We start from the raw sequence: 258,471 nt of genomic DNA, 5'->3' as shown, positions 1-258,471 counted from the left end.
CTGTGGCGTCGGACGGTTCCCGGGAAACCGACGTTTGAAGTTGGAGGAGCGGTACACGGACACCGAGAGCAGCTCTCCCTCCACCCGGCAAGGAAGCCTGAAATCCGGGCGTTGCCAGCGGTTTGAGCTCCAGAGGGAATTTACGAAGAGCAAAGGGGGTGGGGGGGGGGAAAAGAGAGAGAGAGAAGAAAACGGATGGAGAGCGCAAGAAGGACTGAGGAACTGAGGAAAGTATAACCGGATGATTCTTTGTTACCACTTTCTTATAACTTTATAACTCTGCACATTCGGGATCGTAAGAAAGTATCGAGGCTTGGCGCTTGGATTGCCTTTCGGACTGTCTTTTTTCTTGAGGATTAATTTTTGACTCTGCATATTCCGAACTATAAGAAATTATAAGTGCTTGGCTCTTTCTGATAGCCCTTTTTTTCTTCGACTCTGCACATTGTGATTCAAAATAGAAATGCCTGGCCTCCTGAGTGCCTTATTGACTATGCATACGCTAGCTAACTAATTAAGGCAGCAAACTCCTTGCGATATCTCTACCGTTGCTTAGCAAAACTGTACACCCCGCTCCCGCTCGAAAAAAATAAGACATCCACCGAAAATAAGCCATGGTGTGTTTTTTTGGAGGAAAAATAAATATAAGACGTGTCTTATTTTAGGAGAAACACGGTATTTACATTTCCCTGTTTCCCAGCCAAGTTAATCACACCCTTTTGTCTGGCACTCAGGTATCAGGATGCCAGGGTTATCATTTTAATTCCTGAGACAATGAGAAGGTTCCCCCCACCCCACTTCTTCCTTGCAGAGGAACACCTGGTCAGAGAGAGTCAAAATGGTGTCAGTCAGGCCTGTTTTCCTGTGCTGCTTCAGACATGTTTCTGTACATTCATGTACATGTTTTATGAACAATTATTATATATATATATATATATATATATATATATATATATATATATATATGACCTCAAAATTCTTATAACAGTGGGAAGGAAGGGAATGTTCCCCATTCTTGTTTTAGGGTTTGCCCAGGTAAAATGGGCTTGGGGTGGTGGTAGTTCAGTAGATTTGGAAACCCAAAGGCAGCAACTGACTGTTCTGTTCTTTTAACGACTGTTCTGTTCTTTTTAAGGCTCAACCCCTTAGAATTTGGTGGGAGAAGATATGATGATTTCAAGGCCAAATTCATCTGGTTGCTATGTGAAAATCCATTTGGGCTTGACTCTGAGCAAGAGGCTGCCCACCGTGGAAGAAATTCGCCATTTATAAACAAGCAAACGGTGGCTTGGCTCTTCAAGCTGCTGCACCACAAACAGCCTATGAAGTTGCTGCTGCTACTTATGCAGTTCCTACCAACACGGGCATCTTTGTATCCACAGAGATGGTTTAATAAGTGCTGGGTGTTGTTGGAACTTCTTCAGCACTGCTTGAGGTTGGCCATGCATTGCGTAGTTGCCTTGAGTAATATGCGCAGGAAGGAAGGAGGGAAAATAAAACATGTGCTGAGCAGGACCAGGACAACATTTCAGAGATTTGAAGGTTGCTCAAATGGTGAATCATACAGCCTCTAAGAGAAGATATGTCCCCGAGCAAGATTTATTGTGAGTTGTGTCCTTGGGCAGGTCCAAGCAAGAGGTTCTGAGAGACTAGATCTGCATTCCAGCCTGCCACAAGCTTTCTGGAAGGTGAGGTTAAAACATGACACATTCTGTATCTGTCCCTTATCAGCTGTGCTGTGTGAATCAGATGGGTCCTATAAAGTATGGGGTGAGGAGGGAAAGATCCTGGAATGTATTCACCCCAGCTGTTTTTGCAGGATATGTCCCCAGAAAAGCTGCTGCAATTTGCACTTTTCAATGCTGCACTTTTGGTCTTTAATGTGTTAGGTCCTTTTTTAAGGGGGACTCGCTTCCCCATGGTATTCTATGTCAGGTGGGGAACGTCTGGAGGCCTGCAGGCCTTCTACCTGGTCCTTGAGACTCTCCTCTTCTTGCCAGGCCACACCCCTCAACAGCTTTGCTTTGCATACTCTTGGAATATTGTTGCCTGGCTGGAATGTCTCCTTAAACACACAAAAAAATACTTTATACTATTGTCTTAAGTTGTATAACCAATATAACTAATACTGTATAACCAATTAAAAATAATAATAAAGGAGAAAAGATTGTCACAAAAGCTAGAACAGGCTTCCTCAACCTTGGCCCTCCAGATGTTTTGAGATTACAATTCCCATCATCCCTGACCACTGGTCCTGCTAGCTAAGGATCATGGGAGTTGTAGGCCAAAAACATCTGGAGGGTCGAGGTTGAGGAAGCCTGAGCTAGAACATAACCAACTGGAGAAAACCAGAAACTAAAGTGTCTACCAAGAGGCATCTATGTACAGACCCCACACAAAATGCAGAGATACAATATTTAAATTAATAAAAAGAGAAAACCTTTCAAAAATCCGCTTACTGGAGTACACCCTACGGATTTCCCTTTGTTGCCTGAACTATTTGCATAAGCAATAAATCCCCACCCGTTTCTTGCAAAGGTATCTTTGTGCTCATTTCCTCTAGCAACTCTTAGTCAGTGTGTAACTTTCTCTGCTAGGGCTGCCTGCCAAACCCTTTTATTCTATGCTGTTAAATTAGCTCCTTTAAGATTCTTCCAAAAGTGGCAATAGCTATATGTGCAGCTAAGATATCAACATGTATGATATCTAAAAATATCAGGGGTTTATCTGCCAGGTCCATGTTACCATCTGTAAACATATTTAATAGCACAAGCTGGCTAGCTTTCTTGAGTTCTGACAATACCTTCTGCTTGCCAGGATGGAGAACGGAGAGGTGTGTGTGAATATGTGTAGAAGCCAGCTTGCTATAGAAAGACAAATTCGACCTTTGCTGTTCCACTTACTTGTGGCTCCCAGGATGTTGCTCAGAAGGGAGTGTGACCCCCCCCCGCCCCACACACCCTCCCCCCCCATCTACCTATCTTCCCCTTTCTGACACTCCAACAATGTGTTCTGCTTCAATTTGACTCATTTTACAAAGGTGCTTATTCCTGGAGTGAGGTGCTTATTCCTGCAGTTTCCAATGTCTCAGCAAATGAAACTGATTTGTAAAAATGTTATGTGAGAGACATTGCACATATCTTTGCAAACCAAGAAAACCTTTAATAAATGTTCAGCACTTTAGAAGGGAGTGTGACCCTCAGGCTGGAAACTGTTCCTCACACTTGTTCTGTGTAGAAGGCAAAAGCAGCAGGGCTGACCCAAGACATTTTGCTGCCTGAATCAAAGGGCAGGATGGTTTGTGCACCCCCCCCCCCAGCCACCTGGCAATTCCACCACAATTTAGATATCAGAATTAGCTGTTGATCCAGCACTGGTTGAAAGAATCTGCTTTTAATGCCAGCACTCAGATGTGCACAATATGTCCCTTGCCCAGATTAATTTTGAACATTCTTTTTTAAAAAAAGTTCTGTTCTTTAAAAAAAGGTTTTACAATTGTTCATGTTTGGCAGAGATTGTGACTTCGAGATAGTCCAGCAGAAATGTACATTTAATACAGGGTTGAGGAACTTGTGCCCCTCCAGAGGTAGCTGGACTCCAGCTCCCATCATTCCTGATCAAGGCCATGCTGGCTGAGTCTGATAGGAGTTGGAGTCCAACAGCAGCAGGAGAGCCACAAGCACTCCAGCCTTGCTCTACGTGCTTCACATGCAGAAAGTTCAGGTAAAATGGAGAATGTAAAGTACTACACTTGGGCAAAAAAAGAAAGAAAGAAAGGCACAAATACAGGATGGGAGACACCTGGCTTGAGAGCAGTACATGTGAAAAGGATCTAGGAGTCCTGGTAGACCACAAACTTGACATGAGTCAACAGTGTGATGCAGCGGCTAAAAAAGCCAATGCAGTTCTGGGCTGCATCAATAGGAGTATAGCGTCTAGATCAAGGGAAGTAATAGGACCACTGTATTCTGCTCTGGTCAGACCTCACCTGGAGTACTGTGTCCAGTTCTGGGCACCACAGTTCAAGAAGGATACTGACAAGCTGGAACGTGTCCAGAGGAGGGCAACCAAAATGGTCAAAGGCCTGGAAACAATGCCTTATGAGGAACAGTTTAGGGAGCTGGGTATGTTTAGCCTGGAGAAGAGAAGGTTAAGGGGTGATATGATAGCCATGTTCAAATATATAAAAGGATGTCATATAGAGGAGGGTGAAAGGTTGTTTACTGCTGCTCCAGAGAAGCGGACACGGAGCAATGGATTCAAACTACAAGAAAGAAGATTCCACCTAAACATTAGGAAGAACTTCCTGACAGTAAGAGCTGTTTGACAGTGGAATTTGCTGCCAAGGAGTGTGGTGGAGTCTCCTTCTTTGGAGGTCTTTAAGCAGAGGCTTGACAGCCATATGTCAGGAATGCTTTGATGGTGTTTCCTGCTTGGCAGGGGGTTGGACTGGATGGCCCTTGTGGTCTCTTCCAACTCTATGATTCTATGATTCTATGTCGCTAAGTCTGAAACCCTAGGGATGGAGACAGTTCTGACCGAGATGGACCAATTGTCTGACTTGGCATAAGGTAGCATAGCATAGGCAACATTAGAACATAAGGGGAGTCCTGCTGGATGAGGCCAAAGGCCCATCTGGTTTAGCATCCTGTTCTCACAGTTGGCCACTCACGATGCCTCTATGAAGCCTGCAGCAAGACCCTTCAGCTCCTACACCAACCAATTTTTTCCTACAACTCACCCCCCCCCCACACACACCATGGGCCATTCTCACTACCCCAACCTGGGTCTAAAATGGTCTGCAGATTGAGGACCCACCCATGCCCACCGATTCTCCCTTGAAAATACTCCTGCCTCTGCATTTCCCTTACAAGGGAAACTCAGGACCGGAAGCTCCGGAAGTTTAGCTCAGTCTTGAGAAAGGCGTTATTTCACCTATATTCTATCAGTGAGATCTGTCTGTAGAATGAGAAAAGCTTGCAGGAGGATCACACCCAAGACAAAACACACACACACACACTAGTGGTGGTTGGGACATGCTTTGCAAGTCATGGACCTGTACAGTGGGGGAGCCCTCTTCTGGCTTAATCTTCATGGATCCCAGATACCGTGTTGGAGGGGGGGGGAGGTTTGGAAATGCAGACATGCTGGAGTCTGTCTATTGTCAGACATCAACCTATGCCTAGTACAGGAGGTTTCCAAGGGGTTAAGGACCTGAGTGTGGGGGGAGTGCACCTTAACCTGTGTGCTCCTCTGCATTCCAGAGTTGTGAAGCAACTTTCTGCTGCCCTGTACCATGAAGCTTTTGCTTTGCTTCCCACGCCTCATTTACTTTGAAAGCTGCAGCAAAACACTTTGGAAGCAAGCTGTACCAAATTCTCCTGCTTTCTCTCAACCAAGTGTGCAATTTGTCACTTCTGTGCCAGAACTGACAGCAGTGCTTAGCTCCTAAGCACGCAAATTATGTTAGCAGAAAGATCCTAAAATCTAATACGTTCGCTTGGAAGGTAAAGGGTAAAGGGTAAAGTCTCACGTTATTGGCCGAGGGAGCCGGCGTACAGCTTCCAGGTCATGTGGCCAGCATGGCAAAGCCGCTTCTGGTGAACCAGAGCAGCACACAGAAACGCTGTTTACCTTCCCACTGTAATAAATAATAATAATAATAATAAATTTTTATTTATACCCCGCCCTCCCCAGTCAAAACCAGGCTCAGGGCGGCTAACACCAATAAAATTACAATAAGACATAAAAGGAAAGGAAAGAATTAATTAAAATACAGGTTAAAATACAATATTAAAATTTAAAATGCAGCCTCATTTTAAGTAGTCCATAAATCCAAACCATGAGAGAGGAAAAACACAGGGGTCAGACTGAATCCAACCCAAAGGCCAGGCGGAACAGCTCTGTCCTGCAGGCCCTGGGGAAAGATAACAAATCCCGCAGGGCCCTGGTCTCCTGTGAAAGAGCGTTCCACCAAGTTGGGGCCAAACCTGAAAAGGCCCTGGCCCTAGTTGAGGCCAATCTAGCCACCTTATGGCTCGGGATCTCCAGAATATTGTTGTTTGTGGACCTTAAGGTCCTCCACGGGGCATACCAGGAGAGGCAGTCCCGTAGGTACGAGGGTCCTAAGCTGCATAGGGCTTTAAAGGTCAAAACCAGCACCTTAAACCTGATCCTGTACTCCACCCGGAGCCAGTGCAGCTGGTAAAGCAATGGATGAATGTGATTGCGCGGCCGGGACCCCGTAAGGAGGCTCGCCGCAGCATTCTGCACCCGCTGGAGTTTCTGGGTCAGCTTCAAGGGCAGCCCCATGTAGAGCGAGTTACAATAATCAAGCCTGGAAGTAACCGTCGCATGGATCACTGTGGCCAGATCAGGGCGAGAGAGGTAAGGGACCAACTGCTTGATACGGTACCTATTTATCTACTTGCACTTTGACGTGCTTTCAAACTGCTAGGTTCGCAGGAGCAGGGACCGAGCAACGGGAGCTCAGCCCGTTGCGGGGATTCGAACCACCGACCTTCTGATCAGCAAGCCCTAGACTCTGTGGTTTAACCCACAGAGCCACCCGTGTCCCTAGCTTGGAAGACTGCAGTGCAAAAGGGAGATCATCTGCCAAGAGCAAATAGGTTGCAACATTTTCAGCTCCAGAGTTGAACTACCTTTGAGTGAAAGGAGGGTGGATTGGGGCCAACAAGTACCATATTCAAATTTCACTTGCCTTGGGCCAATTACCTGACTGGCAGTTAATGCTCCAGCACCAGGTCACCAAACAACCACAAAACATGTGCATCTGTGGCACATGGAGGTTAAAACTCCACATTCAAACTTTCTGTTGTGCCCCATGTGTAATGAGAGGGGATGCCTTTATTTATTTATTTATTTATTTATTTATTTATTTATTTATTTATTTATTGCCACATTTATCTCTTATCCTTCCTCCTAAAAGAGCCCAGGGTAGCACAGGTAGCAAAATGTCTTGGACTAAAATATATTTTAGGGAGTCCAGATTTAGAGGATTTCCCTACCCCTTCAGGTTCTAGGATTCCATTGCCGAATCTAAAAAGCCCTGAGTATATAATGTCACCATTTCAGCACCTTCCTTCTCCTCAAACACATGAAGACACTATCTGCTGCTTGTTCTCTCTTATCCACTAGCAAAAGGGGGGAACTTGATGCCACTAGGAAAAAGAAGAAGTAGTAGTAGAAGGAAAGGAAATGCAGTCAAATTGAAATCCACAAGGCCATAAATTAGGTAGTGTGTGTTTGTTCTGGCAAGAATCTTTCTGATTAGTCCAGATCAATATTTAAAATGCATCATGTGCCACCACACACAACAAGCACAGTATATTCATAAACTCAATCACACACACACCAAATACACTGCATGCATGTAGCAAATAAACAGCCACATATACCTTTAAAGCACCTTCACAGCACATGGGGTCCCGTCCCCCCCAGGAGCTTGGGAACTGTAGTTTACCTCTCACACAGCTCCCAGTTCCCTTAGCAAACTTTGGTTCCCATGATTCTTGCAGGGGGACGACGACTATCCCCTTCAAATGTACGTTGTTGATGTGACCCAAAGTCACTCTAGATCAGTATGTGTAGGAGAGCTCTTCCCCCTGGCTTAGTCCCCTATTAGACTGACTCTGGATACATGACTCCCAACACAAATCTAATTCATAGGACATGGCTTCTGGGCAGGTGTGACACCCCCCCCCAGCACCCCACTTTGGATAGCTTTGTGTCTTCTGCCGCATGGGAGACACTCACGTGGTCCAATCCAATATGACTGTGTGTTGCATGGGAATGGGGGGGGGGACAGATGGGTAGGGAGCCAATTTGTGAATTGTTGAATTTATATAGCTATCCTGTAATATCCATTCTCCAGGTGATGCCCAAAACAAATCTAAAACCTAGCACTGCAATTAAAACCCTATTAGCATGGGAAAGACCCAATGTCTTTGTAGTCAAATAATTTACAGGACTGTTGGGAAGCCACTGCCCCTTCTCACTATGGGTGACAGGAGAAATTTATCCCTAGATCTGAACCATTCTTAACTCTATGCCATTCCTGTCCCACATTAAGTTTTAAGGTGTTGCCTGCAGGACTCTTTGTAGATTTGGCTGCAGCAATGGACTTAACAAGGTTACCCCTCTGGAATTATGGAGCCAGGTCAGTAATGCTTATAACTAAAGCAACCACAATGCAGAGCTTATGTGATCCATTTTTCCCTTGTAAAACTGAGCCACTGTGCTCAGGGAAGGAGCCAGAGAATGAACGAATGGGGTAATTAAGCTTTTGTGCCACAATAGTTCTCTGGACAAAAGAACCTGGATTGTACCCAACCTGTCAAGGTCCATGACTTAGCTGGCCGTGCAGTGCCAGCAGCGGCCTCATTTGCTGGGAGGACAAAAGAATTAGCTGGGTGTGCAAGGTTAAGCCTGCAAAAAATACTAAAATAGTCTACCCTATACTGTGATTGTAAAGAGAGGTTGGAGAAACTACAAGGTTAGAAGGAAATATTTCCTGGGTGGGTGTTATCAATAAAGCTGGGCTATCTCCAAAGTCTCCTGAGAGTACAAACACAACCAATAATCATATTTCTAATAATACTCCTAAGTACCACAGTGAGTTTCCATGTACAAAGGTGTATACACATTAGAATGCTACATACCGACAGCCTGTTATCATGTCTGGCGTTAAAGTGGGCCTTTGGCCACTGACTTGGATTTCGCAAGATCTAAATGAAAAAACAGGATCACATTCACGTCGTGCATTTAAAGCACTCATTTATATCACTTTAACAGGCATGGCTTCCCCCAAAGAATCATGGGAATTGTAGTTCGTTAAGGATGCTGGGAATTGTAGCTCAGAGAGGTGGGCTCTCCAGAGAACCCTCAGCACCCTTTTAAGGATGTTTCAAATGTATAGTGTGGATGTGAACTAGGTTTCTATACAGTACAGAGATTTCCCTCTCCACAAGTGAAGAAAGGTCCAAGGCCTTTTGCATCCCACCTCCTACTCGGACTCTCACAGAGAACCATTTGATAAGAAGCAAAGTTTTTAGTTGCAAATGAAGGACTGACTGTTGATCACAGACAGATCATAACTGGAGCAGGGTTTACTCCATGCAAACGTGCACACACCTTTGCTCAAAATTTACCCCCAAATAGCTGAAATCTGTGACTTACATAATTGGTGCAAATTTTTATATATTTCATCCATTGACACAATATTTCTTCTGCTAGGCACTGGAAAGGGTAGAAAAGGAGTTACTGAAAACTCTGGTGTCCCGCCCTTTGAAGTCATGCTGAACCCTCATTCTAAGATTTTCCAAGGGATTGCCTATAAAAGCGGCCTATCTTTGCACCCTTAAGGGTTAAAAATGCGACTGTTTTTTAAATGAAAGCTGAGATTCTGACAATGCTCACTTCTCTGGTCACTGCGGTGAAGCACTCACTCTTGGACAAGTCACCCTTGAACGTAATGGATGAAAACCTCTTTTGGGATACGCCTTAGCTCTCCCTAATTCATGCCTTAAGGGGTCAGGGAGAAAGTTAAACCTTTGCTGACTTTTTCTAATTCCTATCTCAAAAAGATTTTTTTATTTTGCAGTTTAGTGCCTTTGTACGTAGATGGCTTACATCTTTACTTCTGTAAATGAATTAATCACCATTTTATTTGTCTGAATGGAATGTGTCCAGATAAGGTCCGTCTCACCACTTCCAAAGCCAAATTTCTTGCGAAAAAATCAGTCTGTAATAAAGGCTTTAAAAGGTGTCCCCTGCATAGCTGCCAAGTTCTCCCTTTTTTAAAGGGAAATTCCCTTATGCTGAATAGGCTTCCTCGCGAGAAAAGGGAAAACTTGGCAGCTATGGTCCCCTGCCGCACCTGCAACTATGAGTAAACTTACAGGAGGCCATCCATAGGTGACTAATCTCTCAAGACTGTATTCAGAAGGTGGGAACCAGGGGGGTGAGAGGAAGAAAGGTTGACCTCATAGCCACAAAGATTGAGGCTGCCAATCCTATTCACACTTCTACGGTATGTGAGTAAACCTCACTGAGCACTTGGGTTTAGGAAACATATCTCAAAGCTAAATTAAAGCTTGCAGGAATTTTAACCTGTAGATAAACCAACTACTGTACAGCTTTAGTTGATTCATTGTCAAGGTTCGGTCTTAATCACTGATGGCAAATTGTAAATAGGAGAGCTACATATTCAGCACCCACTTTTAAAGGAATGTTTTTGTTTCAGATTTTATCTTATTATTTATTAAGTTTCTAGACCATCCTTCATCCGGGGATCACAGATGAAACTGAGAATGTTGAGATGAACAAAATGTTACAGTCTAGAAATGAGCCGTAGCTTCCATTTATAACATTGTAAGCTACCTTGGGTATCATTCAATATCTCAAAAAGGGGCCTCTGTTATGATGCTGGTAATGCAATAATTGATTTAAAGTGAGCTGATTTTTTAAAACTCTGAAAATACAACCTTTGTCTTCTCAGAAGTCGGTCCTGCCAAGTTCAATGAAGTTTACTCCAAGGTAAATGTGGGCAGCCAAGGTGGAGAATAGGAACAGGCATCCCCAAACTGCGGCCCTCCAGATGTTTTGGCCTACAACTCCCATGATCCCTAGCTAACAGGACCAGTGGTCGGAGAAGATGGGAATTGTAGTCCAAAACATCTGGAGGGCCAAAGTTTGGGGATGCCTTAATAGGAACTCTCCCTGGAGCCATTTTGACAAGTGGGCAGGGCTGCCCACCTGTCAATCACTTGGTGTCACCATGATGTCAGGTGACACAACAAGTCTGACTTTGAGTTCCTAATTGGGGGGAGGATCCTTTATAGATGCTGCTCAAGCTATGCTTGCAAAGGTAGGTCCTTTATATTGTCAGCTTGAATTCAAACTAGCACTTCAAAGGAAGAATCGAGAGTGGACTCTAAGTTTACTTCTGATTATTTGCAGAGTGACAGAAAACAGTGTCAAATTCAGGAAGCACATGTTTTTGATGCAAAGAACCAGGAGCACACATATAGTAGGCTTCTTCATTGAAATTTCAAGCCAAGTTTCAAGCCAAGGCAAAGGAAAGGTGGGCATGGTTTGTCCAAAACCCACTAACAATGTAATTAGGTTGGGTGTCATCGTCCATCACTTGGCATCCATACTCAGGTATGGTGTTTTGTATACCGGTATGTGTTCATTGCACTGCAAAATAACACCAGAGGAGCCCTGCTGGATCCTGTTCTCACAGTGACCCCCAACCAGATGCCCCTAGGGAAAGCTCGCAATTAGGACCAGAGTACAACCACACTCTGCCCCCCTTGGGGTCCCCAGCCTCTGGCATTCAGAGGCACACTGCCTCCAACAGTGGAGGTTGAACACAGCCATTGGATTAGCTTCAAGATGCTTCATAGGAAGCAATTCCTAAGAAACGAAACAAACCAACAAAGAGCAAGGAGTTGCTTAGAATGGTAGGTTTGGAACTGCATGCATAGCTGCCAAGTTTTCCCTTTTCTCACGAGGAAGCCGATTCAGCATAAGGGAATTTCCCTCTAAAAAAAAGGAAGAACTTGGCAGCTATGACTGCATGTGACATGCACATCAGAGCACACAGCAATCTCAGGCACACCCTCCCTTTACAAAGAGCAACTGTGAGGTTCAACAGCCCTGGCCCAAATTAATTGTGCCTTAAGAGAGGGTTGGACAGATAGGGGATTGGGGTCTACTGGTGCTCCAGGTGATTAGCAAGGCTGGTCGGCAAAGGTTTCTGACTCCCAGTTGTTTAGATTGTTTGTTTTATTATAACTTTTTTTAAAAAAATTAGTTTTAAATCCCACCCTTACTGCACAGCATAGAGCACAAGGGTGGCTTTCAACAATAGTGGATAATCCCCACACATACACTGTAAAAAAGTATAAGTTTCACCACCACCCCTCCCCTCCCCCCCTTCTTCCCCGACCTTATACTGTACTCAACACTAAAGACTCATAACAAATGTAACTGATCTGTAGAAAAGACTTTACAACCAGAAAAAAGAGACAATGAGCGTCCTGTAAATCAAGAAAATCTTTAATAAAAATATTTTTTTAAAAAAACAATAGTAGAAAATCAGAATAAAAGCAACTGCTTAAGAAAGAAAATGACCTTTTGCACCGAAGTTAGGCTGCTGAAATGAGGAACACTTGCCAGGAGTGGACTTCTGTGTGAAAGGGTGGTGAGCAGTACTCGGTGCACTTCTGGTATTGAAAACAAAACCCTAGGCTCTGAATGTGCTCGGAAGTACCCTGCTCTTTATTTCTAACAGATCCTCACATGGCTCTGTGCTTGTCCTGATCCACAGGCCCATGCAGGTGGTTTCGTGCAGGGAAACCAAAGAAGGATGTCAAAAACACCAGAGTGATCAGTTCTAGTGCTTAATTAGAAGAAGAATCTTACAACAGAGCCTGCAAAGTCTTGCCGCAGTTACAGACTCAGGGTGAACCCCGAAACAACAAGCAGTTGTCATGACTTGTCCACACCTGTGAAAGCATTTAGGCATTAGGTAAAGGTAAAGGGCCCCCTGACCATCAGGTCCAGTCGTGTCCGACTTTTGGGTTGCGGCGCTCATCTCGCTCTATAGGCTGAGGGAGCCGCCGTTTGTCCGCAGACAGCTTCTGGATCATGTGGCCAGCATGACAAAGCTGCTTTCGGCGAACCAGAGCAGCGCACGGAAACGCTGTTTACCTTTCCACCAGAGCGGTCCCTATTTATCTACTTGCACTTTGACATGCTTTTGAACTGCTAGGTTGGCAGGAGCTGGGACCGAGCAACGGGAGCTCACCCCATTGCAGGGATTTGAACCGCCGACCTTCTGATCAGCAAGCCCTAGACTCTGTAGTTTAAGCATTTAGGCATTACTGATGCAAAAAAAAGCAGTCAAATCAGTTTGGCCAGAGCCTCTCATCAGTCCACCTGCTAATGAAGACACAGGTGGCAGACCTCTGATGGATAGCTCCTCTCCCTAGGCCAATAACCAAGCATCCCAACCCCACAGATATGCACCACATCAAAGCAAGCCAATTAGCATATATCAAAGCAAGTGCATAAAGATATGTGAGCTCATTCTTGCAGCAACTACCAATTAGTCTTGGGGTTATATTGACTACCAAGATGGCGTTTACAGGTCTTCTGGAACATTTTCACCATTTGGTTCTACATAGTGGTGGGTAGATTCTGAGGGGGGGGGGACCAAGTAGGTCAAAGAAATGTGCTATCTTCCCATCCCTACCTTAGGATATGCATCTCCTCCCACAACAAATCCAGCAATGGACGTAAGCTCCATGGCAGACATGTAAAGATTCTTCAGAAGGCATGTCAACATGGAAATGATTGCCTCCAGATAACCACCTGCAAAGCCATCTCCCTGCGAACAGAGAACTTTCCAAAGCTCAACTAAGAAGCCCCCATTCTTGGGATGACTCAAAAACCTACTATCAAGTAGCTGCAGCATTCTGAAGACACTCTACACTTTCTCTTGTGTTAGAACCCCGTATGACACCTTTGACTGATCTTCACTTGCTCAGATGCCCTTTGGCAGCTGTGTTTAATTGATTCACACTAAGCTGGAAAGAAGTATGGCCACGGAATGCAATCTTAGGGCCTCCCTGATACCTGCTGTATGAGTGCAGGGGAAATGCAAAACTTTTAGAACTCAGCTGCTAATAAAGTCAGTGGCAGTAGCAAATGTTCAAAACCTTTTACCAAAAAACTCCCATGAGATGTGGATCATAAATGTGTCGAATACTACCCCAGAATCTGGAGAAAGAAGGGGCCAAATTTTGGCAATTGCTTAATCTCATAGGCTGGAGTTGGCCAGGTAGCACTAGCAACAGTAGATATTCTCAATTTCAAGTTTCCATTAAACTTGTTCAATATGCACTGACTCCCTGCACAGATATTTTGGAAGATAATCAACAAGAGGAGTGTGCACAGTAAGGATCATGCAGAGAGAGTTTGTGTACATATAACTTGCATGTACATAAACCTGTATGTGTGCCTAAAACTGCATCAGTGCATAGAGATCAAAAGCTTTGACTGGTGCATCAGCCTGTGTTCCTTCCTAAAATGCCAGATCTGGCCATAGTGATACATCCCTTGGTCAACTTCCAATTCGATTACAGTAGAACCTAGGTTTACACCTACCTCTGTTTATGAACGCCTCTGTTTATGAACGCCGTGGACCCGGAAGTGTTTACATCCGGGTTCTGCAGCGTCGGATGTGCAGATCGCCTCCGTGGAATGAATTGCATTTGTAAACCGAGGTTCCACTGTACTGTGATGAGCTTGACATGGAGCTACCCTTGACAAGTGTGCTGAAACTGCAGCCAGCAGCATAGCTAGCTGCTCAGGCACCCGGGGTGGAACAAATGCCCTGCACCCAGGGGTGGGGCAACTGGGGCAGAGCATGCTGCACGGAACCTCCATGGAGTCCGCAAGCCTGTTGCCATTTCGGGCAGTGCGGAGCCTGCAGTTACCCGAGCCACTGCATCACTCCCCAGGAGAGACGTGTGGCTCAGGCGTGCTGCAGGCCAGGCCCCACGGTCACCCCCCTCAGTGATGACATCCAGGGTGGTCCGCACCCCCTTCCTATGCCACTGACTGCAGCTGCTGCAAAGTGCATCAGCCAGATTGCTTGTTGTGAAGGATCTGTCCGGTTCACTCTGTTTCTCATTTTCCCAGTCTTACATCATTGGGAGAAGAAAAGGAGATGGAGTAAACTGTACAGTCATACCTCGGGTTACGAACACCTCGGTTTGCGAACAGTTCGGGTTATGAACTGCGCAAACCCGGAATTGTTTTCGCAGTCTGCACATGCGCAAAGCGTGAAAATCACAAAAATCGCGCTTTGCGCATGCGCAAAATGGCGCATCGCGTCCCGTTCAGTTTACGAACTATTCGGGTTACCCGAGGTATTACTGTACACGAATCCTGAGTGGGGTCCCTAAGACAGTTGGACGGTGCCTTGTACACCTCCTTCTGTTAACTCCTGCAGCCCAGCTGGTGCCAAACATATTGCTCTGCTTTCCTTTGGACCACATCAGTGAGGCTGGTGTGTGTGTGTGTGTGTGTGTGTGTGTGTGTGTGTGTGTGTGTGTGTGTTATCATCTGGGCAGCCCAAGACCTCCAGACACATTGCCCAGGTTTGTGCCCAGGAGAGGTCACTTTGGTATTGCTAATGCAGCTAAAACAACACGGGAGTTACCAGTCTCTGAAGCCACTGTGATTCTCCAGCAGTTTGACTTCATCCCCAAAAGTGCACTCTATTTTCTCTCTCGACAGATGGATGCCATAACAAAAAAAGTCTTAAATTCAGTTCAAAATTCGGTCAGTAGACCTGATCTTTGTTAAGATACTGTTTCAACAGGGTCCCTCCTGACATTGCCGCCGAGGGTATAAATTAAAACCTGTAACTTAACTTTGTTTGGGGTTCTCTCCTGCCTATCCAAGACAAGGGAGGACCCAGTTGCAACAGTATCAGGAGTAGGCTACTGACTGTTTTGCTTCTACAGTCGTACCTCTACTTACAAATAACTCTACTTAAGAATGTTTCTACTTACGAACGAAGCTCCGTCCACCATCTTGGATGCGGTTTAGATAGGATTTTTTCTACTTACGAATTTTTAGATAGGGTTGCTTCGACTTACGATTTTTTTCTCCCAATGCATTCCTATGGGATTCGACTTACAATTTTTTTCGACTTGCGAATGTGCATTCGGAACACATTAAATTCGTAAGTAGAGGTACCACTGTACTTACCTTGGCCTCTGGCTCCCTTTGTTTCCTGACTGACAGAGAAATCTCGTAGGTCTACGTGAGTTCTTTGATTGCCGGGAGAACTTGCATTGGATTGGCCGAAGTTCCCCCTGATTTTTTTAACAGTGCTATACATTGGTTTCCCCCAAAGAATCCTGGGAACTGTAATTTGTTAAGGCTGCTGAGAGCTGTTAACAGACCCTAGTCCCATCCCAAGGCTTGGAATGCTTTTAAATTTAAGATATGATTTAAGGTTTTAACTCTGCTCCATTTTTAACATATATTTTTTAATTAAAGATTTCTTGGTTTACAAAAGTATGTGCGATGTTTCTTTTTCAAGTTACATTTTCTACAGAACTGTTTCATTTGTTGAGACACTATTCGCTTGTGTTCCTTTGGTGGTGAGAGAGGTTGGGGTTGGCCTAGGACAGGCATCCCCAAACTGCGGCCCTCCAGATGTTTTGGCCTACAACTCCCATGATCCCTAGCTAAGAGGACGAGTGGTCAGGGATGATGGGAATTGTTGTCCAAAACATCTGTAGGGCCAAAGTTTGGGGATGCCTGGCCTAGGGTGTGGTTGCTTGTTTGTGATTGGCTGTGGTGAACTTTGCTTTCATGTGTGAGTGGGGGGGCGGTGTTTTGGATCAAGTTAGCCATATTGATTCGTATGCTGTTGGTGGATTCTTGTCCTTGTCTTGAACTCTGTTCCATTTGATTAAGGTTTAGTTTTTGTTACTTGATGGAGTTTGGTTTTGTCAATGTTTTAGAGGACATCTGAAGGCAGCCCTGCTTAGGGAAGCTTTTAATGTTTAAAAAATTATTGTATTTTAATACTTCTGTTGGAAGCTGCCCAGAGTGGCTGGGGAAACCCAGCCAGATGGGCGGGGTATAAATAATAAATTATTAGTATTATAATGTAATCATCACTACCATCCATGTTTATTTGAATGCCACTTTTCTATAGTTAAACTGCTCAAGGCAGCTCACAACCTGGAAAGATCTACATGATTACAAAACAGAACCAAGTTTTAGTAGTCGTAAGCAATGAACAAAAACATCTGAATAAGTAAGCAATAAAATTAAGCAATCCTCACATAATTCACAATAGAGTTCAACAATAAAGGTACAAAATTTCATACCAATAGAGCAAAAAAAAAATTGAACCTGGGAGAAATTCCTAAACAATCCCCACCATCTCTAGGCCTCCTAAGCAGCAGCTCCTGCAAGATTTACAGGTAAGGCTACATTGCGGTTTTATATAAACCACTTTTTTGCCAGGGCTGGGAACATGTTAAGACCAAAGATCACTATCATTTTCTTAAGTAAATAAAACAAAATACATCTAATTACCTGCACAGGGCTTTCCTTTCTATTAAACATGCAAGATGGGATGCCACTCAAACACATCCTGGCAATAAAAACACAGGTCCAATAAATTCATTCCAGGGTTGCTCTACTCACTCCCAACCTGCCTTTCTTCTTGTTTGGGGACATACTTGTTTGACTTTGCAAATGTCTCACTGAAGCAGAAACAGACCCAGAAGAGATACACTGAGGTTTATCTGATGTTTGGGTTTGGTCCAGTTGATGGGTCCCAGAAGTTTAGGCTTGACAGGCCAATAAAAGGAAGCAGGACTGTGTAGCCTTCGCTCATAAATGAGCACCTACCGGTAATCAGACCTGGGTTGTCCCAGCCTGGAAGGAGCCAGTGCTCATCTGCAATAACATTTGGGTTGTGTCGAGTGAATCTTGATTTGCTAATCCAGATTACATTTTAAGAAAACAAAGCAGGATTAAGCCTGCAACCTGATCTGATGGAGGCATGATTTCAAGGTGAAACTGAGGGCCGGTTTGGTCATTTTGGCCTGACATAGTTGTCATTCTGGTTCGCTGGAATAGATGGATGGATCTGTCCATTTCAGCAGATTTGTTCATATGCTACACTGAGCACACTCACTGTCATAATAGGATGCAAATTTGTATGTTATTTTAATATACACATTTTTGTGTCCCATTGAACTTTTTTGTAACCATTTTTTGGGGGGGAAACTGCAATTACACTGGCTTTTAACACTGTGTGTTTTCAGCACCCTCCCTAATTCCGATGACTGCCATTTGTTTTTAACTCTTTTTAATTCTGAATTTTAAATTGTTGTAACCTGCCCTGCGACTGGCTGGTAAAGGGTAGTTAATGTAATTAATCATAACCATCATAAAATTTGGAGAAATGAAAATTTCAAAGATTAGCTCCATTTCAATTTGCATGCTGGTTCCAGAAGTGCAAACTAGACAAGGTTCACATTAAATGCAAATGAATCTATCCCACATCACTATTCCCTATAAATCATGGAGCCAACCTATGGATGTACACCCACCCTCCCACTCTGGAGCAATTCCCCCCCCCCCTCTTCTAAATGTTAATAATTAATCATGCACTGGCACAGACTCTGGTTAAGAGGGCAAATCATGGTTCCTTTGCAAGTCAAGTATACATACTATAGCTCAGGCATCCCCAAACTGCGGCCCTCCAGATGTTTTGGCCTACAACTCCCATGATTCCCTAGCTAACAGGACCAGTGGTCGGGGAAGATGGGAATTGTAGTCCAAAACTTCTGGAGGGACGAAGTTTGGGGATACCTGCTATAGCTGAACAGAGGCTTGTGGTTTGTCTCCTCCAGACAAATCATCAGCAGTAAACCAAGGGCAAACCTTTCTTAAAGCTCACGATTAGGTTGGGATGTACATGCTAAGCCAAATCATGGCTTATCCCTGGGGAGGATGGCAGCAGCAGAAGCAGAATAGCGGCACTGTGGCTGCAATCTTTATTCTGTGAACCTGCATGTTTACTCATTCATGCTAAACCATAGTTTGATGTAATGTCATGTACAGATCTAAACCAACTTCATTCATCCCAATGACTATTTTGTAGAGCACCAACAGCCTACTTAGAATCTTAGAATCATAGAATCATAGAGTTGGAAGAGACCACAAGGGCCATCCAGTCCAACCCCCTGCCAAGCAGGAAACACCATCAAAGCATTCCTGACAGATGGCTGTCAAGCCTCCGCTTAAAGACCTCAAAAGAAGGAGACTCCACCATACTCCTTGACAGCAAATTCCACTGTTGAACAGCTCTTACTGTCAGGAAGTTCTTCCTAATGTTTAGGTGGAATCTTCTTTCTTGTACTGTAGTTTGAATCCATTGCTCTGTGTCCGCTTCTCTGGAGCAGCAGAAAACAACCTTTCTCCCTCCTCTATATGACATCCTTTTATATATTTGAACATGGCTATCATATCACCCCTTAACCTTCTCTTCTCCAGGCTAAACATACCCAGCTCCCTAAGCCGTTCCTCATAAGGCATGGTTTCCAGGCCTTTGACCATTTTTGTTGCCCTCCTCTGGACACGTTCCAGCTTGTATGTATCCTTCTTGAACTGTGGTGCCCAGAACGGGACACAGTACCCCAGGTGAGGTCTGACCAGAGCAGAATACAGTGGCCCTATTACTTCCCTTGATCTAGATGCTATACTCTTAGCTGAGCTGTGTTGAGTTGTACATCTACTTGAACAACTAGGAATGCTTCCAGACAGGCAGCTCCCAGCACTTCCTAATAATTGTTCTCCTGCTGTGAACTGCGAATGGAATTGCAGTGGACTTCCCACACTATTGGAGGTAATGCACTTTTTTGATGGACACATCCTGCTATGGTCAGTCCATACCAATGGCGGCAACATAGCTCCACAGGCATGGAAAATATAATTCACATGAACAGCCATTAAAAAGAAGAAAAAGAACTCAATTTACAAATAACATCACAATCCTGCATCTAATTGGGGCCAAGAAGCTTTTGCGCCACATTAAACAAATCTACTCCTCACTTTCTCCACACCCCAAATTAATTCTGTACTAGCAGGTGGGGGGGGATGCCCCCTTCACAAACTTGAACCAGCCTAGGATTAGTGGAGAGGGAAATTCCAGCTTCAGCTAAGATTTATTTCTATGTTTTCAAAATGAATGCTGCTTTGATCAGCCTGCTTTGAACTGCTTGCTCTTAACAGTCTATCAGTTTCCTCATCTCTTTGTTAAGAGAGATGGAGTGCAGAGGAGGCGTCATCACCGTGGGGCTGCTTTTTAACCAAACCAAACAGGAGCCTGGCATCAGCTGGATAAAATCAGCTCCTCTCTAGGTCTGTGTTTTGCCAAATTGCATTGCTGAGCAGGCCGTGGTGATAAGGCTAATGAGCAGCTGTGGAGAATGCCAGGGCAGATGCTATGAAGTGCAAGGAAGGGGAGATGGACATTTGGGGTGCAGGTTGGATCTTTTTCTTTTATCAGATTATCCTTGGACTGGGAAAATTAACTGGAGGGAAAGTACAATCTGCCACTTGGATGAGGGCAGCAACATGTGGATGGAAAAACATGCCCACCTGGGATGCATCATAGAATCATAGAGTTGGAAGAGACCACAAGGGCCATCCAGTCCAACCCCCTGCCAAGCAGGAAACACCATCAAAGCATTCTTGACATATGGCTGTCAAGCCTCTGCTTAAAGACCTCCAAAGAAGGAGACTCCACCACACTCCTTGGTAGCAAATTCCACTGCCGAACAGCTCTTACTGTCAGGAAGTTCTTCCTAATGTTTAGGTGGAATCGTCAAATCCACCTGAAACTGCCATTTGGGTACACAGCTGCACACTTGTCAGGCAGGTCTGTCTGCAGCTCTACACTGAGCATACACTTGGTGGCAAACGGTTGAAACAAGGAACTCCGCTTATTGGTGGAATGTATTCTCCACTTCTCAGCCAAAGCTTATGAAGCAGCTCCAGCTTCCCTGGAGTGAGAATTCTGTCCCTCTGTGAGATAACTATTCACCTGGCAGAAGAGTAAGTAGGAAGAACGAGAAGAGAGCAGTCACCCCTGGTTTTCTGCTACTAGATGTGGATTAAGGTGTGGTCTAACTTGTGTTTAGCAAACAGCAGGCGAGGCTCTTAGGGTGAATTAGAGTTCTGGTGCATTTCCCACCAGCAGGGTGAATTTGATTTCTGTTTATTTACAAATGTACCAGTTTGAGCAGGAATTATGGGAGTGGAGAGGCAAGCACATGGACAGGCAGCAGTACTTGCCTCAAAGCAACCCCAAAGAGAATATTCACCCTGCTGCTTTTTTGTGTCCACTCTCAAGGCAAAAACAGATCCTGTCCCCCATGCTAGCAAGGTGGTGTGATCTGTATTCCAAGTTGATAGAACAGCAATCCCCATTATCGCCCATAAATTAAAGGTCCAAGCAGTGTCTAAGGCCAGGGGAGCAACTTGTGGTCCTCCATATACTGTATTTGTTGGATTCCAACTCCCCTCAGCGCTGGCCAGTTGTCAGGGAATGGCAGGACTCTGAGGAGTGGGTGGCAGAGGCAGGGGGGTTAGAGGCTGATCCAGGGGTGGTTCCATAAAATCTCTGCCCTCCCCTTTCTTGCTGTCTCCAAGGACCAGGGGGGTCTTGAAGGAGGCAGGCACAACAGCACCTTCTGTGTAGGAGAAGTCACAGGTTGCTTGCATGCACCTCTTTAGACAAGGGCACTTAAGTTTGGGTGGGGGCAACGTGGTCGCGCTGTTGCTTCAACAGCAGCTCGGAGCGCAAACCTGGTGAGAAGACGCCAGCTACTTATTTGCCAGCTGCATGTGCACCTTAGGAGCTACTGTAAGCGCTTTGCTTTGATTAAGGATGAAACTGCCGACCATTTGTCCGCCTTGGGCTGGATATGCTCAGGATGCCAGCATGGCCAGTGATCAGGGATGGTGGGAGTTGGAGTCTGACAACATCTAAAGACCCACACGTTCCCCATCCCTGGTTAAATTGACTGTATACACACCAAACATTTAAAGCACATCCCTCCCCCCCCCAAAGAATACTGGGACTTGTGGTGTTTTAAGGGTGCTGGAAATTGTAGCTCTATCAAAGCAATCTAAATTTCCAATGATTCTTTGGGGGGAATATTTTAAACGTGCTTTAAATTTGTGGTGTATGCAAAGCTTTAGAGGCATTCTCCACTTTGCACAAAAGAAAAACATGTCTCATTCATTCATTGTACAATATTGGGTGGGGTAATGCCTGACCATTTTGGAATTGCCGTTCAACTATGATAGCCACAACACACAATGAAGGGCAAGAGAAAGGCAGGGCAAGCCAGCTGCAGAGACTGCTGCACTGTCCCAATTCTGTTCCCTGAAGAACAATATAAATGGAGAGATACTTGCAACAGGGGGGCAATTTGCCCTTCTAGGAATGAGGAGCTTTGGCAGGCCAAGCAAACCCAAGGAACTTGAATCAGGGCCAGTCCTGCAATGAGGCAGATCGAGGCAGCTGCCTCAGGCTGCAGGTGTTGAAGTGCAGTGAATGAACAAAGCTGTGAGTGCCAATCCAATTGGCTTCTGTATGTGCCCCGGGGGAGGATGCCATCTTGTCCTTCCCCTCAGGCCACAAAATGTCTTGGGCAGGCCCTGCTTGAATCCCTCCTACCAATAGAACATGGTGTGCAGAAGTATAGCCACATCAACCTGGTAGTTCACTGCCTAATTAACCAGCCTGAAGAGCCACCAGGGTTCAAACTTGGTGATGAAACTTCACAGTGGAGGAATCCTGCTCTGGCCAATGATGAGAAAAGCCTTCCGTAGAAGCGGTGCATGAACTGGAAGGATCTGGGGGTCCTGTTAACTCTCCTAAGGCCTCTTCTCTCCTGGTAGGGCAGTTGGGCCAGTGCCACACAAAACCATCTCGCTGGTGCAGCAACCTGAATGTTGCCACACTGCAACGTTTGGACTTTGGTGTGGTTGTGTGACTAAAGTTGCTGGAACAACACACCCAGTAAACTAAAGATGAGAAGGTGAGAGCCCTGCTACTACAGTACCTAAAAATGCATGCTTGTATATTTGGCGGGTGGGGCTGATAGTCTGCTGTAATTTGGATCTGCTAGTAGTTTTATGCTCCTCGTATGCCAGTTGTTTCAGTTTAAATTGATCTTGTCTAAATGTGGTGTTCTAGAATGTGGGTTTTTAACTTTTAAAGGCTTTTATTCATGGTCTTTCAGTAGCACCTTAAAGACCAACTAAGTTTCTATTTTGGTATGAGCTTTCGTGTGCATGCACACTTCTTCAGATACACTGAAGAAGTGTGCATGCACATGAAAGCTCATACCAAAATAAAAACTTAGTTGGTCTTTAAGGTGCTACTGAAGGAATTTTTTTATTTTGCTTCGACTCAAACCAGCACGGCTACCTACCTGTAACTTGATTCATGGTCTTGTTTAGGATGTTGTAAACCATTTTGAAATTTCCTTTGAAATGTACAGTGGTATATAAATTACTTGAATAAAATTCAAAATTTTTAAAAAACTGATCAGCTTGCCTCAAGCAGACAGGCACACACAGCAACATTTCAGAAGCTGCCTCCCAGCCTTGCCCCTCGCATGAGCATGGTGAGTGACCCCTGCAACAGCACAGCCATGTTGGCATATGAAGGTTCTCTGACCTTTCAGAGTCTTTTGAGATTTCTTTTTTTAAAATGAAGGTGCACTAAAGACTCCAACACAGCAGCTTCTGTTCAAGAAGCTCTCAGCCTAAAATCATGTCCACAGCATTCTGACAGATACAGATACAGAAGATACAGATACGCTTCTATGGACTTGCAACTTGCTATCATCTGTATCCCTTATAGCTCTGTAGATTAGACTATCCTAGTTGACCATCGCTCTGGGATTTTCCTCCAATTGTTTTTGCAAGATTCCATAAAGCTTGTCAAATTTAACAGTGCTTAGTCTGAAGACATTAAGATATGAGAAGAAGCAATATTTACACAACAGCTATTAGGAGGGATAAAGACAGTGCCTGTTATTCTTGGCTTAGTCCGACAGGGTCTCTCTTGGCAGTTAGGAGTAAGGCAGGGCGGCCAGAGGAATGTTCTGCATTGTGAGAGAGGTGATGAGAGCTTGGGAAGGGCTGGCTGCTGAATACACATCCCTATTTCTTTGGGGGTTCCGTTATACTGTTGTGAAGTTGCATATACTGACAAGGACTTCTCTCAAAATACCCCCATGTTTGCATTAGGCTCACGGTTTTTAGTGGGCCTCCGTAAGGAGGTGTTCCATACCAGCTCCATTTTGGGGAAGACCACAAGTTCAGTTTGTGGTCTGCTTTGCATTACCGACGGCCCCAGTTTCCATCCCTGGCATCTCCTGGTGGGACTGGGAGTGTCCCCTGCTGGAAGCGCTGGAAAGCCGCTGTCAGTCAGTGTGTGGGGTCTGCACTGTGGACAGTACTGACCTAGATGGACCAGTTGCCTGACACGCTGCAAGGTAGCTTCTTCCTATGTTCCTGTGAGCAGTGATGGGTGAACCCCACCTAGCCTGATTTGGATTGGTCTTCTTTAGTAAAATTAACTGATTTGATTTTCAATAATAATAATAATAATAATAATAATAATAATAATAATAATAATAATATTTATTTATACCCCACCCATCTGGCTGGGTTTCCCCAGCCACTCTGGGCGGCTTCCAACAGAAAAATAAAACACAATAATCTATTAAACATTAAAATCCTCTCTGAACAGGGCTGCCTTCAGATGTCTTCTAAAAGTCTGGTAGTTGTTTTCCTCTTTGACATCTGTTGGGAGGACGTTCCACAGGGCAGGCGCCACCACCGAGAAGGCCCTCTGCCTGGTTCCCTGAAACTTGGCTTCTCGCAACGAGGGAACCGCCAGAAGGCCCTCGGCGCTGGACCTCAGTGTCCGGGCAGAACGATGGAGGTGGAGACGCTCCTTCAGGTATACTGGACCGAGGCCATTTAGGGCTTTAAAGGTCAGCACCAACACTTTGAATTGTGCTCAGAAATTCGGTGACTACTTTTTGACTTGATTCCAGAATCAAACCCCATCATGCTCCTAAGGGTGTCCCTGGGAAATTGACAGAGCCCAATGGCCTTCGTGCCAGTAACCACCATGGTTTATTAATTCTTCCTTTCTCCAAACTTGTCCAGCAAAGGCTCGGAGCCAGTCCTGTCATTAGGTAGAGCGGAGTAGCTGTCTCCGGCTCTTGATTTTAGGGTATCATGAAAGCAGGGCTGGTCCAAGGCATTTTGCCTCTTGAGCCTGTCAGAGGGAAAAGTGATTGCCTTCCTCTATTCCACATACAGAAACCAGAGTTTTACTTCAACACAGCACCCACCACACCTGAGGGCAGCATGCGCAGCCCCTGCCACTGTTTTGGAGTGTCTTCTGGTGATACAGTGCAATGAACCAGGCTGTAGCGGCTCACCTCCAGACTTTGGTCAACATATAATCCAAGTTCTGCACCAAGGAAGGATGGGTCCTGCTATCTGCTGACATTATGCAAATCAATTATGCAAATCCAATTATTTCCATATGTTTGCTTATATTGTCAGTAAGTGGTTCTGCACATGATAGTCACAGAAAGCAGCAGGAAGCTTTCGCTGATGAATTGATAGGGAGGAAATATCAGTTGGGGGGGTGTCAAATTTTGATCAGTATTGGTGGCAGGTGCTTTTGGGATGGGGGGAAATGGCAGCCACCAGAAGGAGATCCAGAGGTGGTGGGTGTGTTTTGCCTCATATATGAATGTACATATATAAAATCTATTAAAACCATACTAATGTGAAACATTTTCAAGAAAAGCAATCAGTTACCAAGAAAGTCATTACCTGCTGGCAGCAAGACAAGGAAGGAGCCAGTCTAGCTTCTCTAGGGAGGAAGTTCCAAAGTCTGGGAGTAGCCACTGAGAAGGCCCTCTCCTGCATTCCTACCAAGTGTGCCTGAGATTTGGTAGGACCAAGAGAAGGGCCTCTCTGGAGCATCTCAGAATCTAGGTAGAATCATATTCGTATGAGGGAATATGGTCTTTCAGATAACTTGGACCTCAGCCACCTCACCCAGAATGCCAGGCTCTGAGAGGAAGGAGCTGGAAGTGAGCAAGGGAGTGGCAGGTTGAGCTGGTGACACTGGTGGAGGAAGAGGAGGGGGGAGCGCACTGCCCCCGGCAGCACGATCCCCAGGGTGCCATCGCGGCTGCCCCCCCAGCCCACCCTGGGCCCCCGGAGACAGCGGGCCATGCCCCCAGGACACACACCACGCCCCTGTGGGTGGTGCCTCGCCCCCTGGGACGTGTGCCAGCCCTGCCCCCGCCTGCTCTCCCCCCCCTAGTGCCAGAGCATGAAGCTCTGCCACTGGGCTGGGGCTAGATGTGGGTCACCTCCTGGAACTAATGAAAATGAAACCAAATGGGGCCCATGCTTGGAGGTATGCACCCAGACCCAGTGACTTATTTATTTTTAATATAACTCCAGCTGATGAACCCAACATAAAAAATGCAGAACAAATTACCCCGGTGGCAATCCCAATTCCTGAGACACTGAATAATGTAATTTCATGAGTAATATATGGTTTATTGGCTTCCCATAGGTAACTCATTCATTTGCTTAAGCAAAAGCAAATGCAAAATACTGCAACGTGCCGTGTTGACAGATCAACTTTCAGCTTGGCAAAAGACGGTTTACTTATCTGCCTCGCCCAGTCAGCATGCATCCTAGCCCCGGTAACACCCTTTCATTCATGCCCATAGCCAGGCAGGCCTTTTAACGGGTTCGCTGTCTAATCCATCAACATGGATACTGTGCAATTAGGCTAAAGAACTGTTCCAAAAAGTTCCAAAATGTCAGTCCTTCAGTAGGGTGTTTTGATGTTGATTATTCCGGCATCATCAATATTGTTTTAAAAACTTGAGTTTTTATTCTGCACTCACCCAGAAGGTTATTTGACTTCATTTGAATGTGACATGATGCTGTGGTAGCATAAGCATTTATTTATACAAATGAAAAACAAATGTCTTTGCAAAATGCCTGGTGGGCATAGAGATGCTCTAGAGCAGCAGGACCATTAATGTGCAAGCCTATGCTCAGAACTTAAGTCTCATTGAGTTCAGTGGGACTTATTCCCAGGTAAGTGTACATGTCTGTTTGTTTAATTTGCATCTCACCCTTCTTCCCAAAGGAACCCAGGATGGCAAACAGCAAAGTGCCAAGACATGGAAACCGAAATCAAATAAGAGCGCCTACACACACAAAACCTATATATACAGTTGCAATCGATGTTATTCAACCCCCATTACAAATCAGGTCTATTATCAAAATTTACAGACTTTCAGCTCTTTGCAATGAGCCAATCAAACAAAAACAATTGAAATAGCTCAACACAACAGATGCTTCAAGTGATCCCCCCAAATTCAGCTGAAATTGCAACTTATACCGGCTTCTCTGGTCTGCAATTCTCCCCTGGCTGAGGCAGGGCTGATGGGAGCTGGAATCTAGCAACATCTAGAGGACCACATCCTTGTTCTGTACTTTTTAGTGTTGATGCTTAGAAGGTGCATTAAAGTAGCAGAGGTTTTTTGTTTTGTTTTTTTACAAATTACTGAATTCTTGCACATGCTCATTACACTAGCAAACTACCCTACAGCATTCAGCATAATCCATGGTGCATGTTCATTGTTGTGGGTGCAAATGTGACTGAAGTCAGATTTTGACTTCCCAGGTACCTACTTGGCCTATTTCTCCATCCATATTTTATTGCTATTCTGCAGCACTCACCCTATGCAGCCTCTATCCGCTCCCCTGCCTCTGTTGGCATCCCTTAGAGTGTGAGATCCAGGAGAAGCAGCAGGTAAGGATAGAAAATTATCCTGCCTATTTACTGAGACTTATTTTTGTGTTTATATGGCTGTAATCCCAATGCTTTAGCCTTCTACATAACAAGCTAGTTTTCTATGTGCAAGGACAGGGTTGTGGGGTGGACGTCACCAACATTTTGCAGTCATGTTGGTTATTGCATTCTTACTCCCCCCCTCCAAGCCAGTCTCTCTCCCCCCCCCTCTCTGTGTGTGCGTGTGTGTGTGTATTGTCTTGCAGATCTTTAGTCAGTAGAATGTTTGTTCAGGCTTGGCTACTGTAATTCACCCAACCTGGGACTACCTTTCAAGACAGTTCAGAAACTTCATTTTGTGCAGAATGTGGCCGCTGATGATGGAGGTGAAGTGGGCAGCTTTGTTAATGCCTTTGCTGCATTAACGATGGTTTCCAGCCCAATTTAAAGTGCTGGTTTTAAAAGTCAAAGCATGGATAGCAAAGCTGTGACCTTCCAGATTTTGTTGGACTGCAATTCCCATCAGTCTCAGTCATTGTCAGGGATGGTGGGAGCTGGAGTTCAACAGCATCTTACAACAACAGGATCCCCATCTCTGATTTAAAGCCTTAAATGGTTTGAGCCAAAGCTACGTGCTGCACTGCCTGCATCCATTTCTCATCCTGCTTGCACAGGTCCTAGAGAGGAACCTTGCAAGCTAGAAGAGCTGGGGAGTGGGATCCTGTTTCCTCTCCACACTAACCAGCAAAAACTAGTCTTTGAGCCATTTCAGCAGAGCACATTTTCTCTCTTGAAACAGCCCCTGGCTATCCCCCTCCGTGCATTCCAGCCACACCTAGGGGAACAATGCTGAGTTCAGGCACTTTTTTGAAGAAAAAAAAACTCTCTAAGACTTATCACCCTTCCTCTAAATAAATTCCAGTGACCTGGAGAGTGTAGAGATAAACTTTATGGGTGACATGAAGAATGGAAACATTCCTCTTAACAAGCTGGGATGGGCCGCCTGTGATTTATGGACCCCCTCTTCAGTTTCCCACCCACCCTCCCAACACTTTGTCTAGTGGCCTAATCCACCATATGGCACAGGGCTGTCAATGGACTAAATGTGATACCCTCTGACATATAGGTCTGGCATCTCCATCACATCCTTCTGGACAGCATCTGATAACCACAAATGGTTGACTACAACATACACGGTGACCAGATGGGAAAGAGGCAGTGCTGGGTAGAGCCTGGATTCACTGGCAAGTAGAGTGTTCACTTAAGACGGTAAATTTAAGATAAGATAAGATAAGATATCTTTATTGTCATTGTCCCCTTGCGGGAACAACGAAATTACTCGGTTGCTACATCCACTCCGATAAAGCATTCCGCATAATCCAAAATTACAAAAACCTAATTAAAAACAGTAAATATAATACAAAATAACAAGTAAAATAAGATGACTTCAAAGTCCAGGCTTTCCATTTAAGGCCAAAATCGCTCTAGAGAAGAAACTGTTCCTGAGACGGCTCGTTCTTGCCTGCATTGTTCTATATCTCCATCCCGATGGCAGGAGCTGAAAGAAATGGTGACCAGGGTGCGTTGGATCTCTTGATATATCTAGTGCTTTTCTATGGCACCTGGTGGTGTAAATTTGTTCTAAGGTGGAGAGTGAGCAGCCAATAATTCTCTCTGCTGTTTTAATAATTCTACACAGCCCTGCTCTGTCCTGGGAAGTACAGCTTCCGTACCACACACATAAACCGTACGTGAGCACGCTCTGTATGGCACAGTGATAGAAGGCAAGCAGCAGCTTTTGTGGAAGATGGTTTTTCCTTAAAATTCTCAAAAAATACAGTCTCTGCTGCACCTTCTTCACAAGCCCCCTTGTATTAACACTCCAGGACAGATCCTCCTGTAACTCAATGCCTAGAAATCTAAACGTTGTTACCCTCTCCACACAAATTCCGTCAATCAAAAGTGGCTGGACCTCGTTCTTCTGTCTCCTAAAGTCCACCACAAGCTCCTTAGTTTTCTTTGTATTTATGAGCAAGTTGTTGACTCTGCACCACTCTGTCAGCCGCTCCACCTCATCTCTATAGTCTGTTTCACCCTCCTTATCAGAGATGAGCCCGATCACGGTTGTGTCATCTGCAAATTTGACAACCCTATTTCTAGGGTGGGCAGCGACACAATCATATGTATAAAGAGTATAAAGGAGTGGACTAAGCACGCATCCTTGTGGTGTTCCTGTGTTAGTCCTAAGCATGTTAGACATATAAGGGCCCAACCGGACCCTCTGGGAGCAATCTGAGAGAAAGTCCAGTATCCACCCACAGAGTGATAGCGGGAGCCCCAGATTCCCCAATTTAGTTATCAGACGTCGCGGTAGAATGGTATTGAATGCCGAGCTGAAATCTACAAAAGGCACTGTGATACCACTTGGAACACTCATGGCTTCCACCAATAAATTCAAACTACAGCTCCCAGAATTCTTTGGGAGAAGCCGTGAGCTATGACTGTTCAAAGCGGCATCATAGTCCTTTAAATGTCCGGGGGCCAGTTAAACTATTTTGGCACCTTGAACAGAAAATCCAACATGTGCCCCTCTGTAGCAGTAAAAATACACTAATATGAAATTTAAATAGTAGCCATTTGCTACCCTTTCAATGAAGCCCAAATCAGGTAGATCAGGAGACACATTACAGTGGATTGAGAGACTAGGACTACCATTCATTCAGCTGCAAAGCTTCCTGCATTGACCTTGGGCAAGTCATTACCGGTATATCTCAGCCTAACCTACAGCACAGGGTCATTGTTGGGATAAAATGGAAGACAGGCAAACTACCAGCTCCTCGGAGAAAATGTGGTGGGGGAAGCAAAGTAACTTGCAAAGAAGAAAAAGAAAAGGAAACTTGCATTTCACTATGAAAGCTTTGGAATAAGGGTGATGCATCTGGTAGCAATGTATTAGCACCATCTGTGGGTACATAAAGACTCTTTGAACTCCTAAAAAGGCACATTCAAAACCAGAAGCGGAAACATTCAAATCACACACAAAAGAGAAAGAAAATTTTAAAAAATTCCTTCCAGTAGCACCTTAGAGACCAACTAAGTTAGTCATTGGTGTGAGCTTTCGTGTGCATGCACACTTCTTCAGTGTGAAGAGAAAGGCTAAGTAGCAAAGAGTCTCCCTTGCCCTCTTCAACCAGCAGGGCATTCTGGATTGATCACATTCAAGTTTTTTGGTTTTCTAGTTTGGGAAGGACTTTCTAAATATAATTGTCATTATTGTTTTGTTTGGCAGACTGCTGCAATCTGAGGCTGAGGCAACAAAGAGACAGGAATGTGCAAACAAAGGAGGCTAGATCGGAGATAGAGATTCTGCCACACCCATTGCGACAAAGATCAAAGAAAGTTCAGGTTCTACAATCTCTCTGGCTCTGTACACCAGATGGGAAACTTAAACAAAATCAGAGACTCTAGACAGGTTGGCCAATCTTTTATCCAGTCCTTCTGATATAGCAGCAGCAGCAGCAACAAAACAACAACAACAACAACAACAACATATTTCTTATACTCCACCCATCTGCCTAGGTTGCTCCAGCCACTCTGGGTGGCTTCCAACAAAAATACAGAGAGAAAGAGGGTGGGGAAAGACAGACAGCAGTCTACTTTGAATTAAATAGGGCAGTCAAAGCAGAGAACAGTGAAAATTTGCAGAAGTACGATTTGTATAAGATGATAACTTTATTTGAGGTATGTAAGCTGTAAAGGGATACCTGTGGATTACTTTTCTTTTTGGGTATGGTATTGCTCTCTCTTCCTTTTTAGGTGATTTGTTATTGTATATAAAATTAATAAAAAAGTATATGAAAAAAAAGAAAATTTGCAGAAGTACAATTGCTTCCAAGCAAATGAGCAAATTGCATCAGGAGAGTACTGAAACTGAAAAATGAGGAGCCCTTTGAACCACCTCCTCCAGCACCAGGACCCATGGAGCCAGAGCCAGGGTCCTGGTGGGTGCCTTCCCCTGGGCTAGAGGAACTGAGTGCCTCCCACAATTACTCCTCAGTCCACCTAGGCAAGGAACGCACCAGCCAGGAGGCCCTGGAATGCAGGACAAGTGCCCTTTCTTGACAAGTGCCCAGAGGGTTGGCTCCCCAGGGCACAGCCTAGGAGAGCTAAATTGAAGGCAGGGGCTCAGAAGGGTTTGGTTTGCTTCTGACCTTTGGAGCTCTCCGTGGTGCTGCAACCACAAACTCCTTCCTCTGCAAGTTCTTGCTCTGCGCGCTCCTAGGGAATATCAGAAAAGGACAGCAGCATGGATAAAGACATTATTCGTTTATTATTTGTTACCATTATTCTATAATATAGATCTATATTTAACTGATGCTGTAAGCCGCCGTGCAGCAAAGACTGGACAACTTTAAAAGAAGAGGAGACAGATTCGTGGAGGAGAAGGATTGTTGGCTAACAGTGATATCTTCACCATCAGAGGCAGTGGGCTCACATCCTACATGTAAAGCACATGGTTTCCCACAAAGAATCAGGAGAAATGTAGTTTGTTAAGGGTGCTGGGAACTGAAGCTCTGTGAGGGGTAAACTGCAGTTCCCAGGGTTGTAAGCCATGGGCTTCAAACAGATGGTGTGGGTGTGACCTTACCAGTTGCTCAGGGAACATGGATGGGGAAAGCGCTGTTGCCCTCAGGTGCTGCTTGTGGTCTTCCCAGAGGCACCTGGCTGGCCCCTGTGGGAACAGGATGCTGGACTAGATGGGCCTCTGGTTTGATCCAGTGGGAGTCGTTCTTATGTCTTTAAAGCCAGGGTTCTGACTGAGTAAATTATATAAATCATCTGCTGCTGCCTGCCGGGATGGGGAGGGATGGCAGCAAGCCCCAGAGGGAGTGCCAGATTGGCCATGGTCCTGCTAGCAAAAGCCCAATGCCCCAACCTTGCAACCGCCTCAGCCTCCGCAGCAAAACCACCCACGTCAGCAGGGAGGCTTCACCCTGCCCCCCCCCCACTGCTATGGCCAGATGCTGCCTCTTGACAGTATCCATTGAGGTGAGATTCTGCCATTCCCATCTAGGGGTTTATAGAATTTGGGGACTGGTTGCCGAACTGATAAAGCTTTCTCTCTGGAATGTTTCATGACTTCACCCAGGAATGAGAGTGAGAAGTCCCAGCTTCCACACAGACCATAAATCAGGGAGAACCACAGTCACTGGTTGTACAAGTGTACGAGGAAGGAAATGTAGAGAATTAACCCCAGGGCATCTGCCAGTGATCTTCTCTGGGGAGGGATGTCTGAGTGAAAGCTACCTCATGCACACCTGAGGGCTGAAACTGACGCAAGTCTGGAGGTCTGTGATCAGAGCTCCTTTCCCAGTCTCCAGTTAAAGCAGCGTGTGGGGTGCAGGGGGCTCAGTAGCAGAGCACTGGGGAAGGGAGCATTTCACCCCAGAACTTGATGAAGGATGGAATAGAAGAGTGGTGTCCACCTAAGTTAGAGTAGACTCAATGATATCAGTTGACTTCTATTGCTCACAAGGCCACCTTAAATCCTAAACAACCCATGCCCTCACACTGGTTCCCTGATCCAAATTGCCCCTCTGAAGCTGATATTATATGCACGAAACAATGAAAAGGTAAACCACCGTGAGGTGCAAATATATGTATAAACAACCTTCACATATACAAGGAGATTCAAAAATGTGTGCAAAATCTCAAGCTCGAAGTCATAAAAGTCCAGTATAACGTGCAATAATCAAGTCCGACAATAAAGTGCTATGATGTATCCTGCGTTCATATCTCTTCCCGTACGTTCTTATCTCATCCGATGGGTGGCCAGCTTCTTGCCCGTTTCACAGGACTGGTTTCCTCAGGGGGCGGACTCTTTCAAAGGTTCATGTGTGAAGGCTTAACAAGACTGCCAAAGCTCACAATTCTCAAAGATTGGTATTACAGTATATGCACAGCACAGCAGATATTATATGCACAGCAGATTTTTAAAAGTTTGGCCCCATACAGGTATTTGCCAGGCTAGCAGCAGATTCTGGGAGGGAGGTTTCAATGATCAGGGAAATAATGTGGTTGGTGGGGTTATTTATTTATTTATTTATTTACTCACTTCATTTATATAGCCATCCCATAATTAAAACACAAGCAAACAGCTCACTTCCACTAACTGCCTTGACCCAAATAAATGGGTGTGTGTGTCTGGGGGGAAATGAGGGGAACTGTGCCTTGTTTTTTGTCTCGAAGACAAAATGTAAGTGTACTGTAAATGTATTGACCTCAAAATGTAAAGCATAAACGTGATGGGCCAACGCTTGAAAATGTGTGTACCATACAGGTTCACTCATCCAGCACTCAAGACTGGTGGGTTGCCACTGAATGAGAGGGAGAAACTTTGTGATAGCTGGTGTGTAATGTAGGAAAGGGTTTAACACTAAGACAGATGTGATGATTAACCAGAAAATGGTGAATAACTGGTCGTCCCTGCTGAACTCAAATGACAAATTACCCAGTGGTCTTGTAGAGAAAACATTTTTTAATCTTGAAGAGGACAGCCCTGCAGACATGCAGATATATGATATGGAATAGCCTGATGCTTGTTTTGACGTATAAAATAAGTTCAAGGGCATATACACTTTAGTTCTTTTTGAATTTATCTGATGGTGCTGTGTTTCAGGCTTCTGTGCAAACAAAGAACTAAGAGCAGACTTCAGCACTGTTGTGGAATGTGCGTGGTCAGTGATACATTGCCATGTAAGCAGAGCAATTTCACCATATAAACGCACTCTGGCAGAAATCTAGAGAAGCAAGCAACTAGGGCAAACACTCCTCACCACTTGAGGCAATGCTGCCCTCTTGCTAAGTGATTTACTGCACAATGCTATGCATGTCTACTCATAAAGTTCAATGGGATTTACTCCCAGGAAACTGTACATGATTGCATCTCTAAAATACAACACGGTAAGTTGCCATTTGGGGAATGATCATGAGTATCATCTGAATAAATGCTAAGACATATTTTACAAATATGGTGTGGGAGGAGGGTATGCTAGAAGTTTATAAAATTACAGCCATACCTCGGAAGTCGAACGGAATCTGTTCCAGAGGTCCGTTTGACTTCCAAAATGTTCGGAAACCAAGGTGTGGCTTCCGATTGGTTGCAGGAAGCTCCTGCAGCCAATCGGAAGCCGTGGAAGCGTTTGGGAGCCAAAACATTCGACTTGCAAGGTGTTCGACTTCCGAGGTGTGACTGTACTGTATAGAGAGAAGACCATTTTCTGCTTCTCTCATAATCTCTTATTTCCGCTTGAGAGCTGCATTCCCTCATGGCTAACCTGCTAGAGGCCACATGACAATAGGAAGCAGGGCCAAAGTAAAGTGGCCAGCCCCCCCCACACACCTATTCATACACAGCCACACACAAGCATATAAACATCCATTTATGCACATCCATTCCCTCACATTCCTTCCCCATTTAATCATTCATTCACAATACACACACATCCAGACTTACTTCCCAGCTGCAATATCCAGGAAGATTCTGCCATCTTCCCACGGAGCAATTAGGCTCGGGGAGACAGAAGTCTATCCCACTGAAAACTACAATGACCCATCATGTACCACATGCAGAATGCCTCTAAATGCCAGCTGCTGAGGGGGGGGGGAACCCACCTGGAGAGGGGCCACGAGTCCCTGCTTGTGAGCTTCCCAAGGGCACCTAGCTGGGCTGTTGTTGGAAAAGAGCTGCTGGATAAACGGCAAGGCAATTCTTTTAAGAAGAGAAGAAATATAATAAAACTATACAGTTCTGGGCACTTTCCATTCTTTGTGCTGTCCAGAAGCAAGAGGTCAAGCCTTATTTTTTACATTGCTTGTGGACGCACCCCGGAATACTTTGCATTATTCTGAGCAAGTCTTTGACCTCTCCGAAACCTGTAGGGCTATCCAAAAGAAGAACAGCTTAACAGGCATTTTTAAATGCTCAAGGGATGAGAAGATCAAGAAACAAATCTGTCCGGTTGCACAAGGGAGCTGACCAGGGAGAGAGAGATTGCAAATATTTGCAGTATAAACACTCAGAAAGGAGTGGAGCTGGCCCTGATGGGCGTGGTGAGGGAAGCGGTGGAGAAGATCTGTGATGAGACTGCAAAATCCAGCAGGGGAGAGCAAAGCAGACCATCTCACAAAGAAGAGAGGAATGCGGCAGCAGGATGTTATCCTAGCTCAGTGATGGCGAACCTATGACACGCGTGTCAGACGTGACACGCAGAGCCCTCACTGCTGGCACGTGCCTCATCGGCCCATTCGCGCTGTTGTTGTTGGTCCCCCCATTTGTTCTCCCGCTCCTCCTACAGCTTGTTTCTGCTAGAGTTTGTCTCCGCTACAGCTTGTCTCCGCTGTTAAAACCTAGATCCTTTGTTGTTGTTGCTGGTAGCCAGAGATTGGTTTTTTAACCCATTCTGTGCTGGTTTTTTTGGCGCTTTGGCAGACTATATCGGTGCTGCATGTTAGTTCCAGCGAAGGTATTATTTGTCATTTATTTCTGTTCTCTTCCCCCCCCCCAAAAAACTCCAAAACTTTGGTCAGCAGCTCCCCCAAAAAAGCTCAACAACTCTGGGCACTTTGTGATAAATAAGGGGTTTTTGGTTTTGTTTTGTTAAATAATTAGTTTTTGGCTTATTAAATACAGTTATATATTACAATTATACACTTTTGTTATTTAAACTATAAATATCACAAAATTATGATTTTTTTCTCGAAGTGACACACCACCCGAGTTATGCTCAGTTTTTTGGCCAATTTTGACACACCAAGCTCAAAAGGTTGCCCATCACTGTCCTAGCTCCAGAAGGCAGTGCGGGCTACTATTGAGGGCAAAGAGCCTGATACCAGGCAAGGTTCCCATACAGCTGAAGTGAGGAGCCTGTGGCCCTCTAAATCAGAGTTCCCCATGTTTTGGGACTACAATTCCCATTATCCTTGCCCACTGGTCCTGCTAGCTAAGGGTGATGGGAGTTGTAGTCCAAAAACAGCTGGCGACCCAAGATTGGGAAAGCCTGCTCTACATCTTCAAACCATTTCAGGCCCAGAAACCACCTTTAATCCAAATATGGATTTGGGGATCCATTTCTTTTAAAGCATCTGAACAAACACCTATTTTAGGACATGGGGAACTTACGGCCCACCCACCATATGTTGCTGGACTACAATTCCCATCATGTCTTGCCAGCGGCTAAATGGAACCATCTGTTAGGAAGAGGATAAGTGGACACTATAGGGATCTAAAAATGGTAGCACTCAGAAATTGGGAGTGGGGGAGAGAAGCCAAGGTCTTAACCTTCTTGGGAGTGGCAAGCTCCCAATGGAAAGTAATTGTGTATTTACAATATTGATCTTGCTCTGCCTATTCATCTTCAGAGGCCACTAGCAGGGAGTGCTCTTCACAGTAGTGTGACACGCCTATTGCTATGACTTGTATTGCTCTACCTTTTGGCTTTACCTGGCTTAGAAATGCACACATACATTTTCCACTCCCCTTAGATATATATGTATATGTGCACTCGCCAGGACCTGCATCAACAAGTAGTATTCTCCGGGAGTTGCTGGCGGAAGCCCCAGCGTGCCAGCGGAACCTGCTGCTGCCAACGTATGCAGCCCCTGCCATTCAAAGTCCCCACACGCCTTGGAGAGATGCTACCTCAGATGCATTGTGGGTGATTTAAAATGGCAGGCAGCTTGCAGCAAGCTGGCACAAATCACAGCACTGCCCCTACTGATTCCTCCATCACCACCAGGTAAGGACACCGACATTGGAGAGGGCCAATAATATAAGGGAGACATGGGGGGGAAGTAACTTAGAGCCAGTCCTACTGTCCATTAGGACAACCACTTCATGCATCAGACAAAGAGGAGTCTGGCCCATGGAAGCTGGCCTGGTATGTTCAACTTACAGGAACATAGGAAGCTGGTCCCCCTAGCTTAGCATTGTCTGCAAGGACTCTCCTAGGTTTCAAGCAGGGGTCACCCTCCCAGCCCAACCCAGCAACTGAACCTGGAACCCTCTACACACGAAGCAGATTCTCTGCTCCTGAGCCTCTCTGCTCCTGAGCCTCGGCCCTTCCCAAAGATTTGTGTAATTTAAAATCCTCATGATTTGTTTCCACTCCCTCCCATATGAACTTCTGAGACCTTCAGGAGACTTTTGCACTTGTGGCGTGAAGTGCAGGGCGTGAGGACATGTGCAGAGGCCTCCTCAGTGACGGGACCCAGATTGCTTTGGCTCTATTTTCCTCCTGCAGCAGAGTTTCCAGGCAGAAGGTAAAGACCACTCCTCTGGGTTGTGCTTTTTAGTGGTATCAGATGCTGCCCTTAAATTTTTATCATTTTGTTGTTCTCCAGTGCTGGACAATTTTGTATGTTTTGATGCTGTTGTGATTATTATCCTTGCTCTGTTTTCTTGATTGATTGGGCTTTATTTTGGGGCGTTACTAGGGGTTGTTGCCCCTGCTTGCTCCGTTTGCCAACTCCAACAACCACTCCCCACTCCTCTCCCCACCCCCAGCGACCCACTCCAACTGGACTGCAAGTCCACACCCATGCGCACACAAAATTAAGGCCCCATTCACAAACCCTCATTTCATCTCTAGTCCCTCTCTATGGGGCACACCTTCAAGGTGAGTTCTCCCATCTAGTATGCCATAACTGATAAGCTTATCACCTTCTGCTTCCTGTGTTGGTTCTCATGGTTGAGCACCTTATGCAATATAGAGCCGTGCTGTGCTCAGTCTCTAAAAGGAGAGGCAAAAGGTCTAAAGTGCGGAGGCAAGGAAGGGCTAGTTCACCTTCAGCCCTCCAGATGATGTTGGACAAAAAATTCCATCGACTCCAGCCAGGGAAGACTGGGGCTGTGCCTCAGCCTAGACTACCTAGCAACGTTGTTGTGAGGAGAAGATGGGGAGGAGGAGAACCAGGTACACCACCTTGAACTCCTTAGAGGAAAAGTGGGATTCAAATGCAATAATAAATGAAAATAAGTACAGGAAATGTATGAAAACATCTTCTGATGACTTGATGGTGAAGGAACAGCATTCTTCACACACTCAGGTGTTAACCTTTCTTCCTTATTGCTTCATGTGTTTCCGTTCTTGAGTCTCAAAGAAGAAAACCAGTTCTACCCCAGCCAGGTCACCTTGCACAGGGCTTAGCAAATTTGAGGGGTTTTTTGTTTGTTTGCTTGCTTGCTTATTATCGTTGTCAAGTGAGCTCAGTGCAGATTACAGCAATAAATACTAAAAAAGAATCAGAAAATTGTGAAACCACAATATAGTCAGTCACCTATCACAGGGCAATCTCTGGGTGACTTACAACCCAATCGAAAAACTTACAAAAAACTTACAACCAATAAAAATGGGAACAATCAAATCAATACATAAAACACCAGCCTCCACATTACAACAATGGTTTTGCTGCCAATTCCTGTCCTCCTGAGTAGCACATCCTCACCCCGGCCCAAGACATTTTGGCACCCAAACTGAAAAATCTAATGCCTGCCCACTTTGTGTTAAGAAGAGGAAGATAGTGATACTGTTACAAGCAAGCTAATATCTAACGGGGCCTCAGGAGTTCCAATGCACACCCTGGGTTGGTTCCCTTTGAATGTGATCACTGGAGACTTATGGCATTTGGGTAATATGTTAATTAAATTTATACTTCACCCTTCCTCCCAAAGGAGCCCAGGGTGTCCCCCACCCCTGGTGTATGTAAACCTTACATTAAAGTGTTTATATACACCAGGGGTGGGGAACCTGTCACCCTTCAGATGTTGCTGGACTTCATCTCCCATTATCCCTCCTAACCATTGGCCAAGCTAGCCGAGGCTAATGGGAGCTGCTGGAGTCCACCAGCACCTGAAGGACCACAGATGCCTCACTCCTGATTTACACATATATACTGTACCGGCTGAACATAAGATGGGGGTCCACAGTATTCACTCCAAAAGATATTGCTCCCCTGGTTGCCTTCCCTGCTAATCTTTTTTTAAAAAAAGCTTTATTTCTTATTTTTTTAAAAAAGTTACATACATACAAACCACATAATCAACCAAATCAACGCAAAAAAAGTAAACACAAATATAACTGCAAATAATATATACACCAAATTATACACCAAAACTCTGAAGAGCAGAAACAAAGCAAAAGAGAAGAAAAAAAAGAAGAAGAAGAGAAAAAAGCAAAAAGAGAGGGGGGAAAAGAGAAAGAAAAAAAAGAAATGCATATATGTATATATACATATATTTAAAAATAAGAATAAAAGAGTAAATAAAAGAACTTCCGATTGTTGATATACCGTTTCTCACCATTTTTTATTTTCCCTGTCTTCCTCTTCCTTGTTTTCCCACCCTTTGTGGGTAACTCTTCTCCCATTACTTCCCCTATTTTCTCTTTAAGCAATCCTTAAATTAAATTAGACAAACTACCAATTCACAATTCAAACCCTCTTTTTTTAGGTGATCTTCCACTGGTTTCCATTCCTTTTGTACTCTCTGTTTTGCTACATTCCTTACGGCCGCTGTCATTTTATCCAAATTCATGTATTCTATCACTTTAATTAGCCAATCCTGAATTGAAGGCACCTCTTCCCCTTTCCATTTTTGTGCTATTGTTATCCTTGCTGCAGCTCCTGCATATAATATTACATTCCTCTTCTCTTTAGGGATATTTTCTGGTAGCATGCTTAACAAAAATAGTTCCGGTGTCTTTTCAAATGTTATTTTTAAAATGCTTTTTAGTTTCTCGTAAATCCCGTTCCAAAATTCTTGTATTTTTTTGCAATGCCACCAGCAATGCATGAATGTACCTATCTTTTCTTGGCATTTCCAACATTTGTTGGATCCTGTCTTGTATACTTTATGTAGTTTTTCTGGAGTTAAATGCCATCTGTAAATCATTTTTAACATATTCTCCTTTATTGCCGTGCAGGCTGTGAATCTCATGCTTTCATTCCAGAGTCCTTCCCATTGTGTACAATATATGATTTTGCCAATGTCTTGCGCCCATTTCACCATTACGTTTTTAACTACCTCATCCTTTAGATTCCATTCTAACAAAAATTTGTATAATTTAGTAATTTGTTTATCCCCATTTTCAATCAATAATTCCTGTAATTTTGATTTCCCCTCTTGGAATCCCACTTTTTTATGACATTGGAAGAGACTCTGGAGCTGGTTGTAATGGAGCCAGCTTGTACATTCCTTTTTAATCTCTTCGTATGATTTCAATACATAATTCCCCTCTTCTCTCCTAACTATCTCTTGATATGTTTTCCAATTCCCTTCTTTTCTCCCTCTATTAATGGCTGTCATCTCAAATGGAGAGGCCCACCAGGGTGTTTTTGGCTCTAAGATTTTTTTATTATCCTCCCAGACTCTCAATAATGACCTTTTTATAATGTGATCTGTAAACTCTTTATAGCTTCTCTCTCTCTCTCCTTCACCAGGTAGGTGTGCCAGCTCAACACATTCCTAAAACCTTCTAACTCCAATAAATCTTTATCCTCCTGTATGATCCATTCCTTTATCCAACATAGACTTGTTGCTGCATAGTAGGTTTTGAGATCTGGCACTCCCCAACTTCCTCTTTCTTTAGCATCTGTTAGGAGCCGGTATTGGATCCTCGGTTTTTTGTTTCCCCAGATAAATTTACTTAATTCCTTCCTCCATTGTTCAAAAATTTCAATTTTCCCAATTATAGGCAGCATTTGGAAGAGGAAAAGAAATTTGGGTAAGATTGCCATTTTTATGGAGGCTATTCTTCCTGACATTGATAAATTTAAATTCCCCCATTTTTCTAAATCTTTTTTAACTTGCTTCCAGACCTTCCCGTAATTTTCTTCATATAGGTTTACATTATTAGATGTTAAATTTATACCTAGATACTTTACTTTTTCAACTATTCCCCATTTTAATATCTTTTTCATATCCTCTAATTCTTTTCCTTTTATATTTTTAATAATTATTTTTGTCTTTTCTTTATTGATTTTTAGCCCTGCGATTTCTCCATATTTTTCCAATTTTTCCTCTAAAAGCGGGATTGAATTTGTCGGATCTTCCAGTACGATTACAATGTCATCAGCGAACGCTCTGATTTTAAATATACTATTTTTAACTGTTAACCCTTTTATATTGTCATCTTCTTTTATGTCTTTAATAAGACACTCTATTGCCAATACAAAAAGTAGGGGCGATAGTGGGCATCCTTGTCGGGTCCCTTTACTAATTTTTAGATCTTCCAATATCTCCCCGTTAATTATTAATTTCGCTGACTGTTCATTGTAAATTGTTCTAATCCCATTTTAAAAAATTCCCCTCGATGCCAATTTTCTTCAATACCCTTTCCATAAACACCCAGGTTAAATTATCAAAAGCCTTTTCGGCGTCCAAAAAAATGAACGCCGCTTTTTGGCTTGGGTGCCAATCTAAGTATTCTATCGCATTTAATATAATCCTCATATTACTTGCCATTCTTCTCTTGGGCAGAAACCCTTGTTGTTCGTTATCAATCAATCTGCTTAATATTTTTTTAAGACGTTCCGCCAAGATAGATGCAAATATTTTATAATCTAAATTTAGTAATGAGATCGGCCTAAAATTTCCTACACTTTCATCTTTCTCTTCTCCCTTTGGAATTAATCTAATGAACGCTTGCTGCCAAGATTTGGGAAAGGTCCCTTTTTCCAAAATTTCATTCACAAGTGTTTTATATATTTCTTTTAATTCATTTTTGAATATCTTATAATGCTGTGTCGACAGCCCATCTGTCCCCGGGGATTTTCCTTGTTTTAATTTCCCAATTGCTTCCATTATCTCCTGATCTGTTATTGGTTTATTTAACATTATTCTTTCTTCTTCTTTTATTTGCTCCCTGCTAATCTGACATTCAACTGCCCATGGCTCCTAGAGGGCAATGAGCTAATTTGGTTTCATTTTTTCTTCCTTTTCTTTTAATTAAAAGTCCATATTCCGCACATACCTTGGGAGTCCCTCGATTATGCAAAAAACAAAAAACAAAAAAAAACCCTACTTGGCTTGGGAGTGGCCCTGTTTGAAGGCCAATGGCTCAGCACAGGAGCTCAAGGTTTGCTGTTTGAGGGAGGACATGGTAAATTAAATACTGCTCCAAAACCTGGAGGCGATGCTTCTGCCTGTCATTTTTAACTGATGGACCTAATACCTCCTCCACAGAAGAGATCAAGGAGACAGCTAAGCCGGTAACCAACCGCTGGAGCAGGAATGGGCTGGAGTTTGCAATCAGCCCAGAAGTGCCTAGCAAAGCGGCCTCTCCATGCGCCCCACAATGATTCCTGAAGATGAGACATGAGTGGCTGAGCCCTGCATGCAGCTTCCAGGGAACTGAGTGTATTGGCCTGTGACCTTTTGTACTCCAGTGACAACTGGCAGTGTTGCCCCTACAAAAGGTGAACAGAGCACAGTGTGGGTGGGTGGGGGGGAAGAGGGGATGTGTGTTTGTTGGTGTAGGGCATGGATAGGCAAATTAAGGCCTGGGGGCCGGATCCAGCACAATCGCCTTCGAAATCCGGCCCGCAGACGGTCCGGGAATCAGTGTGTTTTTACACGAGTAGAATGTGTACTTTTCTTTTCTTCTGCATGCGAGAAAAACACTTTCAAAGACAAAAAGAATACTTCCTTAGGTTTTAGACAGTGCCTGCAATGACACACACCTGCATCGTCTCAGAAGATGCATTTCTTTACCACTTGCACACAGGAAAAGAGACCCCTTTTATTCTGTGACCTGCAGCTTCATAAATTATAATAATCTGCTGTCTGATCAATTGGGGCTCACATACTGTATGTATTTATTAATCACCCTTAATTCTAGATCCCTAATCACTTGTTATGGTGCTGGAGGAGACTCTTGAGTAGGGGTCCCCAAACTAAGGCCCAGGGCCGGATGCGGCCCAATCGCCTTCTAAATCCGGCCCGCAGACGGTCCAGGAATCAGCATGTTTTTACATGAGTAGAATGTGTGCTTTTATTCAAAATGCATCTCTGGGTTATTTGTGGGGCATAAGGATTCGTTCATTCCCCCCCCCCTTCAAAATATAGTCCTGCCCCCCACAAGATCTGAGGGACAGTGGACCGGCCCCCTGCTGAAAAGGTTTGCTGACCCCTGGTAGGGTCATGCCTCTCCCTTTGATGTCTTTGTGATAAATCAGGAATGCGGTGGGCCCCATGGCAGACAAAAAGTATGGGCTTTCCCCTGAGTTGTTGGATGCCGCCTTCTTGCTTAACTGGAGGGCCGGCAGGGTTGTACGTGCGCACAGCACGGCCTCCTGCTTTAATCAGCATGTTGCTCCTCAGGGCAGGACTGAGGGTGGGACCACACCGCTTGGATCTCTTCCTTCCTTGAAACAGCTACATTCCGCAGGTGGGGTGTGGCAACCCACAGAAGTCAGGAAAAAGATGCACCAAGGGAGCATTCCAATCCCTTTCATAAAAGCAAGGCTCCCTCGACAGGAAGGATGGGGAACACCTGTGGCCCCGCAGGTGCCGCGGGACCCCAACTCCCATCGCCCCTGACCGTTGGCCATGCTCTCTGGGGCTGATAGGAATTGGATCCCGACAACTTCTAGAGGGTCACAAATCCCCATCCCTTCTCTAGAGAAAGATACTTGGGACTAATTCTCTCACTGACACCTGACAGCAAAACTGTACCTCAGGGGAACCTGCAACTCAGAGTCTGGGTGTGGCCCTTAGCTTAATTTCGTGTGGCCCTCAAACTTATTTTCAAGGGGGTGGAGGGAGCCGGAGGGAGAGGCGAAAGGCACAGGGGGAAGAAAGGGAGAACCTGGGGGGAAGCCAAATCATATGGAAGGCTAGCAGGAGGAAGAAGCCCCCTGCAAGCCATCAGATGAGGTTTCTTGGAAGAATGATCTGTCCATCCCCCAGCAGCATAGGGAGGCAAGAGGGGAGACAGAAACAAGGTGGGAGAAAGCAAGAAAAAGACCCGCTATTGTTATATATCACCCTTTTGATACACAGGAAGTTTAACACAGGGCTGGCCCTACATTATGCAGACCCAGCATACACACCCAATATTTAACAGGCTTGGCTTTCCCCCAAAGAATCCCGAGAACTGTAGTTTACTCCTCCTCACAGAACTTCAGTTCCCAGCACCCTTAACAAACTACTGTTCCCAGGATTCTTGAGGGAAAGTCATGCGCTTTAAATGTATGGCGGCTGCTTCATGCAGTAGATGCTGATGGGCAAGGAGCAACTGTGAGGTGTTGGAGGGCAGAGCTGTGTCTGCCCCTTGGCCTGCCCTCTGTCCCTCAAGCTTTCCAGATCCCCTCAGGTGTGGTGGAGGACGCCATTCCATCACCAGCATTGAAGGAAGATTTTACTGCTGTCCCAGTCAGGTTTTATTCATGGATTGGGAGGGGGCAGGGCTTGGTGTTTGGCTTCAGGCCCCTGTAAATACTAAAAACATCAAAAAAAATGTGCCTCTTGCTAGCAGCTTTGAGAGAAGTAAGCACCTGCCTGATACTGACTCAGGCCCATGTTCTCTCCAGCTCAGCCCTGAAGTCTTAGATCTTTTGTCTGAAGATGCCAGAGATTAAACCAAGGTGTGCTCTGTCCCTGAGCTGTGGGGCACAGTTCTTGAGAAAAGTTAAGTACTGGCCACCGCATTGCTCAACGGGTCTCGTTTTCACAAAGGTAAAGTCAGCTAAACAGGTAAGTTGGTGAAGGCAATGACTGCTCAGCATATAGTCTGGCAAAACTAGGGACTTCGTTTACATTTTAATGAGCAATCATCTAATTTGCACTTCACGAAGTGAAACAGGTATCTTTTGAAATTCACACTCCTCCAAATTTTACGATGTAGTTCTCAAACCAAATGCTATGTACAAAATGCATACATATGAGGGAAACATGCCTAAAAACACAAATATATTCGTGAAAATAACATACAAAAAGCATTCTATTGGGGGAAACTGCTTGCAAAAATGTGTCTGTTGGACAAAGCTACATGCTTATTAGGAGGAATTTGCACTAAAATGCTGATGAAAATTCATGAGGATTTTTGGAGAAGTGAATTTAATAATCGGGGGAAATGAGAAAGACAGAGAACTGGAATGGACAGATTGGCTCATCCTCCATGACAACTGATCCACATGCCACCACTTCTGGGGGTGGGGGGAGCCTTGAGAAGCCAGATACAGGGGTCCTCATTGCCAACATCTGACACAATCTGTTAACTTCCCCGCTGTTAACCAATTTTATGGCTATGGCCTTTATTTGGTGAAGGTATGGGGTTTCCCAGACACCAGTTGAGTTATCTATTGTTTGGGGTGGGGAATCCTCTTAAACACACTGAATCAACTATTCACTACAATGTTATCAGCAGAGGATACATTTCCACTGGGGGTGTAAGTGGATTCCCCCCCCCCCATCGCAATCTTTGACTAATGAATTTTCTACACTGATTAAAACTTTCAGGCCTCGTTTGTAGGGAAAGTATTTCCCCATTGTGGAGCCACATCACTGATTTAGAGTGGATTTGCTGAGAGCTTGAAATGACCATCTTATCTGTATGTCGAGTAAATCTCACAATGGTTTACAAGAACATTAAGAGCTGCAACAAACGAAGGTTAATAATCCATCCTGTTTCTACCCTTCTCAGAATGGGGAAAGGGTTTCGAGTTTCCCCATCTTCAAGGTTTGTGCTCAACCACTTTCTTCTTTTTGGATATACACTCTAGAGGGGTGATCTGAGAGGTGAGATAGCATGTGGAACATTTTCCTCATGAAGCAAGGTTGCAACTAGTAGTTTTGAGTAGGCATGATAAAGGTTCATAAAATTACTAGTCACCTGCACTTAACAAGCTGGCAAGCAAAAGATGTACCTCTCACAATGTCCTGCCCACTTATGCCTAGCTACCCATTTGGCAGACCTTGGAAAAATCTTCCTTCCCAATTTCTCTTCCGATTGCACAACAAAAATGGTCGGCAAGTGTTGAAGCCAAGAGGCAGGATCAACCATCCTCCTATTGCTCACCCATAGTCATCATTGGTCTAACATTTGGGTCAGCTATTAAGACCAACTAATGGTTGAACTGGTCTTGTCTACACTAGTAGCTTCCCAGGGATGGAGAACTTGTGGCACTGATGTTATCAGACTACAGTTCCCATCATCCTGGACCACATGCTGGCTTGGGCTTTTGGGAGTTGGAGTTCAAGGACATCTTGAGAGACTCAGGTTGCCAATGGGTAGTAGTAACCAATGCATAGTAGTAAAGTAGTTCTTTATTGATGGACTACAAACCAACATTGCTTCTGGCCTCTCCGTTAATACTGATACCATTCAAAAAAGAGACTTGCGCATATGATGCTGCTTAAACAGAGTCAGACCACTGAGTCATCTGCTCTCCTCCAAGAGCTTAGGTAAGGGTCTTTCCTTATTTTAACCTTATTTAAATAAATATTCAAAGCTTTAAATAATTTAAATTCAACTTTTTTCCCCTATTTGATAAGGAATCAGCAACAGCGGTCCTTGGGGCAAATCTGGTTCACAGATTCTTTACCTCTCTCCACCCAGATCCCAATTACCAAGAGTAGGGTGTGGGGGAGGAATTACATTTATATGAATGGGACCTGACAGCAGGCCGTTTTAAAGAAGCATATGATTGGAGTCTTTTCTCAAATACAGTTGCCAACTGACCAAGGGGGGGGGAATGGACCACCCTGCTCCCGTGCCTTTAAGAACAGCTTGAGCTACAGTAATTGGCAGCTGAAGCTTTTTGAAACATGGAGATACATTATATTGCCTGCAGGTGAAGCTGTTTGTTAACGCACAGGAGTAGAAGGGACAGTTAAAAATGGCTCGTGGCAAAAAGAATTCCTATCCAGAGCATTAGGTGCACCAACAGGTTGACATGCATTAAGAACTAGAAGCAAAACACACACACACAAAAACCTAGAGGGCACAGACAATATAATCCTGTGCAATGCTGAGCATATGTAACAAGAGCATCTGGTAGGTAACAAGAGCATTTCAAAGCCAAAAGCATGAAAATAGGTTGCTTACACAAGAAAATACTGAACTGGGTACGAAGCAGAAAATTAAGTCAATTCACTGGCTTAACAAAGACAGGTATGTCGTCAGTGGCCCATTTAAGATCACTATTTGTGCTTTGTGCAGTGCCATAAATTCAGGAGCAATTATAAGGCCTCTCTCAATCTGTACATTCAGTCCTCATTGGAATCTATAAACAGTGGGCAGCTGAAGTTTCCGGTCCGAGAAACTCCCCATTCAGGTTCTCATAGCTGACATGCCACAAGGGAAGAGCCAATGAGAAAGTTCCACAAGGCAAAAAGAGTCTAGGGAGTTTAAAGGGGGGGGGAATAGGGAGAAAATGGCAAACTACCATCAAAATGGCACTCAGCTGTCTCCTCTTTCTGGGACAGTGCTTGCCCCAGTGGCTGCCCATGTATGCAAATATCTGGCTATGGGCACCTCCGGATTATCAGCATTTTAAAGAAGGGGTTCAAGCACATGCCAGGAAATTTGTGCAATTAAAGTGGATTAAAGTGCTCTGCCGCCATAGCATGACAAGTGCACTTTCTTGGAAAAAAAGGACTCCCAACATAGTTTCCCAACAAACGGACTGCACGAAATGCTCAACAAAGGCCAGATATAATCTAACCTCCTCGTAAGCTTTGTACAAGCAAGTGGGGAAGAATGCACAATAAATAACGGTATGTCCTCTGGAAGGGCTCCTTGACGGCTGGATGGAATCCCCACATTCAGAGGCAGCACACCTTTGAACATCAGATGATGGGGAGAAATGATGGGGCAGGGAGATGCTCTCCTACTACGCTCACAGGCTTCCCAGAAGCATTTGGCTAGCTGCCACTGGACCAGAAACAAGCAAACTTGAACCAACCAATCCATAGCTTTAAAAGGAGGTGGAAAGAACCACCCGGAAAGCATTGTAGAAGACCGCTTTGTTGTTTCGAGGGGGGAGAATGACCTTAAGTCCTTTGAACTTTACAGTTCCTTCTTACGGGTACTATAATAGAAGCAAACAACTGTACACATTATTTTAAAAAAAATACTGGCATCTCCTAATTATAGGATAGTACTTCTCCACACTCATATCGTTCAACTATGGAACTCCCTCCTACAGGAGGCAGCGAGGGCCACCAACTTAGAGGGCTTTAAAAGAAGATTAGACAAATTCATGGCTACCAGCCACGATGGCTCTGCTTTGCCCCCACAGCTGGAGGCAGCAATTGTTCTGAATACCAGTCACCGGAAACCACAGGAGGGGAGAGGGCTCTGGTGCTCAGACCCTGCTTGTAGGTTTCCCACTGGCATCTGGCTGGCCTGTGAGAGAGCAGGATGCTGGACTGGAGGGGCCACTGGCCTGATCCAGCAGGCTCCTCTCATGTCTTTGTTCTTAGCTTTGCCAGCCCAGCATTCTCCAGTTTTTGGATTACAACTGGCATCAGCCCCAAGCACTCTGCCTGGAGTACCCCTGCTACCCCGTCCACCTCTTCCTCTACCTCTACCCTGGTATCCCTACCATGAGCTAAGGTGGTCTTGGGCTCCTTTTGGAGAAAGGGCAGGACTGAAAATGTAATAAATGGGAATAATGCTTTACATATGGCAGTGTTTGAAGGGAAATCTGATCCAAGACCGGTTTAAAAATAAAGAAACCTGTAAAGATCAAGGGAAAGATCAGATGTGTGGCATTTGCATTTGCCCATCAACAGTTAGCATTGCACCTGGAGAGAATGCCAATAATAATAATAATAATAATAATAATAATAATAATAATAATAATAATAATAATTTATTTATACCCCGTCCATCTGGCTGGGTTTCCCCAGCCACTCTGGGCAGGTTCCAACAAAAGATTAAAAATACAATTAAATGTCAGACATTATAAACTTCCCTGAACAGGGGTTGCCCTCAGATGTCTTCTAAACATCAGATAGTTAAGTTTATTTCTTTGACATCTGATGGGAGGGCACTCCACAGGGCAGGCGCCACTACTGAGAAGGCCCTCTGCCTGGTTCCCTGTAGCTTTGCTTCTCGCAGTGAGGGAACCGCCAGAAGGTCCTCAGCGCTGGACCTCAGTGCCCGGGCTGAACGATGGGGGTGGAGATGCTCCTTCAGGCATACTGGGCTGAGGCCATTTAGGGCTTTAAAGGTCAACACCAACACTTTGAATTGTGCTCAGAAACGGCCTACACGTCATGTGGCCACAGTCTTCCCCACTATAATTTTACTTAATTATAGTAATTGTTCCTAAAAATTTCTATCAATCTGTACCTTCTTTGGTCCTCCTTTTTGGAGATGCCCAGGTGAAAGTCCCAGAGTGAATGTGGGCTTGAGGGGTCTACTTACAGTATCCTGCTCACGGGTCCACAAAAGCCTGAAGCCCTCTTTGGGAAAAGCACGCTGCATGTGCTCAAAGGAATTGGTTCACATTCTTTTTCTGCATTAACTCAGCTGCAGTATAGAATGCAGGATTTGTCCTCAAAATTAGGTACTGGGAGATGCATCTGAGAGTGACCCAGTGAATCTGTGAAGGAGAGGAGAGTTGGATCAAAATGGTACCTTTACTTACGAGCACCTCTGGTGACCTATCCTTCGGGATACGCACGTGGCAAACCAGGAAGTATTTTCCCGGTTTCGCCCCGCACACATGCGCAGAAGGACTCTACCACGTCATGCACATGCACAGAGCAGGCACCTCCGGATGCAAAAACCTTGGGATCCGACTGGAGCTCCGGAACGGATCCCATCCGCAACCGGAGGTACCACTGTAACTGTTTTGAGTTACATAAACTCTATGGAGAGATTTGGAGGAGGCTTGAAGATGCGTGATCATATGTATTGGTGATCTCAGCCTTCACAACTGAATTTGCTGGAAAAAATCTTGCTTCACCCCCAAGCCCAAGCCAGGTCTGCTGATGAAGAATCTACAACAGCCTCCTCCAACCTGGTGCCCTCCAGAGGTTCTGGACCACAACTACCTTCCATCACAGCCAGCATAGTCAATGGTCGGTGATGATGGGAGTTGTAGAATGAAACAGCTGAAGACCACTTAGTGAGAAAGCCTTTGGGAGGACACCAGGTGGCAGGAGACTGGTCTAGTAGTTTAATGCTAAAGAAACCAACACACGAGAGTACAGGGTGTTTCTGGGCAGAAACGCCCTTACGAAGTCCAACATAGCTTTAGGGTTATTATGAAATCCACACTGCTTTGTGGGACTCTAATAACGCTGGAGGAAGCAGACAGACCTATCCCCACCCTCATCCACAGCAAAGCCTCTACCTGTATTGTGAGCATGGATATGGTCAAATGTTGCCACAATGTATCACCCAGGGGCGTACCCAGGATCAAAACTGGGGGGGGGGGGCAAGAGAGGGGAAGAGAGAGGGAAGGAAGGAGAGAGGGAGGGAGGGAGGGAGGGAGGGATAGAAAAAGGAAGAAAGAAAGAGGGGGGAAGGAAGGATGGATGGAGCTCCTGTCCGCCGCCCCCCAGCTCAGGCTGCTCCTCCCACGTTCCTGTCGCTGGCTGCAGCCGCAGAGGGGGCAAAAACAGCCCAATTTCCATAACCCGCAGCAACTTTTCCCCTTCAGTTTTCGGAGGGAAAAAGTGTGGGTTATGGTTCGTAAAATATGGTAAAAAAATTTTTGCTTCGGGGGGGGGCAGCTGCCCCCCTGCCCCTCGCTGGGTACGCCCATGGTATCACCACAGATCTTTCCAAACAACAATTCCTCCCTTTTATGGTTCATGGATCAACGGTAGAGCACCTGTTTTGTGTGCAGAAGGCCCCTGGTTCAAGCCCCAGCATCTCCAGGTGGGGCTGGGGGAGACCTGGGTGTGAAAACCTGGAAAGCTGCTGCCAGTCTGAGCAGATAGAACTAAGCTAGATAGGCCAATGGTCTAATAAGCTATAAAGGAGCTTTTTGGGGGGTATGGCTTAGTTGAGATTCCTGCATTGCAGGGGGTTGGACTAGATGACCCTCAGGGTCCCTTCCAATTGTATGATTGTATGATCCTACGTTCCTCCCATCCTTCTTTCCTTCCATGCCCACCCTGATGTGGCCCATTGTTAAAACCGTGTTTATGGGAGACAATCTTACTCGGCTACGAGTGATCGCCGAAGAAGAAGAAGAAGAAGAAGAAGAAGAAGAAGAAGAAGAAGAAGAAGAAGAAGAAGAAGAAGTGGTGGCCCAAATGAAAGCAGAGCAAGATGTTTGGCACCAGCTTGGCAGGAGGAGCTGCTGGAAAGAGATGTGCAAGGCACCTTCCAACCACCTTAGGGACTCCACTCTGGATTTGTGTAGGGTTTACTCCTTAGCTGCAGAGTCCTAACCAGGTCTACTCAGAAGCATGCCCTATTGACACTCAGACGGGGGGGGTCATACTGTCATAGGTATCCCCCACAAACCCAACATTGTCCCATTCACTCCAAACTTGTGTAAAAGTTTTGTAGAGTTTTGTAGCAAAAACCCTGCACTCTGTAGGTCCCATGGGAGCCAACTTCTGGGGCCGAAGGGTCTTCAGTCCCCCAATAAAACGTTTGAGGGGGCAGGGGCCCCCAAAGTTGATGGGCATCACCAATCAAATGGTGTGCGTGCAGCGTGTCATGTGGTATGCCCCCCTCCAATATTTTATTCAGGTTGGCACCCGTGATAGATTCCCCCCCCCCAAAAAAACCGAGTAATTGATACTACGACTCCCGGTTTGATGTATCAATTATTCAGTGGGTGGTCCTACAAAACGCGGGGTTCGCCCTACGAAAAGTTTGGAGGGTGTCCCAAATTTCAGGGTTCGTAAGTTTTTGAGAGGGAGTAACGAGGCGGAGGAGTAAGGGACGCTTCTTAACACCTTGGAGAACGAATTCGGCTTGCAGTTGCAGCAAAAAGCCCTTGGATGCGACGATGGACGAATCCTTTCGAAGGCGCGGACACACCTCGGTTCCTTCCTGCGAAAACCTGACTCGTCGCGCCGTTGCTCCTTTTTGGAAGCCCAAGCGCTGGGGGCGTCGGTTCCCGGCCGCACCTTCCGCGCAGCGCCCGGCGGAGGTGGGGCATGTGGGCGCCGGCCAGGCCCGCCTTCGCGGCCGCCTGCGCTATAAATCGCGACGTGAGGCCAGCGCCGCCGTTCGCCCCTTGCAGCCCGCGAGCGCATTCGGCCGTCTGTTGCCCCGTCGCACCGCCGGCGCCATGAGTTACTCCAAGTCCAGCGTCTACTCCAGCTCGTTTCGGCCCGTCGGGGGCTCGGTGAGATTCGGGCCCGTGGCCAGCGCGGCTAGCGTCTACGCCGGTGCCGGGGGCTCGGGCTCCAGGATCTCCGTCTCCCGCTCGTCCAGCCTCGGCTCCGGTTACGTCGGAGGTGGTGGCGGCGGCGGCGGCGGCTATGGAGGCAGCAGCTTCTCCTTTTCCCTCTCCGGTTCCGGCGTGGTCCAGAACGAGAAGGAGACCATGCAAGACCTGAACGACCGCCTGGCCAGCTACCTGGAGAAGGTGCGCAGCCTGGAGGCCGAGAACCGCAGGCTGGAGATCCAGATCCGAGAGCACTTGGAGAAGAAAGGGCCCAGCACCCGCGACTGGAGCCGCTACTTCGAGCTCATCGAGGACCTGAAAAATCAGGTGAGGAGGAGGCGCCTCGGGGCGCCCGGCGCAAGGAGGGGGTGCGCTGAGAGCAGCCTGCCTCCAGGTGAATTCACCGGAGAGACACGGGGGCTCCGAGGGTACATGCAGGCAGTCCACAGTTCTGCTGAGAACCCCTCGCCGCCCTTAATCCCCGCAAAGGCCACAGCCCGTGAGCCAAGTTTACAGCGAGGTTTGCAAAACTAAGATGCAAGCTTAGTAGCTCAGTAGAAAACAACAATGAAGGAGTAGTTAAAAGTAGCCGGAACTGTTCCGGGGGTGGGGGTGGAAGGCACCTTGCACATGCCCGGATGCACTTTCTTCTCCGTACATAACATAACTTTATATGTTCCAGAGCTGAGCTCTAACCTTGAAAATAATAGTTACAGGTAGGTAGCCGTGTGGGTCTGAGTCGAAGCAAAATAAAAAAAATTCCTTCAGTAGCACCTTAAAGACCAACTAAGTTTATATTTTGGTATGAGCTTTCGTGTGCATGCACGAATGTGTGTATCTGAAGAAGTGTGCATGCACACGAAAGCTCATACCAAAATATAAACTTAGTTGGTCTTTGAGGTGCTACTGAAGGAATTTTTTTATTTTGCTTGAAAATAATGTAGGGTTTAAATCCAGTCTCTGTCAGGTTCAGAGAATGTCAAGGAGAGAGTAGTCAGTGCTTCTCCAGAAGTGACATGGTTTGATCCCCATTAGAATTTGCACTTTGCACATGCATATTCCCTGCACGTACAATAATGGATCTGTGCTCCACAGAATATAGAAGCCCCTCTTTGTCTGATGTGGCCAGAGGCCATTAGCTTTCCGTTTCAGCTCCCTCCCACTAGCTTACTGTGTTTTTAGACAGCCACTAAGAGGCCGCCTAGTGTTAACCACAAACCGTGTTGCCAGCTTTTCAAACCATCCCTGAAACTCAGCTTTTAACAGTGGTTTGATATACCAAGAGACAGCAAACCATAGAGAGAAACCATATCCCCTGCTAATTTGTGCATATCAAGCCACTGTTAAAGGCATAGCTACAGAAACTATTTGAAAAGTTGGCAACCCAAACTTCAAAGAAAACCACATTGGCACAGATTGATGTTGGAACTTAGCCAATAGTTTTGCTCTGGGTTCAGCAAGTCTGAAATGATAATCACTAATGAGGATTGCCCTTCTCATCCCCAAGTATGCTCAGTCAATACATGTAGGTCTTTGAATAGGATTTAGGATCCCAAGAACTGTGTGGTACCATGGAAGTGTGAGTTTCAGTGATTTTAATTTTTGAAATAGAACACACCTCTACATTGGGAAAGCACTCCATTCCCAGGGGTATCCTGTTACCGGTCTAGATTTGCTGCTCTTGTAGTCTGTTTAACTGCTTCCTAACAGTTCAACAGGTGAAGTGTTTCCAATAATGTAGCTTCGCGTTTTGAATTTCTGCACAGGAGCCATGTGGAAGCAGGAGGTCAGGAGAAGGTAGCAGACAACCCAGAACACTCAGAAAAGAGGCAGAAAACCACTCCACTTTCTCCCCTCATAAACCTAGCTCTTGTTCCTTCCTAAGAGTTTCATGACCAGGAGTGATTCCTGGTTCAGTAGCTGCATGTGCGCACACAGGTCAATCATGAACCGGACCATGGGCTAATCATTGCCAGGTTAGCAATTGCAGGCAGCTGCAGCCAAGAAGGTTGTGTGTGCGGGATTCACTCTCCCCCCCCCCTAATTCATTCCTGTAAACCCCATTGTCTTTATGTCTGTGGGGCTAGAGTTACCCACTTTCCCCCCCTGCCTAAACTCGCTTCCACCGAGATCCGTTGTGCACTACATAGAAAGCAACTGAAGCTTTTCTTCTATAAGCAAGAACAGAGGGACAGAGAAAGTCTGCAGAAATCCAGGCGGTTGTGCATCTGTAAAGGCTCAAAAAGCCTATTGAGGGATGAAAGAAGCAGGTAACCAATAGTAAGAGTCAGTCTGGCTTACTCAGTAGGGAGGAAAAGGCACCCTAGCCTCCCCCCCACCCCCCAAGTCAAATGACTTATATTTAGTTATAGGTCATAACAAGGAAACACTATGCTGCCAGAGAATATGGCTCAATAAAGAATACCAGAGGAGGGGAACTTGTGACCCTCCAGCTGTTGCCAGAATACAGACCCCATCATCACTTGCCATTGGCCATGCTGGCTGGCTGATTGGGAGTCCAGCAACAGCATCAGGAGGAGACAGTGATGTACAAAATGAACAAGTAATAAATAATATCTCATGTTTTCCTGCCACTGCAAGAAAAGGCATTGAATCATAGAATGGTAGACTTGGAACCATGAGGGTCATCTAGTCCAACCCCCTGCAATGCCCAACCTGGGTCTGGAACCCACAACCCTGAAATTAAGAGTCTCGTGCTTGGCTGACTAAGCTACCAAGGTCGATACACATTTTTCAAAGAGGAAACAGGTTTAGGGTCTAAGGCAGGGCTCTAGTTAAAACTGCCCTGGCGCTAGTTAAAACACAGAGTTGAGGCTCCACTCCAACTGAGGACTTGGATGTGACAGACAAGAAGCCGCCTCAGTCTGTTTCTGTGCCTTTTACAGGGGTGGCCAAATGCAGTAGAGGACAGAGCTCCTGTGCCTTTTAAAACACCAGTTAGAAGAAGGAATGTAAGATTGCCTATGCCCCATATAGTCAAAGCATGTTATTTCCCCCAGAGAATCCTTCACAGTTATGATTCCCAGCCCCCTTAAACTACAGCTCCCAGGATTTTTTTTGGGGGGGGAGCTTTAAATGGATGTATACACAACCTTAGTAGGTGTAGTTTGTCATGCGAGCAATACACAATCTGAAATTCCCATTCTAAACTACAGCTTGGGAGCAGTTTACTTGCCCACCTGCCCCATATGCCTGCCTTGCCTCTTCAATGTGCAAAGCATGCCCTCCTGCAAACACCACACATAGGATATACACTCCAAGTCTGTGGGGAGTGGCACGTTCAGTGTGGTAGCTAGCACCTGTTTGTGCTGTGTTGTCTACCACTTGGGGAGCCTTTGAATAAGCAGTCTACAGATAAGTGGAGTACTGAAATGTACAGATCTTGTTCTGGTCCCTCCAATGAACATGCAAAATCCACATGCAGAGCTTCATCCTAACATGCACACATAGCAGTGGGTGGAAAAGGTTTCTGAACCTTTCAATTGCCATCATGCCCTGTGGCTTCTGGAAAACTGGAACCTTGTGAGGCAGGAAACCAACACCCAGAGGCTATAGCAGTTGGGTTCAAAGGACGATTGTGTGCCGGGAAGAATGACTGAGGGTAGATTAATTATAAAAAAAATATGTTTGTTCTCGTGAGTCATGTATAGTCAATCAGCAAACAAAGTGTGCACACAAAAAGATAACAGTGGAAACGACTTTAGCACCTGGTGAGAACAGGTGAATGGGACAAAAGGGGAAGGAGCTGGGTTAGAGGCCACAGGTGCAGCTGCAGAAGATGAAAGAGGTGTAGGGAAGGTGTCCTGGGAAAGCTCAAGGGGGAGGGATGCATTTCCTGAAGGAATGCCCCTTCCAAGTTTCCTTAAAAAACCAAAACCGAAAACCAGCCAGCCATGGGCAGCATTTGCATTTGTGAGGGCCGCCATGGGACACTTGGAGCCTTACATGTTCTCCGGGCAGCTGCTGACAGGATGGTGGTGAAACCAGAGCACATTTAAGTCCCTCATACCGGTAGTTTACACCTCAAGGTATGGTTGCCTGGAGCACACCCAACGCCCCAGAAAGCTTATCCCCACAACCTCCCCTGTTACCAGTTCTTCTTTAAACAAGTGGGATTTCCTACAGGGAAGAAGCCATTTTCACATGAGAGGCAGGGAGGGGAAGGCCAATAATCACTTAATTTAAAAAATCCATCACAGAACTGCAGAGAAGTATAATCTATCTGAGATGCTAGTTACAGGTGTGATAGGATGCATAATGTTGGCAAGGCAAGGAAATAATTTTGTCCTTGTACTTCTACTTGCGAAGGAAAGAAAGTGGTTGTTTCACCCACTTTCTTAAATTGAGAGGTGTCCCTTTAAGAATCCCTCATCCTCTTGTTGCCTTGGGAACTGGGAAGGTGAATTGCACCTGTGTTGGCTTAAGCAAACAATGGGATCTGTGTAGGCTGGCAGGAAATCAGTAGATTCAGGTTGCATTAGCCTTCACTAGACTAGAAACAAAGAGGAAGTTGGCAGTCCTTGGCATAAGGCTGGGGAAATATTTTTTGAGTGACACCAACTTACTCCAAGATCAGTTGGCTTAAGGATGAGGGTTGCCAACTTTTATTTCAGCCCCTGCTCCTCTTCCTTTGAGCAGCACCCCAGTTTGCAGGTGTTAGCAGGTGATGTTTGCCTTGGTGATGAAACTTGAAAGTTTCTTCGGCTCAAGCTGCTGTTAGAAGAGCAAGGACTTGTTATGCCCTTTTTTCTGGACAGTTGACAGCTCTTCTAAAGGCTGGTATATGTCTTTCACACCCTACATTAATTACTAAGTTTTGTGCTTCCTTCCTGGGGGTGGGGGAACCAGGCCAGATGGGCGGGGTATAAATAATAAATTATTATTATTATTATTATTATTATTATTATTATTATTATTATTATTCCTGTCCTCAGATCTTTGACCAGACGGTGGATAACGCTCGCATTGTCCTGCAGATTGACAATGCCAGGTTGGCTGCTGATGACTTCCGTGTAAAGTGAGTGGATTTTCTTCTTGTTGGGCCTGTTTGGTCCTGGGATCCATCCAGAGCCCATCTCTGTAGAGCATGAGACTCTGGGTTATGGGTTTGAGTCCCACATTGGGCAAAATATTCCTGCATTGCAAGGGGCTGGACTAGATGACCCCCATGTTCCCTTCCAACTCTATGATTCTATGATTTTATCATTTTGGGACCTTAGAGCAGTCTCCCAACATCTTTCCCCAGATGGGGAAGTTGGTCTACAACTTACATCATCCAAATTCAGTAAGGTCAATGGTGAAGGATAAGGTGAATTGTGGTCCAACATCTGGGGACCCAAGGGTGAGAAAGACTGCCTTGGGGTGTAAAGCATCACTATCTCTATATGTGTGTCATTTCATATTTTTATGTTGTAAACTGCCCTGTGATCTTTGGATGAAGGGCAGTATATTAATTTAATTAATAATAATGATATCTGTAGTTAGAGCAAAAGCAGCAGCCTCTAACTCTTCTTTTTCCATGGGACGGTAAACACGTATAAAGCCTACAGATACAAGAAAGGGAGGAACACAAAGGCCAGTGGGTCTCCTCCATCCCTGCCTATGTGATGTTGTGCAGGACTCTGGTTTGCTTCCAGAGCACCTTGCATTCAATCTCAATGAGTCCTAATTCCAGTGGTAATTTCTGCCTCCAGTGGAATGAGGCCATTTGAGTGGCGAGCAGTCTGAGGCAGATGGGGGTCACCTGCTAGGCCCTTTCTATGCATTCCCTCTTAACAGTCCATAGCTGCCAAAAAACAGAGCGGAGGGCATTTAAGAGGGTAAGGCCTAAATACATACAGTCGCTGGATGACACTGGGGTTTTGAAGGCTAGCCACGCATCTGTCCAGGCAAAGGAAGGCATAAACTCATTCACTGAGGATCCCAGAGGTGGCTGAGAAGACTTTGGGCAATCCTGCAAAGTCAGGGTTTAAAGGAAGCAGGCACTGAGGGGGTGGGAGAACTCTGGCTCAGAAGTCTCGAGAACACTCATGTATGCCTAGGACGTTGTTGGACTCCCACCTCCCACCCCACCAGCCCCCAAAAGCATGGCCAATGTTCTCGATGGGAGCTGTAATCCAGCAATATCTGGAAGGCCCCACTCCTGACACACAGAATGGAAGGCAGGGCTTCAAGTATTCCAGAGTGCTTTAAAAAAAAATTGAGCCAAGAAAAGATTAATTCCCCAACCTGCATAGATTATGCACATTCAACAAATTTGCACAATTTCTCTGAATTCTGCAAAGTTTGTTCACTATTTTATTTAGCATTTTGCATGCATGAATTTATTCTGGTTTTGCTAATCCCAGAAGAGGGACAAAGAGCAGTATAAAGCACCAAAGACCCACCCTTAACCAATGGAGATCTTACCCAGAAACCTCTTTGGCCTCTAAACTGTCAGCAGGCATGACATGTTTTCAAGCATATCTTTAGAGTCAATAAGGGCTAGAAACTTCAAAATAAAAACCAAGAAGCCGAATTCTTCATTCACATGCACTTTTTGTGCATTTACCTAGGATCATTCACGGCATGTGCACACCCCTGCGTCTTACACTCTGAATTAATTCCCCCATCGCCAATGTACACATCTCAGTTTGCAAACGGATGATAGTGAAGACCTCATTCCTTCTTCCCTGTCACCCAGGTTTGAGGCTGAGCTGGCCATTCGTCAGTCAGTGGAGAGTGACATTAATGGCCTCCGCAAAGTCATTGATGATACCAATATGAGCCGCCTTCAGCTGGAAGGTGACATTGAGTCCCTCAAAGAAGAACTGATCTTCCTGAAGAAGAACCACCAAGATGTGAGTCTCTACTGTGGTCACTGGGCAGAGACAAGATGGTGGCCGCAGGAGCAATAATTTGATGGGATATACTGACGGGGGCCAGTCATGAATGGAATCAATGGCTTTGCACATTTGGGACACACAGCACCTTCAGAGACTGTGCTCATTTTATGCCTCCTCTTTCCTTGCTAGGAAGTCAATGCGCTACAGTCCCAGATCGCCAACTCAGGATTGACAGTAGAAGTAGATGCTCCCAAGTCACAGGATCTGGGCAAGATAATGACTGAAATCCGGGCACAGTATGACACCTTGGCTCAGAAGAACCTTGAGGATTTGGACAAGTACTGGAGCCAGCAGGTGAGCAGAATAACCTTTGCAGCATGCTCCTGACATGCCCCCATAGCATTTCAGGGTTTTTACAAGGAGAGAGAGGTACTATCCCCAGAACTATAACCCTGACTGTCCTCGTGAAGAAGAATGATATGTCTTCCCACCTTTCCATTAGATCACTGAGAGCACCGTCATGATCACCCAGAATACCAAGGAGCTTGAGACCGGCCGTGCTACTGTCACTGAGTTGCGTCGCAACGTCCAAACACTGGAAATTGAGCTGGAGTCTCTGCGCAACCTGGTATGATCTTCACCTATTCATTCCAAATATTGCAGGGGTAGGGAGCCTCAGTCCAGGGAGGTATGTGGCCCTTTGGACCTCTCTGCCTGGCTCTTGGGAATTTGCCCAGACCAAGCCCCCTCACCTTTCCCTTCCCTAGTGATATTTACCAGGCTGGAATGTGTGATAATAATAGCTGTTCCTTGTCTGGATGGCGGTGGGTGTGGGTGTTTGGCCACACCCCCTTTTTGCCAAACCACCAGATGTGACCACCTTGGAAGGTTTCCCAGAAAGGAATGTGGCCTTTGGGCTGAATGGGGGTCCGGTTCCTGAGCTGGTACATAGTAATGAAGCGCTGGCTTGTTTGTGGTGCCTTGTCCGTGTTTTAAGTTCTATATTGAGAGAGATGCACTTTGCATGGAATTATTTTGTAAAGCAAAGGCGCACCCTGTTCCTGAAATGGAGGCAATATATGGAGTGTATGGGGTGAAAATACCACCTAAGAACAATAGATGTATTGTTGGCTTAGCAAGCAATGACCCTGATCCCCAGTCCTGCCCCCTTTTTTATTCTCTCAACAGAAAGCCAACCTGGAAGGAAACCTTCTTGAAGTGGAGACCCGCTATGGCATGCAGATGGAGCACCTCAATGGGCTACTGCTGCGGACTGAGGCTGAACTGGCACAGGTGCGGAGCGATGTCCAGCGCCAGGCAGAGGAATATCAGGCTCTGCTGAACATCAAAGACAAGCTGGAGGCTGAGATCACTACCTACAGAACCCTGCTGGAGGGCGGAGATGAGTTCAGGTGAGCTTTTCATTCTTGCATCTTCCTGGGGCAAAGACAGAGGGCTGGTCATCTGGGCTCTCCCAAGCTAGACACAGATGTTCTATAGATCACCATAGCTCCGGTGTATGTGGCCCTTTCCCTGCTCTTTCTCTGTAAGCTCTGGAACATCATTTCCCAATCTTGGAGGGGAAACTGCTTCTAGTCACAATGGCTATATGCTACCTGTGGGATCAGAAACACACACCCCTTGATGCCTTCAAGTGCCATGCATGGGGGAACAATGGCAGGAGAGGGCTATTGTACTCGTCTTGCTTTTGGGCTTCCTGTAGGCACCTGGTTGGCCACTGAGGATGAGAGAGGATGCTGGACTTGATAAGCCTTGGGTCTGCTTCAGGAGGGCTCCTAATGTTCTTTTTAAGTGTGTGTCTTGACTGAATTAGAAGGTGTGATGCTCACTAATGCCAAAGAAGATTTACTTTTACAGTACTTAAGAGTAGACCTGTTAAGTGGAAGCCACAGGCCAGTCTTAGCAGCTTGAGATGAACCTTGTGCAGAGTTCTTTTCTTAAGTTCTAGGGCATCCTTTCACGATAGACGAATTCTAGACTCCCAAGTACACTTGCTGAAAATGGATTGTCACTGGTCTTGGCCTTGTGACCTCTAGGCCCATGAGGCTTCAGGTTGGGCCGCTTAAACCTCCTTAAGTTGGCTTAAGATGACTGGATTTCCCCAGGAGGTAACAAGGGACTGGCAGAAGTGTCTCATGTTCATTGCCGGTGTCTTCTGTCTCTCTTCAGCCTGAAAGATGCATTGCTGGAAAGCACCATGCAAACTACTCAGAAGATCCATACCACCAAGATCATTGATGGCAAAGTGGTGTCAGAGACGAGCGAAAGCAAAGTGATGAAGCGTTGATCCCACCTGCTGTGTGGCAAGGATTGCCACCTGGTGCAGCTAACATTGTGCACCTTTTGTTCCAGAGCTGGAGGGTTCCGGGGAGGGACTGGGGTGGGTCTTAATGGAATTCAATAAAGAGACATTGTTAAAAGAAGTGGTGTGGTTTGTGTGCCTATTCACCTATTTTGCAGAGCCCCCTCCCTCCCTCGGTCCTGACCGTGGGAATCCTCCTACAAGTGGTTTCTGTATTCAGTGGATTTGCACATTGTGGTTCGTGTGCCTTGGAACAAGACACCCCTGTGCCTTGCAGTGGATACTGAGGCATGTTCTAAGACAGGCATCCCCAAACTGCGGCCCTCCAGATGTTTTGGCCTACAACTCCCATGATCCCTAGCTAACAGGACCAGTGGTCAGGGATGATGGGAATTGTAGTCCAAAACATCTGGAGGGCTGAAGTTTGGGGGTGCCTGTTCTAAGATGCTCACTCTGTTGCCTGTTGGGCTTTTTGCCACTTGTGAGACAGAAAATGCATCTTAACACAAATGGATACAAGAGTAAGGGGAAATGTGGTTTAAATGTTTAAAGAATGACCATGACAATGCATGGATGCACGCCATAAGTTTCTGCAGCCCATAAAAGCTTATGCTGTAATAAGCAATCTATGGTAGCTGCATTAGGTGACCCTTGGTTGCCAGCACGCCCAGGAAGGCAGCGTCAGGCCCTCTGATGAATGGAATATCAGTTTACTTACTGGGAGCAAAACACTCCTTTACAAATATTTGTTTGCAGGGAGAGGGCCATTTCCAGGAAAGGGATCCAGCGATAAAAGATTGTGCAACTTGCCTGCCAAGCCCCTACCATGAATTACCTTTGAGGCTGGCTATGCATGTTGCCCCACCCAAGGAAGCTGAAGAATTACCCACCCCTGTTCATTACTAGGGGATTGGCAATATCAAGAGAGATGGGGCCCCAAGTCCTGGGTCTTTTGTGCTGAACCTTGGCTCTCCTGTCGTTCATCCCTTAAAAAACACCACCACTATATAGTACTGCAAAGTGAAGTGTTGTTGTGACCCCAGGCAACCACCATTTTGATTTACTCACAAACCTATGTTTTATGCAACTGTTTCATTTCACAGGCCTGTGTCCAAAGTGTTTTAAGTACTGTTAGGAATTTGTGGGGTGGGGGGAAGTCCTGGGTGCCAGAGACAGCTTAGAATGCAGGCTGAATCAGCTCCCTGTCCAGGAACTGCTTGGGGAGAGGAACCACCATGTAGTACAAAGGAAGGTAATGGCCCATGGGCACAAACAGTAACTCCCCCCATGATGGGATAATGAGCAGAGACAAAAGCCAGGTTTAGGCTTTCCGTGTTCCATAAAGGAAGCTGGGGGGGGGGAGGTTGCCCAGGTTACAGGGGGTGTGATGTCACACAGGAAAAAGGGGGTCTTTAAAAGACCGTCTTTTAAAACTGAAGTTGGGAGGAAAGTGAGGGAGAACTCCATGCAGAGCTGCCTGGGAGAGCATGGCTGGCTTCTGCTCTGGACCCAAGCTTGCTGAAGTTCAGGGAGAAGCAACAAGAGGCACTCTTGGGGTGTGATGTTCTGCACTTCCACCATCAAAAATCAGATGTAAATCAACCATATTTCTTAAAGACACTGCAGACTCTGCCATGCCTCATCCCAAAGGAATACAACCCCAGCTGGTAGCACCCTTATTTCTTTATGTATTATGACATTATATCCCACCTTTCCTCCAAGGAGCTCATGGTGGCATGCGTGGATTCTCCCTCCCCCCCCCATTTTATCCTCACAACAACCCTGTGAGGTAGGTTAGGGCTGAGAGATGGTGACTGGCCCAAGGTCAGCCAGTGAGCTTCATGGCTTAGTGGAGTTTTGAACCCTGGTCTCCCAGATAATCCTTCAACACTCAAACCACTTACCAACACTGGCTCCTGGGTGTGTCATCTTCAGTCTTGGAAGAAATGGTACTGTACTTCACAAGTTCTCAGGTACTGGATTCTTACAGAAATCTAGATCTATAGGCAATCAATGCCCCAAGGTTTAGGGCTGAATATTTGCATGGAATGGACAATATTGCTGTTAGTCAGCCCCTCTAACATTACCCTTGAATTACTCAGCATCAAGGGCAACAGCTTTTCCTGCATGAGTTGACTATATGGAATGTTTTTGAAACAAGGTGGACTTTGAATTATTTTATTGTCAGGAATGGAGGGACTTTCTAGAGAAATGTGCATGTTGGCAGAGTGTCCAATTACTGCGAAATGTGCAAGGCTCAGGCAGACTCTTGCCAAATAGGGAATTGGGTGCCCCAAGCTTCCAAGGTAGAGGGAGGAGCTTGAAGCCAGTTGGACAGAACAGAGATCACCCTACAGCTGTGTGTGTGTGACAACAAAAGAAAATCACCTGGGAGATGGCCTTGAGTAGAGAAGATTAGTAACTCAGATTACCATGGAAAATGCATATATAAGCAAAAGCCCCTTGTTGCTGCCTTATCTTTAAATACAGGCCTGGGGCTGTTTGCAACCCAGACATAGATAAGAGGAAGTCTGTGTGGAGAAATGGATTAACTCCCACCCCTAGGATGTCTTCGGGTAACTTCTTAGTTCATCTCACTACGTACAAAAAAACAGTCCAACCCAGAGATCTGAACCCGCAGCAGTGGAGCACATTGTGCAACTGTGCTTGCTTGGAGACCTAAGAGATGGTTGTGGCTCCACAAGTCACCTATTTTGTGACATGTTCTCCCTCTGTCCTCCAAGAGGTGACTGATGCTTACAGCATCTCACTGGTGCTGCATGTCCAGTTCTGATTCAGTGACCAAAAGCTCAAAACAACCTCATATAGTTTTGGCAAGTTAGGGAAACAAAGTGAACTTAATTCAGGAAAGCTTATGCCAGGGCTGGGGAGCCTGTGGCCCTCCAGATACTGTTGGACTCTCATCAGCCCAACCAGCATGGCCAGTGGTTAGGGATGGTGGGAGTTGGACTCTGGCAACTGCTAGGGGGCCACAGCTTCCCCACAACTGCCTTTCACCATAATAAATGTGTTTGTCTTTGTGGTTCCATAGCACTCTAATCGTTTTGTCTTGTTCTGCAACAGACATGGGGCTCACCCACACTTCCACTTGCCCCATGGGTCTGAATGGTTTTGCCTTTGCCCCACTGCTTTCTCCTGGAAAACCCACTTTTTAGCACTAAATTGGAGCAAACATCAATCCAGAGAAAATGCAATTGACGTTTGCTCTGATTCACGGGTAAAGGTCGGGTTTTCTGGGGGAAAGCAACAGGACAAATGGAAGTTGCCTACCCCACACTGAAAAATAATATTTGTTTGACTTAATGGCTTCTCCATGCTACAAAAGACACAAAGATCATGGCATCCGAGTTGGGGGGGATTTATTGCCCTGGGAGCCCCCTAAATAATTTAACCTGGGCCTCTTGAGGCCTTCCTTCTGAGTTCTGCATTTGGGGAGGATAATTTTTGTAGAAAGGGCTGCTACCAGACATACACATGCCAAGGGTCAAATGATTACTTTAACAAAGCAATCTTTGTGGAGATACAACTAATATCCCTTAGATAAAGTTTCACCACTCTTCACTGGCTCCAGGAACCTTTAGCAGTGCACATTCTGGCCACTATTTGGAGATTAGAATGACCCTGGAGGATAATGACACAACCCTTTAGCAACCAACTCATGCTTGGGGCCCATCCAGACTCTGGCTTTGTGCAGCTTCAGGGCCAGCCCAAAGGCTCTTGGGAGCTAAGTAGTAAACCCCGGAAGCTTCAACAACTCACACCCACATGCTTCTTTTTCTCTGAAGATCTGTGTCAATATTTAAAAGGACGGGGTCTACCATTATCACATATAACAGGGATGGGGAACCTGTGGCACTTCAGTTGTTGTTGGACTACAACTACCATCATCCAGTGCAAGATTTAGGGTGGTGCAGGCGGTTACCCCACACAGGACACTGAACCAAGGAGGAGCAAAATTGAGAAGATCCATAACTGAGAAGATCCATTTGGAAATGCCAAATTTTGGCCTCGCACAGGGTGCCATGGTACAAAGGATTACCCAAGCTCACTCCTGCATCATCCCTGGTCACTTGTCATGCTGGCTGCAGCTGATGGGAATGGAATTCAACAACATGTGGTGCCTTTCTTATGAGTTATCTGACACGTACATGAATGGCTGCAATACAGATTTAACAAGGTGGAAAATTAAGGCCCATGGAGGAAGATAGATTTGCAATTCTCCTTCAATGGACATGCATTTTTTTTCTGTCGCCTGTTGTGTTCTGTTTAAAGAACAACATTGTTTGGTTCTGCGTTGCCACAGGGTCTTGTATTCCTTACATTTGGCACACTGGGGAAAGTACAGTTGGTACCTCCCTGAGCAGTAGCTTTTAGAGGGGTCGCTGCACTATTGGGTCAGGTTGGTAAGCCCAGTCAGCCCGACCCGATAGCCCAGTGACACCCTCCTGAAATTAATCTCTGCCACACCACCTGGAGAGGAGCATCCAACTCTCAATTCTATGACTCTTGCTGACCTTCACAGCAGCATAAGCCTCACTTTTGGACAGAGTTGATGCTAATCAGCTGAGCCAGGTTGCTGACACAAATATGGCAGTTGCGATTAATACAATTTCCAAGAGATGCCTGTGTGCCCTTGGGCTGGGCGAGAGGGAAGGGGAGAGCACTGCCGCCACCCGCACCCCCGTTGGCCTTTCCCTTGGGCTCGGGACAACAAGGTTGCTGCAGAGGCAGCTTTCTTGGCAACAGCCCTGGGGTGGGAGAGGAGAAGAAGTGGTGGCAGTATCGCTCTACCAATCAGCCCAATGGGATTGAACAGAAGGGCATTTCCCTGCCCTGCTGCGTCCTCCTTGCGTCGCCTTCTGTGCCTGCCCGTCTGAGACACCTCAGAGACACACTCCACTGCTATGCCAGCACTGAGAGTGCTGGAGAGAGCGTGCTTGTTTGTTTTTTAAGGGAAACCTGGGGCAGGTGTCATCTGTAGGCTCTGCTATAGTGCTGGTGCCCTAACAGCACTAGAGCACCACATGAGCAGCTTGCAAATGAACACTGGTATGCAGGGCCGTCTTAAGCATATCTGGTGCCCTGTCACCGTGGTGCGAAGATCTCTCTGGCGCCCACTCCGTTTCCCAGCACGGCTGTATGGCGGGTGTAGCGCGGCTGCCGCAGGCCAGGAGCGCAGCGCCCCCCTTGCCGTAGGGCCGGCCCTGCTGGTATGCCTCTGTATATGGAGGGCATTTATATGGTTATAGATCTGGGTGCCAGAGGAACCCATAATTCTTGGATTTAGTAAGTTTGAATTAATGACTGGGCCAAACATGGAAACCCCTGCATTTAGTTTATGCTGACAAGCCAGGCCAGCTTGTCAGAGCTAGCTGGATGGGGGTCATGGAAGAACAAAGGTGACCCACCATTAACCCTTTAAGTAGGTCATTCACAGAGACTTTGGGGGCTCACAGAAAATGGGGAGAGCCCCGCCCTGAGTTGGGAGATCGTGGAGACAAAAGACCAGAATTTCAGGAAGGACAGAACTGAAGTGGCTGATGCAGTAAGCAAGCAAGGAAAAAAGTGTCACTTTTGCAAGCTGGAGGGGGGGGCAGAGGAGGAGGCAGGCAGTCTGTTTTATGCTGCAGAAAGGATCAGACATATTTGGGTTTTCTTGGAATCTAAGGCTGCAGCAATGAGAGAAACAGGACACACTTGGGATTTAAATCCCCTCTCCACCCAGACACAGCTTGTATATATGTGTAGGTAAATCATCTATATATAAATAAATGTAAACTGGGTATGTTCCTTCACCTCCTATGTTCTACAAAACCGCTTGACTGATTGTGTTCAAATTTTGACACAAAGTCAAATGTGACTGCATGAGTGTCCCCAGACCATTTTCAAAGACAGATGCCACACCTGTGCAACATAAAAACCCTAAAAACCCGTGTTCAAAACCTCCCCACTCAGAAAAAAGTGCATGCTGAGAAATAGAACGGAGAAGCAGCGTCTCCATTGGCTGCAGACAATCAGTGACATCACAAAATTCCACGCCAACCAACTGAAAACGGCCTTTTGCAGCAACAAGACCCAACATTGCCCAGCAGACTGAATAGACCGCAGCATTGCCCAGCCGGGAGAACTGACTAGGCCGAGACTAGGCCGAATTGTTGTTGTTGTTGTTGTTGTTGTTGTTGTTGTTGTTGTTGTTGTTGTTGTTACCATATATTCCGGCGTATAAGAAAGACGACCCCCCAATTTTTCCAGTTAAAATATAGAGTTTGGGATATACTCGCCGTATAAGAAATATGATCTGGCATATAAGACGACCCCCTGAGAAGATTTTCCTGTGTTAAAAAGTAGTCTTATACGCAGGAATATACAGTATTTATTATTTATACCCCGCCCATCTGGCTGGGTCTCCCTCCCCCACCAAAAAGAGGTGGGGTCTCCCCTGGAGGGAGGAGGGAGCAGGAAAGGTCATGGGTCAGGACAGGGTGGGGCCGATCACAGGGATGGGGGGGAAGAGTGAAAAGGGGGACTCTGAGGACCCATTTAACAGACTAAACCATGGTGGGGCCTACAGGGGAGTTTGAAGGGGGACTCTGAGGGCCAATTTAACAGACTAAGCCACAACAACTAGGCCGAATAGAGGTGGGGTCTCCCCTGGGTGGGGGGTAGGGGAGGAGGGAGCAGGAAAGGTCATGGATCAGGACAGGGTGGGGCCAATCACAGGGATGAGCCACGGGGGTGGGGGGAGGAGCATGGGCGTACCCAGTGAGGGGCAGGGGGGCAGCTGCCCCTCCAGAAGCAAAAAAAATAAAATATTAAATGGTTATAAAGTGATGAAACGAAACAAAATTAGGTAGGGTGATGGCGAATAATCAGTTGTTACCACACTGAAATGGTGTAAAAACCGAGAAGTATCTAGAGCCACCTAGCTAGTGACTGGTAGATGAATCTATGTCAGCCAGCCATTGGGATTCAAGGGAGGGAGAGGTCTCTAGCGGGTTCTAGTAGAGAGAAGAGGGAATCTTCTAGAGGGGTCTAGGGAGTTCCGCGTCACTAAACTGAGCCGCCCACCGTTAACTGAGGCGCCTGCTATTAGTTTACCTTCTTATTTACATTTAGAAGACATCGAAGCTGCCTAAATGGATATAAGAAACTGGTTCCAAAAAGGTAAGTTAAGTAATTTCTGTAGAAAAATAAATTTTAAAGGGTAAAGACCTGGCTCAGAAGTACAGTGGGAGAGGACAGACTGACTGGGTTGTGTTTGATGAGCGTCCATCGGAAATTCTTCAAAGAAAATCAGGACTGGATTGAAACGAAAGTTTTGAACAAGTTTTCTTCAAACCCAAGAAAAATGATATTAGTATAAGACATGTAACTAGAATAAAATTTTTTTTAAAAAAATCAAGCAAATAATTGTAATAACTACCGTAATAAAGCACTGCTATAATTATATATAATTTTCTTTAAATTTTGGTTTCATTCTCCTTTTCTGTGCTGAAATGTCACAACCTGAACGACCATGGCTTGCCCCCCCCCAGTTTTGATCCTGGGTACGCCCCTGGGGAGGAGTCTGAAGGGGGACTCTGAGGGCCCATTTAACAGACTAAGCCACCGCAACGCGTGGCAGAGCCAGCTAGTATACCATAAAGACAACACAGACTCCGCTGTGTTTCACTGTCCCAAAAGGGAACACACCTGGTAAGCATGCCTACAACCCATGGATTTTGCCCTGCTTGTGGAGACTGGGGTGGCGTGTAACAATATGATGAATAAGGATCACGCCCCTCTGCTCAGGGAAGGGCACAGTGGTGGCGTATGTGCTTTGCATGTAGAAGGTCCCAGGTTCAATCCCTGGCCTCTGCAGGAAGGTCTCCGTATGAAACCCTGGAGGGTCATAACCAGTCAATGTAGACTTTGCTGAGCTAGATAGACCAATGGTCTAGCTTAGTAGAAGGCATTTTCCTAAGTTCCTAAAGATGCTTGACATTTGCAGAAGCTACGGAGTGTGGATGTAGACGGGAGTTCTTAAAAATGAGAGAGAGAACTGCAAATGTAATCCAACAGGGCAAAACTGGCAAAGACAAGTCAGACATGAGCAGCAGCATGTTGCTGCCCTCTCGTGTCAGATTAAGATCAAGCACTGCAGTGGCCATTTCAGACCCACGTGACCACACAGACTTCTCTGTAGTCACTTTCTCCAGTTAGGAAAAGAGAGACCTGTCTGGGTCTCCTCTTAGTGCTAAAAGTACTGCTAGACTCAGCAGCGCTAGCACTATATTCTGCCCTTGACAATTGCCTAAGGTGGGGAGAAGGAAGCTTTGGTGCAGGAGCAGGGCCGACCCACCCATAGGGCAAAGTGAGGCAACTGCCTCAGACGGCAGGATCTTCAGGGGCAGATGACCCCAATGTAGATTTTTCCTGGTGCCATTTTGGGGTCCGCCTGAGGTGTCAAAATGTCTTGGGTCAGCCCTGTGCAGGAGGATCTCTTTGCCATTGTGCCTTCTCCATCATAGCAGCTATTGTGTACTCCTGTGTTGCAACGTTCTGGAAGAGAGAATGCAATCCTCTCCTTTGCTTCAGCTTTGTCACTGTCACCCCCTGATGCGTGGCATTGTGGACAGTTCCGGAGTGACTCAGTAGGAAATGGCCAAGCTGTGGAACAGCTCAGGATTAATCTGAAGTGCATCTCCAAGCAGCTGCAAGACCCACTGCAGGTATTCATAGTTCTAAACTTCAGAGGGTAGACAGAGCATGACCAAATCTAGCACTCTGTTTGACTGATACATATTCCTGACCTGTAAAGAACCATTTCACAATAGTCTGGAGAGCGAAGCACCCAGGGCTCCTATTGTTTTACACAGCTTCAATGTCAAAGTGACAGAATGACCTCAAATTGCAAAGCTACAGTATAAGCAGCCTCTGGGTGCAGCAGCTGGATCATGAAGTATGTGCTCTATTTATTTATTATTTTCCAACATAGTGCCCCACCCCCCATCTCATAAAAACACTCACAATCTAAAAGCAGCGGCACAGAGAAGTAAAAGCACAGTCCGCTAAGGGCTGTATCCAATGCTATTGTTACTCATTAATATCTATATAAGACAATACACAATGGAGGCCAAACATAAACAGGGTATTTTTCAATGCTACTGCTTCCTAATTTGTTAGATACCGTAGATAATAATATACTCGCAATAAAATTAAAAACGTGCATAATATTTTCTGTATTACCTTCCAGGTATTCAACACATTATTATATACATGGTTTTCAAATGCAGTGCTAGACAGAGCTATAGAGTTCACAGCTTTATTTGGGTCCAGAAAACTGCCTTCAACAGGTTGGGTTTGTGTCTCTAATTTGTATTACACTCCTTATTCCTCAAGTATTTCAGAGTTGTAAGATGATGGACCCCTGCCTTCTTTTCCTGTTTGTACACATAATGAATTTGTGCCATATGACCATGGTGTCGTTTCTACATTGTCCTTTTATTAATTTATATATTGCATCTATTCTCACGAAAATCCCAAAGTGGTTTAACAGAAACATATATAAAAATCCACTTCAAATCCAATACAGTGACAAAACTCTCCACTTAAAAGGCTTGTAGAAAAAGGAAGGTCTTCGATAGGCACTGACAAGACAATAGAGGCAGCCACTGTCTTCAAATAATAGGTACCAGCACACAAACAGCCCAATTTCTACATTGGTATATTCAGTAAACTGTCTCCTGCAGAGTGTAGTGATCTGTAGTGTATATAAGAAGTGAGAGGATCTTTTCTGTGTGAACTTTTAGGTTACCGCATTTTAAACCCAGTTATAGTAATTGCTTAGTTATAGGAATTTTGGTATGAATCCTATTAGCTCTTTTCTTTTAAGTTCTTAGTTTTGTTTTTTGTATTAATTTGGCGTCGTATTTTTCTACTTCTTGAAAATTGCTTTCCAAAATAAAATTACTGTTGGGTATGTCCATCCTAAAAGGGACACAGGTGGCGCTGTGGTCTAAACCACTGAGCCTAGGGCTTGCTGATCGGAAGGTTGACGGGGTGAGCTCCCATTGCTTGGTCCCAGCTCCTGCTAACCTAGCAGTTTGAAAGTGCAAGTAGATAAATAGGTACCGCTCCGACGGGAAGGTAAACAGCCTTTTCCGTGCACTGCTCCGGTTTCACCAGAAGTGGCTTAGTCATGCTGGCTACATGACACAGAAAAACTGTCTGCAGACAAACATTGGCTTCCTCGGCCAGTAAAGCGAGATGAGCGCCGCAACCCCAAAGTCGTTTGCAACTGGACTTAACGGTCAGGGGTCCTTTACCTTTTTATGTCCATCCTATAAACCACTGAGCCTTTGGGGCTTGCCGATTGGAAGGTTAGCGCTTCGAACCCATGTGACGGGGTGCGCTCCTGTTGCTCTGTCCCAGCTCCTGCCAACCTAGCAGTTTGAAAGCATGCCAGTGCAAGTAGATAAATAGGTATTGCTATGATGGGAAGGTAAACAGCGTTTCCGTGCACCCTGGCTTCCATCACAGTGTCACGTTGCACCAAAAGCGGTTTAGTCATGCTGGCCACATGACCCCATACTCGCCTTAACTGTTCAGGGGTCCTTTACCTTTACCTTAAAGGTAAAGGTAAAGGGACCCCTGACCATTAGGTCCAGTTGTGACCGACTCTGGGGTTGCGCGCTCATCTCGCATTATTGGCCGAGGGAGCCGGCGTATAGCTTCCAGGTCATGTGGCCAGCATGACAAAGCCACTTCTGGCAAACCAGAGCAGCACATGGAAACGCCGTTTACCTTCCCGCTGTAGCGGTTCCTATTCATCTACTTGCATTTTGACGTGCTTTCGAACTGCTAGGTTGGCAGGAGCCGGGACCAAGCAACGGGAGCTCACCCCATCACAGGGATTCGAACCGCCGGCCTTCTGATCAGCAAGCCCTAGGCTCAGTGGTTTAACCACAGCGCCACCTGGGTCCCTTTACCTTACTATGCACCTTTATCGGTGCAGCTTCTCCAGAAGAAAGGGGGTTGATTTATACTGTACTAGCTGGCCCTGCCACGCGTTGCGGTGGCTTAGTCTGTTAAATGGGCCCTCAGAGTCCCCCTTCACACTCCCCTGTAGGCCGCACTGTGGTTTAGTCTGTTAAATGGGCCCTCAGTCCCCCTTGGTCACACTGGTCGATGATCTCTGGTGGGCTAGGGACAAAGGAAGGTGAGAGCTGTTTCCTAGTTCTGCTGGATCTCTCAGCGGCTTTTGACACAATTGACCATAACATCCTTCTGGACCGTCTAGAGGGGCTGGGAGCTGGGGGCACTGTCATACAGTGGTTCCGCTCCTTCCTCCTGGGCCGTGTTCAGAAAGTGGTGGTGGTGGATGAGTGTTCAGACCCCCTGGGCTCTCACTTGTGGGGTGCCTCAGGGTTCTGACCTCTCCCCTGTGCTTTTTAACATCTACATGCAGCTGCTGGGAGAGATCATCAGGGGGTTTGGGCTGGGTGTTCATCAGTATGTGGATGATACCCAGCTCTACCTCATGGATTGGCACAGGGTAGGGGAAATCACACAAATAACCCACAGCCAGATCCCTCACTGATGGGCATGGAACGTTGTGGCCAAATTTGTTACATTACAGTTCAGCGGTTACGGAGAAAGGCTGTGACCTCTGCGCATACATTTATATATATATATATATATAGATAGATAGATAGATAGGATGGTTTTATGTTGTATTTCATCTTTCTGTTGTGTTTTATATTGTATTTTAACCACTTTGAATACCATTGTGTAGAAAGATGGCATAAAAATTAAATAATGCAACATTGTCCCATTACTGTTTCTGGGTGAGATTTTAGGTTTCTATAAGCGAGTCCTGTGCCGCCCCAGATGTTGTTTGACTCCAATTCCCATAAGCCTCATCCAAGAGTCAATGATGATGGGAGTTTTTGTCCAACATCATCTGGAGGAGAACAGACTCCCTATCTCTTACCATGTGGGTTGAGAGAGAGATTGGCTGTAGCTGCACACACATGCAGAGACAGATATGCAGATACAAAATGCACAATTTCCTTCCCATCCGCTCTCACTAAGGTTGTCAGATCTTAAGACTTTGGTGGCAGAGATGAAGCACAGTAGCCTATTGCAGGGGGAAAGAGGCTGATATGATGAGTACCGTGTTGCCCCTTTTTTAAGACACCGTCTTATAACTTTTTTTCCTCAAAAAAACACAGGGTGGCTTACTTTCGGTGGGATGTCTTATTTTTTTTTATTACCGGTACGGTTTTTATGGCTCAGGGCGCTGCTGGGTTCTCGAGTGCTCGGCGCTGCAGCAGCCACCGGTTCCGGGTGGCGGGGCAGCAGGCGTCCTTGGCTGGGCCAGGCGGAGGCCGCTGGCTCAGGCGCTCCGCCCGCCGCTGCAGGGTGCTCCAAGCTCCTTGGCCGGGCCAGGCAAGGAAGAAGCAGTCAGCCCAGCGGTGGCGGCAAGCACGGAAGCGGCAGGGACAGCGGTGGACGAGAAGGCGGAGCGTGGGGATGCAGCCAGGAAGGCGGGAGCGCAATCAGCTGTTAAGCGGCGCTCTTGGAGTGCCGCTTCACAGCTGATTGCGTTCCTGCAGGGCCAGCCGCATGGAGTGACTTTGTGAGTGGAGGTGTCTGTGGGGGTTGGTTTCTGCGGCGCGGAAGTATGGCTTATTTTCGGGGTATTATTTCTCAAATGCTTAAAAACCCTGCCATGGCTTACTTTATGACTACGTATTAAAAAAGGGGAAACAGGGTATTTATCTGGGTGGACCCTGATAATACAGGAGTATTATCCCTTGCTTCTGGACACCAACCTTAAGATCATTCAGATTCATCCTTTCCAACCTTTCAGATGTTCTGTACTATAATTCTCATTGGCCCCAGTCCGTACACTGCTTGAGAGAAGGCTCCTCTTCCCCTCCAGGTCTATAGAAGCTGTTCAGTTTTTTTCCTTTTTTTAAATCACTAGCAACATAGTGACGATCATCTTTTCCCCACCACATAACTAATCTATTTAGCAGTTCTCATGCTGTTGATTAAAGCTGAAAAGAACTGAGATACAGTACTGTAGTGGTTTCTGAATTGTAGGGGATTGGACCAGATGACCGTTGGTATCCCTTCCAACCCTACAATCGTATGATTCTATGAAATCTATGTGGCACAAAATATGAAGCAGACAACATAAAACAACACAAAATTCAACATCTCCACTTTTAAAAATAACTTTTCCAAATATGGCAGGGGAGTCTTGAGTTTTCAGCAAGAGCCCTGAAACTTAATGGAGAACTTTACAGTTCTCTGTACTGGCACCAAGTTCAAAAGCAGCACACCATCAGCGAGAAAGTCCCCCACCCTCCTGCATGCTAGTTTTCTACTTGCAGGGTGCCACTGGTACCGGTACTTCCGGCATCTTGATGTGGAAATTGCGGGGTCTGGGGGGACACCAGCATTTAAAAATGCTCCGATGGCAGCACCAACGAAACATGTCCTTTTAAATGTGTTTGTGGGAGGATGGGATTATTATGTTTTTGTTTTTATGTGTTTTTATGTTGTGAACTGCTCCGAGATCTTTTGGTGAAAGGTGGAATACAAATTTAATACTGTAATAATAACAATAATTATTATTATTCAATAAGTTAAACAAAATAGATACTGGGCTCATAGAGGACCCCGAGGGTCTAGTGCGACCCCCTGCAATGGTCGTGAGGCGTAGCAGGGGTAGGTAGGTGTGGCCCACCTTACCAGTAAAGCGAATCTTAAAATGGCAAAAACACGAGCCGCACCCCGATAACAGCTGCCCTCCACCCACTGCTGCGCAACACCCTCCCAACTCAAGACGCCGCCGACGGCGGGGCTCGAACTCTCCGCCTCCCCTCCGTTCGACGTGACTCCGCTTTCCCTCGCGCTTACGCCCGACCGCGCGACCACGCCTCCTCCCTGGACTGAGAACCGCAGTGCCAACCCGCTCCGTCGGCTTCCCGCTCCCTCCGCTTTTCTTTTTTTTCGGACACGCCCCCCTCTCGGAAGAGGAGGAGGAGGCGCCTCTTTCGCTATAATCACGTGACGGCCGCATCCGGGCCCTTTCGCCTTCTCTCCCTCTTCCCAACATGGCGGCCTCAGGTGAGCGGCGGTCGGCAGGGCGCGTGGGCCTCCGGGTCCAGGCAGGCCAGTCGGCAGCGCCGGGCTTGGCCTCCCTCCAGTGCCGGGAGCGGGGCGACGGGAGCGGGGAGCGCGTCCCCCTGAGAAGGCGGCTCTCAACCTCGAGCCGCCCGTCCTCTCTGCCCGAAGACCTGAGCAGGCGCGCGGCTTCGAACGCGGCGGCCTCGCGCAGTTCCCGCTCCGGCCTGTTGGTGGGGGGGGGGGGGTTGCGAGAGGGGGAGGGGGAGGGGGCCGCACTTGCGAGCTCCGTCAGGGAGGGAAACGGGGGGGGGCGGCGTCGGCAGATGGTACCTTCAGCTGCGTCCCAGTGCGCAGGCGTGGCGGCGCGCGACAGGGCGCTGGTGAGGTGGGGAAGGGAAGGACCTGGGCGGCGCCCACGTGGGTGCTGCTTTTGCTGACTCTCCGCCGCCCGTGCTCTAGGGGCGTGGCGTGGCGGAGGCTGCGTGGAGCTCGTCGGCCGGGGTTTGCACGCCCCGCTCCGCCTGTCTCGCCGCCGCCCGCGGCAGCGGGTGGCATTCAGTGGCCCACTTTCCCCACGAACCCACCCGGCGCCTGGCTGCCTGCCTTCTCCCCCACCCCGGAAAGGAATTAGTAAAGCCGAGAGGTCAATCGGGAAGCCCTCCTGGACCACGAGCTCACATGATGGCCTGGGCGGGGGTGGGGGAAGTACTGTAATCTCACTCTCGGCCCCTGCCCGGTCCTGGTTTGTAATTGAGAAAACGGGCCGGCCTCAGAGAGCTGCTGTAACGGTTGTTGAGAGTGTACGTGCAAAGGGCTTGCGCTCTCTCCATGAGGGAGAGAAGTTTTCCATGCACGTTCACGGCCCTTGATCTTATTGCCTAGTATGATTACCTTCTTGCCTCCTACTTTTCTGTCCCCTGGCTTCTCTGGAGGCCATGTTCTTGCTCTTTCCCAAGATGGCATTCCTATTTACGCCATTGCAGGATACTAGGGAAGTGTCCAGGCTTTGTTACAGCCCTTATAACACCTGGCATATAGGGCTGTGTACCGTTTTGTGTGGGTTTGGCCCAGTCATTTTGCCACTTTGTTTCCTAGTTCCCTTCCTTCACACAACCCCAGTCTTGAAAAGATTGACTTTGTCTATTAGTGCAGCAGGATGAGGCGGTAGAATGACCTTCATAATGGAAAGGGGATCATATAAAATTCCCCTCTATAAACAACACCCCCAAGTAGAAAATGAGCACAGCGTAAAATCAGGCTGGACTAGAAACACTTTCTGATATGCTAGTATCTTCCTTACATTTAATCTTTTATCATGGGGGAAGATTCAGAAATGGCTTTCCCTGCCTGCAGTCTGGAGCGATGCAGCCCAGTCTACCATTTAATTCCCCTGCATGTGTGCTGTGAGTTGTAAGCTATTTCTCAAATATAAGATTTACCCATCAAATGCCTGGAATGCTGGGTCTGTTGTGGCCTGACTCCTGCTGCTTGCATAGCTTTGTCTTTGCTGGAAGAAACATAGGAACAGTTGGGTCTACAGGATACGGTACTACTTATGCTTTCTGTATGCATTTCTGCTTTAACATAAAATGAGGCTTCTCTTGTTCTTTGCACACTACTTCCCTATTTTTATGAGGACATAGCACATTGCCATCTGTGTAGAAGATGCTTGTAATGGATCATGGTGTGTCTTCCTGTTGGAGAGTTAATTTTATTTCTGTGTGTTGATAGTCTGCCAAGCTCTAGTGTAACATTTCCAATTTGTGTCTTGGATAATGGAAAATACATCTGCCTAAGATCCACCTCAGGATGGAGTTGATGGGCTTTGAATAGGTTATTGATTTGACTTTGAAAGGCACCTCTTTGTTCCCTCCATTGCCAGGTAACAGGTTTGCTGTTTTTGCTTTTCATAAGGTGCAACTCTTCCATCTACAGGATATGTGGTGACACTGATAGCTGTGTTCCATGGAACTGTGTTCTGCAGGCACATTTCTCACCTGTACTATCTCCACATTAAAAAAGATCTTTACAAATTGATACTTTCCAAATATTATTGAAAATATTAGATTGTTCTGCCCCCAGACTGGTATTTGAAAAACAGAGTAGCACTCAGTAATACAGAAACTGGGCATCATTCATTCCGCAGTATCCTGTCCCTAGGGCACAACATCCAGAAGGCAACAGGTTCCCTATCCTTGGTGTTTAGGTTCTCATTACATGTTGAGCTTACCTCCCACACTACACTTTTTGCAGCCCAGTTGCTTGTCTTTGGTGGGGGGCATAGAGTATCCCTTCCCTTGTTTACTTTATTTCAACATTCCACTTTCTTAGCTCCTGGAGTGGTTTCCGCTGCTGAAAATGGAAGCTCGAGGACTGCTCAAGGTGAGGAGGATTTTAGTATTTCATGTTTTTCTTTTGAACTTCCTTTGGAGTGCCAAGATAATGTGACATATTTTTAATCTCTGAATATGGTTCACATAACAGCACAGGGCATCCCTAAGAATTAGGGAGGAGCACTGCAGCATCTTCCATTCAAAACAAAAGTGGGAAGGTTTCTTGTGTAAGTGTTCTTTGTGTCTGTCTGCTTGGGTGATAAGTTATTTGTGTCTGTTTAGATGTTGTGGGTCGATCTCTGCCAGGCATGACTTTTTCCCAGTGGTTTAGTATGATGGCTGACTTCCATATGCCTTTGAAATGCACCAGACTGCACCAAATAGCTGCACTAAAAATACTAAAGTAAAAAATGGGAGGGCACACCTTCTGTATCTTGTTAGCTGGATACTATAGTATTGCAGTTAACCAGACATAATTCCATTACAATTCTACAGTTTACTTTGAGACATTTGCTGCCAGAAATGAAACACCTCTGTCATAATGGATGGTCTTTGCAGAGATCAGGCATTCTGTTGTTTGACTCCTAATGGTACGACAAACCATTGCAAATGCTTCGAGAACTAGTGTAACAGAGCTCCCCCCCCCCGCTTCCCCCAAATCTGTTGGAGGGTTGAGAGAACTCCCAGAACAGCACAGCATGCGATGGGAAAAGGGGGATGGGAAAAAGGGAGATCGTTCAGCCTGGCAAGCAAAAATGCTTGTGTTAGCACAGCATTGAATTCTATTCTCTCTAAGTCTGAGTCCACTGTGAAACTGATTGGGGGTTTTAGCACCTAGGGTACTTAAAAGGGGTTGAGCTACATACACAGTTTTTATAAGTCTTAGCTGGAATGATGGCTTTAAATAATTTACCTTCTTGCCAAAGTTTTGAAACTACTGTTTACACAACTGTGAATCTTCTGCATCTTGTGTAGACACAGTGGGCTGTGCAAGAAAACACAGCAGAGCTTGAAACCTGGTTGCATTTGTTTTTCATAGGTTAGTGCAGTGTATATTAATCTAGTAAGTTTGGCAAGCTTCCTTCACTTGCACTCTTAATTGAAAAGAGAGCTAACCCATTTCCTCTTTTTTTAAAAAAGGTAGATATTCCTTTGTCATACTGCATTGGCATACTGTAGTGCATTTATTCATTAGATTTTTTTAAAGTTTATATTTATTGTCAGGCCTTTGTATAAGGGTTGATTATATATGCTTGTGTTAGCCTTTGAACAAACCTGCAAATTGGGTTAGGCTGAGAGATGGTGACTTGCTCAAAGAATCCTTATGAGCATATATTTTGTGCCCCCGCTGATAAACTTGGTAAGCAGTTCCATAAAGCTGTGTTATGATAGGACAGGAAGACTGTATTTCAACAGCAATTTTGTCTCTGGCTGCTGCCGCCGTTTCAGCTAAGTTACAGGAATTGTATCTATTCTTGACAGTAGCTTTTAGGTCTTAATTTCTGACCCAGTTCTTCAGAACAAGAGATGCCATGAAAGCAGCCTTGCAGGTTTAAACAATGTGGGCATAATGGGGTCTTGTTTGGCAAAATTGGAGTCTCAAAAGAGCCTGGAGTAGATACTCTTATGAAGACCGTGAACTGAAAGGACCACAGATGTATTTTTGAATATTCTTATCCCAAAGGTGGTGTGGACGAGCTATATGTTGGAGCCTTTGGACAGCAATGCAGAAAGTCCTGGTTTTATTGCATGCTACAAAGAGGTTTCCTAAGCTACACAGTTGACAGTACAGTTGTGCTTGTGTAGAAAAGTGACCAAGACTACATCATGAACTACTGTAAGATAGCCTATTTCAAATACTGCCTTTCCATGAGCAAGCAAATAATTTTGACCCTCAAATAACTTTGACCCTACCCCACCGGTTTTTGGAAAAATAGGAAGCTTTACAAGATTGTTGTAAGGATGTTCTGTATTTGAAACACTAAATATTTCAAATATTGTGTATTAAATTGGAGTCCTGTTTTAGTATATGGGCTGTACAAATCTGTCATACTGGACACGGATAATCTCCTTGTCCAGTACTTACCCTGAAGGGGTAGCAACTTTCTAGGCTCTCATAAAGTCTTTCCCAATCCTGCTGTTTGTTATACTTGATGACTGTGATTAAAACAGGAGCCTCACATATGCACAGAGCACACAGCTTTTCCTCTTTCTAATGGGACCCTTTACAGTGAGGTTTCCACTGACAGGCATGTTGATCTCATTGGAATACCAGTCTCTTCTAGTCACTGGGAAATGGAGAGTCTGTTTGGGAAGCTCAAAAAACATACATCTCCAAAGTACAACGATGATGAGACTGTTATTCCCTCACTGTAAGTAGGCAAAGCAGCCTATGTTTGAAGGGTACGTTTAATATATTCTGACAACCTTGCAATGAAGTCACAATGTGATGACATAATTGAAATTATCACAATGTGGAGGCAGATAAACATGACCCTGTAACTTTACTGTAGGATTTGCACTCTTAATAAGAGAGGGGAGGGAGCAAATATTTTAAAACCATGCCGTTTATCTTTGGTCAAGTATTGGCCAATTACTATGCAGGTTGCAGAAGAAAGTAAGTAAATTAAATGGGTGTCCATAGCTCAAAAGCATTAGGTGTTTCCAGTCCATAGCATTGGGTCCATTTCCCATAGCCATGGCCTTCACACAGGGAGTAGGATTCTCTGCTTGCTGATGGTGTAGGGGACAGGATCCAGCCCTAGTCGAATCTGTAGTCTTGAAACAGCATTGAGTGTGGTATATAATGAATCACCCTATCAGCAGTGAATCATAATGCTTTAATGTTGCTTCTTCACCAATTACTGTTGGTAATTGCAGTGGAAATATCCAGCTTGTTGGTCATCATGGCTGCAGCTTTACCGAGTAATGTAACCATGAATGCAGAGTTGAAGCTGCTTGTTTTCATGCTCCACAATTCTTTCCAAGATAGACTGTTCCTGAGAGGGGGGAGTTCACGAGGGCTACATACACACACACTTGTTTTACTCCAGGACAAAGGTTTAAGGAAAACGGAGCAGTCAGTGATAAGTTGCCAAGATGTGAGTAGTAAGTGGCTGTTCAGAACATCACTTGGCATGCGTGTGAGTGAGGATAGATGTCATCATAAGTCATGGAAATTCATATGCCAGGTTATGTCCTACCTTTTTTCTTCAAATTATGCACTATTATTTTGTTTTTATGGCTGATAAGTTTTAACAATATGTTCATTATTGTAAGCCACCCAGAGAACTTTGTTTTTGAACGGTATATACAGATGAAACTCGGAAAATTAGAATATCGTCGGAAAGTTCATTTATTTCAGTAACACAATTTAAAAGGTGAAGATAGAATAGAATAGATGCATGACATGCAAAGCAAAGATATGTCAAGCCTTAATTTGTTGTAATTGTAATTATTTGTCGTTAGGCGGGTCAATTATAAATGGAATGTAATTAATGAAATGTAATAGCGATGTTTATTTTTGTATTATTGTAACTATTTGTTTTATTACTGTGGAATTTCCAAAAGAAAGCATTTGTTAAAATAAAAATAAGTTGCATTACTGAAATAAATGAACTTTTCGACGATATTCTAATTTTCCGAGTTCCACCTGTAAATGTAAGTACAGTGGTGCCTCGCTTAACGAATGTCCTGCTTAACGAAATTTCCACTTAACGAAAGGATTTTTCGAGCGGAGGTTGCCTCGCTAGACGAATTCGTTTTATGAAAACTTCGTCTAGCAAATCGCGGTTTCCCATAGGAATGCATTGAAATTCAATGCGTTCCTATGGGCAAAAAAAATTCAATGCATTCCTATGGGATTCGCTAGAGTAGACGAATATTTCGTTATAAGAAAAGACCCGTGGAACGAATTAAATTCGTCTAGCGAGGCACCACTGTAAATGAAAGGACAGTGAAAATCAAGGGTTGTGCAAAATTTGCCTACATTGGTGCAATAGTAGCTGATAAAATAGAGCTGCTGTGTAAATATTAGGATAGTTATTCTTCTGTTATTCATCGCTTCTTTCAAGTCTTCTGTTATTCATCGCTTCTCCTGCTAGCGGCCTGGGAATGTTATTGGGCCATGGTGCTATACAGCCTACTGGAGCTTCTCAATTCGTTCTTGCTGGGACTGTTAAAGGTTCCGTCCCCCCCCCCTCCCCGTACGTATAGAACTGCCTGTATAGATAATGATAGTAAAATTTAAAAGGCCTAAAGTTAGATGATCCACAAAACACAAGTGTGGTCACTGGAGAAGTGCTTTTGCTGGTGGGTCAGCTCCATGTAATAAATAGAATGTTGGGCTTGTTTATTAGAGACCCAAGTTCAAATCCTTACCCCATCAGTAAATATTGTGGCTGTTGCACAGATCATGTTTTTTGGTATATAACTGTGGTGTGAATGTTACAAATAGGGGTTTAATAATAATAATAATAATAAATAATTTATTATTTATACCCCACCCATCTGGCAGGGTTTCCCCAGCCACTCTGGGCGGCTTCCAACAGAAAAATAAAACACAGTGATCTATTAAACATTAAAATTAAACATTAAAAGCCTCCCTAAACAAACCTGTGTATTGGACGGTTTCTTTGTTGGAGAGCCAGGACTGACTACAGCTTCCTGTTGAGTATGCTTTGTGACGGACCTGAGAGAGTTCTTCTTGTAATCTGTGAAAAGCGGTCTCTGGCTACCATTGTCCTAATCTTTGCACCCAACTGTCTTGTAGGCTGTGAGAATAAGTGAGTTGAGGATTGTAAAACATTTCTGTACACTGAGTAGTCCTGCAGAAATGAAAAATGATTAGTACAGAACCCATCCATTATCTAATATTTCAGTTGCATAGAAAAAAAATGCCCTGAGACTGGAGATGGTAGCCTTCCCTGGTAGAACTTGTGGTTTGCCATCCTCCAGAAAGCCACTGGTCAGCTGAAATATCTCGCATTCCTGTAAAATGGGTGAATGAAAGAATATGGTTTTCTGATAGAAACTGCAAACATTTTTTGTGTTCAGTGTTTGGTGAGCTTTCTAATAGCTGATGAAAAGACTGCAATTTATAAATGTAGGTTTCCTGCAGTGGAGGAGAGGTAGGAAGATTTGAGCAGAGGTCATGTGAGTGGGCCACGCAGTCTCTCCCCGCTTCACTTCCCACCCAGCTCTGTAGCAGATTACTTCTTTTTCCATACTTCTTTTTGCAAACTAGGGGACTTTCCAACCTGGTCTACCCTTATTCTGAATAGAGTTCCTGCCCTTCTGTAGTGCTGGGAGACAAATAGAAGCTGTGTACAAGGTCAGAGAGATTGTATGGCAGAGCCTTGTCTCCACCATCACCACCTACCTACCGGTAGGAAAGGCAGGTAGGGGCTTGCTGTTGCAGTAGTACTAAGCTCCAGGTGTACTTGGTGCATAAGATCACAGGCAAGAATCCCCCTTTGGGGTGGGCAGGAAGTCTTCTGGCAAGCACAGGTTGTTGCATGGCCACCAAGGCCAGCTAAAGCTTGCAAATCCTTGCTTATAAAGAATTAAACTGACTTTGCCCACCGTTCCTCCCTCTCCCCCAATTTTAGCTCCCTTACTCTTTTCCCCTCTCCGGGTGTTTTATCCTCCAGCCAAGGACAGCATAATCCTACTATGGCCCAGTTAGTCACCTGTCATAAGGGGGAGTTTGTGCTTCTAAGGAACAGAAAGCGCATTACTCTTCTGAGAAGTAGGAAACACTGTGTGCCCCTTTTACATTGGAAAGGATGTTCCCTAAAGACATTTCTGTGGCCTCAATAGTATCAGTTCTTCCAGATGCCTTCTTCTAGAGGCTGTTCCTCTGCTTACAAGTGTGCCTTCTAGCAGCACTGTATGGGCCAACAACTTTGGTATATAATATTTCAGATAGGATAATCAAGCTCAAAAACTAGTCTTTCTTCCATAACAACAACAACAATTTAAAAAAGCATTTAGGGTAGCATTTTTCTCTGTTTCAAATTCTGGTAGCTCATAGCAAATACCCTCCCATTCTGTCTGTCTGACACAGGGGTCAGCAACCTTTTTCAGTCGTGGGCCGGTTCACCATCCCTCAGACCATGTGGTGGGCCGGACTATATTTTGGGGGAAAACATGAACGAATTCCTATACCCCACAAATAACCCAGAGAGGCATTTTAAATAAAAGGACACATTCTACTCATGTAAAAAAATGCTGATTCCTGGACCATCCGCGGGCCGGATTGAGAAGGTGATTGGGCCGCATCCGGCCCACGGGCCTTAGGTTGTATACCCCTGATACATAAGATAAAGGGCAGACTTCCAAGAATAAAGAATTTTATGCTTCTTGGATAGAAGGTTATCTGCTCTGTGTGTAGGCTGTTTTCTACCATTGTTAGGAAGTGCTGTTCCCCTTGCCAAGGCTTTAAGGTTTCCTCCTAAGATCTAGAAATAGGTTGAATTTTTGCATTTATTTTTGACATGGTAAAATCCCAAAGGTGTTCTGCAGAATTTTAGTTTTTATTAGTCTTCATTACATTTCAAAACTGGGAGTTTCTGTGGAACACATTTGATACAAATAGTGATCCTGTGATAGAAGTTGACTCATGGTGATTTTTCCACCTATAAAAATCAGCGTGGCCATCCAATCTGAGAAATGAGATTTTTATTCATCTATGAAAGTACATGATAAAATTTTTGTGTTACACTTCCTTACATTTTACAGGAAGGGTTTGCTTAATGCTACATTTAAGGTCAATTTAAACCACTTAGGTTGGATAACAAGCTTCTAGGGGTTCCTACTGTTTTCTAAACCCTCAACTGACATCTTGAATGTTAATTCTAGCATTCTGTGTATTGAGTAGAGGACTTTTGCTAGATTCCCTTATAAGCAAAACCACAATGTAATTTTTGCTGTGCCATCAAAATATATAACAATTAAGGTGAACAAAGTGGCAGTTGTGCTCTTTGTGTTTAGCATTTTCTATTATAAGTTCTACAGCATTCTTTATCATTGGGGATCCCCAGGAACTAGGACGGTTCTCTTGAGTTTTACTGGAGGCAGAAACTCCCCCAGTGTAGAATAAGAGACCTCCCACAAGTTCCATACAATTGACAGAGAACTATGAAGAGTGGTCTTACATAGAACTCTGCATTGGCCAACAGTTCTTTTCTCTGGTTTGTGGATTCATGGAGGCTTGTTAGGTATACAGTACAGAGTTCTCCCTGATGTTTACCTCATTTGTAAAGCCATTGTGTGACTTTGCTTAAGCTGAATAGGGAGTAGGCTTCTGGCTCAGCAGGTAATCTGGACCCAAGATGACTTCTCTCTGTCCTGGTCCCATTTCTGGGCCATCCTGCCAGCTTCTTTCCTTTGTTAAATGTTGCTCCTCTGAACCCCAAGAAGGGAGCAGTGGAGTCCTGCCTATGAAATTCTCTCCTAATGGCCAAATGAAATGCCTCTCTGCAAACACTTTCCTTTTTTACAATAGAGAATACCAATACTTTCTTGACTTACCAAGAACTCATTATAAACTATATTCTATGGATGGGACTGTCACAACAGGAAAATGATGGGGAATGAAGTTGTACAACACTTTGGTTTCTACTGATTTTGAAATTGAATCTGTTTGAATTCAAGTGTATGTTTTGGTTGTGCTGAAATGTGTGATGGGGTGTTGCAGTGGAAAAGTGGATTTGTAACACAATTTCTTCCTGTCTTAATGGCAGTTCCTACTGTCTCTTGAGATCGGTTGGTTTGGTTGGTTGTGTTCAAATCAGAAGTAGTAGACTGATCAGCATTGTGTATGCAAGTGAATGGTAAAGGACAATAGTGATTTCCAACATTTTGAAGCGGCTTTTGTATCACCTTTTCTATATCTTACAGCTAAGAAGAAGAACAAGAAGGGGAAGACCCTGACTCTGACAGACTTTCTAGCAGAGGATGGCGGTGGTACTCCCACCTTTGTTCCAAAACCAGTTAGCTGGGCAGATGAGACGGACGATCTGGAAGGAGATGGTAAGATAAAACATAATAATGGTGGTTTTTTGGGGGGGACAGGTTGCTTTGCTTCTGCTGAACAGTTTCTAGGTGTCAGTGAGAAACATCCTGGAGTTTCTTCTAATCTTGACTTTTCAGCTATTATCTCTCTTTCCTCCAAACTGGTGTCATCCATTTGTTGTTGGACTGCAGTCAGTCCCAGTCAGCATTGTTAATAGTCAAGGATGATGGTGGGTTGCAGCCCTACATCTGGAGGGCACCGTATTGGGGAAGGACTATACTAGCAGTTTCTTGTTCTTGGCTTCTCTGCTGCATTTTTGTAATGAATTTTGGGTAAGTAGTTAATTTTTTTATTAGAGAAAACAATATATGTGTCAACTAGGACAGCTATGGAAATTTCCAGCCATGGTAGGAAGCCAAAATTTATGTCCAAGGGGTTGGGGTCTTAGCTCTGCTGTCACGCTGAGCTTTGGGGGTGCTTGGAGCACTTAATAAAGTAACACAATTTCAGAGCTAAGGTACCATATTCCTCCCCAGCACTGAGTATTTCTGAAGCTATCACAAGCCCCTCCCCATTTCTAATTTGGTGGGCTTTTGGCATGCATGCAATGACATTTAGCAGTGTATCTTCCTAAGAAATACAGTCCATGGAATCTTTATGAGCATGCAGGACTGTCACTTGGCTTCAGTCACAAAGAGAGTGGCACTCAGGGTGGGCCCTTATTATGTAGCCTGAGGTTGCAAAAGACTGAAGTGTTGCTGCAGCATCTTTCCCTGCACATGGAGGCACTGGTTCATTTAGAATACCTCTTTGTGATCATGATGGGGCCACCATTGCTGCAACAGCAGTTCCGAGATCCTCCCAAGGTGTTGGAGAGTCACCACAGCCCTCAGCTACACACCTTGAAGTGAACATTTGTCAGCAGTCATTGCAAATGCCGCTAATAGGGAGTTGCTCTTTAGGACAGTTGACTGCTTTTTTGCCCTTGTAGCAACAACCATTTCCCCTGCATTCTCTTTGAGTGGATGGTTTGGAACCAACTCCATGTGTTTCTGCGAGTTAGAATGTGGAAAATTGCTTATGAAGTGGCATGGCATTTTTATTGGGCTGTTGTTTGCTTGCAAAAAGAATAGTAGAATCATAGAATTGGAAGAGACCACAAGGGCCATCCAGTCCAACCCCCTGCAGGAAATACCACCAGAGCATTCCTGACAGATGGCTGTCAAGCCTCTGCTTAAAGACCTCCAAAGAAGGAGACTCCACCACACTCCTTGGCAGCAAATTCCACTGTCAAACAGCTCTTACTGTCAGGAAGTTCTTCCTAATGTTTAGGTGGAATCTTCTTTCTTGTAGCTTGAATCCATTGCTCTGTGTCCGCTTCTCTGGAGCAGCAGAAAACAACCTTTCTCCCTCCTCTATATGACATCCTTTTATATATTTGAACATGGCTATCATATCACCCCTTAACCTTCTCTTCTCCAGGCTAAACATGCCCAGCTCCCTAAGCCGTTCCTCATAAGGCATTGTTTCCAGTCCTTTGACCATTTTGGTTGCCCTCCTCTACCCATTTGTGGAGGTTTGTGGAGGTGGTCCTCTTGTCTAATAGTGACCAATCCCTATACTTGCCTCGCTGCCGACAAGTCAAATGGAGGCTGGATACGCTTTGCTGTTCATTGTAAATGCTGTGTGTGTTTGCTAATGTGTAACACTTTTCTCTCCTAGTTTCTACCACCTGGCATAGCAACGATGATGATGTTTACCGAGCCCCTCCAATTGACCGTTCCATCCTGCCTACTGCACCTCGGGCAGCTCGGGAGCCCAATATTGACAGAAGCCGTCTCCCAAAGTCACCCCCCTACACTGCCTTTCTGGGAAACCTGCCCTATGATGTATCAGAAGAGTCCATCAAGGACTTCTTCAGAGGGCTTAATGTGAGTATTTCATGGGTAGCTTTAAGGTTCACGTTCTGGTAGTGCCACATGGAATCCAGCGAAAGCATTCAATAAGAATCTAGGTATTTTTTGTGTCACCTTGAGAGGATAGCAGCATTATCTTAAGCTGTGTGAAAATGGTAATGTCAAGAGAAACTCCGCATACGCCTTGTCTTTAAAGATGATTTTCTGGTATGAAACTCCACAGGAGTTTCCCTAGCAGTTGGTAGAAATTCCAGGCCTCTTTGATGAAGTGAAGAGCGCTTTATAAAGTGAGAAGAATGATCTGGATTTTTATATTGTTTCTAGCTTCTCAATACCTTACAGTTTGGAAGGCAGCAACAGACCCAAATCTACTATTTTCAAATAGCTTTATGCTACATAAACCTCTCAATTGTAAAGAGTAGTTTTCTGCTTCTGGTTAGCCCAAAGCAGGAAGCCACCCCTTAAAATAGTGGTGATTGGTCAGGGTTCTGGTGTCCAAACATCTGGCAGGTACAGGCATAGCTCAGAAATATTATGGATTCAGTTCCAGGCCACCGCAATAAAGCAAGTCACACAATTTTTAAGGTATCCCAGTGCATATCAAAGTTATGTTTATACTGTAGTCTATTAAGCCACCCCACCCCAGTTGCAGGGGTAGGAGGAGAAAAACCTGTCTCCAGCCCGCTCCACTCCCATGGCTAGAAGAGGAGGGGTGGTGGCACCAGCACCGGGGGGTTTCCTTCCTTCCTTCCTGCAGCTGCACCCACATTCTTGTAAGGAGCAACATCTGCAAAGTGCAATAAAGCAAGGGTATGCCTGTAACGCCTCCTTTAAAAAAATATGGAAATAGATATCATTTGTGCACCTGAAGATGTACCAGCAAGAACCACTCTACCTTCAAGGAACTTAGACTTTGTGTGTTTATTTTTCTGCCCTGATGTCAGAGTAGTAGTGACACTGTGCTTCAGGAGTCTGGTTCTCCTCTCCCCCAACTTGAACAGAATTTAGATTGGAAGGAGGCAAGGCCAGAACAGTAAATTGTGAAGAGATGCAACAGGCAGTTTTTGTGAGGTGTGCTCAGGATTCATGTGAACTGCTATTTCACACAGCACATGAGTGTTTCTCTTGTAACAGGGTTTGGGAATTGTACCTCTAGTGATTTAGCATGCTGGAAAGACAGATCACAATTCCCAGCAGACAAGCCTCTTGTTTTGAAATGATGTACATAGCTTGGGGCTTAAAGAGAAACAAGACAGGTGCGATGAAACTGCATTTGATGTTGTGAGGAACTTCCTGTACATTAAAGGAAAGCATCATTGATCTTCTTTGTTGTTACACCTATCTTGAGTCAAGCTCCAAGAAAGATCTAACTGTCCCGTGGTGGTCAAAAGCTGATGAAGATTCTTCCCTGCTAGCCATTAGTCTAAATATATATTTGGTAGCTTTGATTTCTGCTATCATAGCAACGAATGTGCAGTGTAAATAGAAATGTATTAGCTTCAAGTGATCTGCTGGTTGGTTCCAATCTACCTTCTGAGTACTCCTGACCTAGAATAAAGTTAGCATCTTTTTAAGCATGCAGCCTTTATTGAAATCAGGATGGTTAAGACTGCAGTCCTGTATACACTTAGCTGAGGTTAAGGCCCATTTAAGTTGCATAATAGTGTGCTCGAAACAAAATTGAAAAAATTCCTTCCAGTAGCACCTTAGAGACCAACTAAGTTTGTCATTGGTATGAGCTTTCGTGTGCATGCACACTTCTTCAGATATTAGTTGGTCGCTAATAGTGTGCAGTAAAAGGTGTGTTCCTCCAGTGTTTCAATGCCAGCTTATAAGGGAAACAGAAACAATAATTGGTGTTAGTGATGTGTGTGTAGAATCAAAGAGTTAGGATAATCATTCTGTTGGTGTGAAACACCAGAGTATATTATGTGGTCTGATTTAAAGAGTGAAAATCTATCACCTGCGTCCACTCCTGCCTTTCTCTTTTCAAGTGCCCTTATTGCTATTACTATTTTTTTAAAGGTTTTTTTCTAACTGCTTTGAGGGGTTTTTTCTTACTATCAGCAGTATATAAGTTTTATGAAATAAATGAAATAACATTATTTGTTTGTGTTTTTCTGTATTTACAAGCACCATATAGTGGAAAGGTGGGATACACATTTAACAAACAAATGAATGAAGCCCAAGGACATTAATCCTGAATTTCAATTGCTTGCAAGTTATGCAACTTTGTATTTTATAAAGGCCACCCTAAGGGTGAAGGGTGGCATGAAAATGTCCTTAAATAAGTACAGTGGGTGGAGCATAGCACCTGGAGATTACCACTGCATCTTCCTTCTGGGAAGATGGTTACTTAAAATATTTTTGCCTCTCACTCAACTGCAGATAAGTGCTGTTCGTTTACCACGGGAGCCTAGTAATCCAGAGAGGTTGAAAGGATTTGGATATGCTGAGTTTGAAGACCTGGACTCCATGCTCCGTGCTTTGAGCCTCAATGAAGAGGTGAGTTGAAATCTGCCAAGAAATGTAGTCATATCCCTTGGCTTGATGTAGCCCAGCCTCTGGGGTGGAGAGAAAATTCAAAGGAGCAAAACTCTTGAAAACTTGATTGAAGTAATGATGCATAGAAAGTACTTCACTTTGCAGGTATATCTATGTCTGGGTTAGAGAGGAAAGAACCATTGAAAGAGATAACCTGTAACAGGATCTGGTGCATTTCTGTCAGCTGATGTGAAACTCTCAGGGCACAAAAGGCAGTATGTTTCTAAAAATAACCAGAGGATGAAGGCAGATTATGCAGGCTGCCCAACCATGTTGCTGCTTGCAAAACCTATCCACGTATGATTAAGTACGTTTCCAGTGTGTTTTCAAGCACAATTCAAAGTGTTTGTGCTGACCTTTAAAGTCCTAAATGGACTCAGTCCAGTATACCTGAAGGAGCGTCTCCACTCCCATCACTCAGCCCAGACACTGAGGTCCTCCTCTGAGAGTCTTCTGCTGCTAGATCATTAAATGCAATAATTTGAGCTAAAAGACTGTTTTCAGGGGATTAACCCTTTGCAGGAGTTGGCAAGGATCTGGATTGCCAGAGTAAAGTTTCTTAAGGCTCTACAGTTGCACTCCCTAGAAATTTTATTTTCCTAATGTTTGCAGACTGCAAGTTTAAGGGCAGGAAACCTGTTCATCTAGGGCCAATGCCAGTTACTCAGATTTCTGCAGGATGCACAGAGGACTCCAACGTGTTTTTGGAAGAATGCATTCTTTATTTGGTAGCAGTGCTGGAAAGAAAGTATCTTAATAGGGGGTACTTTAGGGACACAGGTGGCCCTGTGGTCTAAACCACTGAGTCCCTTGGGCTTGCCGATTGGAATGTTGATGGTTTGAATTTGCACAACAGTGGTGAGCTCTCATTGCTCTGTCCCAGCTTCTGCCAACCTAGCAGTTCAGAAGCATACCAGTGCAAATAGATAAATAGGCACTGCTGTGGTGGGAAGGTAAACGACATTTCCATGCGCTCTGGCTTCCATCATGGTGTTCCATTGTGCCAGAAGCTGTTTAGTCATGCTGGCCACATGATCCAGAAAGCTGTCTGTGGACAAATGCTGGCTCCCTTGGCCTGAAGCGAGATGAGTGCCACAACCCCATAGCCATTGACTGGACTCTACCATCCAGGGGTCATTTACCTTTACCTTACCTTACCTTACCTCATGTATACTTATTTTGGTATATACTTTGGTATATACTTATTTTGGTAAAAAATGACTACTTCAGAAGATGCATGGTGTACATCTGAAATGGACTGCCTTTGATTATCTCCGATTGGCTTCTGAGAAGTTGGACGCAGCCAAATGCAGCCACATTGATTCTGAACACATTGATATCCAGCAGTTCAAGTTAGGCACAATTTTATATCTTCAGGGCTGTCTGTTGAAGTATTTAAGGACAGCAGTTGTCTGTCCTGTTCTGATTGGCATGACTCAAGTCTCAAGCAACTTGGGTCAAGAAACTGGACTCCGTTTCCTCAGACAAGCCCGATAAAAAGTGTTACTATCCTGCAGCAAAAAGCATTTTCAGATGGTTGCTCTCCTGCCTTAGCTATGTTAAGTAGATTATTCTGGCAATCTTAGATACTTGGCAAGTGATCCTGCCTCTGAAGTCTAGACAGTGCCACCTGAAAGCACCCAAACCATTTTCCTGCCTCAACAAAAAAAATTAAACTTGCAAAGGACAAAGCTATAATAGGTACAGGAAAGTAAATCTGTAAACTGTTAAGGGGGTTTGTGACAGCTTGGCAGCTTAAAATAAGCAATTATATTTGTTGCTGCAAATATTGAGGGTGCAGTGGGGAGAGAGGAAGAGGAAGTTCCACTGTACAAGCAGAAGTCTGATACACAAGCAGAAGCACCGGATACACTCTTGGATGAAGAAGCTTTTAATACTCTGTGCCAACCTATTTCCAAGACTGGAGACTTTTCTTGGGCCATAAACATAATCTTCTCTAGTCATGTGAAAGACAGAGCAAAAGATCCAGGCCTTGTTTTGATTGAGTTTAACTCCATCAGGCATCTTAAAATTCCATGACCCTTCACATTAGAGAGAACACATGAACGAAGTTATTCTTAGGCTCACCCTGTTTCCATGTTGAATCCCAGTTGTTGTCGTTTAGTCGTGTCCGACTCTTCGTGACCTCATGGACCAGAGCACACCAGGCACTCCTGTCTTCCACTGCCTCCCGCAGTTTGGTCAAACTCATGTTCGTAGCTTCGAGAACACTGTCCAACCATCTTGTCCTCTGTCATCGAGATACATTGGCACAAGTGAAGTTCTACAATTGTACATCAGGAACCTGAGCGATAGAGTCCAGTGGGCATTGTTTTTTTATTTGCTACCCTTTTGTGGAATGCTCTCCCCAGGAAGGAGTCCCTGATTCCATCATTACATACCTGGGGATGCCAGGCAAAAATATTTCTTTTCTGCCAGGTCTTTGGCTTTAGCAATCTGTGGCCTCTTTTAGTGGGTGGGGTGTTTTAATCTTACCTTTTAAAAATATGAATGTCTCAGAAGTTTCTTTTTTATGCTAAGTCACCTTTAGTCAGTTTAATAAATAACAATACTGTGAGCATCCTTTTTTCCATGTGTTAAAGTGATTGACACATCCATTTACAAAGCAATTCTACCATACATGCGTTGGTCAGATATAACCTTGAACTTGCTGTACAAGTTAAAAAAAATTGGGCTTTAAAATGCTAATGTTCCACTGTATGTTCAGTCTCTAGGGAACAGGAGAATACGAGTGGATATTGCTGATCAAGCTCAGGATAAAGGTAAGTGCTATGGCTCTGTGAAAAGAGGTCATCTTGTACCAGCTAAATTTTATACACAAAGGCTGCAAAATAAAGCTGTGAAACTACTAAGTGTACCCCACTTACTAGCAAGTCTTTTCTGTGTAAGGATTAAATTGACAAGGAGAGCTAAAGGCCTTATGAGCTTTACCTTCACAGTACTTTTGACTTGATCTTGTTGGGTCCGACAGTGCAAATTGCAAAAGGTACAAAGTATTGCAGAATTAGCACTGTGAGTTTCCATTTCCTTAAGAGTGCCTCTCCAGCCCAGTGGCTGAGGGTACAGAAGGTGTGAGCTACACGATTCCACAGAGCACATTGAGCCAGCATCCTGCTCCCTCTTATCTACACACACTGATCTTGCCAGAGGTCACGCTTATTGCTCCGGCAGAGAAATTATCAGTGTACAGTATCTTTCTTTAACAAAATTTATATGCAACTTGGTTGTAATAAAAGCCCAAAGTGGTTGACAAAAAAAATCTTTTTAAAATTACCCATAAAAGACAGCTGAAAACAATTACAGGTAGGTAGCCGTGTTGGTCTGATGCAGTCAAAACAAAATAAAAAAATCCTTCCGGTAGCACCGTAGAGACCAACTAAGTATGTCATAGGTATGAGCTTTCGTGTGCATGCACACTTCTTCAGAAGTTGAAAACGGGTATTTTAAAACATTTTAAAACTAAAATGAACAATAAACTAAAAACAGATTAAAAAACATGTAACTTCTTCTTTTTTAAGTTTAAAAATCTTTATTGAATTCCATTCTTTAAAAGCATTACAAAATATATAATACATATTAACAAAAAGAAACACATAAAAAGAAAGAACATACAAAAATAGGGGAATTGCAAAAGAAAGAAAAAAGAAGAAACATTTTTAAAGAAAAACATGCAAAAAAGAAAAAATTACAAAAAGAAAAAATGTTAAAAGAAAAAGAGATTTATAAAAAGCTTCCGACTTTTAACATATCAATTTCTATATACGGTAAGTCATTTCTTTTTACCCACATTCTTAATTTCTTTTAATCTACCCTGTTCGGGTATACTTCTTCCATTATCTATCAAAATAACTTTCTTTACACGTTACTTAAATTAAACACATGTAACTTCTAGGTGTCTGGAGAGGCTTGTCTAAGCAAAAATGTTTTAAGGAGGTGCTGGAAAGAACACAGCAAAGGCACCTGCCTGATATCAATAAGTGTAGGTGTGTTTACATTCCTCTGTACAGACCTCTGAATCCATGAAACTGGGTGTGCCCTTTAACTGTTGGATTGCTTTTCCTTTCTTTTGCAGATAGAGATGATCGCTCTTTTGGTAGAGATCGTGATCGCAACCGGGATTCAGAGAGATTTGAAAGTGACTGGAGGGCTCGTCCTACTACGGATAGCTTTGATGACCCCCCTCCCCGCAGGGGCGAGGATAGCTTTGGAGACAGTGAGTTCATCACCAGTTGCCTGCTGTGCTAACTACCATTTTCCTTGCCCTCCTCTAATTTTCCTGCATGCTCCTGAGTTGCTGAAGCCCTTCCTTTATATTCTGTTCTTACGCTTGTAGCTTTCCTCCCTTTGCTCCCTATACAGTGGTGCCTCGCTTAACGAATGCCCTGCTTAACGGAATTTCCGCTTAACGAAAGGATTTTTCGAGCGGAGGTTGCCTCGCTAGATGAATCCGTTTTACGAAAAATTTGTCTAGCGAATCACGGTTTCCCATAGGAATGCATTGAAATTCAATTAATGCGTTCCTATGGGCAAAAAAAAATCAATGCATTCCTATGGGATTTGCTAGACAAATTTTTCGTTATAAGAAAAGACCCGTGGAACGAATTAAATTTGTCTAGCGAGGCACCACTGTACATGATTCTAGATTGAATACTAGCCAGTTACTACAAAAAGTTAGCAGGGAATTACGCACACTGAGGAAGGGCTGTGGCTCTGGTGCAGAGCATCTGCTTTCCACTCAGAAGTTCCCAGGTTCATTCCCTTGTATCTCTAGGTAGTGCTGGCTGTGTCCCGAGTCAGAAGCCTTGGGAGAGCTCGTGTCAGTCAACCAAGCTGGCTTGGTTCTCAAAATGCCGTCCTTTGTTGCTCCAAATGTTGCATGATATCTGTTCATGTTTTTACAGCATAACAGAGACTGTAAAACGGAGTCCTAGCTGCACAAGTGCAATGAAGGCTAATCCCTGTTTACTTTGTTCTCTTTCAGACTGAAATGCGGAAGACCCATTTCAGTCTGAAATGGGGATGAACTCAGCAGGTTCATATCATGAGCTGGAGACATGGAGGCATGTTAGACATTTATGCTTCATGACTGTAAAGCATGCATTCTACAGGCTACTTTTTTGAGAAAGGAATGCCTTAATCAGAAGACAAATACACCTGAAATCTTCTTGTCTAACAGTCTGGAGAATTAGAGTATGGCAGCTGTGAAATTGCAGTCAGTGTTTTCGCCTGACTACTATTTTTTTTAAAGCAAAACAACGAGTTATATGTAATTGAGTGATTGCCTAACCTCATGTAGGTAGCTTTATAAACAGTTTGCTTTTAGTTCAGAAGATACATGGTTCATGTCTGTTGAGATTCCTGCATTGCAGGGGTTAGACTAGAGGACCCTCGGGTTCCTTTCCAGCTCTACAGTTCTATGATTTCCTGTAAATGGCCCTCCTCCTTTTGAGAAAAGCACATTTCCTCTACTATTCCCCTGCTTAGAACAGAGACTTTTTATGATGGTAATGGTAATTTTTGAGGGGTACTTCAATTCCTGCTTTTTCGTCACATTTTCTGCTGTGAACCTTCTGGGTGCAGTGGAATATATAAGTAAATACTTCTTTACAGTACAAGGCGAAACGACATTTCAATAATAAATAGTTCTGTGACCAAGCACTATGGTAGTCACGAGCTGGAAGAGGTCTAAAGCCTGCCCCCTGAATCTCCCCCAGGCTGTGTCAAATGTTTTCCGAAAGTCATTGCTCTGTGTTTATCTTGTACATGCTATAGCCTTTTCTTCCTGCTTTAGGGTATCGAGACCGTGATCGTTACGATTCGGATCGGTACCGTGATGGTCCCCGAAGAGAGATGGATCGGTTTGGGGGCAGAGATCGTTACGATGACCGTAGTAGAGACTACGATAGAGGAGGTACTGTGGGTCACAGACTTCATTGTGGGTCTGGGGTTTGAGATGCTTACAGGAGGCATCACTTAATATAACATTTGCTTACATTGCAGCATTGGCTAGGTAATACAGCTCCCACATTCCCCTGCTGTGGATGCAACATTTTAGTCACACAATCCATTTTATGTGTAGTCATTGTGGTCTGAATGGGTTTTCTCTCTTGAAGGTGAAAATACTTGGAAGTTGGGATATGGAATGTAGAGCACTGCTGCAGTTTCTTTTCTCAGAGGCGTAAAAAGGTTTCTCTTTTGTGTTTCAAGATCAATGATTACTCTAGTGGAAAGACATTTTGATTGTCCTCCCTGCTTGGTCTACAAATATCTCTTGCATCTTGCACACGCATGGATACCTGCAGCACTCTTATTATTTCTGCAGTTTTTAACTATTATATTGGTTGTGGAGATGTAGTAAATGAGGTGAAGTTCCTTTCCTGCTAGTCCTTCTTCTCTGGTTTCTTGTGCTGCTGCTGCTGCTGCTGTCTGTCTTCCTTCCAGGCTGAGTGATCTTGTAAATTAGGAGTGGTGTTTTTGTACAATTGTACATGACTTGAGTCCCTACGAGTTAGCACTTTCCACCTGTGCTAATTATGCATTTTTGGCCATGTTTTGAACTGAAGTGGGAGGTGTTTTCTTCAGATGCCAAATAGGACTTCAAAGCGTGCCCTTGAAACTGTACATGAAATCCTCCTGAAACTGGCTTGATCTATCATTGTGTGCCATGTTTGGATACTGCTTGATCAGGGACTGTGTGCCTCTGTAACCTCAGGGAATCATTTTAATAGCTGCATATGTTGGAGGGGTATAGGGGTGTGTGGATGTATACACAGACTCTGAGGTCTGCTCTCTTTTCTGACTCCCCTGTGAGCGCTCTGGGGTGCTGTCCTCAGAAATAATGGTCTTCCTGTTGTGCAAGATTAAACCACTGAACTTCCTTTTCCTGTAGGTTTCGACTCTAGGTCAGGCAGTGGTAGAAGAGCCTTTGGCACCGGATACCGTCGGGACGATGATTATAGGGGTGGTGGTGACCGCTATGAGGACCGTTACGAGAGGCGAGATGATCGAATGGATAGGTGGAGCAGCCCGCGGGATGACTATAGCAGGGATGACACCCGGCGGGATGATAGAGGTATGCTCGGTGTTTGCTCAGAAGCAAAGAAAGGAGGAGTTGTTGGCTTTGCTCTCATTGTGTGTTGTGTATTGCTGCAGATTATTCTGTTGTCCCTTATTCCTTGTGGTATTCTGAATTTGACCCTAGGCCATGGTGATGTTTCCCTCTTGCTCTACCCCAGTGCATATGGTATGTTGCCAGATCCATCAGACAAGGTTAAGAAAGATTATGACGTAGCCTAGCCATTTGTGAGAACTGGGTGGCCCACCTTTTGTAGGAGGTTTGTCTAATGATTCATTGTCCCCTGTTGGGCATGGGGCCTTCTGCTGACTCTTCCTTGTTTCCAAGATCTCCTTATGTGGCCTAAATGCCACCTACCAGCCTTTAATCCCCACCTCCTTATCTAAATAAGGCAACCATATGAATTTTTCACAATTCTCCTGCTTGTTGGCTTTTTCCTAATCCTGAATCCAGTGGCTTTGCTTTTTTCATTTTGCTTTTTCTGAACTGTTCTACTTTTTTCAACCTCCTGTTCTTTTTCTCTTAGGTCCCACTCAGAGGCCTAAACTGAACCTGAAGCCTCGGAGCGCACCCAAGGAGGAAGATACATCTGTAGCTCCTGCTACCCAGTCTAGCCGTGCAGCCTCCATCTTTGGGGGGGCCAAGCCTGTGGACACAGCTGCAAGAGAGCGTGAAGTAGAAGAGAGGCTACAGAAGGAGCAAGAGAAGCTGCAGCGCCAGCTGGAAGATGATAAGCCCAGGCTAGAGCGACGGCCCCGGGAGCGGTAAGTGACAGAAAAGGAGCATGACATGCACACAGTCCAGTAGTGAAACTGCTTGAGTTAATATGCAAAACACCACTTGGTGTGGCACAGGCTTAAGCTGGTGATCTGTCCAAAAGGTGCCATAGATAGCATGCAGCTCCACTGATGCTGCAGAACACCCCTAGAGTTGCTTCATGCTGAAGATTGTGAACTGTGACATTCCATTAGCTGCCTTGGTAGGTATGTTCATGGCATTACAGAGCACTTTTTTGGGGGGTAGCTATCTGTGTAAGCTCAGAGAATGAATGCTAGCCTAGCACCAGGCTTGCCTGAGCTTCTGTATCCCAAACTGTGTCACTGCCACATGACAAGCAGCCACACTAGCCTAATGACAGGTGGCTGCAAGGCCAAATCATACTACATATAATCCCATAGCCAAAAAAAGTCTTAGTTTTATTTAACACATATAATTTGAGCAGTTAAGAAACATCTCCAACTGTTTCTGAGCTTTGTTTCAAAGCTGAACATAGGAATGCATCATGTTGAGGGTTGATTCCTATTTCCATTGTCCAGAACCTTATCACTTCTTGGGTCCAGGGATTGAAACTGGGCCTCCACATGCAAAGCCATGCACTCTGTAGGTGTCATAGCTCAGTTGTAAAGTCTTCCCTGTGGACAGTGTGATCCAATGCTCCTCTTCTCCAAAGAGTCCCTTATCTTCTCCCCAAAATGAGTTCCTTTAGGAATCTTCCTCCAAAAGGATATCTCTTTGAAATTGTGATGTATTCCATCTCGGAAAACTTGAGGAGAGTATCTTGTGGTCTTTCATCTGGGCATTGATCAACTCTGCATCTTAAGTTCTGCTCTACTGCAGCGTCAGCTGCTCCCTGACCAGTGACTGAACTGTAAGCTCAATATCAGAAGACTCGAGCCCCAGACAAATTTGCAGACTTCCTATGGGGTTATACCCTACCTGGTCTCCACTAAAGGGCTGGTTTGAGCAGGACTATAGATTGAAAGATACTAATGGCACAATTGTCTCAGTTTGATTTAACCACCTTTTATTTATTTATTTTTTGTAGAGTTGTGTATACTTGTTTTTTATCCAGTGCCCCACATTTACAGTTAGTAAGCCTTGCTTTTCTGTATATGTTCTAGACACCCCAGCTGGCGTAGTGAAGATAACCAAGAGCGGTCACGGACAGGGAGTGAGTCTTCACAGACTGGCAGTACAACTCCTTCTGTGGGGACAGGCCCAACAGGAAGAAGTAAGTTGTCTTTGGGGTATCATTCACTTAGCCCTGAGGTACATCGTCCTATTTCTGGGAAGCCCCATAACTTTCCTGGATTATAGCACGTATTTCAGTTGGGAAGCTTCAGTTGAGTCACATGGCAAGCCTGTGTGTATAGATTTGAGAATATGAGGTTTCTTAATGCTTCATAATGGAAGTTGTCCATAACCTACCATCAGATCCACTGTTTGGGTTCTAAATAACTGATCAGCAGGGAAGCTAGCAGCTTAAGTAGTTGTCAATTAGTGATGGTACCGTATTGGCCCGAATATAAGCCACACCTGCAAAATTCAGTGGGGGGGGGGATATAAGCCACTCCCTTCAAATTCCGCAGGCGTTCACACCCGTTCCGTTTTACTATATGTCTGTTTCAGCAGCGCTATCTTAAAAGCCAATTTTTGTAAGGTCGTGAATTTAAGCCGCACTTAATATTTGGAAAAAAGTGAGGTTTATATTCAGGCCAATACAGTATTTACAGGTTAGTACTGTACAGTCGTCTCTGTTGGGACAAATGTTTTCCCCTCTGGTTGTCGGTAAGCAGTTGGATTGCATGTGGTTGGTGTTGTTAGTTATGTAAATTGTCTGTTACCAGTAGGTTGAGTTTATACAATAGACTTCCTAACAGAGTACAATGACTGGGTGGAAGGAGCTGGCAGGGAGTGGGCTAACTTGGACACGGCTGCTTGACTGTGTGTCTTCAGGAGCAGCATCCACTGCCTTAGATTTTCTCAAGGGAAGGGCCAGCGGGGAAGGAAGGCTGCAGGCTTGGGCTCCCCTGTGCAACAGGACTCGGAATGCCCTTACAGCTGTGCACACATCCACTCTGCTGGCAGCAGAAGGACTGCCCCATGTGAGCGGCAGGGGACCATTGGATTTCACAGCTGCCAAACAATCCCCAACCGCCCTCTCAGCTTTGGAGATAGTCGGGATCACTGCACAACTGAGAGCAATCCTTGCCCACCTCTGCAGTTGGGAGTAATGCTCATCATTTATCATGCCATTGGGAAGGCAGCACCACACTGCGCAGTGAGATTGGTTGAAGCCATCTTTTGGGGTTTGGTTTGTTGTTGGGTTTTTGTTTTGTTTTTTATAAAGAGAACCTTAGATGCTCACTACCCAGATTCCTATTTGGCGAGAATTTTCATTCAACTCTTTGCTAAGGGAAAACACAATGCTTCTACTTTCATGTACAATTGACAAATGCTGGCTTTGGTCTGAGTGAGAGCTTATGAGCCAATTTGACTAGATTGGGCTCTGCTGTAAACAGATTTATTTTAACAATTGTTTATTTTCTTAGCCGAAGCAGCCATCAAACTGTACTGACAACGTTGGGGGAGTTGCATGTTAAGAACCTTGAGGCCCAAACTAAACATTTTTTTTGTAAGGGTAGCACAGTCCTTGGTGGGTGGGGGGAGAGAGAGCTCGATCATAACAGTGGTACTGGGGGAAGATGATTAACTCATTCCCATGAAACATTTTTCACTATCAGAATCACTTCCCTGCTTGCTTTCTCTCATGCAGGCAAAACAAGGAGGATTTCAGCTGGTGGGAGGGGTGTGTGTGTGTGTGTGTGTGTGAGAGAGAGAGAGAGAGAGAGAGAGAGAGAGAGAGAGAGAGAGAGAGAGAGAGAGATTCCTCAGCCACAGTCAGCTTCACAGACCCCATGCCAGCCTGCATATAGACTGGACATAGTACCACTGGACTAAAGTGCAAGATTGTCATGCCTCACACACACACCTCATGCATGCCCACTTGCACGCACACATGGTAGAGCATAAACCTTTAATTGGGCAACAGCACATCCACCCCCAATCAGTTACATTAGAAACCTGGGTGTTTTTGTTGCTTTCTATGGGCAATTGATCACTTCTGCCCCAGGAAAGACAAAAGGACTGACATGCAAGCCAACCAGGAAGTCTCTTCATCAAACAATGGAATTGTCAGCCCAGATCCTTTTCACAGGTCTGTGAAAAGTTTAGGCTTGTTCTGTGATCTTCTGCTCTGTAAACTCACTGGGTGTTTGGGTGGTTTGTATTGGTAAAGCATGCCAACTAGCCCAGAAGCACTGGGGAATGGTCCAGGAAAATGTGCTTTCCATCATTCAGCCAGGGTGTGTGTGCATATCTTCTTAGCCCATGTTGTATTGTATCCTGCGCTTCCAGCCTCACGAAGGAGGGAGAGTGAGAAATCATTGGAAAATGAAGGCAGCAGCAAAGAGGATGAAGGTCTGTCTCCCACTTCCAAGACTCCCAGGGAAGAGAAGCTTCCTCTGAAGGTGATGCCAGCGCCTCCGCCAAAAGAAAATGCCTGGGTGAAGCGCAGCAGCAACTCTCACCCGGCACGCTCACAGAGCTCTGACTCAGACCAGCATTCCCCTACAAGGTGAGGGCCTCTGGCAGGGCTACACTTTTCGGCCAAGGACTTAATCTGCAGGAGGGATGGGAAGCATGTAGGCTGCATGGTACTACACTAAGGCGTAATAGAATTCCAAATTACGTTTTTTTAAAAATGCATATAACATGACAGCAAAATGTTAGGGATTGTGGGCAAGGTGGGTGCAATGGAAACAAAAGTAAGCTTTGGTTCACTAGGGTAGGTTTTATTCTGAACTCGTGAAGTGGGAATGTAAGTCATGTTACAACTTTTTGGCACCCCTCATTTTAAGGAATTTGAAAGTTGAAAAATTCAACTCACCTGAATGTGACGTGGAGTTAACAGTAGCAACTTCCATGGAGTGTACAGTATGCACAAAGCATCAACGCTGTTTTCTTGTGTTCTTTGTTGCAGTGGCAGCCAGGCTATGCCACCCCTGCCTTCGGAAGATGAAGATGGAGTGCCCTCCAAGAACGCCCCAAGGAAAGGTAAGGCTTGGGTGCGGAAACTTACCTGTGGCCCTTTGTGGCAAAGAGAGAGAGCCCTGGGGGTTGAGGATTGCTTGTGTGCAGCTCTTGTGCCTGGCAATACACATGCATTCTTTGTTACTTTCTCTGTGTTGGGTGTACGCTGCTTTGAGGAAATTGCCCTTGTGGCTGGCAGCTGCGTTTATTATTATTTATCTGCTTTATTCATTAATCTCTTCCCAGGAATCATCTCAAAACAGTTTCACAATACAAAAAATAATAATTATCCATATCTAAAAAACAAATTCAAATAATTGCAGGTATGGAGCAGGGTTAAAAATTCAAAATACCCACTTCATAGCTATTCCAAGAAAAACACATCTCTGCTCCCTGTTCACTAAGAAGTTGTGAAAGTTCCCGGTGTCATGACTTATTGCTTGCAGGTGTAGTTCGTAGATTTATTTTCTAGCTTGCCAGGAGAGGGCAGCAGAGTCCAGTGAGGAGACACCTTAAATCAGGGGTCAGCAACCTTTTTCAGCAGTCGGTTCCTCAGACCATGTGGGGGGCCGGACTATATTTGGGGGGGGGGGAATGAACAAATTCCTATGCCCCACAAATAACCAGGAGATGCATTTTAAACAAAAGCACACATTCTACCCATTTTAAATAAAAGAACACATTCTACCCATGTAAGAAACACCAGGCAGGGCCCACAAATAACCCAGAGATGCATTTTAAACAAAAGGACACATTCTACTCATGTAAAAACACGCTGAATCCCGGACCATCCGTCGGCCGGATTTAGAAGGCGATTGGGCCGCATCCAGCCCATTGGCCTTAGGTTGCCTACCCCTGCCTTAAATTCAGTCTGGGGAACTTCTCTGTTTGGCTCCTGGTTTCAGTAATCTGCCACATGTTCAGTTTACTTCACAACGAAGTTCCTGCCATTTTCACTTTCAGCAGGAAATCCTCTTAGTTCTGTATCAGTTGTTGATGGTTTGACTGGCGAATGACAAGCGGCATCTTCCCACTTGACTTCTCCTGCCCAATGTAATAGAAACTTGTAATACAGTCCTTACGTGTGTTTACTTGGAAGTAAGTCCCACTGTGTTCAATGGGGCTTACATCCTGGTAAATGTGTATTTATTCCCTTTTTGTTGAAAGCAAGGTGGGTTCTGTGGTCTGGATGATCACAAGTTGATGAGATAATTGGCACAGTATACTTGGAAGTTCAACTTAATAATAATAATAATACAGAAAACTATGATGGCTGCAGGAGGTAGGGGAGAATTAAGGAGGGCTCTGCAGAGGAGCATGCAATGCAGTGCTTTAAAATCACAGTCAGGCAGGTCCTTCCCAGCCATTGCCCCTCACAGTGGCTTGGCTGTGGAGGGACGATGTGTGCAGGAAGAGCAACCAGGAGGAGGGAGGCAGCCCGTCTGCGAAGGAAGCAAGGCACAAGCAGGCAGGTGAACACCTTATCAGGCTTCCTCTGGCAATAGTGCAGGCTTAAAAATCTTACCGCAATAAGCTCTTCAAAACAGTTTCAAATTATTTATTGATATATCACACAGCGCTAGTGTTAGGGTACTAGTAACCTGGGTGGGCTAACTTGAGATCTCATTGCTGAAATTATTCAAGATGGAATAACAGGAGATTTGTCTCAACTTACTTTAGGTGATGAAAACCGACCTGATGAAGGGAAGGAGAGTGTTCCAAAGGGCCGAAGTGGAAATTCTGGGTGTGGTCCTGGTGATGGAGGCAGCAGAGACCATTGGCAAGACTCAGATAGGTATAGTTGTCACATCCTGTTCTGACTCTGGAATTGCCTGGGGTACCAGTGGCCCATAGTTGGACACCTTGTGGCAGGGGGCAGGCGGTGAGCAGCGAAGGGTATGCTGGAGATCCACTGTAAGTTGATACAAAACAGCTGGAGGCTGGAACACCCGACTGCAGTTTGCTGTCTGTGGCACACAGTGCTCTGAGTTGTCCAGACTCATCTGCATAGGGCTGGAGTGTGGATTGCTCCTCATGGGTTGAGTATGGAGCAAATGACTCGTGGCTGCCATTATTCTATGTGTACTTTGGTCACCTTATTAATGTGGTAGCAGTTTTCTTTTTCAGGAAAGAGAGTAGTGAGCATGACTCAAGACCTGCATCTGAGCCAAAGAAATTCGAAGAGAACCCTACCCCCGTAAGTGCTGAATCTATTGCTTTTTAAGCAATGATTGTCAAATGCTGATGTAATTAGGCAGCAGCTCTCTGTCATTCAATGTGCCAGAATGTACAGTATCGGGATTCCCTTAGGACTTTACTCAGTTAATTGTGGATTCAACTAACTGATTATAATTCTGTAACTAAAATATCCTTGTGCTACATTCAGACTTTTTGCTGAGAAGCTTTTACAGCACTGGTACCCACACTTACTTCCTATTACTGGCTCTGAAAAGTGGGGAGAAGGGAATATAGACTTCACCAGGTGATAGAGGATATTCTGCTGATAGAACAGGATGCACACAAGTGTCACAGAAAGCCAAGCACCTGTTTTCTAAATCTTCAGCTGGAAGTAGAAGTGACAAAATCCTAAGTTTGTACTCTTGTAAAGCAGATAATTGTGTTTTGTTTATATTCTCAAACTGTGCTCATCGGTTATTGGATTCTTGGTTTTTTGTTTGTTAATTGGAGGATGGACTAATAATAAAAAATAAAGTTTGCCACAGGCAGAATAAAGACCAGATCAAGGAAGTTGCCCTGGAAGTGCATGCAAAGAATCTTGGCCACAAAGCCCACTTCGCAAGGGGAGCATGGAGCTTGTTTTTTTTCTTTTTCGTTCATTGCAACCTTGAGAATCAGTGATCAGCCCAAAGGTTGGCCAGTGTGGTTTCAAATTCAGGTCCCCCAGTCTGCCATTTTTATCCATCATGCCAGGGTGGGGCACCTCTAGGTTGTGGGCTGAATTTAGCCCATCAGGCTGTTTTCCTCAAACCACACCCACCTGCCCCACATCTGACACGTGGGACAGGTAGAGATGTGGCTGGTCCAGCTGTTTCTGCAGCCTGATCCCTGCATTGGCTGATTTCATTCCTGATTGGTCACTGTGTTCTCCCACCCTTAGCCCAGCTTTGACAGGTGGGCGATCTCATCCACCTGCAAAAGCTGGCTCTCAAGGTGGGGGAAATAAAGATCTGGGCCAAAAAGATTTCCCACCCTGCATTCTGCCTTTTATCTGCCCAGAATGCTGCCATCCCACCCTTCTCTAATGTCTGTGTTACACCATCCCAAGAACACCTGATACCCATAGCCCTATATATAAAACTTGTCATAGGATGGCTTTCATTGTCCAGTTTTGAGTGCTGTTTTAACACCTGCTTCCCTAACTCTCTTGCAGAAATTTATCTCTGCTAGCAAGTATGCTGCTTTGTCAGTGGATGGTGACGATGAAGCAGAGGGGGATGAGTACGCTGATTAAATTCTCCAGCCCCTCCATGCCGTCTCCTTACCGGTTGCCACCCAGGAACATTCGGCAAGCAAAACCAAACCTTTATTCAGACAAGACAGAAAAATAAAAGCCTACAAGTCAACATCTCCTTGGAGAGACCTTTCTTAAACCTTTCTTTAAAAAATATATGAAAAAGTGATACAGTTTCTCTTGCATGCTGCTGCAGCCTTTAAAGTATTGAACTAACTGGAGAAATCCCTGCAAAAAAAAGTATAGCAAGAGAGAAAATGGCAGGTGTCTTTTTAAAAAAAGGAATAGGCCCAGTGTGTGTCTTGAGTGTGACTTCATGCAGCTTCCAATCACGTCCAGAGCCCCAGGTCCTTCCCATTAAAAGCAGAGGCTAGCACTTTAGCAGGCCAGGTGCGTATGAGTTGAGCACATTGGGGACAAGAGCAGCTAAGATCTGTCTCCTTCTTTTGCCAGATTGGTTGACGTCTGCAGTGTAAGCTTCAAATGAACTTGAAAGCATTTTAGTGCATTGGGAAAAGGAGGAGAGCAGTCTTGCCTTGATGGCTGGGGGAAGAGATGAGATGGCTTTTCAAGGTAGAGAGTTGGCATCTCTACACAACAAGTAATCCCTGAGGTTTAAGTTAGAAACCTCGCCCTGGTGGTGGTGGTGGTGTCCCCCTCTGAAATCCATCAGGTTTGGGGAAGCCCCAGGCAACACTAAGGCTGAGTAGCAAACCTTTGCTACCAAAGGAATCTTCTCAAAAGCCTTAGAGCTGATCCTGGGGTGTTACCCTTGCCTCTCCCCAACAATAAAGGCTGCTGACAGTTGGCTTCTATGTTGAAAGCCACTTTCCACATAGTTTGGCCACATAGTGCAAAGACTCTCTACGCTAGTGGTCACCAGGACCATACAGTGCTGATGTGGAAAGTGTGCCTTGCATATGAACCATGCGGAAAGTAACTTTTTGTATGTCAAGGGGCTCCACCATATGGAATCAGTTTTTGGTAACCTCCCTGAAGGAGGTTGCAATATATATGAAGGAGCCATTGGATTTATGGGAATCATTAGTTGAAAGAGCAATTTCTGGAGACTAAAGTTTTCTTGAATTCCCCCACCCTTCCTATCCCTTCCTCTTCTGCCCCCTTTTAATCACGGAGGTACCACCACAACCACTCTCACAAATTTAAATAGCACCCGTTTTAAACTTGGGCACTGTTTAAAGGTAGCAAGAGTCATTGAAAGTTTGACTGAGCATCATGTGACTGTTCCAAGTTCCTTCCTCACTTTTGGGCAAGTAGGTACACAACATGGCTGGCAAACTTCCTTCAGCCCTTACAAAAAGGGTTTATTTTTAGTCCCCTACATTTCTTTTTAAAGCTTCCTTCGCCCAACACCCAGCACCATCAGACACAGAGACAAGCAATCTCTTCCATTTCTTCCAGTAGTCTTGGTCCTTTCATTCTTCTTCCTTGAACTAATTAATGGGTAGAGCAAGTGGAAATTAAATCTGCACAGTGGAACTGAAGCAGCACAAGGTTTTACTAGCCAGCTCTCAGCAGCCTGATTTACATGGTGGCTGTAGAGGAGGATCTGGCTACGAGGAGTGGCTAGCTTTTTGGGGGGGGTGCACGTGCTCACCAGAGAGCTGCCAGTTTTTACCTAGTTGGAGAGGAGAACAGTGTGATTTTCCTCTTGAAGCAATTCTGAGCACAGGATTTGGCGTGTTGTAAAGCCTGCCGTGGTTGGTGTCTTGTTTCAGTAAATTTTAGCTACAATTTAAACCAGTCCTTTGAAATATACAGAGTAGTGGCACATCCTATGGGCAGAATATAAAGGAATGGGAGGGGAGACCCTGCTGAGTGCAGATAATTGATTTGAAATGCAATATTGCTTTGACTGTGTGAGATGCTGGGGGGAGGGGCTATATTTGAGGTAAAGTGCTAATTTGCATACCCCAGAAGCATTTTCTACCGTCCCTTCTCTCTCTCTCCTATTCTCTCTCTCTCTCTGCGCTATCAGGACAGGTTCACGAATGGATTGAGGTGCATTTTACACATTCTGAAGACATGTAAAATTTGTACAAAATATCTTCTATGAAAATGATTTGTAATCTGTGTGGACTTACTGGGAGATGTCTTTTATTATGTAAAATTTTCCCTCCTCCCCCCTTCTTGGTGTTTTGTTTTTCTCCAAATAAAACTAATCTTTAAAATAATGCTTCAGCACTAATTTCCTTTGCGAGTGGTGTCTCTTCTCCATCAGGACATGGGTGTTGCTCTCAAATATATAGAACTAGTAGGGAGTGCCATCTTGATTCAAAATGGTGGACACCAACGTGCCCCCCAGAATCTGCTCTGAAGGACCCCTCAATCTTCTGGAGCGCACAGGGGGCTCCAGGGGAGCAAAGCCCCATTGAAGGCTGGTAGTGCATTCTGTCTGCACACAGACAGGATCTTACACACAGAGACTTGCTGATGCAAAGAGATGTAATTGTAGATTTCATAAGTTATGTCACTGATTCTCCTTGTAAGAGGGTAGGCTATGTCCTTTCATGAATCCAATACAAATAATTTGGGGAAGGGTGAGTGAAGCCAAGGCCCGTGGTCCCTGCACCCTTAAAAGTGTGCCCCCTGTTGAGATCTAATTGCTGCCCACATTTCTGGCTTGATGGTTAACTACAGAAAACTGGATCTGTCAAGATTCAAGTTCTCTGGCTTCCCAAGTCCTTTGGTTTGGACCAAAAGCAATTGACTTGTTCACTTATTTGACAGGAGGGCTGGGGAGGGGGGGAGGAACTGAGCCTTGGTTCTTTTCCATCTATTTCTGAAGAAATCAAAATTATCTTTCTTTGCTTGCACAATTGCGTCTCTGTGCCTGCTCCCCTGCGCTTGGATTGGTAGTGCAATGCTTTAGCCAATTCCAGTTCCCTCCCTCCTGCCAAAGAAGCAGGGGGCGGGATCAAGGCTTGGTTTTATAAACAGCAGGAGAACACAGTGCCCTTTTCATTGTGCATCCTCCCCACATAAGGCATCCGAAGACAGATAGTCATTGAGACAGCATCTGGTATACCACCACCACCTCCTGCACTTGATAAATGTCCCAAGTGCCTTGTGAAGTCCAGGCTGGCTTCCAGGCATGGAACTTACCTTACTTCAACTCGCTGGAACCACAAGCAATTGGATTCCGCCTTGCAGATCAGGGAGTCCCTGGCTGTTGGCTGCTTCCACCGCTCTTGTGATCAGAGCAGCAAGGCTTTGTGCAGTATGGGTGCCTCCTCTCTGCTAGTAATCTGGAGGGTGACCCAAGATTATTTTGGAGCTGGAGGGAGGAAATCGAACCACATGCTTCGCCTCTCCTCCATGCTTAATCTGCACATGCGCCACTGAGCAGAAACAAAAATGAGCCAGAGGGGAAAAGGATGAATGCTCAGTAAACCCATTACAAGACCAGTGGTCTACATTCTCAGGGAAGAAAGCCTGCTCAGAGGTGCCAACTTGAATAAAAAAATATGGGGGTGGGAGGCAAGCCCCGCCCTGCAAATGGATGACATGACAGGGTGCACCCACACCATTTGAATGGCAATGCAGTCCTGGCCCCCTCAAATATTTTATTGTGCAGTCCAAAGGGACCATGACCCCCTAGGAGTTGGCTCCTCTGGCCCTGCCTGATTAGACCAAAGGCCCTTCTGGTCTCACGGTGGCCAAGCAGATGTTCCCGAGAAGCCTCATCAGGAAGTCAGGAAAGCAGTTTCTCTCTTGCTGTTATGGTTGGTTTTCAGAGGCATCTTCCCCCCTCTGATCCTGGGGCTTCCAGGGGCAGGGAGGTGCACAGCCCCCCAGGGAGAAGGGTTTGGCTTTATACACACACACTACCAACTCCTTTCCCCTGGGACCAGAGCAGCCAGTCGGCGGGAGGTAGTTCCCCCACCCACAACCACCCTGCAGACCTGAGTCACACGTACTTCCATCATCCTTTCTTGGGCAGTAATCAGTACCAGATTTTTTCTGCTGAGACCCTTTCAAAGGCTGGGCACCCTCCCACCTCCACCAGTAAAACCACTTCCAAAGAGGAGGAAGAGTCTCCAGCAGCTTTTATTTACTGCAGCTGGGGGTTTCAAAACCTTTCATAAACATAGCTGTAAAGGTTATGGTGCCTCTGGCTGTCTGCAAAGCCCACCGGGGTGAAAATGAGGCAAGGAAGGGAGAGGGTCCCAATAGGAGAGCTGCTGGATCAGATCAAAGATATGTTTCCCACAGTGGCTACCAGAGGCTTTACAGATGAGTGAAATGCTAGCAGGGTTCCTTTCTCTCTTCTTCTTTTAAACCTTTTTTTGGAATTAGTGTGTTTGTGTGTATACAATGGATGCCAGGAAGATGGGCACAGCTCCTTGGTGCCCGTTGGCACTGCTAGGGTGGAAGGCAGGGAGGTGGCTTCAGAGCTAATGACAGGCTGGCAGAAGCACTCCCTGGACTGGTCCTAAGAAAGAATGCAGGTGGGGGGCGCTAGTTGAGGGCACACTGGTGCTAGTGGGGCAGTGCCCCATTCAGCCTCCTTAGATTGGCCGGGGGGGGGGGGTGTGAGAGAGAAAAAGAGAGGAAGAGTGTGATAATGTGGTGATCTGAAGAGAGAATGTAGACAATAACTGAGCTAGGTGAATAAATGGACTGACCTGCTGGGTACACACAAAACATTTAAAGCAAAACGATACTGGGAACTGTGGTTTTCCCTGCATGAAACTATAATTCCCAGAACTACAATTCTCCATCTTCTTTGTGGGAAGGCATGTGCTTTAAATGTAAGGTGCTTACACAGCTTGAAAAGCACTTTCCTACATTCTTGCTTAAGGTGGCAACCCTGGGATAACTGAGAACGGCCTTCCAATTACAGTTATCTAACCTACCTTGGGCAGTGAGGTCACACAGAGGTGGCCTTGGCGCTAACCCACCATTGCAAAAAAACTTTTGACATCTTCTTTTGCAAGCCCTGTCTTATTTATTCTGGCTCATGGAAGGTAGAGTTGAGCCAGCAGCGGTAAAGCTTTTACTGTGTTGCTATGAGTCATGTTGTTGTCTTACGCAGTTAGAGGAACATCTCTCCATCGGCTTGGCAGAACTTTGCCCAGTGATGGGAGGCAATCTAATTTAAATGGGCACTTGGGTTCTTCCAGGTACCTGGAGAACAACTAACACACACACACACACAAGACAGACATGGGGAGATTCAGATTTCATTTGCCTGGCAGTAGCAGAGATTGTGGATGGAGCAGAGAGAGGAAGGAGGCTGTGGGAGGTCTGAAAATTAAAACAATTAATTGTCCTTCTAAAGGGAGCCAAGCATTGTTACTGGATCCCTCTTTGGAAGGTACGCCACCAAATGAGAACTGCTACTGAGAAACAAGTAGATATGCCCTTGGACTTCTCCATACCGGAGATCACTGTGTGTGTGCAACCAGGGGTGGATTTTGGTAATACGGCATCCTAGAATCATAGAGTTGGAAGAGACCACAAGGGCCATCCAGTCCAACCCCCTGCCGAGCAGGAAACACCATCAAAGCATTCTTGACATATGCCCGTCAAGCCTCTGCTTAAAGACCTCCAAAGAAGGAGACTCCACCACCCTCCTTGGTAGCAAATTCCACTGCCAAGCAGCTCTTACTGTCAGGAAGTTCTTCCTAATGTTTAGGTGGAATCTTCTTTCTTGTAGTTTGAATCCATTGCTCCGTGTCCGCTTCTCTGGAGCAGCAGAAAACAACCTTTCTCCCTCCTCTATATGACATCCTTTTATATATTTGAACATGGCTATCATATCACCCCTTAACCTTCTCTTCTCCAGGCTAAACATACCCAGCTCCCTAAGACGTTCCTCATAAGGCATCGTTTCCAGGCCTTTGACCATTTTGGTTGTCCTCTTCGGGACACGTTCCAGCTTGTCAGTATCCTTCTTGAACTGTGGTGCCCAGAACTGGACACAGTACTCCAGGTGAGGTCTGACCAGAGCAGAATACAGTGGTACTATTACTTCCCTTGATCTAGATGCTATACTCCTATTGATGCAGCCCAGAATTGCATTGGCTTTTTTAGCTGCTGCATCACACTGCTGACTCAGGTGAGTGAGGACAAAAGTTGACACACACACACACACACCCCAAATATTTTCACAATGATTCCCTTTGCTTCGGTTGTTTTTAGGGATCTTCTCAGTAGGTACCCATATAAATATTGCTCATATAGGCTGGGAGAGATGCCTTGGACTCCAGCACTGCGCTGATATTGAGAACAAACCCCTCTTGAGATGATCATGCTTTAAGATCTGGACTCCCCCCATCTAAACTCAGGCGTAAATATGTGAATGAATCATATTTCTTTATGCCACAGCAGCACCCGCCGTGCATTCAATTCTCCAAAGGCGCACAGACCCAGGTTGAAGGCGCCAAGACCCCTGGAATCCCATGCAAGGCTTGGCAGGTTGGCAGGGATTGGGGTGGCTGGTAACAATACTGACAGTTGGGGAGGTGCCCATAGAATCATAGAACAGGAAAGGGATCTCAACCACGGCCTTGTGAATTCTGCTGATTAGTAGTACAGCATCCCTGACAGGTGTCCATCCAGCTTCTGCTTTAGGACCTCTAAGAAATGAGGCTCCAGGATTGCCCAAAGCCGTCTGTTCCACTTGCAGCCAGACAACCTGCTTCTTGAGCATCCAACCTGATTTGTTCTCAGGGAAGTTAGGCAAGTGTCATCCTACACTTTCTAGGGCACTCTCCCATCATTTTCTTCACTGCAAAAAGTCCACTGCCATTGCACAACCTGAGCTTGTTGGTATGCAATTCAATCCCACTCAAAAGCAGTGACGGCCCGGAAGTGCCTATACTGTCAGGAAGCTCTCCCTAATGTTTAGTCTAGACTAGCCTTGTAATTTGAAGCCTTTGGTTTGGGTCTTACCCTCTGGAGCAAGAGAAAACAAATTTGCTCCATCCATCTATGTGACAGCCCTTCAGGTCATTAACTGCTGTGCCCCCTTAACCTGCCTTTTTTTCGTGCATTACTCAACCGTCACTCTGGCTGATCTTTCTCTACTTCCTGAAGTTTCTGCCTGGGCTTGACAGCCAGGCACTCCCAACCTAGGTTTCCCTTCAGATGATCCCTCCCACCCCCCTCTTCTGCCAACATTTATGGGCTCAGGGCCTGGATTCCTGTGCTCTTACTCCTCTACAGCTACCTGCCAAAACCTTTGGCACAGGGAAGTTGGCACAGTAGCACGGGGTATGTTGTTAGACTATTACAATGCGTTGTCCTGGAAATTAATCAAGTCAAATGAATTTTCCATTGACATTGCAAATTCACACTTTGGTCAAAATACTTAACGGGAAGGGAGAGAACAGCCCTTTAAATCTACCCTGGCAGGGCGGTGACTGCAAAGCAGGGGGTGAGGGGTGAGGCCATCCCAGATGTTGCTAGACTACAGCTGTCATCATCGCTGAGCAGTGATCATGCAGGCTGGGACTGGTGACAGTTGCAGTCCCAGAGCATCTGAAGGGCCAGAGAGGTGAGCCACCTCTGCCTTAAGACAACCCCCCCCCCAATCTCAGCATCTGGCATCTATTAACATATAAGGGTGAAGATAACTCAAACTTGACTTTACAGCAGCGGGGGCTACCTGTCCCTCTGCATATGGTGTTGGACCAGCCTCAGGGATGATGGGAGCTGTAGTCCAGCAACATATGAAGGGCCAAAGGTGAGACACCTCTTAGCGTTCATCTTCACCCTGAGAAAGCCCCACCAGCTGATTGGTGCAGTTCTTGCTGCAATGAAGGGCACAAGAACAGTCTGCCTTTGCGTCAGTTGGCAACCCTACTCTTTATTGTGCCACAGTCTTCCTTCCTGTACTAGTCAAAACACACACACAAAGGGGTTTTTTGGGTTTGTTAAATGGCTTGTCGCCAAAGGTGGAGTATCTAGCTGGCTAAAAACACAAACCCAAACAAAGAAAGTCTCTTGCATTTGAAGCCTTTCATGCAGCCTGAAAGGAAAACTTCTGCCAGCTGGGCCTTCCTGCCTGCTAGGGCTTCCCGTTTGCCCTTCTCCTGCTACCCCTCGTGTAAAGCTGCATTCTGCAAAGCAAGGGAGAACTGGGACTGAGACGGAGGTCTGACTGCCATTGCAGGGCCTCCGCAGAGGCTCCCCATGAACAGCAAACAGGCTGGCTCCCTCCCGTGCGGCAGAGAAGGCCACAAGGCTGGCTCTGTGGCTCCTTGTCGGCATGAATCCCAGCAAGGAGACAAATCTGTGGCCCCAGTTTTCCTTCCCAACGCCTTCTTGTTTCCTGGTGCCGGTAGCGTATCTGCTGACGTAGACGAGCGCCAAACCCTCGCAATATGACCCTTACGTGAACAACGCCGACAGATGACGTCCTTGAAACGACATTTGGACCGAGGGTAGTTGCCACCGCAACCCACACAGTCTGATTGGTCCGCCGTTCACCGTTTGACCTTTCCATGTTCCTGTTTGATGCGGCAAACGTCTGAGCAGCCCTCAGATTCTCTGATCTCTCCATGGTGGACCGAGGTTGGCTTCCTTGAAATTGTTGGGCTGTTGGCCTTGCCAAAGTATTGAAGCCTCAGCTTCACGATCTGTCCTTCCAGGGAGCACTCAGGGCTGATTTCCTTCAGAATGGATAGGTTTGATCTTCTTGCAGTCCATGGGACTCTCAAGAGTCTCCTCCAGCACCATAATTCAAAAGCATTGATTCTTCGGCGATCAGCCTTCTTTATGGTCCAGCTCTCACTTCCATACATCACTACTGGGAAAACCATAGCTTTAACTATACGGACCTTTGTTGGCAAGGTGATGTCTCTGCTTTTTAAGATACTGTCTAGGTTTGTCATTGCTTTTCTCCCAAGAAGCAGGCGTCTTTTAATTTCGTGACTGCTGTCACCATCTGCAGTGATCAAGGAGCCCAAGAAAGTAAAATCTCTCACTTCCTCCATTTCTTCCCCTTCTATTTGCCAGGAGGTGATGGGACCAGTGGCCATGATCTTGGTTTTTTTGATGTTGAGCTTCAGACCATATTTTGCGCTCTCCTCTTTCACCCTCATTAAAAGGTTCTTTAATTCCTCTTCGCTTTCTGCCATCAAGGTTGTGTCATCTGCATATCTGAGGTTGTTGATATTTCTTCCGGCAATCTTAATTCCGGTTTGGGATTCATCTAGGCCAGCCTTTCGCATGATGAATTCTGCATGTAAGTTAACTAAGCAGGGAGACAATATACAACCTTGTCGTACTCCTTTCCCAATTTTGAACCAATCAGTTATTCCATATCTAGTTCTAACTGTAGCTTCTTGTCCCACACAGAGATTTCTCAGGAGACAGATGAGATGATCAGGCACTTGTAACAGTAACAACCTTCAACTAACTAACAAATCAGTGAGCGACAATTCTCAATCCTTCATCTGCATACTGTAACTAACCAATCAGTGAGTGACAGTTCTCAATCCTTCGTTTGCATACTGGTGGCCCTGAGTGAGACCTGCAGCCTATCTCAATACATAACATAAAACACACACACACACACACACACACACACACACACACAGAGAGAGAGAGAGAGAGAGAGAGAGAGAGAGAGAGAGAGAGAGAGAGAGAGAGAATAATGGGAGCTGAGGCTAGGTAAGGGTGCTGGGAATTGTTGCCCCATGAGGGGTAAACTACAGTTTTCAGGATTCTATGGGAAGTGTTATGCAGTTTAAATATATGGTGTGTGCACTGCTTGTGTTGCTTTTGTTGAATTCAGCAAGGAGGAGGACAAAACCAGAATTAGCTAGCTCTGCCTGCCATTGGCTCTGACACCACCTGATCGTAGTCTCCCTGCCAGGGAATTCTGGATGCTGGGATTCTTCTATGAGAAACCCTTAGGCTATGCAGGGTCACGACCTAAGGGTACCTCATAGTCTCAACAGCCAAGACCATGCATGAACCAAGATGCAGCGGAATCCTTTGCAATGCACAGAGCCATCCAGAAAGCTGTTCCTCTGAAGCAGGCAAGTTGAACGGAAGACTTGAAAACAATTGGCCTAAAGTAAAGGTGGGGAACCTGTTGTGGTCCTGCTGGTGCTATTGTACAACAATTCCCATCAGTCCTGGCCAGTCGATGGCCAAGGAAGAGAGGAGTCTCAGCCCAATGACATCTGCAAGGCCACAGTCTCCCCATCCCTGGCATGGATGTTGCAAATCAGTTCAGAATATTTCCTGAAATTTCCTGCAGCGTCAGGAGGGATCAAGCGTGGTTTTCCAAAAGCCACCGATAAACAAACAACCGTTGAGTTGAGCAAAGTTGATTCGGTGTGAGCTTGGCTGCCCTTCTCCTGTTGTGGAGCAGTTTGCTATTCCAGCTGGACGAAACAACCAAACAAAATCACATGACTCCAGATGTGACTGCGCTAATGAAGACAACAGGGCAAAGAGCCATGGGCAGATTTAGAAATATGTGCTGAGAACTATGCAACCAGAATGTTCTGCAAAATCCTCTGTAAACAGTTTGCCAGAAACAGCCTATTTTTAAGGGTGAACTCTGGACGATCTTGAACTTGAGACCCGGCTCCATGATGAGACCCATCTCCTCCCTTCCTGTCTCACCATGGCACCAGCAGTGACTTTGGGATTGGTTCAGCGGTTCTGAATCTTATTTGTTGCCATGTTTTCTCTTCTTTGAGGTTAGGCTTCTTTGAGGTTGTAAAGGCAAATGCTCCCCCCGCCCCGCCCCTTGTGCAATGAGAATAAACAGACGGACGCCTGGAACTTGGTAATAAGTTTCTATCCTTAATGGCCAGGCCAGCCGCTATCCGCCTGGCAGACAGCAAATTTTAATAATCTGATTGGGAAGCTATTCTGCTTGTTGTCAATATCCGTTTCATGTCGGCAATGTCCCACAAGACGTGGACACTGCTGAGTGAAGTAACATAAGTTTATTCTCAGATATGACCTTCAAAGTAGGTAGTTTATTTCAAAATATAACCTGAATTGAATCCCCACCCCCACCCTCGCTGATCCCTAGGGGAGGACAAGTCTTGCTCTGCTAGCAGCTTTGGCCCTCAGTGACAAGCAGCCCATCAAGAAAGGGGTGGTCTCAGAAGCCCCTCTTGAGGGTGGCTAGGGCCAATGCGTGGCTGACTCACCTCCTTTCATTCTTATTTTCATTCATTCAGGCTCAGCCTAAGTGTTTGTGATACAATTCTATGAGTGCAACTGTATCTCTTATACACCTTAGACCACGGGTGTCAAACACAAGGCCCGGGGGCCAAATCCGGCCCGCCAGACCTCGTCATGTGGCCCGCCGAGCGCCCCAGCCAGCGGGACCCAGCAGTGGGACCTTGCTGCTGAAGCGCCGCGCCAACAAAGCGCCGACAAACAGCTGGGGCCGGGGAAATGCTTTTTGCCCCTGGGTCCCTTCGCGCTATTTTCTGGCGCTGAATCAAGGCGGCGACCCCCCCCTTCCCTTTCTTTCTTCCTCTCTCTCGTTCTTATTCTTTCTTTCCCTCTCCTTCCTTCCTTCTTTATCTCTGTCTTCTCTCCCTCTTTCTTTTTCTTTCCTTCTTTATTCCTTCTTTCCTACTCTTCTTTCTCTCACCTCTTTCCTTCCTCTCTCCCTCCTGCTCCCTCTTTTCTTTCTTTCTTCCTTCCTTCCTTCCTTCCTTCCTTCCTTCCTTCCTTCCTTCCTTCCTTCCTTCCCAACTTTCTTCCTCTCCCTCATTCTTATTCTTTCTTTCCCTCTACTTCCTTCCTTCTTTCTCCCTTTCCGTCTTCTCTCCCTCTTTCTTTTTCTTTCCTTCTTTATTCTCTTCCTTATTTCCTACTCTTCTTTCTCTCCCCTCTTTCTTTCCTTCCTTACTCTCTCCCTCCCACTCCCTATTTTCTTCCTTCCTTCCTTCCTCCCTTCCTCCCTTCCTCCCTTCCTCCCTTCCTCCCTTCCTCCCTTCCTCCCTTCCTCCCTTCCTCCCTCTCCCTCTCCCTCTCCCTCTCCTCAGAAACATAGGATGCTGCTTTATACTTCTGGCCCTTAAACCCTGGAGCCAGGAGAGCAGCTTCAGTGAGTCAACCTCAGCCAGTCCCTTTGGTGAAGGGTGGTGGCTCACTGGCAGAACATCTGTCCTGCATGCAGAAGGACCCCAGCATCTCCAGGTACTAGTAGCTCTGCAAAGGTCCTGCATGAAACCCTAGCGAGCCTCCACCACCCAGTGCAGTTACCAAAAATCATTTTTCAATAAATTGTACAATAATTGTACATTTGAATATCTACTTGCCATTATTCTGACTATGTTTCTGCTTTCAGAGCTAGTTATTACTTACATTATTACAAAAAACAGTAATAATTGAATGCAGTGACAATAATTTATGATAATAAAGAGTGGACACATAGTCCTACAGATACAACCGGCCCTTTGAGGGTGACCAAACTGCTGATGCGGCCCCCGATGAATTTGAGTTTGACACCCCTGCCTTAGACCAAATGGCATCTGTCCGGGCTCCCTCCTGGAGAAGGACCCCTTTTAACTCTTATAACAGCACCTCATGTATGGAGTCTTTGTTGGGGGCTTCCCTGCCTGCTACTCCCCAACTCCTTTGTTCCAACTGTTGAGCACCTTGTTTTTCTTCAATTGCTTTTTGCCACTCACTTTAAAAGTCTGATGCATGAATTTGCATGCACGATTCCCCCAACAGTGTACTCACATGTGTGGGCCTGATCACAACCCCTCACGTGCACAGCCAATTGTCAAATGGGCACTGGTGCAAGTTCTCCCAGCACCTGCAACTCAAAATTGGGGGATTTCAGGTCCATGTACAGCTGCTAGAAGGTAGCTTAAGTTTAGAAGGTGGAGCCCAGTTCACAAAATCTGAGACCCTCTCTGGTGCAAATTAAATCCAGGTTACACGGGCCTTCTGTGTGTGCCTTTGTGATGCATTTTGAGCATCCTGTTTTTACTGGTAAACCCCCACTCACCTCCAAACTTGAAGGGCAATCATACCTTCCACCCAGCAAATCACTTGGGGTGTCATTTCTTGCTACACCTGGGAGACCATATTTGCTCTGGTCTGGACTATATCATGCCATTTTTATGCTTAGGAGTTAAAAAAAAAACCTGTAAAGGAGGAGAAAATAGAGGACAGCAGGTCAGGAGGAAGATCGGGAGTCTGATACAGAACAGGATAGAAGCAATGAAGCAAGGGAGGATGAGGATTCAGGAAACAAGCAATTTTATAGCTATGAGAGCAGTGTGGTACCAGTCCTCAAGAGTTGTTAGATTCTGGGGCTTGGGGGAAATGAATCAAACCCAGGGGGGTGAATAGCTCTCACAGTGTGTGTGAGAGAGGGGGAGGGGGAGCGCACATTAAACAAAAGCTACTGAGAAAGATATCTAGTTAGCTCCAAGTAATGTCCTGTAATTGAACTATTGTTGAACTGACACTGCCATAAGTCCCCTGCCACACATTATAGTGTGGTAGACTGCTTATGGGTTTATTTTAACATTAAACATTCATAAATTGAATGAATGAATGAATGAATGAATGAATAACAATCTCAGAGCAGGCTGGGAAATGCTGGCATGCTAGATGTAAGCACTGGCTGTTTGTCTCTGGTCTTTGCCGCCATTGCTTTGAGCCACTCTTAGAAGGATCCTGCCCTCCTTTTGCAAAGCTGCCTTACAGCTCCACCCTTTCTATGTTATGGGTTGTGTGGGTGACTAATCCCTGAAGTGCTCTGCTCATCTTTCTTTGGCACCTGACTCGGCCCTTAACCCTTTTGGTGCTGTAACCTGGGGTCCTTTTTCCTTGCCACACCTCTTCACCCAGTGTGAGCTGGTCATTCCCAGGGTAGGTTTGTTACACATCCTGACCTTCTGTATCTTTGATAACTGCAAAGCTGTCAAGTGTGGCTGTGTTTTGTTATCAGATGGGCAAAGCTGTGTCTGGCAGAATTTCCCCTGCTGTGCAAAGCTTAAGAGATACAAGAGCCTTCTGTGGGCCTGGACTTGGCAACTTTCATATTAAAATACTTACTTTTTTTCTATATGAAGCATGCATCCAGAAGGATTCTTCTTCTGTTGTGGGTGGCTTTGTGCTCTGTTACAAGCCAGAAAGTGGGAAGCAGGGAAGGTCCCAGGCAAGTCGCATCTTCAACAGGGCAGAAGTTTGCAGCTGCCATGCTTGGGCAGCTGCTGGCCACCACCCATCACCCTGGCAGGGCCTGCTGCCGAGGTCTGTGCTGTGGTTGCTTCCAGAGGACTTATTTATTGAGCACTCACCCCTGATTTGTTTGCAGGGAGGTGAGAGACTGCTGGCTAGTTAGTAAGCACTCATTTTTGGTCTGGTTGCAGGGAGGTTATATGATGTTGGGTCAAAGCTATTGTTATCCCACACTTTCCATTGCACTTTCCTGCCACTTTCCTTATAATGAATTGTGGGGTGGGGGAAGCAGGTTTCTTTGGTGCAGAAGTGCACTCAATCCACTTCAGTTTCACAACCTGAATTTACTAGGCATGTGATTGAATCTCACCTCCCAAAACAGTCACTGTCTGGAAGTGCCGCACGCCTCTTTATCTGTTCTTCATCCTGCCTAGTGTTCTAAGCAGCACCTGGCAGGTGGGTCTAGGTGTCATTCCATTTCCCACAATGCCTCTGCTGTCATGTCGCTCTGAGGAAGTGTGAGTAATTGCATGTACCCTGCCCCGGGACCTTGTGATCAAGGGCAGGTTATAAATTCACACAATAAATAAGTTTACAATTTATACGCCAGCTTTCAGCTGCCGTTGCTGTCGATCTGCACTGCTGCTCTGGGCTCCTTTAAATACAGATCTGGCCCAGGTCTAAGGTATCTCCTCCTCCTCCATTTGTTAAACTTTTAGTACCTTGCATTTAAATTTAATTTGGAGCCTGTCGCATTGTTTGGACGCTCCATTTGAATGTATGGTCCATCCCGTGTCATGTCTGGTGATACAACTAAGTGCATGGATCCGATCAAAATCACACATGTGCACACTGTTTGTTGAAGAGACACCAATGGTGTACATTTTCATGAGCATGAGTGCGCACACGCACAATCTCCCCTAATGCCACCAAAGCCCATAATCGGGTCAACGCTGCTAGCTTTGCAAGTGAAGATGAACAGTTTGTACTGTATTGGTTTCCGTTGTTGAGTAGGTAGCCTCAGACTAGCAAGCACCTCCCCTCCAAGCCTGATGTTCCTCCTTCCCCTCCTGACTGCATTGTTGCCTGCCATTCCAGCTGGTTAAAGGTAAAGGGACCCCTGACCATTAGGTCCAGTCGTGACCGACTCTGGGGTTGCGCGCTCATCTCGCATTATTGGCCGAGGGAACCGGCGTATAGCTTCCAGGTCATGTGGCCACACTGGCCAGCATGACAAAGCCACTTCTGGCAAACCAGAGCAGCACATGGAAACGCTGTTTACCTTCCCGCTGTAGCGGTTCCTATTTATCTACTTGCATTTTGACGTGCTTTCAAACTGCTAGGTTGGCAGGAGCTGGGACCAAGCAACGGGAGCTCACCCCATCACAGGGATTCGAACCACTGACCTTCTGATCAGCAAGCCCTAGGTTCAGTGGTTTAACCACAGCACCACCTGCCCCTAATTACTTGCCTGGGTGGGAATCTTCCTGGGAAGGAGCAGGTTTGTGGGAAGGGCCATAGCTAAGTGGTGGAGCACCTGCTTTGCATGCACAAGGTCCCAGGCTCAATCCCAGGTAAGGCTGGGAGGGATCCCTGCCTAGAGACCCCCTGCCAATCAAGGCTCATCCACACTTATTTTTCCTCTGCACTTTCCAGGCACAGTCTACGCTTTAAAGCTCGATTTCTGAGCACTATTTTCTTTGTTCCACAGCTTTCCCTGTGAAAACCCGCTCTTTACCATCAAATGGGAGATAGCTCAGTTGGTAGAGCATAAGACTCTAAATCTCTGGGTTGTGGGTTCAAGCCCTATGTTGGGCAAAATATTCCTGTACTGCAGGGGGTTGGACTAGATGACTGATTGGGTCCCTTCCAACGCTACAATTCTGCAATCCATGGAAAACCCAAATTGCCATTTGTTGCCCTTCAGCTTTAAGGAGCAGGTTTTTGCAAGGAAATTTCAGAAAAGAAAGGGCGCTTGTACACAGAGCTTTTAAAGCATGAACCTGCACCTGGAAAGTGTGGGGCAAAAGGTCAGTGTGGATAAGCCCTCAGAGTAGACAATACTGGTCTAGATTAACTAATAGTATGACGTGGTATAAGGCAGCTTCCTATGTTCCTACATTTCCCTCTCTATTGAACATCTGATCCCCTAAACCTGGGCTATCTGAACACATCCTGAACCACCTGCAGCTTTTGGCAGAGCTCTTTGCATGTAGCTATATAGCTGAGCATGTCAGCTCCATTGTCAGAACTCCCAGCCCTTTAACAGCTGCACTGTCCCCTGTGGGATGCTGCTGCTCCCTCCTCCATCTAGTCAGTAAGAATTTGTCACTTGCGAGCTTGGGGATGCCTTTGTTTGTAATGGTAATTAATACTTGCCTTCCCCCTTATTGCTAGGGAAATGGTGGGAGTACAGGAAGGATGTCTTTGGATGACATACTTTTAAATGCAATATATATTAACTTCTGGTTAATATATTAAATGCAATATATATTAACTTCTGGTTAATATTTGGATGACATACTTTTAAATGCAATATATATTAGAACTGGATATGGAACAACTGATTGGTTCAAAATTGGGAAAGGAGTACGACAAGGTTGTATATTGTCTCCCTGCTTATTTAACTTATATGCAGAATTCATCATGCGAAAGGCTGGACTAGATGAATCCCAAGCCGGAATTAAGATTGCCGGAAGAAATATCAATAACCTCAGGTATGCAGATGACACAACCTTGATGGCAGAAAGTGAGGAGGAATTAAAGAACCTTTGAATGAGGGTGAAAGAGGAGAGCGCAAAAGATGGTCTGAAGCTCAACATCAAAAAAACCAAGATCATGGCCACTGGTCCCATCACCTCCTGGCAAATAGAAGGGGAAGAAATGGAGGCAGTGAGAGATTTTACTTTCTTGGGCTCCTTGATCACTGCAGATGGTGACAGCAGTCACGAAATTAAAAGACGCCTGCTTCTTGGGAGAAAAGCAATGACAAACCTAGACAGCATCTTAAAAAGCAGAGACATCACTTTGCCGACAAAGGTCCGTATAGTTAAAGCTATGGTTTTCCCAGTAGTGATGTATGGAAGTGAGAGCTGGACCATAAAGAAGGCTGATCGTCGAAGAATTGATGCTTTTGAATTATGGTGCTGGAGGAGACTCTTGAGAGTCCCATGGACTGCTAGAAGATCAAACCTATCCATTCTTAAGGAAATCAGCCCTGAGTGCTCCCTGGAAGGACAGATCGTGAAGCTGAGGCTCCAATACTTTGGCCACCTCATGAGAAGAGAAGAATCCTTGGAAAAGACCCTGATGTTGGGAAAGATGGAGGGCACTAGGAGAAGGGGACGACAGAGGACGAGATGGTTGGACAGTGTTCTCGAAGCTACGAACATGAGTTTGACCAAACTGCGGGAGGCAGTGCAAGACAGGAGTGCCTGGCGTGCTATGGTCCATGGGGTCACGAAGAGTCGGACACGACTAAACGACTAAACAACAACAACATACCGTGTTTCCCACATTTTAAGACACCGTCTTATATTTATTTTACCCAAGAAAACAAGCCTATGGCTTATTTTCGGGGGGTGTCTTTTTTTAAAAAAAAAAAATACTGTACACGTTGCTGCTGCTGGGTCCCACGGACTCAGGGCTCAGGACGTGCAGCAAGCCTCCTTCTCCTTCTGCCACGTTGCTGCTGCTGGAGGCGGCCTGCCGGGTTGGCGCCCAGCTGCGCTGGCACTGGGCATCGGAGAGAGCAGGAGACTGATCAGCCACTGCGGCATCGCGCTGCCAGAGACTCGCAGCCACTGAGGAGCTCGCGGCACTGGGGCTTGAGGGCGGCTCTCGCCTTGCCGCCCTTTCTCCCGCTCCAGGGGGAGACACGGCTTCCATCCCCCGTTGCCAAGGAAATGGCCCAGGGGAGAGACGCCAGAGCGGAGGGGCCGCCCGGCTGTTGCCACCGCCGAAAACGGCAATGCTTAGGGCCGCCTCCTCCTCGCGCGAGATGAAGTAAGGCCCCTCGAGCGGTCCAGGGCTCGCTTCCGAATGCGCAGGGATAGGGCTGCGCCATTAAACTGCTTGCAAACTCCTTGGAAAAAAGAAACGTGTCCTGCAGAGCCCAGATCAAGGAGGTGGCCTGCGGGGTTGTCGCCGCTCAGCACCGCGCAGAGCGCCGGATTAAGGAGCTGGTCTGCAGAGTCGGTGCCCAGCAGCGCGGCGCTGGATTGGGGAGGCGGTGCTTCGTGCGGAGCTGCTGGGCGCCGACCCTGCAGACCGGCTCCTCGATCCGGTGGCCTGCCGGGTCGGCGCCCAGAAGCACCGCCCAGAGCACCGGATCGAGGAGCCGGTCTGCAGGGTCGGTGCCCAGCAGCTCCGCACGAAGCACCGCCTCCCCAATCCAGCGCCGCGCTGCTGGGCGCCGACTCTGCAGACCGGCTCCTTAATCCGGCGCTCTGCGCGGTGCTGAGCGGCGACAACCCCGCAGGCCACCTCCTTGATCTGGGCTCTGCAGGACACGTTTCTTTTTTCCAAGGAGTTTGCAAGCAGTTTAATGGCGCAGCCCTATCCCTGCGCATTCGGAAGCGAGCCCTGGACCGCTCGAGGGGCCTTACTTCATCTCGCGCGAGGAGGAGGCGGCCCTAAGCATTGCCGTTTTCGGCGGTGGCAACAGCCGGGCGGCACCTCCGCTCTGGCGTCTCTCCCCTGGGCCATTTCCTTGGCAACGGGGGATGGAAGCCGCGTCTCCCCCGGGAGCGGGAGAAAGGGCGGCAAGGCGAGAGCCGCCCTCAAGCCCCAGTGCCGCGAGCTCCTCAGTGGCTGCGAGTCTCTGGCAGCGCGATGCCGCAGTGGCTGATCAGTCTCCTGCTCTCTCCCATGCCCAGCGCTGGCAGGCGGCGGCATGGCTTATTTTCAGGGTATGGCTTAAATTTTACAAAAGCTTTCAAATCCTGCCATGGCTTATATTATGACTACGTCTTAAAAAGGGGGAAACACGGTATTAACTTCAGCTGAATTTAATTAACGCCCAGCATAGCTGCCAAGTTATCCCTTTTTTTAAGGGAAATTCCCTTATGCTGAATAGGCTTCCTCGTGAGAAAAGGGAAAACTTGGCAGCTATGACGCCCAGCAATACCCACTTGTAGATTCTATGATGTGCATCTCACAGGGTGCTCACAAATTTCCCCATCCCCCAAATTAAAACTGGAGGCATGTCTCATTCTTATGTTCAAAATTAGTGTGCCTGGAGCTGAGTTTCTGCATAAATTGTTGTTCTGGGGCACACTTCAGAGCGCAGGCAGTCTGCTGTGTCTCTCTCTGTCCAGAGCAATTGAATGATATAGTCCAGGGGTAGGCAACCTAAGGCCCGGGGTCCGGATGCAGCCCAATCACCTCAATCCGCCCTGTGGACAGTCCAGGAATCAGCGTGTTTTTACACGAGTAGAATGTGTCCTTTTATTTAAAATACGCCTCTGGGTTATTTGTGGGGCATAGGAATTTGTTCACCCCCCCCCCCAAAAAAATATAGTCCGGCCCACCGCATGGTCTGAGAGACGGTGGACCAGCCCACAGCTGAAAAAGGTTGCTGACCCTTGATCTAGTCACATCTGATGCAGAGACAGAAGAGAATTATTCTCCACCCCCCCACCGGAGGCTCATTGCAAGAAGGTATGGCCAGAGAGCATTGGTGAATCATGCAGGGAGGCAGCCAGCACCCTCCTCCTCACAGAAGCCAAGGTTCAGTTAAAGAATAAATTAATTTCTAACCATACAAAAGTATGCCCTGTTGCACAGCTTTGGTATCGCTCATCTAGCCCCATCTGTGTGCTGTTTTGAGTGACTTGATATTTGCCTGGAATCGTAAATCCTAAGAGCGAGCTGCTTCTTAGGCAGCCAAAACACCCAAGTAGGAGTTACTGGCAGACTAGGAAAGAGTTCCAAGGTTTGGAGAACCCTAACCATACTCATCCCAAGGCAGGGGAATCTCCCAAACAGCCCAGTGTAAACTGAACACACTTGGTGGCCACGGGAGGCTGGCAGGCTATTGGAGGGGGAATAGAATGGAGCATCTTGGGGAAAAGATTATGGCAAGCTGGCTGGAGCCCTAAACAAGGGCACTCAGACTGCAACTGCTTGTGCTTATCATTATCAAGGGAAGGGCACATCCATGATAGAGGAGTAGAGTAAGAGAGAGCCTGGCAAGGAGAGACAGGGAGTTTATTCCAGGTATATATTCCTGTTTAGGAAGTGGAAACCCGACTGCTGTTGCTGCTGCTTTTTCCTCCCCCTCTTGAGATGCAGGCCCTGAAGCTGCTGACCCAGAGCACCAAAAGCTGGAAGGAAACAGGATACAGATCTGGCAGAATGGTACACATGTCTCTTTGTTACTCCAAAGCTGCTCTGGAGGGATTTTCCAGGGGATAATATGTTTCCAATTATCCCGTTATGCTCTTTGGAGTGCATGTGTTCTGACAAGGCACCCTCCCCATTTCCAACAATATGTCATCTCCCCCTGCGTTTCCCTCTCCATGTTATTCCCTGAAAAGGTTATGACCTTCTTCTCTGTATGCGCGCGCACACACACGCACACACACACACACACACGGCATACTAATCTACCTACATCTCAGGGGGCTCCACTTTGCCACCTGTTTACAGGCCCAGTTTTGCAAACTCACACAGCTTCTTCTGGCATGGCTGAGTTTGCTCTGGCACTGAGCTAAATATTATTAAGACTGTGTGTATGTGTATGTGTGTGAGAGAGAGATGGAGAGCAAGGGGGTGGAAAGAGTGGGACAGGGAGGAGGAGTTTGTAAGGCAAGGCAGTTCCAAAGATCCAGAGAAGGGGGCGAAAAATACCCACAACTTTTGCCGGAGAAAGAGAGAGAGGAAGCAGAAAGGATCGTATGGGCTGGGAAGGAGGGTCCGATTGTTGGGGAACGGATTGCTGCTCTGCACCCCGGGGGAAAGGGAGCCCAAGAAGCGCCACAAGAATGCAGTTGACCAAGGTGTGTTACCTAACTCTCTCTCTCTCTTTCCTCTTTCTCTGCACAGGCAAGCATGGAATTACAGGCTGCGTCATCTCATTAAAATTATTCAGCCAGAGACGCTGGCTGTTTTGTGGCATATGATGGCAAGGGGCATGAATGTACAAGTGTCTAAATGTGTGTGTGTTTGACTTTCTGGCTAGAAGCGTGGATGGAATGAATTCATCTCCAAAGTTTCATAGAGGCTGAGACACTTTGGTCTCTGTGCAATGCCGCCTATTCTGTTCCCTACTTCTGCCTCCGAGCTTCTTGTATTCATTTACGCCTCTTTTTTTTTTTGCTGTTCCTGAATCAGGGTGTGTTAGTAAACAGTTCCTAAGAGAGCTTTAGTCAGAGTGACTGAACCCTCACAATGGCTGTGATTGTGCTTCTGCTAGAATAAAGCACTCGGCAGTTCCTGGCAGGGTGGATGGAAGGGAAAAGGTGCACATCGGTGCTAGTGTCCATGTGCCGGCCGTTTTATGCGCATGTGCACTAGAGTCAGTTTTCATCCCACTCCCACATAGTTTTAACTTCCAGAGACCCAACTTGAGCCTGGGGCTGCAATCCTCAAGAGTGTATTTAACAAAATAGGGGGGAAATTGCCCCGTGTAATAGACGACCTACAGTTTTTCACATAATTTTAAAGTAAAAAAAACCTAGTCTTCTTCACGGAAAAATACGGTATATATGATATGTATGCATGCTAATAAATAGAAAGGCTAACTAAAGAGGCTAAGGCTAAGTGGGAGCTCTGTATTCTGCTCTTCTCAAAGTGGGTTGTTTGGACAACTGTTCTCAGTTGTGGACACCACACTTCAGAAAGTCCATTGCCTCCAGAGGTTGATGTTGATCACAGGGGCATGGAAACCTATGGGGTGTGGTTGAAAGAGCTGGATATGTTTTAGTGTGGAAAAGAGCAGATTAAGGGGAGGCGTGATAACGGTATTTGAATAGCTGAAGGGCTGTCACATAGAAGATGAAGCAGGCTTGCTTTCAAGAACAGGGTGAAAACAGCAGAGTTTGTGGAGCAGACTTGCATCAGGAGGTGAGGGAGGGCCCTCTGCAGCTGGAGGTGCTCAAGCAAAGCCTGGATAGCTGTCTGCCAGGGATGCTGCAGTTGAAAGACTCCTGCCTTAAGCAGGGTCCCCTTCCAATTCTAACATTCTGTGGCAGTGCTTCACAAGGAAGAGGTGCAAGAAAAGAAGGACTGGTAAATGGGAACAAGTGGGTTGTATGAGAATCTGTCCCTACCCTGCCCCACAACCCACTCACCCCAGAATTATAGTATAGTGGTCCACTCACTGCATCTGACAGGAGAGGACAGCTCTCTTGCATTGAGAGAACAGCTGAATCTGCCACTATGCCCCATGTGTGTGAAACGAGGTTTCTGGCCAAAAGACACTCTTTTTAAAGATCATTGCAGACACCTTTAGGAATGACAGGGGCAAAGCTTTCCTTAGCTGTGCACAGTCCTGACCTATTATGAAGTAACTGTGCAGCAACTGCAGTTTCCCTTCCAAAAAAAACAAAAAACTTTTTGTTGCTGCATGTGGTGATGGGGAGCATCTTGCAGGTGGCTACTTTACTGCTGCCCCACCCTTGCCCCTAAATTACCCTAAAACGGCACTTTCCAAAGGGGTGTTGTGGGAGAGGGGGAAATGGCGTCTGCAGAATGGAAGAGCTCTACTGCTAAAGGATGTGGCAGAAAAGTAAAGGCTGTCACTGCAGTTATGAGGGCTGTGTTCCACCTCCACTGTTGGGGGCAGTGTGCCTCTGAATCACAGCTGGAGGGAATGCTTTTGTGCTCAGGTCCTGCTTGCGGGCTTCCTCTGGGGGCATCTGGCTGGCCACTGTGAGAACAGGAAGCTGGACCAGAGGGACCTTTGGCTTGACCCAGAAGCCAGGCTCTTCTGATCTTCTTATGAAAACATTAAGTGTCTCCTGAAACTTATGAAATCAAATGCCCCCTGTTAGCCATATGTGAATCAGGTGTGAATTCAAGGAAGGGAATGGGGGAGAGATTTCATTTCATCTCTAAAATTGTAGACAGCTGTCAGTTTTGTTTCCTTAGTGCTGCTGTTTGAACATGTATCAATATGGGGTTTTTAAAATTATAAATAAATACATGAAACCAAAAAATTTATATGTTGCCTCTTGGCCCTAAAGAGGGGCTTTGAGGGGCTTTACAGCAATTGAAGACTTGTTACATAAAAATAAATAAATCCACAGCATTAAAACGACAGTGGAATTTGCTGCCAAGGAGTGTGGTGGAATCTCCTTCTTTGGAGGTCTTTAAGCAGAGGCTTGACAGCCATCTGTCAGGAATGCTTTGATGGTGTTTCCTGCTTGGCAGGGGGTTGGACTGGATGACCCTTGTGGTCAGGGCCGGCCCTACGGCCAGGCTGGGTGGCGCAGGGCACCACGGCGCCAGCCCGCCAGGAGGGTGCCGCGAGCTGCACCCACCCACTGGCCGCCCGGTCCGCCGCACAGCTGCGCCCATGGCAACCGCGCTGTGCTTGCCCGCCCGCCCGCCACGCAGCAGCGCCTCTGGCAGCTACGCCCACCCGCCCGCCGCGCTGGGAAACTGGGCGGGAGGGCGCCGGAGGGATCCAGCGCACCATGGCGCCAGGGGCGCTTAAGACGGCCCTGCTTGTGGTCTCTTCCAACTCTATGATTCTATGAAAACTGGTAAGACCAAGGCAGTATCCCACACCATACATTTACAACACATTTAAAACGTATTTCCCTCCCTCCCTCGAAAAGAATCCTGGAAGTGCAGATTAAGAATGCTGGGAATTGTAGCTCTGAGGGGTAAACTACAGTTCCCATGATTCTTATTGGTGGTAGTGTGGGAATGTGCTTTAGATGTACCGTGTGTAGGCAACTTCTGGTATGATTAAAATACAGGTGAAACTCGGAAAATTAGAATATTGTCGAAAAGTGCATTTATTTCAGTAATGCAACTTTTTATTTTTTTAATATTTCTTTTAATTTTTACAAATGCTTTCTTTTGGAAATTCCACAGTAATAAAACAAATAGTTACAATAATACAAAAATAAACATCACTATTACATTTCATTAATTACATTCCATTTATAATTGACCTGCCTAATGACAAATAATTACAATTACAACAAATAAAGGCTTGACATATCTTGCTTTGCATGTCATGCATCTATTTCATATATTGGTTTCACCTTTTAAGTTGTGTTACTGAAATAAATGCACTTTTCGACGACCGGGTTTCACCTGTACACTAAAAGCTGAGTGGAATAAAAATGCCACAACCAATTCATTTAGAAAATTGCAGAGAAAGGGACCAAATTTCTCTGGCTTGATTCTTAATTATTTGTCTTTAAAAAACAATAATGTTCTGCTATTTTGAACTTTGATGCAGAAATGGAGTAAATCATTTTCAGAGCTGGCATTCCTGTAACCCAGGGTGGTGAACATCAGCCCCAAAGGCCAAATCTGGCCTTAGGAGAAATATGTGTGAAAACGTGTATGAATTTCCATCCATACTTTTTTTTTAATTGCATGTATCTTTGTTACATTTCTAAACCTAGGATTTAAAAAATGAGAGGGAGAGAAATCAAAATTGAGACACTAGCCATCCCTATCTGGCACTGTAAAGCTCATCAGACTCAATAGGACTTATTTTTTAGAAGCCCCCTGGAAGAGATTGAACTATATTACAGAGCAAATGAAGAGCCTTTAGTGATGGGCAATAAACGGGGGGGGGGCGGGGCAGGCAGGAGCTTAGCAGTGATCTTCAAGGTGAGAATGGAAGATTTTCAAGCACGCAAGAGTGTCTGTTCAGCTGTGAAATGTGAGAGGCTATGTAATTGGTAATAGGCTTATAGGCAGGCAGGCATCCCAGGAGTTTCCTTAAGCGTGGGTCACAAGGCCACTGAGATTGCTGAGAGCAAGCAGCCCAGTTGCAAGTCTAGCTTCTCTGATCCCTTTTTATTCAGGTCCAGCCCAAGGCCAGCCTGAGGAAGAGCAGCAAATCCCTTCCCCCTCTTTGTATAGTACGTAAGGTAGAGTACATAACTTATTTTATCACCTGAAGCAGAAAAATCTCACAAGCACCTTCTGTCTCTCTGGCGGTAGAACAAACCCAAGTGATTAAAAAAAACACACCACTGTCTTTCCATGACTTTGCAGATCCACTAGCCGGAGGCAACAGCCATCTTTGGCCCCTGCTTCTGGAGCCAGTAAGGCGGTGCTGGGGGACGACGACGACTGTGTACACTTCATGCATTAAAAACACACCCCTCCCCCCAAAAGATTCCCAGGAACTGTAGTTTGCTAAGGGTGTTGGGAATTGTAGCTCCGTGGGGGGGGGGGTTACACAGCAGTCCCCAGGATTATTTTGCCAGGGTGGGTGTGTTGTGTGATTTAAACTGTCTGCAGAGAGATGTTTAAGGCATGTAACACCAAGATGTCTTACCTGTGTTTATAAAACAGTGAGCAGTTTATGCTGGAGATGTAAAATGCTCAGTGCTGACATCTTACATATTTTCTGGACCAAATAAGGAAGCTTTGGATTGATGTTATTAAAGGAATTGAAACAAGTAGGGGACATATATTACCAATGGATCCACTAGCAATTTTGTTTTGTTATATTGAAGATGTACAGTAGTACCAATGGTTAGTAGAGAGATGTCCCTTTTCTTATTGACCTGTAAAGAGCCTGTATAGCTATTGCTTATAACTGGAATATAATTTGATCTCCAACCCTGGATGATTGCCTGGCTAAAGTTTGGCATATAGTTTCCAAGGCTAAACTGACTAAAATGATTCAAGACTAAAATGATTCAAGGTCAAAGTGGGTAGACAGAAGTAAAGACAAATTTCTTTAAAAATGGGCTGATGCAACAAGGTACAAGGAAACCTAAATCCACATGCTTTGTTGGGAATATTGTGAGATTATGATGTGTGGATTTAGCAAGGTTTCTGGAATAGTAGGACAAGAGTCACCTAATTAACCCCATCAGCAAAAGCCTCTCCCCACACTCATGAAATTGGCTCCAGGGGATGGAGTCAGAAGGAACACCCCCCCCCCCCGAACAGCAAGCTTGTGCAGATGGAATATTTGTAATAGTGCCACATTGAATTCCGCCCATGGTTAGTGTTTACCTTGTTTAAATGTACTTGATTTTTCAAAATTATTAAGTGTTTCTCCCCACCCACCTTTGCGTGTACACTGTTACATACAAAAAAATGCCCTCAAAAGATATGCAGAGAGAGCAATTCTGCTGTCAGGGCAGGAAAAGAAATGGCTTGTCAGACCAGACCCTCTCTTTCAGCATCTACATTTTCTTGCCTCCCTTCCTGAACTGGACATGTTATTTTCTCTGCCACCCCTCCCATCTTGCTGCTTGCTATAGAAGCCCCTCTCTCCCTTCTTTCCTTTCCTTTCTGTTTCTCTGTGCTTGTTGGCTTAGTCCAATTCAGAGGACGTTCTTTGCATTTTTTGAGGTTAAAACTTCTGGTGGGGGGGATTTTTTTGGACAGAGCAAGGGCAGCAAGTTGGGTATGAGCACAGCTCAGAAAGATTGGCTCAAGTGGCGAAAAAACAAACCAACCCACAGGCGCCTAATCCATGTGAATGAGGAACAGAAGGAGCCTCTGGAGGGGCTGATTGGCAGGGGAAAGAGAGTTTTTGAGAAGATCGGTGTAGGGATCAGTCACTGTGGCTATTGAAGAGCATAAAGCAGCTTTCTCCCAACATGGTGTTGTTGGACTCCAGCTCCCATCAGCCCCTGCCATAAGAATATAAAATGTGCCCTGCTGGATCCAGCCAATGGGCCATCTAGTCTAACATCCTATTCTCACAGCGGCCAGCCAGGTTCCTGTGGGAAACCCACAGGCAGGACCTGAGCGCAAGAGCAGAGCATGGTCATTGTGGTGAGTAGCTGTTGATGGCTTTACCCTCCATGCATTTGTCTAATCCTCTTTTAAAGCCATCTAGGTTGCTGGTGGCCTCCCACATGAGCGAGTTCCATAGTTTAACTGCGCTGTGTGAAGAAGGACTCTTGCGTTCTGGAGTAAGAGGAGGAGACTTTGACACAGAGAAGCGTCCTAATGCCACATGGAACATCTTGTCTTGTCCTGACAATTCTGTGTCACTTTGTGGATTGCTTACATTGTAATATGATTCTCCTGAGTCGGCTGGACATGGGCTACTACCATTTTATAGTTCCCAGAACTCCATCTGGGTAGTCAGCAAAGCAGTGTGAGATGCGTGTGCATTTGGCATTTCCTCTGTTTAATCCTTTCTGTTACCCACACACCCAGACTTGCGTGCTCTGTTTGCTGCCTGCCTTGTGGGATTCTGACTTTTCATGCTAATCGGTTTTTGGTTACATAGCAAAAACGTGGTTACTCAGTTCTGGTATATGATGTCATTTATGACATGCCTCCTGCTTTAATTAAAAAGACCCGGGGGAATGAATATATGATCTCATTGTCAAGATGGGACATTTTAAGTTTTCAAAGAGTCTGGGTGAGTAGCTGTTTTTCTTTGAGCCATTCTCCACTAACGGCCCCATAGGAATCAGGCGGACCACTCCACGGAACAGAAAGCCTAGGCCAGGGGTCCCCAAACTAAGGCCCGGGGGCCGGATGCGGCCCAATCGCCTTCTAAATCTGGCCCGCGGACAGTCCGGGAATCAACATGTTTTTACATGAGTAGAATGTGTCCTTTTATTTAAAATGCATCTCTGGGTTATTTGTGGGGCCTGCCTGCTGTTTTTACATGAGTAGAATGTGTGCTTTTATTTAAAATGCATCTCTGGGTTATTTGTGGGGCATAGGAATTCGTTCATATTTTTTTTCAAAATATAGTCTGGCCTCCCACAAGGTCTGAGGGACAGTGGACCGGCCCCCTGCTGAAAAAGTTTGCTGACCCCTGGCGTAGGCACCTCCCTTCAGAAGAAGGGCCATAGCTCAGTGGCAGAGCACCTGCTCTACAGGCAGATAGTCCCAGGTTCAATCACCGGCATCTCCAGGTAGGACTGAGAGACAACCCTGCCTGAAACCTTGGAGAGCTGCTGTCAGTCAGTGCAGACAACACTTAGCTCGAAGGACTGATGAGATTACGTAGGCAAATTCCCATGTTCCTATGCAGTCATTGCTCTGCTGCGAACTGCACCTTGATTTCATTCAGATTTGGTTTTATCAGCCAAAGGACCCTTATGCAGCAGGGGTGTGGAGCCTTTGACTCTCCGCAGGTGTTGGACTCCATCAGCATACCGCACAACTGTCCTGTTTTAAGTGGGACATCCCAGAATTACAGAAGCTGCCCCGGCTTCTGATTGTATCCTGGGGTGTCCCATTTTGGCTCCCATGCTCTGACTGTGCCAGAGTGCGGGACCAAAAGACACACTTTTTTGGCCTCAAACCTTGTGCTTGTGTGCCACCCCCTCCTCTTCCTACTTCTGGAAGCTGCGCCAGAAGTACAATGGCGGTGGGCGACCAGTCATATGGGGGGGGGGAGTGAGAGGGGATAGGGCCTCCATCAAGGTCATGTCCCAATTTGCCTCACCGGGATGTGGGAGGGTATGCACCAGCCCCAGCTGATGGGCTCTTACTGCTGGTCTGGAGCAGCCAAGGGGAGAAAGGGAGGAGGCTGGGCTACTTTAAAGGGTAAATTCACTGTGTTGTGCCATCTTGGACACTTTGAAATTGTTTGATTAAGAGACTTTCAGAAGTCTTGAGTCCTCCTTCTTATTGCCCACCTGAGCCCAAGCAGTAAAACATTTGCTGAAATACTCTTTATTTTGCTATGTACGCTATCTTCTGGTGCTTCTCTGCAAGAAACTACTTTTATTTTGTAAGAGTTTTTTCCTAGAGACTGTCTTGACTCAGAGGCGTTCCAAGGCGGGGGCAGGGGAGCGGTCTGCCCCGGTTGCCATTCCAAAGGAGGGGTGACAAATGATTGGTGCCACCTCCCGGGGTGCATGCCGCTCGCTGCACATACCCCCGGGACGCGTGCCATGCTCCCCTGGGACGACCGCCACTCCGGGTACTAGAGCAGGTTGCTCTGCCTCTGTCTAGACTGCTTGCCAACATGCTAAGCTGGGTCAAGAACCCTTTTTCAAGAAAGTGAAGGGAGCCAAGCACCGTGAGTGGAGCAGGCAGGGGAGTCCCAGGCCTTAAAACAGTTCACAAAATGGTGCTTGCAAGATGCTAAAGCTGAAAATGAGAGGTCTTATTCCTGGACGGACAGTGTGTGTGTGTGCGCGCGCGCGCGCGAAAACAGTAAAAAGGGGAGAATATTTTTTTTATTTAAAAAAACCCTGTACATCAAAGGTTGAGCACCATATGTTGTTGTACTCCAACTCCCATCAGCCAGCATAACCAATGATCAAGAATGATGAGGCCCTTGTAGTCAAACAACATCTGAAGGGCCCTGTCAATCTGTACCTGTTGACCTGAGGCACTTGTTAACATAGTCTGTAATAAGATTAGACAAGGTGACCTGTGATTACAACTTGTGATGGCTATATGACACCTCCGAGAGCAAAAATAAATAGTAAATTGCAAGAACTCGGGCCAGACGAAAAATGGATTTCAAATATATCTTCACAAGGTTTTATTTGTGTGATGAAGAGTTCAAATAGGAATCAATCCCAGTATAGTAGGCAAATAATAATAATAATAATAATAATAATAATAATAATAATAATAATAATTTCCAGTAAAAAATCAGGACAAGGCCCTGTTTCGACAATTCTTCGTCAGCAAAGATTCACAGGTCAGAGTGTACCAAGTCTGAAAAACAGTGAGAGAGGGCTCCATTGCCCTCATGCCCCACCTGTGCGCTGGCCACCAGGGGAAATAAGATGCCTGGTAGATGGACCCTTGGTGGGTCTGGTCCAGCATGGAAACTCAGTCTCTTGTGTTAATGAGAAACTCTGGAAAGTTAAATGTCAGGCGTCAGGGAAGCCAGCTTTGCCTCCTCCTGCTGTTCTTAGCTGTACGATTTTAAAGCTGTACTATTAGGTTTAACATAGCCAAACTCTCTCTCTCTCTCTCTCTCTCTCTCTCTCTCTCTCTCTCTCTCTCTCTCTCTCTCTGTGTGTGTGTGTGTGTGTGTGTGTGTGTGTGAGAGAGAGAGAGAGAGAGAGAGAGAGAGAGAGAGAGAGAGAGAGAGAGAGAGATGATTCCAAGCCTCTCAGGACCTGGACTGCTGCACTCATTTTCCCAGTCTCATTTGTCTGAAGTAGAAAAGGAGAAATTGGAAATGGAATTCCTGAGGCCTTGTTTCTTATTGGAATTCAGTTGTGATGAGCAGCTCAAAAACCCTCCCACACACCAAACTGCTGCAACCCCCTGCCTGAGACAATGAAAAAAAACTGCAATATGCATGGCTTGGACTGTAGCCCTTGACTGGAAGTGAGTGAACCAAGCAAAGGATTTGCCTGTCCCTGCTGTGAGACATCTCCATCAGCCAAACTAGGAGTCATCCAGTCCCTGATTCCTCAGTTAAAGGAACCAGGTCCCCCACCCCACCCCCGCAAGCCTCTGGCCATGGATCTTGGCCTTTACCCAAGGAGGAGGTACCGGAGCACTGACACATTTAAAACATGTGGCTCTCCCCAAAGTACCCTGGGAAATGTAGTTCATCACTTACAGAGCTGCTATCCTTGGCACTGTTAAGGATTCAGGAGGGGAAGGGCAAAATCATGCACCTTAAATATGCCTTAAATATACAGTGTGTGTCAGAAGCAACACCTTCTCTCAGGATTAAGATTCTTCTGATGTTCTGCAGGGGCCCTCTGAACACTGAGGGCCCCCAGCCCATAGCTGCCAAGTTATCCCTTTTTTAAAGGGATTTTCCCTTATGCTGAATAGGCTTCCTCGCGAGAAAAGGGAAAACTTGGCAGCTATGCCCCAGCCCCTTCAAAGAAAGGGTCAGGCACAGGGCTCGTCGGGGTTACGGAGCAGAGCAAAACCAAAACAGAAGCACATCTGCGAGTGGAAATCACGCTCCGGCAGCACAGCAGCAGTGGGAGGCGCCATTAGCGAAAGCGCACCTCATGTTACGAGTGGTTTCTGGCTACGAATGGACCTCTGGAATGGATTAAGTACGTAACTGTACTGCTGTTTCAGTTCAGCATGGAAATATGGGCTAGTCTCAATTAACAGTAGCACACTAGAGCAAAAGTGTTTCAAATATCATGCCATAGTACATTTCAGGGCTCCTCCAGATGACCTGTTTATTGAGCATTTATCTTGATTTACTTCCACAAGCATATTTGGCGTGCAGGTTAAATTATATCCTGCCTTTATTGAGCATTGATCCTGATGTGCTGGCACAAAGTTTATTTATGTGGAGTGGAGGTTTGATTATATCCTGTCTTTATTTGATTTGTTGGTGGGTAGGTAGGGGTTGTTATATGAGAATAAACATTCATTCTGATTTGCTTGCGGGGTGTTTATACATCTTCCCATTAATCATGTCTTCATTCTACTACAATTTTCAAGGGATTAAAGCACTCGGTCACTTAGCACGACAAACCTATTTTTAAAGCAAACAGACTTTTTGTGGTTAGGAAAGAAATGGCAAAATGCACCAAAGAGTCTAGGATGAACAAAGAATTAATGGGAAGACTCCACAAGCAAAGCAGGAGGAATGCAGGATGAATCCTCATTGTCTTTGTAAACAAATGAAAGCAAAGGCTCAGTGTATACCCGGAATAGTCTAACTACCACATAATCTTTGGGATGCATACTGAATGAACAGGTTGTCTGAAGTGGCCCTAAATATCCTAGCATGTGTTTGAATTCCTCCCTGCCAAAGACTGAGTTCAGAGCTGCCCTTAGTCTTCAAGGGGACACAAGACTCTTTGTGTTTTTCAAATGGAAAGTCCACGGCTCATCAGTATTGTATCCAGTCCAGATGCATTGACATCATAGATGGGAGGTATAGGAGGGTAAGGATGGGCCAAGGCCCACTGTGAAAACTATCCTGCCCACCCTTTGACCTCCCCTCAGCTGGCAGAGTTTTATGGCTACACTTCCCCAAATCCTATTTGCTGGGCAAATGGCTGATTCATGAGCAACTGATTCTCTACATTTGCTGATAAATTGGACTGAACACTCCATGCCAGAAACTCAGGTGTAGACAGATTGTACCATTTCAATTGGGGGAGGGGGGGTTGTTGAATGATTCCCTACACATTTGGTGCAAATAGAAAAGTAGTACATCTGGTAAAGAGTTGGGCTAGAACTATTCTCTTCAATGTGCTAGTTTTCTAGCTGAATGGAGGTTTTGTATTTAGTACGGGGAAGACATTCATAAGTGGTATCCCTCACTTGTCTGGAGTGCAATCCTTTTTATCACCCCCTTTTTGCTCCATGTGTGTGGATTAGCTTTCACCAAACTGGTGCTTTGGCCTACAACTCTCATCATCTAGGACTGATGGGAATTGGACTTCCAAGCACTTGGGGGGGGGGACCAGATCAGTGAAGGCTGGTGCGTGTACATAATCTCAGCTGCTGCCAAAGCAATAATATTCCAAAAACTCTATTTCTCTCCTGCAGCTGAAGTTCAAAAAACCATTCCATTTACTGTTCTAGCTACCTGCCTTCTACTCTGAAATGTTACAGAGTCCCAAACTTGCCAAGGCAATTCAAGATCTCTAGAGCTTGAGCACAAAAGGGCTAAAACTTGTTTTAAATTAGAATTATATTTCAGGTGGCAGTACTAAACATACCGGTATATACTTGTAATTATTATTTACTTCTGATAAAGCATTGTTATTTGTTTGCCCCACTTTTCCTTCAGAAGACAGTAAAGTTACTAATCCTGCATCTGTCTCTATCCTATCACACTCATTAAATTCTGATGTGTATCTCATTCCAAATCCTGGAGAGAGATTCTGAACTATCAGGAGAATATTTCAAGGTATTGGCTCTTATTGCTCAACCAGTTGTCTGGGTGGTGCTGTGGGTTAAACCACAGAGCCTAGGGCTTGCCGATCAGAAGGTCGGTGGTTCAAATCCCCACGATGGGGTGAGCTCCCGTTGTTCAGTCCCAGCTCCTGCCAACCTAGCAGTTCAAAAGCACGTCAGAGTGCAAGTAGATAAATAGGTACCGCTCTGGCGGGAAGGTAAACGGCGTTTCTGTGCGCTGCTCTGGTTTGCCAGAAGCGGCTTAGTCATGCTGGCCACATGACCTGGAAGCTGTACGCCGGCTCCCTTGGCCAGTAAAGCGAGATGAGCACCGCAACCCCAGAGTCGTCCGCAACTGGACTTAACGGTCAGGGGTTCTTTTACCTTTACCTATTAACATGTTTTGTCTAGTTAAGTTTTTATCAGCATCCTTAATACCTTCTTTCCTATGTGGCTTACATACATTATTTACAATGTTTTTATCTCTTCCTGGAAAAGAGGGTAAATTGGGCTAACAAAAAATAAAGATTACAGTCATATCTCGGTTTAAGTACGCTTCATAGAATCATAGAGTTGGAAGAGACCACAAGGGCCATCCAGTCCAACCCCCTGCCAAGCAGGAAACACCATCAAAGCATTCTTGATATATGGCTGTCAAGCCTCTGCTTAAAGACCTCCAAAGATTCAGGTTGAGTACTTTCAGTTTAAGTACTCCACAGACCCGTCTGGAACGGATTAATCCACTTTCCATTACTTTCAATGGGAAAGTTCGCTTCAGGTTAAGTATGCTTCAGGTTAAGTACGGACTTCCGGAACTAATTAAGTTCTTAACCTGAGGTACCACTGTACATCTAAAAAAAACATACATGGTGATTCATGGTTAGCTATATACAAAGGAATTTCTTCTCTTCCTGTCAAGCACTTCAGGTCATTGCAATCAGTGTCCCAAGACCAATAAGCTTTCTAAACAAAACATTCCCTTTTCAGGCTATTACATGCAATAGTCACCATTTGCAAAACAAAAGGCAACATTTAGTCTATTATACAAAGCTTTCTTTGCCACTCTCCTGTATGCACTTGCTCACAGGATAGACATTCTTCTCCACAGCTCACAAATACAACTAAGAATTTCCTTGGCCATGGTTCCTTCCTGGTCCTCAGTTAATAAGGTTGTTTGCTGAGATAAATAGAGTTTTATTATGGTAGGGCCAGGAATGTGTGTTGGACCATTAGAGCTACATTTCAGAAAAGAAAAGAAAAAACCGGTTTCACCAAAGACTGACATTTGCTAATATGGACCAGTGGTTAATCAGGGAGCTGGACTTGTCCAGGGAGGCCAGGGTTCTAATCCCCACTCAATCACAAAGGTCATTGAGTGACCTGGATCAGTCATTCTCAGCCACTTTACCATGTTTCCATGTTTCCATGTTGAATCCCAGTTGTTGTCGTTTAGTCGTGTCCGACTCTTCGTGACCCCATGGACCAGAGCACGCCAGGCACTCCTGTCTTCCACTGCCTCCCGCAGTTTGGTCAAACTCATGTTTGTAGCTTCGAGAGCACTGTCCAACCATCTTGTCCTCTGATGTCCCCTTCTCCTAGTGCCCTCCATCTTTCCCAACATCAGGGTCTTTTCCAGGGAGTCTTCTCTTCTCATGAGATGGCCAAAGTATTGGAGCCTCAGCTTCAGGAGCTGTCCTTCCAGTGAGCACTCAGGGCTGATTTCCTTCAGAATGGAGAGGTTTGATCTTCTTGCAGTCCATGGGACTCTCAAGAGTCTCCTCCAGCACCATACGCATGCTGCATAGACAACCTTTTACATGAGGCAGCTCCTCCTGCCACTTCAAACAGCAGGCAGGCATGCTTATCTGTGAGGTAGGAGGAGACAAACTGTGCTTCAGGTCACCTCTGTTTTCAGGTGGGATTCAACCACTTCCCTACAAAACTGGACTTTTAACAGAAAGTGACAGGGAAACTGGAGTGGAAAGGGTGTGGCAACCCTCGCTTTGAAGCAAAGTCATCCAAGCTGTCCACAAATAAATCAGGATGAATACTCAATAAACAGGTCATCTGGAAACACCCACAAAGAACCCCCCAAAACCTACATTGCCTCCATGTGTCCCTGCCACTTCCTTTCCCTTCTTTTTTATATATTAAAAATACCCTCTTTTTGGGTGTGGATATCTGTCATCTCTAAACCTCTGACTCTTCTCATACCTACCTTCCCTCCCTTTTCCTTCAAGGGATAGCACAGATTAAAGTTCCCTAAGAAAGCCTCCTTTTAAAAAAACGGAAAACAAAAAAAATCTCTGCAAGTAATTAATTAATTAATTAATTAATTAATTGTGCCAGCCAATCAACCCAACAAACCAAACATAAATGATACTGACAGTGCAGCCAAACCACTCCAATTCTTCCTCTCCAGAGAGTTTAATCTCCCTCTTCTGGACAGAACTTTATAGGCGTAGCCAAAATATTGTCGTCTTGCCAGGATGAGACAGCATGGGAGTGGAGAGAGAGGCCCCATCAGACCCATTTTTGCTGTTTAAAGCAGTGCTTTTTTTCTAGAAAAGGAACTCCCACAACCCTAAGTTCTTGAGCTCTTTTTAGGGGAGAGCCAAAGTCACAAGGGGGGGGGATGCCACTCAACAGCTGCCAGTAAGCTACAAGAAGGGGTGAAAAAAGCCCTCCTGGCATGTCATCACAGCATATGCACCAGCTCAGTATTGTGAAGGAGAACTTTGTTGCTTTGGCATGGACGGTATTTGTATACATCTTCATCAACATTTCCTACCTAGCAATTTCCCCTTCCAGAATAAGCATTCCCTCCAGGCCAGCCATGTACACATTAGTGACTTGAAACACATCAAGGTCACCCCCCCCTTCCCCTGCTGTGTTTCACATCTCAATCATATGTTGCTGTACAGTCCAGGAAGGGGGCGGGGCGGGGGGAATGGCTTGATCCAATACTCATTCCTTGATGAGTTTCTGCGCACCAAGCTCCAGTTCACCTGTGCATGTGCAATGTCTGTCTCAAATGTACACACCTCAGCCTAACTGTGGCTTCCATTTCCGAGCTGGATACAGTGGTGTCAAGGGGGGGGTGCAGGAGGCCTGGGCCCCAGATGCAGAATCTTGGAGAGTGCTAACCATGTGCACATCAGCTGCTGGGTGCTGAGTGACCACAGAGGGTGAACACCACCCGCCCCACTCCTGCCCACCAGCTGACAGGCGGGTGCCCATATGCTGGACAGTGGCAGGGGGCAGAGGGCGAAAAGCAACCTCTGCGCTCCCACACCTGCCCCCGCCTGGCATGCAAGGGCAGGAGCGGGCCACGGAGGGTGAAAAGCACCCTTCATGCCTGCCCTGCCCCCACCCCTGCCTGGCTAGTGCCTGCCTGTCAACACCAGTTGTTCCCTCTGCACTCACCCAGTTTCCGCCACTGATGGGCGGGCAGGCGCTTGCGAGCCAGGCAGGGACAGGGCGCAGATAGTGAACAGCACCCTCTGCACTGTGCCCCTGCCTGGTGGTGGCAACAGTGAGCGCACTCCGTCTCAGGTGCCCCTGACTGGATGGAAGCGCATCAAACAGGAGTATTTCTCAAGAAACCACAGGATTGATATGGCTCCAAACACCATAAGTGCACTAGAGCCAAAGTAAATGGTAACTTCTACACAGTGTATGGGTGGCTGCAGACTGCCCCTGTTTTACATGAAGGAGCCAAGTGCATACCGAAAATTTAGGTTTCTGCATTTAAAGCAGATTAACATTTGCTGTTGCCCTTGCACAACAAATCAACTTTTTTATTTCAAAACAAACTTGACTTTTTGCAGTTTCCAATGTGATGTAGAAAAAAAACCTGCTCCTTTTCCCTTGTGGGGTATCCAAGTGGGTTCCCTATCGGTAGGAGAAAATAGCAGAGGCCAACCAGAGAACTGTTTCAGACATGTGGTTTATATACTCACGTCTGTATTTGCCTTGTAAATTTATGAACATTTAATTTATATATTTGAGACCTTACATTCTTATAGCAATTGCATTTCCCCATTGGTTTGCAAATAGGGTTGCCAGACTCAATAGCGGACAGGACTTCTGTGCCTTTAATTGCCCTGCTCTCTTTTGAGTCTGGAAACCTTAAAGAGAAACCAGCAGACCCTTTGCTTGGAAATTAAACAAAGGGTCTGCTGGTTTCTCTTTAAGGTTTCCAGACCCAAAAGAGAGCAGGGCAATTAAAGGCACAGAAGTCCTGTCCACTATTGAGTCTGGCAACCCTATTTGCAAAGTGCGGGATGAACAAATTACTAATGTGGAAATTTGTAAAGGCCTCACAAGCAAATCAGGGTGAATGCAGAACTAATGTTGATTTTCATATAACTGTGCTGCTATAAAGAAAGCAGAACAAATGTTCAGTGAAGACCAGGCAGATTCCAACCACCACGTACACTTTGCATAAGCAAATCAGGATGAATGCAGAATGAACAGGTCATCTGGAGCAGGGGAGATCAGGGCAATAAGACAAGTACCACCAGATCAGACCAAAGGAATAGCTCAGCCTACTGAGTATGAGGCTCTTGATCTCAGGTCAGGCATTGGGCGGAAGATTCCTGCATTGCAGGGGGTTAGGCTACATGATCCTCAGGGTCCCTGCCAACTCAACAATGCTATGATTCAAAGTCCAGCATCCTGCCATCACAGGGGCCAAGCGGATGCCCATGGGAAACCTACAACTGTAACCCCCAGCAACTGCAACTTGTTCATAGTTCCTGCAGTGCACTTTCCACTCCCACCCCACTTATTTCCCCCCTTCCCCTTTCACGTTAAGAGGCATGAGAAAGAAGTAAGTGACTGCTCCAAGCCCCTATGAGCCATTGTCTGCTTGGGGGGTCCTGTAATCACACAGGGATATGAGACCTCTGTGCGAGACAGTTGGAAGCTGCCAAAATATCCCCCCTTCCTCCTCCTCCTCCTCCTATCACAAGGGAACAGCCAGAGGTCAACTCTCCATTCACCCAAATAGCTGTGTTAACCCTTTAACAGCCAGCAGCATCCCCATCACCAGACTGTGTGCATCTTGTAAAAGGTTGTGGTTTAAGTAAGGATTAACTTCTCTCTGAGGGTAAGAGTCAATTCAAATGTGGATTAAAATCTTCTTCGTCCACCACCAAAGATTAACTGGGAAAGGTAACAAGCAGAGAACATTGGGGCTCTTGATCTTTTGAAATGCCCCCCATAGCTAGCCGGCCACACAGAATTGATGCTCTCCTCTCTCTTTAAGAATGTACTTGAAGGCAGATTTCCCCCTCCACTCCATAACCACAGCCAGCAGAAGGTTTGCCTTAGGCCCAAATGTGGGTGGTGGCAACCAATGGTCTGTTTAAATGAGAAGCTATTAGTTAGAGGAGAGTGGGAGTGATGGGGGGGGAAAGCAGAGGAGGGAAAGACTTAATTCTGCCCTCCTCCAGTTTCCCTTCTCCAAGTTGCTCCCCCCCCCATCCCACCTTGGACTGCACATGGGCATAGCCAGGATTTATGTTGGGGGTGGGCAGGCTTAACTAACTCAGTTAAGTATTTTTATTTATTTACTTGATCTTAGGGGGGGCAGCTGCCCCCTTTGGCTACGCCCATGAGTGGGAAGTCATTGGCAGTGCAGTTTGGAGTGGGACGGAGCAGACGGGGGCGGGGCGGGGATTGAGCACTCTTTTTTTTTTTTTTTTTAGATAGATATTTATTGATTTTCACAATAGAAAAGTGATTTACAAAGGTTTAGAAGGGATGGGGGAAATACAAAAAAGCAAAAATACAAAAGTCAGGAAAAACAGAAAAAATCAGAAAATAAAAAAGAAAAAATAGAAAACTATATAACTTATCTTTATCACAGTGTATATTGGGACCTCCTCGGGTTCCCGTCCCTGTGTTTCTCAAACACACTTCCAATTTAGCAAATTCTACCTCTAAATATTCACTTTTAATACTAAGTTCTTATTTTCTATTCTAAAATAACCTCTTTTACCTAATCCACAGATTTATTTACCACTTAATTTCTATTCTTAAAATATTACTTTAGCGTATTTTTTTAAATACAATTTAAAATCTTTCCACTCTTCTTCAATTGCTTGTTCTCCCTGGTTACGGATTCGTCCGGTCATCTCTGCCAATTCCATAAATTCCATCATCTTCATCTGCCATTCATCAATCGTTGGTAACGTTTGCTGCTTCCAGTATTTAGCGATCAACAGTCTCGCAGCTGCAGTGGCATACATGAAAAAGGATACCTTTCTCTTGGGAATCTCCTTCCCTACAATGCCCACTAGGAATGCCTCTGGTCTCTTCACCAATGTGCCTTTTAGCACTTTCTTAAGTTCATTATAAATCTTATTCCAGAAGTCATTCACCAGTGGACATGTCCACCACATGTGGTAAAATGAACCTATTTCTTTCTTACATTTCCAACATTTATTGTCATTGTTGTGGTAAATCTTTGCTAGCTTTTCTGGTGTAAGGTACCATCTGTACATCATTTTCATTATATTCTCCTTTAATAAACTACACGCAGTAAATCTAATATTTTCCTTCCACAACTTTTCCCAATCCTCTATCATAATATTATGTCCCACATCCTTTGCCCACAAAATCATAGCATTTTTAGTTTGTTCATCTTTTGTATGCCATTCTAGCAGCAATTTATACATTCTCGAAAGTATTTTCGTCTTAGGTTCTAACAATTCTGTTTCCACCTTTGACCTCTCAATTTGAAAGCCAATTACTCTATCCATTTTAAACGCTTCATTTATCTGATGGTATTGGAGCCAATCATCCAATTTACCTTTCAACTCCTCATATGTTTTTAATTTAAATTGGTCTCCATCTTGAATCAACAAATCTCTATATTTCAACCAACCGGTCTCCATATTTAATCTTTTGCGAACCTTGGCCTCCAAAGGCGAGAGCCAATTTGGCGTTTTTCTTTCTAATAAATCTTTATATCTGGACCAAACCTTGAACAGTGAATTTCTAACAATGTGCCTTTTAAAACTTCCACGGGCCTTAACCTTATCGTACCACACATATGCATGCCAACCATGAACATTATCATAACCTTCTAAGTCCAAAATATCAGCGTTTTCCAATGTAAACCACTCTTTCAACCAGCAAAAGGCAGCTGCTTCATAGTAAATTTTAAAATCAGGTAGAGAGAAGCCTCCTCTTTGTTTATCATCAGTCAATATCTTATATTTGATTCTTGGCTTCTTCCCTTGCCATATAAATTTTGATAGCACCTTTTGCCATTCTTTAAAACAACTCAGCTTTTCAATTATTGGTAATGATTGAAATAAAAACAACATCTTTGGCAATACATTCATCTTAATCGTTGCTATACGGCCCAATAAAGACAATTTCAGGTTGGTCCACGTTTCTAAATCCTTCTTAACTTCATTCCATAATTTCACATAATTATCTTTAAACAAATTTAAATTTTTTGCAGTCATATACACTCCAAGGTATTTCACTTTTTTAACAAAAGATAAACCAGTTGTTTCTTGCAATTTCTCTCTCTCTTCCTTATTCAAATTTTTATCTAGTACTTTAGTTTTGGATTTATTCAATTTGAAACCTGCTACCCTTCCAAACTCTTGAATAACTTCCAGAGCCCTCTGTACACTGGACTCTGGATCTTGTAAAGTTAACACCAAATCATCCGCAAAGGCTTTAAGTTTATATTGTCTCTTCCCTACAGTTACACCTTTTATTTCATCATCTTTTCTAATCCTGTCAAGCAGGACTTCCAGGACCGATATAAAAAGCAAAGGAGAGAGAGGGCACCCTTGTCTTGTACCTTTCTCAATTCTAATCTCATCTGACACCATATTATTCACGATTATCTTAGCTTTTTGCTCTGAATAGATTGCTTTTACTCCATTCAGAAAACCATTGCCCATTCCCATTTTTTCTAAATTTCTTTTTAGAAATAGCCAAGAAATATTGTCAAACGCCTTTTCCGCATCTATAAACATAAGAATGGCTTTTTTGTTTATCTTCTGCTCCAGCATTTCCAAAATGTCAACTATATTCCTAATATTATCTTTCAAATGCCTCCCCGGAAGGAAGCCAGCTTGATCTTGATGTATAAAGTCTTTCAAAACCTTTTTCAATCTGGAGGCTAAAATGTTAGCAAATATTTTATAATCCACATTAAGTAGGGATATTGGGCGATAATTCTTAACTTGCGTTCTATCCGTGTCCGGTTTTGGTATCAGAGTAATGTAAGCCTCTTTCCAAGATTCAGGGGCCTCTCCTCCATTCAAAATTTCATTGCATAAATCCTTCAAAGGTTGAACTAACCAATCTTTCATTGTCTTATAATATGCATCTGTCAAACCATCCGGTCCTGGGGTCTTGCCCGACTGCATTTGTTGTATAGCATATTCCACTTCTTGCGTTGATATCTGTTGAGACAGTAGGGATTTGTTCTCTTCTGGGATTTTATGCAGCCCAAATTTGTCCAAGAATTGCTCCACTTCTGGCTTAGCGTGTGGAACAAACACCCTGGAATCTACCTACTCTTTGGCAGATATTGGGGGTGGCGTGTAGCCTTTGTAACAATACATTACACTGATTATGATGTCATAAGACTTTTTATTCTCAATGCCCAAAACTGGAAAGTAGAAAGTAGGGGAGCTGTCTGTATATTTGTGCTCCCATGTTTTAGTGCATAACCAGCATGATATCACTACATCTTATTTTTTAACGAAGCAGACTCCAGCTATAAGGGAAGGGTGCAACCCCAGACACCACCCACTACTAATGATCTTTCATCACCCTCACTGCCTGGACCAATAATGCTTTGCCACTCCAAAGCTATTGTGTTCATCACTGCAGAAATGGCTACAAAGCTGGGTGGCAAACACTGTGCAATGCAGCAGCCTGGTAGTATTGTCATCTGGATAATAACTGAGTTGGACAAATGATAGGCATTCCAGAGAAGACAGGTAGCGCGGGAAAAGCGTTCTCTTCCAGCATCATTTCTTCCCAGTGCAGTTTGGTACCTGGCCAGAAGGTGGCGCGCTCTGATTTCCACAAAGGCATTCATGATCTCTCCACAGCAGCTGTGAGAGGGTTCCCTGCTACCCCTTTGGCCTTGTTAAACACTAGAAGTTAATTGAGATGAATAGACTCAATATACACTGATATTTGAAGAAGGGGCAGTATTCTTTCTGTTATAAGCAAATGAAGAGAGTACTCTAATCTTCACCTAAGAGAATGTAGCAAAAACATGGAATTTTCTGTACAGTATTACCATCATGGTATAGACCAGTGATAGCGAACCTTTTAGAGAGCCAGTGCCCAAACTGCAACCCAAAACCCACTTATTTATCGCAAAGTGCCAACATGGCAATTTAAGCTGTATATCTGATTTTTTTCTGTGTGTTACACGTTTCTTCTTTAGGACTGCTGTTGTAATAAATAATCCTTCATAAAAGTTATTGCATTACATTCTTCATTATTATATATCAATGGAAAGATAAGAAGAAAATATCTTTCCACTGATATATAATTTTATGGGGTAACTCAATACTTTTTTTTCTTAAAAAATGTTTAGGGGTACTCTCATTCTGACTCAAGAAAATCACCACTGGGGGGAAATAAATACAGTTCAAATTGGGAAAAATAAATATAGTGAATTTCTTAACCCGTTAAATTCACAAATGTTTACGGGTATGCGTCCCCCTAGAAAAAAAAAAAGCACTGGTATTACTCCAAAACAAAGTGGGGTTATGAGCCATCAAACCTCAGAAATACCTTTCCAGAAGGTTCCACAATTTTGGCCACTAGCGTACACTGGAGGGCTGTACTAAGAGCCACCCTCTTTCAATTTTTAATATGAGATAATAATGATTGTTCGTGTGCGCACATACAAATAAATATAAATAATTAAACCCAGCCAGATGGGTGGGGTATAAAGAATTTATTATTATTATTATTATTATTATTATTATTATTATTATTATCTGCTGCAGCGGATAGGAATCTACCATTTTGTCGTGACTACTTCATGCCATCGGAACAGAGCCCTACTGCGAAGACTGTTAGCGTGCATTGATCTACACACATAAAACACATTCACGCACAGGCGTTGTCTATTATTATTGTTATTATTATTATTTGCCGTTTCTTCAGCTGCTGTTTGAGCCCAGCAAACATGTAAACTCAGCAGCCCTGTCTCAGGTTGCCGTATTTATATGCTTACTGACCTGTGAGTTAAGCCCTGCTGAACTCAAGGTGGCTTACTCCCGAGTAGGAGAAACAGACTGGCGGGAGGACCTGGCGCATCAAAAGTCAATGCCTGCTCAGCCCCTCGCTCGCTTGCCAGGCCCTGGTGCCGCAGGCTTTGGACGGCCCGTGCGAGCCCTCCTCTCCTCCTCCTCCCCCACCCCCTGCTTGGGTGATGGCACGCATGCCCACAGAGAAGACTCTGAGTGCCCTCTCTGGCACGTGTGCCATAGGTCTGCCACCACTGGTATGGACACATGATTTGGGCTTTTTCATGCATCATAATGGAATTGTAGAATATCCACACCAGAAATTGGCACTGGGAACAAAATTCAGCATCTTGGGAATCTAGTTTGATTTTAAATGAAAAAGTTTCTGGTCCTTATTGAATTTGTCATAAATTTGTAGTGAAACCTGAAGGCGGAGCAATAGTAGGAGAATATTATTAACATTTTGAGTGGTCAGGGTAAGGCTTAAGGGCCATGTGTAGCTCATTGCACGACTAATTATTCAAAGCAATCAAGTGCCTGCAAATGTGCTTATGCCACAAAATTATGCAGGCTTCAGTAATTGTCTTTCCTTGACAGACAGTTTCTATTTCTTTTTGAAGACCTTGTTAAACATAGGGGAGGTTTTTAATCCAGTTCATAACCCACACTATGTGTGAGAGAAGCCCTGTAACTATGTTAAACAAACCCTCCCTTGCTCCTATTTCTTTATCAGCAGAAGGTAGTTTTAAAAAACCCCCACTATATTTATATAATAACTAATCCCCTCCAAGTGATTCTGAAAGCAGATTAGAAAGCCAACATCACACAGCTAAAATGAGCGGGATTTTGTTTCTAAACAGGAGAAACAGCAGCATAACATCTTTGTTTATCTTTGTGCTATGAAAAGCCTCCTTGTCTAATGTCTGCAGATCAGGATGCTGTTACAGCACCAGAGCAGGCTGGGCTTGTTCTTTCTATCAGGTGGCAATACTACAGGTATAGGAAGAAGGGGAGGAAAAACTCAGCGCTCCAGTCTATCTGGGAGCCCCAATGTGAATGAATACTCCCAGTAGTTATTGACTGATGTTGAAAAGAAAGCACTCTGCACCCACTCCTAAGAAGAGCCCTGCTGGATCCGGCCAGTGGCCCATCCAGTCCAGCATCCAGTCCAGTTCTCACAGTGGCCAAGCAGATGCACCAATGGGATAAGCAGGAGCGAAGTGCAAGAGCCCTCTCCCCACTCAGAAACATTTCTGTCCATTCATATTGAGTCATGGTGCTGAAACTGAAAGCAGTCCCTAGAACAGTGATGGCGAACCTATGACACACGTGTCAGATGTGACACGCAGAGCCCTCACTGCTGGCACGTGCCCCATCGGCCCATTCACGCTGTTGTTGTTGTCCCCCCCCCAATTTGTTCTCCTGCTCCTCCTACAGCTTGTCTCCGCTGTTAAAACCCAGATCCTGTTGTTGTTGTTGTTGCTGCTGGTAGCCAGAGATTGGTTTTTTAACCCTTTCTGTGCTGTTTTTTCTGGCGCTTTGGCAGACTATGATTGGGTGTAACAGCGTTTGTTTTTTAACCCGTTCTGTGCTGGGTTTTTTGGCGCTTTGGCAGACTATGTCGGTGCTGCGTGTTAGTTCCAGCGAAGGTATTATTCGTCATTTATTTCTGTTCTCTTTCCCTCCCAGAAAGCACAGCAGCTTTGGGGCATCCCCCCCCCCCAAAGCAAAGCAACTTTTGCACACACACCCCAAAAAACCCCTCCAAAACTTTGGTTAGCAGCTCCCCCCAAAAAGCTCAACAACTCTGGGCACTTTGTGATAAATAAGGAGTTTTTGGTTTGGTTAAATAATTAGTTTTTGGTTTATTAAATACAGTTATATATTACAATTATACATTTTTGTTATTTAAACTATAAATATCACGAAATTATGGTTTTTTTCCTCAAAGTGACACCCACCCCCCCACCCCCGAGTTATGCTTGGTTTTTTGGCGAATTTTGACACACCAAGCTCAAAAGGTTGCCCATCACTGCCCTAGAACCATTCCCTGGTCCAAATGAAGCCCTGATGTCTCTTCAAAAGGAAAAAGGAAAAGGGGAAAAAAAAGAGCTGGCATGCTGGTCGCTATAAGAATGCAGTATATGAGCACAGAAAATCAACAAGATGAGCCAGAGGCAGCTTTCTCTTGAGCCCTGCAGTGCCTTCTCCTTCCTGACAGTGCTCAGGCCTTCAGCTTCCTGGTTCAGCTGGTTCTGGACTAAGGATTCAGGAAAGGAGGGGAGGACTCTGCCAAGGGCCGGAGCCCCGGGGAGGAAAAGGGTGTGGGTCTCCCGAGTGCTATCAGCACTTCCTTTGCCTGAGGACAAGAGGCCAGGCTGAGGACTGGAAGGCCACTTGGGAGTCATAGTAAGCACTAGGCATGTTGCACTGGTAGTACAGTACTGAAGGGTCCACATCTGTGTGGAGGCGGCAGAGAATTCAATGTAGGTAGATAGGAGATGGGTGGGAAAGGACTTGTTCATTCACAAATACAAATGGAGCAGACATGAGAGAGAGAGAGACCTGTTAGACTGTGTACACACCAAATATTTAAAGTGCCTTCAAAGCACCTACATACCCACACCTACAATCCTGGGAGCTGTAGATCGCCCCCCATAGGGCTACAGTTCCCATCATCCTTAATAAACTTCAGTTCCCAGGATTCTTTAGAGGGGGGTGATTTAGAAGTTAGCTAAATCCAGGATCTGATTAAAAGCTGCTGAGGCTGTGCAGCAGTGATTATTTGGGGGAAGCCTTACCGTATGCTGTAAAACCTTTCAGTTTTGTGGAATTTTAATGGGCCCAACCAGGACTTCTGCTGCTTTAAAAAACAACAACAACCAAGAGCATTGCTCAAGGCTGGTTTGCAGGCTACAGAAAATACCACAGGGGGGGCTGCTCTTAACATGGAGCCCCTGGGAGGCTCCATGTTAGCACAAGGGAAGCTGTTCAGTGTGCAATTACTCATTGTGCAGCAGGAGAAAATTTCCTTATGTCACCACCAAAGTCCCCAAACAGACTATGGTAACCCTGGTGGGGTCCATTAAAATACTCCATGGATGTGGCACACTTCTCTGAATGCTGTTGGATTTTTTTGTTTTTTTTAAAATGGAACCTAGAAAGCTGTATTATACTGTGTCCAGCCATTGGTCCATCCAGCCCAGTATTATATACATGGACTGGCAGAAGCTCTCCCACATTTCCAACAGGGTTTCTTTCTCTCCCAGCCCAAACTAGAGAGGCCTAGGATTGAACCTAAGACCTTCTGCATGGAAAGTGGATGCAATTCTATATGTAATTGGTTGCTTCCTACTTGCTTTTATTTGGCTACTGTTCTTTGAGAGGAATTTGTGATTGTAGGTAATGTAAAATGAGAAGCGTGACCATTCATTCTCAACAGCTGAATTTGTGAGCTTTGGCTTTGCATATGGGAGACCTGGGTTCAAACAGCTGCTTAGCCCTGACAACTCATTGGGCAGCCTTGGATCAATAACAACAAAAATCCAGCAATTCCACAACTAAATATTAACCACAACAAAAACCTCTACACCCAGCAGCCTCTAAGCATCCTAGCTAGCTGGTCTTGCAGGACTCACAGCAAAGCTGATCTCTGGCCGCTTAAGCTCTAGCAACAGCTAGTCAGTGAGGTCCCCGCCCTCCCAAACCAGATGGAAAGAGATAGGCAACCCAGGGAAAGGACTTGCAGGACTTACAGCAAAGATGGTCTCTCTGTGCAGACTGTATTGTGTTAGATACACCGAGCTGGTCTGATTCAATGAAAGGCAGCTTCTTATGTTCCCCATCTAAAGCCTCAACCTGTCACGGTTCAGACATGTGTGCATGTTGCCTAACATCTTTTCATTCCGCTTCATGCCTAGAGGGTCACCAGAGCCTTGGGGAGGGGAGGAGGTAGAGAGTATGGGTTGTTCCCTTACCTTTGAGAGCTCCTTGATTCCCAATAATTAATAAGGTTAGCATCATTGGCAGAGTAAAAGTTTTAAAGCAGAGTGGGGGAACCTCTGGCCCTCAGATATTGCTCAACTACATCTCCCATCCACCCTAGCCAGTATGTGTCCTAGTTAAGGCTGATGGGAATTGTAGCCCAACAACATCATACTAGAGAGCCAAGGGCTCAGCACTCCTGTTTCAAAGCACAAAGTATTATCACTTTCTAATTGCTTTCTAATTCTCCTTCATGGATCACTGCCTTGTTGTGGCGAAGGGGCTTGAATAACTCAGAGAAGCTATGAGCTATGCCATGCAGGGCCACCCAAGATGGACAGGTCATAGTGGAGAGTTTTGAATAAATGTGATCCACCTGGAGAAGGAACTGGCAAGCCACTTGAGCTCTTGAGAGTCCCATGGACTGCAAGAAGATCAAACCTTTCCATTCTGAAGGAAATCAGCCCTGAGTGCTCACTGGAAGGACAGATTCTGAAGCTGAGGCTCCAATACTTTGGCCACCTCATGAGAAAAGAAGACTCCCTGGAAAAGACCCTGATGTTGGGAAAGATGGAGGGCACTAGGAGAAGGGGACGACAGAGGACGAGATGGTTGGACAGTGTTCTCGAAGCCACCAACATGAGTCTGACCAAACTGCGGGAGGCAGTGGAAGACAGGAGTGCCTGGCGTGCTATGGTCCATGGGGTCACGAAGAGTCGGACATGACTAAATGAGTAAACAACAACAAACAATTGCTATAGCTCATGCAGCTGGTAAAAGTGCCTGGCATGACATGGTCCAATTCAAAGGCAGGCAATTTTTATTTTAGCAAGGGTTTGGTATGTTCTCCGTACTGAAAATGGAACCTTTTGCGCTAATGTTATCCAAACTGCCCAGAAAACCAAATCGTTCAACCTGTATAGATTTGGCAGAATTGCATCTATTTGACAGTTTTAGACAACCTCTTCAGCTTTTGCTCATCATGGATCACTGAAGCTTTGCCTCTGACCAACAGAAATTAATCTCTCTATCCTAGCTCCCTAGCTTCTGAAATTTCAATGGGTGTTGCTTATATACTTTTGAAGTCCCCCCCCCTTTTTTGCTGCTGTAAGGGCCACAATCTTACTTTTATTTTTAAAGAGTGAATGGGTGTGGGGCAGAGGGAGTGTGCAGCGCTTGTACTCAGTGTTGGGGGTATATGCAGGAAGCATTGCATAGAAAACACTGGTGTATAGAATCATAAAATTATAGAATCATAGAACTGTAGAGAAGGAAGGGACTACAAAGGTCATCTGGTCCAGCAGTGAGTTTGGAAAGTCCTTGTTTGCTGGAGAACAAGCCTGTTCCTAAGTAAGTCCTGCTAGGGTCAACAGAGCTGACTCCCAGGTCACAGCAGATTTTAGCCAAAATCTAGGATGTCCATCGAGCAGCCCATGAATGGCCTCTAATATACCAGAGTTGATTCTGCCACCAATTTGAAAGTAGGATTGCCAGACTCAATAGAGGACAGGACTTCTGTGCCTTTAATTGCCCTGCTCTCTTTTGAGTCTGGACACCTTAAAGAGAAACCAGCAGACCCTTTGTTTAATTTCCAAGCAAAGGGTCTGCTGGTTTCTCTTTAAGGTTTCCAGACTCAAAAGAGAGCAGGGCAATTAAAGGCACAGAAGTCCTGTCCTCTATTGAGTCTGGCAACCCTATTTGAAAGTGTTTTGGACCCACTCTGCTTCAGAAGCAACAGGCCTGTCCTAAATTACAACCATGTAGGAAATCTCCCCAACCTGGCCCCCACGTGGGTTAAATTGACCTGGAGCTTAAAGGTAAAGGCACCCCTGACCATTAGGTCCAGTCGTGGACAACTCTGGGGTTGCGTCGCTCATCTCGCTTTTCTGGCCGAAGGAGCTTCTGGGTCATGTGGCCAGCATGACTAACCCGCTTCTGGCAAACCAGAGCAGAGCACGGAAACACCGTTTACCTTCCCGCCAGAGCGGTGCCTATTTATCTACTTGCACTTTGATGTGCTTTTGAACTGCTAGGTTGGCAGGAGCTGGGACCGAACAACGGAAGCGCAGCCCGTCACAGGAATTCGAACCACTGACCTTCTGATCGGCAAGCCCTAGGCTCAGTGGTTTAGAACTGGAGCTTAGATCCTACCAAAGCCACTAAAAAAAAAGTATGGGTTCAGCCTTGAAATGAGCAAGCAAAGTAATAAAAATGCAGAGTGCTTTGCAGAATGTATGAAGTGCCTTTTCCTTCTACACTGAATAAGCCCAATCAGACCCACCCATCCGGGATAAACCAGTTAGAGAAGAGTGATTTCCAGACATGGCCAGCTCCCCTCCACCCCCAGACCAGACCCTTCTGCTTGCTTAATGGAATCAGCATGGTTCATCTGTGCGTTATATGGGCCGTTGCTACACTGACTGACCCACGGCTATCAACTCTCACTGCTTTCTGCAGCAGCTGTTAACTGGAAGAGCTGATTTCCCTCTCTTTCTTCCTCTCTCTCCCTCCCCCTTTCTACGAGATTTCATACTTTCAGCAGGAAATGCAGTTTGGGGGTGGTCATCATTCCCTGCATTAGGAGGGTAGGGGAAAGGGGCTGGGAAAAATCTCAGAGAGGGACGGAGGGAGGAAGGAAGGGAGGGAGGGAGGGAAGAGAGAAAAGGGAGGGTGTGTTTCTGCTCAGGCTCAAGAGACACTCAGGTTTCTTTACTGCAAGGAAGTTTGCAGCTCCCTTCTCTCTCAGCAAGAATCGGGCAGAGGGGTTTTAGATGGAGGCCAGCTCAGGGGCGACCACCAGTTTTGCAGCGCATTGAGATGCCAGCCCCAAATCCAGGGCACCGAGATCCAAAGACACCATCAGAATCCATGAAGGTAAGCTGGGAACTTTTTCCTTTCCCTTACTGCTTGTGACACCGCGTGGGGTTAGGGGGAGCAGCTCCAATGGCTGGAAACACAATTTTCTCCCCATTTTTAAGGCTGTGGCGGAGACACAGGATTGCTCTGGGAGTGGGGGGCGTGGATGGACCAAATAGGCTTCAAAAGGCAGCCGCAGACAAGGGGAAGATGACGTACAGACGGGAGCTTTGATGGGATGCTGGCCTTTTGGAAGGGGTAGCTTCTGACGTCACTAGACAGCTTGGAGATGTGGGTTTTGAAGGATGGCTTGTAATATTTTACAAACAAAATATGCCTTAGCTACCTTATATGGGTCTGCAGGAGGCTAGCAACTCATTTCACTTTGCAAGAAAGCCCATGCTGAAGCCAGTGCTTTAAATGTGAGTATGTAAAAGCAGCCCTGCTGGATCAGACCATGGATCTGCTTAATCCAGAATCCTTTTTCTAACAGTGGCCAGCCAGGAAGCACGGAAGCAGGCCAGAAAAGCAACAGTCTAACAGCCTTGGATATACTTTATACTGTATGCATAAAATGGGAGTGGGTGGGGTGGAGCTCAGCCTTGGCGAGGGAAGGTAGCCCTCAGCTTTTCTTTCTAGCCCTTTGGGCCACATGCTCTTTCCCTGGGCTCCTCTCCCAGGCAGCTCCCCTCCCCAAGCAGAGAGGGGTGTGTACCTCTGACTTTTGTGTGACTGGAAGGTAGCCACATCCATTGCTCCGCCCACTCTGGCCCCTCCCACCACAGGCATGTACTTCCCTCACCCCAAGGTCACCCATGTGGAAATGTGGCCCTTGTGCTGATAAAGGTTCGCCACCCCCTTTAAAAAACGAAGACGATAAAGGGGTACAAACTGTGAAATAATTTGTGACCATTAGTATTTGGTAAATGAGCTATGTTTGGGCTATGTTTGTGTGTCTTCCCATGATAGGGGATTTTGCAGTGTCCAAAATATTGTACCAGATTAGCTGCCACTAAGGGAGGATCCACCACCCAGTGCAATTTTGACATTTTAAGAGGGCTGCCAACTAAACATGCCCCCCCACAAAGGATCATGGGAACTGTACCAGTCACAGACTAGAATTCCAGGATTCTTGGCAGGGAGGAAAATAGAGCAGCTCCCTATATCGGCCATGTATTCTTGCCCTGTACAGTGGTACCTCGGGTTACAGCCACTTCGGGTTACAGACTCCGCTAACCCGGAAGCAATACCTCGGGTTAAGAACTTTACCCAGGATGAGAACAGAAATTGTGTGGTGGCAGCGGGAGGCCCCATTAGCTAATGTGGTACCTCAGGTTAAGAACGGTTTCAGGTTAAGAACGGACCTCCGGAACGAGTTAGGTTCGTAACCAGAGGTACCACTGTATATGGCCAGAGTTGCGAGGGATTGCTTGTAACTCCAGTCTTTGCTCAATACTGATCTGAACTATCCAGGAGACAACATTGCTTAAGACGCTAACAAGAATGTGTGTCTTGCATCTCAATAAATTAATCCTACTGATCAAATAACGGGGCATATTTATTGAATTGTTGCCTCCTGCTTCATTAGGAAAGACAGTTTACAAAGTCCTGAGCTGCAGCCACCAGTCTTGGCTTGTATGGTTGTAAGGGAACAGCTTTCACAGTTCAGTCCCCCTATGAAGCCATATCATTTCCTTCTTGCCTCAGCAGTTATGCTGAAACCCAAGCTGGTCTAGTTTCACTTTTGTTTAAAACGATATTATTTTTTAAATGATATGACTATTTTTAAAATGATATGACTATTTAGCAGCCCTGTTTGTGTAAGAGTGGCACCATGTTGCTGTTTTTGTATCTCTACCAAGAATTTTTTTAAAGGTGGTTCCCAAGATTCTCTCGCACTCCAACATGACCAAGAAACAAAACTCATACAGGTGATGGAACCAGGCTAAGTAGGTAGTATAGGCAGATCCACATCATGCGTTTGAAGCACATTTGATGCATATCACCTCCCCCAAAGAATTCTGGGGACTGTAAGAATAGAATAGAATAATAATTTATTGGCCAAGTACTAACATACTTGGAATTTTGTTTTGGTGCTGGGAATTGCAGTTGTGAAAGGGGGAAACTATAGTCCCAAACTTTTTGGGGAGAAATTGTGTGCTTAAGCATTTATTGTGAATTAGCCACTACTAGGCTTGATCCTCACATAGTTGTAGTTTTGTCCCCTGCTTTGTTATGAATGAATTTGTTCCTCTGTTATCACAACATAAAATCATATCCACAGCAGAAGGGAGCAGTGATGAGGCTGATCAGCACAAATCATATAATTCAGCCACAGTAGATGCAAATGTTTCCAGTGGCATCCAGATTAAATGATCTGCATGAGATCTAGTACAGTATTGCAGAACAGACTTCTGGGCTTCAGAGACAGGGAGGTCCTGTTGATTGTAGAGCCTGTACTACATCTCCCCATGAAATGGTTCCTGTCTGCAGAAGCCAGGCCACTCCAGGCTGGAGGTAGTGGATAATGCAATGCATTGCCCCAAGTACACACCATCACTTTGACATATAAATGATTGGCTGCCATGCTCTCTTTGATGTGCTTGCGTGACAGTATCACCATGACAGCAAACCCTGCCATCCACCGCTGACAGTGGGAAGCCTGGATCTCATGGCATGGGACCCTCCCAAGGGGTGCTGTTCAATGGAGGTGTATACAATTATGCACGGTGGGGAGATGGGGATATAAAAGGTCCCCCCCCCCCGTGTTTCTAGAACTTGGGGACATCCAATGAAGCTGAAAGGTTGGAAGATTCAGGGCAGATTAAATTAAGCACTTTTTCACGCACCTTGTACTTAAACTATGGAACTTGCTCCCCCAAAGAAGTACTGATGGCACCAACTTGATTGGCTTTAAAAGAGGATTAGACAAATCCATGGAAGAAAAGGCTATCAGTGGCTACTAGCCATGCTAGCAAGCTCTACTTCCACTGTCAGGGACTGTCTGCCTCTGAATACCAACAACAATCTTTATTACGGTCCATAGACCCAACAATTCGTTACCAAGCGATACACAGCTAGGACACCCCGCCCTCAAACCACTCAGACATCTTACTCAAATTCGGAGTAGGAAACATTAGTTCTTGTGACCACCGATAAAAACTTTGCCACTGCTAGTGTTCTGGCATTTGACCGGTCTTCCAATAGGAACCTGATATAGAAATCCTCTGATTTTCCTGGGAGCAAGGCTAGCAGGGGTGAAATCACTTCAGCCCTAGCTTGCTCAAACTTCCCACAGTGCAGCACAATGTGTTTTATAGAATCTACATCATGGGTGCACGAGCACAGTCTTTCCTGGTAGGGTACTCCTCTCATCCTGCCCTCCAGCACTGCAGAGGGGAAAACATTCAGTCTTGCTTTTGTGAACAGCCTTCGGTAGTTTGGCACTGTCAAGTTTTGAATATAGGCTGCTGGCTTAAAGACATGCCCATATTGTACTCCTACTGCCAATGGACTGCAGATCGCGAGTGATTGATGTCGTAGATCACTGTGTGAATACCAGTTGCTGGGAACTGCATCAGGGGAGAGGACTGCTGCTTGTGGGTTTCCTACAGACATCTGGTTGGCCTCTGTGAGAACAGGATACTGGACTAGATGGGCGTTTCGCCTAATCCAGGAGTACTCTTCCTAAGTTCTTATGTGTCTGACTATACATGCCCTGCAAACATCCTTGAAAAACTGGGACATCTCATTTCCCCCTGCGAGAGCACGGCAGCCATTTTGGGCACTGTGATGTCGTGCAATCGTGATCAGCGCTTTGGGGGGGCTGTGATCTTGTGTGGCACCCCAAACACATGTTTTTGGGTGCTGTGAGGGCATGGCACCGAAAAAAGCGTGTCTTTGGAGCACAGATGAGAAGACGCACGTTCCGGTTTTAAGACACTACATGTTGGAGGGTATGAGTATTTAGTACATTTCACCCCCAAAAAGGTCCTGTCTCTACACCACATTGCAATGGTTGGAATTTTGTTACTGATCTCTCTCACAGACAGACAGACAGACAGACAGACAGACAGACAGACACACACACACACACACACACACACACACAAACAAACAGTGCCAGCTGCTGGCTTCTGTCACTTAATCACGCTGAACTTAAATGTGTGTGCATTTTCAGCATAACCAAATCCACTGATAAGCCAGTGTGTGGCAGAAGAGGCAGGCAGCAAGGCCAAGTGCTTGCTTTCTTGGGTCCAGTGCTTGCTTTCTCGCCTCAGTGGCGCTTTGGCTTGTAACAACCTTGCCTCCACAGCTGCCACTCACAGGCCATGGCTGACTCATCTCCATCTCTCTGATTTGGCAAGGCCAAGCTAAGAGTAGCAACTGAGACTCTTGCTCACTGTTTTTGGCCTGCTCACTTGGTCGGTTTGCCCTCCCCAGCTGTCAAATAGTTAGATGTGCTTTTTATTAGCTCTGAGTAATCCCTAAAACGCTCCTTAAAAATGAGAAGAATGTTTTTACATCCCTTTTATAGTGGGTGGCTGATAACACTTTCATTTGCAGCAGGGAGATGGTGAGTTGGCATAAGCGGATCCTGGCATTAATGGTTGGGGAAAAGTTGTAAGTGATGCTTGTGTATATCAGGTCTGGCAGAAGACCAGTTGGGATCTGATAGAGATCTACTGATAGATCTCTGGGTGATTTGTATATAAATGTATGTACATATATGAAATCTGCCTCAAGGTAACTTAAGTTATGCAGCAAGAAAAACTGGGTCCTGCAGGCTGAATGGCTTGTGCAGATCTGCATATATTTTGCTTATTTTTTGTATAATTTAGTATTGGTCTTCTTGTTAGTGGTGGGGAAAGGGGTAAATAAAGTATCATGCTTTGACTGATGGAAAGCCTGCCCAGGATCACACACCCCACCCCCAGCACACATTTCTAATCAGAAACATGTTTTTCAGGTGCTGCCCATCAGCTGCAATCTATAAGGGTTTGTGTTGTTTTTAAAAAAAGAATAAAATAATTCTGTCCTGCAGTAACAAGGAGGCAGGTAGAAGAATCTTAGATGAAGCTGGAACTGCCTTGTCTCCTACAGCCTCATCACATTTAAAGATGGAATGCAAGATTGTGTTGTTGCCATATGGTAGGGTTGGGGGAACCTGTGGCCCTTCTAGATATTGCTGGACTCCAACTCCCTTCAGTCCCAGCAGACATAGCCAAAGATCAGGGATTATGGGAGTTGTAGTCAGGCTTTCCATCCTTGCAATATTTATTATTTTTAAAATTAAATTTTCATATACTGCCCTTCATCCGAGGGTCACAGGGAGGTTTACAATATAAAAGCACAAAAATACAAAATATGGTGATCATGGTTCAGAGGCCCTGGTTGCTTCCAAATGGCCTGTTTGTTGAGGATTCACCGCAATTAGTTTGCACAGAGTTTGGAGGGGAGGTTAGATGATGGTGGCTTTTTATTGAACATTTGTTCAAATTCCTTTGGAGGGAGATGATACAACATTGCATCAAGCAGAGCGGCTGGGGAAACCCAGCCATATGGCCAGGGTATAAATAATAAAATTACTATTATTCCTGTTACTTTCCTTATTGCAAAAAGTCCTCTGTTTTTTTAGTGTGTGGTGTGTGTCTGTTGCACAAAAGCTCCAAATCCACTTTCATTTTGCAACCTGAGTTTGGTCAGTATATGATGCTAGGAATACGTACATGCATATATATATGTATATGTATATACACACATAATTTTATTTGTGTGCCACCTTTCCATAGTTCACAACCATGCTCAAGGCAGCTTACAACATGAAAAAATTACATAATTACAAACATAACAAAAGTAGTTACAATAAATAAAACATAAAAAGTACACAACCAAATTAAACAGTTTGCACATAAATCATAATAAGATCTAAAATAAAGATACAAAAAAATCAATATCACAAACAGCAACAACCTCCTCCCAAACAACCCACTCCTAAACAATATCCCATTGATTTGGACTTACTAATCTTTTGTTACTCCAGGCGTCTTACATTTAAAAATATAAGGGAGAGAAAATTGAAAGAGATGAATGTCATAAGCAGATTAACATTCTTGTGATCCCAATCAGCCACTACCAACAGAACTGAAACCCACCTAAAAATATTAATATTATTACATTATACTCTAAGGTGCTCAAGGTGACATACAAAAATCTCCCCATCTTATCCTCACAACCCTGTGAGGAAATTAGGCTGATTGGCAGTGACTGTTTCAAGGTCCTCTTGTGCGCTTCATGGCCAAGTAGGGATTTGAACCAGGGTCTCCTAAGTCCTAGTCCAGCACTCTAACCATGACACCACACTGGACACCACTTGGAAGTGCAGTGAGAAAGAGGTTTCAGAGTAGCAGAAGCAAAGATGAAAGCCTGCTGCGGGTCCTGCTAGAGGTCAAGTGGTAGAAAAGCAACTCATTTTAAAAGTATTTATTGTGAGTATTTTTTTTTAACTTTTTAAAGTGCCTCAACATTGCTATAGCTGTCAAGTCACCACAGGAGGAAAAGGCAGCATTTGTACAATGCAAGGCCTTTCAATGTAAGACAAGAACTCTTTCAGCCCATGCAGCACGTGAGTTTTCCAAGGAGGAGAGACACTTCTGAAGGACAATGAGCACATTTATTTTAATGGAAATTTCAATCCCACTTTCCACTCCAGCAGCAGAGATGCTCAAACAGTTCACAGTGTGCAGCAGATATGATCCAAAGGGGGAAAAAGAGCAGTAATCTCCATCAGTTTAAATAATGAAATAATAACAATTTACCAGTTTTTTTTTAATAAAAGCATTAAAAGAACCCAGAAGAGGGGAAGTAACAGACAGTAATGTAAAACAGCAACAGAGTTAAAAGTTTTGCTGGAATCAAATAAGAGAGAGATCATCTTAGAGAGCTCATATTGTGCTGCACTTTCCAGGCACAGAGCTGCAACTTTAAGCTCCAGGTCCAAATGATGCTTTTATTCCCCCCCTCCCCCCCAAAAAAGAAAACTCATGTTTTACCGCTGAATCAGAGCAAATGTCAATCCATAGAAAACCCAAGGGCCATTTGCTCCAATTCAGCAGTAATACATAGTTCAGGCATGTCCAACAGGTAGATCACTGGATGTCTGCGGTAGAGCACTGGTAGATCACTGGCTCCCCCCAAAGAAGCTGAACAACTGTGGCTCCCCTAAAAAAAAGCCTCAACATTTTACCTCCTCCCTGAAAAAACTCAACAACTTTGACCCAACCCCCCCCCCAATGGGCCTTCCTCCTTCCTAAAAAAACCTCAACAACTTTGACCTGATCACTGCCACTTTTTAAACTCTGTGAATAGATCGCAGTCTCTTGGGAGTTGGCCACCCCTGACATAGGTCTTCCTGGAGAAAGTGCCAGGATCCACATCCACACACACACACACACAACCAAAACTACAAACAAACCTTTTTGGACATGGAACTTTAAAGCCCTGACCTGACCCTAGAAATGTGACACAAAATGCAGTCTGGGTAAGTCCATAGTCTGGAAAGCATGTGGGTGTCACAGTGACATAGAGAGATACTGTGACAGTCCCTTCCAACCCACACCCCATTGGTGGGACCCCTGGCATAGAATTCGGCTCAAAACTTCATCCGCTCTTGCTCTACCACAGCAGGTGATGCCCCAAATGAGCCTGACTCATTTCCCTCTTCGCTGGTGTGACAGCTGCTAATTCAGTGGTGGTTTGGGGTGAATTTGGAATGCAATCCTTGCTTTGCCACAGGCTTGGCTTTGAACCTTGGGCATGGTTAAACTTGGATGTGTTTTTTCTATAGGATGCGTCATGCTAGAATTTGGGACAAAATATAATTCCGCTATTACTTTTTTTCTTTTGTTTGCTGTTTGTTATCCAGGGTTGGCTACGAATAACACCCTGAATTTATAGCTCCATTTCAAACTGGTGTTTGTGTGTTTCATTAGGAAACTTGAAAGGAGGAAATGGACTGGAGCTACATGGATGCAAGCTTCTGGTGTGCCAAGAGGGTGCCATTTGTTTATTGGAGGTCCGTGGCACTGCGCTTCTAAATAAAAAGTTGTGAATGCCTTGGGTGTCCCCCCCCCACCTGCCTCTCCCCTGCATTGTGACCAAATCATCTGTGCAATACTGGCTGCATCCGTTTGACCCAGTTCCATGGCAGAAGCTCAGCTTCCTCAAGGCAGCTCTGGTCTGACTCACTTTAACACCCACCCACTGTTGAAAGAGGCCAGCAAAGAGCCTTGGAAACATGGAAAAGGCAGACTCTCTCTTCTCTGGACAGTGTCTGGTCAGCAGTGTTCTGCCCAGAGAGGAAAAACAAAAGGAGAGAACAGAACTCTTTGCTTTCCCAGTGGGGTATTGTAGTACTGTAGTTTCTAAAGTAAAAACCCCTCCGTATTATGTGGCTATCGCTTCGCTATATGGTACATTTCCACATGGCCCATAGCTAAACTATGGAATTTGTTGTGATGGCCACTGACTTGGATGGTTTTAAAAAAGAAGTAGGCAATTTCATGCTGGATTTTTCGATCAATGGCCTCTAGTCACAATGGCTTTGTTCTACCTCCCCTGTCAGAAGTGGAGGATAATTCTCTTGTCCTCATATCTTGCATAAGGGCTTCTCATCAGAGTATCTGGTTGGCCACTGTGAGAACAAGATTTCTGATCCAGCGGAGCTTGTCTTATATTCTTACTGTTTAGCTATCCATTACTTATGGCTGAATGCTTCAGTATCTTACAAGCATCTCAGCTAAGGCTTATCCAGCAGCATTATAGAGTGCCTCTGAGGAGCACTCTATTGACAGGCTTTGTGGAGACAAGAGTCAATGCTGAGGCAACAGCACTTGGTCTTTGGGACAGCTGGAGTGCACAGGCCTAGCACCTTCTGGACTGTGAGTTGAATCTCCCTTCAACACTGTAAAGGGCATAGTGTAAGCCAGGGGTCCCCAAACTAAGGCCCGGGGGCCGGATGCGGCCCAATCGCCTTCTAAATCCGGCCCGCGGACGGTCTGGGAATCGGCATGTTTTTACATGAGTAGAATGCGTCCTTTTATTTAAAATGCATCTCTGGGTTATTTGTGTGGCATAGGAATTCGTTCATATTTCCCCCCAAAAAATATAGTCCGCCCCCCCCCCACAAGGTCTGAGGGACAGTGGACCGGCCCCCTGCTGAAAAAGTTTGCTGACCCCTGGTGTAAGCCTTGGGCTAGGGGCATTCCAGCCCTCCCAAGGAGCAAACCGATGCCTTCAGATCAGAACCTGTTGGATAGCTCCACACTGTGGCGTGTTTGCCTCTGGTTGCATCTGCACTATACATTTAAAACACCTTTCCCCCTCCCCCACCAAAAAATTCATGGGAACTATAATTTGTTACAGGTGCTGGGAGTTGTAGCTCTGTGAGGGATCAACTACAGCTCCCACAATTCTTTGTGCTTTATATGTATGGGGTGCTTTGTAGCCTCTGCCCCTTTTGAGTTCTCTGCCAGACTTTTTCCAATCCCTGGCTTCAAGGGGTGACCTGGGCTCCCCTGTTTCTCTGCCAGGCCCAGCTGTCCCTCCTTCCCGGTCCATCCTTTTCCATTACCTCCACGCAAAGGGAAGGAGCTATTGTGTGGCAGGAAACAGCAGCTCCCTGCCTGCCTGCCTGCCTGATCTCGCAGCCCAGCCTTGGCTCCTGCCTCATTGTTTCCAGCTCCACATCCTCCTCTTTCGCACACTCCCAAGGGCTGAGCTGGTTTGGGAAGCTGGATAAAGCAGATCCGCCACAGCCACTGATGCCATGAGTCGGGGCAGGCCCCTGTGCCTCTTATGTGGATTTGTACTCAGCAATGCCAACCTGACAGTGTTTCCAAGGCAATTGTGGGATTAATGTGCCGTCACCATCATCTGTAACCATGAAGCCCCGAAACACCATGGACACTCTTCTGAGAGTGCTGGGAAGAAGAGAGAGCACCCGAGTACCAAGTGGCCGCTGGGTAGGTGTACAACAGAGACCGAGGGCAGGCACTGCAAGGGGAAGAGAGAAAAGGCCAGGCGGGGTTTTCTTGCAAGCTGTCCAGAGTCTCTCAGGTCACTTCCAGGTGGCCCATTTATTGAGTATTCATCCTGATCTGTTTGCACAAAGCTTGCGGGGAACGTAGGCTGCAGATACACCATACATTTAAAGCTCATGGCTTCTCTCAATGAATCCTGGGAACTGTAGTATGTTAAAGGTGCTGAGAATTGTAGCTCTGTGATTCTTTGAGGAAACACGTTTGCAGGATTCTTTGGGGGAAGTCATGTGCTTTCAGGCTGCTTTAAATGTGTGGTGCCTACGCAGCCTCGGGGTTGTTGTTTTTTGAGCATTCATTATGTTTTTGTTTCTGGAGAGGTTATATGACGTTGCACCAAGCAATTATGAGCACACATTTTTAAGTGTGTTTCCCTATTGCTTTCCTTATTGCAAAAAGTCGGGGGGGGGGGCATGCCAAATCGGTTTTAATTGCACAACCTGAATTTGCTGGCATGCCATTGAATTCCACCCCTCCCCCAAAATAGCAGCAGTCTGGAAGCCCCTGTTGTGCAACTGAGGAAATAGGCTGTAGCCTGCAAAAGCTCATGGCGGGGTGAATCAGTTAGGGCCAAACAACACATTTTAATAAACTTTTTAAAAAAGCATACTACTTTAAGGAAAAACAGCTTCAGGGTCCCGAGGGGCAAGGCTTCAGCTTCTGCTTTGTGGAGGACACCTGCCCTGCATGCAGAAGGCCCAAGGTTCAATCCCCAGCATATCCAGGTAAGACTAGGAGTGTTCCCAGTCTGAAACAGTGTAGACTGTGCTGGACGACCTCTGGTCTGACAGTAAAAACAAACAAACAAACAACTTCCTCTGTTCCCCGCTCCAGAAGGTGCTCCTGATCTGAGTTGGCCCCCCCACTTCTGCTTGCCCCCATACTGTTTACTGCAAAAGAATTTCTGTCTGTCTCTTTAGAAAACTATGAAAAGAATCTGTTTTGCTTGTTTCTTCTTCTTCAGCTGACTTAATGTGACTACTCTTCTGGAGTATGAGGAAATATTTCCCCCTTCTTAAAAATAAGGGCAGTTGACTTTTTATTTTTTTCTTCTCCTTGGTACTGCAAGGGACCTAATGAAACTAAATTACATGGGGCTGAGAGGTTTGCCTGATGGATAGTGTTCAGAAGCTTAGGAACCAATTTTGACATTTGCTTTTTATTGACACAGATCTTAAAATCCCAGATGCTATATGGGTGAAAGCTGGTGGGCCAAATGCCGCAGCAGCCTGTTTGAGCCATTTCTTAACATGCATCTTCAGGATGTAGCAGCCCTGTTTCCTCTTTCTCTCTCTTTCTAAAGTGATCTGGGAAGAGGCAGCTTCCTATGACCCTATGTCTGATTTTAAAGTACTCTGGTGATACAAAAACAGCTCTGGTTTGCTTGCACACGTACAGTCACTGGATTCCCATGATGCCAAGCAATGATGGCTTGCCCACACTGAAGGCACCATCAGAGATCAGATCCCCGCAGGTGGGACATAGACACCTCTCTATGTGGGAGAGTGTGGTGTAGTGGTTAAGAGCGGTAGACTCGTAATCTGGGAAGCCTCGCGTCTCTGCTCCTCCACATGCAGCTGCTGGGTGACCTTGGGCTAGTCACACTTCTCTGAAGTCTCTCTGCCCCACCCACCTTACAGGGTGTCTGTTGTGGGGGAAGAGGGGAAAGGAGAATGTTAGCCGCTTTGAGACTCCTTCAGGTAGTGATAAAGCGGGATATCAAATCCAAACTCTTCTTCTACTCTTCTTCTTCTCTCACCTTTGTAAACACAGAATTACTTCACGGTGCCAGTTTGCACATTCACTTGCAAGCCCTGAAGTGAAGTGATGGTGTGTGTAACGCATCCCTAGGATGTGGGTCTTGTGTTGTGTGTGGGGGACACAGCTACCACCTGCCCTTACACACACACACACCCCTTTTGTTGCCTAAAGTACACAGGGACATCAGAAGTTGTCTTATACCGAGTCAGACCATTGATCCGTCTTGTGAGGGACTGAGGAAGCAGCAGCAGCAGCAGACATTTTGTTCATAGGCTTATTTTAAAATGTTTTTCCACCAAGAGTTCATTAGGCATGGCCTTTCTCCCCTGGCAGGGAAATCCTCTAGCCAGCTTTCCAGAAGATCTGGGAATGCTGAGTAAACAGGAAATGAGACTGCAAATCTAGGCTGGTCTAGGTCCTTCTGAAATGACCCTAAGGGCTCAGCCATCCAATCATCAACACACACACACACACACACACACACACACAGCAGTTGCTTTCGGTTGACGTTTGCTCAGCTTTGTGGCCCTTTGTGGAGAGGCTATGCGAGACCTGAGTGCAGTTTTGCACAAGTGTAGCTACTGTGAATGATGCAGCTGTGCTGGAGCAGCTCCAGTGTGCAAGGCTTTGCATGAGTCAGTTGTGGCAGGTGCAGGATGGAAGGAGGAGCCCAATTCTCTCCCTGTCAAGAGTCCCTTCATCTTTGCACCAGTGCAATATTGTAGTTAGGCGTCAGCTGGGGTTCTTGGAACAGAGGAGCTAGTGGTAGGGACTCCCAGCTTCTTGGTGTCGCTGTAGGAGCTTGCAAAAGGAGAAAGCTCCTGGGCAGCTATCACTAACTTTGTGAGGCTCTACAAGTAAACAAATGAAGCAAAGCTGTTCCCTGCTGTCAAATGATTAAATATATTTAATCGTCATGGATGAATTGAACTGTTGGCTCATTGATATACATTGCTGCATATTGCAAGACCTCAATGAAGATGCCTTTGTTAGGCCGTTTCATATTTTAGCATGGCAACAAACTAGGCTGCATTTACTCCTTGAGTGTTCATTTGACAGAGTGCGGCCAGTCTTGGCTCTATGGTGAGAGTAGGCCCATTGGTTAGAACTCAACATCACACAAATGTTCCATCAGCGCAAACATTGCAGCTTCCCCCTCCTCCCTCAGGGGGCGCAAGGGGAGAGAGGAGAAGGGAAGGCCCATTTTGTGAGCTGGAGTCCCTGTGAAGCTCTATCACTGATGGGCTGCATTAGGTGAATCCCGCACATTGTATGTTAGGGTTGTGATTTTCATCTTTTAAGTGTATGCTTATAAGCCATAATATGTGAAGTGGGAAGTATTCCCTTGGAGAACCTGCAAAAAGCAGTTTCTCTTGGGTTGGAAATGCTGACATTTCATAACTTTCATTGGCTGGGTTTGGATGCAGACCAGAAGGGAAATCCTTCTTTACATTTCTTTTTCAACTGATCTGGGACAGGAAGGCTGGAGCTGGCACAGCGGTGTGGCAAGAGCTGCTGGTCCTGGGATTTTTGCTTCTTGTCAGGTTTACCAGTTAATTGAGAGGGTGTGTGCGTGTGTCAGGATTTTAATCTGTGATTAATGGATTAATGTTGTAATCCTGAACATGCTTATTGGAACTCGGTGACACTTAAAAAAAACATGTATAGCAGGCATCCCCAAACTGCGGCCCTCCAGATGTTTTGGCCTACAACTCCCATGATTCCTAGCTAACAGGACCAGTGGTCAGGGAAGATAGGAATTGTAGTCCAAAACATCTGGAAGGCCGAAGTTTGGGGATGCCTGATGTATAGGATACAGCTACCTGGCTGGAGTCCTATGCACACCTCCAGACAGCCTGATGAATTCAGCATTCATTCTGTTTTGCTTGCACAAAGCTTATATGGTGGTTAGACTATGGGCCTGTCCATACCTGGGTTTAATGTGGTTTGGGAATGCCTTGTATCTGCTTTAATTCCCCCTCGTTCATGTGACTGTCCCTATATTGTTGCCCTTCACGTTCTACTCCCTAAATCCAGAGATTCCCTATGCCAGGGGTTCCCAACAAAATTTTCTCGAGGACCCCTCATCGAGCCGCTATTGTGACAAGGACCCCCATTAATTCCTAATCCTAAAATTAAAAAGTGAGAGCCAAATTAAGAGTCTTTTTATATTTTATATTTATACGTTTTTTTACAGTTACAACAGAGTACTCCATCAGTATACAGTTAACTGTAGCTTCTGCGAAAAACAACGCTTTGTTTACAAACACTACTGTTTTGCAAAGAGGCAGCGCGCGCCAGGGAGGAGGGAGGGGAATGGAGAAGATAGGGTACCTGCGCAGTAGCGCACAAATGAAGCCAACGCACGCAAAGCATCTTGGGGAGGTGAGCGTTAGTAGAATGCGCGCACTGCCTCTTTACAAAACAGTAGTGTTTGTAAAGTGCCACCTAACGGCATACAGCAGAACTACTGCCTCTATCTAATTCTAGTTTTGCGCTAGACTCTGCTCATGCAGGAAGCGGCCAAAACAAAAAATCTGTTATCATACGAAATATATTTAATATATTTTTTATTCTAATAGCATTTTGCGGACCCCTCTGGCATAGCTCGCGGACCCCTGGGGGTCCGCGGACCACCTGTTGGGAACCACTGCCCTATGCTTTGAAAAATCTGACTAAGGAAGCTACCTCGATTGCATAGGGACTCTCCAAATTTGGGGATGAAAAAGTAGTTGGAGGAAAATGTCACACGGAGATAAAGGAGACACAGGTGGTTCACAATCCACATTAAACCCAGCTTTGGATGGGCCCTTTGTCCAGTATTTATTGAGCATTCATCCTGATTTGCTTTCAGGGTGTTTACACATATTCCCATTAATAATTCATCCCACACTTTTCAGTGCATTTTCCAGTCACCTTCCAAACCACAAAGGACCCCCCCCCAGGTTACCTATTTATTGAGGGTTTGCCCTGGTTTGCTTGCAAAAGGCTTACACGGGGATTGGATTACTTTATATCTAGTCTATATTGAACATTAATTTTGATTACAGGTAGGTAGCCGTGTTGGTCTGGATCGAAGTAAAATAAAAAAATTCCTTCAGTAGCACCTTAAAGACCAACTAAGTTTTTATTTTGGTATGAGCTTTCGTGTGCATGCACACTTCTTCAGATACGAAAGGTATCTGAAGAAGTGTGCATGCACACGAAAGCTCATACCAAAATAAAAACTTAGTTGGTCTTTAAGGTGCTACTGAAGGAATTAATTTTGATTTGTTTGTGGGACAGTTGTATGACAATGAGCATTCATCTTGCTTTCATCCTGATTTGCTTGTGGGATGTTCACACATCTTCCTGTTAGTCATTTGTTCATTCCATGCTTTTCAAATGTGTGTTCCCTTGCAATTATTGTTGCTTTCCCAAAAGCCAGGTTCTTTTTTAACAAGTGGATTAGTTGCCCTAGAGCCACAGAGCGCTTTAATCTACTTTAGATGTGCAAACCTAATGTTCCAGTAAGTGTTTGTATTCCTCCTTGCAAAACATGAGTAAGATTGAGCTGGAAAGGTGGCTAGCCCTACGACTTATTATGTATTGAAATTGTAAAATCCTCTCACCATTGTGGTAGCTGTTACTGAACAATTATGTTGAATTTCCTGGGAATGTAATTAAAGTGACAGTCTTTCAGAGAGACTTCCAAGCCTTTGATTTAGGCTTCATGTGCAAAACATGGGGTTTTGCTTAACCAGCAATTTGATGCATAGGGTTTTGAAGCCAAAGAAAAGAACACATTTCCAGCTTCTTGAGACATTCCCACATGCTCACTAGCTCATTCCAAGCAGTGCTGGGAAATCTACACCAGGGGAAAGAGGTGGGTGGGTGAGAACCAGGAAATGGCATTAATTGTAAAGCAGGAAAGGGAAATGGACTGTATTGGTTTTCCGTTTTAGTGATGAGCTATATGGGGTGTGTGTGTGTTTATTTCCAGCAAACTGATCTGCAGGGCACAATGAAGCAAGCAGAATTTAGTTTTGTTCTCAAACTGTCAGCTGTGCTGGGGAAGCGGTTTTAAAAGCACTGATATCTTGAGAGATCCTTAAAATAAAATAAAAAAGTCCTGTTCCTGACCTCTGGAGCCCAGCCTGCTATTCTTAAGCCTTGACCAATTCCCATCTGGTTTCCTGAGTTATGGAACACTCTGTTCCGCTGGATGGGAACCTCCCATCCCTTGCAAAGCTCGTCTACAGCAATGCAGGAGGAGGTGGTCAGAGATAATGTGCTGTAGGTCCCCATGAATTAGCTGATTGTCATAGATAGGACATATCTACATAGTCTTGGTACACTCAGCAGCAGGAGCTGCGGACCTCAGGCCTTGTGCGGGATTATGGCCAATGCAGCTCTCTTTTTCCGGCCCCCAGGATTCTCCCCAGCCCTGCCCTGCATCCTCCTTGAGTTTCTTTTGCCTGGCTGGAATAAGTCATTGAGCTCCGATAAATCTCTCTTGTTTGCCTGGATGAAGAATGTGTGTGTGTGTGTGTGTGTGTGTGTGTGTAACAAATCAACAAAGTTAAACTGCATAGCTGTTGCTCTACTCACTTTTACCGGTACCTCTGACGCCTTCCAGCACTGGCATGGATATTGCCCTCATGGTGAAAAGGTCCCCCCACCCCTGCTCTGGAGGATCTGTGGCTCTGGTCAGCAACTCGGTTTTTTTGGAAGGCTACTTTGAGAAGAGCCCACCTCCAATTGTGGCCAGATTGCTCACTGGGGCAAGATGGTTTGAGCATACTGTATTACACTCTCGTGCATTCATGATGATTTGTCCTCATTATGGTGTTGGGGGTCATATTCAACCCTGCTTTTGATACTGTTTATGCCTCCTGCATACTGCTTCATTTCCACTCAGTACATATCCTGCAGCTTCCTGCTGAAATCCTATCATTTTTCATACCGCAAATGTTCTGGGTTTTTGTGTATGTTTATGTGTGTGTTTATTTTTGTAATACTTTCATTGTACTATAGTGCAGGGGGGTCTCTCCTGATGGCAATAATATGTAACACTGGAGAATCATTGCAGACCTAATAAAATGGAATGATGCATGGATAGTCCAGTATAAATTCACCACTGTGCATCCACTGCTATTGGATCTGTGACATGTAGAATTACAATCTCAGTCTGGAGGGCCCTGTAAAAGAAACCAAATGCCACCCCCACTCCCATGAAATGTTTTACTGGGTGGATAAAGAAAACACCAGCTAGATTTCTGGCATCTGCCACCTTTTATTCCTTTGATAGATTCAGTATTGCTCTACTTTCTATCTTTCCTGGCTGCCTGTAAACTGGGGTGGGGGTGGGGGTCAGAGGAAACGATATACCGTATTCAGAAGTTTGAGTTGTCTGAGCATTGGGTTGGTTTCAGAGTGCTCATCCTGCACACATCATTTCCCCCAAATCTCCAATTCCTTAATTTGTGCCCTTTGCACTAATCTTTCTTAATTTGTGCCCTTTACACTGCCCTAAGGAAAGAAGGGTGTTAGGAGCAGTTGCTGGAAAACACAAGTCAGTAGTGTGCTTTTGCCCTCAGGCCCTGCTTGTAGTCTTTCCACAGTGGCCACTGTGAGAACAGGATGCTGGATGGGCCATTGGCCTCATCCAGCAGGGCTTTCCCTTCTGTTCTTAGGAATCAGACCATTCGTTTCCTCAGGGCATGTGCTGTGCACTTTGAGTGGCAGCAGCTCTCCAGGGTCTCAGGGGGAGAAGGTTCTTCCCAGCGCTGCTACCCAATATACTTTTAACTGGAGATACCAGAGATTGGGGGGACGCAGGTGGCACTGTAGGTTACCACAGAGCCTAGGGCTTGCTGATCAGAAGATTGGCGGTTCGAATCCCTGCGATGGGGTGAGCTCCTGTGGCTCGGTCCCAGCTCCTGCCAACCTAGCAGTTCGAAAGCACGTCAAAGTGCAAGTAGATAAATAGGTACCACTCCAAGCAGGAAGGTAAATGGCATTTCCGTGTGCTGCTCTGGTTCGCCAGAAGTGACTTTGTCATGCTGGCCACATGATCTGGAAGCTGTACGCCGGCTCCCTCGGCCAATAACGCAAGATGAACGCGCAACCCCAGAGTCGGTCACGACTGGACCTAATGGTCAGGGGTCCCTTTACCTTTACCAGAGATTGGACCACTTACATTTGAAGCATGCTGCTGTACCATTCAGTCACCTCCCTTAATGCCTGCCTGCTTCCATCTATTCCCAGTCATCTCCATCCCCTTCGAAGCTCACTTCCTGAGCCTTGCCATACCATTCTGGATTCTTAATAATAACAACAACAATAGGATTTTCAATTTTCAATTATTTTTCCAGGAAATGCATTACAGTATAACAATATGAACAATAAAAACATGAGTCATGTGAGTTACAGAGTCAATGTGTTGTCATATTCCCAAATACGCCTCCGGAGTTTAACTCGCCATACAATAAAAAGGTTCTGCTAAGGCTATCTTTTAATTTCCATAACTTACCCAGATTGTAAGATTTCTGTTCCTTTGGCACCAGATTTGGATTGGTGTGCATAGCAGTGTAAACACAACCCTTCACATGACTGGGATGTTGTGTAGCTGGGGAAAGCACCTCTCAACTGGCACACAATAGCGGGCAGTCATTGCACGGCACTGTGTGGCTGAGTCAGTGAGTAAACATGTTGTTCTGGACTCACTGAGAGCAAGGAAGGAGGGGGAATGGATGCTGCAGCAGCTCCTTGTGGGCCCTGATTATGTAAGAGTCACTGTGCCCAGCCAGTTCCTGCTTTGGTGAACCTCCTTGCCCGCCGGCAGAGGCTGTGGCCAGGACCAGCCCTCATCCAGACAGATGGTTTTCTTCCCCAGCTTGGTGCAGATTTCAGCATGTTGGTAAGAGATACTAGGTACCTGACTTTGCCATTGCAAAGATGCCTAGCTGTGTTTGTGTGTGTGTATGCATATGTGTTGTTGTTTAGTCGTTTAGTCATGTCCGACTCTTCGAGACCCCATGGACCATGCATATGTATGCATATGTATATGTGCATATTAGGATGGAAGAACCAGACCATTTTGTTTCCCTGTTTCTCGTTTTCCCAGTCTTAAATTTGGTTTTCCACATTTCTGCAGCAATTTGTGATTTATTTAATTTTCACGAGCATGAAAAATAAATAACCAACATTTTAGTGCAAACTTCTTGATATAAACATGTTTTTTTGGTATGTGGTTTTTACTAATGTACACCCTTGTTGTGCAAGGATTTTCCCCATGTATATGCATCTTTGTGAAAGCGGTTGGAGAAGTGCATTGTAAAGTTCAGACAAGCGTGCATGTTGGGAAGTGCAAATTTGGTAGATTCTCCTTTCAAAATGAACTGAATTGAATCCCCCCATCTCTAGAATGCACACTGTTTTGTTTTATTTTTAGCAGTTTCTGCATTTTAGTGATGCTTTCAAAGGTTCCTTACCCAGTCTCTTTGGTTCACCTTTTGCTCCTGTGTGTGTAAGGCCTCTTTAGTCCATTAAAGGTAAAGGTAAAGGGGGCCCTGATCATCAGGTCCAGTCGTGTCTGACTCTGGGGTTGCGGCGCTCATCTCGCTCTATAGGCCAAGGGAGCCGGCGTTTGTCCGCAGACAGCTTCCGGGTCATGTGGCCAGGATGACTAAGCCGCTTCTGGCGAAACCAGAGCAACGCCGTTTACCTTCCCGCTGGAGCAATCCCTATTTATATACTTGCACTTTGATGTGCTTTCAAACTGCTAGGTGGGCAGGAGCTGGGACCAAACAACGGGAGCTCACCCCGTTGCAGGGATTCGAACCGCCGACCTTCTGATCAGCAAGCCCTAGGCTCTGTGGTTTAACCCACAGCGCCACCTGGGTCCCTGTCTTTAGTCCATTACACTGAGGCAAAACCAGAGGATGTACCAGGGCTTAATTCTTCCATGGTAGAATTTCCATTCCATGAGGTCATGGATGACTGGATGCCAGTTGCAAAGGGTGGCATCCAGCAAAGTAGTTGCACCAGCGTAGCAACTTCTGCCCATGCAGGGGAACTTCTACACTCTCTCTTCCACCCTGCGTTGCCCCTGCACCTTCCCAAATCTGCTCCAAAAGAACACCCAGGAAAGATTTAGGTGTGTGTGTGTGTGTGTGTGTGTGTGTGTGTGTGTGTGTGGAAACCAGCAAAGGTAAAAGGTGCTGTACTAAGAGGGAGAGGGGAGGTTTGGCACTGTGCAAATGCAATGGTGGAACCAATCTGGTTCTCCTGCTGTTGTGTTTGCACTGCACCAATCTCCTTGCCCTCTCATCCCTCCTCTTCCCAGTAAGCAACAGTGACCCACCTGCTGTGAAGCAAGTGTTGCCGTCGCATGCCACTCTACCTGGTGAGCCACTTCTGTTTAACAGGAAGGCATATAAACACCTGCAAGCAAACCAGGATGGTTCTTAGTTGTATAACTGCCTGTAAACAAATCAGACCAAATGCTCTATAAAGTCCAGATATAGTCTATCTGCTGCATATGTTTTGTACAAGCAAATTGGGTTGAATGCCGAATAAGCAGGTCATCCAGAGGAGGCCTTTCAATTGTGAGACACACAGTTCTAGCTTCACCAGAACACCTGTGCTCCCAGCGCATAATTTGCTATGGGTAAAGTATAAATTCTAAACCATGTTCATGATGGTGTTCACTGGTAATTATTCCAGATTAGCATGGAGATAGTGTGTGGTGCAGAAGAGGTTTGGTTTTGTTTGTAAAAAAAGGAAGTAGGTCATACTCAAGGGCCTGGGGCATTTGATGCATTTCAGTGTATGCATGGCTTAGGACCTTGTAATGAGCATGCATGCTGGCAATTAGGTAGCTGACTGCAATGCCTCAAGCATGGGATAGGGGCATGTAGGCAAGCCCCTATTGGGATAGGCAAGTCCATACAGTATTGTGCTAAGGGGGTAGTGTAAAAGCTATACTGGGAATGGGACAGGGAGCACTTATTGTGGCATTATTGTTAGAGTGCTGGACAAGGACCAGGGAGATCCAAGTTCAAATCCCTACTCAAGTCACAGCCACACCATGTAGCTACATGGCTTCCCCCAAGGAATCCTGGGAATTAGTTTGTTGAAGTTGCTGGGAATAATAGCTTTGCAACCTCAGCCTAACCGATCTTGCAGGCTTGTGAGGGCAAATGGGGTGGGTGGGTGGAGGTGATCTATGCATCCAGCATTGAGCTCCTTTGGGGGAAGGACAGAATAAATGTGGAATAAATGAATTTAACTTTGGACGGGGTTCCATGTGACTCGCCTCCTATATATTGGGAACTCCCTGCTTTACCATCTATGAAATGCCTCTGAAGGGACAAGGGGCTTTCTGGGAAGCTACACATCAGATATTGGAACTGAGACCCCCCCCCAGGGTCCAGCCCAGCCCCCAAGGTCTCCATAACCAGCCTCCAATGTCACAAGGACACTCCCGCTTGGCCATTTTCTCCCCTGTGAGCCAAGAAGGCAACAGCAAAAGGGACTTTTCAAGCACAGCTCTGCCCACATTAACAACAAGAGCAGAGACTGGGCTTCCGATTCGTCGCGCTGGTGAAGTTGGACGCAGGGACTTCGTGCTCCGAAGTCCCTGGCTTCATGGAGGGGGGGGAAGTCCGCAGAGCGAGCGGACTCCCCGAAAAAACACCGGGTAGAGAGTCCCGGTGACATAGTGCCCAGCTGTTTGCTCTGGACGCGAATCCTCTGCTGCCCGAGAGCTCAGTAGAGCAATCGAGAGCCAGCGGAGTGGAGTCGCGGGAGCCATTTTTGGGTTTCATCTTACCTCCTTGAAGTGAAGCTCCGAGTCCTCAGCCTGCAAGCGGCGGATTCTTCCAAGGAAATAAAAGACTTCTTCAAAGTAAGTCAAATCTCCATTCGGATCTTAAAAATTTTAAATTTGAAGATAGGAAGAGATCCTAAAGTAACGGAAGCCGATCTCTTCCAAATGGACAATCGGGAGGCGCATTAAATATTCCCAAGCCGAAAAGGGGAAACTTCTTTCAAGATTGCGGACCCGAGAGAAAGAAAGATTTTTCCAAACCTCCCCAGCCCCCGGTGTCGTTGCCCCTTGAGGTTCAGCAGCAACAAGGGGGAGGACGCTTTGACAGCTGTCAAAAGCTGTCAAATTGTTAAAGGACTAAGAAAGACGATTTTATTCCTGTGAATTGGAAAAATTGATTCAAAAGGTTTTAAAAGGATTTAAGTGGACTGTAAATTTGAAATCTGATGAGGTTAAAGACAAAGGATAAGAACAGCCAAGATGGAGCCGACAACGTGGTAGAGAGGAATTTTCCAGTACCCTTCTGCCCTTATCTCTGGTCTGCCTGTGGTCAAGTGAACTATGAAAACAAAATTCTCTCGAGCTTTCCAGGAGGCTGTGCTGGGCTATCTACAAACATGGGAAGATATCTACAAGGAAAGGCAAAGCTTCAATCCAACAGAAAAGGAGAATGAGGTGCAAGAGCAAGATTTAGAGGACAATTTTGATTATGAGATTGTGTGTGAGGAGCAACAATTTGAGGACAATTTGGAGACTGATTCAGACCATAAAAAATATGTGTTGGATGATGAAAAACAAAGATCAGAACAAAGAGATGAGGCCGACAAGGAGAAGCAAAGTGAAGAGAAGATTGATGGAAGTGAAAATCCTGGAGAGACTGAAATGTTGAATGGTGTTAGTGAAGGGAGGGAAAGGCAGAAAGAGGGAGGAGCAGAGGTCTGGAAGTGGATGTGGGAAAGAATTGGTGTGGGGTAAAAATTTTAGTTTAAGGTACTTTTTTTTTGTTTATGAACAACGGTGTCGGAATCTTGGCCTGTTAAAGGATATGCTGATCCAATTGGGAGGAGGGACATTGGGGGGGGGAGGAGAGATTTTTATAGTTTAAGGTTAAGAGCTTTCTGGAGGGAGTAAAAAGAATGGCTGAGGAAATATGCTTAGAGTTTGTTTTTGAATAATTTTGGTGATCAGGAGGTGTTTGGGTGGAAAACTGCCTGTCTCCCCCTTCTTACTCTTGGTACCCAGTGGCAGGGGGTGCCTTGAGGGGAGAGGGAAGGGTGGAGGGAAACCCAGACACAAAAATGGAACCTTTTGACTACTGGACTCCTCAGGCTACCCCAGTGGCAGGGGGGGGGGCTCAGAGGGGGACAGCATGAAGAAGGAGGAGGATTGTGTTAATATTATAAGAATAAGATTCTGAATTGGATTAGAAAACCCGCCATAACTATGTAAAGAGGTTGGGAAATCCAGGAGGAGGAGAGTCGTGGAAGCCATTAATATTTTTCCTTTTTCCTTTTTTTTTCTTTCCTTTTTTTCCCCCTTTTTATATTTTTGCTTCCCCCCCCCTTTTTTTCCTTGTTTTTCTTTTTTCCAGTACAGTGAAGAAATAGCTGGGGGATAAGCCAATCCCCAGAGATCCTCCGCCTTTGTCCTCTCAGTGGCAGGGGGGGGGATGAGGGGGGAGGAAGGAGGGGGGAGGTCAAACCCAGCTTAAAATGGACCCCTTTGTTCCCCAATACCCATGGGTCTCACTGGTGGCAGAGGTGGGCTTGTGGGTGGAGGGAAAATGAAGGGACAGAGTTTATGTTGTATACTTTGTATGTGTTTTCTTTTTCTAAAAATTAATAAAAATTATTTAAAAAAAAAACAAGAGCAGAGACTGGTAAGGATTTTCTCCTCTGTGCCCCAAGCAGGCACGGTGGAGAAAGTGAAGTGTGCATGGAAAAAACCTTGGCAGAGCCTTTGGAATTGACCCAGCAGAGGCAGCAACAGAGGGGCAAAGAGCCCTTTGCCTGCATTCCCAGGTGAGGCTGCATGAGGAAGAGATGGAACTGCGTCAGGAAGGGGTGCACTTGTGTTGTTGGGAAAGAGGGTGGAAAAGCAATTTGCAGCTTGGGTTTTCCAGGAGTGAAGGCAGAATCAATAAATCTCTTGGGCAAATGAGTGCTCAGCATCCACTGAGAAAGCAAATGCAGGGGCAGAGAGTATGCAGGGGAGGGCTTTTGGAGAGGAGAATACGTTGCCAGAAGCAGAACTTCCCACAACCTATTCCCTTAGGTGACACTGAAAATGCGCTCTCTCTTTCTCGCTCGCTCTCCACACCAATTTACTCCCAGCCGGCTTTATTCTGGTTTTGGAGCTCAGCTGGAGATGTCAAAGGGCTGGGAACAAACGTTTAAAAACAGCCTTGCAGAAAGCTTGTGACGGATTATTGGTGGGTTGGGGAAAAGGCGAACCCAGCCTTCACTGACTACAGCTGCCATCATGGAGGGCACCAGGTTGGCAGAGGTCGGGTGAAGATGTTCGTGCTTGTTGACTGCATTGATCGGGAGTCGAGAAGCATCTGACCATGTCTGCTGATTTGGGGCTTGTGACTCTCAGATCAGCCTATCAGTTTCGACACAGGGCAGGTCCTTCCTGCTCATCTGTTAGGAGTTCGGTTTGGATTTGATATCCCTCTTTATCACTACGCGAAGGAGTCTCAAAGCGGCTAACATTCTCCTTTCCCCTCTTCCCCCACAACAGACACCCTGTAAGGTGGGTGGGGCAGAGAGACTTCAGAGAAGTGTGACTAGCCCAAGGTCACCCAGCAGCTGCATGTGGAGGAGCAGGGAAGCGAACCCAGTTCCCCAGATTACAAGTCTACCGCTCTTAACCACTACAACACACTGGCTCTCACCACACAGATTGTTTCTTTACTTTTTGGGGGGGTGGGGTGGAAGGAGGTCTTTCCCCTCTGAGCTTCAAAAAGCCGCTTCTTGCTGGGCTCCTGCCCCCTTGGCCTCTCACCTGGGCTGGCCAGCAGCTCCTGCGTCTTGCCCTTTTAAACAGATAACTTGTTTTCACAGTTAAGAACCCCTGCTGCAACAAAGCAGGCGATTCATGGTTATTTATAGCCCAGCCGGCCATGCTGTGGCCCAGTGTGAATTGGCTCATTCAGTAGGGCTTATGTACACACACTTTGAAACAGAGCCCTCTTCAGCTCTCCTTGAAAGAACTACATGTCCCAGGAAGCCTTCCTTCTTTGCAATGCGGGCTTGCCATTTGGGCAGCTTTGCCCGTTCCTGCTCCTTCGGGCCTCATTTAAGCAGGGTGCAACTCCCGCCGCCGCTAGGGGCTGGGTGTGCTCCATTTGACCCCCACTTTACAAATTCTGCAGCCTGAATAATCCTTTTTTTGCTAGGAGTGAATGTTTCTGCTTTCAAGATTCAAGTCCCTACAGCAGCCTTCCCCAGCCGGTTGCCTTCCAGATGTTTTGGACAGACTGCAGTATTGTTATAGAAAAAATACGGGGTTTGGTTTTTGCTGTCCAACTCCCCAAGGGAATGAGTCCAGCGGCAGAGGAAGCCACTTGGGCGCCTGGGGCAGCGTGCCCAGGGGTGGGGTAAGCTGCCCATAGGGGTGCGCCGAGGGCAGGACAAGCAGCCCGTAGGGGTGGGGTGCACTGCAGGGCCTCCGGAATCTGCCTGCCTCCTCACACTCAGCTGCCCTACAGCTGGGGGGGGGAGGCAGTGGGTAGACTGTTTGGGCAGTGTAGAGCCTGTGGGTGCTCAAGTCTCTCCCAGGAGAGAGGTATGGTTCGGGCGCGCTGCAGGCGCCGCGGTGAGTGTCGCCCGGCATTTTGTCACCCCCCTCAGTGGTGACACCTGGGCGGCCCACACCTATCGCACCCCCCTTCCTCTGCCCCTGACTGAGTCCCCTAAGTCCATGATCGGTCAGAGATGAGTGGTTGGAGGAACCCCATAAGGGAGTTAGAGGAATTTTTCTTATACTGTAATGGTATAGACAGATGGAAGGCCAATTCAGTGCCCCAAACGTGTCGTGCACAGCCTGCCATGATAGCTCAGCAGCTATATTTTGAGCAGCAGCTTAGGACCTAAGAGGAGTTCTGCTGGATCAGACCAAAGCCTTCTCCAGTCCAATACCCTGCTCCCCAACGTGGCCTACCAGATGCCTATGGGAAAACCCGAAAGCTGGACCTTAGCACAACAGCACACTCCCCACTTGTGATTCCTGGTGACTTGTATTCACATGCACGTATGTCTGTCAGGACTACTAGCTACTAATAGCCTTAACTTGCTGTCAAATCCTTTTAAAAAAAGGAGAAAAAGGTAATTTTGTTGCTTAGCTCCTGTAGCAAAGATGCGGAATTATGAGGTGGAATCTTAGACCCAGTTTCCCTATAGAAAATTGAAAGTACCAGGAAGATGACATGCAAAGTAGTTGCTTTTCTCATTTCACAAGAGCCAGAAGCCAGTGAGACATAGAGACAGGTATGAGAAATGAGACATTGTAGTTATTGGTCCCAGTGAGGAAGGGTTCAAATGACAAGGTAGAGCTTCTGGAGTCATCACTGCAGAAGATGGGAGCATTGACACAGCTAGATTTAAATGCTCGAAGGGGAAGTACGTAGTTAGGGAACCTAGTTCTGGGTTAAAATGTGCAGTCCACAATTGATAAAAAATATTAATGTGTTTGTAGGATGGGAGCTATTTAATTGGTTCTTTTATTATGTATTTTGTGTTCTCATTTTGTATTTTTGTTGTGAACCACTCTGTGGACTTTAGATGAGGGGCAGTATACAAAATAATAATAATAATTATTATTATTATTATTATAGTTGATGATCATCACCACAGCTTGTGGTAGCCAGTCCCATAGTTTAAGGGTTGCTTTTTAAAGGGCAATTGCTCAGCTCAGGGCCAGAACTCGGGGCGCCTGCGCCAGAGCCTGAACCAGAGCTGTATGTGCTGTTCTTGTTTTTTAAACCCCAAGTCCAGGACATTTGCTTTAAAATGTAAAATTTCCTCCAGGTGGGCATGTAAAAAGGTAAAAGGACCCCAGACCATTAGGTCCAGTTGCGGACAACTCTGGGGTTGTGGCACTCATCTCGCTTTATTGGCCGAGGGAGCCGGCGTACAGCTTCCGGGTCATGTGGCCAGCATGACAAAGCCGTTTCGTCCAAACCAGAGCAGCGCACGGAAACGCCGTTTACCTTACCTATTTATCTACTTGCACTTTGTCGTGCTTTAGAACTACTAGGTTGACAGGAGCAGGGACTAAGCAATGGGAGCTCACCCTGTCACAGGGATTTGAACTGCCAACCTTCTAATCGGCAAGCCCTAGGCCCTGTGGTTTAACCCACATCTAGGACCCCCCCAAAAAAAGAGGACATGTCTAGGAATTCCCAGACGTATGGCAACCCTACCATAACACTGCCCTCTAAATCTCCCACTTCAGGTTCTTGTGTGATGAGGGAGTGAGAGAAACTTCCACCCATTTTCTCCACACCATGTGCAATTTCTATAAACCTTTATTATACTTCTCCTTATTTGCCATTCCTCCCCCTGAACCAAATATGCCACTTTTCCTTCTAGGGAAGTTGCTGCAGTGCCCAATTTTATTGCAAGATCGTAGTCTTTCTTTAACCAAAGAAAAACCACGGTCCCAACAGAGGCCCCATGGTGGAAGCGCAGACCCTGGTCCAGTTGCCTCTGGAGCACCAGAGGTAATGCGGCAGTGTGCAGCGGCGGGCGGTAGGTGGTGGTAGCAGTGGGGGGTGGAGGATGGGCTCCCACAGCAAAAGCTTTGTGGGTGCCCAGGCCCCCAGAGCTCTCTGAAGATGGTGCCAGTGGGGACGGTTGTACATGGACCTGCTTTCAATACCGTTCGTGCCTTCAGAAGTTTTGGGGCAGACATGGCTTTGTTTCGAATCAGTGCATATCCTGTAACTTCCTGCTAAGATCCTGCAACTTTTGTATACCACATATGTTCCAGGATTATTGCTGTTGTTTGTTTGTTGTTGTTGTTGTTGTTTTGGTCTTGCTTTATATCTCCACAGTGCAATGCTTCTCCTCCCTCTGACTGCACTAATGCAGTAACATTGGGGAAGCATTGCAGAGCAATTAGATAAAGTGGAATGAAGTGTGGATGGTCCAGTCCAAATCCACCACTATTGTGTCAAGAATACAGCCATCCAAAAACACACCCATCTGGAGGGCCCCATTGCAGCATAAATGAATACCACATACAGCAGCAAAGCAAATAAGAAAGGAGCCTTAAGCGACATGCTATAGCAGAGGGGTGTGTGGTTCGCAAAGTGATATGGGGCTGAGAAAAGAAAGGGTAAAGGGACCCCTGACCATATGTCCAGTCGTGACCGACTCTGGGGTTGCGCGCTCATCTCGCATTATTGGCCGAGGGAGCCGGTGTATAGTTTCCAGGTCATGTGGCCAGCATGACAAAGCCACTTCTGGCAAACCAGAGCAGCACACAGAAACGCCGTTTACCTTCCCGCTGTAGCGGTTCCTATTTATCTACTTGCATTTTGATGTGCTTTCGAACTGCTAGGTTGGCAGGAGCTGGGACCGAGCAACGGGAGCTCACCCCGCCACAGGGATTTGAACCGCCGACCTTCTGATCAGCAAGCCCTAGGCTCAGTGGTTTAACCCACAGAGCCACCTGGGTCCCTATGGGGCTGAGAAATATGGGGGCGGGATATGGGGCTGAGAAAGGAGGTGTCAATTTGCAATCATGTCCCTATATTCCTCTGTGACATGTCAAAGGCACATAGGATATGCCTATACTGTATTGTAACTGCAGCAACATTAATGGCAAGGAAACTCAGTAGCTGGTGAGATTCTTTGGAAGAGGTATGATTCTTTCTGAGTACAGATCCCAGTATCTGAAGGTGTGTTTGTTGTGACACCTCTCACACACATGTGTCTGTTCCCCCTTGCTTGTTAAAAAACTTCTTGGGTTGATCATCTCTCTCTCTCTCTCTCTCTCTCTCTCTCTCTCTCTCTCTCTCTCACACACACACACACACACACACACACACACACACACACACACACACTGCCCCAATTTGCATGACTGGAATGCAACTCCATTTCCTGCAGGACAGCTGTTGCATTTCTGGGTAATCCAAGCTTCAGTGCCCTCAGACTCCAGGAATGGGGATTTTGAGGGGGGCGCTGAGAAGGGGGAAGGCTAGGGAAGGTTATTTGTAAAACTTGTCAGCTGAGGAATTCCTACTATCATGGAATGGTGCTTGTAAAAAAAACAACCCTTTACATATTATTCTCTAGACTCAGGGCGTTTTTTCAGCAGGAACTCTCTGGAACTGAGTTCCAGTGCCTCTCAAATGGGCGCCATTGCCATTCTAAGAGAATGAGGGAGGTGTTCATGGTGAGTTCCAGAACCTCTTTTTCTAAAAGAATAGCACTGTCTAGTCCAGGGGTTGTCAACCTGGTCCCTACCGCCCACTAGTGGGCGTTTCAGGATTCTAGGTGGGCGGTAGGGGGTTCTGCGGCACAAGCTGAATCCTCCTTCCATCAAGCACTGGTGGGCGGTAAGGAAATTTTACCATCAAGAAAGATGCATTAGTGGGTGGTAGGTATAAAAAGGTTGACTACCCCTGGTCTAGACTGTACTGTTCTCTTGAATATAATTTACTTTAATGCATTTGAATATTGTATTTTAAAATTGTTGTAACCTTCCCTGGGACTTCATGATGAAGTGTGGTAAGATATCTAAACAATAACAACAGCAGCAGCAGTAGTCAGGGAATAGGAATACTTTCCTTTCCTTCTTATATATAATGTTCATTGCTAATATTTATACATCGCAAATCTTTGAGAAGAAACACTCTCTCTTACTGATGAATTGTGGTGAAAGTATTCATTCCTTCTAATCACTTTTTGGAATTTTCAGAAATAAACAAGCTGAGTTTGACTTTCAAAGAATGAATGTGCTCAGTTCTGAACAACTGCAGATAAACAGCAGAATGTGATACTGGAAACAGAATTCAGCTTCCTGAGAAACTCATACCATTTTCAGAAAGATGAATGGAATCTTTTCACCCATTTCTCATCCTTCAAGTTTCTAGCTCTCTTCATTGCAAAGATATGCTTCAAAGCATTTAGGCAATGCTGGGTCTCCAAAGCTTAGAGATGTTGCACAATACTATTTCCAGTTGACAGCGCTTGAGCGTCTGTCCCTCATGTCTGACCATGATTAACAGATGCAGAATACTTACTGTTTTAATGAAAATTAATCATTAATTGTTAATTATTGGAATAGGATGCATGCTTCTACTGATGTCAACCTTGTAATTAGGCTGCAGCTTATGCAATCACCTTGGAGTAAAGGTAAAGGTAAAGGGACCCCTGACCATTAGGTCCAATCGTGACCGACTCTGGGGTTGTGCGCTCATCTCGCATTATTGGCCGAGGGAGCCGGTGTACAGCTTCCAGGTCATGTGGCCAGCACGACAAAGCTGCTTCTGGAGAACCAGAGCAGCACACGGAAACACCGTTTACCTTCCCGCTGTAGCGGTTCCTATTTATCTACTTGCATTTTGACGTGCTTTCGAACTGCTAGGTTGGCAGGAGCTTGGGTCCAAGCAATGGGAGCTCACCCCATCACAGGGATTCGAACTGCCGACCTTCTGATCAGCAAGCTCAGTGGTTTAACCCACAGCGCCACCTGGGTCCCTGGGTACCTTGGAGTAAGCCCCATTAAATACCATGCAATAGACTTTTGTGTAGGCACACAGAGGATTGCATAGTCTTATTACAGAATGATGATTATATGCTATGGTCAAGGAAATATTTGCATTCATGCAACTGTAATTACCTGTATATGCCATCATTAAAGTCAAATTGTTACTCAGTTTCAGAATAAATTAAAATGGAACAAAGAAACATGAATTATGCAAAATAATGGAAGAACAACAATAAAGTAGACACAATTGGATTCGGATAATTTATATCACAGAATTTCCTTGGAACAAATATGTTGCTTTAAAGAAGGGAGAAGGAAGGGCATTGTACAGTGGTACCTCTACTTACGAATAACTCTACTTACGAATGTTTCTACCTACAAATGGAGCTCCATCCGCCATCTTGGATGCGGTTTAGATAGGATTTTTTCTACTTACAAATTTTTAGATAGGGTTGCTTCTACTTACAAATTTTTTCTCCCAATGCATTCCTATGGGATTTGACTTACAATTTTTTTTGACTTACAAATGTGCATTCAGAACGCATCAAATTCATAAGTAGAGGTACCACTGTATACACAGCCCTCCACATCAGCCAAAACAAGGTTAATCTGATAAAATTGCAAAGCAACTTGTGTATTTATGGTGTATTCAAATTGCAGCTTAGTACTGTCACATCTTGAAGTATATTACTCAGGGATTCCTCAAACCAGCTTTCAGTTCTTACTAATGTGTAGAAAGGAGATTCACTTTTGTTTATAGAGCCAAGAATGGTGATAGTGGTGGCTATTCCAGTTTAATTAAACCGGAGTAAAATAGTGTGGTTTTGTTTAAGTTGCTCTTAAGCATACCCAGGTGATGATTTCTCTTCAAAGTTCCATTCATAAGAATGGAAGGGTTGCAAGACCCCTAAAAGACCACCTAGTTTGTCCCCCTGCCATGAGCCAAAACTGGCCATATGCCAGCATCCCACATGAAAAAGCAAACTACGCCATTCAGACCTCAAGGCGAGCAGAACACATCTCTTGCAGAAAGCTGATTAAGGAGTAAAATAGTGAGCCAAGTTTAAAAAAGCAAAGCATATAGGGGCACTGCCAAACTGACCTGTATTTGTTTGCTTGTTTTTCTGTATACATTTAGATGTCTTTTTTTTCTGCCAGGGGCACTCAAATCAATTTACAACGAATCAGTCCAACAAAAGAAAACCACACCTGAAAGCCATTGTAACAAAAGTTCAGCCTCCAGCAAAGTCATAGGAGTGGTAGCTGAAACAAATAAGCAATAATAAAAGCACCACAGGAAGCCAACTGAATCATAGAATTACAGTTGGAGGGGGATACAGGGGGGCATCTGGTCCAACCTCCTGCAGTGCAGGAATCATTTGCCCAACATGGGGCTTGAACCCACAACCTTGAGATTAAGAGTCTTAAGCTCTACCAACTGAGCTATCCCAGCACTCATGGTGGGTTTTTTTTTTAAAAAAAGATATATCTTGTAAGGAGTAAACAAAATGCTGCCAAGAATGTGGTGCTGCAACTGATAATGTCTGGTATGGACTACCTACGTCCCAACATTATCCCACTGTGAATGATGCTTGTGGTGATGGGAAAATTGCTTTGCAATGACCATGTGTAAGTTGAACAAGATGTTTTAGAAAGGGGAGGAGACTTTACCCCGTGCTGCCATTTTCAGCATAGACTGCCTTAACTGTGCAATTGGTCCATCAACACTAACTGCCAATGACCCTCTGGGGTTTCAGACAAGGAGTGCCCCCCCCAGCCCCACCTGGTAGTGCTGGGGATTGAACTCGGGACCTGCTATGTGCAAGGCAAATGCTCTAGCATTTAGCTGTGGCCCTTTCCAATCGAGCCCTCCTGTAAATTGTTCATCAGGGCAGGGGCATGGTGTGGGGAGGACTAGGGGAGCTGTAGCCCCAGGCACATGATTTTAAGGGGGCATGAACCAGGCGCCCCCACAAAGGGATCTCCACCCTGCCTGCCACTGGGGGTCTCTGGGCCTCAGGGCCGAGCCTTGCTGGTGCACCCCTGGCTCCCTTGCCAAGGGTCGCATTGGCCAGCCACATTCCCCTATGCATGGGCAGGCAGTGCAGCGCGGCCCCGTGAACTGTGTGCCCTGTGCCTGGCTGCAGCGACAAGGATTTGGCTGGTGCAGTGGGCTTTGTTCCCCCTCCACGCCCAGCCCCTGGTCACTTTCAAGGTGAAAGTGTGCACCTGCTTTTCACCCTAATTTCAATTAGGGAGGGAAATCACAGCTATCTTCCGTCCATGTAGTCTGAGATGCTACATTCCAAATGAGCATAGGTATTTCTTCCACGTTCCAACAGAACACTGAACATTGACCTGGCACCCGCCATTCCAGGAAGATTGATCTAATGGACCCTTAGCATGCACATTCCTTCTATCTGTAGAGGATTAGGCTGGGCCTGCAGCTTATGGAGGAATGTTCAGCAAAGTTATATATATGTGACAAAAGTTCATTGTAGTCGTTGGACTTTTTTGCGGGGGTGGGGTGACCTCCCCAAAGGAGTGGGCTGATTTTGTTCATGTTCTTCAATTTCAACTCTACAGTTCTTTGATTCTATAATTCTATGATTCTAAGAGTCTGGGCCTTACACGCACACAGAAATGCTCTCCTCTCCAGCAGGTATGTCTGAATGTGTTTAATTCGTATAAAGATTGTCTTGCTGGATCAGATCCATCTCTAGTTAGTTGAGAGCTGCAACAGTTTAACTTGCTTGGAAGTAAGTCTTATTGAGTTCTGTGGTGCTTAGTTCCTTGTAAGTGGGTGTAGCTTTACAACCTTAGCTGGTTAGATCAACCAATTCTAAAAGAATATTTTCATTAACTAAATAAGGTATAAAGTACCTTTGCTTACAATGAAGTGTATTATTTGTTAATCTAATACGTATAAAAACTGTAGATGTCAAGTACCACCTTAAGAGGCTTTCCCCCACTAATGCATGCATTTTAATGCACAATTTCTCCTAACATATGCATTTTGTACATAGTACATAGCAGAGTTTGTAGAAGTGCTAATTTTGAAGAATACTGTAGCTGTGTTCATGCATCGTTTCGGGAAGTGTGAATTATTTAGCTTTGCATTAAAAAAATGAACCAACAAAATTTGCACGGAAGTTATAGTATGATCCAGCCATCAAGTGATTGTTATCTTGCACCTTCCACTTTAGTCTTCTGACACTTCTTTCAGTAAAAAAAGTCCTACGTATTTATTTATTGGATGTGGGTTTGTTGTGCAAGAGCACACTGTTTTGTTTTCCAAAGGGCGTGTGCCAACATCTACCTGAAGGTGTAAGGAATTAGTGCAGAAGTGTGACAGTGAGTGTGAGTTGTGCCTGTTTCTAGTGGCAGCTGGTAGGGTGGGAGGCCAGTAGGCTAACAGTACGTGGAGCCAGCCAATGACAGGCAGAGACAACTAGGTCTAGCTTTGGACCCATCTTCCTCCCTACTGAGTTCTACAAGGACAAGACTGAGACGGAGGAGGAGGAGGAGGAGGAGGAGGAGGAGGAGGAGGAAACTGGCAGCCATAACCATCCTCTGGACTGGATGTAAGTGAGAAGGCAGGTGGGCACTTGCTTAGAGGAGACAGGTTGGTGGGGCAGTGCCCCCTTTGCCCAAATGGAGCAGCCCTCACTTCCTTTTGCATTGTAACATGTCTGCATTTTAGTACCTTCAACAGCAGCACAGCTGTTCTCTTCACATCTTTACATTGTGGCTTCACAGTCCGTGGTATCTATTTGTGTAATGAACAGATATTTTTATTTTAGCGATGCCCCATACTAAATTCCCGACCCTGTGTTTGTCATTTCAGCCTGGGAAGGTGTCCGAGCCTCACGCCTTCAAAGAGAAAGTATTCAAGAAGAAGAAAAAAGCCTGTGTTGTGTGCAAGGAATCCATTGAGACCCAGGGTCTTGTTTGTAAAGGTAAGAGCTGTCCCAGTCTTCTTTATCTTTCATAGTGGAGAGGCAAAAGTCCCAGTAAATCTGAATAATTCTCCATCTATTTAAAAACAGAGAAGCCAGGGTTGTCATTTGGTTAACAAGATCATCCAGGACAGCAGAATTAAAAGGAAGCAATGTGGCGCTTTCGGGATCCAGGTGGCGCTGTGGTTAAACCACTGAGCCTAGGGCTTGCCGATCAGAAGGTTGGCGGTTCGAATCCCTGTGACGGGGTGAGCTCCCGTTGCTTAGTCCCAGCTCCTGCCAACCTAGCAGTTTGAAAGCACGTCAAAATGCAAGTAGATAAATAGGAACCGCTACAGCAGGAAGGTAAACGGCGTTTCCATGTGCTGCTCTGGTTTGCCAGAAGCAGCTTTGTCCTGCTGGCCACATGACCTGGAAGCTATACGCCGGCTCCCTCGGCCAATAATGTGAGATGAGCGCGCAACCCCAGAGTCGGTCACGACTGGACCTAATGGTCAGGGGTCCCTTTACCTTTACCTTTAATGTGGTGCTTTACACAGTGCTCTTCAGTGTGCTTTACTGTTGTGCAATTAACAATAAGGTATAGGGTACATCAGAGAGAGTCCATCTTTAAGGTTGTGGATCTGGAATAGCTTTTCCATGTTTTTTTCCCTTGCAGTGTGCAAAGTGGCAAGCCACAAGAAATGTGAAGCCAAGGTAAGAGCACAGAGGAGTTTGGTAGGAAAAATAGGGGTCACGGTGCTGTTTAGTGGCATATAATAGTAACTTCAGTTTGCATTCTGTGCACATAGATGTATGTTCCTTGGGAGTTTTATAAACCCAACCCACCCCACCACAAGGGCCCGTTCAAGTGTGTGAAGGAGCAGCAGCAGCAGCAGAAACTCCCACAGCTCGACATTCCATTCCACTCCTTGCTATGTGTGGGTCTTGTTAGCTTAGTGCTGGCGAGCGCATGCCTCCACTATGAGGTCACCACTGTGTCCTATGTTTTGACTATTTGGTGTCAAAATGCCCTGTTTTAAAATGGATACAGAGTGCCTTTGCCTGCACTTGTGAAATGTCAGCCACCTGGGTGGAAAGATCTGAACCATTTTGGGGTTTTCCGTTCCCAGTTTGAAGGATGGTATCCTCATAATCACCATTCTTTATATAGCACCAGCCATATCATGACGCTTTACAGAGCACAAGAGGGCAAGTCCCTGCCCTGAGGAGCTTCCAACCTGAAATTGACACACAGGAAGCAGAACCGGAAGGTGGGGTGGGCAGAGTTAATACAAGGTAGGAATATGTGGTTGTCTCCTTTCTATGTGCTTAGGGTTGGTTTAAGGCGAGGGTGAAGAGTCTTTGGCCCGTGGGTTAATTGTGACCCTCCAGCCTTATGGGGCCGTTAGAAATCTCCCCATGTCACGCCCTTCTCTGGGCCCGCTCCCCAGCAATGCCACATTGCAATCAGTGGTGTAGCAAAGTTAGGTGGTACCCGGTGCGGTAAATTTCTTGTCACCTCCCCCCACATTGAAATTATTAAAAGAAGGAAAAATAAGATAAGATATTTACAGTTGCAAGTGTTGTTTTCTGGTTTATTTACTTAACATTGTGAGCATAAGCACTTAAAACCATTTTTTCCTAACTTTGTTCTCTGCAGATTTTGAAATCACATCATCAAAATCAATTCCTTTTGCTACTTTGTTTTCAGTTGACAAGATGGCCAAGCCAGAGAGCTGAGCTTGTCGCAGGGTAGTGGACCTAAGATAACTCTTGATTTAGTTTTGAAAAACTCCTCTCACATGATGTCTAGCAATGTAAACTGAATTTTAAAATAACTATTCAGATATTTGAATTAAGGCTCAAAGCAAACAGTAAATTGCCCTAAAAACAGCAATATATACCTATATTTGTATTTACCTTTTAGGCTGTGTGCCTGTTTCAGCAATTCACCTAAGCCTCTAGTAAAAATATCATTTATGGAAATAGCAGGAGTTATACAATCGGGTCTTACTCAAAAATATCAGGAAGCTACTTTGCAACGACTCACTTCTCACCTAGGATTGCATCCTCTGCAAGGAGATAGAGCAGCTTCAAACCTATCTGCCTAATGATAGAACCACCTTGTGCTAGTTCATGTCTTGTGTTCACTGATCTGATGCTGAAGTCCACAAAGTATTTAGTGCTTCAGTATTTAGCAAGTGAATATAAAGTAAAGCACCAAGGACTTCATGCATCTGTAGACTAGCCTAAGGAAAAAATACTCTATACATTTACTTGAGAATTGCATGCCTAATGGTACCTGTAGCATAACTGCTTCTAATTTTTATTGCATACTAGTATCATGAAGCCCGTTAAATTAACGGGTGCTAGAACAGACCTGTTGCTCTAGCAACCTCGGGAACATGCGCAGAGCTTCACCCGCCGCTTCAACAGTTCCGCCTGGCTGTCCGAAGTCTCTGCGCTCCAAGTCCCAACGGCTGTCCGTGGGGCACATGCGCAGTAGCGCAATCCCTCGGACACAGGGACTGGACGCAGAGACACTTGCACTTTATTATAAAGGATGTGTAATACTATATTGTGTTTTTAATATTTGGTTGGGAGCCGCCCGCACAGCTTTCCTCAGAGGGCGACACCTTTCTATCCAAAAGAGGCGCCCCCCCTCGCTGCTTTGAAGATGGATATGTAGGGGGGTACCCCACCCCGTTCCTTGGCCCCTCAATGCTTGCTTTTCACATCTCCCGCCTACCCCCCAAAAGGCTTCCTCTCCCTTCTACGGGCTCCCCCCCGGTGGCTCACCCACCGCCACCACCTCAGCCCCTCAGTCCCTTCCCTGCCCCCCGCCCCAGCCAGCTGCCTCCTCAGCTTCCTCTCTCCCCTCCCATTTCCCACCCTCTTTTTTCTACTCTCTCTCTCTCTCTCTCTCTCTCTCTCTCTCTCTCTCTCTCTCTCTCTCTCTCCCCCCCCTCGCTGGTCCCAGTTGCAGCAGCCCTTCCAACCCCCCCCCCAAATATCCACACACACTTCCAGGGACTAATTCCCCCTTCCCCCGTGGGTGCGCCCGCCTGCCTGCCCTCCTGCTTTCGCTCCTCAGTAACAGCTAAACGATCCTTCAGCCGCATCACTCGCGGCTCGCACACGCTCTCTATCCACACCCACCTACCCTCCCTTTCCCTTTCGCCGGCACACGCCTGCCTCCTCTCCTTCCCCTCTAACGGAGAAGAAACCAGGAGGAAAGAGAGAGATCCTTCCACAGTGCAGCAGAGGCAAGGGGAAGCCACACACTTTTTTGTTGTTGTATGGTTGTGTATATGCAAGCATGTAATCTCTCTCATGGTCCTGGTTTATCCCGTCTGAAGTCTTTGTGCTCCAAGTCCCAACGGCCACTTTATTATAGGATGAATTGCTTATGAGGATGGCTTTTCTCTATACTTTTCATATTCGGCTATGCTGCCTCTACAATACAATACAAAAACAACCACCAGTATGAACCTATGCCAGGTAGTGTGTAGAACCTTGACCATTAACATAATTATTCAGGGCTCGAGACCCAACTATTCATTCAAACATTTCTCGGTAGTGGCGCCCGCCCTGTGGAATGCCCTATCAGGTGTCAAGGAAATAAACAACTATCTAACTTTTAGAAGACATCTGAAGGCAGCCCTGTTTAGGGAAGTTTTTAATGTTGAAAGTTTTATTCTGTTTTTAGTGTTCTGTTGGGAGCCACCCAGAGTGGCTGGGGAAACCCAGCCAGATGGGCGTGGTATAAATATTATTATTATTATTATTATTATTATTTTCAAATAGATTTCTAGCAAATACTTTTTATAAAACTCAAGCAAATTATGTCATATTATTTTCTATCATTTGAATGAACTTGAGAATGGTAGCTACTAGTTCAAATGGCTGGAGAACTAATGGTTCAAACTTCATGAAAAATGGCACCTAGGAGGACATATCTAGTTGGGAAAAAAATACTGTTAATGACTATTGTTTCAATTCATTTTATGCTCCTTTACACCTATGTTTCTAGCTTTCATTTCCCTCCTCTACTCTTCCCCTGCTCCATATCATGAATTCAGATAGCATAACTGCATAGTTTTACATATGTTTATTGATTGCATAGCATGTAATTAATCTATTGATCATTCACATTGTCAGTTAAACTTGGCTCTGTTTGCAACTAAGGCTGTGATCCTTCTGTCCCCTTCTGCTTGTCAGTGGGAGATGGAAAGTAGAGCTCACTCCATCAGCTCTGCTGTGACAGACCTAACCATGACTACTCAGAAGTCAGTCCCATTTAATTCAATGGGGTTTACTCACAGTTAGATGGGGTTGGGATTACAGTAAAAGGTAAAGGGACCCCTGACCATTAGGTCCAGTCGTGACCGACTCTGGGGTTGCGGTGCTCATCTCACATTATTGACCGAGGGAGCCAGCGTACAGCTTCCAGGTCATGTGGCCAGCATGACAAAGCCGCTTCTGGTGAACCAGAGCAGCGCACGTTTACCTTCCCACTGTAGCAGTACCTATTTATCTACTTGTTGCACTTTGACGTGCTTTCGAACTGCTAGGTTCACCTCCTTTGTCATTTCATCTTTAGTATACCATTCTAACAAGAAATTATACATTTTTGACAAAAACTTCACTCTGCCTTCCAACAATTCTGTCTGAAATTTAGACCTTATATCCTCAAAACCTACTTTTTTATCTTTTGAAAATACATAATTTACTTGGTGGTATTGCAGCCATCCTGTTAAAACTTCTTTAATTTCATCATATGGCCTCAATTTCCATCCTCTATCTGATTTCATCAAAATCTCCTCATATGGGGCTCTTCTCCCTTCCATATTTATCTTTTTTACAGTTAAGACCTCCACTGGCGAGATCCACCATGAGGTCTTTCTTTCCAACAGCGCTTGGTTTCTCTCCCATACCTCATACAATGCTCTTTTGAACACATGATTTGTAAAACTTTTATCTACTTTTACTTTCTCGTACCAGAGGTAAGCATGCCAACCAAATCTGTTGTCGTGTCCTTCTAAATCCAGCAAGTCCGTATTTTCCATTGTTATCCATTCTCTTAGCCAACCTGTGCTTTAGCTTTTCTGACTTTGTCTCTACACGTGCTGGCTATTCGTTTGAATTCCTCTCTGGTGGTTTCCCCCAGTACATACAGTACTGAGCTAGATGCTGCAGTGGCAGCTTCCTATGTTCCTAAATCTTGCAGTCTTAAAGAGAAACAAAACCAAGCACATTTATTACAGCATGTAGAGTTCTCGCTTGGGCACCCAATCAGGCCCTGACCTGCTTAGTCTTAGCAAGGCTTCTTCATTGTGCACCTGCTTTTCATTGGGGCTTCCAGTGGGGCTTTGTGGTTAGGCCCACCTTGGCCACACTCCTGTGCACCATTATTCACGCATTATGAGCCCTGGAGTCGGACCCTGCGACTCCTGTGAGATCCAGACCTCTGGCCCTTTAAGCCCACACGGGGCCGCTCTTCGAAGTTGTGTAATTATGGAACGGAGTTTGCCTTGGAACTGAGCCAAGGGCTGCAGCTGGAGGAGAAGCCACTTCACTCCGAGCTGCTGTTGTTCTGGGACTAGTCCTCCCCCCTCCCCTTTTCTAAATAGCAGGACCAGTGGCCGTTTCTGCAAACACAGCTCTGCTCTCAGAAAAGACGCAACAGCAAGTGGGAGAATGCGGGGAAGGGAGGAGGACAGATAGGAGGCTGGAGGGCTGAGTAGGCTTAGCTCCTCATCCACCGGAGACAGCTGGGGCCTCTGGTTTCCTTGTGTGTCTCTTTTGGGAGGCTCACTGTTGGAGAGAGAGAGAAGAAGAAGAAAAGCCGGCACCGATCGCTGGATTGCAAGCAGGGAGAAGAGCTGCCGCAGCAGACCTTGTGTAGAATGGTATCTTTCAACAGGTGGGCTGGAGGCGTGCATGGTTCTGCTAGCAGAGGTGTGTGTTCTTCCCTCGCCACAAGGGGGCAGCAGTCCCCGGAAGGAGTGCTGGTCAGTGGACACTGCTTCAGGTGAGGGATTAAGGATGATAAAGTGGGTAGAAACCATAGCTGTCAGGTTTTTAAGGGAAATTCCCTTATGCTGAATAGGCTTCCTCGTGAGAAAAGGGAAAACTTGACAGCTATGGTAGAAACCCCCATCGCGGCTGAAGGGACCATACTTACTTATTGCTATTTATTATTTTGTCATTTATTTATGCGGCACATCTATTCATTTACTTGTTATGATGTAGTCATTCATTGACCTATATGCTGCCCGTTGACCAGGTTTCAGCCACGATAGGTAAATGGGAGGCATTTGCTGTATTCTTTTGTTTATTGTGGATGGGATTCAACTAACCAGCCCCAGGAGCGGAAGCCTGCAACAGGCTTGTGGATTTTGCCCCCTTTCCTCCCCTGTGCAGCCTGTGCTTGGTGGGAGGGGTGTTGAGAGAACCCCCAGAACAGCAGATGTGAGGGGGGGGAGGGATTTGCTCCATCTGGCAAGCTGAAATGTTTGCCCTGATGGAACAATTGCCACAAAGCTGCCTTGAATTCCTCCCTATGTTTATATCCTGCCGTTCCTCGGGGTGACCCAAGGTGACATTTGTGGTTCTTCTATGACCCCTCTTTGCCTCATCCTCACAATAACCCTGTGAGATGGGTTAGGCTGAGAGAGTGTATGTGTGTCACAGGGCCAAGGTCCCTCAGCGAGCTTTGTGGCTGAGAAGAGGTCCTAGTTCAATGCTCAAACCACTACACCATCTTGGGCACCAGACGCTGGGGATAAGCAAGGAAAGAAAGCCATTGTTGCCTTCATGGCCTGTGGCCTTCCAGATATGTCTGTCTACTGCAATAAGGGAGTCCTAACATTAGTATTCATAAGGTTCAGGGCAGTTTACAACAACAGTGTACATTGGGTTGGATCCAGACTTTGCCTCCTGTGAAAGCAAGGGCTCTTTCCAGTCATGGAAGAATTCTATTAGCAGAACAGGGAAGGAGATGATTTTTGCTGAATCTCCTCTTCTCCCGAAACCTGCTTTTTCTCCTGAAAATCTGCTTTGGAAGGCGGGGGGAGGGCCTCTAGAAAGTGTGGGTCTTTCCCCCCTTTCTTTCTTTCTTTCTTTCGGAGGAGAAGACATTCTCAGCTGCTCGGAGGCGACCTAGTGTTTTCCCCTCATATGTTGTTGGCCTGCTGCTCCAGCCCGCATGGCCGACAGTCAAGGTTGATGCAAGTCATAACCCAACCTTTAGACAGCACCAGGTTGCAGGAGGCTGTTCTAAGCAGAACCCGAGAAGTGAGTGGAGTATGAAATGCATAGCTCTTGGAAGGAAAAGCTCAGTAAGTTTTTGCCTCTGCTGTTTATGTGGAGTCTCCCCTTCTTCTCTCTCTAAGTTGCCCAAGATTCCCCAGCGGCATATGGCTTAGATCTTGCGTGACTCGTCCAGAGCAATTTGTTCTGCAGTCTCCTCCCTGGAATCTCTCCCCCTCCGCTGTTTCCCTAGTGGGGAGAGTTTCATCCTTGGACTTTGGCTGGCGGGAGGCCATTCAGGGGACGCATCAGGGACAGTGAGAATGCTGCCCTGCAAATCCCTTTGGTGGGTTTTCCTTACACACAGAGCCTGACAGATGAACGTACTTGGAGGCGGTGTGGGTTTCCACCCCTCCTGCAAGCCATATGCCCTTTATGTCACGTTCTGCCTTCCCCTATAGCGAGTGGATTGGCTTGCGTCCAAAAGTCATCTGGAACTGCTTTGCTCTTGTGAGCTCATGAGAGGGATAAGACCAAAAGCTGCATCTAGTCTCTGTCAGCCTCTGGAGAGGGTGAGCAGGGTGGGTGGGGCACATTTTTTGAATGCTTCCCTAGCTAGCAAAAACAAAAACTCCCTGCCAGTAGAAAAGCAGTGCATCAGGAAGATGGGATCAAGCTCAGCCTGCTGCTTCCTGCGATGATTTTCTGCATGCAGGGAGATTTTTGTTTTAATTAACTTACTTTAATTTAAAATACTCACGTAAGCCTTCCCATCACAGCTTACTAAAGGTGATTTAAAGAAAAAGAAAATACACTTCAACAGGAAAATGGCCACAATCTGAAATGCAGCGTGCAGTTCTTTCAACTGAAACCATCAATTAAAGGTCCTTTTAAAAAGTTGATTAAGATGGGGCTATACGTACTTCTTTTGGGGGAGAGTTCCAAGAATACAAGGCCACTACGGCAAAGATCCTGTTTCTCATGCCTGTCAGCCTGATGGAGGAATTGAAAGCAGAGCTCAGAAGCCATCTCAAAGCCTGGGCAGGTTCATGTGGCTGCAAGCCATCCTTCAAACAACCTGTTTCCTAACCCTTTATGGCACGGGCAGGGAACCTTTCAGCCCAAGGGCCACATGTCAGTGGTGGGCAGAGCAGGGGTGCAAATTTTACCTTTGTCCAGTAGGCACGCTCCCACACACTCCTCTCTGTCCAGGCAGACTAAGGGCATTTTCAGAATCCCAGGACATGTTCCAGTCATTCAAAAACACTTGGGCAAGTGATGGGTGTAGCCTGGGGAGCATTCTGAGAGCCAGCTAGAGTGGCTTCAAGGTCTACATTTGGGCCCCAGGCCTGAGGTTCCCCTCCCTGGGTTTATGGCTTCAAGGAAGGGAGTCTAGAGCTTTCAATCAAACTTTTTATATTCCTTTAATGTAGAGGAGCATCAAAAATGTGATCCCCTGCAACCTCTCTAGTACCACCTCCTTCATGCATAGGTCCTTAGAAGAGGCATAGGGAAGGCTTGAGATCCAAGGCAGCCCAGGTTTGAGGACTGATGTGTACATGGACCTGGCTAAGCTCCTTTCCTGCTCTGTGCTTCACACACACACACACACACACACACACACACACACAGACACAGACACTGCTGCCTGTGGCATCTGGAAGGAGGGGAGTACAAAGCCCCCACCCCTCCAAGCTCAGAGGCCTGTCTATCCTTTGCAGATGTGCCATAAAAATGCAATGTCTTCCTTTTGCTAAGAAGCAGCCCAGCTCATCGGGCTGTGAGGCCTGCTAGCTGTGCAGTTGGCCTGTTGAGATGTACAGCCTAGACTTCCTGCTAGAGTTTCCCACATCCTGGCGACCTCCCCTCTGCCTCCCATGGGCTGGTCCAGATGTTTTCCCAGGCCAGGGCTTGCTGGAGGGATCAAGCCAGAGGGCTTAGGAGGGGGAGGCAAGAAGCTTCCTCCAGAACAGAGAGAGAGTGCATGCATGCACGCACACACACACTCACACGCTTGCTCCACATCCCAAAAGTTTCCCACAACCGAACCGCAGGAGAAGGTTAAAGATTGGGGGCCGTTTCTGTCTGAGAGGGGGCATGTGTATGTGGGGCATGAGAAGCAGAGCGAGCCCCAGACTAAAGACCCACGAGCATTTGCAGAAGTGGGAGAAAACTTGAATATGAGTAGAGAGATTGGTAAATGGATGGTGAATTATCCTGAGTTCTTTTTGACTACTCAGGCTACCACATCCTTTTAATCTGCTTCCAGTCTCCAAATCAATCAGAGCAGAAGTGTCATTAGTTGTGTCCTTTTGAAACTGCAACACTGAGGTTTCAATCTCATGTGCGCATGCTTGGGATCAAGCGTCCCGACTTACCCCCCACATTGAGGAGGCCCAGCGTCACGTGACGTCATATGCACATCATGTGCAATGGGGGGCAGGGCGAACCAGGCATTTACTAGCCTGCTGGCCCACACATTTCTCTGTTAAAATGATGTGTGGCTGAAAGCAAAGACTTAACTTTTTAAAAAGCTTCGGATGCTAGGAAGCTATTTCCGGCCATCTTGGGGATGACTATTTATAGGTCTGCCTGTGAGTAAAAATTACATTTGTTGGACTTTGTTCTGAGGGCCAAATTAGACATGACATGCCCAATGTTTTCCCCTCCACGGCTAATCATAGTTCCAAAGTATGCGTGTATGATTTGGATCTGGGCCATAGCAGGGGAGCAAGCATTTGATGATCCCCTCATGCCCTCTGCCATTATGCTGATCCAACCCTGTGGCTGCTTTTAGCAAACAAAAAAGGTAACTGGAGATGCATTCCTGTGTCTCTGCTGTTAATTTCTCCCCTTTCTATGCTTACATGTATTCTTACTAGTAGCAGCATTTGGTGGTATTCAGCTCCTGTGTTGCATTAGTGCAAGGATTTCCACATGCACTATGGGACTTTCCTCCCCTTCCCCTGCATGTAACCCAGAAACACCTACCGGTAGAACAGATTTAAGGGGAGAACAGGAAGGAGAGGGAGAGAATATTCTATTGCACAAACAGAAATCCTTGTGCTGACAGAATGTTCACCTAGCACTGTGTTTAATGCATTTTTAATCTCTTGTCGGAAGCTTCTCAGAGTGGCTGGGGAAACCCAGCCAGGTGGGTGGGGTAGAAATAATAAATTATTATTACTGTATATTGTTATTATTATTATGTTGGATACTTAGAACAGTGTTTCTCAACCAGTGTGCCTCCAGATGTTTTGGGACTACAACTCCCATCATCCCTAGCTAGCAAGACCAGTGGTCAGGAATGATGGGAGTTGTAGTCCCAAAACATCTGGAGGCACACTGGTTGAGAAACACTGACTTAGAATCATAGAATTTGAGGGAAGGGCCCAAAGCCCACCCCCTGCAATGCAGGAATTGCAACTAAAGAACCCCTAACAGATGCCCATCTAACTTGTTGTTAGTGTTATTAGTATTAAATCACTTTCCCCATAAATCTCAATCCTATAAGAAAAACAAAGTAGAACAGTTTGAAAAATGATGCAAATAATTACCCAAAGCAGAGACCTAAAAAAAAGTATTCAATTGTTCCTGGAAATGTGCCTCTCAAATCTGAAGAGGAATGCTGTTCCACAAAATGGGCATCCAAACTGAAAGCCTCGCTCCAAGTTGTTCTGGAGCATCTGATGGATTCAAGTTCCTGGAAGCTTTCCCTTAAGTTAGGGCTTATCCACACTTCCTCTCGTTCTGCTGGGGGAAATTGCTCTTTAGAGCTCAACTGGAGCAAACGACAAATTGATTGCCATTTGTTCCGATCTATTGCTAAGAGTGGGTTTTAACTTGGAAAGGAATGGGGCAAGGGGTAGACCACTTGGACCCATAGCTGCCAAGTTATCCCTTTTTTACAGGGATTTTCCCTTATGCTGAATAGGCTTCCTCGTGAGAAAAGGGAAAAATTGGCAGCTATGCAGTTGGACCTGTGTCTAGAAAGTGCTTTCCAGGCATGGCACAAGCAGAGGTTTGGATGAGCCCGTAGTCTTTTAAGGTGCTACAAGAGTCTCTTTGTTTTGACTATTAAGCTTTTTCTCCTGTTTCCTGCTCTTGACTTCACTTTCCATCAATAATGGTGTAAAACATAACTTCAGAAGGTGTGGGGAAGGGAAAGAGGGGTGGATTATGAGTCTTTGATTCCTAGGTCTCTTATTCCAAGTCATAATCCTTACCCCTTTTTTCAGCCTCTGAAGCAATAGAGTAGATGAATGTAAGAGAGCAGGGGTGGGGAACTGGATCATGGTGGAGGGCCCAATCCTTCCCTTCCTCCCTCTCTCCCTATGGGCCAAGTTTGTCAGTTGGTAGCAGTCACCTAAATGATAAAATTTCACAAGAATGCAGTGAATACATAAAAATCTCCAAACTGCATTCATTCCATCAGTGCAAGGAATGTGCAGCAGAACTTTTCCACACTCTCTGCTTGCCTGCACCCTTGAATCTGCTCAGGAAGGTTGTGGAGGGCAACTCAAAGAAGAGTAAGGTGTGTGCGATGAGAAAACTCCATTGCATGAGCATAAATCCTTGCTCTAACTGAACAACTTTTACTTAGCGCTACATTGGATTCAACCCATAATTCACAGCCCTGTAATTTCTGGAATTGGGATTTGAAAGTGATAGGACTACGCTATTCAACTCTGGTTCCAGTTTGAATGTTAACCCAGCTGTGAACCACCAAGAGGGTGTACAATCAGCTGTATAATTTTAGCCTACCAGGTAGGTGTGTCCTACCCCCCAGGATTCAAGATGCCTGCTCAGCCACAAAATAAAATCTGTATATTCAAAACTCCCAAGCTTTGCTTCAAGAGGCAGTTTAGATGTTCTAGATTAGAAGGATAGGGAGAAAAGGGTGGGGAATCATCTTTCTGCCCCAAAAGGCAAGTCATTCACGGGGCAACAGCTGGCAGGTCACAAGGACCTGATTAGATTCAAAATGCTTATTGATTGTTTTTTGGAGCGCTAATAATAATCTGACAAATTAAACTGCCCCCCCAACACCCCCAGGCTTCAGAAGAGAAGATATTCTCCACTCCACTTGGTGTTTGTTTCTTTAATTAAAGGCAGAGGTCACAAAAGACTACCTTGCGTCATGTGCAGCAGGCACCTCTTTTGTCTGTTTACTTAATTGCACCCTTGTTCACACACACAGTGTAATTTCAGTTGTGTTGATAGTTGGTTTGACAAAGGCACTCTGACCTGCCACTTAGTGCTGCAGCCCTTCTGTTTTACACCACATGATGGGACAGAGGCAGGAGCTGCAACTAGCTTTGACACCCCGCCCAGACAAAACTACTTGGTTTGATTGAGCCCCACAGTTTTCCAGGTCTGAAAAAAAACATAGGACCCATTAAGGCAATGTGTTTTGCATTTAAAAATAAAAGTCTCATGAACTCAGTGGGTAGAGCATGAGACTCTTAATCTCAGGATTGTGGGTTTGAGCCCTAGAAAGATTCCAGCTTTGCAGGGGGTTGGACTAGATGACCCTCGGGGTTCCTTCTAACTTTACAGTTCCATTATTAGTATAATAGAATCATAGAGTTGTAGAGTTGGAAGGAACCCTGAGGGTCTTCTAGTCCAACCCCCTGCAATACCTCTTCCTCTTGCACAGCACATTCTTGTGCAGAGGGATCAGTTATCCCTTGCAAAAGACACTTGGCTCTTCCCGCCAACAACCAGAATCGTTGCCTGATGTTAGTTTGGAAGTTGCTTTGGAAGTTCGATTGCAGTGCAGCATGGGAGCATCTGACTCTTACTTACTTAGTTTTCATAATGTAGCCCAGGAACAGAAATAAACTCTTCTTAGTATGGAGTGTGACCAAGATGTAAGGGAGCTTCTTTCTTAAGGAAGGATGATGCACAGAAGGTCTACATCTCACAAGGCAATTTGTCCTTGGGCTCCAACATGTAAGCACAGGGTTCATGTGCGTGGTGGTAAAATCATCCTCCCCTTCCACCAAAATGCAGCCGTTCCTTTCCTGTGTGTGACTCATGGAAAAGCTTTACACATGTACACAAGTGTGCCAAAAGCATTGCAGCTCCTATTTGTCTAAGGTAGGAAGGGGAATTCTTTTTCTGTCAAAGCCGCATTGCTTATGGGGGCAATATGTAGGGGGCTGCTAAGTTTATGTGGGTGTGACTGAATCCAGCAGTGGGCACAACCATAACCCAAAGTGGGCATGCCCCCCTACTTTTCTTTTTTCTGACATCTCCTTTGCCCCCCTCGAGAGAGAGAGAGAGAGAGAGAGAGAGAGAGAGAGAGAGAGAGAGTGTTTCTGACACTCACTTCATTCTTCCCATCCCAAGGGCTTCCTGCCTGTGGTATTTTGAAATTAGGTTGGAAGCCTAAGAGTCTGATCTGATTCTACATCATTTTGGTGATTTCATCACTAAGTGATTAATGATATGTTGTCATGAAGGGGGCAGCTGTATAAGGAAAAATAGATAAGGGGTATTTACATGTTAAAAGGGACGCAGGTGGCGCTGTGGTCTAAACCACTGAGCCTCTTGGGCTTGCCAATCAGAAGGTTGGCGGTTTGAATCCCAGCTCCTGCCAACCTAGCAGTTCGAAAGCATGCCAAAAAGTGCAAGTAGATAAATAGGTACCACTCCAGCGGGAAGGTAAACAGCGTTTCCGTGCGCTGCTCTGGTTTAGGTGTTCCGTTGCACCAGAAGTGGCTTAGTCATGCTGGCCACATCACCCGAAAAAACTGTCTGCAGACAAACGCCGGCTCCCTCGGCCTGTAAAGCGAGATGAGCGCCGCAACCCCAGAGTCGCCCACGACTGGATTTAACTGTCAGGGGTCCTTTACCTTTACCTTTATCTTTTTGTTTACATGTTGCAACTCCAAAACTCAGTGCTCATACTAAAATTCGCAAGTTTAACAAAATGAACACACATAAACCTATTCCCTCTAACAGTTCTGAACCTGGTCTTTAAAACTTTGCAGAACCTGTTTGGAACTTACAACAAAGCATGGCATCGTGGAGGGTGGAAAGGTTAAAATGAAAAGACTGTGAGAGATGAGCTGGTGGCTCTCCCTTGCATGACACAAAGACTTTTCCTGTTACACGCAACCTACGTATTACTCAAACTTATATGATCCCATGGCAGAAGCTTGAGAATTTTAAGACTTCAAATCCTGTGACAGAATCTGTTCAAAATTCTATATAGATGGTGTTTCATCTGACTGTTTCGATAAGCAACTTGATTCAGTTTTGGGGATTATTCATTGCTGATTTTATGAATGATGCTTACAGAACCTGTTGATTGAACTGTTCTTTGGGAGTTTCAAGGCTCTACTTTTTTCAGTTGCTGTTGACATACCCTTATTTTAATATGAAAGATGCCTGGGGTGAATTTTGATTTGGAGAGGTGGCAAATAAATGCTTTAAAATGAATATAATAAATAAAGGTGCTTGTTGTGTAAAGCAGGGATGTGGCCTAACCTTCTTTGGACCAGCAGTTTGCATCCCCATCAGGTAGGGGTGACAGGATCTCTCTGTTTCTCGTTTTTCCTCATCTTAAAAATACATATCCTCATGAAAATTCCTCAGCATTTTGGTGCACATTTCCTCTAAACACATTTTTTGTCTGCAGTTTGTACACATTTTGCAAGCAATTTCTCCTAACATAATGCTTTCTGTATGATATTTTCAATAATCTGTTAATTTTTATATACATTTCCCCTTAATATATGCATATTTGAAAACATTAGTTGATTGGAGCACTAAATCGCAAAATCCAGTTAAGGGTGAATATTGAAGGATGGCTGTGTATCTGTTCTCGTATTGTTTCAGGAAGTCCAATTTTGATAAATTCAACCTTAAATGCAAACTGAGATGAATTTCTCCCCATCCCTACCATCAAGGGAACCTGTCTCCCAACCCCCAATCATACCTTATTTTTTTTCATTTTGCTGCCACTGCCAAATGTTGGGGTACTTGGGGACCAGCAAAATTTGCTTGATCAGGCCTCCAGGACACGGGTTAGGTACCCCTGCAATAAGGAAGCAATATTTCTGAATAATATCTGGACTGGTTTGAATCCATCTAGCAGCCAAATTCATCAAAGAATGTTGGAAAATCAAGCTGGGGAAAAAGCAATCTATATAAATGGCTCTTTGTTAGAGTGGTATATCTAATATTAAAACATAATTCATTTGGGGAGGTTTAATGGTATAGCCACATGGTCCCTCTTTCTGTCCTCAGGATGTTAAATAAAACCTTCCCTGTTTTCTGCTTTAAAGGGCATTTTACATGAAAGGAAAGGTAAAACAGAATCTTCCTATTTACAGGAATTGGTCATTTATGTACATCTCTTAATATTTGGCATTCTTATTAGGAAGCGAATGAATCCTCTCAGTAGAAGTGTTTGCTTAGCTCACAAATGTTCTGCTTAGAACTTCAAAAAAAAAAGTGGCATTATCCTATTTCAGGTCCACATTTTGATTTTTGTACGCTCTTATAAACATGTATCTGGAACAGTCTCTGGGGCATGGGGGGGAGCGGGGAAATTGGCAGGCAAGGAAAGCATTAAGCATACAGATGTTTCTCTGTTCCAAATTGCCCCCTCGTGAAACAGCTTTTATCTAACAAAGTACCATGGCCATTCAGGATTATATTTGTCTGTCATGGTTAGCTCTACTCTGATATTCAGTTTTTATTTGTTCAAGAACACATACATGCACATTCATGTGTGTGCGTGTTGAGTGAAAGCCAGCAGTTGAATTGCAGTGGCAAATATTAATTCCGACTCAATTATTTGTTGCTAGTAACATCCATAAGGGACGCGGGTGGCGCTGTGGGTTTTAAACCACAGGGCCTAGGGCTTGCTGATCAGTAGGTCGGCGGTTCGAATCCCTGCGACGGGGTGAGCTCCCGTTGCTCAGTCCCAGCTCCTGCCCACCTAGCAGTTCGAAAGCACTTCAAAGTGCAAGTAGATAAATAGGTACCACTCCAGCAGGAAGGTAAACAGTGTTTCCGTGCGCTGCTCTGGTGTGCCAGAAATGGCTTAGTCATGCTGGCCACATGACCTGAATGCTGTACGCTGACTCCCTCGGTCAATAAAGCGAGATGAGCGCCGGAACCCCAGAGTCGGTCATGACTGGACCTAATGTTCAGGGGTCCCTTTACCTTTACCTTTTAACATCCATGAAGGAGACATGGCCCCATCACTTAGATCAGACTGCCAAGGGAGATGGGTTTCTCTGTCTCCTGAAAGCAGCAATGCCAGAACCTGTAGAAGATGAAGGAGGTGGCACTTGGTCCCTCCCTCTTCTCTCATAGGTCACCCAGGGATGCAAAGGCAGCTTCACCAGGTGAGATGGAAGAGCAGCAGGGCTGAATAGCCTCCCTGTGCTTCCCTCCTGGGTGTGGGGTGCAGCCTGTTTACATTTCTCTATATATAGCAGAGCCCCCACCGCTGCGTTGCCCGCTCTGCCTCCCAGTCATGATGAATTGCTGCCTATGTGTGCGGCGTCAGTGGAAGGGCCCAGCCCAGTCCAAAGCAAACACCCTGATGGGAAAAAGAGGCAGATCCTGCCTCTTAGAGAGGCAGTCCGAGGAGCTGAGCAAGAGTCTTTCTCCACTCCCACCACTCCTTAACATGGAGAGAGGGAGGGGTGGTTTGGTCCTTGCAAAGCCCTGTTTGTGGGAGGCCTCCCAGCTGAGCAGCCAGGGGTCTGCAGTCGGACTTTTCATTCTCTGTTTCTTCTCATTTCCAGGTAGCGTCATCCTGCCAGCCCCTCCCTCTTCCTGAACTGGTAAGTGTGGATGTCTAGCCGTCCACTGTATGTTTTATGCCTTACCTGTGGCCTTTCCCCATCCCCTACATAGTTGCTGTCTGCTGTGTTTTAGTTCAGTGAGGATGGGAATTCTGCACATAGCATGGCAGCATGCAGCTATATTTCTAAATTCACCATGCTTTTTTGTCTTTCACCTGGCTTCACCTCTGCAGAGGCTTTGGCAGACATTGGCAAACCAAACATAGATTGAGTTGTCTGTCTTGCACACTCCCAACCAATTTAACATTTGTTTTGAACTTTTAAAATGATGATAAATTAATGTATGTTGACAAAACTGCTACCAAGGATGAGGCAGGAGAGGTGTATGTGATACCAGAAGCCCCCAAAGGCCACAGGTAAGGCATTGTCAGATTCTGCCCCATATCTACAGTTCATTCATATAATTATAGAATTGCCCAGGAGTGCCTTCCTAGAGAGAAGATTGTATATGAGCAAATCACAGGGGGTGAGTCTGCTGCTTAAAGCAAGGGTGGAGAACCTGTGCCCTCCACATGTTGTTGAACTGCAACTCCCATCAGCCCCAGAAAGCGTGGCCAATGGTCTCAGGGATGATGGGAGTTGGAGTCCCACAGTTTAGGGGGGGGGGCAGATGTTCCACAATCAGGAAGGCTAAATACTGGCAGATGGGTGGATTCCATCCAATCACCATCACCTGCCATTGATGAAGTAGTTCTCTGATGAGCTATTCCTTATGAGCCAAATTGCAGTTGAGGTTATAGGTGGGTCTTTGCTGTGGAGGTTTGTGAGAGTACTCAGTAAGGAAAGTCCTTTCTTCAGAGTGTATAGATGCGTGGATGGGAATATGGAAGGGAGAGGTGGTTTCCTGGGTTGAAAGCCCAGCTGAGCTTTCGATTTGTTGTGTATTCTTGGACAAGTTCTATTTCTTGGTCTTGGCAGTGGGAACCAAGGCCAGCCCAGCCATTAGGCAGGGTGAGGCTACTGCCGCAGGTGGCGGAAGCCCGAGGCAGCATTTTCACGGGCACCACACCACCTCCAGCAGCAGCAGCAGCAGCAAAGAAATGGCGCCAGCATTGGCACCAGTTTCTGCCAAGATCAGGGCTATTTTGAGCATGATCTTGCCTGAAATGGGTGCCATGATGGTGATGTTTCTCTGGCAGGGCACATGGTGCAGGCAGCAGTGATCGATAATTGTGGTGGCAGGACACCAGGCAATGGTAGGACAGGGCAGCATGTCCTGATTCGCCTCCGGTAGTGAAATGGGATGTACAGCCTGGTGGGAACAGTACTAGCCTGGCTCATAAGCTCATAAGTGCTGCTGTGAGAATGTGAAACAACTGCAACGAACCAGACAAGATTAATGGTAGCAGGAAGCAAAATCTCCCACTGAAGAGGGAATGAAAGAAATGTTAATAATGCAACTTGAGAGGATGCGTTCCCTTGTTGCTGACGTCTGATGGGCCTATTTTCTCTGTGAGGGCCAAGACGGGAGTTGCAGCCCTTCCCTGTCAGCTAACCTGTTAGCAACTGGGAGGTGTTCTACCCCACCCAGTGCAAGAAGGGCCAGTTAAAGCCACCTTTGTTAGCACCATGGTGTTTTTGGCTCCTGTCTAGCATACAGGAATGTTTCACAGAAATGCCAAGATACAGATAAGAGGCTGTCCAACTTGCTTGCTCCAGATGGCCTTGCAGACCCACCCCACTCCCAAGTTGATTGTGACCTTAACTTGCCTTGAATCTGGGATCAGCAATGGTATTCTAGTGACCTCACAGGTCAGGAAGACTCTGGAGACTCAGCTCCTGGTTTAGGAGGTGGATGGTTCCTTGACTCTATCTTTCCCTCAGCCCTGTAATGGAGGTTCATGTTAGTTTTTAGAGAAGTCGAGATAGTAAGAAAGCTGTATGTGATGCTAATCCTTTGGAGCTCCACTGTATTGTTTACTTTTCTCTCTTTTATTGCATTGTCCTTTTTATGCCTTTCCTTGTTCTATTCGTCCTTTTTTGAAGTTTGTAACTGCTTTCTCTATTACAAAACAAATTAAAATAAAGACATATCAAGGTGGCCTGCCAGCTTTTTGCTGCAATGACAATGAGCTTGAAAGAACAGGTGTATCCTCTCTATGAAGTGCAAGCAAAAGTCCACCGCCTATTCCCAATCCTGAGGGCAGACTCTGTTTCCCTCGCAGGTTGTCCCAAATTGAACAGACAGTAAAGGAAGTGAGAGACAAGTAGTCTCCAGGAAATGTAGAGAGAAACCAGGCCGGCAACTTATTAATAGCTGTCCATTCAGTGACCAAGGTGTGGGGGGAGGGCAGGAATCGGGCCACATGGCCATTTTCTCAACACAATGAAATTGTAAGTCATTTGTGTTTGGCACGGCGATACATTCTTTTGACTGTGCTGACATTAAAAGATTGCAACCTGCCTTTCTGGCTGCAATAATCCATGCGAAGCAAAGGGTTCCCAAGCAGGGGTCAACAATTTTTGGCTGGGCTTGTTGACCAAGCCAAAAATGGTAGTTCCAGCTCCTCGCAGAATTTCTCGAGGGGCAAGCTGGGGGATTGTTGGAGATCCTCCCACCCCAAGGGGAAGGCAAGCTCATCAGGCTTGCTAGAGGGTGGTGCCACACTCTGTGTGGTGAGTGCATTTGTTGAAACCTGTTGCCAGGACATGGCAAGCTGCTGAATGCCCTCACCCCATCCAGATAATGTGATCTGCTTGGGCCCTATCAAGCTATCTTCTTGTATCAACTTCACTACCTTAGGATCAAGGAAAGAATGGCCGTGTAAATTGCAGAGAACACAAGGATGTGCATACTGTTCTTGTTTCTTTTTAAATTGTGAATTTGCAGTTTATTTAGGGAGGGTATGAGAAGTTTCTAAAAACTTAGGACCTGCCACTGAAAATAGTACTCCTGTATCAAGTTTTCCCTCTTCCCTTCTATAATATGTTTTAAAACCCACTCCTGTGTTGTGACGTCATTGCTTTCCCTACTCGGTGTCATGGGCTGTAGGGCTGTGGAAATGCACATTCATTACATCAGAGGGGGATAAGGTTAATTATTAAGGTTAATAAGAGGGTGAGAATTTGACATGACGAAGCCATTATCAGTAGTAGCTCCATTTCACTCGCTTTCTAGGGGTACCTCTAACTCCCATCAGTCTCAACCAGCATAGCCAATGCTCAGGGTTGATGGGAGTTGTAGTCCAAAATATATGGAGGGCCCCAGGTTGGCAAGGGCTGTCCCAGTAGGAAGATGTAGTGTTGCTATATTGCCCCTGCGTACCTCTCCTTCAGCTCCAGTTTGAGGATCAAGGTTCAAGGAATGAGTTTCAGGCCCCCCCACTGCAGTTGGGGAGAGTCTCATGAGTGGTTTCTCAGGCATAGAAGCTGCATGGTGCTGTCTTGCATTTAATGCTATTCTTTGTGATTTTGTTTTGTTTTCCTAAACACTCTCCTTCTCCCCATTCTTCTCCCTTTGTCAAGAGGAGGAATACAGCTCCAGTCCGGCGTATTGAGCATTTGGTAAGACTTTGCTTTCTCCAAACTCTCTCTCAACTCTGCCTGCGGGGCTTTCCAGTCTAAAGTTTGATTCACTAGTGACTGAAAACTGTGTTTCTAGACACCATGCTGAAATGTAATCAAGAAGGGCATGTAAGGGCATTCTTCTTCTTCTTCTTCTTCTTCTTCTTCTTCTTCTTCTTCTTCTTCTTCTTCTTCTTCTTCTTCTTCTTCTTCTTCTTCTTGTAATTACATTCATTTTTCTACTTAAAAGGTCTTTATTCATTTCATGACTCGTTCGTTAAAATCGCATTAGGTTCAGTGCAAATTAGGCGCATTTGTTTCATAACTTGAGTTCATTTCTCCCTCTCTCTAACTTCTTCTAATCTCCCTCTTTCTTTTTAAAAATGCTGATGTGGAAGAGGATAGTTGGCTTTGCAGCTGCCTCCAGGCGACCTTCGTCTCTTTCCTCCAGGTGCTCCAGAGTTCCCTGCAAAGACAGATGGTTAAACCACTCTCAGAATTGTAATGCTGTGAGGGGAATAAAGGCTGCCTAATAAAGCTCTGCACCCTCAAAAAACTGTGCTTCTTGGGATTCTTTTGGGAAAGCCATGGCTAATTAAAGTGGCATGCTACCACTTTAAACATAAATTATTACTACTATTACTACTACTATTATTAAAATTTGTATATTGCCCTTCATCCAAAGATCACAGGCCTGTTCACAACATAAAAAATACAAAATGAGAACACAGAATACATAATAAAACAAGAACAGACCAATAACCCTCTCTCTCACAAACACATTCAAAAGGCCATAGAATGTTAATCAGCCAATGTTTGGGTTGAAGATAAATATTTTTGTGGTACATCTTCCAGCTCCTGCAAATGGCTGGATAACTCATTTATAAAGTCTGAAATATTCCTGACATTTTTTTATTAGATTTGTCGAAAGTGAACCTGTTAAGTTCACTTTAAAAAAAAACATTTCTATCAAGGTGAGCCAATTAAGATGGAAGGGATAAAAACTTTTAAAGATATCTATCTATCTATCTATCTATCTATCTATCTATGCATGCTAATCTGAGTGGGGGGAAAGATTAAGATCATTATGTTTTGTTTTTAAGATGCATAGCCTGAGAAGGAGAGAGCCCTAAACCTATTTGCTTTTTCTACAAATCTCATCCACCAAATCAAGGCCCATCATTCTCAGCCCATCAGTCTTCGTAATGGCAATGGTTACCCTGTTCCCTTCATATTATTAGCCCTTATATTGCAGGTGGGGAACTGAGGCTGAAGCCAGCTAGTGGGTTAACACAAGAAGCAAGATTCAGAACAGGGTTTCCTCATTCACAACTCTGAGACAAACTAGATGTTACATTATTTGTGCTTTCGCAAACGGCATTATTAAGCAGGCTGCTTTCATTTTGAAAGAAAAACACCCATGTTGAGTGGGGAAACTGTATGCCAGGGTGCAAATATATGACGGTGTGTGCCCCCCCCCCATGTAGTCCACGTGCTCACTACTGGCATATGGGCCCTGGTAGGTTGGCCAAGGGGAAATGCAGCTCTCAGACAAATAATAATAATTGGCCACACTCCTGCTTTAGAGCAATGTATAGAAAGAAATATGTTTCTCTGTTTCCTGCATGCTGTTCATGGCTCTTTTCAATCAGAGTCACTCTATTCTTGCTTGCTGTTTTGCTTTGGAGGTGCTTTTTTGATGGCTTTCCCCCAACTTCCTCCCTCCCCACATTTATTTTTCAGGGCTCTACCAAGTCCCTCAACACTGCTAAGCAACGGAACACGCTACCCAGGTAAGGGTTTTGCATTTAGGTTTTGCATTCTAGTCACGTTGATTTGTCTTTGGGACCCATAGTTATTCTGTAACTTCTGCAAGCAGCATATTTGTGCTTTGGAGAAGGTGGTGATTTAAATACCATTCTGTGATTACAAAAGGCATGTGTCTGGAATGCTCCAACCAATTCTGATTGGCCACGTTCAGCCGGAACAGTGCCTGTATATGAATAGATTCCTGCTTAATTCAAGCAACATTGGGGATGGGGTTAAGATATGGTGGACTTCTGCTTCATCAGTGGAATGTCAGAAAACGGAGATTAGTATATCTCACCCATATCACCATCTAATCCTCACTCAGCTAAATTCTAAGAGGCAGGAAGCACTTCCTTTTGTGCCCTGCTTCCTAGGCACAGGTCTGCATCCAAGTGGGTGGTGTGTGTTTTTTATCCCACCACTTTCCCTGGGAAAGCACACTGTTTACCACTGAATTGGAGCAAACGTTGATTGGGTTTTCTGTGGATTGCCGCTGGTTCCGATTCAACGGTAAACAGCTGGTTTTCCCAGGGAAAACGGCATGACAAAAAACCACCCACTTGGAAACAGACCTAGAAATCCCTGACCTGGGCCTAGAAAGCAGGGCACAAAAAGAAATGTGGGTGAGCCCCATGGCTTCTTTTGAGACCTACGGGGATCTCTTTGTACACAGGCACTGAGCTGACGTGTAACAACTGCACCTATAGTCTGAAGAATGGACTATATGGCCCATGCGAAACCAAAATGCCTGACAGTGCCATTATACTGTTGTGCACAAACATCATGAATAACCAATTGGCAAATTAGAAACCATGTTGGGACACCTTTTCTGAAATCCCCTCTTTTCCATCAACATTTATTCTATTCTTTGGTCCCTTCCGCAGTGTGGTAAATTGGGCCTTTGGGGATTAGAAAACAATCATGGCTTGCTTCCCCTCAGCTCTTCCTTCCTTCCTTCCTTCCTTCCTTCCTTCATTCCTTCCTTCCTTCCTTCATTCCTTCCTTTAGGAGTTTCAGCCTAGACCACGTGATGGAACGCAAGTATGACTTTGACCTCACCTACATCACTGAGCGCATCATCTCTGTCTTCTTCCCCCTGGCCTTGGAGGAGCAGCGTTACCGTGGCAACCTTCGGGAGGTGGCCCAGATGCTAAAATCCAAGCATGAGGACAAGTACATGGTAAGGAAGCCAAGGGAAGTCGGGGTGGCAATGGGGAAAAAAACCCATTAGGGGGCCATTGCAGGGTGGGCACCTGAAATCAAAAAGTGAGCCTTTCTGGATACCTGGGATTAAGTGTGTGTTGAGGGATGCCTGCTTCTTAGAGAGATGGGGAGCACCATACAGTCTACAGTAGACACAGGATGCTCAGCATAGGATCACAGGGAATCTTTCTTATACTGTGCCCAACCATTGGCACATCTAGCTCAGTTATTGTCTGGCAATGATTTCAGGCAAGGGTGTTTTTCAGCCCTATCTGGAGACACAGGGTAGGAGCTAGGACCCCCTGCATGCGGAACAAATGATCCGCCCCTGAGCTATAGCTCATCCCTTGGAATTCCCCCTGTGCTCCCTGTTCCTCAGTTCAGTCTCCTACCTGAAATATGGCATTGGAAATATGCATGCTGCCAATGCAGATACCCTTGTGGGTATTCTTCTGGGCTGCACAAACACACTTCTGCATCTTGTGGGCTTTGCAAAGGAACAGGGAGCACAGAAGATGGATGGAACTGGTCTGGGGAGGGGGAGAAAAGTTGGAATGGGAGGGTGGGGAAGGGTTGCCAATGTTCTAATTTAGAAACAGAGCCCCTGGGCAGCAGGGTGGGTGGCAGAACTAGAGCAGGCAGAGCCAGGTTAGAATCTGTGGGGTTTTGCAGCTCATGCTGGTGAGGGGCAGAGAAATACTGGCTTGATGAGTACAATATTGGCTGGCTGGTAATTGTGCTAGGGGGTCACTGTGAGTAACAGAGGCCAATGAGATGTCTCTTTGTGTCAACAGCTCCTCAACCTGTCAGAGAAGCGGCATGACATCATCAGGCTGAACCCCAAGGTGAGAGAGAGAGAAGGGTTGGGCCTCAAATGCTTATATTGACCTGGGGGACAGAGTTTTGTTTCGACTGAAGCTATGCTGGTGGGTCTCAAACATTCTCATGATGGAAACTTGCAAAATAACTGTGCCTTTCCAAACACAAGGTAAACAGACAATGAGTCAAGCTTGCAGCTGTCACTTTTGCCTGTATGCAAATCGCACATTTAAGGCACATGACTCCCCCCAAATAATCCTAGGAACTTTAGTCTGTTAAGGGTGCTAGGAATTGTAGCTATGTGAAGGGTAAGCTACAGATTCGTTTGATTTGCACATACATTTTCATAATTAAACTTGGATTTCCAGTAGCAGGATATAGAGAACGCAAGAAGCTGCCTTGTGCTGTGTTGGTCCAGCTATTTTCTACATTGACTGAGATAGCAGGTGTTGTGGTGGGGTACTGCTGCTCACCGGTTGGTCATATTGCTGCTGCTGCTTTTTAGTGGGATTGGAGGAGGAGGAGGAGGAAGAACGAGGTGGCAGTGAGGTCAGTGTGGTGGAAGACCACTGGATTGGCTCTGCCAGTGCACTTGCACCGCAACAACTCTCCTCCCGGAGGTCAAATAAGTGATGCCACTCCACCGTCCACTATTGTCCAGTAATGGCTCTCCAGGGTTACAGACCAGAGTCTTTACCAGATGCTGGGGACTGAACCTGGGACAACCTGCATGCAAAGCAGATGCTCTTTCCCATTGTTCAATAGCAGGAATGTCCAACTCCCAATAGACTGTGATCTATTCTCAGTACTGTATAAAAAAACTGTGCTCTACCCAAAGTTGTGGGGCTTTTTTTAGGAAGCCAAAGTTGGGGGGGGGGTTGCTCTCTTTTTTTGTAAGTAGATCACTGAGGGGCCAGAAGTCAACCAGGATCTACCAGGAACACCTCACGATCTACCAGTAGATCATGTAGTAAAAAATAAAAAACAATCTGACACTCTTAACTCTGGTTCCATTTGTTCTGCCTTTGTATACGCATGTGCCTCCTTAATGCCTAATGCTTCTCTCTCCTTCCCGGCATAGGTGCAAGACTTTGGCTGGCCAGACCTCCACGCCCCACCTTTGGACAAAACCTGCACCATCTGCAAAGCGATGGAGACCTGGCTGAACTCAGACCCACAGCACGTGGTTGTGCTACACTGCAAGGTGCAGAGGAAAATGCCCCAATTTTCCCGGCCATTATAGATGGGCATTTAGGGGAAGTGGCTGTGGATGATGGAGACAGAGGGGACTGCAAAGACACCAGAGACTGGGGAAAGGGCATTTGACTTCTGCAGGTCATGTTCTGTGGGTTCTTACAGTCATTCCTCTGTCTCTCCCCCTGCCTCTGAGTTGGTTCGCATAGTTTTTTGGGAAACTTCTTGCACTCCTAGGTTGCTGCTGCTGCTGCTGCATTTTATGGTCCTAGCCCCAGTGTTTAATGCCTTCTCTCTCTCTCTCTCTCTCTCTCCTTCCCCTATTTGTGCCAGGGCAATAAGGGCAAGACTGGCGTGATCGTAGCAGCCTATATGTACTACAGCAAAATCTCTGCAAGGTACCAAGCAATGCGGGGAGGGAGCTGTACTTGTGTGTGGTAGGCCGTAACTCTCCTTGGCTTCTATCTTCAGCTCAAGACAGAGACTCCTAAGGGGGGGCAGCATGCATGTAACCACTGGCCTCTTTCCTTTCTTCCCTCCTCAGTGCAGACCAGGCCCTCAGCACACTGACCATGCGCAAGTTCTGCGAGGACAAGGTGGCTGCTTCGCTGCAACCCTCCCAGAAGAGGTGAGGCCTGCAGCTTCACCCCCACCCCAATTTCCCCTCTTCCTCTGCTGTCATGCATGTGAAAATAAGCTGCAGGATGGGCGGGAAATGCACCATGTCAAGGCGTTGCAGGGGTGTGCTGTGAGAAACTTTAGAGGAAAACACGGAAATGGGGTGAATCTGTTTGTGTGCAGGTTGCACTAGATAGGAAGCCCTTGTGCCTGAAAACCATTCTGACTATCCAGTGTGCCCTTCTACTCTCACAAATCCACAGGATCCTCAGGGAGAGAAAAAGTGCTGGTAGGAGAACCAAGCGAATATGCAAAAGTGTTAGGTGCGATAGCTAGGAACAAAGGAAAAATTCAATTCAGTTCACATTTAAAGACAAATCTACCTGGTTTGCACTTTCTGAAACAATCCACAAACGAAACAGCCATCCTTCAAAAGTTGCACTTCTCCGAATTTTGCAGTGCAGTTCTCCAGCTAAGGGCTCATCCATACTTTAAATTGCCCCATTGCTAAGCATGGAAAGCAGAAACAAGCAAACTATCCCCAACCCCAACCCCACTAATTCCCCTGGCTTACCACCCATTATTCCACCATGCAGCACAAAACCTCCAGATAAAAACCTGGCAAACCAAAGGTTTACATCGCCTAATAGACTTCTATAAAAACAACAAACCTTTGTCAACACAAGAAATATAGGACAAACTAGAAGACATCCTAATGCCCTGGTTAGCACAACACCAATTACATGCCCTCCTAAACAACCCAACAGTAAAATCAGCAGCAACTAGACCCCTGACAACCTTTGAAAACCTCCTCCTGACGACAAAAGGACACGGCAAAGGAATGGTATCTGCAATATACAAAATACTACTCAAAAATCCCACAAACCCCCTAGACACAATAAAAAGACAATGGAAGGATGACATAGTATATGAAATCAACCCCACCCAATGGACCAGAATGTGGTCTAAACCCCCCCCTTTAAATCCATATCAATGAAAAAAAAAGAACTTACCCTAAAACTCACCTACAGGTGCTACCTAACACCAAGAAAGCTAGCACTAATATGCCCAGGAACCTCACCAAAATGCTGGAGAGGGTGCACTTCCTCAGGTACATACGAGAAATATGTAAAATAACCGAACAAGTAATAGAAATTACCCCAGAATTGGCCCTACTAAACATCTTCCAAGATAATAATGCCCATTTAGACCACAAAGACCTGATAGCCCACCTACTTTCAGCAACCAGAAACGTCATAGCCAGACATTGGAGAGACCTGTCAGGAGTAAGCATGGACCAATGGTACCAAGTAGTATGGGAAACAGCCTTACTAGAAAAACTAACCAACAAGCTGAAACTGACATGGGGACAAATAGAAGAGGATGCCTTCACCCCGGTATGGTTCCCCTTTATCACACACTCAGCCCAACAAGATAATGACAAAAAATTACCGCCAGCATACAAATCAGTATGGCTAACCTGACCCAAAACACCCACCCACCCCACTCACACATGAAAACAAAGATCATCATAGCCAATCACAAATGAACAACTACACCCTTGGCCAACCCCAATCTCTCTCACCACCAAAAGAACACAAGCGAATAAAGGAGAGCCTGCACAAACAAAGCTGACATCAAGCCCTACATATATTAAGCAAAACAGAAACATTGTCACCTAATCCCACCCCCATCTACCCTCCCACCCCCTATCTACCTCATTTTCCCTCTTTCTTCTTACTGTCTTAACAAATGAAACTGATTTGCAAAAATGATACATATAAAAATATGAGAGACACTGCACACACCTTTGTAATTCAAGAAATCTTTAATAAAAAATCCTTTTTTAAAAAAAATTGCCCCATTGCTTTCCACTGGGAAAACCTGTGGTTTAATGCTGAATTGGAAAAAAACGGCAATCTGCTTTCCCACAGTTGTTGTTTGTTTAGCACCAAAGAGCAGATTTTCTGGGGGAAAGTAGCAGGGCAAAGACAAAACTGCTCGGATGTTTGCCTAGATTATACGGGACAAGCAGAAAGTGACTTGGACCCGTGCTTGCAAGGCATGGGGCAAGTGGAAGTGTGGATGAGCCCTGTGTAATGTCTTTTAAAAATGCATTTACTAGGGTAAACACTGCATAAAAATGCATATACAGTGGTGCCTCGCTTAACGAATGCCCTGATTAATGAAATTTCCGCTTAACGAAAGGATTTTTCGAGCGGAGGTTACCTCGCTAGACGAATGCGTTTTACAAAAAATTCGTCTAGCGAATCGCGGTTTCCCATAGGAATGCATTGAAATTCAATTAATGTGTTCCTATGGGCAAAAAAAATTTCAATGCATTCCTATGGGATTCGCTAGATGAATTTTTCACTATAAGAAAAGACCCGTGGAACGAATTAATTTCGTCTAGCGAGGCACCACTGTACTAGTAAAAATAGCATTAAAATGCATTATATTTGGAGAAATTGCTTTGCTAAAATGTGTATGATAGGCAAAACAGCATACAAAAATGTGTATTAGGAGAAATTTGTATTAAAATGCTTATGCATTTTCATGAGGATTGAAAAATGGATTTCATGATGTGGAGACTTGAACTTAAGAAAGGAAAAATGATAAACCGAGAAACCAAAAGTGATAGATTTGCCCATCCCTCAGGACAGCCCAGTCCCAGTGCACTTGCCTGTTGACAGGGCTGCATAGCTGTTGTGCTCCCACCAAGCAGACCTGGTCATCTGGACAGGTGTAGTAGCTGCTACGCTGTGTTGCAGAGATGTGGAGATGGAGAGTGAAGATGGAAGAGTGGCAACGATTCAGGGGGCTAGTTGTAAACCTCCTGTTAGCCTGATGAAGCCTGGAGGTTTTGGAGCTGTCAAACCCAACTGAATCATCTGAATTCCCACGTGGTACAGGTGAATTTCCCCCTATATGCACATACAAAAGGTCCCTATACATACATAACTAGATATTGGGGATCTAGATTGTAGCCAGCTTTTCTCCCCAAGATGCTGGTTTTCTTTTCTTTTTTTCTTTTTTTTAAATTTTAAAAATAAACTTTATTGGAATTCAAATTAAAATACATTCACAAACACACTACAAAAGCAATAATATAAAAATAATAACATACAAAAACATAAATAATGATAATATAACAAATAGAAATAATATCATACAACTTCAAATATAAAAAATAATAATAATCATAAAACAAAAACAAACAAAAAACATACATTCAAATATTCATTCATACCCAAAATCAAAGTAATCAAAATACATTTCAGCTATATTCTTAATTTTCTATTTACATTACACCTTTATTTATTCCCCTATATCTCCTCCTCCCATGTTCGACTTCCACTTACCTCCCTCTCAGGTTCTTTGATTGCTATGCTCTGGTACTGCTTCCCCTCAACCCTATATAAATATATCCTATAATTCTCAAATAACATCATAACTTGTAAGGGAAAAAAAGGAGAAAAAGAATTCACCATCATTCAACTTTATCAGCTTAAATTAAATCATCTCAGCTCAGTACGAGGTATTAGAAATAAACCCAAGATTTTACTGGGGGCACTGTCCCTTTGTGTACTCTCCAAATTTTCCCCCAGTTCTGATGGAATTTCGTATTAGAATACCCTCTAATTGAGTTGGTCAGGTTATCCAGGTCTAAATAGCTAAGTAGCTTCTCCTGCCATTCCAAAATATTGGGTATTTCTTCTTCCAATAGGATGCGATCAGAGTTCTTGCAGCTGTCACGGCATACATACACCTGTATGCCAAGATGCTGATTTTCTCATTGTGGAGATGTTGTCTGCTTTGGGACACTTCCCAACCCATGGGTTGTCAGATGTGGTATGACCCAGGAACTTCCCACCTTTTGAGGCTCTTGACTGCTATTATGAAACGGGGTGTGGAGGCTAAGGGGTAAAGGAGGAGGTAGGTTTGAGACCCAGAATTTCTTCCCTGTGGCTGACCCTTCTCTCTTTTCCCTGTGGACAGGTATATCCAGTATTTTAGTGGGCTACTCTCAGGCACAATCAAGATGAACAGCAACACCCTGTTTCTGCACCATGTTCTTCTCCCGGCTATCCCTACCTTTGGAGCTGGAGGAGGTAAGTGCTGCAGGTGATGTCCAGAAAATACACCTCCCCATTCAAATGCAAGACTGGCATAGTGGGCATGGCTTAAAAGCCTGCTTGCACCCACCCACCCCCGTCTGTTCTTGCACGCATTTGTGTGAACACTTGTGCATAGCACCATTTCAGGTCAAACAAGAGTTTACACAGACCAAAAGGGTGAGAAAAAACAAGAGAGGGGGGGGGACTGACCTGGTAGGGTTTTTATAAAATTGAGAATAGCATGGAGAGCGCAAAATAGGGAGACTTTTTGCTTTCTCTCATAACACTAGATCTTGAAGTTGCTCATTTACGTTGATCGACAGCTGGTTCAGAAAACAATTCTTCACGTGTGGGACCTACAACAAAATGTTGCAGTGTGACACACACCCCACTTGGTTCCTTTTCCCATTCCCTTTGTCTGCCACCCCACCCCGCAAAAGCTGTCAGCAGTCTGTGCCTGCTGGATATGCTTCGTGACTTCACTGGTGGGCTGTTTTAACCCTCGCCTTTTATAGTCGTCGTCCGTCCCCCCCCCAAAAAAAGATTTCTTTGTACTTGGGGGTTTCTAATTGTGTTGAAACCTCCCTTTTGTGGGTGGATGGCTACCTAAACCAGTGTTTCCCAACCTTGTGCCTCCAGCTGTTTTCGGACTACAATTCCCATCATTCCTGACCACTGGTCTTGCTAGCTAGGGATGATGGGAGTTGTAGTCCCAAAACATCTGGAGGCACAAGGTTGGGAAACACTGACCTAAACAATGGCACTTAAAGCCCAGTAAAGAGAGCAATACACTATAATAAAGTTAGGGAATTCACTGCCACAAGATGGGGGGGCATGGGTTTAGATGGCTTTTAATCTGAGACAAATCTATGGAAGAGACACCTCTCAATGACTCTTAGTTAGGCTGCCTAAATGAGAACCCCATATTCAGAAGCCTTGGGTTGCCTTTGGGCCCTGTTTGAAGAATTCCCAGAGGTATCTGACTGGCTGCTGTTGCAAACACGATGCTTTTATCACCAGTAGGGCTCTTATGTCCCTAAGCGTGTGCTAGGACACAAACATAGGAGAAAGTGTGAGTGTGTATACAGGGCTAGTTCATCTGCCGGTAAACTAGGCAACCATTCAAGAGGGTCACAATTCAAGGAGTACCCACAATGTTAGAATTAGAACTCAAGCCCCATGTTATTGTGCTAATTATGGTATGCTCTCCAATACATTCTGATCTGAGTGTTGTACCCCATATGCATGAAATGGGGTTGTAGAATAAACTCTTTGTTTAGGCAGGGAAGCTGGTCCTGGTGTACATTTGACCTATGTAAGGCCTTGTGAATAAGAAGATTCCACATGGTGTAGGTGTGGAATTGTTAGTACTGGTCCTAGAATTGAAAATCAGTAGGGTCACCAAATTACATACACATGCCCAACTTTCCTTAGGAATTGAGTTTGGCTGTGAAGGCGGATGAAGGCTGCAGCAGATAGGAATCTACCAGTTTGTCGTGACTACTTCATGCCATCGGAACAGAGCCCTACTGATCAGCGTGCACTGATCTACACACATAAAACAAATTCACGCACAGGCATCTTCCAAAACCCAACACAAACCCCAAAAGTCCCTAGTCAGGAACCGGCACATGGGCGGTGGATACAGATTCAGTCGTTCTGACTCAAGGAACAAGGCAGTTGAGCAGCTCGGCAGCTGTATCCATGACTGAGCAGCCCTTTTTAGGATCCACTCTGCTCACCTCGAAAAGGGGAAGGGGCTAGAAAAGGTGCCCTAAACATAGTCTGCCTCCCTTTCCCCCTGACTGGGTTACCGCGCCCAGTGGGGTCACCACCTAGCGGTCGTAAAAGAGAACCATGTTTATGGAAGACAATCTTACTCGGCTATGAGTGATTGCCGAAGAAGAAGAAGGAATTGAGTTTGTTGGCCTGACCCATCAGGCTTCTCTTATGTCCTTATCTTTCCTCTTCCAGGTTATCAACCCTTCTTGAAGATTTACCAGTCCATGCAGCTGGTATACACGTCTGGGATCTAGTGAGTATGAGTGGGTTCTGCCTAGGGCAAATGCCTAGGTCACCCTCCGAATTCTTCATAGATAAAGGCCAATCTCCTTGGAGCTTTCATCCCAGCTGTCCTTCTGTTTCTTCCTGTCTTACAGCAGTCTTCATGGTTCTGGTGGAACTCAGAAGCTCTGCATCAGCCTGGAGCCAGCCTTGCTCTTGAAAGGAGATATCATGGTGAGTGATGGCAGGAACTCAGGATGTAAGGTTGGAAGGCTGGACTTGGTGGACCTCTGATCCAGCAAGGCACTTCTTTATGTTCTTAAGGAAGAATTAAGACTCAGAAACGCAACTATTCTTTAGCTGTTTAAGAGATCCCAAGTCTGCACTCCTACTTTGTAAATGTAGAACATGCTGTTACATAAGGGGTAGTGAGATTAGTGGACTCCATATATTATTGGACTACAACTCCCATCATCCCTGACCATTTGCCATGTTGACTGGGGCTGGTGGGAGTTGGAGTCTAACAACTGGAGGCCACCACATTGGATAGCCCTGTGGAGATTCTGACATCATTATCTAAAACAAATAAATGATCCAATCTGTCTCTCTTTTTTCCAGAGAAGGTGACTCATAAGTATTGTTTGTAGATTACAGGCTCACCTCACTTTTGCCTCTGGTCAACAGGTTTACATACTTTAAAATAATGTCTCCAAAAATTATGAAATCTGTTTGACTGGAGATGACTGATGTAGGGGGAGTGGTGTACCCCGAGTAGCGATGGCTCTTTCTCAAGCTATTTCCTTTTTATAAAAAAAATTAAAAATTTTACATAACAAATTTCAATTTAAACATTTCAATCACATTCACATTTAGGATTCTCCAAATCCCTTTACTTCCCTCCGCCCTTCTCTGGTTTTCATTGTCAATCCCTTTTTATTCAACTTATCCTTTCCTCCCCCAATCTATTACAGTATTAACTTTTCCATTATATTTTGTCTTTTACAAGTATTACTCTAATCCTGCCAAGGTACAATGTTCTCTTAAATAGATTCTAATTTTCCCCCCATTCCTTCTTGAATTTCTGCTTTTCCTGGTCTCTGATTTTCCCAGTCAATTTCGCCATTTCGTCATAGTCCATCATCTTCATCGGCCATTCTTTTCTGGTTGGAACTTTGTCTTCTTTTCATCTCTTTCTCAAGCAATTTCCAACACTCCTAGGAAACACTGACAGCCTTACTAACTGTAATTAGCCGATTCATCACTTCATCTTTTCCCCACACACTTAGAGTTTTAGTTTTCTTCCAGTTTGGCTGAAGATATAAAATAATTGCTACTGGATCTCTAGAGAACTCATCGTCCAGCATCTTCAATCTGGATACAGGCTTCCCACAGGCACCTGGATGGCCTGATCCAGCAGCAGGCTCTTCCTATATTCTGAATCAACTCAAGTACTTTCCGTCCATGTTCCCTGACCATGAAAATAATGGTGCTAAATGTGTACAGAATCTGTGGGCTTGGTGTATGTGAATGTTTGAGTGTGCCCAGACAGCTGTGTATGGTGGGGTAGTAGCAGGAGCCTGCTTGCCAGCTGGGAGAGCTATGCCTTGCGTGATTATTATGTTCATTTCCCGTCCTTTTTCTTAGGTGAAATGTTACCATAAGCAGCTCCAGGGCACCGAGCGTGATGTTGTGTTCCGCGTCCAGTTCCACACCTGCACCATCCACAGCACCCAACTGTGGTTTAGTAAAGATGAGCTGGATGAAGCCTGGAGAGGTGAGAGCAAGAGGCCTAATCCTTGGGCAACAAGAAATAAAAACAAAAGGGTGGCATTCAACCAAGTTTTACTCAGAGGTGACCTATTGAAATTAATGGACCCAACTTAGTCTTGTTCATTAATTTCACCAGATCTACTCAAAGTCTGGTACGGTTAATTTATTTCAGTCTGAGTTTTTTGTAGACAAGAACCTATTTCTTGCCACAAAATCTCTTCCTATGGTTGCTGCAGCAGACCAAGGAGTGGTCTGCATGTTCAGCAAAATTCCATGGTAGAGTCCATCCCAGGCTGTACCACTTAGGACTTAAAAGAGAAGGAGTCACATTTTGAAACTGTCCCTGCAAGTGAAAAATGTGCTGCCCATGGACATTGAGGAGGAGGGTAGGCCAGAACATTTTCTCCCTGGTGCGTTATTTATCTCCATGAAGGAGTTTTTTTACTTGAAGGAAGCATTCAGAAACTGAATTCAGCCTTAAGTTGTAGAGGCCAAGATTTTGCTGAACATGTGGCTCTCTTAGAGTCTAGTTTTGCAAGATTCCACTACAGGAAGCACCTTGAGAACAACCTCGGGTTTTAGACGAAGGGCAAGTGAATTTAAGACTGAAGCCAGTGTTTGCGTGAACATGGCATGTGATGCAGGTAATCACTCCTGCCCAGGTGCAAGTCAGGCTATTCATCTCATTTCCCTGTTTTCTTTCCCTAGATGAACGGTTCCCATTTGAAGCGAGTGTGGAGTTTGTCTTCTCTTCCAGCCCTGAGAAAATTAAAGGTGGGTGGATGACAGAGTTGGAGGGATATGGTGGCAGTACCATGAACTATGCCACAAACACCTCCTGGATCATTCCAAAAGTCAGGTCCACCCACCTTTGCCCTTTGGCCCCATCCCCATTGGCTTGTGGCAGCCAGAGGTGGCAGCCTTGCTGAAGCTAAGCAAGCCTTGATCTGGCTTAGATGGGAGACTTCCTGAGACCCTTACATGCACTGCCTTGAGTTTTGTATAAGAAAGGTGAGATGTGAATGTATTAAGGAAAAGAGCGGGGAGGAGGACACCAATTTAAACTGGAACATTTGGGAAACAAAGCAACCCAGACAAGCAGGAATTTGCCTGCTATCTGTTGTCAATGTCTGTGAGTATGTGGGGGGTCTTCAAACTAGTCTGCAGAACATTGCAGTGCCTTCTTGCTTCACTGGTGATGTGGCACCAGGAAAGTGCCAGAATCTGTGCCCACCCACCTTAGAGCAAGCCCAGCCAAGCTGGCAGCACCACCAGTCCATGTAGGGCACCTCAGCTGAGCTGTAGTTTTCCTGCAAGATGTAGGGATGGCCACTAACCTGGGTGGCTTTAAAAGAGGATTAGACAAATCCATGGAGGGTATGGCTATGCTCTACCCTCCACTGTTGGAGGCAGCATTCCTGGACATCTCAAGTGGGGAGAATGCTGTTGTGCTCAGTGCCTGTTTGCTGGCTTCCCATAGGCACCTAGTTGACCACTTTGAGAAACTAAAATTGTGGCAGTTTTATGGAATCCATTTTATGAAGTAAATAAAAACAGAACTTTCTTTGGTCTGATCCAGCAGAGATGTTCCTAAAGGTTTTTTATTTGTCTTGTGTTTTTGCTTCCCTCTTGGGACTGCACGAATTGGGGTGGTTTATCAAGCATCTTGGAAGGCCACAATTTATGGCTGGTGAAGGGAGGTGTGTTTGGTGTGTTGTGCTGATCTGCCTTTAGAGAAATGTTGTCATTTGGAAGCATCTTAAAGTACCATGGCACTTTTTGGGGGGCGGGCAAGGGGTAACATATTCCTTGCTTAGAGTGATCCTTCCCCTAGACCACCAGACCAATAGAAACTCCTTTTGGCTCTGCAAATATTGCCGGTGGTGAAGGGGGGGATGAGTGAGCATCATCTGTCGATGGGGATCAAAGCATTTCCTTCTGCCATAAGCTTCCCATTTCCTTGTATGGTCAGGGCTGTGTGTATACCATGATTACAGGAGTGAGGGTGGGCAGAACTAGGCAATGAAACCCACAAGGAAAGAGGCAAACTGCAAGCAGACCATGGACTGGGAGGTTTAATCGTGTGGAATGAAAACCATAAGAAGTATAGTTTCGATTTAAAGTCTTCTGTTGGCCAGCGGGGTGGTGACTGTGGGTCTTACATTCTTTCACTTCAAAGATAATTCATTTGGGAACCTTCTGCCAAAATTTTAGCATTTGCCAGTGGGATATCTCAGAGTAGCTCCCAGTGGCCTTTCATCCAGGTGCTGATGAGATCCACATTTCCTTAGCTTCCATAAAGCTTCAGAATCGGAGGGAATCCCTGACAAACCACTGTGCAGATGGAGAAAAGCAAGATCAGCACATCAAGCCTTTATTTTATTTATTTGGGGGGATTGGTAAACTGCCACTCCAAAATGGAATCCAGATGGCTTGAATTCACTGTCACTAGAATTGATTAATATCCCTGAAAACCAGTGGTCAATCAACACGACATTCTAATACATCTGTGATGACCCCAGGGCTTTCAGGGGATTTAGGGGCAGATGTCCCACAAGGTGTAGTGCATGCATCCCTACAACTCCCATGATCCCTAGCTAACAGGACCAGTGGTCAGGGATGATGGGAATTGTAGTCCAAAACATCTGGAGGGCCGAAGTTTGGGGATGCCTGATGTAGTGGTTGGAGTGTTGGACTAAGTCTAGGGAGACACAGATCCCCAAATACCCATTTAATCATGATGTTGGCTGGGTGGCTGTGCCAGTCACTATCCTTCAATCTAACCTACCCCACAGGGCCAATGTGAGGATATAATGAGTTTGGAGAAGCAGGTACACAGCTTGAGCTTATTGAAAGAAAGGCAGAATAAGAGCACTAAAAACCACCTTACTAGGATATATGAGAAGGGGGGGAGCATTTGTACAATGCATGCCTCCGTATGCTCTGCATGCTGATCTATTTGTTTATTTAAAATATTTCTTGCCTGCCTGCCTTACATCAAAAATAATTCCACGGCAGGGTACCAGCAGAATAAAATATTGAACTTTAAATCTGTAAATGCATCAAATTTTGAAACAACATCAATGACAGCAGAGAAAAGAGCACCATTCTTCAAAGGTGCAGAGTGACTTCCTCCGTCCAAACAAACTCACAGCTGATATTGCATAAATGCCTGGGTAAATAGATGCGCTTTGAGCTGGCAATGAAACAGGGGGGAAAGAGTGTCAACCAGAGTTGAGTGGAAAGGGCTCATGTCCCATAACCAGGGGGCCACCACAGAGAGAGAGAGAGAGAGAGAGAGAGAGAGAGAGAGAGAGAGAGAGAGAGAGAGAGAGAGAGAGAGAGAGAGAGAGCGCATAATTGCACACCCCTTCAGGATGCTGACCAGAGACAGAGGAAAAGTCTAGGGCAGGCATAGGCAACCTTGGCTCTCCAGATGTTTTGGAACTACAACTCCCATGATCCCTAGCTAACAGGGCCAGTGGTCAGGGATGATGGGAGTTGTAGTTCCAAAACATCTGGAGAGCCAAGGTTGCCTATGCCTGGTCTAGGGGGTAGCCAGATTTTTTCCTTTACTTCAATGTCATTCCCAATTATAGTGTTTTATTTTCCCCATTGCAATGAAAGGTAACCATTAACTGGCACAGTAGAAAATGAAGAAATGCACTTGACTAGATCTATCCTCATAGGCCCCTCTTGGGCAGAGTGACAGAAATGTGGGAATCCTGTTTTTTAAAAAAACCCACAAATGAGGCTTTTTAAAAACATTGTCAGTCATGCTTCAGCCTGTTACAGAAAATCCTAGGTTATACAGTTAAATAAATATGCACATCCACAATCCTTTTATAACTCTGCTGACTGGTGTGCAGCCATGGGAATACGCTATCCATTCCATTCCATACGTTATCTTGAATGCACTTAATCCTTCTAACGCTGAGATTCCCTGGCCCTTCCTGTCTCTTTCCCCAGGCCGTGAGACCTACAGGAACAATGCTGCTGTTGCAGTAGATTACAACATCTCCGATCCCATAGTGCGCTGGGACTCCTATGAAAACTTCAACCTGCACCATGAGGACAGCCTGGAAGGTACACGGGGACTAATCCCAGCAAGACATTCCTGCAGTCTCTTCCTAGCACTCACACCCTTATTGCCACGCTACTTGGGCAAGTGTGTGTGTGTGTGTGTGTGTGTGTGTGTGTGTGTGTGTGTGTTTTCTGCAATTCCAAACTTGGACCCGGGATTTGGTATTTGCAGAACTGAGATTTTCTTGATGCAGAAGTCTGGTTGTCATGGCACAGAATTTTGCTGTTGCATTTTAAGATGTACAGTTGAGTCACATCATGCGCTGGGGTTATGTTCCAAGGCAGTGTGCATATGCAAAAATCGTGTATAGGCAAAATTACATTCTTCTGGTCTTCTCTCCTCCTCTGGCTGACAAGGCAGGGGCACAGAGGAGCAGAGAAGAGCCTTTTGGTGTCTCTGCTGCCTCCCCTCACTCCACCTGTGGAAGGGAGGAAGAGGAAGGTGGTCAGAGAGATGAAGCCAGAAGAAAAACTCTGGAATGGATCCTGGACTGGAGCTGCAGCCAAATGCATATAGTTGAAACCACATAGGATTAATGCACATAAGATGTGACTCAACCGTACACACATGCTTATATCTAAGCACTGTACACTCTGCTGATATCTAAAAGTGGACAATATTGAGATTTGCTTTTGTTTTCACAAGGATGCATCAGGCAACTTTCTGCTGTTGGCTCTAAGGCTTCTTTCAAGTCTGAGCTGTGTGCCACAATTCAGTCAGCTCATCTTAACTTCCTGCGCTGGTTACACTTTGAGTGGGTGAGCGGAGCTCAAAGTTCTCCCTTCATTTTTAAAGAAATTTGGTGTTTCAGAGTTTGAAACCCCAGTCTGGACAGGATGATGGCCCCAGCACAGACACATCTGGACTAAAGTGACTTTTTTTGCCCCTGGGAGCTGTAATCCCAACAGCTGGTTTTTACGCAGTCAACCCTGATTACAGTTTCCTCCTAACATCCACTTAAAGTAAACTCGTTAAGAACTAAAATAAATAAAATACCGAAGGGAGTAAGCAAATGGGAATTTAATAGTTGTGGCACGTCTGCCTCAAATGCCAGAAAAAATGTCAACAGGATGGAATAAAACTCCTTCTTCCTTCCTAGCAAGAGCTGATATTTAGAGAAAGGAGGCCATCTTTTGCAATGTGTTTGTTTGTGGAGAAAGAGTGCCATAAATTTGGAAAATAAAGTATAACGATGAGTTTGATCAATGGATGGATGAGTAATGGCCTCTCAGAAAGGTGTACATATGAGGAAGAAAATGTACCCTTCACAGGCCCCAGTGGACAACCCCCCCCCCCCACATACATGCACACATACACACACACACACACACACACACACACACACACACACACACACACTGGACAAGGCCTGATTCTGTTTCAGCATGTTCATTAAACCAAAGCTATGGCAGAAGAGAGACAGTAGTTCTTAAGAGAGGTGAAGATGATTTCAGAGAGAGGCTTTGCTTTCTGCAATATTCACACATATTTCATTTGGCTCACTGTAGCTTCTGGCCAAATTGGTTTTCCAGGATTTTGAAACAAAATAAAGGAACCTAGAAAACCTGATTACCTGAGATAAAAGTCTGATACAGCCCACAAAAGGCAACCCTGCTTTCAAACCAGTTTTAGCTCTAATCATCTGTCTCCAGCCATGGGATGAAGACAGGCTTGATGTTTATTTTTAATTTTTTTTTACTTTTAACTTGGTTTTTTTTAAGATTTAACTGTATGTTTTGATATTGTTATAAACTGCTGTGATATATTTTAATGATACAGTGGTGTTTAACTTTTTTATAAATAATAAATAAATAAAAGGATTTTAAAAGCGGCCAAAGCAGGTTCTTAATCATTGTAGGAACCTGGTTCCATAACTTGTACAACAAACAGCCACTTGCCAGTCAATGCTCTACTCTTTGCACATCGAGTGTGCTTGCTCGCCTCTTTGTCACTGTTTTAAAGAAACATATGTAGGCTTGCTCATTTATACACACTTTGCTCAATTAAATAAACAAACTTCTTTTAAAAAAAGTTTTTTAATTACTTGAGGAACTGGAGCACAAACTCATAGTCACAATATATATTTCACTACTTGAACCATGCTTTTCTGAGGTAGATGGGGCCAAGTTTTTAAAAGTGCAGGATTGTTCTTGAAGGTGGTCAGTTCATGCGGTAGAATATGCTTCTGGTCCCCAGTCCACTGTCTGGAGAAAAGACGGCAAGAGCTGTCAAACATATAGATTCCATAGGTGATATCATCAGGCGTGAGGCAGGTGAAGATTCTACTGCCAATGCACCATCAGAAGCCTTAAAGTGTGCTCCTGAGGGTGCACTGGCAAGGGAAAGCAGACTTTGTCTCTTCTGCCCAGCGGCTGATGGGCTGTTGAGCCAAAATCTGGATCTGATGTGCAAGGGAGAGCCCCATGGGGAACTTGCTCACACACCTGATGCCTGAGCTGAGTGTGGTGCTTTGAAGTTCTGAATGCAGAACTTTGAAGCGTCCAATTACTTGGTGGGCAGCCCCACCCACCTGTCAAATTTGGCCTGCAAGGCTAGATCCTAATAAGGATCTGGCCCGCAGAGCCAAAAAGGTTCCCACGCCTGATGTAAAAGTTACTCATCCCCAGTACTAAACCATGAGCGTAGAGCATGAGGCACCTGGACGAACATGTTCCAAGCACACAGGCACAAGCCATTTGCTGGGGGGACTCCAGGCCACATGTGCTGTGTGAATGCCGATCTCACCTACTGCTCTGCATCGCCCACACCCTTCCCTGAGTGGTTGTTTCACTTGTCCTTTGCAGATGTCTTGCACACCCGGGGCCCTCTTGACGGAAGCCTCTATGCCCGGATCAAGAAGAAAGGTGACCTGAGCAGCTTCTCCTCCTCTACCAATGGCAGCCCCAGCGGACCAGAGTCCCCTCCGCAGCAAGGTGGGCGCTTCCTGTCCATCAGCAGCGACTCAGGACACTCCTCCCTGCTGACCGAGAAGGCGGATGAGAGCACGCCACTGTCTAGGCCACAGCCCACAGCTGCCGAGAAGGAGGAGCTAGACCGGCTCTTGGGGGGGTTTGGTGTCCAGCCTCGGCAACCGAGTGAAGGGAGCTGTCCCCATGCCATTTCCCCTTCTCCTACCAAAGAGAGAGAAACTGCCATTTTGGAAGATGAGCTCTCAGACCCAGGTCAGCCAGGAATCCACTTTTCCTACCCAGCTCAGCGCTCTGGCTTGGCCCGCCATTGTTCCTGCCGCCTTGCTTACCGTTCCCGCAGCCCTGAGAGGCCTCCCAACATGGTCTACTACAGACCAGATGGGACTCTGGAGTGGAGGCAGCCCCTCTATAATGGTGGGCCCTCTCATGCGCACCCGGAGGGGTATGAAGAGAAACGGCGGGTGTTCCGCTCCCTGTCCGAGGGCATACAGTCGCCCCACACCTACCCCTTTGGCCATGAGACACTGCCACCTCACAGCCCCAGCCGGCGGGAGCAGGAGGAGCTGCTCATCTTGGAGGACCCACCCACTTTCTTATGCCCCTGCCAAGATTGCCAAGAGGTGGCTCGTGAAGAGGCAAGGTTGCCCACCGCTGCTTTCTACAGCCTCCGCCTGGACCGGGACTCTGATCTGTGGGGGGTGGAAAACGCAAGGCCGTCTCTGCTTCATCACCCGCTCCACCGGGAAGGGCAGCCTGTGCCCCTTCTAATGCCTGCTACCTATGGGCACCACCCTGTGCCCCATGGGCAACACCAAACCTTTAACTTTGAGCCCAAGGTGGTGGCAGGTCACATAGGTCACGCTTACCCAGCCCACCAGAGGCCCAAAGTGATGGAAGAGAATGCTGAGGCTTTTCCTTACCCCCGCTATGGCCCCCCTTACCCTCCAGGGCCACCCTACCCCTACGGCCGGGGCCCAGCCAAGTCCTGCCTTGTCTCTGGGTACTCTGGGTCTCCCCACTCCGGCTCCATTTCGCCAACCAGCCCCCTGTATCCACCAACCAGGAAGCAAGGATATGAGCCCCCGGAGAGCAGCGATGAATTCCTCCCGCCAGCACCTGTGGAAAGGCAACGTGGTGAGTGTGACTGGCAGGGAGGGGGCTCCATTCCCAAGCCAATGCAGGAGGCATCCTGGGCATTCATAGCCAAGGGTTCCTCTCCCCCCCCCCAAAAAAAAGGATTTCAGGCTCAGCAGTTATGGGTGCTGTATCACATGGCTAGAGAGGAACAAGGGGTGTGGTTCTTTGTGCTAGTAAAAGGGCAAGGGTGAACGTCCAGAAACCTTAGTGCAAGGACAGGGAACCTGTGGCCCTCCAGATGTTGCTGGACTTCACCTCACCGTGTTTACCTTGTCTGTAAATGAAATATGCAGAGTAGCAGGACAGTAACTCAGCTGCTTCTGTATATTTATATACCCGTATATTCCGGCGTATAAGACGACTGGGCGTATAAGACGACCCCCAACTTTTCCAGTTAAAATATAGAGTTTGGGATATACTCGCCGTATAAGAAATACAACCCAGCATATAAGACAACCCCCAACTTTTGAGAATATTTTCCTGGGTTAAAAAGTAGTCTTATACGCAGGAATATACAGTATATATTTTCTGTATATCAGTTTATCTGCACACCAGTCACCAGACCGTCTCTTTTGAAAGAGTGTGTCTGTGTGTGTGTCTGTGTCTGTTTCTGTGTATGTATGGTCTGTGGAATCACTAATTTGAGGGGAGGGCAATAGAGAACACTTTTGTGCATTAGTCTGAAAATAGGCCTGGCTATTTGTACAGACAGCACAGATGATGTCATTGCGCAAACTGCTATGTACAAAAGCACACTGTGAAAAAATGTCCCCATCGCATTTCAGAAACCTACTTGTATATACAGCTTTATTGCCAAACAGGTAGACCTGGTATCCAGACATTGTGCTTCTACTTGCTGCTGAAACCCTCGTTTTTCCCCCTGGTCCCCTCCAGCCTTTAAGGCTATGTAAACATGGAAGGCTTAGAAGGCAACTAGGTGGTTCTTTTTCTACATTTGGATTGAAGCTGGTGTGGGGAAAAGCGCATCAAAACAGATGTTTTATAAGGCAAGTCAGGATAGATACAAGATAAATGACAGCTAATGTTGTGCACATACCACTTCCCAAACCTGGTGTGTGTGTGTGTGGAGGTCAGATCCCAATGGGTGCAGAGTAAACAGGAGTGTATACACAGCCTAATTAATTGCACTGCTGCTACAATCAGCTTCACAGCCCCCCTTTCTTTTTTCTATTTTTAAAAAACCCAGACCTAGGTAGCACAACTGGACTGCATTTCAGAATTATTGTACACTATTGTACAAACTCCCCCCTCCTTTTAGCACAATGGGCTATAACACTGGGTCACTTTGCTTTGCAGTGCTGGTGTACAGTAACTTGTGGTTTTTGAGCCACAGCTCCACAACTTGGGTATAATCATTTTAGACTTTCATCTGCATTAGGAGAATAATTTTTAAAATGTTCACAGACTCTGGGGGCATGTGTGAAATAACAGTTTACAGACTCCGTGCATGTGTGAAATAACAGTTAGAAAGATTGTGGACCCTTTGCTGCTGGCTTTCATTTTTGAGTTGAAAGGTGAGCCATAATCTTCCCAATTCTCAGCAACTGCCTCCTTTCTCCCCTTCCCGAGATGCCCACAAGCCCAGCATTCTAACCACTACTCCGTACTACTAAATATATCCAAGGGGTTCCATGCAAGAGCAGAGGCAGCTATCAAATGCTGGGCTTTTGTTGCCACAGTGCCTATGCAGCAGAGATCCTGTGAAAAGCGATCAATGTGCCCAAGGCCCTGGGATCTGGGATCCGTTCCATATGAATGCGTCGGAATGGCTTTGTGCTAGTCCAACAGACTGTCTGCATTTCCTCTCCTTTCCTTTCCACAGGGATGCAAGACGGCAGGGACGGCATGATGCTCTGGCATGACAGCCCCATCTCCCTTCAGCACCATCGCCAGGAGATACTGGCTCACTGTGCAGACACCTCTGGCTCTCCCACGTCCTTCCACACCAGCAGTCCAGTATTCAGCAGTGACAGGTGGGTGCACCACACAGAAGCCTGCACACATTTCCTACCTGTGGCTCTTTCTAAGAAATCTTTCTGTCCTATTTCAAAGTCAAAGCCAGCTGTCAATCATCATCCTGTAGAGCAGGCATGTCCAACAGGTAGATCGTGATCTACCAGTAGATCACTGGACGTCTGTGGTAGATCACTGGTAGATCATTGGCTCCCCTCAAAGAAGCTGAACAACTGTGGCTCCCCTTAAAAAAGCTCAACATTTACCTCCTCCCTGAAAAAACTCAACAACTTTGACCCAAACCCCCAAAAAGGGGGTAGGTCACTGCCAGTTTTTAACTCTGTGAGTAGATCACAGTCTCTTGGGAGTTGGCCACCCCTGGTGTAGAGCGATTAACTTTACCTGTAGAGCCGTTGTTTGAACTGTGTTCCAGAAAACGTATCACATTTTTTGAAGCTTTTCATGAGTTCCTTGGTGAAAAGGTCTGGAATGTTCCCTAAAAGACAGTCTAGTATTCCCTTGCCACTGGCAGCCACTGTGGTAGTGCTGCCTTGTGTGTGTGTACCAGGGCATGTTCTCAGGCGGCTCAGGCAGAGCATCTGGGCAATCAACCTGGCTCTGACAAGCAAGGTGCTCAAGCTGAAGACCAAACTTAGCAAGATGCCATTAGTGTGACTAGCAAACGACTTTTAAAAACACAAAAGCAGTAGGTGTAGGACTCTTCTTCTGGATGTGAACCATAGCAGGGTGACAGGTGAGTAGGGGAAGAGTTAAAGCAGGGGTCCCCAAACTTACCTCGCTGAGGGCCGGTGCCACCAGCGCCAATTGTGCTGTGGGCCGGAGAGCGCGGGAGCGTGCACCCGTACACATGCGCACATGCGATTTCCGGCACACGTCCAGGATGCCGGAACACCGGAAATAGCTTGTGCGCATGTGCATGGGCCTCCTCCGGCCTGGAAGCACGCGAAAAATGATGCATGTGCACATACTATTTGCGATGCTCCCGTTAATAGCGGGGGTCGCCGGGGGCCACATAAAAGAGCCTTGTGGGCCGCATCCGGCCCCTGAGCCTTAGTTTGGGGAAGCCTGAGTTAAAGCCTCAGAACTCCACATTTTGCACATGCACTCTAAATAACCCCAACAGCTGTTTTGTTGCCTAGTTTTTATTATAGTAGCTATTGGTCAATGGGTTTTAATGTTTCTGGTTAACTCTTATTATTGCAAGCGTGTAAGCAACAATTTGCCAACTCCTGATAAGTTCAGAACTGCCTCTAGGCCATGAGGCAGAATAACTCTGCAATCCCTGAGGTGGTTGCTCAGCTGAGCTAGTAAAACAATACTGTGAGCCAGTCAATCTTGTGTGCATTATGTGCAAGGCTCTATTCACCCCTCCCCCCCCCAAAAAATAAGCCACCTTGATAATCCTCACTGGGCAGAAAGGCAGTACAGTACCGAACTCGAAGGAGGGCACTCCACACTCCTGTTTGCCCCTTGTTTTTTTTCTGTTTGCCGTTTGATTTCTAGGTCCGAGAGGTTTTTCTTTCATCCTTCCACTTTCCCTGGAGCCCCTGCAGTTTACTACTGAATCAGAACAAACATCAACTGCAGAAAATCTGACTGACGTTTGTTCTGACTCCGTAGAAAACATGGTTTTTTCCCAGGGAAAGTGGCTGACAAAAGAAGGACCTCTCAGACCCATGGCTAGAAATCAGGACAAACAGAAGCGTGGATGAGCCCAAAGAGTAATCTGTGGCCCTTGGATACACTTTGGTCCCTCCCACCCAACGACCAGTTTGAACAGCTGTGGCGTTTCCCCTGCTTGCCAGCATGGACATCTTTTTCTGGGCATGCCAGATGCTATTGTCAAGGTTTATTAATAATATGATTTCTCTCTCACAGCCCTGGCACCTTCAAGCACAGCAACAAGGCCACCAACCCCCCTGAAAACATGCTGCGGCTGAGCCCCGAAGAGCTGGCTTCTCCTAGCTGGAAAAGAGGCCCAGAGAAGATTGGTTCTTCAAGCAGCCCCACACAGATGCTCACCCCAATGCAGGCCTTCACACACCTCCCAACTTTCCGCCCGCAGGCCAATGGGACTTCTCTGAGACCAGGCCTCCAAGCGCCACAGCTGTGCTCCCGCACCCACTGCTCCTCCAGCCCTCCACACATCACCCCCTCACCCACAGCCAAACATGGCGTCCCGGCAGAGGACCAGCCACACCAGAACGGTTCGGCGAGGTCTAGCCTCCAGGCCATGACAGTCTCCTGCGAATCGTCTGCCGAGGGAGCCTCGCGGCCTCAGCTAAGCCCCGTCATGGAGAGACCGGCCCCAAGGAGCAGCTTACGGGTTCCTTGCTACAGCCAGCCTCCTCCCGGCTGCAGAAGTGTGTCCAGTGCTCCAGCCTCACCTCAGATCCCAGCAGCCTACAATGGGCAGCTGCACTGTGAGAGAAATGAGGCTGAGGTGAGCTCCCTTCTCCGGTGCCCCAACAGCAGCCCCTCTCTCGGGCCCTACCCAGTCAGTGTCCAGCTGCCAGCCCCTGGCTATGGTTCCGCAGACATACAAGGCTCGCCCACCCCGGCCTTTCCCATTGCAACAGCCTACTACACGGGCGCAGAGAGCAGCCTCTCCGAACGGGATCCACTCTGCGAGCCACAGCAGCCCCCACTGCCTGAAAAGCATCACATACCGGCAGCCAGGAACTGGGAGAGGAGCTCACCGCCTGGCCGTAGCCCTGGCTCCGCTCACCACGTCACCTTTGCACCTGGCATACCTGATGGCAACACACCTGGCCCAGCTAACAGCTCTGTTCTTAGAACAGGTATTTGGTGTGGCATTTGGCTCCACTGTCTCATTTTTAACCCCTTGCTCTGGCTTCCTAAATGCCGACCCTCTGCTTCCAGCTCTTAGTTGCTCTGCAGCTCCCTTGAGTATCTCAATAACTGATTTGGATGTAGGACATTGAGGTGGTCCTCGTTCCCTGGACTGTACCAGTTCAGGATGCAGGTGGGGACTGTGTGTTTTGAATGCTCCCACCTGTGAAAAAATTTCATGTGCATCAGGTTGAAGGCTATCTGTCAAGCCCAGCTAATGTGTTACTCACCTGCAGGGGGTTAAGTGTGAAGTTGGCTTCTAGGCTCACTCCAGACATCATCTTTCAACAGCCATGTGTTGTGTAAAAAAAAGCCCAATGTGTGAGCTGCTGCTTGTGTGTAGGGGCTTCACGTGGTCAGAATCAGGTGTCCCAGTAACGTAGAGTAGCAGCTTTCACGTTGGGTTTTCTTTCCACACAACCGCATGCAACACATGGTTGTTGAGAGAGACTAATTCAACATCAGAAGTCAGGATAAATTCCACATTCGGCAGTCCGCACCAGCATTCTGAAATGGTTTCTGTTGTGAGGAAGGCTCTGACACTTGGTTTTTCTAACTCAACAGTAGAGGCCTTGATCTTTTTTAAAAATATAATTTTTATTAAATTTTCACTATAAACAATAATTTCCAACATACACCTACAAATCTCATTCCCTGCCGCTCTGCCGAGCTCATGACTTCCCTCCATCCCACCAACAAGCTTTCCCTTTTCGAGGCCTTGATCTCAAAAAGGTGTTAGCTGTAAGGAGAAGCAGGCTTCCTTTTGAACCCAAGTTCCCTGGGGCTTAGCACTGAAACCCAGGGTCCAGACTGAATAAAATATGGCACTCCAGCAACCTCAAGAATCTAAGTCCATTTTCCTCATTCCATCTAAAGCTGTCGGCTGGGATTTGTTAGTTTTAGTACTCTATTCTGTTGATGTTGGTCTTAAATGTTATAAACTACTGTGTGAACAGAATCATAGAATCTTAGAGTTGGAAGGAACCCCAAGGGTCATCTAGCCCAACCCCCTGGAATGCAGGAATCTCAGCTAAAGCATCCATGACAGATGGCCATCCAATCTCTGCTTTAAAACCTCCAAGGAAGGAGAGTCCACCACCTCTCATGGGAGTCTGTTCCACTGCTGAACAGCTCTTACTGTCAGAAAGTTTTTCCTAATGTTTAGTCAGAATCTCCTTCCTTGCAATTTGAAGCCATTGGTTTGAGTCCTACCCTCCAAAGCAGGAGAAAGCAAGCATCATCCCTCCTCCATGTGACAGCTCTTAAGTATTTGAAGATGGCTATCATATCTCCTCTCAGTCTCTTTTCCAGGCTACACATACCCAGCTCCTGCAAGCGCTCCTCACAAGCCGCAGACCCCATTGATTTGGGAATACTGTAATGAGGACATGAAGTTGCCTTATGCCGAATCAGGCCATTGGCTCATCTAGCCCCATATTTTCGGCTCTGAAACTCAACAGCTCTCTGGAATCCTTACCTGTCCTTTTGAATAGAGATTGAACTTGGGACTGGTGCCTGTGTTCTACCTATGACCCTTCCCCGTTATAATAATGTCCTACTTTATAGGATTGTGGTAAGAGTCACTTGGAACAGGTATGGGAAACCTGTGGCCCTCCAGGGGCTGTTGGACTCCAAAACCTATCAACTTCAGCCAGTGTTACAGCCAATGGGCAGGGATGATGGGAAATGTAGCCAGGCAACATCTGGAGGGCCATAGGTTCCCCATCCCTGACTTAAGAATAATGCAAGCATGTCAAACACTCTTAATGGGCCGCAAAAAATATTTTGTGTTAGTATTAATGTTGCACTTTTTAAAAGCCATTCCTAACACTTTTGCTCGCCTGCCTTTTGTAAAGAGAGCCACACTATCTTTCTTTCTTTTTTCTTCCAGATTCACAGCAAGAGAACCAAGTTAGCGTCAAATTTGTCCAAGACACATCAAAGTTCTGGTACAAGCCTCATTTGTCCCGGGATCAAGGTACACAATTCCCAAGCAGTTTTGCCTAGTTTGGATAGGATTTAACAAAATCAGTATTTGACATATTCTCTGGTCTAGAGCAGGCTCCCCCAACCTTGTGTTCAAAAAGCATCAAACAGCGCTTAATTCAAGAACTGGTCTAGATCTCTCTTGCGATTCAGTTAATTCACGGTGAAATATGTGTCCGTTTGAGTTGTGACTGTTGATGTTAACTTCATGTTCCCCACTGGGTGATCATATTTAAAATGTCTCTGCACTGTAATAGCATATGTAATAAGGGCCGTAGTTAGGGAGTGGTGAGGTGGGCCCCTGCCAGGGGTGCAGGCGAGGAGGGGACCTAAAATTGGCTGCTGGGACCCTCCGGCCAGGCACCCTGTCCAGCCAGTGCTCCCTGCCCGCAGCCCAGATGGGCGCAGTGCCATCGGAAGCCGCTGGGGCACCCGGAGCGGCAAACATGATGTGCCCCCAGGGGCGGGGCATCACTATCGAGCGACGCTGCGCATGCATGCTACATAGCAGGGTGCCGGCGCCAGCACTTGCGCTGCCCCCCAAAACACAGAGCTGGGAGTGGCCCGCTCCCACCTTGCTACACCCCTAGCTGGGTGGTGCCTGCTCTCAGCTGCCCCCCCTCGCCCCTTGGCCCCTCCTGGCATCTGGGTTGGCTGAGCAGTGTGGCAGGGGAGCCTGCATGCACCCCAAGCGCCCCATCCTGTTTGGTTGTGAGGCACCGGCTCTGCCTCTCCTGGACCTTGCTCAGGGTTGGGGCTGGGAAGGTCCACCAGCCTCGCTCCCTGGTGCTGCCTGGCCGACCTCATTGCCCATGCACCTGCCTCTCCGGGCACCGGGGGGAGAGTCCCAGCTTCAAAGCCTGCCTACTCCAGAGTCACTCCCCCCTCCTTTTGCACACCCTCTTCAAGGGTGCCAACTTGAATAAAATATATGGGGGGGGCAGGTAAGCACCGCCCTATATAATCAAACGCACACACTATTTGAATGGCAATGCCCATTAATTGGGGGGGATCTTCAAATATTTTAGGGGGGGGGTGAAGGAACTTTGGCCCCAAGGAGTTGGCTCCCATGGCCTTCTCACTGTTAAAGTGGGGTGCTACCCACTTTATGCGACTTCCCTTATGCACGTAGGGGCCCAGAACGTAACCCGTGCATAAATGGGGAGACACCTTTTTTTTTTCCTAAAGATTTTTATTGAAGTACGAGAATTTTTACATACATTATATTCTCTCCTTCCAATGTTTAATTTCCCGTACCATTTTTTCTTTCCCTTCCCACCCCCTCCCTCACCCATAATCCATTGGAAGGGTTCAAACAGTTGTCCTCAGCCACGGGCACAATGTCTTTAATTTCCACTGAATGTCTTCTGGTCCAGTAGTTGTTATCCATTGAAGATGGGGGTTCCATCTGGTCCTTATCGCAGTAGACTTGGCCTTCCATGTCATATCCTGTGACGTTACTGCCACGATGTCTGACTGAATAAATTCAAACAGATAATTAGTCCAGACCTCTACTGTCCATTTTTCTCTATCTTTCCAACCTAGAGCTATTGTTGCCTTTCCTGCTAGTATCATTGCTTTGAAGGTGTGCTGGTCACCTTTCTCTATGGCCGTGTTTCCTAGTATACCCATTGTCATAAGATTGAAGTCTATAGGTAGCTTCACTTTAAAAACTTCATTAATAACCTTAAGGATTTTATTCCAAAATCCCCCTACCTCTGGGCATTCCCAATACATATGGGAGAACCATCCCTTGGCTTGTTCACAGTGCCAGCAGTTAGGGTTCAATCCTGGTATCATATTAGCTAGCTGGGCCGGAGTTCTATACCATTTTAGAAAGAATTTTAGTTCGAGCTCCCTAAATTTGCTTACTTTAATCTCATCTATTCCTTTCATTATCCTTTCGACCTTTGATTCGCTAATTTGTTCTTCTTTACTCCACATCTTTTGAATAAGTTGGGTTGTCAGTTCTTTATTTGTAATCATCCTCTTATAGATTTTACCTATCATTCCTTGTTTAGCTTTTTCCATTTGTTTATATAGTTCCTCTATTGGCTCTTCTACTCTCATATTTCCTATCTCTTGAGCTTTAAGAATTTTATTATATAACCCTCCAATTTTTAGCCAGTATTGGTTACCTATGTTCTCTGTTACTTCCTGCAGTGACTTTAAGGACTCTCCTCTATACATATCTTGGACTATGTGATATCCCTTAGCACTAAGAATTTTCCACCATTTGGGGTCGTCTATTGCCTCGTATATGCTTTCTAAGGGTGCCCACAGGGAGATCCTTTTTAACCATATAGGTTGCCATCTCCTCCATATGCCTAATGCCAATTTCCTGGGTCCTATTGCAGATTTCAGATCTTCCTTAACATTATTTGTGAAGATTCCAAATCTTCCTGCTCCGTTGTTGGCCTCGTCCTCAAATCTGATCCACTTTTGTTTATTTTTTGCTCCAATTTCTAGTAAAGTTTTTAATTGGACGGCTTCATAGTAATTATAAATGTTGGGGAGGCCCCACCCTAATTCTGATTTGTGGTTATACACAAACCTCTTTTGTGTCCTTGATTTTTTACTTCCGAATATCCATTGTCTTATCTCACCATTCCATTGTTCCAATTGCTGTTTTTTTATCTCTAGTGGGATCAAGGGCGTAGCCAGGATCAAAACTAGGGGGGGGGGGCAAGCCATGATCATTCAGGGGCGGGGCCACAAAGTGGGAACGTGGGCGGGGCTACAGGGCCAGCTGGCCTGACAACATCGTGGTGGCGGCAGCGGCGGCAGCGGCCACCTTGTGCTTCTGGGGCTGGCAACGGCGGCGGCTACCCTGCTTGGCTGGAGAGGACGGGAGGGTCGGGCAGGCAAGAGGGGGTGACAGGGTGGGCGAGGGCAAGGCAAGGCACGGCCGCAGTCACGACGGCTCCGAGCCGTTGCTGCATATCAGCATAATATTTCAACCATGTTGTGGGTTCAAGCCCCACCTTAGGAAAAAATTCCTGCATTGCAGGGGGTTGGACTAGATGACCCTTGTGGTCCCTTCCGACTACAATTCTATGATTCTATTGATATATTGCCATAGCATATGCATCATTCTGCTTTCTTGAATTGTCCTACTCCTAGGCATAGCAGCCAACTCCTAGAGGCTTAGGTGCCTCCCCCCCCCAATTACTAGTAAATACCGTATGTGAAAGAGTCATCCCCCCCATGTTGATGGGCTTTCTATGTGGGGCTTATCTGCCCCCCCCCATATTTTATTAAGAATGGAAGAGGGAGGGAAGGAAGGAAGGAAGAAATAGAGAGAGGGATAACTCATATTTGTGGGTGCCTCTGGGTGACGCTGTGATGCTGGAACTCTGCAGCAAGAGGACGGGAGGGTCGGGCAGGCGAGAGGGGGTGGCAGGGCGGGTGAGGGCGTGGGAAGGCACAGCGCAGTCACGACAGCTCTGAGGCGTTGCTGCATATCAGCATAATATTTCAACCATGTTTTGGGTTCAAGCCCCACCTTGGGGGAAAAAATCCTGCATTGCAGGGGGTTGGACTAGATGACCCTTGTGGTCCCTTCCGACTACAATTCTATGATTCCATTGATATATTACCATAGCATATGCATCATTCTGCTTTCTTGAATTGTCCTACTCCTAGGCATAGCAGCCAAATCCTAGAGGCCTAGGTGCCTCCCCCCCCCAATTACTGGTAAATACCGTATTTGAAAGAGTCACACCCCCCCCATTTTGATGGGCTTTCTATGTGGGGCTTATCTGCCCCCCCCCCAGTATTTTATTAAGGATGGAAGAGGGAGGGAATGAAGGAATAATAGAGAGAGGGATACCTCATATTTGTGGGTGCCTCTGGTGATGCTGTGAAGCTGGAACTCTGCAGCAAGAGGATGGGAGGGTCGGGCAGGGGAGAGGGGGTGGCAGGGCAGGCGAGGGCGAGGCAAGACAGGGCCGCAGTCTCGATGGCTCCGAGGCGTTGCTGCATATCAGCATAATATTTCAACCATGTTGTGGGTTCAAGCCCCACATTGGGGAAAAATTCCTGCATTGCAGGGGGTTGGACTAGATGACCCTTGTGGTCCCTTCCGACTACAATTCCATGATTCTATTGATATATTACCATAGCATATGCATGATTCTGCTTTCTTGAATTGTCCTAGGCATAGCAGCCAACTCCTAGAGGCCTAGGTGCCTCCCCCCCCAAAAGAAATTACTGGTAAATACTGTATTTTAAAGAGTCCTCCCCCCCCCATGTTGATGGGCTTTCTATGTGGGGCTTATCTGCCCCCCCCCCCAGTATTTTATTGAGGATGGAAGAGGGAGGAAAGGAAGGAAGAAATAGAGAGAGGGATAACTCACATTTGTGGGTGCCTCTGGGTGACGCTGTGATGCTAGAACTCTGCAGCAAGAGGAAGATACCGGTACACCTGTACAGGAGCCTTGTAAGCAGCTTTCTCTCTGCTTGATTTACAGCAGGCACATCCAACAGGTAGATTGTGATCTACCAGTAGATCACTGGATGTCTGTGGTAGATCACTGCTAGATCACTGGCACCCCTAAAAAAAGCTCACCCAAATTTTTCCTCCTCCCTAAAAAAAGCTGAACTATGACCTGAAACCCTAAACAAAAATGGGCCTCCCTCCCTCCTAAAAGAAGCTCAACAAGTTTGACCTAAACCCCCCAAAACAGGGCTTCCCTTCCTTAAAAAAACTCAACAGCTTTGACCTGAACCCCCCAAAAGGGGGTAGATCACTCCCAGTTTTTAACTCTGTGAGTAGATCAGAGTCTCTTGGGAGGTGGCCACCCCTGATTTACAGTATACAGATGCAGGAGGAGGGGCAGACTGGAACACCAATGCTTTTTATAAACATCACTGTGTCTATCAAAGCTACAGCCCCCCCCCCCCTTCTTATTCACTTCCTTTTAGCCTTGCAGGGCCACCTTAGTCAAATTGAATCCTCTGCACCCTCATTAAATCGCCAATAGAACTGTTAATGCGATCCCTGAATGCCCATTAACAACTCCCACTGAATAACAATAGGGTGAATAGGGTGGACCTTGCCTGAAGGGATATTCTGCTCCATTGTCTTAACTGCTTAAGTACTGGTAGCCACTTTGCTTTATTTATTTGATGTGTTTTTGTTACAGCTGTGTTCCCGCCCCCAGCAAGTGGAGAGCTGCTCTTGCTAAAGCAAAGCCCTTTCCACTTCAGTTTTTGGAGGGGCAAAGTATTGGTTATGGTCTGTAAAATACAATAATTTTTTGCTTCTAGGGGGGGGGCAGCTGCCCCCTCCTGCCCCCCCCTGTCTACACCCATGAGTGGGATGGCTTGGAAAAGATAACTTAGCTTGGGGACCCAGAACATTTTGGTAGCCTTGACTCTAGCTGTAATGCTTAAAGTTTTGTTTCTCCATCTTTTCATATCCTTTAGTATTTTATTCCATGTCTTCTTATAGTTGAATTCTGCGGTCTTGTTAATATTCCTATAGAGTTCAATACCCAGGTATTTTATTCTTTTAGAACCCAGGCCCATACCTGTTATGCTATTTATTTCTTTTTTTTCAGGTAGGTTTACATTAAAGTACATTATTTCTGATTTTGTTATATTTGCCCCTAATCCGGAGTATTCCTCGAAAACTTCTAATATTATCTTTATTTCTTTTATCCCTTCCTTGGGATTTGTTATGATTACAATAATATCATCTGCAAACAAGTTAATTTTCATCTCCTCTTTCCCGATCTTATAACCCTCTATCCTTCCACAGTTTCTTATTCTTTCCGCTAGTTGTTCTATAGCCATTATAAATAGGAATGGCGAGAGAGGGCACCCCTGCCGAACACCTCTGCGTATTGGGAAGGGTTGGGAGTGTTCTCCATTGACTCTTACCACTGCTGTTCCATCTTTATATAGTTCTTGTATTGCAAACCGATAAGCCTCTCCTATTCCATATTTAGTCATTATTTCCCATAAGAATTCCTGTGAGAGTGTATCGAATGCTTTAAAGACGTCTAATTTCAATAACCCAAGCTTTTTGATTGTCCGTGATGTAATACATTAATAATATTTCTAATCGGGTGGGCAATATTTCTACCCTTAACAAATCCATATTGGTCTTCTTTTATAATTTTGGGGATGGCATTTTTTAACCTGTTTGCCATGATTTTGGCGAAGATTTTATAATCTTGGTTTAATAGACTAATGGGTCTATATGAACCTACTTCTTTGGGGTCTCTGTTTGGTTTTAGGATTACCGTTATTTCTGCCTTTCTCCATGTTTCTGGGGCTTTTTTCCCTTCTAGTATACCATTAAAAAGTTGTTGTAATTCAGGGGCCAGAATTTCTACCATTTCCTTGTAGAATTCGGCCGTAAAGCCATCTAGTCCTGGTGATTTGCCATTTTTTAATTCCTTGATTACGTCCTTTATTTCTTTTATTGTAATTTTGCTATCTAGTTTACTTTTCTCAGTCTGATCCAGTGTTAAATTTATATTCTCCTGAAAATTAGCTACCTCCCTTTTTTTATATAGATTTTTATAAAAGCTTGCAAATGGGGAGACACCTATGTACCATCATGTAGATCAGCCTTCCCCATCTTTGTGTCCTCTCTCTGTTTTGGTCTCCTTCAATCAGAATGCATTACAAAAAGAAATCTTTACAAGGTGAAGTGCATGAGGAATTGAATGGGTGGAGGGGGGATGAAGGAGAGGCGGAAAGAAGAGCTAATTTGTCCGTGGCTAGGGGGCGCTATCTGGATGGTTCTGCCAGGGGCTCAAGATCACCTAGCTACGGCTCTGTATGTAATGTATGCAATAGCAGACACTTGACCTTTTTTTGTATTTCCTGTGTTTGGGGGAAATGGTGCTTCCTGTCTGCTGGAGAGGAGGCAGCCATCATAACCCGTGAGCAGCAGGCACCTTTAAAGAAGTGGGTGTCCATTTTACACGAAGTACCAGGATCCCAGGTGGTATTGGGCCTCATTCTGAATAATAATGTAGTGTGATGGTTAACCCTGCCTTGGCAGAAGTGCAAGCTTCTGCATACACAAGATGCTTACTTACATTTTTGTTCCTGACCAGCCATTGCCCTTCTGAAGGACAAGGAGCCTGGGACGTTCCTCATTCGGGACAGTAATTCCTTCCAGGGGGCCTACGGCCTGGCTCTGAAAGTGGCAACACCTCCACCCAACAGCATCAACCACTCCACCAAAGGTAAAAGCGAAAAAACAGCACTTCCTGACTTGCAGCAGTAGCTACAGCCCCATGCAAAAAAAGTACCCGCCTCCCAAGCAGTCGCTGCAGTGTTAGAAGGAAAACTCTGATCCTCAACCTACACTGCCTCGCAGGAGATCTTCGGGAGAAGAAAAGGCTACAGAGTAAACCTCTACTCAAATATGGAGTTCCTAAGATGGTTGGTTGGCACCATGTACGCCTCCTTCCGGCAACTCCTACAGCCCAGCTGCTGCCAAACATATTGCTCTGCTTTCCTTTAAACCACATCAGTGAGGCCAAGAGGGCAGGGTCTTGTCATTTGGGCAAACCTTTCCAGCCTCCCAAGACAAAGAGTGATGGGCAATTTGCCCATTCTTGTCCATTGTCCTCTCATCTGTGACTGACAGACAGGCACGCCTCCTCTCAGCTTCGCACAATATGAACACAGCTGCTTCTGACATTGCTGTGCCTCTTAGCCCTGCCCTGACCATGTCCAGGTGAGAAAGGAAACACGGAGGGATAACTGAGAAGGCTGGCTAATAGATTTCCTTCCCTCCTCTGCCCATCCCTCCTCTTCAGACTACCCAATTCCTTCCTTAGCCTTTTATCCCGTCAAGAGTGTTCTGAATTGCTGGCTCTTAAGCCACAATGTTTTATGTGATCTTGGTGCTCGTATTATGTGTTCCTGTCCCCCCCCTTCATCAATAGGTTTAGTTTTTATTGTATTTGTGTTTTCTTAACTTCATGAACCCCGAAAGAATGTGGTTAAGTGGAAGATACATAGATAAGTTTCCATCTCTTTCTTTGCTTGAACCTCCGCTAGAAAAAACCTTTCGTTACGCGGAAAGTTCGTTAAGCAGGGCATTTGTTAAGCGAGGCACCACTGTACTACACTGGGGGGGGGAATTGAAAGGCACTAATACAGGATGGGTGACACCTGGCTTGAGAGCAGTACATGTAAAAAGGATGTAGGAGTCTTGGTAGACCACAAACTTGACACGAGTCAACAGTGTGATGCAGCAGCTAAAAAAGCCAATGCAATTCTGGGCTGCATCAATAGGAGTATAGCATGTAGATCAAGGGAAGTAATAGTACCACTGTATTCTGCTCTGGTCAGACCTCACCTGGAGTACTGTGTCCAGTTCTGGGCACCACAGTTCAAGAAGGATACTGACAAGCTGGAATGTGTCCAGAAGAGGGCAACCAAAATGGTCAAAGGCCTGGAAACAATGCCTTATGAGGAAAGGCTTAGGGAGCTGGGTATGTTTAGCCTGGAGAAGAGAAGGTTAAGGGGTGATATGATAGCCATGTTCAAATATATTAAAGGATGCCATATAGAGGAGGGAGAAAGGTTGTTTTCTGCTGCTCCAGAGAAGCGGACACGGAGCAATGGATTCAAACTACAAGAAAGAAGATTCCACCTAAGCATTAGGAAGAACATCCTGACAGTAAGAGCTGTTCGACAGTGGAATTTGGTACCAAGGAGTGTGGTGGAGTCTCCTTCTTTGGAGGTCTTTAAGCGGAGGCTTGACAGCCATCTGTCAAGAATGCTTTGATAGTGTTTCCTGCTTGGCAGGGGGTTGGACTGGATGGCCCTTGTGGTCTCTTCCAACTCTATGATTCTAAAGTAGTTAAGTTCACTTAAAAATAGAAACCAACCAAGATTGTTCTCCATCCTTCCATAGGCGACCCTGCGGAACAGTTGGTGCGTCACTTCCTGATTGAGACAGGACCTAAGGGTGTGAAGATCAAAGGCTGCAACAATGAGCCCCATTTTGGTGAGTGACTGAGATAAAGAAAAAGAGGTGGTCATACACCTGGCACATTCTCATTTATATTTTGCAATGTAAAAAGTTACACACATACCTAAGCAGATAAATTTCAAAGCCACCAGCTTGGATGTCTTTAAAAGAGGATTGGACAAATTCTTGAAGGGTAAAGCTATCATTGGTTACCAGCATGATGTCTGTGTTTGTCTGTGTTCTGCCACAACAGTTGGAGGCAGTAATACTTATGAAGTATTACTTCTGAAGTCCAGTGGCTGGATAGAGCAGGAGGGGGGAGTGCTTGGGTCTTGCTTGAGGGTTTCCTACCAGCATCTGGCTGGCCACTGTCAGAACCATAGCTGCCAAGTTATCCCTTTTTTAAAGGGAAATTCCAATATGCTGAATAGGCTTCCTCGCGAGAAAAGGGAAAACTTGGCAGCTATGGTCAGAACAGGATGCTGGACTAGATGGGCCATTGGCCTGATCCAGCTGGGCTCTTCGTAATGTTATTATGTACCTTGTGGGGCAAGTGGGTGCTACCTCCTGGAGACTCCTGATATCCTCATCTAGAAAAAATATGTTACGCTTTTGCTAGGGAGGTTAAGCAGTGCTCCAGGTTTGAGGGAGGAAGAGGGTGCTTGTTATGTGCAGGGGAGAAGATACTTACTGTAAGGAGGCTGTGCAGGAGAAGCAGTGCTGTACCCCATGGCTGTTCCTCTTCTCCTTGCAGGCAGCTTGCCAGCCCTGGTGTCCCAGCACTCCATCACCCCCATCTCCTTGCCTTGCCGTCTCCGTATCCCAAGCAAAGGTAAGAAGTGCTCAAGAGGCTTTCGGGAGCAGTGGGGATGTAGTTTGGCTATAAATCCCAAAACAATCAAATATAATGCCTTGTATGGCAGCGTCCCTGTAAGCTTCCCCACATTAAAGCAGAAAGGGGCGTGGGTATTCCAGGCAAGTCATTATCTCTGCTGCTTGGGTTTTATCCAACTAATGTCTACTCAGAGTAAAACCATGGAAATTATTGTACAAACTAGCAGGTTCATTGATTTCAGTGCATCTACTGTTAGGATGCTGCCAAGTTTTACAGCTCCTGTTTCCCATGCTGGTATAAGCAGTGTGGTGGCTCAGAGATGGAGCTATGGATCAGTAAGGTCAGATCTTGACTCTCATGAATTCACCAGGTGGTTCTAAGCCACTCAGGCCCACACCTGAAGTAATGTATTTCATGTACCTTACAGTTGTAAGGATTACAAGATGATGACTGCAAAGGGTTTTCCACCCTTGGAAGTACTTCATTAAATGCTAAGGTTGATGGCAGCTGTATTGCTTTCTGCTGCATGAACTGCAGAGATCATCACAACCCTGGCAAGGGATAAATGAGCATGCCTGACTAGTGCCCCCGCCCCAAACTGTCCTTCTGGAAACAGTCTGGTCTCCATCAGCCCCAACCAGCACGGCCGGTTGGCCAGGGAAGATGGGAGATGGAATCCAACAAAATCTGGGGATGGTACATTGGCTGCTCCATATTTACCACACCTGCAACCCACCTTTCTCTTAAGAAGCCCGTGGCAGAAATTTAACTTTACAGCAGGCATCCCCAAACTTCGGCCCTCCAGATGTTTTGGACTACAACTCCCATCTTCCCCGACCACTGGTCCTGTTAGCTGGGGATCATGGGAGTTGTAGGCCAAAACATCTGGAGGGCCGCAGTTGGGGGGTGCCTGCTGTAAAGTTAAATTTCTGCCATGGGCTTCTTAAGAGAAAGGTGGGTTGCAGGTGTGGTGGCACAGTAATCTTTACAGCTGATTGAAGTTTTGAACCTTGTTTCACCACATGCAAGCTCCCCATGCTGTAACCACTGTGTGCATGTTAGACAGTGTTGTCTCTCTCTTTGCTTCCCCCTTTTCAGATCTTGTGGAGGAGAGCACAGAGCTGGCTGTCCCCACCAACATGAGCACAGCTGCTGATCTGCTGAAACAGGGAGCAGGTCAGTACCAGAGGAGAGAGAGAGGGCAGTGTGTGTTCATTCCCCCCCCCCAAACCAGCAGCAGTTTAGAGAATTCCACTTCTGATATTATTCACAGGTGAAGGGATGCAGAACCACACAGAAAGCCCCATTATTATGACTTACTTGCATTAGATCACCCAATGTGGGGCTCAAACCCACAGCCATGAGATTAAAAGAGTCCCATGCTCCAGTGACTGTGCTATCCCAATAAAGAAAGATGGTATACAAATTAAAACTGAAAAATAGAAGTAACAAAACCTTTGTTTTTTGTTCTTCGTGGAAGTTGAGATGCACAAGAAGCTGGATATTGCACTAGAGGTCAGTGTCACTCAAGTAGGAAGATATATTAGGCTATTTTTGTCACAAATAGGTAAGGAGGTCTGTAGGCATTCAGCAGCAGATTCAGCCGTGGAATCCTCGTCACTGTTTGAAAAGCTGCAAAGCAGCAGGGAGAGGATGAAATTCGCAGGGGAGAAGAAGTGATTGAGGGAAGGGTTGCTTAACCCGTTTCCCGTTTCCCACTTCCCACTACAGCCTCTTCCCAACCAAGGCTCGCTAACATCTACAGTGGTACCTTGCAAGACGAATGCCCTGCAAGACGAATTTTTCGCAAGACGAATGCGTCTTGCGATCTGATGGTGACTCGCAAGACGAATTCGTTTTGCGAAAAATTCGTCTTGCGAATCGCAGTTTCCCATAGGAATGCATTGAAATTTAATTAATGCGTTCCTATGGGCAAAAAAGAAATTTCAATGCATTCCTATGGGAAACTGCGATTCGCAAGATGAATTTTTCGCAAAACGAATTGACTCGCGGAACGAATTAAATTTGTCTTGCGAGGCATCACTGTAATCCAGACTTTGGTTTCAACAAGCGGAAAATCAAACAAGGATGAAATGGAAGGGATTCTCTTAAGTGTTTGGAAGCCTGAGCAGATGGGGAACTAGATGGGGTCTCAGCTGTGTGGTTATGGAAGCTGCAAAGTTTTGGAAAAACCGATCTCTTTCTCTCCCCCCCCACCTCCCCTCTTCCAAATTATAGCCTGCAGTGTGCTGTACCTGAGCTCTGTGGAAACAGAGTCCCTGACAGGTCCACAGGCTGTGGCCAAGGCAGCCACCAGCACCCTGAGTGCCACTCCCCGTGCTTCTGCCTGTGTCGTGCACTTCAAGGTGTCAGCCCAGGGCATCACGCTCACAGACAACCAGAGAAAGTGAGTCACCCTGCCTCTGCTCTAGGGGCACCAGGATACCTGTGGGCCAAGCCCCTCCTCTCCTCCTAGTGTGCTGTTGTCTTCCCTGCCCATCTTGATAGGTTTTGCTCTTCCCATGTATTTTCTTCTTCCTGTTGTCATGAGAAACCCACAGTGGTTTTTGTACCTCTCCTCCCTTCTTGATTCAGGAAATTTTCCTTCTACCCGCAGGCTGTTTTTCCGGCGCCATTATCCTGTCAGCAGCGTCACTTTCTGTAGCACAGATCCTCAGGACCGCAGGTAACCAGCAGCTTAGCCTGGCTTTGCCACAGGCTTTTGCTTAGCTTGTGCCTTACTCAGAGAACGCCAGTCTGCTGTCAGTGTTCTCTCTATAGAGCCTTTACAGCTGTAGCTTTGAGGTTATGGAGGAGCTTCTATAGAGGCTTGTCTGTGCGATCTTTCCTGGACCTCTGGGGGAAATGTAAGATGAGTTCTAAGAAGAGGCTGTTGTGTAGAGACTATGGCTGGATCTAGACACATCAAAAAAGTTTCAGCACTGTAAACCTTATAATGGGAAATCACATTGCCGAAAGATGGGACTCCACAGCGCCATCTGGTGTCACAGTGTTATAGCACAGTTAACATTATTTTTCTTTACTGATGTAGCAGAGTCCTATATTTGTGTTTCCTACTTTGGTGGGCTCACAAGGTTCTAATTATAAGTGGTTGTGGGTATTTGCTAGTGTGACTAATAAAATGACCATGGTTATGATAAATGAGTTTGTGTGGAATTGTATGTTGTAAAGACCCCCTAGGGTGGAAAGTGCAATCACTTTGGTTGAGAACAATGGTTGGGAACCTTCAACCCACAAGCCAGATCAGGCCCACCAGGCCTTTTCGGGCCAACCATACCCACCTTCCCTAGGCCTGTTGTCATTGTGTTGATCGTGGTTTATAAAGCCCTGGGAACCAGTATCCGAAGCAGCACCTTCTCCAAGGCCAGCCAACGTGATTCCTAACATTGGTGGAGTGGGTTTGTCTCTGCTTATGGTCCCCAGTAGGATTCATGGTTCAAGATTGGATAGCAAGACCCCCCCTGATTCTAGAATGACCTGGAGTAAGGTTTGCCCTCATCGTTATTTGCATTCAGGTGTCTATTGAAGGTGCCTTTGTTTGCCCAGACCTTTACAGATCAAGCTTCTGTTGTCTAATGCCTAACATCAGCAAGTGATACAATGTTTTAATAATTTTTTTATTTTATAGAGATTTGGGGATTTGTAATGCGTTTTATCTGTTGAAGTATTTTGTTGTTTTATATTTTATTGTACATCACTCTGGCTTCTTTTGGAGGAAGAGGAATTCATAAACCCAATACCTAAAAACAAATAAAAGACCTCACAGGCAGTTTCTTAAACTTCTGCCCTTTTAATCTGAGTTTAAATAAATTGTGAGGGAGCTCCTTGGCATTTTTGGAGTGTGTTGCTATTAACCAAACAGCTGCATTAAAGCATGTTGTGTTACTATTCCTTTTATTCCTTTAAATTTATGTGGGTGGGAAGATGGCATTACTTAAACTGACATAAAGATCTGCTCTAGTTAAAAGGTGATCAGCTTCCCAAGGGCTTCCTTTCAAGCAAAGCATGCTGTGTGTTTGCTTTGAATGGTCACCTCTTAGGGGGTTGTTGAAGGCTTGTCTCAGAGGATGATGGTAAATATACTTTTTCTGATGTGACATTATTCTGTCTGTCTGTCTCTAATTGCAGGTGGGCTAACCCAGATGGCACCACATCCAAGTAAGCATTGGGGAGGCCAAAGGTCATGTGGCTAACTTTTCAAAGGTCTTGTCAGCCATTGTTTTAACAGGAATAGAGCCCCTCTGTGTGTCCAGGAGACTGCTGCTAATATTATTTTTACTACTACTACTACATTACTGCTATTGCTACTGCTGCTATTATTTACAGTGTTTTACAGAGTACAAAGGGACCCAGGTGGCGCTGTGGTTAAACCACTGAGCCTAGGGCTTGCTGATCAGAAGGTCGGCGGTTCGAATCCCTGTGACGGGGTGAGCTCCCGTTGCTCGGTCCCAACTCCTGCCAACCTAGCAGTTCGAAAGCACGTCAAAGTGCAAGTAGATAAATAGGAACCGCTACAGCGGGAAGGTAAACGGCGTTTCCATGTGCTGCTCTGGTTCACCAGAAGTGGCTTTGTCATGCTGGCCACATGACCTGGAAGCTATACGCCGGCTCCCTCGGCCAATAATGCGAGATGAGCGCGCAACCCCAGAGTCGGTCCCTTTACCTTTACAGAGTACAAAAAAATGTGTGGGTTTTTTCCTCCAAAACTCTTTGGTTTTATTCTGGTCCTGAGAGCTGAGCCCTGACTTGCCATTTTTGATGCTGCATCCAGGTGCCTTAACCAGCCTGGAGTTGGGGATGAGGGAGAATCAATTAAAATGGGTACCAGGACCATCTCTCATGCATATGCACACACATATTCAGCAGTGATTTTCTCTTCCAGGATCTTTGGCTTTGTGGCCAAGAAGCAAGGCAGCCCATGCGAGAACGTCTGCCACCTCTTTGCTGAGTTAGACCCTGAGCAACCGGCATCGGCCATTGTCAACTTCATCACAAAGGTTATGCTGGGGACTCACCGGAGATGAAGGGACACTGCTGCGGAGCTCTCTGCAGGCATCTTCTTCCTCCTCTCTACCTTGACCACTGATCTGTGCTGCTCGTGTGATGCGGGAAGAAGCTGTTATTGGGCAGGTTGACAGGCCTAGGTGGAGCCACTGCTAGGGGGTTTTCTACTCCTCTGCCTCTCCCCCACCTACTGGCCAGCAAAAAGGGCTCTAGGGGGAGTGGATGCCAAGGCTGCACTCACTTCACTGGACCCCAGGAGTCTGCATTGCACTGCGTTTTCCTACCAGCAGACAAAGCACCAATCGATGACAACTTAGAAAAAGGACTGTACAGCTTTAAACATTTGGCTGATTTTTTCCATAAGCTCAGACAAGGTTCTGCAGCACAACCATAACTGAAGGCATCTGGAAGCAATGAATATGTGGAACTGTCTGCATCCATTAAGAGGCAGCATCTTGTACCATCCTGGTAGACGAAGAGGTTAGAATTTCTCTGAGCAGGCCCAAGGGTAGCCTAAGGGCCAGCTTGCAAGCACCATGCTGGCTGGGGAAATCTGGTTCTTGCTTCTTTGCTGCAAAGCAACAGAAAGGAGGCAGGGTGCTGTTTGCAGGGTCAAAGCCCCAGCAAAGTGAGAAAAGTACCTGGGATATGTCTGCCAGGGTTGGGGTTGGGGTTGGGGTTGGGGAGACTAGTGGGCAGGTGAAGGGCTTAAGCTCTCCCCCTACTTGCTGTTTCCCCCACTCCTGCAGCCCCCTTGCATATGGGCATGTGTGCCATTTTGCAGCACAGAACCAGCAGCCAGAGGTCCCAGCCCCATGTCTGCTTCTGATCATGCAGATCAGTCCAGCCTGGCTATAAATACCCTTCAGGCTTATCAAGTACTAACCTTGTCTTCCATTAGTGAAGAAAGGTACTCAACATGGTAAGATAAGTGATCCATTTTGGAAGTTTTGAGCTTGATGGACAGCAGTCAGTTCTACTGTTAGCTTTCTGGATGTGTTGAAGTAGATCAGAAAGTATTTGTGACTCCAAGTTTGACAACCAGAAAATAACACCCCTCCCAGTGTTACATTACTGAAACAAAGGAGATGGGCAGGGGGCTACCTGGAGTGTTATTTGTGTGTGTGTGTGTGTCTGAAAGACAGTGACAGTGGTTAGAGGATGTCAGGGTTTCAGTAAAAAATGGAAGTAGATCTCATAAGCCTGAAGCCTGTCCGCCCTGTTTAAAACACTCAAGCTATGGCTGCAAAGCTGGTCTTGGGTGTTTTAGAATTCTTATCTTTTAAAATGCCACATCCCTTCCTTTCATCCTTTGCTGTACTGTACCAACATATTTTATCAGCCTGGCAGTCTTTCTCACCATTGGCTCTGAAGCTTGGGTGTGGGTTTCAGTTATTTTCCCACTACCCTTTGCCATTTAGAATGAAGGCCTTGCTTTCTGGATAGGATTATAAGGCAACCCTTCAACTTAATCCAGTCTACATATTGAATAGAATTGAGCAGCACAAGAGGGTCTCACATCTCTTACATACAGAGTTTAAGCTATCGGACCCCCAATTCCCATCAGCCTCAGCCATTACAGCCAAGGGGCAGGGATAATGAGAGCCGTAGTCCAGAGATATCTGGGGGCTCATGGGATCCCTGCTCCTGATGTAAACAGCATCCAAAATGGAAAGAACCCAGACTGCAGTAGGGGAACATGGGATGGGAGGGTCACCATTTTAGGCCATCAGCGGGAGAAAGATTTGTAATGCAAATCAACACTGACCAATGCCGGCTTTGCATTCACATTGCAGCAAGAGTCATGCGTGAAAATGCACTGATTGTGTAAAGGAGATGCATAGTCCATAACGTCTCTGGCGAGTTACCTTTCTCCTAGTTCTATAATGGAGCAGCATTTATGGCATTAGTATGTGATAGAGGGGTCAAGTGGGAAGCATTGGGAAGCTGCTGTATTGCCTGAGTAAGGATGCTTGGTCTTCAAGTTACCAGGTTACCTTGTGGCAGGAGCCGAGAGTGGCAGCAGCAATGTGTGCTGAAAGGACCAGAGCACAGAGAATGGGACCAACTGCTCTCATATTCTGATTAAAATTAAAGGCAGCAGTAACCTGGGGGTTAGCAGAGTGAAGAACCAGGTTTTCTGAATTCTGCTCCTAGCTCAGGAGTGCAGTGAGACGGAGTACATGGATTACGGCTGGATCATCTGGACCTGTCTCTGTGGGCGCTTCTGGACAGAGGCTTGGTATTGCAAATAGGTAATTTGGGTATTACAAACAGCCAACAGGTGTGTTTTTTTAATCAGATTTTTTGCAAAAGGGGAAGAAATGGATTGAAGCGGGGGGGGGACTACTATTTTGTTGCAGCTGCTGCAGAACCTGTGCATGTATGGGCAACACTGATCCCATGTAAGAACCTGTCAGGAAGCACCTTTTGAGCTCAGTTTCCAGTTCTCTCCAGGGCACAGATGTAAAGTGCTGTGCAAGGGAGACAAGGCAGTTTTTCCCAGTGAAGCAATGAAGAGAAAATTGGAGTGGCCATTTATGGACCAATCAGTTGATATCTTTGAAGTTGTATGTGGTTGCTTTCAGATGACCTGTTTATTAAGTCGTTGTTTGCATGTTTGCAAACATTGGCTGTTTTACTGAGCATTTCTTTGTGGCGAGTTTGCGTGATACCGCAACAAAGAACTGTTACTCTACCCTTCCCTATTTTCTCATGACTTACCTTAGTACGAAAAGTCTGGGGTGTTTTGTTGTTGGCTTGTTGTGCAAGAGCACAAAAAGCCACTTTAATCAAGCAACCTTAATTTGCCAGTATGCAACTGAATCCCACCTGAAAGTATTGGCAGTCTGCAAGTGCTGTATGTTTTTGAACACAAGATTCTCTTGTACCTTTTTCCAGCACTGAAATACCATGACAGGAGAACACGCATCTGCTGAAATGCTGCTTTCAGTGCATCTCCCAGAGGCTCAAAGCCCTGTGAGACAACTCATCCTTTTGACCACCGTTAATCGTTTGAACAATTGCTGCCATTTTGATTTCTAGGCTGCTTCTTAGGTGCAATCCACTAAGCCCTGCTGCTGCTCACTGGTGGGTGCCATATGTAAACAAGTAGAAAAAGAGCAACAGCTGAGCTTGGTAGAGTGTGTGTGTGTGTGTGTGCTTTTTTACGCAACAAAGCAAAGAAGCCACCAATATTATTAAAAACAACACATCAGTAGAAGAGGAGAAAATGGGGCTCAGCCCCCAAATCTTTGAGGTGGGGGGAAGGTTGGGTTTAGTACAGAGATCTATTTTTGTCTACTAAAGAATTTATATATGGATGTTAGAGATGTCTTGATAATATATATCTATATATAGGGGGGAGGGGGGAGCTGCAGCACTAAGCCTGGTTATTTTTTATATCTGTATTTTTCTTCTCTGTGTATAAATGGCAACACAAAGGAACCAAGGTGCTTGCTCTACTTTTGTTATTTGGCACCTGTGTCTGTCTTTCAAACATTGTCTGGTTTAGCTTCTCACTTTGGGAAGAGGAAAACAAAGGCTGCGTGCAGGCAAGGCCTGGAGATTCTCCACGCAGGGGTCCTTTGT

General features: G+C 45.7%; 3 protein-coding genes across 9 annotated transcripts; all 3 read left to right on the top strand.

The window, feature by feature from the left end:
* The first annotated feature begins 52,695 nt into the window (after window positions 1-52,695).
* Window positions 52,696-62,171, top strand: KRT18 (keratin 18). The gene is made up of 7 exons (XM_035101872.2): window positions 52,696-53,203; window positions 57,832-57,914; window positions 59,580-59,736; window positions 59,911-60,075; window positions 60,224-60,349; window positions 60,910-61,133; window positions 61,912-62,171. Exons 1-7 carry the CDS (start codon window positions 52,778-52,780, stop codon window positions 62,027-62,029), a joined length of 1,299 nt encoding a protein of 432 aa, XP_034957763.1. The 5' UTR covers window positions 52,696-52,777; the 3' UTR covers window positions 62,030-62,171.
* A 13,908-nt stretch (window positions 62,172-76,079) lies between these two features.
* On the top strand, window positions 76,080-108,634 carry EIF4B (eukaryotic translation initiation factor 4B). The gene is made up of 16 exons (XM_035101883.2): window positions 76,080-76,189; window positions 78,521-78,571; window positions 86,425-86,556; window positions 88,262-88,470; window positions 90,844-90,960; window positions 93,728-93,782; window positions 95,093-95,233; window positions 96,812-96,931; window positions 97,910-98,092; window positions 98,622-98,859; window positions 99,997-100,106; window positions 102,293-102,512; window positions 102,918-102,991; window positions 104,648-104,762; window positions 105,095-105,164; window positions 106,359-108,634. The coding sequence occupies exons 1-16, from the start codon at window positions 76,177-76,179 to the stop codon at window positions 106,437-106,439; spliced, it is 1,929 nt and encodes a 642-aa protein (XP_034957774.1). The 5' UTR covers window positions 76,080-76,176; the 3' UTR covers window positions 106,440-108,634.
* An 18,800-nt stretch (window positions 108,635-127,434) lies between these two features.
* TNS2 (tensin 2) lies at window positions 127,435-258,094 on the top strand. Of its 7 annotated transcripts, XM_060272182.1 has the most exons (30): window positions 127,554-127,597; window positions 156,513-156,640; window positions 190,866-190,977; window positions 191,636-191,673; window positions 207,987-208,025; window positions 211,512-211,550; window positions 213,294-213,343; window positions 214,368-214,539; window positions 215,357-215,407; window positions 216,463-216,585; window positions 216,909-216,973; window positions 217,120-217,203; window positions 221,193-221,305; window positions 223,286-223,346; window positions 223,471-223,549; window positions 224,960-225,089; window positions 225,794-225,859; window positions 229,055-229,171; window positions 231,974-233,233; window positions 235,080-235,230; window positions 237,110-238,032; window positions 239,976-240,062; window positions 247,147-247,278; window positions 248,964-249,056; window positions 249,775-249,852; window positions 250,954-251,031; window positions 252,094-252,262; window positions 252,473-252,541; window positions 254,005-254,034; window positions 254,759-258,094. In XM_060272182.1, the coding sequence occupies exons 2-30, from the start codon at window positions 156,584-156,586 to the stop codon at window positions 254,898-254,900; spliced, it is 4,608 nt and encodes a 1,535-aa protein (XP_060128165.1). In that variant the 5' UTR covers window positions 127,554-127,597; window positions 156,513-156,583; the 3' UTR covers window positions 254,901-258,094. The 7 variants fall into 7 exon arrangements, with proteins under 7 accessions (XP_034957788.2, XP_060128165.1, XP_034957797.2 ...); XM_035101897.2 differs by lacking the exon at window positions 156,513-156,640 and having other exon boundaries at window positions 127,435-127,597; XM_035101906.2 differs by lacking the exons at window positions 127,554-127,597; window positions 156,513-156,640 and adding an exon at window positions 163,639-166,644.
* Window positions 258,095-258,471: the final 377 nt, after the last annotated feature.

This window comes from Zootoca vivipara, chromosome 2, assembly GCF_963506605.1.
Source record: "Zootoca vivipara chromosome 2, rZooViv1.1, whole genome shotgun sequence".
Lineage (NCBI taxonomy): Eukaryota > Metazoa > Chordata > Lepidosauria > Squamata > Lacertidae > Zootoca > Zootoca vivipara.
This window is presented reverse-complemented; position numbering and strand designations above follow the sequence as displayed.

Coding starts and splice junctions, on each gene's coding strand:
- KRT18 (XM_035101872.2), top strand. CDS start 52,778: ATGAGTTACTCCAAGTCCAGCGTCTACTCCAGCTCGTTTCGGCCCGTC. Junction 57,915..59,579: donor GCTGATGACTTCCGTGTAAA/GTGAGTGGATTT, acceptor CCTGTCACCCAG/GTTTGAGGCTGAGCTGGCCA. Junction 60,076..60,223: donor ACAAGTACTGGAGCCAGCAG/GTGAGCAGAATA, acceptor CCTTTCCATTAG/ATCACTGAGAGCACCGTCAT.
- EIF4B (XM_035101883.2), top strand. Junction 78,572..86,424: donor AAGCTCGAGGACTGCTCAAG/GTGAGGAGGATT, acceptor TATATCTTACAG/CTAAGAAGAAGAACAAGAAG. Junction 95,234..96,811: donor CGAGGATAGCTTTGGAGACA/GTGAGTTCATCA, acceptor TTCCTGCTTTAG/GGTATCGAGACCGTGATCGT.
- TNS2 (XM_035101897.2), top strand. CDS start 127,496: ATGGGCTGGGAAGGAGGGTCCGATTGTTGGGGAACGGATTGCTGCTCT. Junction 208,026..211,511: donor CCCTCCCTCTTCCTGAACTG/GTAAGTGTGGAT, acceptor CCCTTTGTCAAG/AGGAGGAATACAGCTCCAGT. Junction 221,306..223,285: donor TACCTTTGGAGCTGGAGGAG/GTAAGTGCTGCA, acceptor TTCCTCTTCCAG/GTTATCAACCCTTCTTGAAG.